This window comes from Pantherophis guttatus, chromosome 12, assembly GCF_059756535.1.
Source record: "Pantherophis guttatus breed Tessera chromosome 12, ASM5975653v1, whole genome shotgun sequence".
Lineage (NCBI taxonomy): Eukaryota > Metazoa > Chordata > Lepidosauria > Squamata > Colubridae > Pantherophis > Pantherophis guttatus.
Genome location: NC_142074.1, coordinates 26,661,107 through 26,932,500, shown reverse-complemented (window position 1 = coordinate 26,932,500; position 271,394 = coordinate 26,661,107). Strand labels below are relative to the sequence as shown.

Below are 271,394 nucleotides of genomic sequence, written 5' to 3'. Positions count from 1 at the left end.
AACCCTAACCCTAACCCTAACCCTAACCCTAACCCTAACCCTAACCCTAACCCTAACCCTAACCCTAACCCTAACCCTAACCCTAACCCTAACCCTAACCCTAACCCTAACCCTAACCCTAACCCTAACCCTAACCCTAACCCTAACCCTAACCCTAACCCTAACCCTAACCCTAACCCTAACCCTAACCCTAACCCTAACCCTAACCCTAACCCTAACCCTAACCCTAACCCTAACCCTAACCCTAACCCTAACCCTAACCCTAACCCTAACCCTAACCCTAACCCTAACCCTAACCCTAACCCTAACCCTAACCCTAACCCTAACCCTAACCCTAACCCTAACCCTAACCCTAACCCTAACCCTAACCCTAACCCTAACCCTAACCCTAACCCTAACCCTAACCCTAACCCTAACCCTAACCCTAACCCTAACCCTAACCCTAACCCTAACCCTAACCCTAACCCTAACCCTAACCCTAACCCTAACCCTAACCCTAACCCTAACCCTAACCCTAACCCTAACCCTAACCCTAACCCTAACCCTAACCCTAACCCTAACCCTAACCCTAACCCTAACCCTAACCCTAACCCTAACCCTAACCCTAACCCTAACCCTAAAACTAACCCTAACCCTAAAACTAACCCTAAAACTAACCCTAAAACTAACCCTAAAACTAACCCTAAAACTAACCCTAAAACTAACCCTAAAACTAACCCTAACCCTAAAACTAACCCTAACCCTAAAACTAACCCTAACCCTAAAACTAACCCTAACCCTAAAACTAACCCTAACCCTAAAACTAACCCTAACCCTAAAACTAACCCTAAAACTAACCCTAAAACTAACCCTAAAACTAACCCTAACCCTAAAACTAACCCTAACCCTAAAACTAACCCTAAAACTAAAACTAACCCTAAAACTAACCCTAACCCTAAAACTAACCCTAACCCTAAAACTAACCCTAAAACTAACCCTAACCCTAAAACTAACCCTAACCCTAACCCTAAAACTAACCCTAACCCTAAAACTAACCCTAACCCTAACCCTAACCCTAAAACTAACCCTAACCCTAAAACTAACCTGCTATTAAAAAGGGTTTTTTTTTCTTTTTTTTTTCTGACTGCTATTCCTTGTTCGACCACAGGAGGGCACTGTTTTCTCCAGGGTTGCGGAGCCGGCACAGAAGAATCTTAAAATGCCATCGAAAAGGTTTATTTCTTTTTGTGGCTGCCATACCTGCTTTGACCACAGGATGGCACAATTTTCTGCACGTTAGCCATAACTTTGAACTCATGGCACGGAAAACTGTGCCCTCGTGTGGCCAAAACAGGTATCGCGGCCGCAAAAAGAAAGAAACCTTTTCGATGGCGTTTTAAGATTCTTCTGTGCCGGCTCCGCAACAGTGCCCTCCTGTGGTGCAACAAGGAATAGAATAACAACCCTAAAACTCCATTTAAAAAGTTTCTTTCTTTTGGTTGCTGCGATCCGTGCTTGGACCGCACGATGGCGCTGTTTTCTGTCAACGTTAGCGTGGACGCCGTTGTAGACCTTTTGACCTCAGGTTAAGGCTTTTGAAGCAAGATTCTTTGTTTTTGCCTGTTATATAAAATAATAATCTTTAAATGCTATTAAAAAGGGGGGTTTTTTGTGGCTGCTATTCCTTCTTGCACCACAGGAGGGCACTGTTTTCTATCTATCCCTTAGCTTTAGCGTTGAGGCTGTCATAGACTTTTTTACTTAGCTTTAAGGTTTTTGAAACAAGAATATTCTTTCTTCTGTGCCTGTTGTGTGGTTCCCGGCCCTTCCGTTGCACTATTAATATTAATTAATATTTTAATATTTAATCTTTTAATAATAAAGATAAAGAATAATAATCTTTAAATGCCGTTAAAAAGGTTTTTTTTTTTTTCATTTTGTAGCTGCTCTACCTGCTCGGACCACAGGAGTGCACTGTTTTCTGTTATTGCGATACCATTGAAGGTATCGAGATATTACTTTACCGTGGTAGAGGAAGTAGGGGAAAAGTAAGAAGGATGGACAGGAAGTCGGCCGTGATGGAAAGCTCCTTTTCGAAGGCACTGGGGGACGGTCGCGGTGAACGGACAGGAAGTTAGCCGTGCTAAGGTCGCTGCGCAAGGAAGTTGGAGGGATGATTCAGATGGATGGACTTTATCGTGGTAATAGGAAGTAGGGGAAAAGTAAGAAGGATGGACCGGAAGTCGGTCACGACAGGAAGTTTCGGGGGAGAGGGTCGCGGTGAAGGAGAGGAAGTCCGCCGTGCCGGGAAGGTCTCTCGGAGATGACTGGAAAGGAAGAAGCCGGCGGTCGTTCGAAGAAGGCCAACGGAAGCGGCTCTTCCCTTTCGGAGGAGCATAGAGTGGCGGTGCTTTCGCTGCCGCTATGCGCTGTGGGGTTTCGCTTCTCGGTCTCCGCGCCCCTGGGCAAAAGCGGGAGGCGAGCGATTGTCGGCATGTTGCCCGCCCTGTTTTGTTTTCTTCCCAAACAATAAAACGTAATTGTACCAAAAAGCGTGTTTATCTTTTTTTTTCCAGCCCTTGTGTTGGGGACGCTGCCTTATTGTACAAAACTGTCCTTCCCTCTTTCTCTTCCCTTTGGCTACTTGCTGCCTGGTGCAAGGGCCTCTCGGATGCGTCCTTCCTGATAAGGAGGGGAGGGGAGACTGGCTCCCAGGGGACCCAACGAAAACATGCAGGTTAATCAGATTTTCAAAAGCAATTTATTAGAAGGGGAAAAAAGCACCTCGATTTCAGCATTCTTCCTAATGTGACCTCCCCCGCCCTCGTGCCACCCCCCCAGTGGAAGCTGAACTGCTACTCTTTCTCAATACAGGGACTCCGATTTAACAACTGTTCATTTAGTGACCGTTCAAAGTTACCAAATTGTTTAATATATGTCTAAATTGTTTTTAAATTTTGTATTCTATGTTTTTTATCTATGGCTGTTCACCGCTCTGAATCCTTCGGGAGAAGGGTGGTATATAAATTTAAATATTAAATTAAATTAATTAAATTACAACCGCGCTGAAAAAGGGACTTAAGACCGATTTTCACATGACTTGTAGCATCCTCATGGTCGTGTGATAAAAATTTGGATGCTTGGCAACTGGCTAAAATGGCTTAGTATGCAGAATGGCAGGCTTTAACTGGTGGCGGGTGCCCGATAAGCTCTCTGCCCTGTCTGTCTTTTAGAAACTACCTAAACCCCGTGACTTTGTATTACTTCTCCTTTAAACCTATCCGTGGCTCTTATGGAGTAGGTTAGCTGTTCTTGGAAGAGATGGCGGAATGGTTTTCTCTTGATGCTCCAGAGTTTCTACAATTGCTATAGAAACTGAACCGTCTTTATTTCTTCTTAGGGAGCGCTTTTGCTGACATCCTTGTATGTGGATCTGACTTGTCACTTTCCTGGAAAAGCCAACCTCCCATCTCAGATTGGATGCTAGCGGAAGAGCAAATCGATGCCTAAATGGAGAAAACAAGAAAATATTTCGTTCTTAAACATATGGTGGCAAAATAAGAAGCAAATGTTGACTCTAATCGTTACCCCGGCGTTTTTTTCTTCAGAACGGTGGCTTTCCAGAGCTGCTTCTGTCCGGTCCTCGTATAACATGCATTTCTGCTGCACTCCCTACAAGCCCGATGGAGTGGCCTAGAAGGATGCAGAATCTGAACCAAAACTGCCTTGGATATTTTGCCTGACGCAAGCTGTTCTCTGTGGTTGCTTTTGCTGAAGGAAGGCCGTTCTGCCTGTACCCTAAGCCGAGTAAACTACAACAGTCCCTGAGTTTCATGCTTTTTTTTTTCTTGTGAAATCAGCAAACCAAAAAATTGAAATGCTCCGTTTCTACCAAGCTATGACAATGGTGCATTTGAAACACTACGGATCGTTCCGCAACTTTCTCTTTCGAGATACTATGCTGTGATGTGGTTTGGCATGGCGTTATGTTGTCTGCTTTGTCTTATAACACACACAGCGTAAATCATCTGGAAGAACCAAACAAACAATGCCTCAAATGAAGGTTAAAGAATGCCTCTTTATGCCTAGAGGATCCTTTTCCTTAAGACTTTGAATTGTCACTGAAACTACATTTTCTTGACGATGGGTCATTTACAGCACTTCTGGCTCCCGTGGAGCTCAAAGGTGGTCCTGGTGTAGACTTTGGGGAATACCTCTAAGTTCAGATCAATTTCCTAGACATCTGAGGAGAACGTGGGCACGGAGCAAGGATGAAGGACGTCGCTCGAGACGGCAAAAAAGGAAATTCTAAGTTAGCTTTCATAATTGGCCTAGGCAGACAAGATGTTGCCCCCTGACTTAGGTTCAAGGCGGCCGAGAATCATTCAATATTTGCCTCGGCCTAAAAAAAATAGATTGATCTGTGTCGTATCCCTTGAGCGAGATGCCCTTAGGAGACCCCTTATTCCTGGGATGACGACCTCCTCCTGCTCCTCCTCCTCCCCCCCCTCTGGCCACTGATGCCTCTCGTTTGCCTGGCTCCTCCAAAGAGAATGCCAGGGGAGGAGCTGCCCTCTTCTCGGCAAAGATACCGAGTGGGCAGGTCCTGAGAGTTCTAGGCTTGGCGGTTGCCCACCAGATCACCCCCTGGTGTTGATCCCTGGCAGGATGTATTTCTGGAATCTAGCCCTTAAAACTATTCTTGGCTGGGCCCCTGAGACAGAGACGCCCTCTTTCTTCGACTAAGGTGTCCCTCGGTTTCTGATCCTATGTCCTGGGGAAAGTTATTGGAAACCCAAAAAGTCGCTTGCTCCGTGCCTGATCCAAGAAAGCTACTGTATAGGGTTGCCTTTCTTCTTTCGCACCGGCGCTCCGGAAAAAGCTGAGGGAGACGTCCTGGGTCGCATCCCGTCAGAAGAGGAGGACTTTTCCACAACAAAGAGACTGCTGTGGCACGGCAGCTACTTCTGCTCCTGTTTCTCAAGAGGAAGATATTTAATTCCAGCCCTGTGGCTAATCCTCAAGTTTAATTCAGGCTCAGCTGTGAGCCGAAACAGTCAGGACTGCCGGACGCCTCTAAGAGTTCGGAACATGCAGCCTATTGCTTAGTGGGTGATCACGGTCACATCGGGATGCCTGCGGGAGCCTATGTGCACGTTCTCTTCTCGTGCGCACGCATAGGCACGTTTTGGATCTTAGCGCTTGTGGCTGTCAACTTTTAAAGCAGCAGAGACTGCAAATCGGCTTGATGGCCCTTGTGTGGGTCCTCCTCCCGCCCCAATCCCATTCTCTTATGATTCGGAGCAAGTTTCTCTACTAAATATATTCCCGTCCGATACTCCGAGGACCGAAGCTTATATTCTGGTCCCTAGTTTTCCCCCGGTTACTGCCGAGAGACATCCCCTTCTCTTCCTTTATTCTAGGATGTTGTGTTCCCCACACCGGAAAAGAAGCAAAACGCTTCTACGTTCAAACTAGGAAAAGAAATAAACATATCTTCTATCAAGCTGTATTTTGAAAGTGTTATTTCTTTTCTGGGTTAAAAAAAACAAAAAAAATTCCTGACCGATTATTATTTAACAATTTTAAAATACATTTTAGACCATATACATTGCCGTTTGATTTTTCTTTAAAAAGGATTAGAGTTAAGGATGTATGTATGTCTGTATGTGTGCGTGCATGTGTCTGTGGGTTTCAGTACTTTTCAAAACAAAAAAGGAAAGGAAAAACATGAATGTACGCACTTTACATTGTTTGGCACTCTTATGATTGTTAAAAAACACTGTTAATATTGACCGTATTTTATACAAAACTGTAAACTATGTTCAAGTTTCTTTTTTAAACGTTAGTTCCTTAACATTTTTCAAAAACTGCCACTGTTAAAGTAACAGAATCAAAAACGAAATCCGCCCTATGTAATAAAAGAGACAGTTTTTGAAAGCACATCCTTCACGAAGCGATTGGTGAATCTGCACTTCCAATTGCTTTCTCTCTTCTGCAGAGCTGGAGCTCTGGATAACTCTCCGCTCGCAAGCAGTGGCTGCTTGTGAAAAGGAAGTATTTGCTCACCAATCGCATTATCGCACCTTAGAGTAGACAAAGATGGCTCTTTAAGTTATTTTATTTTCTTTCTTTTTTGTTTTGTTTGTTTTCTTGCCTTTTTGTACAAAAATCTACAGCTAGATCACTTTGCTAGAAAGATTATTTCCTTTTCTGCTTTGTACACTTGTAAAGCAGAATTTGCTTTCGTGAGGAAAAAAATATATAAAAAAACAACATTTCATGCACAAATTAAATTAAAAAGCTGCTTTTCTTCTTTTCTTTTCTTTTCTTTTCTTTTCCTTTCTTTTCTTTTTTCTTTATGTAGGGTACAAAGTAACCTGCTTAGGAAAGATTAAATAGGTTGAACAGAACAGTTTCTAATGCAACATCTGCTCCCAGATCGTGATAATGGAATCTTCTGCCTTTTCCTGGCTTTATTTAAAGTTGGTCAGATGGTCTCTTAGAACACAGAAGAGGCTTCTCTCGTGGCTTCTGGTGAACGTTCCGATGCGGCTAAAGTCTTCTGTCTTGATCTCTATAGAGATGGCCATTGACACCACAGGACTAAATTAACACCTCCTGGTCAACTGCAGTGTTGTTTGCCGTGCGCAACTATGCCGGTTTTGGATAAATGGCCGTAGTACATGTCTAAAACTTGTTTCAAATTTAAATTATTGAGCAGAAATTCCTGTTGCCTAAACATAAAGTAATACCGACACCCAAAGCACCTAACGTAATTACAGCCCTGAAAATGTCCTGAGCAAGTAGTCCTCTATAGACCTCCAGAGCGATTTCAAAACTTGCCAGTGAATTGCAGTTCCGCTTAATTTTAACACGATAGGGGAATTACTTGGTGAAATGCATGGGTGTTTATATATGAATTACTACTTTCGGTTGAATTCACACAGGTAATATTCAAATTTTGACCGGGCCCCGTCTTCTTTTTTCTTTAGTCGCTGCCTCCTTTGGACTGTGGCCCTTGCAAAGCTCTCCTCCCCTGCCAGATTTTGGCCACAGAAAGGCTTTTGTGGCCAGAGGATTCTCGGCACTCTCGACTGGAACTGGCGTTCCCGTGCCAGATCCAGAGCTTAAGCATTGGCAGAGTAGAGATGATAACAAGTTCTAATAAGAGTATAAAAGGCTTCGCGTACCACAAGTTTACGCGATAGACAGATGACCTGTATATTTTCAGTCTCCTGTCCGGACTCAGATGCCTTATGACAGACCTGGGTCAGCTGAGAGAGGTGATATTTGACAGTCTTCTACTCGCTCCTTTTAAAGAGACTTTGTTTGGAAAGCCGCATTTTGGAATGCGACCTTACAAAGACTGAGAGAAAGTGGATGCTAAGAAGAGTGAAGTCAAATCCTGCTAAACTCACTGAGTTTTCTTTTTCCATCCAAATAGGGAAGGTAGGAAATACCGATGGAATGCAGGGTCTTCTTTCTCCTTGGCATCATTTTCCAGTTTGGGTAGAAGTTTGCTACGGTATAAATTGCCAGCTGTTGCAGGCAAGACCGAGTCAGCTTTTTTCTCCCGGGAGCTCTTTTGGAATCTTTTCACTGAAACGCCGTGTAAACGCGCTGCCTATTCTCCCGGCCGTTACCTCCTTTCATTTCTATCCAGCGCAACTTAGAATTCCCACTTGGCACAAACACTAATTCTGTCATTATAAATTATATGGCACTTAGGAAGTCTATTCATGTGTAATACGTCGCTTGCCCCAGGACAGAAATAGGAGAATTCTTTAGAAAAAAAGTTAATCGTCGTCATGTAGGCAAATTTGGGAATCAGATACCACCTTTGATGTCTCTTAATGGCTTTGGTGGGAATCTTGCCAAGGACTTTGTCCATTTGGCTTCCTTCCTGCAATTTCCCACCATCATCTCCAGCCTGGCCAAGCCAGTGCCTCAAATGTAAGCACGGAAGCGGCATAAGCCAGTGCCAGCCATGAGAGGAAGATTAGTTTGATCCTAGGTAGAGGCAGAGGGTTGGGCAGGGGGTTGGACTTGGTGACCTGCAAGGTCCCTTCCGACTCTGTTAATTTGTTAAATCTGTTAAATGAACATTTCCTGCACCGTGGCTACATTGGAACTGAATCTACTTATTTAGTACCACGTTTCAACATTTATCACTGCAAGTGAACCATCCGGCTCACTGTTCCCTATGGAACTCCCCTCCGCTGTTGAGCCTGTGGCGTGAGCGAGCCTGGGAGTTCTCCCACTCCTGAAAGGTGGTTGATTGCACACGTGTGGCCATAGTAAGGAAAATTCAGTAGCATATTAGCATTTCAGACCTAAATTACTTAGTATTTCAGACAGCTACGCGCTTAATTTAACAAATAGCGTTTCATTTAGAAATTTTCCTGATGCTGGGACGTAAATGCTTGTTCGTGGCGTCTTATGAACGTCGTTTAGTTAACTCATCTGTTCCCGTTTTAGTCCTCCGTACTGTTCTTTTCCAGCCCTTGTCCGTCATTTACAGCGGGAATTAGTATTATTATACAGCATACGCAACATATGAAAACACAGCTGCTGATTCTTTAGCTGGTGTTGGGCTTCATACGTATCCATTTTTCCCCAAGAACCTATAATGCCATCATATTTATTTTATTTATTAGATTTATGTGCCACTATCTCATCTACTGTATGTTACTATGGTTATGATGATGATTCGTTACACAGTCAGCTAGATGTTTAGACTGGATTTGGCATTTCAATCCACCTATTGACTCATTTCTAAGAATCTGGGATAGGCAGATGTTATTATTATTATTATTATTAAATTTATACTCTTGGAACTACGCAGTTTGTTTACCTTACCATTTCTACCCATGGTTACCTCTGTATTTAAAATACTGTCACCTTATTTTTCTGCATAAAAATGAGATTTATACAGACTGTCGGGTCAATTAATGTGTTCCTCTTGGGAGGGGCAGAACTATTGTTAAAATATTCACCGATGACAGACAGCGTGAAACTTTAGTAAGAGAAAAGAGAGAACACGATGAATAATGGCGCTAGTTCAGCCATGGAAAGACTTCTCTTCCTCCTGGGAGAGTCCTACGTCCATAAGATAACAATCAACATGTTGCACAAGGTTGGCAGGGAAAGAACAACCAGACAGCATGTAGGATTGTTTTTCTCAGGCTGAAGACGGTACAGTCTTACTAAGCATACGATTGTTCTTCCGCTGTACTGTATTTTCCTAAAAGGAAACACTAGGCAGGAACACGACAGTGCTGAAAAACCGGAGCAGGGAACTTTGTTTTCCAATCCCCTCTGAAATTTATTTTGGTAATAGGTTTGGCCTGATTCTAATGGAGGATTCCCAAATACTGATATTGCTCATTGCTGTGCGTTGGGATCAGAGCTCCAATTCTTTTTTCTGAAATACGAGAAACAGAAAACAGTGTTTTTCCTGGGCGGAGAAATCCTTGGATTTCTACCGCTTATTATTTGCCAAAGGACAAAAATAACTGCAGTGTTTCCTTTATTTTCCAGACCCAACGTCCCCCTCCTCCCCCCACCCTTTTTTCATATGGGGAGGACACAGAAGAGAAACTGGTGCTAAATCAAGCTTGTGGCACGTGACTAAACTCCATCTTTCCCCTTTTCATGTTGTTTAATGCAACCAAACGCAAGAATGCCGGTGGCAGGGGCAGCATTCCTTGTTCGTGTTTCAGAATTAAGGCTCTTTCTGAAAAATTACACTTCTCCTACCGTCCTGCTTGTTCCATCTGATTTGCTTGCCTAGAGAATCAAACAACAAACTGTAAAACAAAAATCACACACACGCACACAGAGTTGGCGGCCTCTCTGACAAACCTTTTCTTCCCTTTACTGTCTCAAGGAGAGTCACACGAGAACACAGGAATCACCCTTGCGTTGAATCATAAGGCTAACCAGGTAGGTCGGTTTGGCCTGCGCTGAGCAGCAGTATTCAAATCAGGGACCTTTTCATGCAAAGCAACAATGGAGACCCTTCTGGTACCCCCTCCCGACCAACCCACCCTTCCTATCCTGATGGCATCCTCTGGAACCAGCCGCACGAACCCGATCAGAAGGCTCAGTTGGTCTGGATGGTGCAACTGACCCATCTGACGTGGAAGACTGCTAAGCTCCATTTCTCTGTAGCCTTGACTCTCTGACATGCTGTTAATTATTTAACGCTGTTAATTATTAGTTTTCCTTCCCCGTTCATGAATTATTCTATCAGGACTCTGGTTGCGCTTTAGCCATTCCTGAACAATGCTTAGCTTCCTGCAAGTCCCGGTATCACATTTGCTGAGCTGAGATCACCCCCAACCGTGGCTCAGCAATTTGATTAGGCAAATTGGTAGATGAAGCTTGGCCTCCAAAACGTCATGCTGACTTCAGTCCACATTTCTTTTCTCTTGTCTACTGTTTAATCCATATACATGGGGGGGGGTTTTCTCCCTGAGGAAGGAGTGGGGTATTGAAATATGGAGCGATGGATTGGATGGCACCCACAATTCACAAAAGTCCCTGAGTGGTGGTGGCCCTATTTTGTGCCAGCAGAAGAAAACAAAGCATACCTATAGTTTGTGCTGTCCTGAGAGTTCTGACATTATTTATTATTATTTTTCTTTCTCCTCCTCTCTCCACAAAAAGGAATTGCGATGGAAATACTTCATCCTGAGTTTTGACTAGTCCAGGATGATCAGCAGACTCATCAAGCGTTATCATCAAGATCTTTTCTGCTCCTATTCTCTTCTGTCTTACTTCTCCAGCATTAGAGAAGCAGATTAAATCTCAACTCTTTGCATGCATCAAAGAAGATAGAACAAAAATGTTTTGAAAAGCTGATCAAGGGTGACCTAGAAAACAAGCACAACAAGAATCAAGATAGAAAGAGTGGTGCCCAGGAAGCTCCTGGCTGCCCCACAACTGTCAGGAAGATGGCCTTGTGATTTTTTGACTGGCAAACTAATGAACAGAAATTGAGCCGTTTTGATAGAGTCAAATGAGAACTGGCTGCGGTTATTAAAAGGATGTTAATTATGGGGTTGGGTGTAGAGACAGTAGAAGTGGACAGACACGACTGCCTTGGGTAGCTGAAATCTTTGTCCAAATAGTGCTAAGTCACAGCAACTCAACGATTCTCCCTTTCCCATGGTCAAGGCCAGGTTTTTGGTTTTTGTTTGGAAGTACACACTTTCCTAGATTATGTATGTCAAGAGCTGGACTTGGAGCAATTTTAACTGCACAGATGAAGGAAAATTTGTCTATTTGCAAGGTTGAGAAAATAAGAAAATAAAGGATTCCTTCATCGGTTAATATTCTGTTGGCACACACATTCTTGTGGGGTCATTACTATTGACAATTACTTCATAGAGACCTCCGGACATAATTATTTGATTTCCCGTACAGATTTCCACACCCAGAGAAAAGTGGAGCAATGTTAACTTCTGGTTGTTCTAACTGCAGCTGACCTCCAACTGCGGAGACCCTCCTGGCTCCTTTCAGATTTGGGCATCAGTGTGGCCACCGTGAGAGTTGGGGTGGTTACAAGTTGTACCTCTTGGAAGGAAAATTATAACTGGGGTAGATGAGATTAAAAGAGTTACCTCTGGGTGCTGACAAGCAGCTTTTTATACCTAATGTAAACTTGGGAGCAGTAAAACTTACAGGAGTATGAGATAAGGATTTTGGTTATTTCTGTTTGCCGTTGTGGAACAAATCTAGCACGATATAAAAAGGAAACTGAGAAAATTTGGGATTTCTAGTACAGATCAGCTGCAGTCCCAGATAGGTTAGGTTTTGCAGGACGTGTGCCGAAAACAGGAGAAAATGGTGGCAAAGACTTGAGCTGCATTGTGGGTGTAGTGGACTTAACGCAAAGAACGAGAAATTACAGGCAGTCTGTTTCTGCATGTTGCTGGAGATGAGGCAACCAAAGTCTGACCAGGAGTCTGCAAACGTTGTTTGAGAAACGCGAAAATAACTGTGTATTGACTGAGAATATTACATTGTGAAAGGCCTGCAAAGGAACAAAAAGGAGATATTAACCATTCTATAACGGAATTAAAACTTGCAGCGCATTTTGGGGGAACTTTTTAAAAATGGTATCGTGTATGGAATGAAACCAGTGGTGGGTTGCCCCCGGTTCAGACCGGTTCGCAAGAACCGGTAGTAAAATCGGTGGGAGGCTCCGCCCACTGACCCGGAGGTCATCAAGAAGCTTCTGCGCATGCGCAGAAGAGCGCGCGCGTGGCCCTGTTGCGAACCGGTAGTAAAGGTAAGTAGAACCCATCCCCGAATGAATCCCCAAAGAGTTACCGAAAGATGATTAATGTTGGAAGATGCTGTTGATGTCTGTAGAGCTGAGGAGTAAGCTGTAACTCAGTGAAAAGGAAACTGAAATTCTGAGCAGTAAAACGTTAAACTCAACAAAAGCTACATCTTTGCAATCCCTTTGGATGCCAAAGGCCAGAGAATGGAAACACCTACCTAGAGTTTATCCTCCTGAAACAACCTGCCCGGCTGTTGAGGTACAGAAAAGCTCCTTCATTTTGCAAAGCTGTATAGAACTAATGGCAAACATCTTATGTGCTCTGAATGAAGAAGAACTTTTGACCAGAGTTTTTTTAACTAGAGGGAATAAAAGAAGAACGGGTTGTTTATTTAATTATAGATTGTTACAAAATTGAAATGTTAAGATTTACAGGGGCATAAGTAAATGCTGGGTCTTATTGAGCAGTTCCAGGGCGGGGGGAAATGTGAAATAAATTGCAGGTATAAGTTATGAGTTTGATATTAAAGCTCTAGTTGTGGATTTTAAAACAAGGACTACTTTAGGTTAAGCACAGTAATTCATTTAAATCTTGTATTGAGAGTTTTTACAAGAAGTAGAATTTTAAATTCACGTGTAGTACAGCATACGCATTTAAAAATTAATTTTTAGTTAGGATACCTAACAGGACGTTATTGAATTGAATTGAAATGAAATGAAATGAATCAAATTGAATTAACAAGTACTTCCTGTGCACCAAGAAATAGTCCAGCAATCATAAAAATGGAACAAGAACTGAATAGAATGGAACACAGGGGTTGTAATAAAAGTGGATGACTCTACTGAATGAGTAAACTGAGTACTAATTATGGAGAAACCAGGATGGAAACAAAGATATGTTTTGGTTCCAGGAATTTAAATAAAGCTATTTTAAGAAAACACTATTACTAACTGTAGAAGAAGAATTCGTAGGAACACAGAGGTTTATGGTTTTCAATGCAAGTAGCTTTTTAAAAAAATGCAGTTAGATTACAGGAGTTTGGAGATATGAATTTTTAAAATCCGATAAGTACAAATTTAAAAGTTTATTTGGTATTTCTTTTTTCCCCAGAAGTCTATAAAATGCCGCAGATTCTATATGATTTAGAAGCAGTGCTTTGTGACATTTAATGATGATGTTCTGGCACAGGTTAAGGATAAACAAGAACACAAAAATCAACAAGCTTTCAAAAAGTTGGAGAAAAAAATAAAATAAAATAAATGAAAATATATGCTTAGATTAAATGAGGTGAAGTATTTGGGGCATATGTTAATTGCAGTGCTGTGAAACCTGATAAAATGAAGATTGAAACTATGGTTAATGTACTGAGCGATATTTAAGTATGGCCAATTATTTAGCAAAACATCTTCCAGAAATGGAATTACAGTGGATGCCAATTGATGAAGATAAATTTAATAAATTAAGAGAGTTGTTATCAAAGGCACCCGTGTTACTATATAAGGTGAAAAACTGTGTCGTCGGTAGATGCCAGCGCATCTGATTTAGATGCAGTATTGCTACCAGGAAGATTTCCTCTGGCATCTCTCTAAAGCCATGGGTGAAGGACAACAAAATTATTCTCAGATAGAAAAAGAAATGCTAGCTATCATTTTTGGATCTACAAGAATTCTATTTCCAGAAAATAACTTCCACTAGAGACTTGATCGTAAATCTTTGCAAGCTATTTTTAAGGAACTGTTATACCGTTCATGTGTAGGAATCCAAACCTGGCTATTAATGTAGCGATCACAAGAAATGTTTAAATCTGGAAATAGCCAGTAATTGCATGTGGTTTGCTTGTCCGGAGGTCTTTTACAAAACAAAGATACCGCAGTGTACAGGATGCCTTCTTTATGACAGAAAAGTGGAAGAATTTAAAGATGCTACATTAAATGATAGACTGTTACAATTATTCAGAAGAATGAAATGAAAATCAAAATGAGCATGTCTCAAAAAGGAAAGACCTTCCAGAGAATGTAAAAAAATACTAGAATTAAAGAAAGAAGTTAAACATTTACTTTTCAAGAATGATACAGTGATCATACTTGAACAGCTAGCAGTAAGAATTTGAAAATAATATATAGAAGACCTTTAAAGGCTTTCTTTTGGCTAGGTGTGAATATTCCAAAGATAATGTACAAGGTATATCAGATTTTCAGAAAAATAAAGCATCAACAGAAATTAGTTCAGAAATTAGAAATTGGATTAGTTTCTGAGATCTTAGCAGAAGTTGGAAGTGACTATATTTGAATTTTAAAAACATTTTGGTTGTTTTTCTAAATTTTGTGAAGTTTGCGTAGAATTTTTGTTTAATCAAATAATAATTTTGCGTTATCTCTTTTCATAAATTGTGGAATCTCTGAAGATATTGTTTTACTTAGCTTTATTTATCTTGATGTTTTTGGATTTGCTTTTCTATTGTGTTTCTTTTAATAAGTTGTTTTTTAATTGTCAGCCGATCAGAGTTGTTTGGAAGTGGGGCAGCCTATAAATTAAATAAATTTTACATTATACAATTACATTGTATAATTTTGTACATTATACATTTTGTATAAATTTTACATTGTGTAGCCACAATGTAAAAAAGATGTGCAGAGAAGAGCAACAAAGATGATTAGGGGACCAGAGGCTAAAACATATGAAGAACGGATGCTGGAACTGGATATGATTAGTTTTATGAAAAGAAGGATTAGGGGTGACAGGATAGCAGTGTTCCAATATCTCAGGGGCTGCCACAAAGAAGCGGGAGTCAAACTATTTTCCAAAGCACCTGAAGGCAGGACAAGAAGCAGCGGATGGAAACTAATCAAGGAGAGAAGCAATCTAGAACTAAGGGGAAATTTCCTGACAGCACAATTGATCAGTGGTACAACTTGCCTCCAGAAGTTGTGGTGCTCCATCACTAGAAGTTTATAAGAAGAGATTGGACAACCATTTGTCTGAAATGATGGAGGGTTTCCTGCCTGAGCAGAAGGTTGGACTATAAGACCTCGAAGGTCCTTTCCAACTGTTATTCTGTAAATAAAATCGAAGACAAAATAAAGTAATAAAATAAAAATAATTAAACAACAGATCATGGGCCACAATTTTGCTCATTGGAATTTGCAAATCATTATAACTTCATGGACTCTATTCCTAGGTTACATTACATCCAATCAAAAGAGATTATAAAAAGAGCTGTAGAAAGGATCTATCTAAACTTTACTGCCACCAGAGATGTTTTCAAGCCCATCTCTGGCATCAAGAAATAAGGACAGTGGCAGGGAAAGCTGTGGCAGCCCCAAAGGGGCCCACTCAACCTGGGCAAAGTCAACCTGAAGGAGGGATACAGAGCAGCCATCGCCATCGCCGCCTTCCTTTATTCCTAGGACTCTCGGTTCTATTCCACCAATGGAAGATACAAATTCCTCCCTCACCCCAGAAGGTATACACATACTCCAGGAAAGCAAACACTCCCCAAAGTCTGAAAGTCGTAAATGCATCTTGCAAACATGCCTTTGTCCTCAACATACTCACAGCAGATGTCCCCCCCTCCCCCATTGGTAATTTCCCCTTTCTGCCCAAACAGTTGCAAAATAAGGGTTCGATTGTTTTAAACAAACCCTTATGCACCTATAAGATAGAAGGTGAGACAAAACAAAGGAAACTCATACTGTGGACGAATGTCTTTCAAAAGAATCCATGAAGAAAGAAAAACTCTTGGAATAACCTCACAGGTAAGGAACTGCACAATCTGCGAGTCAATGGAGATGATGGCCAGGCATTTGCCAACATATTCTAGAGCTAACTTTTGCAAGACTACCCTAATAACTAAACTAGCTGCAATAATGAATTAAAAGAGACAGAGATTATCTCCCCCCTATCCATCCCTGGGGGTGAAGTATTTCAAGCATAAGAGAGAGGGGGAGGGAGGGAAGGTAGGAAAATCCCTGAAAACCATTCCCTCCCCCTTCAACAAACCCACGTAGCCCACCACACAAACTCTGTGTGCGCATCATGTGCTGAAAAGAGGAATAACGATTTGCAGAAATGTAAATCAAAGGTGGGGATGGAGTGAAAAATTGGTCATAATCAAGAGAATAACCAAACCCCAAAGATCGCCACACTCCTGTGTTGTTGTCATAGTCTTGAGTGTCTCCCCCTATTCTTCCTCTGGTCTGCAGGCATCAATTTACATAGTACAACCAGTAAACCAGGTTGAAGAATCCAAAAGTGATGGGGAAAATGATCCTTGACCATTTGTCAATGGTGCTGACATCTGCCAGGTCAGGAATTTTGAGCTTCAGCTTGGATGATCGTCGGCGGAGTCGGCAGTTGGCACGATTACGGGCTGCCGCATGATGGGTCAATGGGACGTGGCGTTCTAGCGGTGGGTGGTGTCCAAAACCATCTCGGGGTCCCAGCTGTTTGCGGAACTGGATTCCTGATCCTTCATAGGACATGACAGAGTTTCGTGATTCTCCTCCTGTTGTCATCATATCAGATGCTAATAATTCATTGTTCATTTCCAAAGAGCTGAGAAGAATGTTGCCATAAGGGTCCACCTGAAAAAAAGGGTCAGAGATATTGCACAGTATTAACATTTCATCTGTACAATGGATGATACCTGAACACAGGTGTTGATGTCATAAATGATACATTCATTTGAGCAGCTTTTTCACAGATTTGCATGGAAAGAATCAAGTGTGAAAGTACAGATAGTCCTCAGGTTACCACTGACAATTGAGACCAAATTTTCCATTGCTAAGTGATGCTGTCAGTTTTGGAAGCCTTATTAGGCCGGAAGCTTTCACGCTGCCACCTTCTCATGTGTGGGAAAGTAGGAGGGGGGATTTAGTAGAGGGGTGGTCTGTAGACATAATAGCTTTCTTCCTGTCGGTCAAGGTTAGGGCGATCCTGCATCTGGAGAAGGAGTGGTCGGGGTGATGTCTCGAGATGGGACGGATGGTAATTGGAGCATGTGGTCATCTGAGGAGTGAGGGGATGATTTGGGGGGTTTGATTTACTGAGGGAAAACCCGGACCTCTCAGATTCCGGTTTTCCCAGCTGTGCCAGTTTACCTATTCTAGTAAATAGAACTTTGGAAAATGCTTGCTTCAGAGTTTTACTTGGAGTTGGGGGGTTTCTGGAACGCTGACAGATACCATCTGACCATGTCACTTAGCAATGGCAATTCCAGCAGTCCTGGTTACTGTTGTAATCCAAGGGCTCTGTGGGTCATTAAGAGAGGACCTCATGACTTCTACCTTCCTACTGCCTTCCTCGCTGTTTTGCTCATAGGAAGCCAACAGGGAGCATCAAAAATCATGAATATGTGGCCATGAGGAATGTTTAATGACTTGCATTTCAAGGACTGGATGTGAATATTATTTATTCAGTGCTGTCATCTCTGAACCGTCGCTGAATGTATGGTTGTAATCTAAGAACTACCTGTAAAGCGTTTGCAGGAAGAGAAAGCAAACATTATGTATGAACAAGTAACCCAATAGAATAAATGAAAAATAGAGATATTTTTCCACACTTGGTGGAAGGACAAAATGAAAGAGACTCTGGATTAGAAAACCTGCATCTAAGAAAAGGATTGCTCCAAAAAGTGAGGAAGGTATAATCTTTATAAAGAGAAAAATAGAAGGTAGTAAAGAAAACCCCAAAGAGGAGCAGAATGAAGAATAAAAGTGATAAAAGCTTTAGGATGAAACTAAACTAAGGGAATGCTACAAGCCAAGGAGTATTTAAGAAATTTGTATAGGTATGTTTTTTCTCTATAAAGATAATGATTAATGGAAGATTGGAATGAATGATGAATTGTATAAATGTTTGTCAAAGGAAAATGTAACCTTTAAAATCTTCCTCCTTTCTCTCTACACTTAACACTCACAAGATGCCACCTGTACTTTGCCTGGAATTCTGCAATGAGGAAGGCAACCAACCTGCTCTCTCACCCGCTTTTCCTCATAGCGGTGCTTCTCGTTCGTTGCCTTGTTGAGACGCTCGCTCTGTTTCTTCTGCTGCCGGGGGCCCCGGCCGAAGAAAATGTAGTTGACGAAGGCATATTCCAGGAGCGCCAGGAACACAAAGACAAAGCAGCCCATGAGATAGACGTCAATGGCTTTGACATAGGGGATTTTGGGCAGGGTTTCCCGAAGGTGCGTGTTGATGGTCGTCATGGTGAGGACTGTGGTGACCCCTGTGGAGGGAGAGTTCAGACACACATTTAGTGCTTTCAAACTGATTGTTGGGGAAAGATTTTCAGTGGAGCAAGGGCAGCTGCACAGCACCTTTTTAAAATACTTTTGGAGACAATTAAAAAAAAAAAAACACAGGACACCAGGGAGGGATGATTGTGTGAAAAGCCTGTGCTAATTCTGCAAAAGCTGATTCCTGGCTGGAGCGCCTCTCCTCAGGGCCCCCGCAGCCTGCCCCTTTTGTGGTCGGATTCTGGATTAAGTACCGGTAATCACTGTAACAAGTCTCAGGTTGCTCTGTCATCTACTTGACAATACTGTACAAGATCCACAATACAAGTCTTGTGAGTTTGGGCATACATTGATACAGAGGTGCAGGGAGTTGAGTGGCATATTATTATTGTTGGTGGAACAGTTAGCCAGATGTTTAGACTGGGTTTGGCATTTTTATGGCATGCCCCTGAAGATTTGGCTCTTCACCTAAATCTTTGATGAGAAAGGATTGAAGTCTCCTCTTAAATTAGATTGTTTTCATTTGTTCCCACCTGGTTTGTCATCCTGCTATCTTTAACTTTGCTTTTGTTGCTCTTTGTGTTTTTAACACAATGTTAAAAAGAGCAATGTTGCTCTTTGTGTTTTAAAACACAATGTTTTAAAACATTCGTAAATTTCCCAGAATTGCTGTCAACTGGGCAGAATAATAATCAAAATAAGAATAATAAAATACAAAAACCTGCAAATAGAAATGGCAAAAGAAAAACCAAGACAGTACACAATAGCAATGGGTGCCTTGTGTACAATTGACTGGAGCATCGCTTGAAGCACCAGGGGCATTGACAAAATCACTACCAGTCAATTGCAAAAGGCAGTTTTGCTCAGAAGAGCTTCCATCCTGAGATGAGACCTTTAGGACCATCAAACATCCACATCTGCCTATCCCAGCTCAGCAGATAGACAAAAATAACAAATCTAGTGCAAACATCTGGCTGACTGTGTGATGAACCAAAATATGAATAATAATCTGAACTGTTGAAGTTCAAATCACTTACAAGTTTAATTTCCAGGGTTCGTTCTTTTAAAAGGCAATTAAAAATATTAATATAACTGATATTTCACTTTTAAATGTTTTTTTTAAAAAAACATTTATCTTATCCAGATTCTTTTAATTCTTGTCCCAGTAATATTTTGACCAACTGTAGCCCCAGCCCTTATCCTTACCCAAATCAGACTTGCCCCGCATTTTACTTATCACAAAACTGAGTGATTGTGCAGATAACAAAATAACCCTGAAGATTGGTAGTCATACCTACAATGGAATTCAGCGGGTATACTAGATATAATTTTAAAAAATGGTAGGGTCATATTGTTTCCCATAATTAGTTGGGAGGGAGAAATATTGTTTATCATCATTTACTTAAATTAAATGGATGCCCGACTCCTGTAGAGGTAGATGGCTTATTAATGATAGCCAAGGCCCTGACTTCAAAGTTGAACAACATTTTCTTGTTTGCGTTAGCCTCTCAATTTACACAGAGAAAAGAAATAGATGTTGTAGAGCTTCTGAGAAAAGAGCATTATTGATATACTTACATCCCCAAGAAACAATCTGTGAAAAAAAACCCAGAAATTTCTTGGCTACCTTTGTAGCCCACCTACAGCTTACTGCTACAAACCTTTAGAAAACTTTCCCAATTTTTTGAAACATTCATGATTCATTCATTCTTCTTCTGTTGTAGCCAATTCAGTCTTAAATCAATGTCAATCTGAAGACCTACCTAGGGCAACCCGGGCTGCAGAGGCATCGTAATTAATCCAGAAAGAGACCCAGGAAAGAATCGTGATGAGAATGGAAGGCATGTATGTCTGAAGGATGAAATAACCGATGTTCCGTTTTATTCGAAAGCTGAGTGACAAGCGAAGATAGGAACCTACCAAATAAACAAGGGGAAAAAAACAGTATAATGAGAAGATCTTGGAATCATGTCAGTGGAAATTTCTAGTTTTTCTCAGCACAGAATTCAACATCAAAGTAATCATTATACGCTGTCCAATAGATGGTAAGTAAATCTAGATGAGAAATAAGCAGCCACAATATAAAATGACAATTGTAATCTAACTGTTTGTTTTCTGTTCTGCTTGAATAGAACAAAGATTAATCTTCCTATGTCCTTCCAGCCCTTTCTAGCAATGAAATTGTGCCAGTTGTGTAAATAGCAGCAACCATCTATTTCACAGCCATGTAAATTATAAAATCCTGCAATGCTCAGCCAAAGGTGTGGGGGGGTGCAACCTGATCCCAAGAGGCCTCAGAACTCCCTGCAGAGACCAGTCATCTGGGGAATCGCTCTAAGCCCCATCAGAAGAGCAACTGACAACTAAAACTCTTTTTATCTGCTCCTTTCTAACCATCTCTCATCCTTTTTCATTACTCCCTACAACCAGCATATGTTTTGAGACAAAAGGAGTTGCATTTGTATTTATTAACCCTTAACCCTTTTCAAAATACTCCTTGCAATGAAACAATAAACCTTAGTTGTTTAATTTTTATTTTTGTCTATGCACTTTAATGATTAGTTTAAGTATGGATTTTAATTGATGGTATTGGTTGTGAATGACATTTATTGCAGTATTACAATAGTTTAATTGGGCAGCACAGTAACAGTAGTAATGACTAGTAAACAATGAAGCTAACTTGGCAAAGAAAGATACGCTTTGGGAGGGAAAGAAGGAGGCTCTGTGAAATAGGAAGGTTATGAAAATTGCTTCAGCTAAATAGATCTCTCAGTCTTCAAAGCAATTGTAGTATAGTCTAACCTAAAGGGACCCAAATGATTATCTAGTCAAGGTTGGTGACAGAATGAAGCTAGGGTTACTGTCTGCATTTGGGAAAGACAGCTGCAGCTGGGCAGAAATGCAGCTCACCCCACAGCTCTAAAGACAGCCTCAGTTTCTCCCAAACAGCAGCAAAAGTTAACAGCAGTAGCAATAGCACTTAGACTCATATACCGCTTCACAGTGCTTCACAGTCCCCTCTAAACAGTTTTACAGAGACAGCATATTGTCCCCAACAATCTGGGTCCTTATTTTACCCACCTCCCTCGGAAGGATGGAAGGCTGAGTCAACCTTGAGCCCTTCAGAATCAAACTGCTGGAATGAGCCATGAGTTAGCCTGCAATACTGCACTTTAGCCACTGCGCTACCAGAAACATGTGAGGAGATAGGCTCATTCATTGATTCATTTCCCCCCACCCCCACCTCACAGATTACTCATAAGCATCCACACTTGGTGGGCTAATTGAGCCACATCCAGATGCTTTTTGGAACTTGCTGACATCCACAGGTAGCCTCCCCCCATTTTTAGGGAATACAGCAGACAAAATCCAATCCTATACTATGAAGCAGGACCAACAGAAAGAGAAGCACATGCAACCAGAAATGGGGAGAAGAGTTAGGCACCTTATTACCTGCTCTGATGGAAAATGTCTGGCCAAGACCGATGGATTGTGTGCCATCAAGTCATGTTCTGCTCCTACATACCACATAATGTTCCCCCTGCTGATCTGCCCTTCCCTTGGTCGTCAGGACTTCCAAGGGTGAACTCAACGCCACTGTAACTGAGCCTGTTCCTCTTGCTGCTGGTCACCTCTTCCTCTCCTCAACTTTGAAGTCTACTCTAGGGAGCTAGGTCTTTGCCTTGTGTGCTTAACTAAATCTCTCAGTGTTTACATCAGGGCCTTGCTGCCCCAAGTAATTGTATGACACTGCACACCAGAACAGCTAGACACAAGAACAGTTTTTTCCAGAACGCCATCACTCTGCTAAACAAATAATTCCCTCAACACTGTCAAACTATTCACTAAGTCTGCACTACTATTAATCTTCTAATCGTTCCCACCGCCCATCTCCTTCCACTTATGACTGTATGACTGTAATTTTGTTGCTTGTATCCTTACGATTTATATTGATATTGTTTCCTGATTGCTTATTTGTACCCTATGACTATCATTAAGTGTTGTACCTTATGATTCTTGATGAAAGTATCTTTTCTTTTATGTACACTGAGACCTTATGCACCAAGACTAATTCCTTGTGTGTCCAATCACACTTGGCCAATAAAAAATTCTATTCTATTCTAAGGATAATGGGGGCGGGGAAAAAAAGAGAGGAATGAAATGAAGACATAGGGGGAAACAGACAAAATAACAGAAGGAAGGCCATGATGAAACGATGCTTAAAAATGACAAGATATTTATATGTTGTATGTTATGTGAATGTCATATATGTGTTATAATAAAATTACAATTTTTTTTAAAAAAAATTTATTCTATTCTATTCTATTCTATTCTATTCTATTCTATTCTATTCTATTCTATTCTATTCTATTCTATTCTATGGGAAGGAAGGAAGAACTCACCTGTGGTAAAGTTCACTTCTCTGGTGACAAGCCTTTGCTCAATGATGGTGAACTGGGGCAGCTCGAGGACCTCCATCCCTGTCACAGCTGAATTATTCCCTTGCCAAAAGAACACGATGTCATCAACTGTGTAGCCATCTGGAGAAAAGAGGAGCGCAGAGAGAGTCAATGCAAAGCCTGCAGAGTATTTCTGAATAGTCAGAGGATGTGGGAACCACAGGCTCATAGGCCACAAGTTAGCATCATACTGGTGTACGCTGATTTATATTAGTGCTATTAGGATTTAGTAGCTGTCACAAACGTAAACATAAAGTCCTTCTGCAAAAAGAAAGCATTTTTCTCTCCTTGTGAAGAACCTGTTGCAGCTCTCATACTTTCCAGGGATGGCAACTGGGAAATCTTAGCCTTACTGGTTTGGGGAAGATATCTTTCCAAGTCACCTCACCCCCCCAAACCAACACAGAGGGCAAACTCAGTCTGCTAAACTTGCTCCAGCCCTAGGAATTGCACCTTCCCCTTCCTAAATGAAGAGAAGAGCAGGGGGGAGAGAAAATAAGGGGTTTTCCCACTCAAATATCTCCAAGGATGAGAAAGGCCGGTAGAGATTCTCAGTCACTCACATCATGATTGTCCCAAAGGTGCTTTTTCAGGAGGCAACTAGACTTTTTTGTCTTTTCTTTTGAAAGAAAAAGCACCTTTGGGACAACCATGACCTGAATGACTGAGAATCTCTACAGGCTTTTAGCTGTACAATTTGGGATGAGCACCCTTTGAATGATGTGGGAGTAGGAATAGATTTCCAGAGGGGGGGGGAATTGCAGGCTATAGGAACCAGGAGCATCGCTCAGGTGATCCTGAGGACACAGATAAACCTCGACGTCCTTCAACGACCCCACCAAAAGAATGCAGATTACTAGCTGTCTGCAAGGAATATAAATCCTTCCATTCCACACTATCCTGTCAGAGCTGAAGAAGTTTCTTAGATGAGAATCGAAACGTCTTCAAAAGAAAACAAAAACAAAAAACAAGAAAGTCCAGTTGCCTCCTGAAAAAAGCACCTTTGGGACAAGGGTGAGAAAGGTTTGGGAACTCTGATGAATGACAAAAGAACATCTAACTACAGGAGTTCCTCCCCACTCCACCCCACACGGGTGTCTGTGGGTGTGTAAGGGGCTGCCTCTTGTACCTTCCCATCATGCACGCTTACACCCCAACCTGTAGGATCGCTCATCCCAGTTAAAGCTGCCCTGGTTCTCTGGAATCTCAAGAGGAGTCTGGCTCGTTTCCCACCCCGCCTCTTGCCCGGCCTTGCCTGCATCGAAGCGCACAAGTCAGGGTCATCCCGGCTTCCAGACTGGCTGCACCCTTCTGCCCAATACTGGATTGCCCGGGGGGGAGGGGGGGCAGCTGTCAAGCACATTTTCACCGAGGACAGTGAGCCTCACTTTAAGGTGCAGCATCAGGTTCCTACGACTCCCGTTGCGGCCTCACTTGGCAGGCATAACATATGAATGTGGCTCTCCCAGGACGAGGGGGCCGAAAGGGGGAAGCCCTCACTCTCAGCATTACCCTCCTGAGCCCAGCGGGGGAAAGGGCTCCTTTTCCAGCTGGAGGCCCCTGTTGGCTGCGGCTGCAGAAGAGGAGCAGGGCAAAGGGCAAGTTCCTTGGCGGCAATGAACCTGGGCCCATGGGATGTGCAGGAGCCTCGTGCTATCTGCTCCGCTGAAGCTGCAGGCAGATCCCAGGCGGCTGAGCATGTCTGGCTGGAGGTGGGACCAGTCCGGACAGCCATAACCAGACCCCTTTGCCTGGATGGCAGCTAGCCAACACCTTCCCCTCTGGCAAACAGCAGAAGCCTCTCACCCAATTACAGGAGGTCATTAAAATGGGGAGGTGTTTCTGTGCCACCGGGCAAGTGTGCACTTTCTGCACTCTGAAGACAATCCAGCACCTTAGTTTTGCAATAACACCTCCACACACACTCAAAGGTGATTGGTTTTGAATCTGTGGGGGGAACCCCACCCCCCTTTAAAACATGTATTTGTAGAAAATTGACAGATGCCCACATCAGACCCCCACTTAGTCCTACTCAGTAGGAAAGGAGACAAAATAGCATTCTGCAAGCAAAGGAGGAAGAGACTTCCGCAGTGGCAGGGTAAGTGTCAAAGGCAGGCAGGCAAAGAAGGGTCTCCCTACCCACCCACCCTCAGCCCATGTTCCTCTTCAAACTCACTGGGGAAGCCCATTCCAGACCAAGCTGGTACTCACAGCTCTCAATTTCCAAAGTGCAATTTTGCTGATCAAGGGGGTATCTCCTTAAGTCCATCATGCAAGCAGCCGTGGTAGTGATTCTGGGCAGAGGGTGGAGGGGAGGTGGGGGGAGAAGGAAAGAAAGAAGGGAGAAAGAGAAAGTTAACATGGTGGGTTGCTGTTCCTATGACAACCAAAAAGAGAGTGTAGGGTAGGTGTGTACATGAGGTGGGGGATGATGAGAGGAAGAGACTGGCTGTGCTACACAGCATCAACAGCACAGTTTAAAGTAATTTGTGACTCACTGCAGCCATCCCAGCAGCTCTACCAAAACAAGCTAGGAGGGTCAGAAAGAAATTGTAAGAAGAAAATCAGTAAGTGAACAAGAGACATTCATGTTGGTTACCATGCAGGCAAAGCTCAGAAATAAATCTAGTTATATGTTGTTATTTTTTAAAATACAAACACCTACATCAGAAAGGATCAATTGACTTGAATCGAAACTAAGTTTCAAATGGCATATGAAAACCAAATCTAATCAAGCATTTTGATTAGCCAAACATGGTTTCTGTAAATGTACTGCAATCCAACCACAGTCTTAAATCCCTCAAATCATCCATCTTCAAATTACATAAACAAGTTATACAAGTGCATTTGACTACCACAAAAAAGGCAGCTGTAGACCCATAAATATCAAATAACCAGTTCAAGAGGCCACAAAAGTGATCCTTGCCAGAGCTTTGGAGGGCAACATGGAGTCAGAATGAGGCACTCTTGCGATGCCTTTGTGTCCTGCAAAACGGGTTGTGGCATGAATTTGATCTTAAAAAAGGAGCACAACCTCAGGAGAAGAGGGACCCTGAACAATGGAAAAGCAAAAATGTTGATACAAGTTGAGGACTACAAAGCGAGAAATTCCAGAAATCTGATTGGCTGGCAGAGCTGGGAAAGGCCATCATGCAGGAGGTAGAAGTTGAGGTCATCAGCTGATGGAGCCTTGGGGTTACTCTGGTGAGAGTCTCTTCTCAGGGCTGCCCTCAGCCTATGCAGTGAGCAAGTGAGAAGGCTTTTTGGACAGCACCACCTTCTTATGTTATTCTTCCCCTGTCTGCGATGGCTGTGCCATGATGCTGGGAACTGACTACTCTGGGAACTCTTGAGTGATTTATCTGGGGTAACCAAGAAGCTTTGGGCCCACCTGCTTCATTGTGGCAATGGAGATACCTTGGTAGGGTTCTAAAGAATCCCATTACTGATGCATCACAGTTTTATTTTTTTTTAGGAAAAAAAATGTCCTCCCTCCCTCCCTTTTATTTCTTGCCTTCATCCTTTCCAACCTGATTCTTGTAGTGACCATGAGATGGAGGTGGCTGGTTTACCTGGCTGAATGATGTTCCTTTGAAAATTGATCTGAAGAATTCCTTCTTGCCAGTATAGCTGGGCCTGTCAGGAAACTTTGGATCGTGTTGTTTTTGCCCCAGAGTTTAAAAACAGCTGTCATAGATTTCATAGAGAAAATTCCAATGAATTAGTGGGTGAGTGCAGAAGGGTGCGTATGTTCAATGAACAGATCAGTGATGAAGGCATATGATCTTGGGAACGATGCAGTGGGTCCTTCAGTATTATCATCATCACCGTGGCAGTTTTAAATTTCTATAAATTGCTGCCAGCTGAGGTCATGCATAGCTTTCTGTGGCTTTAATAGGCATTTTAACTCATTTTATCCAACAAAGCATTGGAGCAACTGCCTCCAGCCTGAACAGATGTCAACTAGGTAGAATCAGAGTTGTCCAAGCTAAATCCAGACAAAAGAAAGCTGGTACTGATAAAGATGGCTAACGATGAATAGTACTTCAGAGTAATCCTTCTGTTGCATTCAAAGGTTCTCTAACACTTATTGATCTGATAAGTAGCACAAGAAGACTTCTGGAACTGGAGTCTTGGCTCAGTTGCATGAAGCCAGACAGAGAGGTACCTTCTTCAGAAGATTTTTTGCTTTTCTGGAAAGATAGCACTTTGTGCACTGATCCTGAATCTTTCCATTTTTATTACTGCCAGCACAGAAGACTTGGAAATTTCAACTCTGTAACTGTGGCCGATTCTGTCACTCCTGTCTGTGCCACATTTCCTTCACGTCACCTTTTGAGCAGGAGTCAGCTGGGGCTGAGATAGCAAACTGTGGCTGGGGAGGCATTTCAGAGTGAGTTTTTTCTTAGTCTCACTGCTTTGTTCTTCAATCAGCCACCACCCTGAAAACCACCAGGCTTTTCACATACCCTGTCAGTTTTTGTGGCTGTCTTGCGAGACCGCCCAGGTTAGCAGTACATTGTTGTGACCTAGGCCCAAGTAGTTATTACCAGACACAATCAATCCTAAACAAACATGTTTTATTAGAACAGCTGAGAATTACTTCATTCTCAGCTTAGTCCAAATTAAGTCCCAAAAAAAATTCTTCATAAACAGCCTTATCACCAACCTTTGTCTAGTTTGGCACCCTGCCAAAGGGTTTTCTTGGCAAACTTCAGAAGCAAGAGATGCTGACAAGAAACAAATGTAGCAACGTTGCTTTCCTACAAAGATCCCAAGAGCCATTGCTGCTCTTTTAAGCCTTCTGGGAGGGCCAATCATCTCCTGGCCTTACTCCCGAGTCATCCTTTTTGCTTTAGCTGCTCTTGCCTTCTGGCAGCTCTTTGCATGCGTGCATTAGGAACAGGCTCCTCCTGTTCCTCTGCCTCTCTGCTATCCGCCTCTGGAGGCTCCGGAGTCTGCGCATGCTCCCAGATGGCCCTGGCCCCAACTCTGCCTCCAACGCAGAGCCCTCGTCTGGGCCTTCCCCAGACTCCAGGACTCGCCCATTGTCCTCCCCAGCCTCCTCACTGTCCGACTCTGCTGCGAGCTCCGCAGGCTGCTGGCAGACCACAACAGCTTTTCTAGATAGCTAAATTGGTACAAGTTAAGATTGTCCTGAAGCCAAGGGAGTTTTGACCTTGTTTTTTTTTTTTGAAAAAAAACAAGGAAGAGCCTCCTATGGGTTCTACTTGCAATCTTTTATTCCTGCATAGAAAAGGCAGCACAAGCAGCATTTCATAACAAGAAATGGGAACCAATAGAAGAGAATATTTGATGGTTGAACTGTGGGGGTCTTTGGTGCTCTCTGAACATGTTTGTTTTCTTGCAGATGTTTCATTATCCAACTAAGGAACATCATCAATGCAAAAGGAACTCTAATCTAATTGGCTCTGCTGGTTACAACCGTCCAAGAGAAGTTCCTACTCTTTTCAAGAACGAAAGTACCTGGAAGTTTATTCTGTAGCTCAGAGCCTTGCTCTGTCATTCATGTTGATCTGGACGTCGAGGAGCTGCTTTCATCCTTAGATGCTTGTGTTTCTAGTTGCAATGGCTGGAATCCCATGTTTCTTGCCTCAGCCAGAGGAACCAGCTCCCTCCCACATCTTGGGAGACAAAATCAGCATCCAAGTGCAGTTGAGTTAAATTAAAGCCCTCTGTGAAGTTTGTGTGGCTATGTCTGACTGGAGCTTCAGCTTGATTGTCAGGGCTCAGTTTCCCTCAAGCAGGATTCTCAGCAGCCCCTGGCAAATGTCTCCGAATGGGTGCAGTTCAGAGGCTGAGCTTAAGGCACTCCTCGAGCAACATGTCCTCTATTTAAAGGGAGTGTTTGCTTTTCCAGGAACATGGAGCGAGAAATAAGACAATGAGGTGACTGCAACCAGCAGAAGAGTGTAGATCAGGGGTCTGCAACCCGCAGCTCTGGAGCCGCATGTGGCTCTTTCATCGCTCTGCTGTGGCTCCCTGTTGCTGGTGGCCTCCACAATTGATAGGGCTTTCAATTAGGACAGGTAGAGGAAAAAGGATGCCGCACTAGAAGGAGATTCTATGGTGGGGGAATTGGACTGCCAGTCAGGAGAGGAAAAAGGATGCCGCGCTAGGAGGAGACTATGATGGGGGAACCGGACTTCTGGTCGGCTCCAGAATTGAATGGGGGCTTCCGGTTAGGACCTTTATGGCTCTTTGAGTGTTTAAGGTTGCCAACCCCTGGTGTAGACCATGAGAATGCAAAGGGAAAATCAGGAAGATGGAGACAGGGAGATAACCAGCAGTTATCTGACCTGATAAGTTTATCTCTCTGTAGTGGGAGCCTTGAGGGTGCCTCTGCTGCTGTCTCATGCCCTATAAATAGGTGCAAAGGGATGGGGAACGTAGGAAAAACATGCCCTCGGGTAAATCGGGATCATTTGCCAAAGTCTGGGGGTGGGTGAGGTCTGTTCAGCGCATGGCTGTCTAGTGGCTGGGAGTATTTCCTCCCGGGAGGGACTAAGCAAAGGCTAGCTGCAGTTCCCAGGGATGGTCTGGTTGCCAGCGGCAAGCGAGCAACTCCCTGAGGCAGCAGCTGGTCTTAGAGCATCTCTTCTAGGAAGGCTCAGCCCTCCACAGGAGTCACAAATTGGTTGGTGCTCTATGTCAGGGGTCTGCAACCTTAAAGAGCCATTTGGACCGGTTTCCCACAGAAAAGAAAACACCGGGAGCCACAAAACCTGGGTGGACGTGGCCAATCCAACCTCACTCACTTCCACCAGTCACATGACCCCCTAGCCATGCCTACCCAGGTGGTCATTAGAGCAGTTATTAAAAAACACTGGAAACCACAAAACCCTTTTGACATCTCTCTCCCTCCCTCCCTCTCCCCTCTCTCTCTCTGCCATGGCCGCTTCTCCATCCCCTGCCATTGCCCTTACCTTCTCAGGCCAGGCGAGGAGTGACTGGGGGGAGGGCGAGGGGGGGCAGCCAGTGGTGGGATCACCCGACGGAGCCACAGCAGAGGGCCCAAAGAACCACATGCGGCTTCAGAGCCACAAGTTGCTGACACCCACTCTATGTGGAGATAGAGGAAAAGAAGAACCTGGGCCTTCCTTGAATTCAAGAGAGCTCTTGGCTTTCTGAGAGTGACAGAGGAGTAACATTTAGAGAACCACCAATTCCTAACTTTTTATGGTTGGTGGATTACTCTTACTGTGGTGGATTCAGAGGGTTTTCACTTGAAGCAAGGTCTGGGGCAAGGTCTGGGGTCACGCGACCCTCCATATTGCAGGTTGGAGTCCTTACCCTCTGGGTCAGACAAAGCCAACAAGCAGCAAACAATAGGGAGATTCTTGTGTCTGTCCTGAATTAAGGGGAAATGGTTTAAAAATGTATACAATATTGTAAAAAAAATACTCAAGTGGGAGTGATAACAAACATAACTGCATTCAAAGGAAGGCAACACCATTAAATGTGTTTCCCTATTTAAATGCTCATCTTTTGGAAATTAAAGCAAAGCCTCCAGGTGAACATTGTCAGAAAAAAATGCCCTCTTCAAACTGCTGCTGCAAGCAAACTCTCCCTGCCCTGAATTTGGGGACTGTGGGGATTAAACCTTGACCTCCTGCTGCACGATATCCTTCCAGGCCTGCCTTGGAGGACACACTTGTGGGGCCACTTTCTTTTCTTTGAATGTAGTTCCTGGTTCCCTGATAATCCCATTCAATTCAGATCCTCTTCCTCTTTCTTAAAAGGGTGATGATGCCCATTATTGGACACAGAATACTTGAGGTGGGAGCTGACGAATGCAGAACAATGATCTTGCCTCAGGGATGAAATCCAGCAGGTTCTGACAGGTTCTGGAGAACCGGAAATTTTGAGCAGTTCAGAGAACCAGCAAATACCACCTCTGGCTGGCCCCAGAGTGGGATGGGAATGGAGATTTTGCAGTATCCTTCCCCTGGAGTGGGGAGGGAATGGGGATTTTGCAGTATCCTTCCCCAGGAGTGGGGAGGGAATGGGGATTTTGCAGTATCCTTTCCCTGGAGTGGGGAGGGAATGGGAATTTTGTAATATCCTTCCCCCAAGAGTGGGGAGGGAATGGGGATTTTGCAGTATCCTTTCCCTGGAGTGGGGAGGGAATGGGGATTTTGCAGTATCCTTCCCCTGCCACGCCCACCAAGCCATGCCCACCAAGCTACACCACACCCACCAAGCCATGCACACAGAACCGGTAGTAAAAAAAATTGGATTTCACAACTGTCTTGCCCAATAGGGGAGCTTTGTTTATATTTCACATTCCTTAACTGCCATCTTCCCTCAGATTGGGGTTCTGGGCAGTGTACAATTTAATTCATATAATTAAGCATTAAAATGAAATAATTTAAGATTTAAAAATATAAAACATTATAATATTACAAAATATGGAGAAAACCAAGATGGGGAGGGTAGGGGTGTGTGTCACTCTGGGGGGGTTTCCCATAGGGCCAACCAGACCCATGGTGGTAGTGGGCTTTGAGCCTGTGGGAAAGACCAAGAGGCTGGGGGCTTGCCTCACCTGTGGGGGGTAAGATGTTCCATAATGCAGAGGCGGTGACAGAAGTGCAAATTCTTTGACTGATGGGATCTGTAGCAGTGGTGGGTTGCCCCGATTCAGACCGGTTCACATGAACCGGTAGTAAAACCAGCAGGAGGCCCCGCCACCACCATGGATGTCATCATCGGCAATCTGCACATGCACAGAAGCTTCCCGTTGCGAACCGGTAGTAAAGATAAGTAGGACCCACCCCTGATCTGTAGCCTGCCTTCCCTGCCTGAACAAGTGGGAAGGGCTGATACAATGGGGTGAAGCCAGTTCCACAAGCAGCCTGGTTCAATGCCATGTAGAGCTTTATAGGTAATAATCAACATCTTGAATTAGATCTGGAAGCAAACTGGCACCCAGTGCACTTCATGGAGCAGAGGTGTTATACCTCTGGGCACCCAGTTATACTTTGGGCACCCAGTATGGTTCACACGGCTGCATTATACACCAGTATGAGCTTCCCTCTGAGGGTACCCTCATGTAGAGCACATTGCAGTAGTACAGTTGGAAAATGGCTTGAGCATACGTACCGAGCAGAGGCCCTCCCTGCCAGGGGTGGGTTGCCCCCGGTTCGCACCAGTTCTATAGAACCGGTAGTAAAACCGGCGGGAGGCTCCGCCCACCGACCCTGACATCATCAAAATGCTTCTGCGCATGCGAGCAAAGCAAGCGCGTGCGCGCGGCCCCGCTGCGAACCGGTAGTAAAGGTAAGTAAAACCTACCCCTGCTCCCTGCCCAGGAAGGGGGCATAACTGGCACAAGGCGCAAAGGGTCTCCTGGCCATGGCTTGCTCAGTTATAGACGACTCATCCAGGACCAAAGATGATAAAACCCCAGACACAGAGAGGCTCACCCACAGCCACTCTACCTGACTAGGGTTCAGTGGAAGTCTGTCGTTCCCCAGGCAGACCCCCACAGGCTCCGGGCACCACTGCCTCACTCGCTTCACTCAGAACGGAGATACATGGCTGCCTATCAGCCCCAAACAATAAGAGAATTTGACATTTTAGCAGCCACGTCGCTTGTTGCTGATTCATACGAAGTTTGTGATCCACTCTAGTTCTTTGATACTTTCCCTGCATCTCCTATACTGGCATAGAGCCATATATGCCCTCAAGCAGAGACGAAATGCTCCCGGTTCGGACCGAGCATCTCTCGATCCGGTAGCGATGGTGGCGGGTGGTTTGGAGAACCGGTAGCAAAAATCCCTGCACTCCCCCCCCCCATGCCCAGCTGAGCTGCACGATCATCAGAGGCTTTTTTTTTTTTACTTTTAAAAGCATTTTTTCTACAACCTCTTCGGCCAAAAAAATGCTTTTAAAAGTAAAAAAAAACAAGCCTCTGATGATCACGCGGCTCCACTGGGATTGTCAGAGGCTGAAGAGGTTGTAGAAAAAATGATTTTAAAAGTAAAAAAAAAAGAGTTGGCCACGCCCACCCAGTTACATTACCCCCACCACCAAGCCACGCCCACAGAACCAGTAGTAACAAATTTTACATTTCACCACTGCTCTTCCTAACAGCCTGCTGGGATGCATATCCCCTCCTCAAAAAATATGACGCTCAAATTGAAGGAGTTGATTACCTCTGCCTTTTCTTAGTTACCCTTGTATTTTTGTCATTTTCAGTGCTATACTATACTGTTTATTTCCTCCGTGGCTGAGTCAGATAGCTGTTTTATTCTCAGCTTTGCATGATCAAATTTTAGTGCAGTTCAGACTCACTGATAACCATCCCCCACTATGTATTATCCCTAATGACTTGGCCACTTGTAACAAATATCTTCCTCTAGCATGGGTTAGCTAGGTGGACTATACCTCTCTCCTATGCCACTGGTGATCATAGTATAGCTTCTAAACAATTCTCTGCTACAAAGGAATTCAATCTGAACTGAATACTTCTTATGGATTATTAAAAGCCACGCACCATTACAACTATACTCAATTATCCCCCTTGCATGGAGACCAGAGGTGAGTTTCAGCAGGTTCTGACCAGTTCTGGAGAATCGGTAGCGGAAATTTTGAGTAGTTCGGAGAACCGGTAGTAAAAATTCTGACTGGCCCTGCCCTCATCTATTCTCTGCCTCCCGAGTCCCAGCTGATCAGGAGGAAATGGGATTTTGCAGTAACCTTCCCCTGGAGTGGGGAGGGAATGAAGATTTTACAGTAACCTTCCCCTGCCACACCCACAAAGCCACACCCACAGAACCGGTAGTAAAAAAATTTGAAATCCACCACTGGTGGAGACCACACATTCTTTTAAACCAGAAACGGGAAATGAAAAGGAATCCCTTAGCTTGGTTTAAGCCAAAACTTTATCCAAGACAGCAAACTGCAATTGTCCTGTACAAACTGAAATAACCATTTAGAGATCAATGTGTAACTCATGTATTTTGGCCACAAACCATTGCAGCATTGCCACAAAGCAATGCTTTGAGTTATGAGAAAACCGCAATTTTTAATTTCTAGATTTAGACAAAATCAAAAGCCTTTTTGAAATGCTGCTGACGGTAACTTTGGGAACCATACAAATAATTCAAACCCAGATCATTTTTCTAAATTACTGGAAAAATATATTGATATTGTAAAATACAATCACAATACAAACCCGCCACAGAAAAGCCAGCTTTCTCCTCATTTCACTAGAACATAAAGGGTAGAATTCAGACTGAATGCTCTCTTTTAGACTCACCTCAAGCCATAAAGAACAGTCCCGTCTGGGTGAAGTCGGATCATCCGGTTCTTGACTGTTACCCCATGCAGGAAGGACTTCTTGTCGTTTAGGAAATATGTGTCGGGGAGCCACAGCTGGTCAGCCACCCGATTATCCAGGGTGAGATTTAGAGCTAGATCACTATATGCTAGACGCTTATCTCGCCAACTTTGCTGGAAATACATGGTGATGGTATAGTCCTGTGAACACAAGTGGAGAAGCCATGGGCTAAATGTCAGAAGAATGGCCATCACACCTAGAATACTGTATCCAGTTTTGGTCACCACACTATAAAAAAGATTCTACAGAGAGTCTCTGGAGGCTAAAACATACAATGAACGGTTGCAGGAACTGGGCATGGCTAGTCTAACAATGTTCCAATATTTGAGGGGCTATCACAGAGAGGAGGGGAATCAACCTATTTTCCAAAGCACCTGAAGGCCAGACAAGGAATAATGGATGGAAACTGATCAAGGAGAGATTCAAGCTAGAAATAAGGAGACATTTTCTGACAGTTAGCACAATCAACCAATGGAAGAGCTTGCCTTCAGAGGTTGTGGGTGCTTCATCATTGGACGCTTTCAAGAAGAGACTGAACATCTGTCAGAAATGGTACAGGATCTCCTGCTTGAGCAGGGGGTTGGACTAGATGATCTATAACCGTGATGGCGAACCTATGGCACACGTGCCACAGGTGGCACACAGAGCCATATCGGTGGGCACACGAGCTCAGTTCCAGCATGCATGTGCGTGCCGACCAGCTGATTTTTGGGCTTTCTGGGCCACCCAGAAGTAGGGAAACAGGCTGTTTCCTGCCTCCTGGGGGCCTGGGTTGGTGGTGGGGAAGGCCGTTTTTGCCCCCCCCGGCTCCTAGAGAGGCTCTGGAGCCTGGGGAGAGCAAAAGATGGGCCTTCCGGTCCCATCGGAAATCGGCAAATGGGCGGTTTCTGACCTCTGGAGGGCCTCCGGGGCGTGGGGAAGGCCATTTTTGGGGCACATAGAATTATGGGTGTGGGCACGTGCATGCGTGACCCCCTGCGCTTTCCCTGCTTTTGGCACACGATGGCAAAAAAGTTAGCCATCACTGATCTATAAGGTCCCTTCCAACACTGTTATTCTATTCTGTCTTTTCTAGGCAGCAGCACAGAGAATATCAGGGTATCTGATGGTAACTGAATTATCTGAGAAAGACATGGAAGACAGAATAATAGGGTTAGGGTTAGGGTTAGGGTTAGGGTTAGGGTTAGGGTTAGAAGGGAACTTGGAGCTCTTCTAGTCCAACCCCTTGATTAAGCAGGAGATCTTATACCATTCTGGATAAATGGTTGTCTGGTCTCTGCTTGAAAACCTCCAGTGATGGAGTGCCCACAACTTCTGGAGATAAACTATCCCACTGATTGTCTGACTATCAGGAAAATTCTCCTTAATTCTTGGATGTCTCTTTGATGATTTACCACCTGTTACTTCTTGTCCTATCCTCAGGTGCTTTGAAGAATAGGTTGACCTCTTCTTCTCTTGACAGCCCCTCAAGTAACGGAAGACTGCTATCAGATCGTCTTTCTCTGTTTGTTAGACTAGACATATCTGCTTCTCTCACTTGATTATCATATGGTTTAGCCTCCAGATCCCTGATCATCTTTGTTGGTCTTCTCTGTGCTCTTTCTAGGGCCTCATCAGTGTTTTTGTATCTTGGGGAACAGGACGGGATGCAGTATTCCAAATGTGATCTCACCGTTGCAGTATAAAGTGATACTGTCACTTCACAAGATCTTGAAACTATCCCTCTGTTGATACAACCTCAGACTACATTGGCTTTTTTGGTGGCTATAGCCAGGGCTGGGTTCTACTTACCTTTACTACTGGTTCGCAACGGGATCATGCGTGCGTGTGTGAGTGAAGCGAACGTGCACACTGTTAGATATTGACAAGGAAGTTTTCCTTCTGGTCCACTCTTTGGACAGGAAGAATGTTTAAATGTGATTGGCTGAGTTCCCAGACAGCCCTCTATATAAAGGCTGGCTGTTAGAGGGATTAGCTGCTGGATTGTAAATAGTTGCTGAATACAGAGCTGTTGTTTGAAGCCTGTCTCCAGTCTCTTCAATCCACCTATCTAACACTGGTGATGAAAGTCGGATACCGAAGAAATCACTGAGACCAGAAAAGAGCTGAGAACGAAACAATCCAGTCCGGCAGCAAATGCAAACGGCAGCCATCTTGCGTGCCAAATTTAAATGCTCAAAACAGCGGCAAGCATGTCTGTGTTCCACCCACTGGCTCTGTTCGATCCAGCAAAGGAGAAATGGGGCACTTACATGACAAGGTTCGAATGCTTCATGGAAGCAAACGACTTCCTTGGACTGTTGGACAACAGCAAAAGAGCACTGTTCCTGAGCCACTACGGGCGCGATGTGTTCGACACCGCTGAAGCCTTGTACGAACCAACTCCGGTACAATCCGTACCATGGCAAGTGCTACAAAATGCACTAAGGGAGGGGGATTGAGGGGGGAAGGGTGGGGGGATGAAAATGTTTGTACTTTCTATAAAACTTTTCAATAAAAAAAAATGCACTAAAAACACACTATCCTCCTGCCCCATCAAAGACGGTGAGACACTACGAATTCTGGCACCGAATGCAGCAGGACGGAGAATCTATGAACCAATTTGTCGCTGCGCTACAAAAAGCCGCCACCCACTGCAAATTTAGAGACCTGGACAATATCTTAATCGACCAAATAATTTGGGGAGTAAAAGACCTCCGGCTGCAGTAAAGACAAATCTAATGTTGCAGGCTGCGTTGGACGAGGCAAGGGCAACTGAGTCGTCAAACAGGGCGGCCGAGTCACTCCAGAAGCTTGCTACAGCTCTGGCTGCAGCAAAACAGACTGCCACTATACATAAGAGCCATCACCAAGACAAAGAATCTGAAAGCAGCGAGGACGAGGTTTATCGGAGAGAAAAGAAGAAACACGCAGTGCCAGAAAATAGAAGGCAACTATGTGCCAGCTGTGGAGGGAAGTATTCTAGGGCTTCCTGTCATTACACGGATGCCACATGTCGCCGATGCAACAAGAGGGGACATTTGGCAAAAGTCTGCCGAGTGAACTTGCCTGCTAGTTATCGTGCAGACACAGACATTCCAAAGACTGAGGGTGCAAGACCGTTTCAGCGGGAAACCTGGAAGCCTAGGTGTGAAGCTGCTAATGCAAGGCTGCCAGAAACAAACTGCCAGACTAGGATAACGCAGGCAAGCACCCCCTGCAGGAAGAAGCTTCACATCACTGTACAGATAGAAGGGTCGCCCTGCGACATGGAAATCGACACGGCTCATCGGTTACAATTATCTCCTGGCAAGCATTGAAGGCTGCTGTCCCAAGACTTCAAAAACACCAACTTGAACGACAACACTTGCGGCTCAGCGATTACCAGGGGGATCGGATCCCTGTCATCAGCTCCGGAACCTTCAAAGTCCAGTTCAATAAATTCCGGGGTGAGCTGACCTTAACAGTCATCAGAGGAAACCTTCCCAACCTGCTTGGGCTGGAGTGGTTCAAGTCCCTTGGCCTGGGGGTGACCGGCATCAATGCCATCGCCAACTCGTGGGCCGATGACCTGATCCGGGAATTCCAAGATGTGTTCAATCCAGAACTTGGCATGTATGTGGGCACACCAATATCATTCAGTCTAGACCCAAGGTGGCACGGATTAGGATGAAACCCCGGAGGGTTCCATTTGCCCTAAAACCCAAGATCAACAAAGAACTTGATAAACTGATCAGGCAGGGCATTCTTGAGCCAGTTCACCAGGCTAAGTGGGAGACTCCCATTGTCACCCCAGTTAAGAGTAATGGCTCTGTGCGCATCTGCGCTGATTATAAGTACACATTGAACAAGGCTCTACAGCAGAGCGCGTACCCAGTGCCCATAGTTTAGCACTTGTTGCATTCCTTGGGTTCCGGAAGGATTTTTGCAAAATTGGACCTCGCGCAGGCATATCAGCAGCTGCCTGTAGATGGCGCTACTGCCAAGGCCCAAACCATTGTGACACACAGGGGGGCATTCAAATGTCACCGTTTACAATTTGGTGTAAGCATTGCCCCGGGTCTTTTCCAGAATGTAACGGAAAGACTATTGCAGAAAATTCCTGGGGTAGTGCCTTATTTCAATGGTGTCCTAGTTACTGCTAGTGATGAACAGCAACTACACTCCCATCTGAGGGAATGCTGTCAAAATTTAGAACCGCAGGACTCAGAGTAAAGGGTCCCCGAGATTAAGTTCCTGGGATACAGGATAAATGGAAAAGGCATTCATCCTACCAAAAGCAAGGTCAGAGCAATTCAGGAAGCCCCAGTGCCACGAAATCAGACAGAATTGCAGGCTTTCCTGGGATTGCTCAATTTCTATAGTGTACTTTTGAAGAACAAGGCTACCGTTGCTGAACCACTCCACAAACTATTGGTGAAGAAAAGCATCTGGGTTTGGGGACATAAGGAGGCTGCCGCTTTTGCCGCTGTAAAACACCTATCTGCTGACAGTTTTCTAATTCAATAGAATGACACACTACCATTGGTACTAGTGTGTGACGCCTCTCCTTCTGGTGTAGGGGCTGTGCTGAGCGACCGTCTCCCAAATGGGACTGAAGCCCGGCCACCTATTTCTCCAGGACACTGTCAAGTGCAGAGAGGAACTATAGCCAGCCTCCCCAGGACAGGGAAGCGCTGGCTGCAGTGGCCGAGGTCAAGCGGTTTCATGAGTATTTGTTTGGGAGGGATTTTGAATTGGTAACGGACCACAAACCTCTGTTGGGACTCTTGGCAGGGGACCGCCCCACACCAGTGGCATTGTCGCCTTGTTTTACAAGATGGGCCATTTTCCTGTTGGCGTACTGCTACAAACTGATTCACTGGCCCGGAAAGACTTTGGAACATGCTGATGCCCTCAGCAGATGTCCTCTGCCAGACTTATTGGATGACCCGACCCCGGGCATCCCCATTCTCCTCATTGACTGCCTGGACTCTGGCCTCGTGACTTCTGCCACTGTGGCAAAACACTCAGCTAAAAATGCTACGTTCAAAAACATTTTGAACTGGGTTTGGAGGTGATGGCCAAAGGGCCCGTTTGGTACAGAGTTTAAGCCGTTTGCAATACGACAACATGAGATTTTGGCGCAAGGGGGTTGTTTACTGTGGGGGGACCAGGTAATTATACCGCCCAGTTTGAGGTATTCTGTATTTAATGCACTGCATCATGGTCATCCAGGGATTGTCCGAATAAAAGCCCTGGCTCAGAGTTTTGTATGGTGGCCCAATATAGACCAAGAGATACAAGAGTGGGTAGCCACATGCCAACCCTGCCAAGAATCATGGCCAGTTCCCCCTAAGGCACCCATTCAAGAGTGGGACCGACCAAGAGCCCCCTGGTTGAGGATCCACATCAACTTTGCTGGCCAAACTTTTTTAGTAATTGTGGATGCCTATTCTAAATGGATGGAAATCATTCTAATGGCTACAACCACAGCGGATGCAGTAATAAAAGTCCTCCGAAAATTATTCGCAACTCACGGGTTGCCTGATGTCCTGGTATCGGACAATGGCCCGCAATTTATGGCCACACAGTTTGAAGGGTATCTGGCAGAATTGGGAATACGCCATGCCCTCATAGCACCTTTTCATCCGGCCAGTAATGGGTTGGCTGAAAGATCCGTAAGTTCTGCCAATGAGGCACTAGGCAGGTTGGCACCAGGAGATTGGCAAGAGTGGGTAGACAAATTCCTCCTGTACCAACACATAACCCCCAGTGTGGTCACAGGTAGAAGCCCGGCTGAACTGTTGATGGGCTGCCGGCTTTGATCAGTCTTAGATCTCCTGCACCCAAATTATGCACCCGAAACAACAATCAACAAGTAGAACCACACCAGGTCTTTTAACATTGGAAACCTGGTTCACTCACAAAACTTTGCCGAAGGACCCCTATGGCTACCTGGCAAAATAGAGAAAATCACAGGGCCCAAGTCGTATATTGTTAGATTGAATGACGGGCATCAATAGAGGTGGCACATAGACCAATTACGCAGTCGCCTCACCTTTAACACTGAAAATTTAGAAACTAAACAAAAAGAGTTTTATTCTAATTCCTTCCTAGAAGACTCAAGCCCGATGGAACCGGAGAACGCACCTGAAGAACGGGGAATCCAGTGACACTCCTCCAGCGAACCAGTTCCCGTAGAATCCAAGGGCTCACCCAAAAGTTTCCAGGACTTTCCAGGGGCGGAGCAGGAGGCAGCAGCAGGCACAACCCCTCAGCTTGCTGCCGCCATGCCAACTGAACCGCGCAGGTAGAGCTAGTAAGCGCCCTGCCTATCTGCGCGACTACGTATGTAAAATGGATTGCTCCATCTAGAAGAAGTTTTCCCTCTGGTCCACTGTTTGGGCGGGAAGAATGTTTAAATGTGATTGGCCGAGCTCCCAGACAGCCCTCTATATAAAGGCTGGCTGTTAGAGGGACTGGCTGCTGGATTGTAAATAGTTGCTGAATAAAGAGCTGTTGTCTGAAGCCTGTCTCCAGTCTCTTCAATCCACCTATCTAACACAAGCGTTGCTTCTGTGCATGTACAGAAGCTTCTGCGCATGCACAGATCGCTGATGACAACATCCGGGGTGGTGGGCAGGGCCTCCCTCCAGTTTTACTACCGGTTCTTGCAAACTGGTCCAAACCGGGGGCAACCCACCACTGGCTGTAGCACACTGCTGACTCATATTTAAGTGGAACTTAATGGAAAATAAGCGGGCAAACCTGCTATTTAAAAGTGGTTGTCCACTAGGACACACAGAACCCTCTCACAGTTGCTACTTTTGAATCAGGTATCACCTATTCTATACCTGTGCATTTGGTTTCTCTTGCCTCTGTATAGGACAGGGATCTGCAACCTTAAACACTCAACCTTAAACACTCAAATGTGTCCATTTGGACCCGTTTGCCACAGAAAAAAAAACACCGGGAGCCACAAAACCTGGGTGGGCATGGCCAACCCAACCTCACTCACTTCCATCAGTCACATGACCCCCTAGCCATGAATATCCAGACAGTCATTAGGGCAGAGAACCAGTTGTTAAAAAACACTGGAAACCACAAAATCCTTTTGACATCTCTCTCCCTACCTCCTTCCCCCTCCCTCTCTCTGTATCTCTCTGTCTCTGCCCCAGCCACTTCTCCATCCCCCGCCATCGCCCTTACCTTCTCAGACCAGGTGAGGAGTGACTGGGACCTTCCTTTTCTCACCACTGAATTGCATGTTGTTGGATAGGGCCTAGTGTTCAAATAGTCAAGGCCCTTCTTCTGAATCTTGAATCTATCTTATGAAGTGTTAGCTATTCTTCTAAAGTGTTAGCTTCATGTCATCTGCAAATTTGATGAGTTCCCCTTCTATCTATATTATTTATGAAGAAGTTGAATCATGGGCCCAAGACAGAATTTTGAGGTACTGCATGCTTTTCTCCAGGTAGATGTAGTTCCATTGAAGGCTACCACTGAGTGCAGTTGGTCAGCCAGTTACAAATCCATCTAGTAGTGATTTTGCCTATCCCACTGTCTTCTATTTTGCCAAGAAGTAGCCTATTTTATCCAGTGCCTTATTGAAATCTAGCTAAACTATGTCTACAGCATTTCCCTGATCCACTAAATTAGTCACTTTGTCAAATAAGGCACTAAGGCTGGTCTGGCATGATCTCGTTTTGATAAATCCATGCTGGCTACTAGTTGGTTTGCTCATTTCTAGGTGCTCAAAAACGCACTGCTTTTTCCAAACAAAACCAACATATTTTGGGCCTATGTAAAGATCTAGCTGCCTTGAGAAGTCCGTGATTCTGGAAAAAGCAGAAATAAGCAAGACAGCCAGAAGCAGGTGGATGGATTATAGTGCCAATGGGTGCATGTTTGAAGAACTGAAGGACCAGATTGGGGACCGATCATACTAGAAAAAAATCTATGCGGTCGCCAAGAGATGACACCAACTTGATGGAACATAAGCGGGCAAACCTGCCATTTAAAAAAAAAAAACAGTAAGTGTGACCTATTGTCTGAGCAGCTGTGGGATTATTTATTGCCCTGATTAAGCAACTTGTACGAATACAGCCATTCTTTTTTGCTGTGCCTCCCCCTCAGTGCCTGCCTTCCCTTCGCACTGCTTGCACTTCGTCTCTTGTGGGTGGGTGGTGGGAGGTGGTGGGGTTCGCCCAGATTCTGGTCTGCCCAAAGGCTCAATTCCCTTCCTTGATAGAAATATGATCTTCATTCTGCATTTCTGTCGGAGGAGGAAGAGGAGACTGATGGCCTTACTGCTGTTTTGACTTTGCAAAGCTTTTTTTTTAAGACCTGCCTAGAAGATAGTTCAGAGAACAATTTCCAAAATGCAGCGCTTTTAAAACTTAATTTTTTCTGGAATTATGCTAATCAGAGGTATGAAAAAACAACTCTGTGTGAACGATGGTAAGAAAGAAGTTACAGAGATGGGAATGCAGAGCTGCCGGAAAGAACTGGAGAACGGCTGGCCCAGGAAAATGCATCTGCAGGCTCCAGGGATGGCCAAGCCTTCTGCATGGAAGGATGAAGGTGCCTAAGCCTGTCCTGGGGCCACCTAATGAGAAGGGGCTGCATAATCTTATTACATCCCTTTGTCCTGTTGCATAGTAACGCCTTATTGCCTTGGAATCCTAAGTGGTCCCCTCCCTTCGCCAAGCCTCCCCTTCCTCACACTTAGCAGGCAAAAACAAAAGAAGAGGAAGAAGGAAATCAGAAATGCATTTGGAGCATCTTATTCCAACAGAGCTCCCTGGCTGCCTCTGGGCTCCTATCAAGAGTGAGACCAGCTTTCTGATCTGAGTGCTCCAACAGCGGAACAGTTCCTAGGCGCACATGCACACATATGCACACACCCCTCTGAATTTCTTGTACCCAGGACCTCTCTGTCTTCCAGACATGCTCTGCAGCACAACAAACGTCCCAGGGAAAGCAGTACAGCAGCAGCACTTCCAAACATGCAGACATCCAAGCTAGCCTGTCTCCATAGCAACTCAGCCCAACTGGCACCCCTTGAGGGACTCTACATAAATCCCCAGCCTCACGGTGCAAGATGAAGCTTCTGTGGCACCTGGTGGCCTCCCATCCATCGCTCAGCAGCAGCTGCATCCTACAGCAATTTGACAAAGATTTTTACTGAGGTACTGGGATCGTATAGGGTTAATATATATTAACTATATTGTATATTTTATATGCAGCCCAAGACAATTCCTCTTCGCTCTAGCCAAATGTTGGACACCCATGATGTGTAGCATATCCAAGGAAGTCACTTTCTCAAGGTATATTTAGACTATTGATTTTGTTGCCATAAGAAATGACAGGGACTATCAGCGGGAAAGATTGTAGAAGAGAAGCAAAGAGATTCTTAGTGAGCTCCTTTCCTTGAGCCTCCTTCTTAGGACCCCATCTGTCTAGATATGAAGATTTGTGGCCCTCTCCTTTCTTGGGGGGAGGGGCATCCTGCTGACCACTCTAGGCAGCAAGGTGTTTTACCAAGCTGACCTTACGATGACCGTCTGCTTTCTTTTTAGGCTACCTGGCGTCTAAAGCAAAAGCCAAGCCGAGAATACCGAGAAGGGGAGTTAAGCTCTCCTGAATCTTCTGTAGTATCTTTCCACATGGAAAGCTCCCCCTACAAAGACTAGAGCAAATGTGATTTAGCTTCCTGCTAAATCTGGAAGCAGGATTTCAAGAATTAACATATGTTCATACTAGGCTAATATCACAACATTTGCACTGAGGAGGCTGTATTGGGACATCACAACTCCATCCTTTTGTATTTTCATCAGGACATCACACACAGCTAAGTCAAGATCATATTTGCATCACAACACACATTTGTGTCAATAAAAGCTAACATAGTCCTAGGCTGCATCAACAGAGGGATAGTACGAAGATTGCATGAAATGTTAGCTGCCGCTTTATGCCGCTTTGGTTAGACCAGGCTTGGAAGGCTGCACCCAGTTTTAGTCACAGCAATACAAAAAGAAGGTGAGGCTCGCAGAGAAGAGCTACATTCATGGAAGCTAAATCATACAAGGAACAATTGCAGGAACTATCTATTATGTCTAGGGCTATGCTAATGAAGAGAAGGGCTAGGGGTGACATGATAGCGGTCTTCCAATATTTGAAGGGCTATCAAGAGAAGAAGGAGTGGACCTATTCTTCAAAGCACTTGGGGGCCAAACAAGAAGTAGTGGATAGAGACTTATCAAGGAGAGATCCAACCTAAAACAAAGGACACATTTCCAGAGAATGAGAACAATTAATCAATGGAAAGGCTCGCCTTCAGAAGATGTGGGTGCTCCATCACTGGAGGTTTTTAAGAAGAGTATGAAGAGCTATTTGTCCAGAATGGTTTAGGGTTTCCTGTTCAAGCAGAAGGACTAGAAGACCTCCAAGGTCCCTTCCAACTTTGTTACTCTGTTATTCTTCCCAACTCCATTTCAAGTTCCTCACTTTTTCTCACTTCAGGAAGATCTAGGTCAACCATACCTTTCATGAGAAACAAGAACTAGTCACGGAACAACTTCAGACCAGCATCTCTCTCAACTGAACACCTCATTATTTTGTGAAAGTGCTTTCACCTTTAAAAAGATGTCCTTTGCTTTTAAAAAGACAATGCAGAAGAATGGGCTCTCCCATCCAAATGAAATATTTTAACTTCTTTTGTCCCAGTGAAGAACTGTTCCATTCAAAATAAATCACAGCAAAGAAATTGCCAGCTCTTCTCCTACCATTGCAACCGCAGTGCCTAGAATGAACTTGTGTTTGTTCTTAGTAGATCTGGTCATGGAATGAATCATTTAGCAATCAATAAGAAGTTGCAGAATTTCCCTTTTGGAGTTTGGTGGTTAGTGTCCACTATAGTACTCCATAAAAGATAAGTCAATCACATTAGCACCTAAAATCATTTCAAAAAAACCCAAAACAAACTCTTCCATCAACCAATAACTTCTGCCTTATTAGCTGGATCTGAACTTGTAAATATTTTTCTCAAATCAGTTAAAATTAAGGCTTAAAAACTGCTCTTTGTTAATACTCCATCCTGGGATGGAATTAGATACAAATATAGGTAGAAGGGGAAGGGATTCAACATTTTGAATCTGCATAATAATTAATTTTCAGACACAGTTCCTAAATATATTATAATGACTGCAAGGTTAGGCAAGTGCCAGAAGCTGGACTTCCACATCTTCCTGTGACTGAAATCTAGGGACAGCCCGTAAAAATATGACTAGTCCCAATTCCTTTCTAATATAAACTAGGAAGATCAGAGAAAACATACAGATTTTTATGTAGCTTTGAAAGGATGTCCAAGTCAAGAAAAGGTGATCAACACGTTCTTGTATCAGTATATAAAAATTATTACTTTTAGTCCCATAGATAACTATGGAAATTTTTCAGAAAATCTCAATGCAGAATGAATAGGACTTCTAACTACCTGCCTCTTCTTAGGACCAGCTCTTCTGCTCGTGGATACCCCAATGGAGAGGGGCTCCATTGACAGAAGCACACAAAGCTTTCCACCGAGTTTACAGGAGGGAGTTTTCGCATCTATTCTAGCCCCACCCAGAGGATGGTAGATTCTAACAAGTCTCCACACTGAATTCGGTGCAGAACCTTTTCACAAGAGCAAAAGGTAGTGTGGGGTGAAAGGAGAGGTAGTACTTCATTGGCTGTCAATACAATGCAAGATCATTTATTAACTGAAGATAGGTTTTTCAGTCATATTTCAAAAGTCTTTTTCTGTATGATATTTGCCATCAAGATAAAATAGAATTTGCTGCAAATAATTATCATGGCAAAAGCACAGCATTAAATAGTATATTTTCTTTATACAATATCACAATGATAGCACTGTTCCAATAGCTCAGGGGCTGCTGCAAAGAAGAGGGAGTCAAGCTATTCTCCAAAGCCCCTGAGGATAGGACAAGAAGCAATGGGTGGAAACTCATCAAGGAGAGAAGCAACTTAGAACTAAGGAGAAATTTCCTGACAAAACAATTAATCAGTGAAACAAGTTGTCTCCAGAAGTTGTAAATGCTCCAACACTGGAAATTTTTAAGAAGATGTTGGATAACCATTGATCTGAAGTGTTGTAGGGTTTCCTGCCTGAGCAGGGAGTTGGACTAGAAGATTTCCAAGGTCCCTTTCAACTCTGTCATTCTATTCTATTCTATTCTATTCTATTCTGTTCTGTTCTGTTCTATTCTGTTCTATTCTATTCTATTCTATTCTATTCTATTCTATTCTATTCTATTCTATTCTATTCTATTCTATTCTATTCTATTCTATTCTATTCTATTCTATTCTTTCCATTCTTTGGAAATCCATACACTATACCCATGTTTGAACACATGCTTTGTGCATTTCCCATGCTCTGGTATACCTCACTTCTGGCTAAAAACTGTTTGCAAGTGAGGCCAGTGAGAGCATTAATGCCTCCCTGTTCAATTCAAATTGGGTTTGCTCAATTGGTTGCATGAGTTGGAATTCACCAAAAGAATGATTTTGTTATTGTCATTTATACTCACCATATTCACTTCAGAAATCTGATCAATGCTCGAAATATGGATGCTCATTCCGACAGTAACGGGGTTACCTGAAGCACAAGGAAGTAGGATTAGTTCCCATGCAAATTGAACTAAGTTAGGTCTGTCATGGACAATGGACTCTGTTTTTTGTCTATAGAATAAAACTCCCAAGCTCTTATAAAATGGATAAAGTGAATTGGGCAGCTGAATTCTTTTTTTTTTTTTTTTTTTTTTTTTTTTTATTGAAAAGGTTTTCAAATACAAATTTTTCCCCCTTTTCCCCCCCCCCTCCCCCCCCTCCCTAACCCCCCCTCCCCACCCTTCCCCCCCTGTGACTTCTTCGTAACAAAAAAAAACCCTAATTCATAACAGATTACTTACTCCCTCCTCAAAATACTGACCTTTACTTACTAAAAGTATTATAAATCCCCCTTTATCCATACATTTCAGAAAAGAAGAAGAGAAAAAAAAACAAAACAAAAAAAAACAAACACATTATACTATAACTATTATAAAATAACTCTAATTTAGCATAATAGTGTTTTATATCTATGCATTATTGCAACAATTCAAAACCACCTTCCACTTTAAAACTATACAATAAGTCCTACTTTAATAACATTTCAAAGCGGGCTCCCCATAAAATCTAATTTAACATTTATTCCACTCTATCCATTTCCTCCACTCCCCTAAATGTATCACTTAAAAATCCCTTTTCTTAAACTAATCAGTCTGTAGCTAGCTTATTCACCCACTGTCTTACAAATTTACCATACACAACAATTCTTGATATCTTTAATTCACTGCCCACACTACTTAAAAATATATATATATATATATCCCATTATATCTAAATAAAAAAAAGAAAAGACAATAACTTTAAATTTATAGTCCATATAATATCTTCTTGAAGTCTTTCCACTGGATTGTTAAAACCAACATCCATAATAGGGTGACATAGCTTGCGGATGCAACAGTTTATTCAAGATCTCCAATCATATCTGCCCCCATCAGTAGTAAACATCTTCTTATATATATAAAAGTAAAAACAACCACCCGAGTGACATTATAATTGTATTCCATATAATAATAATTATGGGTTTCATCAGGATTATTAATTTCCATCATCGTATTGGGTAACAACCCGATCTTCTGCATGTCCCAATGTGATTCTCTTGCCTTATAATTCAAGATAATTATAATATATTTATCAACACAAAAAGAAGTTTCAAAATAGATAATTCAAAACCATCAATTTGAGGCTCTTTCCATGTCCCAAAATTACGGCAATGCAGAGATCTGCCACTATCCTCAGGATGATATTGACCAATATGTCGCCTCCTCTATGTTTTCACATAATCATTCATATTTTAAAATCACTGGCTTCACTGTTGCTTGGGTTAGAAATTTCTATTTTTGTACAACCTATTTCTTTTTTTGTTTTCTTTTTGTGGGTTTGACCTCCATCCTAATTTTTTGTGTCTCGCATTTCTTTTTTATCCCTTGTATATCCTCTAATTGGTTTCCATGCTTGTCCTTGCCTTGATAAGTCATCACATTAAAATCAGATGGCACTTCTCTCAAATTTGTAGATAATCCAGCTGGGGTATCCGATAAATCCAAAGGCAATTTATCTGGTACAGTCTCTGTCTTTAGTTCCAGCTCCTTCTGCTTATCCTGTATTATATCTGAAGACGTTAAATTCATTTTCAACCTATTTTGATAAAATTCTTCCGCCCTTTCAACAGTATTTAACTGGTATCTTTCTCCTTGATATCTCAATATAATACCAACTGGGACGTCCCACCGGAATTGAATATTTCTCCTTTTTAACTCAGACACCAGAAAGCCAAATTTCTTCCTTTCCATTAATATCTTAGGTGGGAGTTCCTTGTAAATCCAAATCTTTCTTCCATACAATTGCAAATTAGAATTGAAGGAATTTTGCACAATTTTATTCCTAATTTCTTTATCTGAAAAATAGATTACCACATCTCTAGGCAATTGCCTTTGCTTGGCAGTCCAAGAGTTTATTCGATAAGCTCTGTCAATCCTACAAAACACTTCCTCAGGTTGAATCTTTAAAATCCCAGCTAGAAATTCAGAAGATATTTTCCTTAAGTCATCTCTGTTATTTTCCTGCAAACCTCTAAGTCTTATTGCATATTCTGTGAAATTATATTGTATCTTTAGAACCTCTTTTTGAATCCTCTGTTCCAGATATTCTACATTACCAGACTTTTGGTCAGCATCCATTTTAAATTTTTCTTCTGAACTATAATCCTGAATATTTAACAAATCATTTTCAATTTTTTGAAATCTATTGTCCAATTTATCTTGAATTTCATCCATTTTTGACTCTAGTAAATTAGTATTTGTATCCAACCGAATCATGAATTCTGGCAATTTTAAAATTTTTTGCTGCAAAAAGTCAAACTTGGATTTCACCAATTCCTTAGTTTCCTGCTTAAATTTTTCAAGTTGCTGATTCACAATCTCATCCCTTCTTTCAATCTCCTCTAAGAGAAATTCTATTATATTAAAATCAGGTTTCTGGGACTGAAGAGTTAAAACATATTGCTTTAAATTCTTGGTGGGGGAATCCCCCCCACCTATTTGTTTGTCTGACTTCACAAGCCTCAGTGCCATGTTTCCGCCTAAGCAGGCTTTGTTAGAAGAAGAAAAAAAAAAAAAAACAAGACAAAAGACTTCCAGCCAGCAACACTCAAGCCTCCAGGGAAAAAAGAGAAAAACAAAAACAGGAGCGGAGTTTTGTCTACAAATGTAGCCAGTGGTATTTATTCCGCTACATTGTAATAATAAAAAACGGAAGAACTTTCCCTCTCAAACTCTTCTCCAGCCGCGGCAGACGCCATTTTAAAAAGAAACTTTTTTCCTCTTTCTCTTCCTCTATTCTCTTAAGTAATTTTTAAAAGATAAGTAAAATACTTGCGCTTCAGTATTACAGGTCCAGCTCACATTTTCTTTGAGTAATCTGTCAAATTCGCAAGCTTGCTTTTGACGCCTGGCTCTGCATTAGCAGAGGTCTCCCAAAGCCCGGAGCAACGGCTGGGGATATGGGGCATCTCATCCGCTCCATCCCAAAAGTAAAAGAAAAACTTTTGGGACTCTGCAGAGAGTTCTACCCACCCCTGCCGGCTCTATCTCCGTTTCCTCATGGGAACGGAGTTTTTTCGAGCCGCCGTTCCGTTGTGAAGGCGGCTCTAACAGGCAGTGGAAGCTGACGATCCCTAAGGAACGTCTGGCGGCGGCCAGCAGCAAACAGGAAGTCGGGCAGCTGAATTCTTGATGCTCTTTGAGTCTGATTGTTTTTTTGCAGATATTTCATCACCAGGCCAGGCAACAGCAGCACTGCCAGCCTAAGCTTAACCCTAAGCATCAAGAATCCAGAGTTCAGCCCTGAGCTACATGCATTCTCTGATATGGGCAAAGTTTTGAAACTGACAAGAAAGTGTTTGTGTCTAACCTCTGCTAAATGCCACCCTTGATAAACCTCACATCAGAATGTGGGAGAAGGAAGCCTCTTCTACGAGAACTAGCAGTTGGCTAAAAATTAAGTTCCTCCTCCAGGTAGAGGAGAAGCCATGATTACAAGCAACAATGAGACTAATTGTTTCATTTTTGACTGATCTTCTCAAGCATCCCCAAGACACGTATGCATAAATACTATGAAAAATATAAAGCCCCAGAATAACCTATCAAAGGTTGCTCTGAAGAACATAAAACTGCTTTTCTTCCTAAATCACAAAAGAAAACAGGATGCTGCCCTTTGCCCCATTAATTGGTCTCCTGTCATCAGAGTTCATTCATGAAAAAAATAAAGAGCACATGGCATTTCATTTAAAAGGACACTGAAAGATGTGGTGCTAAACTGCTCTGAACTGCCCCCTCTGCACAAGCAGCCGCTTATCGTTCTCATTGTTCCCACCACCCATCTCCTTCCATTTATGACTGTATGACTGTAATTTTGTTGCTTGTATCCTTACGATTTTATTTATTTATTTATTTATTTATTTATTTATTTATTTATTTATTTAATCTAATTTTTATACCGCCCTTCTCCTGAAGGACTCAGGGCGGTGCACAGCCCAAAAATAAAACAAACACGATTTATATTGATATTGTTTCCTGATTGCTTATTTGTACCCTATGACTTTCACTAAGTGTTGTATCTTTTATTCTTGATGAATGTATTTTATTCTCCTTATGTACACTGAGAGCATATGCACCAAAGACAAATTCCTTGTGTGTCCAATCACATTTGCCCAATAAAAAATTCTATTCTATTCTATTCTATTCTATTCTATTCTATTCTATTCTATTCTATTCTATTCTATTCTAAGCGGGACCTGCAGCCTCCAGACAATTCACTTTCTGAAGAGCTCTATCCCTTCAGCACCTCCCTCTGCAGTTGGGGATAATAACATCCAGCCAATCTGAAAGGCCTGGTGAAAGAAAATTACGGCAAAACCCTAGGAAAACCAGAAAGGTGACAAGCGGTGATCCTTGATCAAAGGTGCCCCTCTTTATTCGAGGTGAGAAAGAATTTAAAGAACTGAGGAGTCAGAATCCTAATTAGGGACTAAAGAAAAGCAGCTCCCAGAATATGTGTTTTTGTTGATTCTACAGGACCCCTTGCTTAATTCTTTTGGAATAATTTCAGAAGCGGGGAGTGCTCTAACATGGGAGGCTTTTAGGAAGAGATTGGACAGCTGTTTATCCAAAATGATAACAGGCCAGGATTTCTTGCCTGGACAGGGGGTTGGACTAGAAGACCTCCAATGTCCTTTCCAATCTGCTATTCTTTTATTCTGTTAACACTTAGTGCCTACAATGATTTTAATTATGGAGTTTCTCTAGACCAGGGATCGGCAACCTTAAACATTCAAAGAGCCACAAAGGTCCTAACTGGAAGCCCCCATTCAATTCTGGAGCTGACCAGAAGTCCTGTTCCCCCATCATAGTCTCCTCCTAGCATGGTATCCTTTTTCCTCTACCTGTCCTAAACGAAAGCCCTATCAATTGTGGAGCCCACCAGCAACAGGGAGCCACAGCAGAGGGATGAAAGAGCCACATCCGGCTCCAGAGCTGCGGGTTGCTGACCCCTCTCTAGACCACTGGAATTAGGGAGGGCCAACTCCATTGTTTAATTTTCCTCTTGTGTTACTAGTTGTTACCAAAAGATGATGCTGAGGAATTAATTGTTATCTCTTAGTGACATGACATTTTTCAGGCTGAGGTTCAACAGGCTGTAGGAAATCTTACAGAGGGATCTGGGGCTGAATTGTCTTCCTTGCATCAGCTTTTCCTCTCCAACCAGCCACCTTGACTCTACCCCAAATTAAGGGATTACAGGATCATAAAAAGGGATTTATTTATTTATTTATTTATTTATTTATTTATTTATTTATTTATTTATTTATTCAATTTATATGCCGTCCTTTTCCGGAGACTCAGGGCGGCTTACAATGCATTAAGCATTGTAATTATGAGCATTTATGTCTTGAGCTGGTGCCTGAGCACAGCAAATAGTTGGGTGAGACTGGGAAAATTGAAACAAATTCCAGGCAAGGCAGAAATAATTGGTAGAAGGCCCAAATATTCATCTGGATAGTGTTCAGCCTATTTCAGGAAAAATTGTGCTCCTCTTGCCATGCTCATCTTGATGGTGAGGAAAATCTTCTATCATCTTCTACCTGGAGCTGCCACTCTTTCTTGGCAGAGACGGCTCCACACCAGAGAATCTCTAAACTGCAGCTCATGTGTGACTCCCCCTGAGGACAGCTCACACACTTCAGCTAGTTTGAATTGGATCCAGAGGCTGCTATCCATTGGATCCATATCACATGACGGTTCTTCTAATGGCACTGGGTGCCCGTTCGTTTCTTGGCCTAATTCCCAACCCAGTTCAAGATGGTTTTTGAAGCCCTGAATAATTTGAGACCAGAAGTTCATGTATCTGCTCGGGTTCTTCCATTACTGTTGGAGACCCTCCTCCAGGTGAGGAGACGATCCCTTTTTAGGAGTGGAGTGCAGGGAAGCCCACCTGCTGCTTGTACCTTGTCAGTGCCTGGAAAGACACCTCTCTTCTCTAAGGCATTTGTTTTATTTTCAAATCAGTTGGCTTCGAAAGTCCTGCTCTGCTCTTAGGTGGCTTGCATACGGTATATAACTTCACAGTGTTATTATTCATTGCTTTTTGTACATTGATTTATGATTTCACAAATTTTAATAACTTTATAATTTGCACAGAGAACTTGAGTTAATATGTGTGATGGAGTACGAGTTTGATTCAGAAAAAGGTCAGGACTATGTCCAGCCTTATCACAAATATATTTAAGTCTGAAAGAAACTCAAAACAATTCCACCTTTTCTGTTATGTATAAACTGAAGTTTTAGCAGGCTTTCAAGACTGTTACAAAAGACTCTAACTGCAATATAGCACATTTCAAGACATCTAACAGCCCCTGTTTCTTTATTTTGCCTACCTAAAAGGGCTGACAAGAGATGGACTAGAAGCAAGGAACATAGAAATGTGTGCAGAGTGCTGAGACATGGGTGGAAGCCCATACAGACAGGTGTAGTTTTTATCCTGGCCTATTTTCCTTTTGGCAAAGAGACTCCCTGCACACACCGAGAAGCCAAATGCATGACTCGGATTGGGAAAAGTTGTGGCTCCCTGTTCTGAGAACGCTCCATGGATTTGTTTTGTCTGAAATTAGTCAGACAGAAACAAAGATTAGTTCTTATATGTAAACTTCATCAGTCTCTGGCTTTGATCCTGGATGCTTAGCAAAGAAAGCTCTGCCAGAAACTGATAGTCTGCATAAGTCTTCTGATGGTGGTAGGCACCCTGTATACTTTCCTCATATTTCACACCTGAAAATAGTGATCTGTTTATAGAGAACAGGATGTTTTCTTCAAGATAATCACAGATGAACAGCCGTCTTCATTTTCTCCTTGCATATTATTATACCCGGCTGGGATTTGCTTGGCCAGCAGAAGTGGCTGATTTTGCAACTGCCCCGTGTCATTCACTGACTTACTAGCTGAGAGAGCATCTGTTATTTTAGTTAAAGATCTACTTGAAAAACATCACGTTCCTACAGTTGCTGATCAGTGGTTCCAAATGCACCTTAGCAGCGGCAGACTCTGGAATATCAGTAGGCTGCAGAGGCCTTCTAGTATCCATGCAGTAAGGACAAGAAGTGTCCACTCTAAATACTAGAAAGTCTGGGCAGATAAATGAGGTTTGTAACAGACAGCTCTAAGAGTATCCCTTACAGTTGCTGTCACCCACTCCTTCCCCCAAATGTTCCATATGGCTCCAAGTGAGGTGATGGCAGAATAGGAAGAATAATGAGGTTGCCGAGGGAAGAAATCAACAGCATGAAAAAAGATGGTGGCAAGGATTGGTTGGTTTAGCTTGGATGTAAGAAGAGAAGAAATCTATGATAGAACCCATGCAGAAGGTTAGAGGAGGACCTGGATGAAAATGGGCCAGGAGGACCCCTGAGCTCTGCAGTACAGCTCTGAAACATGCAGGAGAGAGTGAGGAACAGACGGTGGGAGGTGGATGATTGGAAGAGATGGAAAGCCAAGAGGGTGAAGCTGGATCAAGAGGGGATGGCTAGTGCAAGAGGGAAGCAAATTACCAAGTTTTAATTCTGGTTGGTTTTTGAAATATAATAGTAAGGGTCACTCAGGAAGCAGACCAACCTAATTAGGAGCTCAGTTCTTATGATGCCTGGGGTAGGGATTGGGTAGCGGCCAGAAGTTTGCGTTAGGAGGATAAAAGGCCTGTTCTGTTCTAGGATGGAGTGGGCTTCATCTGACTCTTGGGTGCTTCTGTCAGGCTAGTTTTTACTTCTACATTTGGGGGGTGGGTGGGATTGTTGAGTTCTTAACTTATTTCACTTTGCTTTTAAAATATATTCTGCTGCAGCACTCCACTAGGTACATGGGTTGTACATTGGATTAATTAAAAGCTTTTGTTCAGCACCTCCTTATTACGGTTGCCCATGGTTGCTGAGTGCTTGCAGCAGATTCAAGTGAACCATCAGAGGAGAGCTCCTGTCTTAGGTCATCCAGTGATATAGTGCCAATTTTCAGAAAAGTTTGGGCACTGGCTGAAGGAACTCCTCTTTGATTTTTCTGACTGAATCTATAATTCCTGAAGATTAGGCTCAGTAAAATACAATACACAGTAAATTTAAAGGGTCAACATAAACACTCCATTTCATATACCATTACCATTATTGTCCCAAAGGTGCTTTTTCAAGAGGCAACTGGACTTTCTGGTTTTTCTTTAAAAGACGTTTCACTTCTCATCAAGGAACGTCTTCAAAGAAAAACCAGAAAGTCCAGTTGCCTCTTGAAAAAGCACCTTTGGGACAACCATGACCTGGATGACTGAGAATCTCCATAGACAATTATCATTAATATGCTATGAAAATAGCACAAAAATCAGTTGTTTCAGGTTCAGCAGAGGAACCCTTTTGGAGATTGATTTATTAATTAAATTTATATAGCTGCCCATCTCTCAGACATGACTCTGGTGGTAAACAATAAATCAATCAGGTAAAAAATATATATAAAACAATACAGTATAATGCAACAATTTAAACAATTTAAAATGTATTGATGAATACTTGCAGAAAGTATAGCTCAGTGATGGCAAACCTTTTAAAGATCTAGTGCCCAAACTGCAACCCAAAACTCATTTATTTATCGCAAAGTGCCAACATGGCAATTTAACCTGAATAATGAGGTTTTATTACCTAAAATAATGATAAACAAGGCAGAGTTCAGCTAATTGTTCTAAGAAAAATGTGATAAATGCACTTTTATCCCCCTTCATTTTTTTTCTGCTTTTGAAATATTATGTTTAGCAACAATATCACTTCTCTTTTTCCCTCCCCCCCCTCTCTCTCCCTCCCTCCCTCTCTCTCTCCACCCTGCGGGAGAAACCCGATGGAGCTGGGCTGGGGCGATGGTGCACGTGCCCATAGAGAGGGCTCTGAGTGCCACCTCTGGCACATGTGGCATAGGTTCGCCACCACTAGTATAGCTCATTTCTCTTGGCACAATTCTAATGCTTTCATAAAAGGAGACCTGCCCTTTAGCTGGGATGTTTCCATGCCCTATAAATCAAGACCAGTCATGTTTCATTCCCCCCTCCCCCACCCCAAGGAGAAAGGTGTGAGTTCTTTGTACAGTTCAGACAGGCCCTAGCATAAGATTAGAACCAAAGCCAAACACTCCCCCAGCCCACGGCCAACCATCCCACTGGAACAGGCAAAGAGATCTGACAATACTCCTCCATATTGTTGCATACCTAGGAAGAGAGGCCAGCCAGATCAACCTCGAGAGGATCAGGCACTGGATGAGTAAGAGCAAAAGGACAACTCCCTTCTGGAAGCAGCATCGAACCCCAATGGGATGACCTTATAAAGGACATCTCTTACCCTACTCCAGTCTACAACCATCTTTGTTCTTTAGTGCTTTATAGCTCCTTTGTAGCATTATCCAGCCATCACGGGATTGTTATAAAGCCTGCCCACGTTACTCTTTGCTGCATGGAAGGCTATCACATGAGCAGAAAGGGTCCTTGACTTACACCAAAGAACTCCCTATTATGGAATAGCTTTTGGATTCATAGATGGGGCTGTTACTGTGCACTGAAACTGAGGCATGCCTCCAGCTTTCACTAATAGAATAGAATAGAATAGATTTTTTTCTTATTGGCCAAGTATGATTGGCCACACAAAGAATTAGTCTTGGTGCATATGCTCTCAGTTTACATAAAAAGAAAAGATACATTCGTCAAGAATCATAAGGTACAACACTTAATGATAGTCATAGGGTACAAATAAGCAATCAGGAAACAATATCAATATAAATCATAAGAATACAAGCAACAAAATTACAGTCATACAGTCATTAGTGGAAGGAGATAGGTGGTGGGAACGATGAGAAGATTAATAGTAGTGCAGACTTAGTAAATAGTTTGACAGGGTTGAGGGAATTATTTGTTTAGCAGAGTGATGGCATTCAGGAAAAAACTGTTCTTGTGTCTAGTTGTTCTGGTGTGCAGTGCTCTATAACGCCGTTTTGAGGGTAGGAGTTGAAACAGTTTATGTCTGCCTAATGTGCTTAGGCACCACTGGAATCTCCAAATAATCAGATTTAAACCTTGAATTGATTTTGCCTCTTTTTGTTTGAGAAAGGAAGGACTGAAGCCACTGATATCCTGTAGCACCACAGAGGTGGAGGGACGGGACCTGCCATGAAGTTCAGGCAGTAGCCTTCTTCCCATAAAAGCTTGTCAAATGCCTGTCCACCCTTTTCTCTGCAGCCTCCAAGAACGAAGACAGTGTCATGCCTTGGTAGTTTAAGCACTTGGTGATCAGCCCACTTTCTTGACTCCAAGTATTCTACTGTATTACAGGCTGGAAGCCGGACCCCTTTCTGGAATAAGGACCCTTTGGACTCATTTGAATATCTGAGTCCAGTGGTGGGTTGCCCCCGGTTCACACCTGTTCTATAGAACTGGTAGTTAAAACTGGCGGGAGGCTCTGCCCACTGATCCCGACATCATCAAAATGCTTCTGTGCATGCACAGAAGAGCACACACGTGCAAACAAAGCAAACGCACACGTGCGCGGCCCCATTGCGAACCAGTAGTAAAGATGAGTAGAACCCACCCCTATCTGAGTCCCGTGTGCTGAATCGCAGGGCCAGTCCCTGTAGCCTGGATCTGTGGTTTCCAGTTCAATATTTAGAGGACTGAGTCTTAACTATTTCTGGACCAGAAATCTATGTGAGCTGAAAACATGATTTCCTAAAGTGGTTTTAAGCGCTGCAGACTTGACCATTCAAATGGGATGGAGAGCGATCCTGAAACCGAGATAGAAATCAGAGTCAGGTCTCACTTCTGCTATGAGCACAGTCTCAGGTAAGCCCCCCTCTCTCTCAACTTCAGGGTCCGACTTCTGTAATAGGATTTTCTGTATAAAACTAATACACAGATGCATATACATCCCACAATGCTCTATTTTGGTCTTTTGTTTTTATGAATTTTAAATTGGTTACCATGGACGTTATTTATTTATTTGGGATTGGGGGGGCAATAAATCTATAAATAATAAATAAATTAATTAATTAATTAAATTATTAAATAATAATTTTAATAAGCTTTATTAAAGCAAGCTATTCTGTTCCAGTACCGTTCACAATGTGTTCCTTTCCATCCTTGCTTGCTTTATGCATCCATCTTCTACTTCAAACATTGATTTATATTTTTTAAACTTCTCAAGGCCTTTTCCCTTTCTTTCCTCCCATTTACCTTTCTTCGTATATTTGTTTGGCCATTCCATTCCCATTCATTCTCCCCGTATGATTAAATTGCTTCAGTACTTCTTTTCATTGGCCACTCATTTTTGTCTTCAAGACACAGTTCGTTCATAATTCTCTCTTGACCTCCTCTCCTTGTTCTACCATGCTTCTTCCAAATACTTTCAACTGTCTGCAGTTCTACTATCACTTGCACATCTTAAAATTCCTCCCTGTGTTTTCAGATGTAATAAAGAACATGTCAAAGTACAACAATTTACAACTGGATTCAGCTCTCAACTGATACATAACTTGTAATGATTCACTCATTTTTTCCTCTATCAAACACAACTACCTGGGTCTTTTATGCAATAACTTCCAATTAATACTTCTTGTTGCATCATTCAATATGTAACATCCCCTACAAATTATTTGGGTTGTCGGCCAGCAACATTTTCTGCATAGAAAAATATCCACATTTCCAACCAACTTCTAATGATCACAAGCACTTTTTATACATTGATCCACAAACCTGCTAAGCAATGTAGAGGACAACAAATATCCTTGATGTCCTTTACTTACTCCAGTACTGAATCATTCCCAAAGCTTTCTATGAGGATTGAAGGAGAGGTAATGCCTCCGTCTCCAGCACTTTGATTTAAATAAGTATATTCTAATAAATGAAACAGGAAATAATTCTTGAAATGAATTCTTTTGTTACTTCTATTTACTGTACTTGTCCACCATTCGCTGTGCAGGGGATGGACAAGTTTCTTAAAGCTACCACTTTATCTTACGTCTCTAACTCCACACTTACGTCTTCCACCAGGCCCTGAAAGTCCTTTCCACCTCTTCCTCTGAGTCAAATAGATGCCCATGAAAGTATTCCTTCATTTCGTGGGAACAGTGAAATACATGGGGCCACGTCTGGCCTGTATGTCAGATGGGTAAGGCAGATCCAACTTCACAGTTGCCTCTTGGATGGCTCATAAGGGGTGAGGCCATATAGCAATAAAACTTACTTCTGATGCTTCCAAACTCAGCTTAATCATTGCTACAACATTTTGAGTGTTGCACCATACCATTCTGAATTGATAACAGCTCCAGGTTCAAAGAAATCCAGTCAAAATAACCACATCTGCATACCAAAAAACTGTAACCATGTGTCTGTCTGCCAAAGCTGGGGTTTGAATGTTTTTTTCCCGTAAGTGAAGCTTTTTGGATGCTTCATTTCTGGGTAATAATGATGAGCCTATGTTTTGTTGGCTGTCACAATGCTATGAAGCAGTTCCTTACTGTGTTGACAATACCCTGTTTCCCCCAAAATAAGACATCCCCTGATAATAAGTCCAATCAGACTTTTGAGTGCATGGCAATAAGGCCAAGCGCTTATTTCAGGGTTCAAAAAAATATAAGACAGGGTCTTATTTTCAGGGAAACACGGTAATTGCTGGCAAATTTAGTCTTGAAGCTCTCATCCCTGCTATAGCATTGAAGGAACCCATCTGGAGCAAACCTTCTGATATTGAAGAAGATCCATAATGTGACCTACAGGTTTCCTGTGAAATGCTGTGTTGGACAGCAATTTCCCTTTGATAATCTGTTGGCTGTTCCTAATTGATTCATCTGATTTTCTCACATGGAACTCAGAGGTTGCTGCCGTAGGTCATCTACAGCACTTCATTTCTGACCATAAAATTGGCTCCTCCCAGTTCATTATCTTTAATTCTTAATTTTTATTTTTATTTTAGCCAAGCAACGCACAGTACCCACATCCACACAGTCATCACTATAGACAAGCAGCATTCAGCAGTGAGCCTCAATGGAAGAGACTCCTTCAACAGCCAAAAATGTCATGTACACTGATGAGTACTCATTCCAGGCTTTCATTTCACAAATAACAGCAACACAATCTTTCCTCACAGCAATTTCCCACCAACTGAAGTGAAAGAACAAATGCTAACACACACACACATCCCAGAGTTTCTGAGAAGCCAGCACTAGCATCTGGTAGTGAATTATAATGATGGAGGCATTACTTTTCAGACCTTATATTTATTCTCACCATGTCGTATTTCCGTCATGGATTGTTTATAGAACATTCAGTAACCTAACTTTAACTTCATATTCATGTGAAATGTTCTATAATTCAGCCCTATTTTAGCTTTTGGTTTCAATTTCTTATTAGTTTATCAAAATATAAAATATTGAGATACAAAGAAAGAAAGAAAATAATCAGAAAATAGAGGAGTGGAAGGGAAAGCGGAAAAAGTGTAGGGTAGAAGAAAAAAGGAAGAGAAAGGCATTGATTTCTGATTCTTTTTGGCACAGTAGAATAAGGTAATAACATACAACATCAACTTTTTGCTTTTACTTAATAATATAAATTAGTCATTGTAGTAGTAGCAACAAAATGCAAAATCAAACCTATCTAATCAGAAAACCCAAATCAAACTTTCATTTTTTACACCTGAAGCACAAAGTCTAAAAATGGTTGCCAAGTATTGCTTCCTTTAATCAGAGCAGTCGACTCAGCCATCTCTGCCAACACCATCAACTTTTGCAACCATTCAACCATCACGGAAATCAAAGTATCCTTCCATTTTTGAGCATAAAGCAGGGGTGAAATGCTATCGGTTTGGACCGGTTCAATTGAACCAGTAGCGGTGGCAGCGTGTGGTTTGGAGAACCGGTAGCGGTGGCAGCGCAAGCCTCCGCCCACCCACCCGGACCGTGTTACTTCCTGGTTTTAACCAGGAAGTAACCTGTTTTTGACCTTCTGTGCACACACAGAGGGTCCAAGTGCGCACTTCCGAACTGGTAGGGAAGGTAAGTAGATTTCACCCCTGGCATAAAGTATTGTTGCTGCTGTCAGCATATATAACATCAAAGTTCCAGGGTTTTTTCCCAGTTCTTTTATCCATTGAGCCCCAAACAATTCAGCCCTATTTTTATCATATACTTTCTCTAAATAATCAAATGTGAAGTAACGCTTGTTGCTTGCATTCGTATCTTTTTCAATTACCTGTTGAAGGGCAAAATGAGGGTCTTCATATCCCGTGCCTGGCATGAAGCTGCACAGCATCTCCCAACCATTGTTCATGGTTACTCTTGTGCCTTTCCCATCTTCCCAGGCACAAACTAAATTTCACCACATCTTGATACTTTCTCCTTTATACAGGGAAACGGTCCCAGCCTTCCTCTAGACATAAGGCATAGATGCCATCCTCATACAAGCTAAACAATTCACAAGCTATTCCATATGGAAGACACATTCATTTTTTAATACCACCTATACCAGGGGTCACCAACCTTTCGGACCTCAGGGACCAGTAAATTCATAATTTTAAATCCCGCGGACCACTAATATGATCTGCCTAATGACTGGCTGGGTGGCGTGGCTAGGTGGTCATGTGACTGGGTGGGCGTCACTCATGTTGAGGGGAGTCTCACCAGCCTCTATTCACCCCTCCCCTCCCTGCCACTCCTTGCCTCCCCGCCCGGGTTCCTTAGGGCCCCAACAGGAAGCAGTTGTTGGAGCTAATCAGCCACCATGAGAAAGAATTGGCAAAACAGCTCAGTTCAAATTGGATCTGACCAAGAAGGAGGCTCAATAGAAGCACCTCACTGAGGACTAGGAGCATAGGCTTTCCAAGCAGAGGAAAGAACTGTGGGAGTGCAAGGCCAGATACAGGCACCTGGAGGCTCAGCAGGCTGAGGTGATCAGCCAGTTCCAAGCCATGATGCAGTCCCACTGGAACAAGGTCCTCCGGCTCTTCGCCACCAGCGGCACTTCCCTCCACCCTTCGCCCAAAGCCCCACACCAGAAAGCTGAAACAGACCCCAAGTCGGAATTTCTGCCCCCCTCTAACTCACACAAAAAGACTCTGAAGGGGGAGACTCTCTGCAGGAACACAAAAGTTCATTGCATGTATCTGTCCCAGGGGCCGTAGTTTGAGGACCCCTAATTTAGCGCAATATAAAAAATGCAAATAATTTTTCTGTGGACCGGGAGCATTTCACCCCTGATCCTTCCTAATAGCAAAGCTGCACCCATCCAAATCTGAGCACTTTGTAGCATAATTTTCTTCTTTGGGTTCTAAGCAATATCTTCTTTTCTTATACTCATTGTATTTTAAGCTAAGGTTACTATCCTATCTCCCAACTTTGTCAGCCTTTCAAGGTAGACCAGACTAGTCTAAAATTATGAATGCTATTGCTGCTTTTATAATAAGGTTACTGTAAGACAATCTTACAAGTCTGAATATAACACACACACCCCCGCCGCCCTTTATCTTCAAGAAAACTAGGGAGGGTCAAGTCTGAAAGTTTTTCTCAAATTTTCTCAACTTCTATCTTGGACTCCACTTTATCTGACCGTTGTCTTGGTTGCAGTCCTTCTTCCTGTTCCTCAAGAGTTTTATAGATTAGCATATTATATCTTGGACCTGAAGTTGCCTAGCCAAGAATTTTTTAAAAACAGACCAATATGATGCAGATGCCGTCTCAGCCATCATATTTCTTCCATATTTCTTCTTATTGGAATTGTTTGCAACTGTGTTCATTTTCCATGGTTCCTAGATATGTTTCTCCTTCGAGATTTCAAGCCATAGGATCTAACCTACCTTTCCTCAGAGTTCAACAAATATGTTTTTCTGAAGTCCAGCATGCAGATCTGATTCTTCTTAGTTTCTTCTCCCCTGGATATCATGAATTCAAGGATAATACGATCATTTTCCTTCAAGGTACTAGTCATCATGACTTCTTCAACCAACTCATCCCTTTTAGTAAGGATTTGTTTACTATAATAGATCCTTTGTTCTTTCTTTCACCTTCTGGCAAATGTATTTATCAGCAAGAGAGCAAGAATTTACTTAATAGAATTAGATTCACAGCAGATGGGAAATGAAATCCCCATTATCACCATCTCACACCTCTCTGAAAAATTGCCTATATTTATCAATACCACTCCACAAAATCAGACCACCTTCATTTACATCCTTCATCCTATTTTTTTAATTTTTTAATTTGTTAATTCATGCTCTTTACAGTAATTTCTCTAATGCATTCTATGTCATCTTCCATATAAAATGATCATCATAGGTGTGATCATAAATATTGACTTCTATTATCCTTTATGGTTTTGATCAATCTAGATTTTTATATGTTCCTTTTTACAAGATAAGAGAATGTGTGGATGATTTTACCAGTCTTAACCACATAAAGCATTCTCTGATTATGTTAAGGAGAATGACCTTCTGTTTTGGTACATTTTATGCTAAGATATCACAAGCACATCCAGTTTTTCTCCAAGCATGTTAGTCTCCTAAACCAGGATCTCTGATCTACAGAGGTTTTTTTTTTTTTGCAAGCAACACTCTGTTGCCCTCATCCTACCAGCTACTCAGTACATTCTCACTCAAGCAATGTTTAAACTATGAAGTATACATAAAACATTTTCAATACTCTTAGCTCTGCTATTAGTAGTAGTACTAATATTGTAGGATCTTAGCAAAATGAATATAAAAGTGACCCAACATTTCCAAAGAAAAAAAAAGTCAACAGCAACCATGAACCATGACAATGTCCAATACACAATGAAGAACTGTATACTGCAACTAAATAACAAAAGTTCCAGTCCTAACATCCTGTCAACCAAAAATGTACGATTAACAGCCCCTGGAGTGTTTTCCTGAGTGCCGATTATTTGGGATGCCACTGGACTCCTCCTCTTTGCAATGACCAATCTGCACCCTTCTAAGCAAACAACTGATTGCCTTGGCATGCTTTTTTCATGCCATATTGGAAGAACCTCAAAGAATTGCACAACAAGACATTTGTGTGTGTATGCATCCCTCAACCCAGGAAGACATAGATAGGTGAGGCCTCGTCAGGATAACTGATCTGCCACTGTGATATTATGGGATCCTGGGGCAAGGAGCAACGTCTTGACCTTTGTAGTCGGGAGGAGGGTCAGGAAGTCTACAGCAGCCACCTCTGAAGAAAGGACACCTCCAGACAAGGCCAATCTTCATTCCTCCTGTCCCCCCCCGCCCCCGGTCACTCTCAATAATGAGAGCAGATTCTGGTGGAGACTGGCTCTGATCAGGCATGGATTGCCTGGCCCAGCCGAGAAACAGGTGCGAATGAGGGAAAGGGAAGGAAATTACAAAGGTCATTACAAAAGCTACAGAGCGACAGTAGCTCTGACTACTACTGTACAGAGGCCTTGTGGAGGTCTCTGTCTACTTTGAACCAAGGCCCCTAGTAAAGCAAAAGGAACAGAAAGATCTACATACCTCCAAAGTCAGGCCGGAGACGGACATCGTACCCTTTCAGCAATTTGTCCACAATATCTTTAACCACGGATATATTCCCAGTGGCTGGGCTAGAAGACAGAAAGGTAATGTGATCTGGTCACTAATCAGTGCCCCACACCCACATCCACACCCACACCCAGCATCCCACAAGATCCTGGACTGTAGTGACCAAGAAAAGCTAAAGGAGAAACAGTTGCTCTGGCCAGAGAAAGACTGGGGGAGATCAGCCACCTCCAATTGCAGCAGGTTGGCTGACTCCCACACCGGCGTCTCCTGTCGGGTTGCTCCCACTGCCTGCTGCCTCTCGTGAACCCAGATGGTCCTGCCCAGAAGTTGCTATGCCGTTTCCTTCCCTCCCCGCAGCCTTCTGGGAATACCGGGAGAGATCTGCATCTTCATGGCATCCTGGTTCCTCTTGGCAGGTCCCTAGCAGCCTGACAGCTTCTGCCCCATAACCCCTCCTGTGCTTGGCCTCCCATGAGATGTGCAACTTCTGAAATCCGCTCACAAGGCCATCTCCTTTACACAAAGAAGAGGCTGCTCTGCCCCTTTAATTCTCCTGGGGCCTCCTGAATCTGGTTGTCATTCCTGCTGTCCCTGCTCCATCCACTACCGGATGGGCAGGAGACTCCTGTGCCCCTGAAAATGCTCTAAAGAGCAACTGCCTTTCTACAGCCAATGAGGGGCAAGGCTCCATCTTGGCCTCAGTGGTCTTGGTGTGATGAGCCTGCCTCCATCCTAAACCTCTTATTTTCCTCTTGGTCCCTCCAAAGGGGCAGGGTGGGGTGGAGAGAAGGAAACAGACTGAGACACAAAGGAAGCAAAATCCTGTGGCCCGAGGCTAACAACTCACAATCCAGCAGTTGCTCCACACTCCTGCAACCATTGCACTATATCCAGCCCTATGGATCTTGTTCTCTCTGCAGGCTGGTTCATGCAGTCATCATTCTCATTGCCCTTTCCCAAGGCAGAGGCACCGTTTCCTTTGTCATAGATTGAAGGAAAACAGATGCTGCAGCAGGACTCTCAGCCAGCCAAGGTGGGTCAGAAGCAGGAGTACCCTTCAGAGCCATCCCTCCTGCCCACCACCCCATATGTGATTCAGACACAATCAGCAGATGAAAACAGCATGTGGCCTCTCTGAACATGTGTGTGTGTCTTTAGCCAAGCCGAGGAAGCCTTTCTTTTCCACTATGGCTGCTGCTAGTGCTAATGTTAGTGGGTTAAAACACCTCCTGGTCTTCTTAATGACTCAGCCCAGAGGAAGACTTGGGGAGATTGTTTTGCATTTGTCTTCCGAAAAAGGCCCCTGGCCTTTGGGCAAAGGCAAACTGGTGCTTTAAGAAGTCAGGAAGCATGCTGATAAAGCCAGGCAGTGTCCTGGTGCATCCTTTCTAAAGATTCATGGGACTGTCACTTTCTGAATGCTGTGCACAATTTCTGGTCTTCCCATCTTCAAAAGTATCTTGAAGAAGTGAAATAACACAGAAAAGGATGGTCCAAATGGTTAGGAGATTGATGCTTTGCAGTATGCAAAGGATCTAAAATTATATCTAATGTGGGTCAATCCAATCAAGTAAAGCATTTTCTCTCCCCCTAAAAGAATAGACCTCATGGAAAGCATCTCATGACACAGGCGTGTGGCAGGAGATTTGAAACCTGACAAGAGGGATGTTTATCTTCAAGCATGAAATTCATGGGATTTGTTACTGGAAGGCACAGGCAGCGCTGGCCAGTTTTTATGAGATTGGAGAAATCATGGAAGTGGAATACTCAAGTTCTGATGGCACTATACTTCCTTACTAGGTGCAAGCCCTGCCTAGTTCTGAAGACCATGGCAATAATAAAGGTGTGATGTGATTTGTTAATTTTGTACAGATCGGTTTTCACAGCTTAAGTCCCCTTTGGTCTTCCAATGGGAACCAAAGGCCCAATCCTGCAAAGCTCTCCTAAAATGTTATGCTATATGGAATCTGCTTCCAGCTCCTTCTGACATCATCTGTCCCTTAACACAGGGTCCTCCATTCACCTCTTCCATGCAATATTGAGCATTTTGAAGAGGCACAGAAAGAGGCCGATGGTGGGCTAAAGATTGCTCTTTACCAGGATTTTTCCCCTTAACCCTAACCTGAGTATCATAGGAATGGCTCAGAAGAAGATGCCTGCTGTGATACATGCAAGCTTCTGATTTGCACAGAGATCTTATTCAAATAGGAGGCTTACTAGACTACCAGTTCTTCCCCAACTGATTTGGCACAGGGACAGCTCCACTTTCCAGTTCAGATTTTCAGTTTTTGACTGCCTAGATGTTTTGTATTACCTCCAAAGAGAGCCTGATATGAGAGAAGAACAGAAGGACTTGAACTTAAGGCCTGCCCCATTGTCTTGTCTCTGGTCAGAAGAGCAACTTGGGGGAAGAGGGTGGACTCCCCTTAACTAGCAAAAGTCCTTCAGCAGCTTCTGCTCCTGGCCAGTTCTGCAGAAGAGTCTTCATATCCCTTCCAAAATGGGGGGAGGCATTTCTTTGGGCATTGATCTCCATCTAAACCCAATACACACACACACAATCTATTTATAGTCGGATTCCAATTCCCCCCTGGGTGCCAGCAGGGCCAAGGGCTGGAGAGCTCTGTCTCTTTAAGGAATTTGAACCCTGGATAGAAATGCGGCCTCCAGGTCCCGATTCCTCTGGCTCTCCCAGTTAAGCAGGCAGAGGCAAACGACACGCCGGCGATTCGTGCAGACCGCGTGCAGACGAGAGCCAACCTGGCAGGGCAGCGCTGTGCTGGCGCCCCTTCTGCATCGCCGCCGATCCCCATCCCCATCTCGCCGCGGCGCCAGCAGCTCCCTCGGGGTCCAGAGGCGCAACAACAGTGGCGATTTGCTCCGGGCGGCAAATGGCCAGCAGCAATTTCTTCCCACTGGCCCCTCTCCGCCAGAGGCCTCCTTCGGGGTCAGCTCTCTTTTGCCCGCTCCGTCGGCCGGCCGGCTGCTCTCCCCCGCGGGACTGAGCGGGTCCCCTTATCGGCGACTCGAGGGTGGCGCAAGAAAGCAATGCGGGAGCGGGGGCTCTGCAGCCCAACCTCGCCTTCCCGATCCGACGTCGCTTCTTACCTTTGGGCGCAGCAGGCTAGACAAAGAGCTGCCAAAGCAGAGACGAATCCACTCAGCCTGCGTGCCTGAAATCTCCACATTTCCACCTCCAGGACCATGGAAGGGAGGGAAGGGGGAGGGAGGAAGGGATGGAAGGGAGCCGCGCTCGTCGCCCTCCTCGGCGCGCAGGAAGGGCCGGTGCCCGCGACCGATATCCTGGGTGCCCGACGTCGGGGTGCTGCGGCGGCTGCTTTTTAATCACATGAAGCATTTAAACATTGGGGAGGAAGGAAAGGAGAAAGCGGGAGGGGAGGGGCGCACGGGAGGGTCCCTCAGCGCCGGCCCGACACTCCACTTCTGGCCCCCAGCAGCGGCAATTGCGGCAACAGCAGCATCCTCGGTTGCGCGAGCGAGCGAGCGATGGAGCAAGCTCTCCTGTGGCGGCGGAGCAGGTCCCTCGGGAGCGAGCAGAGACAAACGCTCGCGAACGGCCTCACTGAAACGTAGACTCCGTTCTCGCGGGTGGCGGCGGCGGCGGCGGCGGCGGCGGCGGCGGCAGCGAGGGCTGAGAACGGGAGGGAGGGAGGGAAGGAGGGAGAGTGGGCGGGGGACCGCGGAAAAGAGCCTTCAGACGAGCGACCGCGCTGCCTACTGGGCGCCTCTGCTGCCCCCGGCCCTGCCGCTACGCCGCCATCCGGCCGTGCAGAGGTTCGCTCCTGCCTGCTCGCCTCCTTCGGGACCGGGGCGGCGGACCAAGGGGAGACGAGGTCTACGCGAGCAGTCGTGGCAGCGGCGGGGGAAGAGCGGCGAGCCACGCACCGTTCAGGCTCACGGCAGCCCCCTCCCGCCCCTGCTTGGGTCCCCCTTCCCTATTTTTAGAAAGGGGCTGCCTGCGCACTTGGCTTGCCCCCACCGGGTGGCATTTGCAGAGCAGGAGATGCGGAAAGTGATTGGCACGGATGAACTGTAACGTGAGGGGCGGCAAGAAGCCAGCAAAAAAAGGAAAGCGAGGCGGGGGCGTTTCCAGGGAGAGGAGGAAACGCCGCCCCCGCATGCGGATGAACAGAAGATGGTTCCGCGGATTTTCCCCGACCCGCACCAACTCCGTCACGAGGAGGGGGAGGGGGAGGAGGGGCAAAAGGAGCCAGGGGCAAAGAGAGAAGGAGCCCAACTCCTTCCTTCGCTTGCTGCCCAACCGCTGAGCCCGACACAGCTCTTCTCGGTCCTTCTTAGCCCCCCTGGCAGCTTGGAGAATGCCGCCCGCACTTGGGTGTCCTAGGGACCATTCTTCACTCATCTACCTATTTTCCCTCGATCTAGCTCTCGGGCTTATCCGGCAGCGGCGGCGGCGGCGGCGGCCGCGGCACTAGCTTTTCCTGCTTAAATCGACCTAGGGCCATCGTGTGTGGTTCATTTCCCTTTCTTCCCCGCCACCATCCCACCCTCCCTACTTCCCACTTTTGAGGGAAGGCGCTCATGTGACCACCGATCCTAATCAGGCATTGGTAGATTCCTGGGAGATGTGCTTGTATCTCAGCGAGCAAATCAAGAAATGCGGACCATTGGCCACTCACAAGCCAATCAGAGACCCTCGGCAGTATTTCCCCATCACCACAGTGACGATAGTAGATGTGGTTAGTCAGCCCAGGAGAACACCCTGCTAACAACCCCGCAAGATGCCACACTGATAGTATCGAGGGCTGACTTAGAGTCAGGATCTGTCAAGAGGAGAAGCCCTTCCGTGCCCGGTGTAAGTACTCCTCTCCCTCCAGCTAGCCACCTGCGAGGGCAAAGGGCTCGTGCCCTTCAGCGAGAACAGAGAGCAGGAGAAGGGCTGTGATGCTCTCCTGCCGCGGGCAGGCAAACTGGCTTGGTTCCAGGGGCAAGGCAGGACATGCTGAGCCCCCATTTCCAGGGAGACCACGGCAGGGTTCCGTGGTAGATTTCTACTTCAACAGATCTCCTTCCTCAGGACTGGTTGGGCACTGCCCCACTCCCTATAGGAATTTCAGAAGAACCAGACAATCTGAGCGGTACTTGGCATGTCCACCAACTATCTTCACTATTAAGTATAAATTGAATGCATTTTCATTTCAGTTGATGTCTGAAGGTGTTTTCTCATATATTTTTCCTGTTTCCATTCTAAAATAAAGAAACCAACCCTGACCTCCTCCTCCCCCTGAGGCAAGGACTGGCAAACTGATGCCACAAGACTCCCTTTCTAACCATAGACCCATAAGTAGGAGGGGGGATTGAAGCTCATGTAGGCTAGCCTCCTGCGGGGGGTGGGGGGGTTGAATCTATGCTACAGCAAACTCACCAGCTGGGCTACTCCATGCTACCTTCCTACCCTGACTGCCCTTTAGATACATGGGGAGGGAATCCATAAGAAGTGGTGGACCAGATACAGAAAGGAGAAGTAGCTGAACAGTCAGCCTTGTGTGTGTGCACGTGCACATGTGTGCATGCACATGCACATTGCATAGGCACACATGAGTATGTACAACTGTATGTTTCTACAGGGCAGGGAACAGAGAAGACAACAATCTGCCTGACCCAGCGATGTTAGAAGCCCCTTGTTCCTGAACTTATTTAATTATCAAGGAAAAGCGCCTTTGTTCAAATGAAGCCATGGAGTTTCTTGGCAAGAAGCGCACCTTAGAGAATTTCCATCTTCTTTCAGCTCTCCTTAACTCAGAAAAGGAAGAATCCCAGGATTGAGGACTTTGCTGTTCAGAGAAGATCCTCTCTGATTGCTGTTCAATTAAATATTTTTCGCCAGTATCCTTTTTTCTATTTTCTATTTATCTATTCTGTAACCACACTTGGCCAAATAAAGTGTCCTGTCCTGTCCTATCCCATCCTAATTTTCTCTTTCCTTTCTTCCAAAATTACATCAGGATACTTTCGCACTAAGTCAAATTATATCTATATCTTCTGTGACTTCTCACTAAGCTCTAATGTAGGTGGAAAACTCTTGATGCTTACATCTCATTTCTGTCAGCTATACTATCTTTGAGGTGTGGTCAGTGAATATATGTAAATAATTTGGTTTACTGGGCCACCGGTTCCTGTACAATTCATCCTTGTTGCCATTCAGGAACCAATTCATCTTGATGCAAACATTTTCTTACTAGGGCACTGAGCATTTCACAAATGTGGAGGGAGGCATCTCCTAGGTTTGGGGGTGAATGCAGTTCCCTTCCATATGTATGGGGAGGTTACCCTTATCAGCACTCTCTTGCCTTGCTGACCTGGAGGGAGGATGAAGGGGGGAGGGAGGAGCAGATCCATCTATTTCCTTCTCCTATTCTGAAGCCAATTTAGGACCTGAGACAACTTGGCCCTCAGGGAGAACCCTTCCCCACCTTCCCTCTCTCAAGCTGGGAGTGCCCAGAAAAGAATCCCCATAAAATTTCTCTTTTCTGGCATAGCCTCAATGTCTAAAATTGCATTCCTTCCTTTCCAGAAGTAGCTGTGCACCCATCTATCTGGAAATGGGGACTGTGGGGACGTCTCCTCAGAGGCCCCTGGGAATACATGCAGGCTTTGTCAGATCGTGCTGCATTATTGCTTTTTCTGCATTCTTATATTTTTATGAATGATTCTAAATCCCTGATCTGGAATATTAAGGGATTCACCCTCCTTTAATACACACCTCTATTTTCCCTGTTTTGTTTCCAATAAAGCAATGGCTCTTTCCAGGCCTTTATCTATGTCTTTTGGGGCATCATATTTTCTAAACCACATTCCCCACTGGAAGATCCTGCAAGTATATACTGTATATATGTGTTCAATTTATATGAAAACCTCTGCAGAGGAGCTGGCAGGCTCTGGCTTCCCAAATCGCCCAGTGGCCACAGGACACATTGGGGAAGCTCACAGACCTAAATGCAATCAATCCTTCCCCACAACTAGCATTTAGGACATGCTGCATATCACTCCAGATGAGGTAGCCGGGGCATGAGTAGAGCGTCTGGGACCCATGTTAGTGCACCCATCCACCCACCCCTGGGCAAAAGTTCAGACATCAACCGCCGAGACCCGATGCCAAAAGTGGGAGGGAGAGGAAGGTAACAGGCAGCCAGTGGCTGCCCCAGCTAGAAAAAGAGGCAGGCCTGCCTGAGCTTGGCTGCTCTTGCCTGGCCCTCCAAGGGCAGCAGCTGCTTCTCCTTCAGTTGCTTTCTTTTTCTTGATGTTGCTCTTCCAGGACAGCTTTGGTGGTGCAGCGAGGTTTGTGGAATGCATGAGACAAAGTGCCCCAAATCCCAAGGCATACCCTTTGCCTCTCCTTGTGTTTTTCAGTTAAGGAAATGATAAACAGCCACCACTCTGCCTGATACTTCTGAACCTGTCTGCTGTACCTCTAAATGTCAGCGTTCCAGAAAACCCCCCACCCCAAGTAAAACTCTGAAGCAAGCATTTTTCAAAGTTCTATTTACTAGAATAAGTAAACTGGCACATCTGGGAAAACCGGAATCTGAGAGGTCCGGGTTTTCCCTCAGTAAATCAAAACCCCCCAAACCATCCCCTCACTCCTCAGTTGATCACATGCTCCAATCACCATCCATCCAGTGGTGAAATCTAAAATTTGTTACTACCGGTTCTGTGGGCGTGGCTTGGTGGGGATGTAATGTGACTGGGTGGGCATGACCAGGTTTTGTTTTGTTTTGTTTTACTTTTAAAAGCATTTTTTCTACAACCTCTTTGGCAAAGAGGTTGTAGAAAAAATGCTTTTAAAAGCCTTTGAGGATCCCAGCTGAGCCACCCGATCATCAGAGGCTTTTTTTTTACTTTTAAAAGCATTTTTTTCAGCCAAAGAGGTTGTAGAAAAAAGGCTTTTAAAAGTAAAAAAAAAAGCCTCTGATGATTGTGCCGCTCAGCTGGGTATGAGGGGTGGGGGTGGGCAGGGATTTTTATTATTATTATTTATTATTTATTTAATTTGTATACCGCCCTTCTCCAACAGGACTCAGGGTGGTGAACAGCCACGGTAAAACACAACATATAAAATTTAAAAGCAGTTTAAAAACATTAAATAATTTTGGCCATCAATTTAAAATAACCCAGTTAAAACCAGTTACAAATTTAAAACTGCAAGGATGGGGTCAAGCCAGCCCGGCTAGATGAAATAGATGTGTTTTCAGGGCCCGACGAAAAGTCTGGAGGTCTGGTATCATGCGTATCTCTGGGGGTAGGTAGTTCCAGAGGGCAGGTGCTGCCACAGAGAAGGCTCTCCCCCTGGGGGTCGCCAGCCGACATTGTCTGGCCGACGGCACCCTGAGGAGGCCCTCTCTGTGCGAGCGAACTGGCCAGTGGGAGGCTATTGGCGGCAGAAGGTGGTCTTGTAGATACCCCGGCCCTAAGCCATGGAGCGCTTTAAAGGTGGTCACCAACACCTTGAAGCGCACCCAGAAGACCACAGAAAGCCAGTGCAGCTCGCGCAGGAGAGGTGTCACATGGGAGCACCCCGTCGCTCCCATAATCCCCCACGCAGCCGCATTCTGGACCAACTGGAGCCTCCAGGTGCACCCCAAGGGGAGCCCCATGTAGAGAGCATTGCAGTAGTCCATGCGGGAAGTGACGAGTGCCTGAGTGACCGTGCGTAGGGAGTCCCAATCTAGAAAGGGATGCAACTGGTGTATCAGGCGGACCTGACAAAAAGCCCCCCTGGCCACGGCCCCCTGCTACCAGTTCTCCAAACCACCCGCCTCCATTGCTACCGGATCGGGCGATCCAGTCCAAACCGGGAGAATTTCACCCCTGCATCCATCCCATCGCGAGACATCACTCTGACCACTCCTTCTCCAGATGCAGGATCGCCCTGACCTTGACCTACAGGAAGAATGCTATTATATCTAAAGACAACCCCCCTAGTAAATCCCCCCTCCTACTTTCCCACGCATGAAAAGGTGGCAGCATGGAAGCTTCTGGCCTAAAATGGCTTCCAAAGCTGACACTAAAATCATCCGGGGACGCTGGCAGTGAATTCCACAGAGTTAGTCTATGAACTGTGTATAAGAAAAGAAACTCTTCTGCATGTCCCTGGGTCTTTCTATTCTGCAGGCACTCACTGATGTCAGACTCTCTTGCTGATGCTAACTGTGATAAAGGCTAGGGTGGCATCTGAATAGGTAGATACCCTTGGGAAGAACCACAATTGCTCTGGAGCAGGATTTGGATTGAGAGCCGGGGGCTGCTGTATCTGTCTCTGGGTACCTATGTGCACATGTGTTCTGTAGTTTGGATCCATTGTCTCTCAGCCTTCTCCCAATCCTTGGGGCCATTCAGTGTTTGGACAACTAGACCTCCAGTTTAAAAGTTCCACCATGAAAACTGAACCAACCCAAATGCTTAACAAGACCTTATGCTGTGACGTTTTTCTTGAATGTAAGTGTACATACATGCCTATACACAACTACACGTGGAAGCCAGTAAAACATATCTCTTTGGTGCAAGAGACAATCTGCTGAGTCTGAAGTACCAGTATGTTCCTCTTTGCTACACTGACATTAATCCACATTAAACTTGGGAGGTTGACCCTTTGACACCCATCACTGCTACATCAGAGTAATGTGGCCTCATTAGCATATTAACTAACATGCTTTGCAAAACTAAAAAACTGCTGCCTGAAGGGAATAAACTTTACTATGTGAGGAAGCCATTCTAAGAGATTTGGGTCTGATATTGTTTTTCAGTCTTCCTTCTATAGCTTTCTTTCTTTTAAAATCTTTAGTCAGCATGAGCTAAACTCATGTTAGAGGAGAAAAACCTCTCTTCTGATTTCCAAACAAAGATGGTTACAGATGCAGTTGTGAGTACATTTTCAGTTAGATTATTAAATGTATTGCTCTTAAGAGAATCTGATTGAGTAAGTCTGAAACTCACAAGCTACAAAGAGAGAAGACAGAAATCTGACTCATCATTTAATTGAAAGCTTTAATCATAATTTCATTGATATTCAAGGACCAACACTGTAATTTGTATGTACTTACTTAATTTTATTCCACCGCGCTCCTGTGGATTCCTGACCATTTACAATAGAAATGTGAAGTCTCCTGCCATTCCTAGCATTTCGACTATACTTTTCAAGTCAGGTCCAAATTTTCTATTTCTTCCTGCAATCTGCTTTGTGATCTACACACAACACTCATTCATTAGATCTACAACATTACACTTTCTATCATGCTAAGGTTAAAATATTTGCAAAGTCTAACTGATAGTCCTTTCTTCTCATTCTTATGAGCCAGAGGAATAGGAAATTGCATTGTGAAGGAGACAATGGCTTGGCACAATGGCTACTGTTCTGTCGCAATGGCTGTCGGTGGGTGCTGCCATCCTAGCTTGAGGTCTTAAGAATGTCCCTCTCTTCCCCACCTTATGATTCCACCACTGCTCAGCTCATTGTATACATGCATGACACGGCTTATACTATAGCAGTAAAAGGACTGCTAAATACATGTCCGCAGTCCCTTGGAAAACTACGTTTCTTCAAATAATGCTTGTTTTTCTTTTTGGGGTGTGCTTTTATTGTGCCTTTACAGGATACATTTGGCAACTAGAGGGCAGCAGAATCTCAACTACTATAGTACCAAAGCTGCCATCCTCTGAAGTTTGATTCAGTAGAAGGAGCTGATGAGTGTCCCCCCCTCCCGCCCGCCCCTGAAGCTGGCAAGAGAAAGAGAAGGAGGCCAGATTTCAGATGGAGCCTGGAAGAGACCAGCATTCTTTCATGAAATTGGAAGAACTGGATGAAGCTTGAGACCTCCCACTTATGACTGTATGACTGTAACCTTGTTGCTGGTATCCTTAAGATTTATATTGACTGTTTCCCTATGACTATCATTAAGTGTTGTACCTTATGATTCTTGACAAATGTATCTTTTCTTTTATGTACACCGACAGCCTATGCACCAAGACAAATTCCTTGTGTGTCTAATCACACTTGGTCAATAAAGAATTCTATTCTATTCTATTCTATTCTATTCTATTCTATTCTATTCTATTCTATTCTATTCTATTCTATTCTATTCTATTCTATCCTATCCTATCCTATCCTATCCTATCCTATCCTATCCTATCCTATCCTATCCTACTGTTCTGCCCCAGCTACGGGCCCCAAAGAACGCAGCACACACAAAGTCTGTACAAACCTTAGTTTACTAAAATAAATCAGTCTTTTTCAAACAAAGGCTGTTAATTAACTTTCTTAACAGCCTACAAGAATCCAAAGAATAAATAATTGTAATCTTACTATGGTTGGCAGAAAGGCCAGAAGCAATTTGCAGGAAACTAATAAGAGAACTAAGATCCAGACGCAAAGCAGAGTGAACGAAGTTGTTCCCTGCAAATTGCCTCAGTCGTCATCCTTCCTTAAATAAGCTAAGGGAGTGGCCAGTTAGCCCCAAGCCTTACTCTCGAGACCTCCTGAGGAGCCACTCCTGCCTTTTGGCAGCTCTGCAGGCCTGTGCATCGAGAAGAGGCTCCTCCTCCTCTTCCTCTTCACTTATAAGAGCTTCTGGAGGTTCTGAAGACCCTGGCTGAATCCCCACCTCTGGCACCACGTCTTCTCCAGCCCTCTCATTGTCTGACTCGAGTGCCAGCTGCACAGGCTGCTGGCACAGCACCACACCAGCCTCCTCGCTGTTGGAATCAGCTACTAGTTGCACAGGCCGCTGACGGGCCACAACACCTATCCTATCCTATCCTATCCTATCCTATCCTATCCTATCCTATCCTATCCTATCCTATCCTATCTTATCCTATTCTATGGATAAAAACATAATTAGGAATTGTGATGAGAAACTTACCACAGGGAATTGCACTGCTTTCATGGACTGAGCTCAAATCTTCAGAGCTAGAAGAACAGTATCCCATAGAATGAGCTGGTGGTATCCTTGAGAAATATTGGCAAGTGGGTGAGATGCCTGGAAGATGGCACAAGGAACCCCACCCCACAGGAAGAGTGCAACTCTGTTTCATGGAGGTTGCCTCTAGGCCAGGGGTCTCCAACTTTGGCAACTTTAAGACTTGTGGACTTCAACTTCCGAAGCTGTCTGAGGAACTCTGGGAGTTGAAATCCACAAGTCTTAAAGTTGCCAAGGTTGGAGACCCCTACTCTATGTTTTCCCTTCCCTTCTTTTGTCTACCACTGTGAGTGAGGAGCCAACATGAGCCTCTTCCTAATGTTGTCTTTTTTCCTGGAGTTTAAGGAATGCTTCTGCCCTTTTTGGTTTTTAACAGCTTTTGAATATTTCCCTGAAAGCCATCTCCTGTGCTATATTAAAAGGAAAAGGGTGGGTGTTCAACAAATTGCTCAGCAGACAGTTTGGTTTGGATGGCTGGGGCAGTTGTAGAGCAGCTGTAAGAAGCTTAACTTAATAGATTTTGCCAGAAAAATCTCAGACATAATATAGAATTAGAAAAGTGGGACAAATTATGGGAAAGAAATTATAAATTTACAATGGCGGTACCTTATAAAGAAAATTTGTACAAAATGTTCTATAGATGGCATTTGGCACCAGCAAGATTGACCAAAATGTTTTCAAATTTATCAACCAAATGTTGGAGATGTGGCCATAAATTAGGAACATATTACCACATGTGGTGGATGTGCCGTAAAATAAAAAAATTGGTATAAGAATAAGAGCTGGTTGGAGGAAATCACATTACAAAAGATAGAATTCAAACCAGAGCTCTTCTTATTAGGAATAATAGATCCAAAATTAGAGAAATCTTCACAATACCTTCACATACTAACAGCAGCAAGGATTACCATTGCACAAGGGTGGAAACATAATAATATACCATCAAAGGAAATAGTGATTAGGAAAATTTTACAATGTGCAGAAATGATAAAATGACAATGGAAATTAAGGAAAGAGAAGATTCAGACTATTATAGAATGTGGAACAAATTCTATAAATAGATAGAAAAAAGAAATCTAAATAAGAATTGGGAAATTTAAGTTAATATCGCTGAAATAAAGAACTATATTACTAATTATTGTTAACCTTATAGTACTGATTGTGTAAATAAATATAATGTAAATGTATGTATTCAGGAGAAGAATTGAACAAAAAATAGACAATATACATGTCGATACAGAAGACTGTAAAAATAGCATATAATATATTGTTATGTTTGTCATGTTTTTTACTCTGTTTTTGTCCTTGTTGGTTTTTTTTTTTCTGTTTTTAAAAGTAAAAAGCTTAATAAAAACTATTTTAAAAAAAAGATTTTGCCAGACTATTATCAGACCATCAGGTGATGGAATAAGTAACTGTGTTGATCATTTGTACACAACACACTTGGTTGCAGCAAAACATATGAAGTGGAGCCAGGAAGGCAGATGCCTCCCAGGCCTCCATCACACCCCATTTCTTGCCACAAACCTTCAATATATGGAGAGAGGAGCCACTCTTGCCTCTGGTCTGCTAGTTCTGAGCTAGTTTATTCTGCGTTCTGTAAGACTGCAACATGAGTACTTTACTCATTTTGCACAGCCTCTTTAAAGCAATTGTTGATATCAGTATGAACAGTTACAGCCAATAATTAAAGTTCAATCCATTCTTTTTTTAAAAAAAAACAAAATAGGAATGAAGTAGTTAATCAGCTTGGATCACATTGAGAGGGGCAGGCAAGAGTGCTGGGAAGTTTCAGGAGATGGCTGGAGAAGGAAAAGATGGGCTTGTAGGCAGGAGTGAAATCCAGCAGGTTCTGACAGGTTCTGGAGAACTGGTAGTGGAAATTTTGAGCAGTTCAGAGAACCGGCAAATACCACCTCTGGTTGGCCCCAGAGGGGGTGGGAATGGAAATTTTGCAGTATCCTTCCTCCAGGAGTGGGGAGGGAATGGGGATTTTGCAGTATCCTTCCCATGGAGTGGGGTGGGAATGGAGATTTTGCAGTATCCTTCCCCTACCACGTCCATCAAGCCAAACCCACCAAGCCAACCACGCCCACCAAGCCATGCCCACAGAACGGGTGGTAAAAAATGTTGAATTTCACCACTACTCATGGGTCTGTTTTTCCCCTTTCTCCATATGGGCTCTTGAAAGTCCCAGGATGGCAAGTCTAGTGCCTGTTGGAGAACAGTAACAGAGCCACCTCTCACAACCTCCAATGCAGATGGGGTATGTTTGCAACTACAATCAAAGGATTTTTGCAAATATCTGCAATGAAAACTAAACAGATTCTGTAGTAAACACTTCAGTTGCATTTTAAAAATGTCCCCTTCCAAGCCAGCGCAAACATTGTCTGCTCTATGATGGGGCTGATCTTCCTCAGAGGTGACAGACCATCCTCCAGATTATGGGAGCAGAGATGGAGTTGGACATACTATGAAACCCCAACAGGGTTTTCTTTAATTTATGATTAAACCAGGTGATCTTTCATCCTTGAGAAATGTGAAGTATTGACTATTCAGAATGAAGACTAAGATGCGGATCTGTCTTCCAGACCACCAGGGTGAGGTGGGATCCATCTCAGTTAAGATGTGGATGGGTTGCTATGGAAATCGACTAATGAAATCCTTGGCATCGATGAGCTTTGACAATGCAGTTCAAAAAAACCCAAAAACCCAAATCCCAATTCAGAGTAATGTGTGCCGGGTGTGTGTGTGTGTGTGTGTGAAAGAAACAAGTTCCAAGTTGTGCCATCTTCTTCTCAGTAGGGGATGGGGGTGCACTTAGTGGTTGAGAAGTCTGTCAAGGGCCTTGCAGGGATCTGCTCCAATTGGGAAACATGAAAGCAACAGGAAGGTCTAGGTGGGGTTTCCAAGATAGGATACAGAAAGAGCACAGCTACCCACCCAGGGAGCAGGATCCTTCCCAAAGGCTCTGCTCTATTTTCAGGCTCAAACTCCTCCAGGTTCAGGCTTTCCAACTCCACAGTATCCCATTTCTCTGATGAGCAGGCTTTCCAGAGGGAAAGACGCCTGCATTTGGAACAGGCTAAGGTTCCATGTTAACCTGGTATCACTGAGGTGATGACTGCATCCTCGTGATCTGCTGCTGTTTCGGTTCAGCTGTGGCTCAGGGTCCTTATGAAACCCCAAGAGGAGGACAGCCATCGGCTCCTCTTCTGTTTGGATGGGTCTCTCACCTGTGATTCTGAAAATTGACCATCGGTCATTGTCATCTTGGGGCATCATCTCCACTGGTTTTTGCCTCCCCCACAACACATGTGAAGATCTATGGCCAGTCTCACATAATCTAGCATTTGGGGAAGGCCTTCAGCTCTCTGGTGCTGACCCCAACAACAGCTTGACTGAGGGTAGGAGACATCATGAAGCTTTCAGGGTATCTCAGCCCATCCGGATCAAAGCATGAAGGACAAAGGTCACAGCAAATGGAACCCTCCCCCCCCCCCCCGAGAAGTTCAAGTCCATGCAATATCTTCCTCACAAAGTAGAAGTGATTACTCCCATGATAATACAAGCTCTTGACCCAAATCTCCAGTGCTTAAGTATGAATGTTCTGAGAAGATATTTTTAAGAAACCTGTTAATTAATTTCTGAATCCTGCTTAATTAAGGCGGGAAGGGGGAGAAGCTGATAGTGAAATAAGTCCAGAGTTCCCATTTCTTAGTTGGCACCTTTTGTCTCAAAAGAGGTCAGGGATGAAAAGGAGGCAGTTGCAGCTGTGCTGAGTGTGCTTTTCCTGTTACACAGCTTTCCCATTGCCACTTTGACTCTGCTTTGCTACTGTTGAGATGCCACCCGGAAAACCCTGCTCTGCGGATGGGGAGCTGGACAAAGCGTCTCCTGTGGGAGCTTTGCACAGGAAACCCTGAGACCTGGGTACTTCATAGGGTCCTCTCCACTATCCATGAGTGGAGGCTTGCAGTGTTCCAGAATGTCTGAATGGAAAAGAAAAACGCCACAACTAGCTTAGAGCCCCAGAATCTGACTAGAGAGAGTTCCGAACCCAGAAACACAGGGAGACGAGACCCCTGTCCTCACTGCCCTCACCATCCTCTCTGTTTCTTATCAGCCGGGGGGGGGGGGGGGAAGAGAAAGGAGAGGTCAAAGAGCTTGGATCAAGTGAACTCCAAGGAAACTCCTCAGCCGCAACAATACACTCTGGGCTGACTGTTCCACAAATACCGGCCTGCCTGCTAATGGCTTCTGGACCAACTCACCTGCCTGCTATTGGGGTCAAAGGAAGCCAAAGCAGACCTCTTAGACCAGGGAGTTCCTCGGAGATTGCTATCCCACTGAAGAAAGCAAGAAGCAACTCTCCCAGCTAAAAAAGGGATGCCTGGACACCAGCAGGATAAGACCTCCTGGTCAGGCCATTTTACTGAGGAAACAATCAGTAAAATTGTTTTACTGAGTCTCCCCACTGAGGGTCCCCACTCCCATCCACACACGCCAGCCCCCCCCCCAAGCTGCCAGCCCAACCCTTGCTGTCTTCTGACTGCAAAGATTCCACAAAATGCAATCAGTGCCCTACCTCCAAGCACCAGCATCTTCCCTTCCCAAACCCCCCTCCCCCCCTTATTTTTTTCCCCCTCGAACTGCCTGACACCATTGTCAGAAGCGGCAGCGCCTCTTCCAGTCCGGACCCTTCAGCTTGATCTGGCCAAGGCGCCTCCTGCCCCAGGCCCTCTAGCAGTGCAGGACTGAAGAACCCCGCCTGACAACGGGCCTGCTTGAACCAATGAGCCACCTTCTTTTGCCAGTGAGGCTCCGGTGATGTTCATCCCGATGGGGCCACTTGCTGGGCTCTCACTGCGGGTACCGTTCTGCCTCCGTCTAACCAACTGCTTCTCTGATCCGGGTCAGAGGAGGCACTTTCTCTGCTGGCGCTCATAAGATCGCCAAGCCCTCCTCCTGGAAAGGGAGGGGGAGGAGAGGCGTGGGGAGGAGAAATCTGTCCGCCGCCCTAACCCTCGCTTGTCTCGGAGGAAGACAGCCGCGGCCGCTGCCGTGGCCGAGTTCCCGAGAGCGCGCGAATCACTCGAAGCAGCCGGGGAACGCAGGTTGAAATGCGCTCCTCTCCTTAGCCAGTCGCCAGACTGCCCCGCCCCCTCTTCCCTCTCCAGCCACCCGCGAGGGCAGAGCAGCGCCAGAGGCTTGCCGGTAGCAAGACCGAACAGCGGCGGCGAGCAGCTGCCCATAGAGTCGCTCCGACAGGATTCCGGCTTCGGCAGCTCCGACGGCGGACCTGAGCCCTCGGCCCCTGGCTTCCTCTGCCCAAAGGGGCACCTCGGATCGCAAGGAAGGCAGGTGCTGTTGATCGTCGCCGCTTTTGACTTTGGGTCAAAAGAGAAGCTCTGGGCGGCATCGGAGGGGAGGGCAAACGTTGTCGGTGCGTGGGCCCCTTTTCAAAGCCTGGTCGATAGACGCGGCAACCGGCGGCCGCGGCGGGCGGCGGCTTGCTATACCCGTTGCACGACCTCGAAGATCGGTGCCTGCAGCCCACATCTTTCTCACACACACCGGCCCCCGCCCAAGTTGCGCAGCGCCAGCAGCAAGCGGCGAGGGAAGCGGCGAGGGAGGGGGAGGCGAAGGCCCCTTGGCCCTCGTTTTCCGGGCCACGGGCAGCCGGGGCAGTCGCGCGCCCGAGTTCCAGAGAAGGACAAAGGGCCGCGCGCCAGTGGGCGCGTTTCCCTCTGGCTGAGGCGCTGCTAGCCACAGCCATAACCCTGACTGCCGCAGCCGAGGGTCTTGAGGCGGGCTGCCCAAGGAGGCGGTCGGAAGAGCCGAGACAGCAACGGCTAATGGAACTCCCCTCTGCTGGGCTGCTTTGCCGGGAGCGGGGGCAGCCAGAGAGGGAACTGCGCGGACAGGCTCCGTGCCTCCGCAGCCCCCTTGCCTCTCTGGGTCTCTCGCACTCCAAGCCGGCAGTTCTACTCGTCTGATTAATGGGCTGCAGCAAAGGACTGGGGCGGGGGAGACGGGGCGGCCAAGCCCTCGGCCTTCGTGCTCGCGGAGAGTTAACCAGCTGCGCGATGCTCCAGGATCGGAATCAAGCGCTTGTACTGTGACGCTAACCTGCACCTCCCCCCCACCCCGGTCCCGTCTCGCCATCTAAACGGACGCGGCTGGCGCCGGACTTCGGCTGCGGTGGGCATTCTTTGTGCCGGAGAGAGAGCGGCGTCCGAAAGAGAACCCGCGCGGCAACAGCGGGATGGTCTAGCCTCCCATGCCCCCTGGGGACTTGTAGCGGGCAGGCCAAAGGGGCTTATTGCTGGGTTCCCGGGCTGCAGGCTCCGCGAACCTGGAAGCTGGCGGTGTGCTCTTACTGTGTTTGCGGCGGTCTTATCTCTGCTCGAGAGCTCCGACTGGTCTACAGATGTCCTCCCAATGAAGGCTGAAAGGGAAACGTCCGCGGTGCCCGCTTTCCGGAGTCCCTGCTGCACAATCCCAGAGGCGACTTGGGGAGGCAGGGCTCCCGAGAATCGGGCCCGGCCTGGAGCAGAAGGTTATGGTGTATCCCCATGGTTTAGCTGGGCATTGAGCGCCAAAGCAATACGGATTGGCCCCTTCGTTTTGTGTCCAGGGAGCTTTTGCCAGCACCACAGGGCAACAGGAGAGGAGCTTAATCCCCAATTTCTCTTCCTACCACTGGTGGCTACCCTTTGCAAGGAAGCTTTCCCAGAGCCACTAGGTGCAGCCTGCCAGCCACCTACAAACAAGGCTGCCAACAGCACAACATGCGCTGCCTGAAGTGGCATCCATGACCACCATTGGCTTCCTTTCAGTGGTTTAAAAGCCACCTGCTGAGTTGCCTGGCAGGCTGAGGCGCAGGGGTGCTCGATACCTGCAAGCTTTCAGTGGGTCTAGGGGTCCTTTGGAACAGCCATAGTCCCACCTCCAAAAAGAGCCAGGGAGCCTCAACAAACAGCCAAGCCCTGTGGGGCTCCCAGCCAGTCACAGCTGGAGAGGCATTGCACTGTGCACTCTCTGTATGCATTTCCTCTGTCTTTGCCGCTTCTCTTTTTTGTAATCTCTGGTTCTTGATACTCCTTTAGCTAAGAACGCCAGTGCTTACCATACCACCAAGTTCATTCCCATTTCCCCCCACGAGTGACTCAGGCTTTGTTCTTACGTTTCTCCTCCATCTCTGTTCCACTGTGTCTAACTAACCCGTGGTGTTGATGGAAGCATTGCTGCTAAGACTTACAACAAGTAGCTCAACATACAGACGGAGCTGACATAATTAGGCACGCAGAGGAAGACATTGTAGTAAATAAGGCAGCCATTTAATACGCCCCCTTTTCTACTAGCACGGCGGCAGCGGCTGCAGAGCTCAGTTTCCAGGCATCAGCAGATGCATGGTTGCATGTCACACAGCTATCCATGAATACCTTTTACACACGCTCATATGGGAAATGTTCAAAAGCAGGGGTGGTTTCCGTCATTTCCTTTAGAAAAACTAACTGGACAGACATCATGCTTAGTAGTGCTGCAAAAACAGTGTCCTCTACTGTCTTTCTACAGAAAGCCTGGCCAGCTCAGGGCTGATCGCTTCCCCACCCCTCGTTCTTCGCCTGATGTTAGGTTGAGCCTTCCAGGGGGAAATGAGGGATTGAAAGATCCACACAGGCTCCGACATCCTCCCTTTCTTGAGATGGGGCAGCTTTTCCAGGGTCTCTCTCTCTTCACTTACTGAGGTGCCCATTTTGCTGCTTCAGTCTTATGTTTGTATTTATCCCAGGACCGTGTGTACATTTCCGTTATTTCAGGCTCATTCATAAGCTGCTTCCCAAACATTTGTCTTGAGCTATTTCTCTCAAAGTTTCTAGGTAATGGAACTGGTTGGCTAATACGTATTTTCCAGAGCTATTTTCCGGTAGTGGCTGTGCTGCCACTTTCTCCATAACCATTCCAGATAAAGCTTTCTTTGTTCAAAGGGGCGAGAAAAACACAGTCTAACCTGTTTAAAATGTATTTCAATCTAACATTTTGCATTGGTAGATCAATGCAATCAAAGTTCTTAATTACCAACCGTTTTCTTGAGATAATATTAATTTTAAAAAAATGTTAATTGTGACCCTTTAATATTTGCTATGTTTTACCCCTCCTTTGACTTACCCCTCCTAATTGCAGGGTTTTAGGTAAGAAAAGGGTAAAAATAACACTGAGGAAAACATGTGGAATCAGGAGGAATGAAGGCTGGGGCTAAAGGAAATATGAAACAGACATTACTTCTAAAAGAACCTTATAAAAGTTCTTTGAAACTATTCACTAACACAAAAAACTAACCCAAAACCAATAATTCTCTCACCAGCCTGAACTTGCTACTGCTCACCACTGTAATCCTCCCTCCCTCCTTCCCTCCCTCCCTCCCTCCCTTCCTTCCTTCCTTCCTTCCTTCCTTCCTTCCTTCCTTCCTTCCTTCCTTCTCAACTCTGCAAAGCACATTGACCATTGCCAAAGATGGGAGAACAGCATGAGAGATTGGGGCTATTATTTTCCTGGGTTGTCTAGACATAGCAGTCCAAATTCAATATTATTTAGGGACGGATGACCATAATGACCATCATAGGGAATCGACAGTGGCTAGCTGGACCTGGCTTTGTGCATCAGCCCCCATGGATTCCTGCTTTCAGTCTTTTAGACCAAGCCTTCAGAGAGGCTCCAGCTGGCCTTTGCCCATGTGCCTTCTGTTCCCCTCCCCCCCCATCTCCCATCCTCAGCATCTTTCTGGCATTGGTGACTCTCCCCTTTTCCTCTTTGGCAGGTGTGGAGTATCTGCTGGCTACCACGGCTGCACTGTAAAGGGATGGCCTTCAGGATCCTCTGGACAAGGACCCCCTTCTGCACCACTAGCCTTGGAATTCTGCTCCTAATCTACGCCCTGCCTGCAGAAGGGTAAGGTGGCAGAACTGGGGTCTCTTGTCCCACCAGGGCAGCTGGATCAATCCTTCTGACCCAGCCATGATTTTTGGGAGGGAAGCATCAGCCTCCATTTGGACCCATATTCTGGTCCCACAGGACTGATGTGCTTATTTGGAGGCTGGCTGACAAATTGCTCTGCTCAGGTTTTACCCTTCCTGTACTAGAGAATGGGTGATTCAGCAGTCTGTTGCAGGCTGGATTTACTGCTGGGTCAGCCCCTGGAGTTTCTCAGAGACCACAAAAAATAGGATAGCTCTGCTGGGAGCTTTCTTGGGCCTCCATTCATCATTTGCCATTTGCTGCCCATCAGGCAGAGCTTCAGAGTGGAGCGCCTGGGATGGGGAGGCCACCATCAGCCCAACCTCTTGTCTTTTTCACAGCCAGCCACAAGGGCAGAGGGGCCAGCCAGGAGATTGGGGGGAGGGGAATGACTCCTTTTGGCTGGACACCTTCAGACAAAGGCTGGGGAGACTTTAATCTGGATTCCTGCCCTGACCAAGAGAGTGATGGATCTATGGGTCCCTGGGTTCTTCCCACTTTGAATGCAGGTGAGGATTGCTTGAGAAGAAAGGGAATCCCAGGGATTATCATTTCCCCTTCCTTCTTGCATTTGTCCATTAAGATAATCTTGGCTGCAACTCACAGGTTTCAGCATTTAAACCTCTCCCTCCCTCCAATGTCACTCTGATGCTTCTTTCTTTCTTTCTTTCTTTCTTTCTTTCTTTCTTTCTTTCTTTCTTTCTTTCTTCTTTTTTTCTCCCTCACTCACTCATTCATTCATTCATTTATTTCACATGCTCTTTACCCAAAAAGACGCTTACAATGGCATTTGGGGAGGGGCGTTTGCACCTTGTGCATTTTGTGGCTGTGAATATTACTGTCTACTTGCTTTGCCTAACCCACAAGGAGAATTTGGAAATGAGCATCATTTTACTACCACGGATACAATAATTCTCATTTAAGGTCTGTCTCATTTAGTGACCGTTTGTAGTTACAATAGCAATGAAAAATAAATTTGCAACCAGTCCTCCCCCACCTTTACAATCTTTGCAGGTCTGTAAAGCAAAGAAAAACTGAAGTCAGGTGGTAAGCATACTTGTAGTTCCGCTTAGCAACTGCTTCACTTAATAGCTGAGTTGCTAGCTCCAATTATGATTACTAAATGAGGACTGATTGAAGGAATCCTATTTCAGAACAAAACATAGAAATGACTTGCCCCATCTCCACACCCAGAAGGCAACATGAATAATAAGCCTATGCCAGGTGAACAGGGTTTTTGCTCCTCCACAGAACTGTCTGTTCTTCCTCACATGGCGCATATGGCCCATGGTGTAGGGGACAGGGGAGGACTGGGGTGTGTGAAAGTAATGGAAAAGCAGTGGGGAGATGTGGTAAGGTACTTAATCAGAGGAGACCTTGTCTCAAGCTCCATGAGCAATCCATGGCGATTCCATGAACAGCCGCAAGCAGCCATCTTGTTCGCTTGAGTCGTGTATCAGTGGAGTGCCACAGGGATTTTATTCAAAAACACCCTAACAAAAACAACAAGAGCAGAAGCCTTCCTTTAGTCCCAGGAAAGAAGAGAACGTTAGGAAGAAATTTAGGCCGGCTCCTCCTTGAGTTACAGGGTATCAAAAGGATGGATAGAAAATTTATTAACAAAGTCTACCTTAATCAAACTTAGGTCTAAGCTTCTTGGGGAGTTTATTTCTTGTTAAGACAATCTTGAAGGGAGCAACTCACCAGTCATCTCATAAAGATACCATTCATCTAGCACAGGGGTCAGCAACCTGCGGCTCTGGAGCCGCATGTGGCTCTTTCATCCCTTTGCGGCGACTCCCTGTCACTCAAAATATGCATCACAACCGCCAATGTGCAACACCCACTGGCACATGATTTATTGAATTTTTCAACTCCTGGTAGGCCAACCATGGATAAATCCAAGAAAAGAAAAGTGTCAGAAGAAAACAGAATGTTTAATTCAACTACATATGCTAGTTTTGTGGCTGCTCAGGAAATAGTCAGGCACGGAAAGGGTTTTGTGGCTCCCGGTGTTTTATTTTCTGTGGGAAACGGGTCCAAATGGCTCTCTGAGTGTTTAAGGTTGCTGACCCCTGAAATTGCTCTCCTCCAGCAACACCACAAATACAGTTTCTCATCATAGACACAGTAGGGGAGAACCTTAGAGATCATCTGTTCCAACCCTTCAGCGTTCTGCTAAAATAGACCGATGGCTCTCTGCTTTCTCTCTTTGAAGACCTCTCATGAGAGGGAACATATTACCACTGCCTGCAGTAACCTCTTTCGCTGGTATCAGCTCTTAACATCAGGAAATTCTTCTTAACATAAAGCCTACTTCTTAGAAGGTTCCACTCACAGCTTCACGTTTTGCCCTTTAGGGCAACAGACAACATCCATTGTCTTCTGTATACCACAACATTAGATGTCACTTTGCGATGTGAAGTGGAGCAATGGCTCAGCAGTTAAAGACGCAGAGCTTGTCAGCTGGAAAGCTAAGAACCCAAGTTTGAGAAATGAGTGCCTCACAACAGGGTGAGCTCCCGTTCCTGCTCCCAGCCCCTGCCCATCTAGCAGTTTGGAAACATGCAAATGCAAGTAGATCAATAGGTACCACTTCGGTGGGAAAATAACTGCATTCCATGTGCCTCAGCTACAGTCATGCTGGCCACATGACCACAGAAATGTCTTTGGACAACACTGGCTCTCTCAGCTAAGAAACAGAGATGAGCACCAGCCCCTAGAGCCAGAAAAATCTGAAGAGGGAAACCTTTCGCTTTATACCGTAACATTAGATGTCACTTTCTCAAGCTAAATTTTCCGTTAGCCATTCTTCATAGGATTTGATTTCCAGTCCCCCCAGAATCATGGTAGTACCCCCCCCCATTTGCTCCTGTTTGTCCTCTTTTAGACTGCAGTACCTAATACTAAGCAGAGTATGAAAACTGGAGTTTAACCAAAGCAGAGTGAAACTGGACAATTACTCCCTATATGCAGTTAGGACCGGCCAAAATAACACCAGCCTTTGTAACAGCTGTCACACAGTTGGCACACATTCACCTTGTGGCCTACTAGAACAGCCACAACTTTTTTGCATTAGAACAAATCCAGATCTCCCCATTCCTAACTGTATGCATGAATGTCTACTTGATATTTCTGCTGCTAAATTTCATTCTGGATTGGGTGTTTTTCTGTTTTGTTAGTTTGTTTTGTTTGGGAGGGAGGTCCCAGTGTAAAATATGTAGATCTTTTTGAAATGTATTTTTCTCCCTAAATTGTTAGCCTGAGTTTTGAGTCATCTGTAAATTTGATAATCCTCCTTTCAACCCATTCATCCAGATCATTAATAGAAAGGTTGAACAGCATAGGGCCCAGGACAGAGTCCTGCAGTACTTCACCTGAGCCAGCTGAAGTGGCACCATTAACAAGCACTCTTTGGGTGCAGCTGATCGCATCTAACTGAAGCTTCATCTAGCCCAGAGGTTACCACGTTATTAATGATGATGTCTACAGTAAACTGCCTTTGTCAACTTATGCAGGAGTGGAAGTATGGAGGAGATTATGCCAGCAGGCCTTTGGGACTTACCTGAAATCCATTTAGAGAGGGTCTGGGACAGTCAATCATCACCCAACTCCTCCTCAAATCTGTTGAATAGGGATTTGCCCAATATGTCTGACTCCCCTAAAGAGATAAGAGGTGAGAAATGAAGGTGTGTCTTGATTTTTTTCCCACTGTTTCTGTTGTCATGACAGACTAGCCCAAAAACATGGTCCTGATATCATTGATGACGACAGCAAAGACAACATAACCATCTTCACACGCATCCTGGATCGTCTGTTAGATGGCTATGATAACCGACTGAGACCTGGTCTCGGAGGTAAATCCACTTTACCTGTATTTCCTTGTGGTTTCTTGACATCCATAAACTAAAAAACTATTTCAAGCTTCTTTGCACTCTTTGTACATGAGATGTTTCTGTTATTTGAATTTAGATACAACCAATTCTTGGTGACTTACTTTGTTCTGTGCTCATGAGCAGCTGTTCCTGCCTGGGGGGAGGAGAGGCGCTGAAGCCTTCAGCAACACAACCTGTGGGTACAGTGCTGGCCATGTGGGGCATTCACTCTATACTTCCTCAAGTCGCATCTGCACTTATCTGGGCAGGTGTTCTGGCGCCCTCTGATCGTGGGTGAGAAGTCCCTCCTTGAAGAACTGAAAACAAGGCATCTGTCTTCTTGATGGTCTGTGAAGCTTGGAGAGCTCAGGGGTCACTGTGGTTATCTCACCTGCTCTTTCTTGTCTACAAGGTGCAACCCAAGTCACTGGCAGGACCAGCAAAACCACTGCCAAGCTTTGATTCTCCAAGTCATCTTGACACAAAATTGGTTTGTGCTTAATTTTGAATTGATGGGGATTTGCATTCACCCAGTTGTGGCTGGGATGTATGCTCTTCATCTCTTTTATGTTCTTAATCTATTTCTGAAATATAGAACATTATCCTTCTTTCTTTCCAACTGAAACAGGCTGCAAGTTCTCTGGATATTAAAATTAAGCAGGCTTAATTTTAGAGAATCTGTCTTTCAAAAAAACCTTTTCCCACATTGATTTGGGCTTTATAAGCCATGGCTGGTGTTTTACAGTGAGTCTGTCCAATATTCAGTGGAACGGTGTAGGGCAAGGAAGCACAAGGTCTTCTTAACTGGTTAGCTATCTCTTGTAAAGCATGTTCCACTGTTTAAATAGCATCAAGCTGTAAAATATGTGTTATCACAGTGCAGTCCAACACTGGAAGGGAGAGTAAAGCTGGCCCATGTTATTAGTTATGCAGCTAGCCTCTTGGCCACCACTAAGCACTATTCTCATTCAAGAGAAAACTATCGAGCTAGTGTGACTCTTCAAAGACAAGGATAAACATGGCCAAAAAATGTGGGCTTCCCCCCCCCCAACACTCCACCAGATCAAGTGCTCTTCTCAATGCTGATCCTTCCCCTGCCTCGGTTGCATTTGTTCCCAGTTGCCAATGGAGCTTGACTTTCCTCCAAGGTGACAAAGCCTAACAGACTTTATGTAACTTGGATGTGGCAGAGTAAGGGGAAAACATTGTTTTAATGCCAGTGCAATGAAGAATGACTTAAACTTCTCTCACAGATGGGCTGGGCACCTAGTACTGCTCAAGGCATGCATGACTCCATAGTTGTATGGTATATTTAGCATAGCCCATCCCTTTCTCATCCCTGACAGTGCCCTCCCATCTCTCGGGAAGGAAAGGCTGGGTTTTCCATTCTTTTCTTACCCTGGGCATCATGTCCAGGGATGACCAAGGCTTGTTACCCTTTTCTGCATTGCCACTAATTGAGCTCAGATACACACACACACACACACACACACACACACACACACACACACATCACTCAGGGGATTTCTATTTTCCCGTCTCCAGAACAATACATGGGTCTGTCTGGCTTCCTCAATTCTGGCCTGAGGATGGTGTCATGGCAACATAACTGCTCACTCGAGAGAAATCCTGAGAATTAATGGACAAGGTTGGCCTACCCTCACAACATGGGAAAAGGCTTATGTGGAGCCACAGGGGGAGCACATTGATTGGCAGGCCTTGCTCACCTTCTAAGGCACATCCAGCTTTCTAAACCTTTGCCTATGCACAGAGGTGGGTTTCAGCAGGTTCTGACCAGTTCTGGAGAACCGGTTGCAGAAATTTTGAGTAGTTCGGAGAACACCTCTGACTGGCCCCACCCCCATCTATTCTCTGCCTCCCGAGTTCCAGCTGATCGGGAGGAAATGGGGATTTTGCAGTAACCTTCCCCTAGAGTGGGGAGGGAATGGAGATTTTACAGTATCCTTTCCCTGGAGTGGGGAAAGAATGGAGATTTTACAGTAACTTTCCCCTGTCATGTCCACCAAGCCACGCCCACCAAGCCATGCCTTGCCCACCAAGCCACACCCACAGAACCGGTCTCTACATGGGGCTACCCCTGGGGTGCATCCGGAGGCTCCAGCTGGTCCAGAACGCGGCCGCGCGGGGGATTATGGGGGCGACGAGGCGCTCCCATGTGACACCTCTCCTGCGCGAGCTGCACTGGCTCCCGGTGGTCTTCCGGGTGCGCTTCAAGGTGTTGGTGACCACCTTTAAAGCGCTCCATGGCTTAGGGCCGGGGTACTTACGAGACCGCCTTCTGCCACCAATAGCCTCCCACCGGCCAGTGCGCTCACACAGAGTCGGCCTCCTCAGGGTGCCGTCCGCCAGACAATGTTGGCTGGCGACCCCCAGGGGGAGAGCCTTCTCTGTGGTGGCGCCCACCCTCTGGAACAACCTCCCCCCAGAGTTACGTACAATAACAGACCTCCGGATTTTTCGTCGGGCCCTGAAAACCCATTTATTTCAACTAGCTGGGCTGGCTTGAGTCAAATTTTAAACTGATTTTAAATTGGAATTGTTTTAATCACGGCCAAAAGATTTAATTATTTTAATCAGTTTTTAGATTTTGTATGTTTTGTATGTATGTCTTGTTTTTATTTTCGGCTGTTCACCGCCCTGAGTCCTATATTGGAGAAGGGCGGTATAGAAATTTAAACAAACAAATAAATAAATAAATAAATAAAACAATTTGAAACCCACCACTGCCTATGCAGTGAGGAGGGGCTTGGCATCTTTGAGCAAGAGCACTCGCAAGTCCACCCTCCATAGTACAAGCTCCCAGTCTCACTCCACATCCTTGTCAAGATACCCCTTTGTGCAAACCTCCATTCCTTTCTGTCCCAGAGAGAATGTCTAGGGAAGAACTGTAACCTTGGGTGCCTTCTATCTGGGGAATTGTGCAGCTCACTTGGCTGTTACTAAAATAAAGAAAGTGTAATTACCTGACTGGAAGTTGTAGGCCATATGCTAGAAAGGAAGTAGGGGTGCAGGAGAAGGAGGACACTCCTCCCAGGTTTGGCCAGGACTACAAAGGGAAGCTTGGCTTGTGCTCAAACCCCTTCCTACTCATCCTCCCTCCCTTGCCTTCTGGATAAACTCCTCTCTTAAGTGAGAGATCCTTTGGTTTCCACCCACCTATTGTGGAAGGGCTGCAAAAGAATGGCAGAGCAGAATTGGAGCAAAGCAGAAGCTGTGGGCAAGGGGGATCGCCTGAGCTGCCTGACTATGCTGCAGAATAAGCCAGAGTCATTGGCTGCCCTGGTGAGGTAGCCAGCAGGAGGACTGGCAAACCAGCGAGGGCAAATAAATTGATCTTGAACTGATTTGTACCAGGTTCAAAGCTGGATCAGTGGAGTTTGCTCTCCATGGCCCCAAGCAAGAAACAGGGAGCCTGCATAAAGTCGTCATAAGAGTATGGGCTAGAGGGGCTCTGTGTGTCAGAGGCAGATACTACAAACATAATAAGGAAGAAAATAAAATGAGTAAGTGCATCTCTGCCTATCTAGCAGGGATGAAATCCAGCAGGTTCTGACAGGTTCTGGAGAACCGGTAGCAGAAATTTAGAGCAGTTTGGAGAACCAGCAAATACCACCTCTGACTGGCCCCAGAGTGGGGTGGGAATAGAGATTTTGCAGTATCCTTCCCCCAGGAGTGGGGAGGGAATGGGGATTTTGCAGTATCCTTCCCCTGCCATGCCCACCAAGCCACACCCACCAAGCCACCCCACGCCCACCAAGCTACGCCCACAGAACCAGTAGTAAAAAAAAAATTGGAATTCACCACTGCTGTCTAGGTTATCTGTCTAGGAATCTCTCAACTGCCCAAGAGGCAGCACTGAGAGAGGAAACCAAAATATGTTGCCGCAGTGCTTGGAATTAAAACATGTGGTGCTTTCAGGGGCGGGGGGGAGTGGTTAGACTGGACTTGGGGAAAGTAAGTTCTCTGTGCCACAAATTTCTCTATGAAAGTGGCACAAAGTAGGGAAGGTACCTCTTCAAGAGGTCCGATACTTATCACTGGGATGACTTGGATTCAAAAGGAATGGGAGAAAAAAGACCTAAGCTGCCCATTTCACTATATATTTTAGTCTCACCAGGCATAACAAGCCTTTTATGGCTGCTTTGATATATTGTCAGAATGCAAGTAGTTGCCAAACCTTCGGATGCTGCAGGTTGAGGGAGATATTTAACTGAAAAGATGATTGGCCTCTTTCCAAGGGAACGACTCTTCTTGTAGCAAGGTTATATGCTTGGAGGGCAAAAACCTGAAGGTGTCAGGTGTCCATGCAGAAGAGCCCTTGGCTTGAAGTACTGAATGGGGAGGCATTAATGGGTAGCTTCGTGGCCTGCCTTGGTGGGGTGGAAAGTTCCAGTCCAGGTCTGCAGGCCCCTGATCTTGTTGGGACAGGACTGCAGCCCATCCCATTGCCTGGCTCAAATATTGAATTAATTAATCAAGTTTGCAAACCAGTCTTCAGCAGCAGCCCCATGTGAAGTGTCGGCTTTAAGCAATATGTAGCCTGTGCCATTTAATGGAATTTGAAAACATTATTCTTGGCTGATTGCTGATGGCATGACAGGAGATCCATGGGTCACATCATGTGTGTGTGTGTATATATATATATATATATATATATATATATATATATATATATATATATATATATATAGAAATCCTATTAAATTAACAAACATAAAAATGCATTTTTCTGTTTGAATTAAATTCTATCTCTGATTTTCTTTCAAGTCATGGGGTTATTTTAGACATCAAAGGATCCCTCAAAGCATGGACATTTCAAACAAAACCCAAGATGCTAATTTTATATTGAGATATGTTTGCTCTGTAAATACAGCTTGTTTTCAATAGCTATCATGTTTTATGTTGTTTCAGATACAGTAACTGAAGTCAAAACCAACATCTATGTGACAAGTTTTGGCCCTGTCTCAGACACTGACATGGTAGGTGATGCTTTGTTATATCCAAGCTTCCTGAGGGTAAGGGATGCTCTCAGCTAGCAGAGTAGCATTTCCTTAAAAAATATTTTGGTATTATGGCCTCTCCTGCAGTTGGATTTTAGAGGGAGGGCTGGGGAGCAATAGTGGGGTGATTTCTAGCAGGAGCCCATCAGGTTCTGAGGACTGTTCTGAAGGATGAGTAGGTGTTGACGGGCTTGCTAGGACCAGGGGGAATGGCTTCCCATGGCCAATGGAAGAATCCTCCAAGTCCCTGGAGCTAGACTATCAATTCAACTTCTGACCCAGAAGAGCAGGTTGGTAAAGGTTGCCCCTGGAAGTGCCATCATTGGTTGGCAGCAAAGAGGTCTGTGGGGCTGCAGACTCTAGTGGGGAAGGGAAGGGAAAGGAAGGGAAGGGAAGGGAGAGAACTGGATAGCCCTTGAGTGAAAATAGGAATGAGATAGCTGAGATCTGAACAATCTCCACTATAAATAAATACAGCCAGGAAATAAAATCCCATTCATGTGAAGAAAACAGAATTAGTTTTCCATGCCCTCTATGTTGGGGAATTCTTCCTGGGATTCTCTGGCTAATACAGACTGAGCCTGCTGGCAGACTGGAATTCTCTGGTTTGTTTGGGTTGCAAGTCTGACTTCCTCTGCCCCAGAGAGAAGCTCTTGGCAGAGACAGCTGGCTCATCGGCACTTATTTGCTGGAATCTGAACCTGCCTCCTTCCTGAGTCCAGGGAACAGAATTTGCCTCCCTCAGGTCTCTCCATCTGGGCCTGTGGGATAGGACGTTTGAGTCCCTCTGAAGTCATCAGCCCTGCTCAGTCTGTCTGTGGCCTTCAGCAGCGTAGTAGGTTTAACAGGCTTTCTCCAGGCCAGCATAATTGCTCTGCTTCTACAATTGTAAATAAAGCAGGAAGGAGTCTCTGCTGCTGCTCTGCCAAATGGTTGACTCACGGCACCTGATCTATAAGGTGGTCATGAAGGTGCTAAAGCATCCAGTTACCCCAGGTATGTCAATCAGGCACTGCAAACCAATGGAATGGTGCAGGGGAAGAGATGCTGGGTAGATTCAGGGTTACCCTGGCTTAAAAGCAAATGCTTCACTTTCACACTCCATCAGGAAGCTCCAAAATCTGGACAGCTGCCACCCTTGCAAAGAAAGTTAACTCCATTTCATTTGGGACTGCGCTCTCTCTCTCACTCTCTCGCTCTCTCTCTTTCTCCCTCCCTCTCTCTCCCTTTCTCCCTCTCCCTCCCTCTCTCTCCCTATCTCTCTCTCCCTCCCTCTCTCCCTCTCCCTCCCTCCCTCTCTCTCCCTCTCCCTCTCTCTCTCCCCCTCCTTCTCTCCCTCTCCCTCCCTCTCTCGCTCCCTCTCTCCCTCTCCCTCCCTCCCTCTCTCTCTCCCTCTCTCTCCCTCCCTCCCCCCTCTCTCTCCCTCTCTTTCTCTCTCCCTCCCTCCCTCCTTCCCTCCCTCTCTCTGCCTTATTTTTGCACAATAAGCCAAGAACCTTAATATATTCAATCATTCCACCTTCAGGGAGTACCTTGTCATTACTATAAAGTTAAGCATATTTGATTAAGTGAGCATGTATAATGAACTGTGAAGAAAGGAGAAATCAAAAGAGTTGAAAATAAATTGCATTTTCTACTGCTACGTGATCTTACAAAATTTACTCAGCGGAAGATGGGTAAAGTCGAATGTGAAGTGGTTGCTTCACTTCTGCACAAATCCTCCTCCTTAGCCAACACATCTCATCCATCGACCTTTTTTTGGCGGACCCTTTGTCCTCCCCTCCCTCAGGGGACCGCCCAGGGGCAGGAGCTGGCTGGAGAGGGAACAGCCTTTCCCTTCCACAGGGCTATGGGCCAAGGACCCTGGGGGCTAGCTAAGCTTTTCTGGGGGAAGGGGAGAGCAACTGCTGCTGTAGCTGGCAGCGCTCTGCATCCATTATCATTAGTGCTCCTTGCCACATGATTGTTGCTATGGCAACTGCTGGGAGGGGGTCTGTTTTTCTGCACTTGTTGCTGGGCCTTTTCTCCTTATGATGATGGGGAGGGGGCTTGGAAACACCCAGAGAACAGCACATCCTCCTGAGCCTACATAGTCCTGCTGCCCAGCCCAGAGTGAGGGTTCAGAAGGAGAAGGCTTGATGATTGCCTCCCTCCCCTGTAAACTGGCTTCTGGAAAGAGCAGCTGATGTTCTGTCAGGCTCCTGCAATCTCTTCTTCCAGCTGCCTCCACACTTAGGGCAAAATCCCATACAGACCCTTTCGTGCTCTGAGAGGAACCCAGCAACTGGGCATCTCCTGAGGGCTCTCACCATTTTGCTGCTCCTGCCAGTTAGTTTTTCTTCCCAAGAAGGTTTGAAAACTCAGCACCCGCAGCCTTCGCTGCACTTGAGCTGCTTCTAGAGACAAGAGCGTAACTAGGGCGCCCCTGAGTGACCTTGGATTTCTTTAGCCACCCCATGTCCGGCCACAGGCCAAATCAATCATGTGAGGGCATCACTGAGACAGCAAGACAGTTACAGTAGCAGAAGCCGCCTGCAGCAAACAGGGCAGAAGTGACCAGGGTGGGGGGCAGGAAGGCAGGATCTCAGGGTGCAGGACACGTGGACTGCAATGTATGATGCTGGGGTGGTGGCCTCTTTGGATTCTTCACTCTGTGGGGTTCTGAGGTGCCAATTCTGGTGTGAACAGCCAAGACCGAGGCAGGCATTGAACAGAGGCCCTCGAGGTGCGTGCCATGGTTTCCCCTTGTGAAGTCTGTTGGGTCCAGGATTCTTCTTTATTGTGAGCAGTGCCAGGGAAGGGCCTGTTCCTGAGGCAGCCTCGTCTTCAGATCCTTTCTTCACCGGCAGGAGTACACCATTGATGTCTTCTTCCGGCAATCCTGGAGAGATGAGCGGTTGAAATTTGATGGTCCAATGAAGATTTTGCCCTTGAATAACTTGCTAGCCAGTAAGATCTGGACCCCAGACACCTTTTTCCACAATGGAAAAAAATCGGTGGCCCACAACATGACCACACCAAACAAATTGCTTCGACTGGTAGATAATGGCACTCTCCTCTACACCATGAGGTGAGTTGGGGCCTCTGGGGTAGGGCGTTTTTTGGGTTGTGGCATGGGCTGCCCTGCCAGGAACCTCTTGGCCTTGATGGATCGTTGCTGTGACTCTGGAAGCAGCAGGAGGCAACCTCAGATTGGCCACCGAGAGGTCAGATGGAGGGACTGGATTAACCACACCTTACAATGGAGCTTCCCTCTCAACACCACTTGTGGAATGTGACAATGGACTTTTGCACACTCCATTGCACAATGCGGTGCATCTTAGTGGAATAGCAGTATAGGGCTATCGAGGCAGTTTTAAAAGCATACATTTTATGAGTCAACACCGTCTCTGGTGGAAAGACAAGTTGTGATAGCTGAGAAAGAAACCAATCAAAGGGTTTGTCATAGGTCTCGGGGCTAAGCCCCGGGAGCCTCCTGCTTGACAGTGGGTCCTCTCCTTTGCAGATTGACTATTCACGCAGAGTGCCCCATGCATCTGGAGGATTTCCCCATGGATGTACATGCCTGCCCACTGAAGTTTGGGAGCTGTAAGTACTTCATTGTTCTTTAGCTTGAAGGGAAGGGAGGCTTTTGCCTGCTTAAACTCGCATAGGTTGTGGTGACATCACGGTCTGCATCTACAGATGGAGGTGGAAACTAGCCTGCTTCCACTTCTTCTGATTTAAGAGCTGAAGTTATGTACATGACTGCATTTCCACTCACACTAGTAATACTATTACTAAATTTGCAGCTGATACAACAGTGATGGGACTGATCTTGGAGGGGGGGGCGGGGATGAGTGTGCCTATCAAGATGAAGTGGAATGGTGGGTTTCATGGTGTGGAGACAATAATAATAAGACCAAGGAGGTTATATAGAAGGAATAGATCAGGCATCCAGCCCTTGCTTATCAATGGAGACTGAATGGAGCAAGTGGCCAGTTTTAAGTTTCTTGGTGTTATCATAAAAGAGGACTTGACCTGGGGCACTCACATTGCAGCACTGATCAAAAGGGACCAGGAAAGATTATACTACCTGAGACTTCTCAGGAAACAACAACTGAATGAAACACTGCTAGTGGCCTTCTACTGCTGCACCATAGAGAGTATTTTAACTTACTGCATCTGTGTATGGTTTGTAAATTGCACAATGGCAGATAGGATAGCACTCCAGAGGGTCAACATTGCCCAGAGGATCATTGGTTGCCCTCTCCCCTCTTTGGAAGAGCTTTATAGTTCCCACAGCCTTAAGAAAGTTCAAAACATCCTTAAAGCTCCATCTCATCGTGGGCACCCTTTTTTTGAACTATTACCATCTGGCAGATGGTACAAGACAATAAAAACAAGGACAAATAGGCTGAAAAACAGCTTCTATCCCAAGGCAATATTGAATTCTATGGTATAGTGCAATATCGGATTTTCAATTTCGATTATATAGAATGTAAAGGATTTATGTTTGTGTTTTTTATTTTTATAGTTATAATGTACACTGAAGATGGCATTTAATTTTGTTTATACCATGTGCAATGACACTAAACTAAACTAAACTAAACTAAACTAAACTAAACTAAACTAAACTAAACTAAACTAAACTAAACTAAACTAAACTAAAGAAGCTTCTTGGATGAGAAGCGAAATGTTTTCTGTCAGAGAATTGAGCAGCAGCAACTGACCACATGAAGTTGGAGACACTGACACAAACTTGTAGTTTTATATAAATAAATATACTTTACATTTATACTCACAGCAGACAAGAGAATCAGGAACATCATGAGGTAAATCATTAGACAGTATGCGGAGCAAACACACACACACAAAAAAAAAGGCGGGAAAAAAAGGAAACTCCCCCTTATACCCACAGCAACCAATCACAGCGCAGATTGCCTCATGCAGGAGCCAGCACTTTCCGACCAATCAACTACAACTGTGTGTTCTGGCCATTGTACACTTTACCGTTCCAGCTACTAAATTTAATATCCTAAGAAAAACCCAAGAAAGTCCGGTTGCCTTTTGGAAAAAGCAGCTCTGGGACTTCATCTTTAGTTTGCTCAGTGTCCCAATGGGGAAGGGAATCTTGCAGAAACCCTGAGTTGTATGGGGCTTTGTAGGTCACGAGCAGCAGCCTCTCATATCCAGCATTCGTGTTCCAATGGCAGTAATGGGACATAAGTACTATATAGAGACCGCTGCATTTTGCAGCATTTATTGAAAATGTCTATACACCACTCTTATAACCAACTCAGGGAGGCTCCCAATCAAAAGGTTTGTAGGTGATCATCAAGTAGAGCCCCATCTATAATGAATTGCGGCAAGCCGAAGACATCTTCTTTAGTGCAAACCAGTGATGGGTTTCAAATTTTTTTACTACTGGTTCTGTGGGTGTGGCTTGGTGGGCGTGGCATGATTTGGTGGGCATGGCTTGGTGGGCGTGGCAGGGGAAAGATACTGTAAAATCTCCATTCCCTCCCCAATACAGGGGAAGGTTACTGCAAAATCCCCATTTCCTCCCAATCAGCTGGGACTCGGGAGGCAGAGAATAGATGGGGGCGGGACCAGTCAGAGGTGGTATTTACTGGTTCTCCAAACTACTCAAAATTTCCGCTAACGGTTCTCCAGAACTGGTCAGAACCTGCTGAAACCCACCTCTGGTGCAAACCCCTCTGCATGAGGTTGCCACTAGCCCAACCAACCAAAGCTGGGTGAAGGCTTTCTGGCCGTATCTTTCATCTGTTCTGTAATTTTTCCTTCATAGATGCCTACACCACAACAGAAGTCATCTACACTTGGACTCTGGGAAAAGTGGAGGTGGCTGAAGGTGGCTCCCGCCTCAATCAATATGACCTCCTTGGCCATAATGTAGGCAGAGACTCAATTGAGTCTAGCACAGGTAATTTGGATGGCCGAAGGCACCAAGAAGCAGAGGTGATGCAGGCTGCAGGAATAGAGATCACTTTTATAGAGGGTTAAATGAGTGGGGTAGTTTTGGAGAATGGCCCTTACTATTGGATGATCCCCTGAAAAGCATGTTTGATTTCCATAGGGAGAATAGAATAGAATAGAATAGAATAGAATAGAATAGAATAGAATAGAATAGAATAGAATAGAATAGAATAGAATAGAATTTTTTATTGGCCAAGTGTGATTGGACACACAAGGAATTTGTCTTGATGCATAAGCTCTCAGTGTACATAAAAGAAAAGATACGTTCATCAAGAATCATAAGGTACAACACTTAATGATAGTCATAGGGTACAAATAAATAATCAGGAAACAATATCAATACAACAATATTTGTAACACATGGTCGTTCTTGTGGCAAGAAGAAGAAGAAAACCCCTTTCCTCCTGTACATCTAAGCTCAGGGGCTGTGTGGCCTGTCACTGTCAGAAGAAGGCAGGACCAGGCAAGGAAATTTGTACCAGTCTCTTAGGGCAGTGATGGCAAACCTTTTCAGCACCGAATGCCCAAACTGGAATGCATGTGCCAGAGTGCCAGAAACCCAAAGACCACTTGACTGGTGCGCATGGGCTCACCGGCCAGATGGTGTTTGGGTTTCCGGCACGTGCAGGCATGCCGGAGAGCTGGTGTTTGCATGCACCGGAGCACCAGAAACCCGAAAACCAGCTGGCGATGCCACGTGTGCCCACAGACAGGGCTCTGTGTGCCACCTCTGGCATGTGTGCCATAGGTATTGTGACCCAGGCCGAAGTAGGTATTATCAGACGCAATCAGTTCAAAAACAAACAGACTTTATTAGAACAGCTGAGAATTAACTCATTCTCAGCGTAGTCCAAACTAATTCAAAACGAATTCTTCATAACACAATTCTTCAGCCTTATCTCCAACCTTGGTCTAATTAGGCAACCTGCCAAATGCTTTTCTTGGCAAAAGTTCAGAAGCAGAAGATGCCGACAAGAAATAAATGCAGCATGACAAGAAACAAATCTATCAACGTTGTTTTCTGACAAAGAGCCCAAGAGCCGTTGCTGGTCTTTTAAGCCTTTTGGAAGGGGCCAATCATCTCTTGGCCCTACTCCCAAGTCATCCTTTTTGCTTTAGCTACTCTTGCCTTCTGGCAGTTCTTCTCATGCTTGCACTAGGAACAGGCTCCTCCTGTTCCTCTGCCTCTCTGCTGTCAGCCTCTGGAGGCTCCAGAGTCTGCACATCACTCGCAGATGGCCCTCGCCCCATCTCTGCCTTCGACGCAGAGCCCTCATCTGGGCCTTCCTCAGCCTCCAGGACTGGCCCATGTTCTTCCTCTGCCTCCTCACTGTCTGACTCCGCTGCCAGTTCCGCAGGCTGCTGGCGGACCACAACAATAGGTTCACCTTCACAGTCTTAGGGCAATAATTCAAGTAATTTAAGTATGTGAACCAATTCACTGAGTGGACTTGACAACTCCATCCGGTTTCATGAAAGGAGAATGTAGAAGACCCTGAGAAGGGCATTGCCGGCTATTTCATTTCCCTAGATCGATGACATCACATGAGACCAAAAGACCATTTTTACAAAACAATTACAGATGTAGTATGTGAAAGGCAGATTTTTAAATTGTGAAGATACAGATTTAGGTGCACCCCAATTGTTAACTGTGATTGGTCACTCCAGTGAGCAGCTTTCCTGCACATTTATAAGGAGGGCAGCTGAACTAACACATTGCTGTCTGGATTGTCCACAAGATATTAGTATCACTGTATTGTGGCCTTTTTCTTTCCAGGAACCTACATTGTGATGACCACTTACTTCCATCTCAAGCGCAAGATCGGATACTTTGTGATCCAGACTTACTTGCCCTGCATCATGACAGTCATTCTCTCCCAGGTTTCCTTCTGGCTCAACAGGGAGAGTGTCCCAGCCCGAACAGTGTTCGGTGAGTGTGTCCTTGAGCAGGCTGCAGGGAGAAGAGAGCCAGCAGGCACTCACAGCCTGGGCCTTTCTGTCTTACTTGCCTGGACACTGCCGCTCCTCCACCTCCTCCTTCCTCCTCCTCCTCTTTCAAGGTGAAAAGATAATCACAAGAAAAACGTATTACAAGAACAGGAAAAGCCAGGGTCAAAATTCACCCCATATAAGTGCATAGGCTGCCTTGGGAAGTATAGAGATCCTTATTATGTGTAAGTATGTAAATCTATCAGACACTTATCGTGTGGGGTTCTCTAGGATTCGGATTCTCTCTCCTATTTAGCATTTTCATGAAGTCGCTGGTGGAAGTCATCGGTTTTATTGTTTTTAAATTGTATGGGGTTTTTAATTGCTATTGTGTTGTACACCACCCCGAATATGTGCCTGTGAGATGAGCAGCTACTGTGTATGCTAATTAATTAATTAATTAACAAAATACTCTATTACACCAGCATTATAGATTCTTATTCAAAATGGTAAGGATCATTAACGTAGCAGATAAACAGTGCCTGAATTTGTCATTCATTATAGAGGTTTTCAAACCTCATTGATGCTGTATTTTGAAAGATTGTTGAGTGATTTCCCAACTTAAGGGGGGAAAAAAACAAGACAAAAGAAAATCCTGCTAGCCTGGACAGAAGAGAGCCTGAGGATGGGAAGCCTGCCTTCTTCAGCTGCCTCTGATCTGTTCTTCCTTTCACAGGTGTCACTACAGTGCTGACCATGACCACCCTGAGCATCAGCGCACGGAATTCCCTCCCCAAGGTAGCCTATGCAACGGCTATGGACTGGTTTATGGCGGTGTGTTATGCCTTCGTCTTTTCTGCGCTGATTGAATTTGCTGCTGTCAATTATTTCACTAAGCGCAGCTGGGCCTGGGAAGGCAAGAAGGTGCTGGAGGCTCAGGAGATGAAGGTGAGAAGGGAGAGGCAGAGGGGAAGGGAAGGGAAGGCAGTTGGGCTCTTTTTGTCATGGTACTTTAAAGAGCAGAGTAGGCACCAAAGTTCTCACATTTGCATCAGAAAACACCACCAAGAGAGGGTCCCCTATTCTAAAAATTAGAAGTTCATTTCTGAAGCGCCTGGGTTCCAGGAGGTACTCAGTTCCAAAAGGTTGTGCCCTTCTGGCCCTTTCTCTTCCAGAATGGAGATCCATGTTAGGGTCAAATCAGAGCAGCAGCAGCACAGCAGCCCTTTTTCTTAGATTTCGATTCCCACAGAGGCAAATGTCTTTGGATGCATCAATACCATTGGGCCATTAGCTCACCGTCTTTGCTTCTCCTCTCAGAAGAAAGAGCCAGCCACATTGGCTAAGAAAACGAACAACACCTACAACATTGTGGGGACCACGTACGCTCTCAATATCACCAAGGAGCCTACCCTCCCAACCATTGCCAAGAGTGCGGCTGCTCCCACAGCCACACCTGCTGCCGTGGTGGTCCCTGCCGTCAAGGTGCCCCGATTGGAAGAGAAGCCTCTGGAGAACAGGAAGACCTACAACAGTGTCAGCAAGGTAGACAAAATGTCTCGCATTGTCTTTCCGGTCTTATTTGCCATTTTCAACATGGTGTACTGGGCAACGTATGTCAACCGGGAGTCAGCCATCAAGGATATGATCCCCAAGGATTGAAACTAGCTGTGCACCCTCCATATGTCCATGCAATTCCGGACAGAGGAGCCCTGGGGGTTGCTTTGGTCCCCCTGCTGATACTATAATCATTTTTACCTTTTATTATGATTAATATTATTCAGCTGACTTCCTTCCTCTCCTATGTGAATCAAACTTTGATTTTAAAAAAGAAAACAAAACAAAATCAAGAATGTTATTGGATGTATTACATTTACTGTTTGGGGCAGGGGACGTCCCTGAGAGACCCACGGGGGGAAAGTGTGTCTATCTTAGAGTCTGACATCCCTTTGCTCCAATCTTGCCGACTCCTCTCCAACTTGCCAGGAGCCGGTTTCCTATCTTGCTCATCTTGTGTGAGACATACCAAGGGGCCCCTGATGCCCATGGCCTCTGGGGAGCTGGAGGGAGGGGCCTTTCTCACTGGAGTGCCTGGGGTTTCAGTGAGAAAGATGTCCCTCATTTGGAGAACAAGTTAGGTCCTCTTGGGGCTACTTGGCTGTTCGGAAAATGTGATGAGAGCAGAAGGGGTAACTTTGCCTAGCAGGCATATGAAGGACAGCCACTCACAGAGGCCAGGCAGGTCCTGGACTCAATACTTGCACGTTCTCACAAAAGCTGTTAGGATATAACAGGAACAACAGGTGTCAATACTGAACAGGTGTCTGTTTCAGGAACTTTGCAGTTTTATCATGACAGACTTTGTCCTCCATGGGTTATTTTTCTGAATTTTTCACTGGATCTATGGTTCAGAATTATTTGTTTCCGGTCCTATAGCAGTACTCTATATAGCAGATTTTATTATCTGTTGTTATCTAAATTGGATTTTGAAATTTTTTAAATATTAAGTAAGCATAATTAGCCGATGCAGCATTTCTCTGTTCTTTCAGAGAGATTATTTTTTCATTTCCTTCATTAAGTCATGTGCATGGATAAATGTGCACATTAAAACATAGTGCACAGTGGTTTCTTGAGAATGCATTTGTGGAATGAATTAATCAACATACGCATTTCAATTTTATTTCACCATCGACATACACATGCAATAAATGTGCATTTATAGTCTTTTGAAATATTGCCAGTACACAAGAAGCACTTGAGCTTATTGGAAGCATTTCCTGCGAAAATGAGCAGATCGACTGCAAGCCTGAATTGCTTCCTTTTGAGGAGAAGAGAAAGAAGCTGATCTACCTTTCAGTTTAAAGAATAGTTTAAATCGAAAGGAGTGCAGGCACTTTTCCATCTTCTGGCCCTCCAGCCAGCAGGAAACTCAGAAACTATCCTTGACTTGGAAGTGATCAAGCAAAAAGGGGAGAAACCTGTCCACGTACAGGCTTCTTCTGCACACCTGGCCTCTTGGCCAATATTTTGAAAGGGAGCCCAAGTTCATTCCAGATTCAACCACAGCTGGAGGAAAGGGAGCTGCTTAAATCTCTATGGAGCCACCCCCACAATAGGACAAGGGTGTGCAATTGCACGCTCCTGCACATTGCACCGTACCCGTATTGAAAGATGAAGATTATTTCAGGGTTGAGGTTTCTGCAGCCTCCTTATTATAGGCTATTTGTGAAGACAGAAGGTGTACAAATAGAAACAAGCTGCACTGAACAGTAGTTGCAAATTTTAAAACATGTGAAATTGGTAAAGATAAGAACAAAACACAATACGAAACCAAATTGCAAAGAATAACCAAGAAAAACATGATAAGAAAATGGTGGAATTTCTGATATGCCTAAAAATAATAATTACCACTGAACAAGTAAAAAGGAAACTAAATACAAAATAGAAGGATGAAAATATAAAGAATGGCCAAATGCCTTTCCCAGTCTTTTGGCCAGAAGAGGAACTCCTCCCTGGTCTACTCTCCATTTGATGGCTGGGGAGCACTTCTGCTTGACTCTTGTTCTTTGGCATCTGGCAGCCTTTCTCTGTTTCTCACGGAACAATTTTCTTGAGAAGGCTTGGGGCTTGATATTTAAGTTTTGAACATATGGGCATAAAATATGTAATTCTTCATTTCCCTTAATTGTCACAAGGATCTGGATTTAAATTGTTCTGTTTTGTATACGCACATGTTGAAGCATTTCCATTTGAACCCTTAACCAAAAGCCCACTTTTAAAGACATGTCTTCATTCTCAGCCCCTTTAATAGCGCATCCAGCACTTGCTATCCTGAGTCTTGCCCTTCTGTCTCTCCTGCTTGGCTCTCCAAAGCCTCTTCGGGGACGGAGGTGCAAGAAGGAAGCCCCTAGAGCTCAGCTGAGCATCTGCCTTGCCTGAAAAGCCTTTCCTGCTCCTGGAACTCTTCACCTGGAGAATCTGAGGCTGGAACATTGGGAGCAGCCATTGGTGGGAAGGGAGACAGTTGATTAGATAACTTCCATGAAGCTTGCAAAAACCTACATAAAAACAATCATCCAAATATGCTTAAAAATAAGAAATATTAAATATTGAAGCATTCCAACCATAAGCATTTGAACACAAAAAAAGCCTGGTTATAAGATCCTAGCTCCACTCTACCCCAAAGTGTAATAAGGGGGAAAATGCCCCCGTGCAGGATTCAAAGGAAAGTCCTTCCAAGGACAGCTCCTCTGGCCAACCAACCGCAGTGGAGCTGACTTCACCCTGCTGCTTTGGTCCTGCTCCTTCTCGCTTGCCCCTCTGCATTCCTGGCCAGGGACAGTTGCTGGATCCTCTTTAAGGACCGGTCATATTGCAATAGCTGGAATGTGAACCAGTGTCTGTCTACGGAGAATCTCAATCAACCAAGTCATGGTTGTCCCAAAGATGCTTTTCAAAAGGCAACTGGTAAAGTCCAAGAACGTCCAGTTGCCTTTTGAAAAACACCTTTGGGATCTACCGATGAACGGCTTGTCAATGGGCACGAGCAAAAAGCCTTCCTTGCTTCTGATGTTCTGTGGCCACCCAGACCCAGGAAGAAAAGCAGGTGGCAACCTTCTTCTCCTTTTGTGAGAGAGCAACCAGATGTGCTACTGCATAGTAGGATAAAGACAACGGACCAAAGATTTGCTGCTGGGGTGGAAAAGCATCTAAACACATGAGCCACATCCTGTTACAGCCAGTAGACAGCACAAAAAGGAAGTCTAGTCTGAGAGCGCCAGGACAAAGTTGTAAAAGGTTTTAAAATAGTCCTTTCCTCACTTATGTAGAAGTCCCCCTGGTAATGAAGAAAGCAGAACAATGGCTGGCAAAGAAAAGTCATTCCCAAACCAATCATGAAAAAAATTAGGTATCATACATCGTTTGAAAAAGCTTTGCCAAACTTCAACCAATGGCTTGTTGCTCAGCAGTATCTCAGACCATTGAGTGAGAGAGAGTTTTAGAGAGTTTTTGTATTACCTGGCTACCAGTTTGTAATTGTCCAGAGTTCTGCATTCAAGATATGATCGTCCTACTGTGGGATCAGCCATGCTGGCTTATTCAGGAGAGGCTTTGCCCCTCATCTCTCAGTGCTCAAGAAGCCCAAATGAAGCCACACTGAGTCTGGTGTGAGGAATTGGGGCACCTTCACCCATAGAAAAATCCATTCTCTTTTGGTGGGGAAGAATTGAAGCCATGAATTGGGTGGGGATGAACTTGCCATAGTTTCATTCTTCAGTTCCTAAAAAATATATTTCCTAGAATTATTTCCCAAATATTACTGAGGTTCAGATTCACTAGCTTTAGTAACTTCAAACATTTTGTTTTCAATTTATTTAGTTAGTTCATTCATATTTGTTGTTGGATTTGTTATCTATTGAATCTGCCGTTAATCACTACAGTCTGGATTTGCTAAATGCAAACAAATGTTGTCTTAGAGGATATTTTTTAAAATCATCTTCAAGGCAATTATACAAAATATCCCAAACTCAGTAGATATGCAGCATCTTTTTCTTTTCATAAAAATCTCTCATTGGGTTGTAAATATAATTGTGAATGTTTAGAAAAAATAAAACAGGGATTGGTGGTTCAAATCTCTTTTTTTTTTTAATAGTTTTTATTGAATATAAATATTAAAAAAGACATACGTAACATATACACAACTAACATTTATACAACATATACACAAAAAGAATATAATTTCTTCTTAAGCATTTTTTCAGAGTGATGTTCTACACTTCTACTTATAATATATTCCTTCACCTTTCTGTAATCTAATAATATTTTTATTACATATATATGTATCAATCAGTAATATATCCCCTATATTTTTTGTATATTTCTAATTTTTAACCAATTATACCAATTATTCCATATCCAAATCTCTTTCTGATCAGTCTTTTTGTGTATAATTGTTATCTGCCTGAGAGGCACCCACCTTGAAAGACTGCTTTTTGGGGCAGGGGGCATCAATGCTTTGGAATGCCCCCCCCCAAAGTGGAGGAGCTCCTACAAGTTAGCAAGTTTCAAAGTCCTCTAGAAGACCATAGAGATATCACTGTTTACCACTGTTACCTTATGGTGTGAACTGTTACTTTTGTTTCTGTTTTGGTAGGATTGCATTGTATTATGATGTTAGGAGTTCGATTTCTTACTATATGTTATTGTCTTTATGTTAATATTCTTACTCCAGATATATGTTATTATAATTTTATACCGTAAGGCTCCGTGAGACTTGATAATTTGAAATGCTCCTCCTACTCCTCCTATAATAATAATATCCAAGAGGGTAGCCAGAGATCATCAGGAGGTTCCAGATGTCCCCAGGGAATTGAATCATAGAGATGAACTGATGATCCTGCTATCACAAAAAATAAGCCCAGGAAAGGGAAATTTTGCTTGAGAACAAGACATGAGGAAGAAAAAACATAATTCCAGACATGTCCCAAACTCTGACTCAAATGAAAGACCAGAGAAAGCACTGGTTGAATTAGATAGAAGGAGGCCTACACAGCCTATTTTTAAGAAATAGGGAAACTCAGAAACAGGGACTAGTTGTGCAATTAAGTCAAAGTTGACTCAGCCTTCCATCCTTCCGAGGTTGGTAAAATGAGGGCCCAGATTGTTTGGGGTGGGGAAGGCAAGAGGCAGACTCTGTAAAGCTGTAAAGCACTGTGAAGTGGTATATAAGTCTTAAGTGCTAATTGGCAAAATGGGAAGGGGAAGCAAGAGAAGAAAAGAGGAAGAGAAAAAGATGTGATTGCTGAGAATGTCTCCAGTGGAGAAAAAGAGCAGGAGTGCCGGGAGCAAGGCAGAAGAGAGAGCAGCAGAAGGCAAAAGGGAGGTGGGAGCCATGCAAGCATCATTGGGCAGACTCTAAGCACCTCCACAGAAGCCGAGAGAGCAGCAAGCTGGAGAAGGCAGGGCCTGGTTTCTCTGGAGAATTTCCAAGCTAGTGGTGGACTTCTGGACCCATCTGCCTCCCACCTCCAAGCCTTTGCAATGCCCCCCAAAGTCAAGGCAACCCTCGTTGTATACGCAAGGTGAAACTATGAACTGCCATGCTGTCTAAGGTGGACAGCCAGAAAATAGATTTAGCATTTGACCTCATTATCATTTTGGCAACAAGATGCTACCAGGAGTCTACTTTTAACATCTTTAGCGTCAGAGCATCAGAACCAGTTTGATATAGTGATTAAGAGCATTTAGGTACAACCTGTGAGATCCCAAGTTCTAGCCCATCTTGGGCACAAAACCAGCTGAATGACCTTAGGCCAGTCACTCTCTCTCTCACCCCTAAGAAAAAAGCAACGGCAAACCACTTCTGAAATACCCTTGCCAAGAAAATTTTAGGGATTTGTCCAGGCAGTCCCTGAGAACTGAAATGATGGAATGGAAAGAAGGGGAAAAACTTCAGGGAGCTAAGAAAAGGTTACAGCTGCTATAATGATTCTTGGAAAATCTGCCAAATAGGAAATTAAAGTAAGGGCATGGCATGTGCATTGTCCCAATGTGCCTTTGGCCCGGATTGATCATGAACGGCCATTGCTGGTATTATTGTTTATACTATTGTCCTGTTCTCTTTTATTGTTTCTATCCTGTTTGCTTCCCAGAGGCCCTTTGGATTGGACTGGATTATAAATATTGTTAAATAAATAAATAAATAAACAAATAAATAAATAAACAAATAAGAATAACTGTTCCTTTCAGCATCAAAAAAAAAAAACTTCTTGGGAGGGATATAGTTGTCTTTTCCACCAAAGGACACAGGGCTGCCAAGACCAAATTCATGGCTAAGGGAAGACAGATTTCAACTGACGTCACCTTTCCATTTATGGTAGGCACAAAATTTAGGGTCTTCTGGAAAAATTGTGTCACTTTCAGAACATTTACAAACTGAGCAAAGGACCTGTCTACTAAAACCTGAAGTCAAATGGTGGCATATGAGGCACTGGTCTGCAATCGCACATTAGCAAAAACTAGCTAGAAAGCCTGCTTTTGTCTTGTTCTGCTATGTTCCTTATCCTGGCATCTCTGTAGTGCTCACAGATCAGAGGGCATTACTGACTATTGGGCACAGATGGAGCCCTCCATTAATCAAGGCAGGTGGAGGAGTGCCAAGCACTATTTTCACTCTTTGTGACTGAAAAAATTTGTTGCCAGGATAAGGAAAAGAAGTGCTCCCATTTCTGTTTCTTGTCATGTGCATTCAGGGAGGGATGAGTCCAGGTGTTGAGAGGACTCTCCCTCCCATTCCGGGAGGGTTTGGTGGAGCTAGATTGAAAGCAGGGAGACAAGCGGAGCAAGAAAGGTTTTCCTGAGGAGGCCATTTCTCCTGGTTTGCTACTCAGACCAGCTTGCAGGTAGTCCTCAATTAGTGACCACAACTGGACCCCATTAAGTGAAGGAGTTGCAAAATATACCGTAACCCTGACTGTGCTTATTATCTTACTCCAACTGTACTTTACAGATCAGCAAAAGTTGTAAATGTGAGGCTTGGTGGCAAACTTACTTTTTCATCACCATTGTAATTGTGAATGGTCGCTAAATGAGGTGGTCACAAAATGAAGACTACCCATAACTGAGAAAATGATATAGGATGAATTTTCCAGTCTTTCCCCTCACACCAGTTTTAATTTTTTTACTTAAACAGCAAGGGGCTTTAGGAAGACAGAAATCTTGAAATGAACAAAATAGTGGAATTAACCAATTAGCTAACCATACTAGAAGTCAAACAAAATGCCACAGAGTACAGGTTCTCTGAGCAGAAAAGATCCTCGGCCTGTGCCAGAGCAGGAGGAGGCGCTGAAGGAGCTCTACTGTCAACTCAAAAGGTGCTTTTCAAAAGGCAACTGGACTTCCTTGGTTTTATCCTTGAAAACATTTTGCTTTTCATCCATTCATTCATTTCGTCAGTCTTGGATGAGAAGTGAAATGTTTTCAAGGAAAAAACGAAGAATGTCCAGTTGCCTTCTGAAAAGCACCTTTGGGACAACCACAACATGGATGATTGAGAATCTCCATAGTATTGTCAACAGAAAGAACCAGCGTTCAGAGAAGATATCCCACTATTCCTTTGAATTAGCAAACCTCCAGTTCTCAAATTCCAGGTGGAGCACTATTTCCCAAGCTGATCCTTAAAGGGGGGCTGATTCTCAAAGGGGGGCTTTTCTGCAAGGGATCAGAGGAAACATTCCAGACTCTTGTCCTGCATCTCCCTGAGAAATACAGTTGGCCTTATTATCCCTTCAGGGCCAAGGAAGGATAAATGAGAGGAGGAGAAGCCTTAGATTAGAAGAAAAATTCCCAGAGGATACATCGTGGTGAGTCTTGGGGCATTCTGGAGGAGAAAGACAGTTATAATGCATGCGTAATTAATTGTGAAAGTGAGAGAGAACATTTCACAACTAATTATATTTTAAGCATTAACAGCTGATGGTGATAACAGCTAAACCCTAGACTACAAATTTCTGCATTTCAAAAATTAGCACGTAAAGAAGAATAGAGAAGTTGGCCAAAGACCTGGGAGAAAAGTGGGGAGGCCCTCTTGGCCAATGAGCCCTTTGGCAAGAGCCCAGCTGCAGAGAGCAGCTTTTCCCCTTCAGGATACCATTGTGGGAACCCTCCTGGGTATCTCTGTCCCCCTTCCATGCCAGAAAGTGCCCTCAGATGTGATGGAGGAGTACATCCACATCGCCCCTTCTATGGGTGGAGAGGAGCGTTTTTGTCCCATGGAGCCTGCTGGCCTTGGGCAGGTGAAAGAGACTGTGGATCATGGCAGCCCAGCGCACACAAGTGAGTCAAATGGCACTTCAGTTGGCCTCCACTTGTGGAAGCCAATGTTGTATCCTGGGGCAATGATAGGCCAATGGAATCTGGCAAAAGGAGATCTCCCATTCAAACCAGAAGAAGAGATGTCTGAAGAGGTGGGTGACTCTCCGTTTAAAAGGCATCCATGTTCCATATGTGAATCACTGATTCCAGATACCTGGAAGAAGCAGGTCAGAGAGAACAGGTTGTCTTCATCTTTAGGAACTATACTGGAGGACAATACCAGCAATCTGGGGGGTGCTAGACAGTGGTGAAATCCATTTTTTTTTACTACCGGTTCTGTGCGTGTGGCTTGGTGGGCATGGTGTGGCTTGCTGGGCATGGCTTGCTGGGCATGGCAGGGGAAGGATACTGCAAAATCCCCATTCCCTCCCCACTCCAGGGGAAGGATACTGCAAAATCCCATTCCCTCCCCACTCCTGGGGAAGGATACTGCAAAATCCCCATTCCCTTCCCACTCCTGGGGGAAGGATATTGCAAAATTTCCGTTCCCACCTCACTCTGGGACCAGCCAGAGGTGGTATTTGCCGGTTCTCCGAACTGCTCAAAATACCGGTTCTCCAGAACCTGTCAGAACCTGCTGGCTTTCACCCCTGGTGTTAGATTAGGTGATCTTTAGGTCCACCAGGCGACGGGAACCTGTTTTTCTTTCGCTCCGCGCTGCGGCTCTCGCGGGACTGGCTTCCTAGACCAGCAACTCGGGGCGGCCGCTGCCTCCGCTTCTGCTCCTCCACCCTGACCGCACGGGCCGAGGGTCGCCCTGGCCTTCCGGACCAGTCCAGAGGAAAGCAGGGGCTCGGTTTGCAAGCCTTCTTGATGGGAGCTGAAAAGCCCCGGGACCACCCGCAATGGCGGGGAGCAGACAGCTGGGAGGGCAGACGTTGGCTCCATCGTCCGCCGCTTTTACGGAAAAACGGGGTGGTCGTTCGGCCCGCCCGGTCAAAACGGACTCAAAATCCGGCCACTTTCGTTGACTCGCTCATTCATCTGCCTGCCCCTCACTCCGCCGCGTGCTTCTGGCGAGGGACTCCAGGGAATCCTTAAGAGTCGGCAAAAGACCCCTCAGTTCCAAGCAGCAGCAGCAGCAGCAACCAGGGTGCCTCGGGATCGTTACCACCTTTTGGGGCCTGAGGGCAATAATCTTCTCCCTTGAACCCCATTCCTAACCAGAGAGAGCCTCTGAATATGGAGGTTCTGCACGGCAATAACTATTAATGAATTTAGCCTCTACTACCATATACCTGAACTGTTTTAACTTTGCCTCCAAACTGTAAATTTGGGGGGGGGGCGGTTTCCTTTGTATTTTGCATCCTGATAAATTAATAAAAATTTGATTTAAAAAATAGATTCAAGCTGGCCAGAAATCTAGATTTTTTTGGGGGGGGGAGTTATTGCTGGGAAAGATGGGGATAGACTTTTCCCTTTTCCTTTGAATGGTGGTGGGTTTTGTTTTTTTAAATTTCCTTCTTTGGATGTTTTTAATCTTCCACTTTCTACCCCCTTGGCCTTCCAAGACCCTAGACTGCTTTGTGACCCCAAAATGTGGCAGATCTTGAATGCTGCTAAATGTGTGGGAGCCTATGGAAGCTTGAGATCAGGCCCAGGCCATCCTGTGCCCATAACGAAGCCTTTGTGCGCAGGGAGTGGTGCTTCCAGTCTAGAAGGAAAGCAGGACTGGGCTTGCTTTCACCATACAAGAGACCACAAGCAAATGGGATAGAGTTTGGCAGACTGACATGCAGAACAGAACAGCCCTGACAGAGCAAACAAACAAACAAACAAACAGAACAGAACAGACTGACCTGAAAAACCAAGCCAGGCTGTGAAATCCCCAAGAGGATGGCCTTTGTGTTGTAGAGTTGTTGTGGAGATGGGAATTAAAGAAACATCCCATTTAGGGCAGACAGAATCAGTTTAATTATTTATTGCAATAAAGGATCAAACCTTGATATCACTATCAAGAAGAGGTTTGAACGCCATATGATTACCTACTCAGAACTTTTATACAGTTTCAAACAAAGGATTCTGTGGAGTCAGCAATTTTTATTTTTTTTTAATTTGATTTATATGCCGCCCTTCTCCGGAGACTCAGGGCTGCTTACAATGCGCTAAGCAATAGCCTTCATCCTTTTGTATATTTATCCAAAGTCAGCTTATTGCCCCCACAAACTGGGTCCTCAATTTACCTACCTTAGAAAGGATGGAAGGCTGAGTCAACCTTGAGCAATTCATATGGTCCTATACATTTATCATTTTTAATTGACATTTCCTAATTACTGAGTTTGCAGAACAGTTATAATAATTCTTCTAAAAAGTTACTGAAGCATCTTTTTCAAATTATCTCTTGTTGAAACAACAATGTGGACATCTCTGTTACTTTAACCTTCAAGGTGTAAATCACGTAGACTGTTCTTATCTGTGACAACTGAGAGGCCTTGAAGTAAGCATCCTGGAACTGCCTGTGTTCTGAGTATAATTGCAAGCAATTTCTCTCTTACAGTATTAAGAACAAAGAGGGCCCTTCAGTGACTATTTAGCTGGACCCGTGTTTTTTTATTTATTTTATTTTATTTGTTACCTGTCCCACCATACTTGGGTGAGCAAAGCCAGGGAGCAGAAAGGGCTGCTGGAGATTGGGACCCTGGTTGATTCCTCTTGGGATTCAGTGCTTCTACTTGGCTGCTCTAGACAGCTGGCTATGATTGAACGGGCTGTGTTTGCACAACCGTCACTCAAAACCCAAGACATCAGCTATATTAATGAAATTGCTGAGCCCCAGGCAGGGAGAGTATGTTATATAGGCCCTCAGAATTTCACCCTGCAATTCTTCAACATCTGAAGAGGTTTCAGTTTTCCTAGATGAGAATTGCTTTGAAAGATGTTAATTCCCATTTACCTTATTTTAATGGGTGTGATAAATTAATGGATGTTCTGCTCTTTTGGCCTTCAAGGCTAGATGTAGACATGGATTGCATCCTACTGAAAGCAACTTGTATTCCCATCTCTGATAAGAGCAAAGGAGCCATCATGAAAGCCGTGAAATTATACTCTTGGTATAATTTAAACTGTGCAGTCTTTCTAACCTCTTCCAGCATCAAGATTTAATATCAAGAGCTTCAGAAAAATAATATTCAGATGCTTTGAAAAGTTTCTGGTTAGGGTTCTTCACTCATCTCCATTGAGAAACTGGATGAGATATACTCACCCAAGGGCAACATTGTACCTGCAATCAGTTCATATTCCCATGAGCCCCACTCTTCGGGGTTTTTAAAAATAATTTTTATTAAGTATTTTACATTTTAAATCCAAACACAGAATAGCAAAATAAGTCAAGAGACAAAAAAAAAAGCAACCACACTGGCAACTAACTGGGGATGAATCTAGGTGATTTCTAGAAAATGAGCAGATCTCTCAGCATGCCCCTTCAGGTAGACCTCTACATCCTCCTTCCCCACTTTAGAGAGGATCTCTGGCTGATTATCTGCAGATAAAATTAGTGTGGGGAAGTACTTATGCTTCTATGCCCAAATCAGCATGCTGATCCAGTTTTGTCCCTTGCCAAGGACAAATGAGAATAGGTTGCTTTAAGGGAAGCCTTGTGCCTGCTGAAGGGCTCAGGATCCTCTGGAGGGCATCGCAAATTTCAGGAATCTATCCTGCAAAACTGTGTTGCTCCATAACTTCTGAAACTGCTATAAGCATGTGGCTTCAGAATATCCACAGATCAAGCTGACCAAATGGAAGAATCCACACCTGAAGTAAGTATATCAAGTTACCATCATCAGATAAAACCTATCTACAGAATGGGTTTAGCTCTCCAGAAAAAGCAGGAAATGATTGCAAGTTTGCGCCTGGTCATAACTTCACTGGTTCTTTGTTGGGGGGTGTCATTCCCTCAGATGTCCTGTCTTTATTGGCCAACAGCACCCCCTTGTGGCCTATGGTTCCCTTTGTGGACAAGCCACTTCCTGCCATCACTAGAATTGTCTGGCTCTTCTGAGCCATTTTGCTGGGTAAATAAAGCTCCTTTAGAAGATCAGCTTCAACAATTTCAGGCCCCATTTTCCATTTACAAGAATACATAAGAAAAGAAAAGGCAGCAAGAAAAGAAATCCAGTTGTATCATTGACACGAGTATTTTATTTTATTTTTTTTAAAGTATGACCCTGTAACTCTGTTACATCAAAGCAGACATCTCTTAAAATACACTAAAAGTAGTGCAATATGTAAAGTGACTTTGGGCACACTGCTTTCATCTAAGCATTTTTCTCAGGAACCAGATGACTCCCAACTGGCCTAATCTGCTTCCAGTTCTAGTTAGATCGGGGGTGGGGGGGAGGATCCAAATGCTCTTTATAAAGCTCTTCTTCATTCCCAGCTTCTGAAGCAGGACAGCAGCTCACTCCCGCATCACCTCAAGTAGACCACGAGGATGCAAACATTTGTTTCTCCTCCTTAGACAAAGTGCTGATTTTTCTATTATTGTTAGGGCCAAGGACTGAATCCGATCAGGTAAGGAAGCATTGTGCCAAAGCCTTTCCAACTTCAACTTCATTATATGGATCCAATTCACATTTCCTGCAAAGCACAATTTTCCCACCCATGATGTTGGAAAGACCCCTGGTTTAAAAAAGGACTAGGCTATAATCATTCGGGATCTGGTGGGCAGCCGTAGGCCTCAACCCACCAGTATCTATGCTCATTGGATAGCTATTCCCAGTTAATTTCAGGTCCTCTTCAAGCTGGATCTAAGTATGAGAAAGGACGGCTGGCCCAGAAAAGATTCTGGACCTGGCCTTTCCTGACTGCCTGAGATATGTGAAGATAATCCCTAAACACCTACTCCGCCCAGGATGGGCTGTATTTTTTGGCACTCAGCGTTGCCTCAGAAGAAATTTCAGTTATCTTCAAAAACAAAGAGAATACACAGCAGGAAGTCTCAGTTGTTCAGAATTTATAGAATAAAAAGATCCAGGCAGCAAAAACTGAGCTGAAAGGGATTTAGGCACATTTTTCCTCTCTGCAATTTTGAACTATGCAAACCTCACTTAAAGAGATGATTCCATGTCCTGGCTGGTACACAATACCCACCCTACACTCACATGAAATGCGTGTACACGCTTTCCTTCCTTCTGCCTGTGAAATAATATAGACAATAGAATTCCATTGGAAATTGCCTCCAGAATAGGAAGACTTGGGACTATTTTGTTGTCACCAGAATAGAGGTCAAAAGTAGGAGCAGGACAGCCTGGTATACTTTCAATTTCATGACTGTTTTTCAGAAGGAACATCTAATATCCTGCATTGCCCCATCTTGAAGGGGGCTAGGAAAAGGAATGACGGGAGGGAGTTAAGAAAAAAGGGAGACTCCATTATCTGTGAACTAGTGAAAGAAGAAAAGCCTTGGGAGAGAGGTAAGGTCACTGTAAGGGGGGAGAGCTGTATAAAGAACAGCAGTCTGGAAATGAATCTCATGGTCAGATAATCTGATGAGAATTCAATCTGGGGGGAATAAGTAACACGCAAACAAAGTAAATAAAGTAAATGAGCAGGAAATGGTAGGAAGCAAGACTTCAAGGCTTAGTTTTTTCCTCTTCCCCCAGTGGGCTGATAAAACCCTCAGGGAAAAGCTCCTCCTGCTTGTCTTCCTTCAGTTTGGTTTCCAGAGAAGTAAGGCGCTGCTTGAGCTTCATCTGAGTGGCATCATATTCAGCCAAGAGACGAGAGAAGCGAGCGTTCAGTGTCTCTAGGCTGGTTTCCAACCTGTCCAACTTCTGGCCCACGTCCATCGCTTCCATGCTTTCTGCCGCTGCCGCTTCATCCAGCAACCCCTCTTTGGTGAGGATCTCTCGGCCACGTTCTTCCAGGACCCTCTTGGCATCTGGGTACTCAGTCACAGCCTCCATGAGGTCATCTTTGGACAGGCAGAAGAGGTCAGAGTAGCCAATGCTCCTAATATTCGCCGTTCGCCTATTCCCCATTTTGCTTCCTTTAATGTTGAGAATGCTGATTTCTCCAAAACAGCAGCCTGCCGTCAGTATGGCGTATTGAGTAATACCATCATCTGCCACCACAGCCAACTTTCCTTCCTTAATGATATACATTTCTTTACCAATATCTCCTTTCCGGCAAATATAATCACCTGGGCTGAAAACCTGAGGGCGAAGCTTGAGCACCAGTTCCACCAAGAGCCCAGCCTCACAGTCCTGGAATATCCGCACTTTCTTCAAAGTTTCCAGGTGGACATTGATAGCTATTTCAGCCCTCAGTTTGTCAGGAAGATTTTTGAGCACTTCCCACTCATCCACAGTTTTCTTGTTGGTCCAAAGATAGTCAAACCACCTGATAACCTTAGCTTCCATTTCTTTGCTTACTTTGCGGAAGTGCATGTAGTGCTTGACGGCATCAATCTTGGCCTGGAATTCTGCCCTGGTGGCATTCATGTTGGAGATCATGGACCCCACGTTTCCCACAATAGTAGCGAAGATGAGAACTCCAATTAGGAAGTCAAAGATGACAAAAAGGTATTCCTCATCCCGCACAGGGGGAGGGGTCTCACCAATGGTAGTCAAGGTCAGCGTGGACCAGTAGAGACAATAGACATACTCCCTGGTCAGATATCCATATTCTGGATCTGAGATATTTGGATAAACCCAAGTATCTTCTCCGAAGCCAATGGCCTTGGAGATGGCATAGTAAATGCAGGCATTCCAATGGATGATGACCAAAATGTACATCACCAAATTGCAGATCCTAAAGATGTTTGGGTAACTGGTTCTTGTTTCAGTCCGATCAAAGAATTCAAACATGCGAGGGAAATGCAGCAGCCGATTGAAGCGTAACTCGGGCCGATGGATGCCAACCGCAAAATATGCCAAGTCAGTAGGCAGAATGGATAAGATATCCAACTTGAACTGCAAAGTGGCAAAGTATTTAGCACGCAGTTTCCTGAAGTCTTTAACGAGTAATCCCTGTTCAAGGAAACCTACCGAGAAAAACACAAAGAGCAGTTCAAATATAGTTACATATATCATTCTTTGCTACTGTTCCTTATACCTAGGGTCCATAATCTGCCTGTGATCAGTGAAAGAGCTACTCTGGATCGCACAACAACATAAAGGACAACATTTAATTCCGCCGGGAATTAAAAACTTGGCTTTACAAATCCCTTGACCTGGTCTGATGATGGGGTTTTAAGGGTTTTAATGGGTTAATTTTAAATTTTTAGATTTTAGTCTTTATTTTTTATTGTGGCTTGTGTTTTATTGTTGTGAGCCGCCCTGAGTCCATTGTGAGATAGGGCAGCATATAAGCCGAATAAAATAAAATAAAATAAATAAAATTTTCCATTCTCACAGTGACGAAGGTTGGCGGGACAAAATATTGAAAGCTACAAGTGCCCCAGTTTGAACATTTATTAATTCAGCTGGTTATCAGAGCAGTGTCATTTCTATGATGGCCACTACTGCCCAGTTTGGTCATTGTTAGCAATAAAGCTTGATAAATCTTTCACTGTTCCCCCCCCCCTCCAAGAACTTCAGGCAAGGAGATTGACTTTTTCATGGTCATTTTCTGCCTGTTGGAGAGACATGCATCTTTCCCTCAGCTACAGAATGAGCACAAACCGTTCCCAATCCAGATCCCATCTCTTTTCCTTCACCTGTGTTCATCCGGATGACAATGTCCATGATGTAAATGCCATCTGCCAGGTAATCCAGGAGCAGCCAACAGAGCAAGTACCTTCTCTGGAGATCATTGAAACAGGCTCTGCAAAGAGATCAGAGCTAAGGTGCTGCTTAGGAAGCCCTTGAAGAGCCTGTGACAAACAGGGCATAGAGACATGGGGCCACCAGGCATGGCTGTCCAAAGAAAAAGCAGGCAAATGATCGCCATAGGGTGGACATTCTTCAAGGTGTATTTTGTGCACCTTCGTTAAAAGCTGAAAATAAGAACCAGTTAGTCTAATGGTGAAGGTACTAGGCTAGAAACCAGGGAACTGTGAGTTCTAGTCCCTCCTTAGCTGTGAAAGCCAGATGGGTGGTTTGGGCCAGTCTTCTCAGCCCACAACAGTGGTGGGTTTCAAAAATTTTTACTAATGGTTCTGTGGGCGTGGCTTGGTGGGCATGGCAGGGGAAGGATACTGTAAAATCTCCATTCTCATCCTACTCCAGGGGAAGGATACTGCAAAATCCCCATTTCCTCCCGATCAGCTGAGACTCAGGAGGCAGAGAATAGATGGGGGCAGGGCCAGTCAGAATTTTTACTACCGGTTCTGCGAACTACTCAAAATTTCCACTACCAGTTCTCCAGAACTGGTCAGAACCTGCTGAAACCCACCTCTGGCCCACAACATCAGGCTCAGGCAACAGGCCAGCCAGTCAGTTTCTGTCATGATCAAATGGATCAACATTCAGTTGATCTGGGGAAAAAATGGGCCCTGCACTTGCAGAAAACTGCTAGGAAGGGGAGGGGGAGTTAAAGGCTGAAAATCAGTTTGATAAGGGTGGACCTATAGTGGTAGGAGCGAACATTTTGGATGTTCTGTGCAAGGAACTGGCTAGTACTCCATTGCCTTGAACCAAAAGGGCTTCCTTGATTTGGGGGTGGGGGGGTTCCCCAGGAAAGGAAAGACAGCCAGCAAAATTTCCAGGGACAGTTGTTGGGCCTCCATGCATCAGAAGATGACAGCTGTCCACCAGCAAAACATTCCTTCTGATAACTGAGATGTCCGAAAGAACCTCTGCCCCTACATGCTCTTCCTCTGCAGCCAGTGGAAGAGAGATACCATGGCAGGTATGGAAGGAGGCAGCCTGAGTGTGCGATGTCTGCAGTGGCGGATGATCACATGTGGGGCAGAATAAGGGTTGTGAAAGGGTTTACTTGGGAATCTTTTCTTCCACTCTGCAGTTGCCGGAGCCTGCTTGATTGCTCAATTGGTAGGCCCTGGGGAGGGCAGCCAGGTCACCCCAGCATGTGAGACACACAGGAGGCAAGGCCCAAAACCACACTCCCCACTCACCTGGCAACCAGCATGCACCAATTGTACAGAACTGGTACTGCAATAACCAGGAGCCAGCGGTAGTACCACTTCCCAGCAGGGTCCATCACAAGGACTTTCCATTTCTTCCTGGAAACACAGTCAAAACCTTCTTTTAAAGGAGCCGAGCTGCACTGGGAGGGCAGGGCTGATGAGAGGAAGGATCCGGCTCCAGTTCAGATTGGGGCCCCAGGGTCTGGAGGCTGAGATATGTGTGTGTGAGAGAGAGAGGGTGTGTGTGTGACTTGAGGAAGCCAAAGCACAGCCACTGCCATACTTCTGTCCAGCATCCACTGCCTTGGCTTCAGTAAAGCACATCCTTGGTTAGCCCAGGGGAAGAAAGAGAGCGCGCCAGTCTCTGGCTGAATGGTCTACTTCCTGAACAGATAATGAGAGGACTCTGGAGCTGATTATGACTCACCGCCCTTCAATCTGTCTTGGGTGCATCTAGTTTAATGAAAAGAAGGACCAGGGGAGACATGACAGCAATGTTCCAATATCTAAGGGGCTGCCCCAAAGAAGAGGGGGGTCAACCTATTCTCCAAAGCACCTGAAGGCAGAACAAGAAGCAATGGATGGAAAACAATCAAGGAGAGAAGCAACCTGGAATTAAGAAGAAACTTCCTAACAGGAAAAACAATTAATCATTGGAACAACTTGTCTCCAGAAGTTGTGGGGGTTCTAACACTGGAGATTTACTAGAAGAGACTGGATAGCCCCTTGTCTGAAATGGTGGAAGCTTTCTTACTTGAGCAGAGGGTTAGAGTAGAAGACCTCCAAGGTGCCTTCCAATTCTGTTACTCTGCTTCTGTGGCATTTCAAGGCCTCCCTGGCTGCCCAGGAAAAGGACCCCTTTTGAGAATGCCATCCAGATGCCCTAGCAGCTGGGGCCTGCTGGGCAGTGTGTAGGGATAGAAGTTGGTAGATGGCAGCTGTTCTGTGAGAGGAGGCTCCATTGAGGGACTGAGCAGCAACTGGAGACACTAGCTGCTAGGACATCCCAAGAGATGTTCTGCCATTTTGCCAAATGATTAGCTCAAATTTTCTGCTATTCCTCCTGAGAAGTTCCAGGCAACATTCCTCAAATGCATTCAGTGCAATATCACCATTCCCTTACCAGGAGGACAAAGGGTGCCCAAAAAGCCACCTCCACAGTAGTAGACGGGCTGCATTCTCTCCTTCTCTCCCAAGTTCCTCTCATTATTCTTAGCTGCTTACCTCCCCACCATAGAATGCCCAGCGGCTGTTTTCTGGCATTAACAATCAAGGTCCTCCATCCAAGGCCAAGGCAGCCCTCATTTGTCTCTTTCTTGAGACACTCCTTAGAAAGAAAGCCCCTCCTTCCCCTCTGCAAGCCCAGAAGAGAGAGGTCCCCCCTCTCACCAGGGAGTCAGGCAGACTCACTTCTTCCGCCCCTGGCCTGCAAGGCCATCTCCACCTGCCGTTGCCGACTCTGATGCTAAAGCCTTCACATCAGGTCCACGGAAGCGCTCAAGGAAGGAGTCCGGTCTCTCCTCTTCTTTTCTACCTTTCTTTGCCCATCCTCGGACAGCCATCACCAGCCGAGCTATCCTAGGGAAGAAGGTTGGTGGGCTGGTTAGTTGGTTGGTTGGTTTGGAGTTGAAAATGTGGCACAGAAAGCTTCAGGGAAACAAACTGGCCATTGTGGTTTTTTTTTTCTCCTGCCTGGTTAGGACTGGAAAAGGAAAGCAGTAATGTCCAAAGAGAATACATCTTGACCTTTTGTCATCCCCAAAACGTTGTTACTCCTCCTGCTGAAACATCAGCACATCCTCATATGTTGAACCCAGGAACCATGATTGCATCAGTCTTATTACGCAAACTACAGAATTACTCTTAAAGCGATTGCAGCCCAAAGTTTCCAGCAAAGGATCCACTGATCCCTCCCCCTATTTATTGCCTAGGAAGGGGTGCAGCAGGAATCCCCAATGATTCCGGCAAAAGACTGCTGCATTTCAGGACAAGGAATAAATCCCTGCTGTTATCCAACTCCACTAAAAATGGCCTGCACCTGTTGCTTCAGAAACCTCTGCTCACCTTGCCTTTCCCACCTGGACGATCCTAGCTTGCCAAAGCCATGGGAAGCCTACCTGGAGAGAGCCCCTTTTTTGGGGTGGTCTGCATCCTCCAAGGCAGCCACTCGTTGCAGTTCGGAGGAGACATCGTCATCAACTGAGGGAAGCCTGTAGAGAGACCAAACAGCAAGTGGTCCTCCTTGGCTTATGAAGCTCAGCAGGAGCCCACCATCACCCACCATGCTCAGCAAGACCACTCCTCTTTTCCATGAAAACAAGGCCTTGGTAACTTTCCAAACCCTGAGCTGCTCTCTCAGAGGCACCAAGAACTTCTGCCTTCCCCAGACCCATCGCTCTGGGCACAGCAGAGAAACGAAGCCAAGCTGCCTCTCCATTCCCTACACAGACTGGGAATCCATAGGTTTGTGCCTTGCCAACCAAGTTTCTGGGGCCCAGTGATCTGGAAAGAAGCTCTTTATTGGCCAAAGCAGGTCCTGCTTCTATCAGCCTAGCTTTGATGAGGCAAGAAAAGACTCCAAATCAAGGGGAGGAGAGACCAGGCGCTTTCTGATGAAATGCCATCTCATGGGTCACATGAGGAAGGAAGTTTCTTTGGCATCAGGGCAGCCTCTCCAACCTCTCTAGATGGGGCCGGCAGGTAGAAGACCGCCAGTTAGTGAATTCCACCTGAATAACATAAGCAGCATCGAAGCCTTGAACTGCACATTTTATACATGACTGTAACAGAAAACATGTGCACAAAAGGAGCCAGGTTTGCAGCACACCACAGACCTGCAGCACCACACTCTTGTTCCATGTCCCCTCACACACATACCAAAATGGACACTATGCATTCAAATATACAGAATGCTATTGTCCTAACCAGATAACCAGATGCCCGTCTGGCAAATGGAGGATCTTGCAGTCTTTCCAAAGCCCCAAGTTACCTGCTATCATGGTTGCTGAGCTTGGTCTGCTCCAGGTTACCTTTGGTTTTTACAGAGACCATTCTCTGGTGGTTGGCACCATTGTTCTTTGCCATCATCCTCCATGTGCAGAAGCCACCAACTTTATTCTGCTCCGGAAAAGAGGGAAAATAAAGAAGCCTGTCATGTGATAGATGTTTGTTTCTGGGCTGGGTGCTTCACTATGGCTTTATCCAAAGATGACTTTGTTGTACGTGAGAGGGGGCATGTGGTTGGAGGAACTGGTACCTTTTTTTCTGAGATCCACTGAAATATGGCATCTTTGCTTGGCAGAGGACTGGCTTATAAGCTTAGGCAACTCCATCTTGCCAAGGCTGTTGTCCAACTTTCCTTGAGCAAAGTCACTGCTTTGGGGCTTTCAAAAATGTATTTTCTCATGTTGGATGGAGCATCATTTGAAACATCTCAGTGAGGTTGCCCTTTCCTCCTGTCCATTTGACCACCTTTCCCAGGCATCTCCATTGAACTCCTGTCCCCATACATCCCAGGTGTCTCAAGGGAACAATCAGCCTACTTTTTCTTCCTGGCATGACTCACTTTCAGTTTATGCCCAGGACCAGGGGGAGGAATCAGATCTGGTCCTAGGAAAACACCCAACAGCCCTGTGGCCAATAGCTGGGATCTAGCTTAATAAGTGACACCCCATAAAATCAGTGAGAGCGGAGTTTCTGGAAGCGAGCAGCGTGACTGGTTGGGAAAATACCAAGCTCCAATGAGCCTGGCGAAACCCAGCCAGACGAACCATCGCCAGGGGGTCTTCGGATCAGATCTGTCCTGTAGGGACAGTGAAGAAGAAGAGGCAGCTCGGTAGCTACAGAGGAACAGGCAAGTTCCTTGGAAAGCCCGAGAAAACTCTTCGATCTGGCAATGGGGGGGCGGCGATCAGTACGAATCGCCATGAAGCTGGAGCATCCAGAATAATCGTTGTGCAGGAGTGAAGATTTGGACAGAGTACTCATATCAGGTGAGTGATTGGTCAACTCACAGGTAATAAAAGAAAAATTGGAAAATTTTAGAATTACCCCGGAATGGAAATAGTGGCTAAATAGCAACCGGGGCGGAGGGGGGGGACAACTGATAGAGAAAAATTAGGGAAGTGACAAGCGCTCTATAGGAGAGCCCAACTAAAGATTTAAAATTGAATATGAATGAAAATGTTAAGTTGGAATTTGGACTTTTCAGATTTGGATTGGATTATAAACAGATTGATTGGATATAAAAGTTAAAGAAGAAGTGGGAAAACTTTCCTTCTCTCCTTTTTGAATTACAAACAAAATGGATATTTTTTAACCGGCTGAGTGGAATTGTGGATTGTAGAGAGACATCTCCAGGAGAAATGAGAGTATGACATTAAACTTTCTGTTTTGAGGGAAAACTTTGAAGCAGTGAGAAAAAAAAATAAAACCTTGAACTTTTAAAATGATAAGCTATGAGAACTAAGGAGGATTTGTGTGTCTACAAGCAGTTAGACCGATGATTAAAAAGGAGGATTATAATGTGGATTTAAATTGGAACAATATCAACCCAGAAAGAATAAAATGGCACAGGAACTTAAGGAAATGATGAAGATTATATGCTTGGAAATAAAGGAAATAATTACAATCTTGCATGGAAAATTGAAACTTGATGAATCTAAGACTGAGCTAGAATACATGGAAGCTGAAAAGGAAATAACCAATGAAAAACAGGAAAGAGAGATCGACAACAAAGAGGAAGACAAAGACAAAGAGACTGACTATGGAAAATTAAACAATTAAATAGGTTGTAATAATAAAAGGGGGAACCTTAAAGATTACAGTGGGACTAATAATGGGGAATATAGAAAAAAGGGAAAGAAACAAGGAAGGAAAAAAGGGTCGAATAGAAAAAATATAAAAAGATTAAATGATTACACTGGGATTTACAGTGGAAGTACAAGAAAGAGGGAAAAGAGATGGGAAATAATGGGAAATAAAGGGCAAAACAAAAGATTTTATGATTTTAAAATACAAAACAAGTATAGTGGTATTAACAATGGAAATATAAGAAAAAGGAAGGAGAGAGGAGAAATAATGGAAAATATAGGGCAGAATAGGAGAGCTCAGAATCTTAAAACACAAAAGAAAGGAAGGAAAAAGAAAAAGAAATAGAAGAGGAGAAAGGGAGAAAGAAATGAAAGGGAATAAATTTAGAATTGTAAGATTTAACAGATAAGATGAATGTTAGAAAAAAGATAAAATAGTGATACCAATTAAGTGATTTAAAATGATGGGAAATTATAGAGATGTATGAAGTAAATGAAATAAGATTTATGTTTGATGTTTTATTTTTTAAATATGCTCTATTGAAAATTTGAGAAATTGAAAGAATTGTCATATTTTTAAGTGCAGTGTTGGAGGTTTATAAAATGATAAGTTGTAATAATATGAATAAATTTAATTGAGGGAATTGTAATAAATTGGAATATTTTAAACTATATATTTGAAATGTAATCAAAAAAGGGAAAGAAGGTGAATTAAGATTAAAATAAGAACTAATTAGATTAGGGCAATTAGAAATGATTAAGATGTGAATTATAAATATATATTGTTAACAATTAAAAAGATAAGAAGAATTTTGAGAAAGATATTTAATAAATGAAAGAAAGGTCAGGGTTGCTTGGACACCATAGTGAAAATATTAAATTGAAAATCTATACAGCAATAGAGAAAGATGGAAGAAGAAGTAGAGAGAAGGGAGAGAAAGGAAGGAGAGAGAGGGATAGAAGAGAGTGGAGGAAGGGAGGGAGGGGAAATCAGAGTAGGAGAGAGGGTTAGTCAGGGAGGAAGAAAGGAGGAGAAGGAGAAAGGAAGGGGAAGTAGTAAGGAGCAGGAGAAGAGGAAAAGAAAGTAAGAAGGAAGGAAGAGAGGGAGAGGGAAGAGACTGAGAAGAAAGATTGTTGTATAACAAAAAAGAGGAAATGGAAGAAAGGCAACCCGGAACACACATATGAATATATGAAGATAAAGAAGAAATTGTTAAAAAAATAAGAGAGAATAAATGTGAACAAACAGGAAAATTAGAATTTAAGAGAGAATGAAGATGTTGTTTATATAAATAAATATAGAAATATTGAGCTATGAATTAAAGATAAAAATAGGGAAAAAAGGAAGATTTTGGCAAAAATTTTAATTGAGTAAAATTTATTTGAACTCAAAAAATTGTATAAGATAAGAAATGGCCAATACTCTGTTCAAAAAAAAAGATGTGGGTGAATGTGGTGGGAAAAAAATCAATAAAACTTGATTAAAAAAAAAATCAGTGATTGCTTTGGCTATGAAAGATAGAGGAGAATAATTGCGGACTGGGTGCTAATCATGTGGCACCTACCATAATGCACAGCTGAACTTCCTTGTTCCCTCCATTAATCTGCCCAAGCCCTTACAAACAGCCTGTAGTGACAAATCTCTGCCGATACAATTAATTGCAGGAGTAACAAAAACATCATCTAAATGGTTACATCTTAATAAACAAATTGGATTATTGCAATTGGCAAAGCAAAAAGCCCCATATTCACATTCAAAAATTTGTCTGAATTTGATACTAGTGATTGAGGTAGTGAGAGAATTTCCTCCCATCCTCCTTTCCTTCCCTGCTTCTGCAGCCCCCCCCCCCCCCCGCCCAGTCTCCGTTTGCTCTAATTCCCCACATGGTTTCTCCATGTTATTATTCAAGGCTTCTCCCAAAGGCTTTCATCTTTGCCATCAGAACCATGGCAACCTCATCAGCGTCAAGATCCTGCCTAACAACAGGTGTGAGATGCTTTCATGGCCTCTCCTCAGCAGGCTCAACGGGGCAACTTGGGAGGAACCAGCCTGGGAGGAGCATCACCTAACTCTGCCGGAGGAAGAGCAGTGGGCAGCCCGGCTCATTTAGCCAGAAGGGACAACAGAGTTTCCAACTGACCACAACCAACCAGTTGCAAGAAGCAGCTGCCACAATCTATTATGTCGACATTTTGGTATCTGTTTTATCCCTCACTAACTTGGGTTGTTTGTTTTGTAATTGGTTTCAGCAAATTTAGCAGTAGTCATAATAAAAACTAAAGTAATGGCAGCACTTGTATCTAACTCAATGGGAGAACCCAGAGTGGGAGAGAAAAGAACCATCAATAAAATAATCATGAATCAAAGGAATAATATTCAAGGACTCGAAGTGTCCTTACACTGCAGAGCTGAGTTGGGGAGACCCACCCACCGACTATGAGCAGAAGCCACATCCCTGACTGAGCTATGTCACCTGGAAAGGGGGAAATGGCAAAGTCCCCGAAGGAATGCAGACTATCTGTATCCACTGTATCACCTCACCTGATTCAAGATGGGCTTCCAAGCCCTTCTTTACAGCTTTTCAAAACCTCCGCACCCAAAACTCCCACTGCTTTCCTGTCTTTGGACAGGTAGCTCAGAAGAAGTGCCAAGCATGATCGTCAATTCAGAAGTTAACTACCTGGGCTTCTTCTCTCTCTCTTTTTGTTTTTAGTATCTAATTACTCTGGCTGACCATCTGCAAGAACAGACAGATACTTCTTCCTTTATGTCCTCTGAGTTCAGACTCCTGGGGGGTCAAAGAAGGGGCACAGGCCAGGCAGCCCCCAGGCTCAACAGCAAGCAAGCAAACTGGGTAAAAGGGAGAAGCCAGCTCAGCTGTGCCGATTCTGCTGTGCCAGAGAAAGAGCCACCTGGCTGTGGGTGACAGACAGTTGCTGTCATTCCGGAGCAGTTACAAAAGTCAGTTGAAGAAAAAGAAAGAGACAGTTGGAACAGTAGAAGAGAAGTGGGATCTCAGGGCTTATACCCAGTGCAATGTAGTTGTATTATTGACCTTCGTTCTTTTTATTGACCAGCGCTTATTTCTAAATTCTCTGACATCTGTTATCTCTGCCACACTTGAGACTCTGGGCAACTGAAACAGCCTGCCCTCTTGAGTGCCATCCTGCAGATTTGCACACATGTCAATGTTTGTTCCTGTTTAACGGCAAAGCATTTCCAAAGTGCCCTTAATTTAGCCTTCCGGTGATTGCAAGGGTGAAATAAGGGTTTTCTTTGCCAGGGAAGAAGCTGCAGGAAGGCTATTGGCCATTATCCTCAGCCCCATGTAAGTTTCTTCCTCCAGGCCCCCCAACCTAACCCTTCCTCCAGCTAAGTAGACTTAGCCAGCCCTTCCCCTGCTACTCACTAGTCGGGTGCTCTGCCACAGCCGTGTCAGAGGCAGGTGACTGCACTGGAGGTGGGCAGGCCTGGAGGAACAGTAGCAGCTGCTTCCAAGTGATCCTGCAGTCCGTGCTGAGCACCTTCTCTCTGGGCCTCAGGTTCCCTTCGCAGCGTTGCTGGGCATTGCAGTTGGGCGGCTGACTTGCTGCTTCAAAGGGTTGCCAGGTGTTCCAAGGAACTAGGAGGTCCTTTGTAGGCTGGGACAGTGATAGGCGACCCACTCATGAAACCTGTTCTTCAAGAGAAAAGAAGAGCCAAAGAAAGACCCAGGCGCTGTCCACCCAGACTGCATTTGTTCAAACCTCTTTTTGTAGGAGTTCTCAACCCTGCTGCCAATGCTGAACCAAATGCCCTTCAATGACCCATTCCTGCATTGGCTTGGAAGGACCACTTGCCTGCTGCTGAGCCCTTCCTGTGGCTCATTTGGTGTGGAGCTGAGCCCAGAGGAGCTTGCCTTTTCTACTACTTTCTGCTGCTCAGGGACTAGGCTGCTTGCCAAGGTTACCTCCAGCACCAACACAGATTGCTTCGAGTTAACAGGTTTGCTGCTTTTTTTTCTTTAGAACTGGGGGCTTTCTGCTGAGCTAGTGGGCAAGAAAGTCCAAAGATGTTGGAATCAATCAAATTATCTTGGATGCAAACTCCACAGGCGAACTGCGTCTCCATCTCTCCCACTTGTGGTGCGAGAGCTTGCAGACAGCAAGACAGCCTTCCCAACACCTCGCAAACGATCCCCTCTCAAACTGGACAGATGCCAAGGCTGAACTTGAGACCTTCTGCCTACAAAAGACACCCTCTAAACAGGGAGCAAATACAGAATTTGTGCTATTAACCACTGGTGGCCCCCACAAATAAGGCTGCATTTTTGCAAAACCATTCTTCCTCCAAATTAGAACCTTGAGTTGAAAGTCCTGGGAAGGGGAACTTTGGAAGGAACAGGATTTTCCAGAATAAGGCTTCAAAATCAGAAGATCTGCAAGTAAAATGGCAGCAGGCCAGGCTCAAGAGGCAGCGGCTGCCAGGCCAGCCACCAGCATCCTCTGACACAGGCTCCCTAGTGCACCTATGATGCAAAACACACTTAGCAAAGACACAACTATCTTTTCCCTGGAGAAGGGAGTGGTGGGAAGTGAATGGCAGGGGAAAGGGCAGGAGCCTCCGGGTGCTCCTCAAGGGGAGCCCCATGTAGAGAGTGTTACAGTAGTCCAGGCGGGAAGTGACGATGGCATGAGTGACCGTGCGTAAGGAGTCTCGATCCAGAAAGGGACACAACTGGCTAATCAGGCGGACCTGATAAAAAGTCCTCCCGGCCACAGCTGCCAAAAGCTCTTCTAAAGACAGCCGTGAATCCAGGAGGACACCCAAGTTGTGAGCCCTCTCCGTGGGGGCCAATGACTCGCCCCCATAGTCAGTGATGGCACCAACTGACTATATCGGGACACCGGAAACCACAGCCACTCGGTCTTGGATAGGTTGAACCTGAGTCTGTTTCTCCCCATCCACATCCGCACAGCCTCCAGGCACTGGGACATCACTTCAAGGGCATCGTTGGGGTGGTCCGGGGTGGGGATGTACAGCTGAGTATCATCAGTGTACTGATGGTACTTCATCCCGAAACCACAGATGATCTCGCCCAGTGGCTTCACATAAATGTTGAACAGAAGGGACGAGAGGACCGACCTTTGTGGCACCCCACATATAAGGCGCCTCAGGGTTGACCTCTGCCCCCCTGCCAACACAGACTGCAACCAGTCGGAGAGAAAGGAGGAGAACCACAGCAACACGGTGCCCCCCACCCCCAACTCTTCCAACCGGTGCAGCATGATACCATGGTCAATGGTATCAAAAGCCGCTGAGAGGTCTAATAGGACCAGGACAGAGGAACAACTCCTGTCCCGAGACCTCCAGAGATCATCAATCAACGCAACCAATGCTGTTTCCGTGCTGTACCCAGGCCTGAAGCCCAACTGGAACAGATCCAGATAAACCATTTCATCCAGGAACTGGGGAAGCTGTCGCGCCACCACTCTCTCAACAACCTTCGCCACAAAGCGAAGGTTGGAGACTGGACGATAATTTGCTAACACTGCCGGGTCCAGGGAAGGCTTCTTGAGGAGAGGCCTCACCACCGCCTCTTTCAAGGCAGCGGGAAAGTCACCCTCACTCAATGAAGCATTTATAATCCCCTGGAGCCAGCCTCGCGTCATCTCCCGAGAGGCCAGCAACAACCAGGAGGGACACGGGTCCAATAAACATGTGGCTGCGCTCAGTCTACCCAGAATCCTGTCCACGTCTTCGGGAGTCACAGGATCAAACTCTTCCCAGATAACATTCTCAAGACCTGCCTCCATCATCCCTCCTGAATCTACCCAGTCAGAGTCCAAGTCTTCCTGAATCTGAGTGATTTTGTCATACAGATACTGCACAAAGTCCTCGGCCCTGCCCTCCAAGGGGTCCTCCTGCACTCTCTGGTGGAGCAGGGAGCGGGTCATTCTAAACAGGGCGGCCGGATGATGCAATAAGAGTGGCAAAATAGTTACATTTTGCCGCTTTTATTGCCACTAGGTAAGTCTTAATATGAGATCTTACCAGTGTTCGGTTGGATTCAGAAAAGCTGGCCCTCCAACTGCTCTCCAGGTGTCTTTTCCGGTGCTTCATCTCCCTCAGCTCCTTGGTGAACCAAGGAGCCAGGTGAGACCGGCGCCAGGTCAGAGGCCGCAAATGCACGACTGAATCCAAAGCTCCAGCAGCCGCCCTATCCCAGGCAGCCACTAGGTCTTCAGTCGAGGTGTGAGCCAGAGCCTCAGGGAATGGCCCAAGCTCCATCTGGAACCTATCACGTTCCATCAGGTGCCTGGGGCGGTACCTTCTCATCGGTTCCGCCTCCCTGCGGCGGAGTGTGGCGGTTCGAAGGTCAAAGCGAAGGACGGAGTGATCTGACCATGACAAGGGCTCAGTCGCTGTATCCCCTATCTCAAGATCACTCAACCACTGACCAGAGGCAAAAACCAAGTCCAGCATGTTTCCCCCCATGTGAGTAGGGCCATGAACTAACTGGGTCAGATCCATAGCAGTCATGGAAGCCATGAACTCCCGAGCCGCCTCAGATGTCTCACCGATGGATGGCAAGTTAAAATCCCCCATGACCATAAGCCTGGGGGTATCAACCGCCACCGCGGCTATAACATTGAGCAGCTCGGGCACGGCTGCCGCCATGTGGCAGGGTGCCAGGTACGTGATCAGCACCCCCATCTGTACCCCATGATCCCACTTCACAAGGAGGGACTCACATCCGGCAGTCTGAGGCACAGTGACCTCCCTCGGCCCAAGACCTTCTTTAATGACAACCGCCACCCCCCCTGCCCCTCCCATGACCTTGGCTGATGAAATGCGCGAAAACCGAGTGGGCACATTTCAACGAGGGCCCCCCCCTCCTGGCCCAACCGGGTCCCTGTAATACCCACCAGGTCCGCTCCCCCCTCCTGAACAAGATTGCAAATGAGGGGGGCTTTATTTACCACAGACCTGGCATTGCATAACATCAGCCGAAGGCCCAGGCCCTGAGGATCTGTGCAACCCAGGGAACGAGCAGAGCATTGGGGACCGGAGTGCGCAATCGTTCGAACACAACGAGTGCGCACTCCCGACATCTATCTCTCTCCCCTCCCTCCCTCCCCCCTCTCTCTCCCTCTGTATCTCTCTATGTCTCTCTCTCTCCCCTTCTCTCTGTATCTCTCTGTCTCTGCCCTGGCTGCTTCTCCATCCCATGCCGTCACCCTAACCTTTTCAGGCCAGGTGAGGAGTGACTGGGAGGGGAGGGTAAGGGGCAGGACCAGCCAGTGGTGGGATCACCTGACAGGGAGCCACAGCAGAGGGCCCAAAGAGCCGGATGTGGCTCCGGAGCCGCAGGTTGCTGACCCCTGCCCTAGGTGCTTCCCATAACAACTTGCTAGGGCTGGGGGTGGAGATGGCTGGAGTGGAGGGTCAACAGAGCTGGCAGAGCTAGTACAACCCCTGCTCCAGTGGTGGGTTTCAAAACCCACACCCAGTTCTGTGGGCGTGGCATGGCTTGATGGGCGTGGCAGGGAAGGATACTGCAAAATCCCCATTTCCTCCCGATCAGCTGGAACTCAGGAGGCAGAGAATAGATGGGGGCAGGGCCATTCAGAGGTGGTATTTGCCGGTTCTCCAAACTACTCAAAATTTCCGCTACCCATTCTCCAGAACTGGTCAGAACCTGCTGAAACCCACCTCTGCCCTACTCCAGGGTTCTTGGGCTGATCTTCTTGTCAGATCTTGACATGGAAGTCCTGCCCAGACTGCTACAGAACCCCGTAGAGCTTTTCGCAGGAGGGAGCCCCATCCGTGGGTTGAGCAGAATTACAAGATCCAGGCCTTCAGCCCTACTAGTAAGGTTGCTATGATTGCTCTTTTCCTGATATCACAAATGTCCAGCAGAACAACCAAAATGACCACAGAGGAGGTTGATGCCAACCAGAGAGGAGTTATGCAATGCTGGAAGCAGCCAAAAGTTGCTAACAGAGCCTGGGCGAATCCCTGGCCCTGCCATGATTGTTATCAATGCAACAGAAATGTAACATTAAAACAGAAAAGGAAGAAAAAAAGACACAGAGGAGTTTTCAATCTTCTTTTACAGCAGTTATAAGTACAATTAGAAATTTTACTCTATGGTTACAACGTATCTTCTTTCTATAATCTATCCGGTCTAATCATCCAAACCATATATCATGAGTTCATTTTTTTTCTGTTTCTCACAAAAAGTCTGTAACAGGTTTCCAGTCAGTAATAAATGTAGATATTGTTTTTTTTTTCTCTGATCAAAGAAGTCAATTTAGCCATGGCAGCTAGTTCCGTCATCTTCACCAGCCATTCTTCCGTGATGGGCAGTGCTGAATCTTTCCATCTTTGTGCATACAACAATCTTGCTGCAGCTATCATGAACAAAAAGTTCCCACAAATTACATACAAATTAGATACTGAAACCACGCTGCAGTCCCACAAGGCAGAGCAGATCCAGAAATTAGCTCCACAGGAAGGCTAAAACTATTTTTTTAATTGAGAGTGACTATAATCACCATCTTGCTCAGCCTTCTTATGTTCCTGTCACCCAGGGTGGTTTCTGTCTGAGCCCCTTCCACATGCCCGTATTTTTCAGAGTATAAGACACACCTTTCTTCCCCCCAAAAAAAGAGTGAAAATCTGGGTGTGTCTTATACTCCGAATGTAGCCCCACCCAGCTTCTCAAACGGAGGTTTCAGAGGCTGAAAAAGGCATCAGAAACGAAGCTTTACAAAAGAAGCCTCCAAATAGAGCTTCAGAGGCTTTTTTTTCTGAAGCTCTTTCAGAGGCTTTCAGAGGCAGAAAAAAAACCAAAAAAAAAAAAACCAAGGCACAGAGCTCACAGCCAAGGAACCTGTTGCTAAAATTCACCTCTGGGAACAGCTGATTGGGGGTATTCCAGGAGGCCAATCCACCTGCCAATCAGCTTTTTTCTTATTTTCCTCCCCCAAAACTAAAGTGTGTCTTATACTCCAAAAAATAAGGTATTTTTGGTCTGCTGTGGACATAAGATATAGTTCACCCTTCCCAGCCTTGGTAATGGAGTCTGCATACCTCTATCAAGATGATCTTCAATACTTTCTACTATGTCCACAAGAAACAAAAATGGGGAGAATGTGAAAAGAGGCCAGCAGGGAATATGTGCAGAGCCCTCTCAAAATCAGAATTCCAATGTTATCGTGCTCTTAAATGCACAGCACCTCCATATTAGTATCTCTAACTTGGACTGGAGAAGAGTGGAAGAGACGGCAACTCAATGCCACTTCCATGCACACCCCACCCCCCAGGAAAGGCTATGAAAGTAGGAAAAAATACATTTTCTCCCTCTACAACCCAAGAGGAGCATTGCAGGGAATAACAATAGTAATAAAGATAAAACCTGCCGATGTCTTACAACAGGAACATTAAAAAAAAGAAACTGAAGGGCAGCCTTTCCTCTCCCCTCCTACCAGTGGCGAAATCCAAATTTTTTTTACTACCGGTTCTGTGGGTGTGGTTTGGTGGGTGTGGTGTGGTGTGGTGTGGCTAGGTGGGTGTGGCTTGGTGGGCGTGACAGGGGAAGGATACTGCAAAATCCCCATTCCCTCCCCACTCCTGGGGGAAAGATATTGCAAAATTTCCATTCCCACCCCACTCTGGGGCCAGCCAGAAGTGGTATTTGCCAGTTGTCTGAATTGCTCAAAATTTCCGCTACTAGTTCTCCAGAACCTGCTGGATTTCACCCCTGCCTCCTGGGATGAAATGCTCCCGGTTCGGACCGGATCGCCCTAATCCAGTAGTGATGGCGGCGGGTGGTTCAGAGAACCGGTAGCAGAAATCCCTGCCCACCCCCCCATGTCCAGCTGAGCTGCGCGATCATCAGAGGCTTTTTTTTTATTTTTAAAAGCATTTTTTCTACAATTTCTTCTGCCGAAAAAATGCTTTTAAAATTAAAAAAAAGCCTCTGATGATTGCACAGCTCAGCTGGGATTGTCAGAGCCTTTTAAAAGCATTTTTTCTTTTAAGAAAAAATGCTTTTAAAAGTAAAAAAAAAGTTGGCCACGCCCACCAAGTCACATTACCCCCATCACCAAGCCACGCCCATAGAACCGGTAGTAACAAATTTTACATTTCACCACTGCCTGCCTCTTACCCTTCAGGCCACTAGAGACCAGGAACACTCCTGTTCCCCCGCCCCCGTTCCCCCCCCCCCAATAGCTGGTTTGCAAGTCTTACAGCTAACCACATGATTTTCCTCTTGTGGCTGTCGTGGGCAAGTCATCTCCTGAGCCACATCCACATGTTAAAGAGCCAGGCAGAGACCAACATGGCGTAAAGGAACAGCTCCTTCTGGTGCCAACTCCCACTTTGTTCTTCCAGTGCACACAATTGCCAAGAAAGGTCAGACAGCTGCATTTCCAACAGGAGAAAGAAGAGAAAAAGTGACACAGCCAAGGGAACAAGCCACTCGCTGCATTTCAGGGCTTCAACACGGGTAGTTCCATTTTGGTGGTCTGCCACCTTACCTGCTCCATCATCGTCCTAATCTCCAGGGTGCCAAACTCCTCCAGGGATCCATCTGAGACCAAGTTTACCCCCCAGGCACTAAACGGAGGAGGCAAAGACAGATAATTCACTGCTGCATGCTGGGAGGGAGAGCAGGGCTAGTCCAAACTGAAAAAGCTGGCAGGTGAGGGGCAGAACAGAGCTATAAATGGTGGCGGGAGCAGGCCGGAGAAAGAGTCCCAGCAAGACTGGTCAACCTTGGGGATGTGGCTGCACCCCCTGAAAAACATGACCCACTTCTCAGTGCGCTACATGCAGAGTTCCACGGGGTGGTTGGTCGTACCTGATTTGAACCCGCCTGGGCCCCCACAGCAGCTGGAACAGCTGGCGCCCCAGGAAGTGCAGCACTTGGAGGACATTCCTGGAGGAGTAGATCCTGCCTTCCCCAAAGAAAGCTGGGCAGCTGGGACACGGGTGCAGAAGGCCTGACTCCAGTCTGCAAGGGGCACAGAGACAGAGGCAGAGCTGGAAGCTTAGCAAACTCTTGCTGGCCCAGAGGGAGGACAGGCACATCTTCCCGTGTCTCAGCCATGAAGGAAGCTCACGTGAAGAAAAGAAACATCCTCAAAGAAGTGGAAGGATTTGCCAAAAAAAGAGAGAGGGACCCCAACACTGGTCCCCTTCTTGCATGCTTTGCCTTTCCACATTCCCAGTGAACTGAATGCACTTCAAACCAGCTGAGACAGATGATGGTCTGCTGCAACAGCTCAACCCAGCAGCCCAGAAGCAACATCAGGTGTTCCTTGGAAGCCCCACTGCTCCGGGTTATCCCCCTAGAAGGTGCGGGAAGTCAACAGCTGTGGCCAATGAGGGGCCATCCAGCTTCTGTTTATAAAAATCTCCTAAGAAGGACAGCAACCTCTTCTCATGGCAGTTCCTAAACTTCAACTGACAGAAGTCCCCTTTTTGTGACTGGAATCTTTAATCTAGGCTATCAGAAAGGGGAGACACCAATGCTAGCTTAGCCAGCTAGATGGGGAGGCCGTAAATGATCCCGAGAGTTACTTTGCCTTGCTTACCCACTGCCCCACCCATGCAGCCGGTGCTGCCTCTGGTGCCTGTAGAGCAGTGGTGGGTTTCAAATTTTTTTACTACCGGTTCTGTGGGTGTGGCTTGGTGGGCCAAGCATGACTTCTTGGAGGGCGTGGCATGACTTGGTGGGCGTGGCAGGGGAAGGATACTATAAAATCTCCATTCCCACCCCAATCCAGGGGAAAGTTACTGCAAAATCCCCATTTCCTCCTGATCAGCTGGGATTTGGGAGGCAGAGAATAGATGGGGTCTGGGCCAGTCAGAATTTTTACCACCGGTCCTCCGAACTACTCAAAATTTCCATTACTGGTTCTCCAGAACTGGTCAGAACCTGCTGAAACCCACCTCTGCTGTATAGGGCATCTTCAGCTTACAGATGAAATTTCTTCTCCTAGCAGGGCATCCTTTTTCTTACCTGCTCTGCCTCTGCCTGATCCTCTCCACGGTCACCTGAGGGGGCTCGTCGGACATTCCCTCTTCCCAGATTGTATCCGCAAATGCCTGTTGGACACAAGACACAAAGGAAGGGAACCTGGGTTGCCCAGCCACTTCTGCAGTGGCATCAAAGATCTTCCTCCCAGGGAGAGTAACAGGGACCTCTGTCAACAGCCCCACATGGCTCCCTGGCACAGCAAGGGATGCTGCACTAGGCCAACAGGCCTCAGCATCTGTCACAGAACATTGCACAGACTGGAAAAGGGGACCTCAAGCTAGGAAGCATTGTGCTCATATTGGGAAGGAGGGCATTCTCATTCTTCTCTTCTCTTATTCTCCACCCCCAGCAAGTCACCTCTGTTCTCCCAAGGGCGGAGAGGACAAAGCACTCTCTATAGCCCTCCCTGGATCCAGAAACCTCTGGATTCAACCCATAGCAAGGATGCTAGGCATGGCTAAAGTCCTGAAAACCCATTCTGTTCCTGTCTATCCCCCACCCCACCCCCAGCTCTGGCCCAGAAGGCAATTTAGTTCCAAACACCACCACCTCCTCGGTGAGACCTCTCTGTCATCTTCCCCTCCCTGGCCTTCTGGTTTACCACTAGGGCATATTCTGCATTCAGTACCAGTTGCTTATTCTTCTGGGGTCCAAGCTGGGAGGCAAAGCTGAGCAACTTGTGCTGGCCATAGTCTGCTTTATGGATGGCTGGTTCCAGGAAAGGTCGATCAGCAAATGGACGAGGCTGCTGCTGTGCCCCAGAAGGCTGGAAACAGAGAGGCTTCATTTCTAAGGTGGGGGGAGGAAGGAAGGTGACCCCATCAGCCCCAGAAAAGGAAACCTTCCTAGCAGTGGTGAAATCCAAATTTTTTTACTAACGGTTCTGTGGGCATGGCTTGGTGGGCATGGCTTGGTGGGCGTGTCAGGGGAAGGATACTACAAAATCTCCATTCCCTCCCCACTCCTGGGGGAAAGATATTGCAAAATCTCCATTCCCACCCCCCTCTGGGGCCAGCCAGAGGTGGTATTTGCCGGTTCTCCGAACTGCTCAAAATTTCCACTACCGGTTCTCCAGAACCTGTCAGAAGCTGCTGGATTTCACCCCCGCTTCCTAGGGCTCTTGGGAGTGAATTCTATCAATTCTCACTTCCTCATGGTCTTGGAGGACCCATGGGTCAATTCAATAAATTAACTGTCATCCCACCCCTGTACTTCAGATCTATGGCTGGTTAAGAATTATCCTTCCTTAAGCCAAAAATCTTCTCATAAACCCATCAGCTCCTTGCATTGTTCTAGCTGGAAGGAGAGGGCAAAGGGAAAGGAAAAGGAGCGAAAAAAATTCCTGTGCAAAAAGGCTCTTGTGGGAACAGGAAGGCAGGCAGTTTCTCCGCTATCAGTTCCACTCCTACCTCCCAGGCTCGGGTCTACAGTATGACCCAAGTTAGAGAAGTACACGTCAAGTCAATTACTTCATGCCGCCCAGAATTGCTTTTTAGGAGATGGGCATCAGGAGCACATCTTTCTCCTTCTGTCCTGGCCACTTTTTACAGAGGCACAATTGAGAGGGTTTTAACAAACTGTATCACTGTTTGGTTTGGTGGCAGCAGTGCCTCAGATAGAAAGTCTATACCAAGAGTAGTGAGGACAATGGAGATTATTATAGGAAGCTGCTCCCCACATACCCACTTCAGGGTCTGTTTCTACTGCTTCCCTCTGGGAGGAGGTTTCAAAGTATTTCTAGCAGGACTACCAGATTCTGTAACAGCTTTCTTCCCTAGGTAAACTTGCCTGGTCTGTCTGGTAAACTTGTCTGGTAAACTTGCAAGTGTCATTTTTCTTGCCCTGTACATGTACTGTATACATCTGAACTAGACTGTGTTGTTTCTCTGAGCCATATAATATATACGGGTATATGCATAATTTTGTATTTATTTATTTGTTTGTTTTGTCACATTGATGTAGTGTATCTTGGAGGTGGTGACCCTTTGAGAACTGTATGCAGTAAAATTTTGTTTTAATGTATGCCAATTAGTGTACATTCAAAGTGACAATAAAGTTATTCTAAGTCTATTGGGCAGCCATATCAATACGATGGATGGACGGACGGACAGACAGGGGAACACCTTGTGGCATGAGTTTTGTCCCCTTGCAGCTAGAACCATGCCCCACCTCCAAGTGGCTCTTGTGACTGGATAGACACATCCATTTACTTAAAGGAAGCCATTGTATGCCTCCTAGGGATTCATTGTGGGTCCACCTATCCTGACAACTTCTGCCTTGCCTCCAGCTTCCCTTTCCGGAAAACGGGTAGAGGTGGTGGTGGTATGCCAGCTACTAAGTGACCTGGAGGAGGCAAGTTACCTGGATCTCTTTCAGTCGGACTGCAAGTCTGGAGATGGGATGGAAAGTGCACGGAAACCAGGATCTGGCTACGAGTGCCCAACTCTGTGGGGGGAACAAATAATGCTGCGTCCTTGCATATATGACTCTGAAATGCACATTAGGCAGAGCAGGCAAACTGAACTGTTGCCGTTCCTGTGGTGTGCAGAGAGTCAACATGTGGGCACAGTAAAGGACAATAGTGTTTATGTTAGAAGGCAGGCTAGGTTATGGGGCAGGTTAGGAGCCTCTTTAGAAGACCAGAATGAAGAGTTAGCAGGCCAGCCCACAATAAACTCACCCCATGTCATTATCAGATCCGTATTCCTACAGTAATGGTTGCATTATCATTTATGTTGCCTTTCCATGCCTGTGTATCATTTCAGAGGCTATACAGCCTGAAACTTTGTGAGTTTCAGGGTCTCCTACATTCCCTTGGCAAAAGCCCAGAGATCACTGTGGATATGCATGTTGTCTACGTTTCAACCTATGATTAGTTCATAAGATTATTTACTAAAACATTCTACCTGTAAATGATTAATTTCAACCGTAATAACACAAGGGCCATCAATAGATTTAAACTCAATGTAATTCGCTCAAATCTTAATTGTAGGAAATATGACTTCTGCAATAGAGTAGTAAATGTCTGGAACACTGTACCTGATCCTGTTGTTAGTCTCTCTAATCCCCATACCTTTTACCATAAACTGTCTACCATGGACCTTTCATGTTTCTTAAGAGGTTCCCAAGGGGGCATGCATAAGTGCATCAGCGTGCCTACCGTCCAGTGGTGGGTTTCAAAAACTTTTACTACCAGTTTTGTGGGTGTGGCTTGGTGGGCATGGCATGACTTGGTAGGCGTGGCAGGGGAATACTGTAAAATCTCCATTCCCACCCCACTCCAGGGGAAGGTTATTGCAAAATCGTCATTTCCTCCTGATCAGCTGGGACTTGGGAGGCAGAGAATAGATGGGGGTGGGGCCAGTCAGAATTTTTACTAATGGTTCTCCGAACTACTCAAAATTTCTGCTACTAGTTCTCTAGAACTGATCAGAACCTGCTGAAACCCACCGCTGCTACTGTCCCTGTCCTACTGTTCCCAATTATATGTAATCATGTTACATATAACTGGGTATGTTTTGCCAATTTATATCCTTTTTTTTTGTGCCCAAAATTTTTCATGTTTCTATGTCTGTGTCTATTTTGTTACTTGTTTTATTTGTTGACAAATAAATAAATAAGAATAAGAATAATAAAGAAAAGATGCTATGTTGCCTCTATTTTCCTTGGTTCCAGACTTAAGTGAGCATTTTTGCACAGTAATCTTTTGATCCTCTCTGCAATGTTTGATACCATCAGTCATGGCAGTCTGGGACCACCACAAGGCCGGGAGCAACGCTCTGCAGCACATCTGCTCCCTCCAGCCAGTGAGGAAGGTCAGCTGGGGGGGTTGTTCCCTCAGAGGAGATGCAGGATCCAATCCTCTCTTCCATGGTTGGACGACCACATGAAATCAATCTGACAGTTAAAATCCAAAACCATCTTTTTTTTTTTTTTAATTTGATTTATATGCCGCCCTTCTCCGGAGACTCAGGGCGGCTTACAATGCGTTAAGCAATCTGGCTCTCTGCTCCAATTCCGGACAGGTTTGCATTTCCTCAAAGGAGTGGATTAGGGGGAAAGGGCAATTCACAACTTATTGCTAGATTTCAGATAGAAGCCAGCCAGGAAAATATTGTGCATTCCCCAAAAGCTGGGCAATGCCAGTCTGCTTTATGTGTGACGGTCTTTCAAGATCGCAATAACCCACAACTGTGCAGCCCACCTGCTAGCACCTGCAAGTTGTTACAGCCATCCAACTGGTTTTGTAAACATTCCATTGGCTTCCAATACTCTGTGTGGCTTTAGCCTGTAAAAGTTTTCTCAGTATCTTCTCCTTCATCCCACAAGGGGCTCCTCAAGCTCTCCTCTACTACAGCGCCTGGGGAGGGATGCAGGTTTGTTTCTCTCCTTCGCTTTGGAGCAGCCCCTCCCCAGACGTGCAAGGCTGTTAAAAAAGGGGTGTTGATCTGTAATGGCCAGTAATAGGATTGGGGCCACAGTATCACTAAATCCGCAGGGGTCCTCAAACTCAGCAGCTTTAAGACTTGTGGACTTCAACTCTGGCTGGAGAATTCTGGGAGTTGAAGTCCACAAGTCTTAAAGCTGCCAAGTTTGGAGACCCCCGAGTTAACGGCTTCTTGTGCCTTTTATTTTTTATCAACAGCCAGGACAGTCTGGCGTGTGGCAATACATGGAAACTGTGAATTCCCATCCCCTCAACTACTCCCATACCACAAGGTCCCTGCTTTACCTGCCGGAAAAAGCTTTCCAGGGACCTGCATCTGGAAAAAGAGGAGAAAGTCCTCGTCGACTGCCACCTTCAGCCGGCTGGGGACCCGCGTGAGCCGGCTGATGGCTTCGCTGAACTCCGCCTCTCGGTTGGCTTCGTCCAGCTGCGCAGACCGCATAGCCCGCTCTTCTGCCTTCTGTAACGGGAACGATTGCCCAAACGCTCAGCAATTCAAACTCTTGGGTGGGGGGAGGAAGGAGAGCGCCCCCCCCCGTGCGCAAAAGAGATCCTGCGACGCCATTCAGACCCCAGAAGATAGACCTCTCCCCAGGTCGCGGCCGCAAAGCTCCGCCGGGGCCCCCGCGCTCCAGGCGCAGATTCTCACCAGCCAGTCCCGGCAAAGCCTCCGTATTAAATAGCTCTTCCCTTTGCACAGCCCTGCAAGCACACCCGCCAGAAGGGCCTGGCTGCGGGGGAGACCCCCCAGCGCCCAAAGAACGGGTCTGAGTCTTGCATGCGCGCGCGGGCCCACCGACCCCCACACCTACCCACGGGGCCTTTCTGGGGTTCGCAGGAAGGTCAGTTCAGAGGCTCTTGAAAGAGTTTGCACCAGTCAAGGAATCCTCCAGAGTAGCAGGAGGAGGCTGGGAAGGGCGAGGGGGACAAAAGCGGCGGACTGCTCGCAGCCCCGCCTGACCTCTGTCCCGCCCGGGCACTTCCTTTTCCCTTGGGCCCGACTTCAGGCCCCGCCGGTCAGCGCCCTCTGGCCGCGATTGGCCTGCAGTGGTCCGCCCCCAGCTGCGGCCCGCGCAGCGCTCGTGTGCTCGGCCGAAGGCGCTGAATCCCAGTCAGCTGACCCGGCCAGCCTGTGAACCGGCTCGCCTCTCGCGTGTTGACCCGAAAGGGAGGGCCCCCGGTTGCCCTGCCTGCCGCGCCCAAGGGCTCATCTCCGGCCCGCCTGCCGCTTCTCTAGAGCAGCTTCAAGCCGAGGTGCCCGAAAGAGGCTTAGCTTCAGCGGCATCGGTACCTAATCTCGTTAGGCTTTGCTCTCCGGAAGAGCGGAGCATATAATCCAAGCCTTTAAAAGGCAATCTGGCCCCAGCAGCCCAATTGCTCCCTTCATGTCTACCTCATGGGAAGGGCTTCTCCAACTTGACATCCACCAAAAGCTGGAAAAGTACAATCTCAGAGTGTGCACATGCACATGCACACACAAGCACACCAACACGTGGCACACCAACACATCCAGCGCATGGAGTGCCAGGCTGGAGAAGGCTAATTTAGACTTTGAAATACAGCAATTGGAGCAGAATGTGACAAGCAGACATGGTGTTTAAATATGTCCATTGTGCAAACCATTTCTTTGGGCAAAATCACACCATGACCCACCACCACAAAACCCTTGGACCATCCAGCAGGGACAAAGCCTGGGCAGTGTCATCCTTCGCTTTCAGGTTCTTCTGAAGGGAGAGCTGTTCAGAAGGAGGTGTGCAGATTGGGGTCTCAGGAAAGATCCCCTGAGGTTTCACAAGCAGCATGGAAGATGCCAACCTCTCTCTGCTAATGACCCCAAGACCCCATCTGCCTGTTCCAGGCTCACTGGGCCCTCAATGGGCGGAATGGGACAAGTTGCCACAGGCACCAGTCGCCCTTGGCTCAGGGTGGTTGCTACCAGCTTGGTTGGCAGCTCTTCTTCTTAAGAGAGGTAAAATCTCCCTGTAAGGCAGGCAGTGAAGGGAGAAGGAGAGTTGCTGTACTTACAATGTTTGGTGTCTTTTTTTAAAAAAACCTTTTGCCGCTGTCCACATCTAAATTCATGGCTGATCATGATCTGGTTTTGATAACAGTGCAAGAAACAATCTACTACCCATGAGAAATGACGTTTCTTTCCGTTTAAACAAAATGTATAAATACAGTAAAGCAGCATACAGAGTGTCACACAAGGAGAGAATACCTGGCTATGCATTAGCACCATCGAGAAAGAAGTGTGAAAGAGAGAGTGTGTGCTTTGTCCAGGGGAGGGAAAACATCAAGCAGCTGTTCCTTCTGGCAAGGAGAAATCTCCAGGGAATCCTGTGAAAGGAAGGGAGCTGTGTGGTGAGGGGAGACCCAGAGCACTGAGGGCAGGAGGAACAGGATGCCTCCCTCCATTCAGGGAAAAGGGCCAAAAGGAAAGTCAACTGTTGGGGCAGAATCCCACCAGAGGAGGAAGTGCTGTTGCAGCAGAAGGGGGTCCCCAGCCACAGATGCCCATCCAGAATCATCTTTGGCAGCGTGTTGCTCCCAGGGTCTACCTTTGGACAGCCTCAAGGAGAGGAAGACACAGATTGGGCCAGTGGGATAAGCCTGAAGGGCGAGAAAATGTCCTGATGTGTTTCTGGGAGGGAGGGGCTCAGTCCTTCTCCTCTGCCCTCCATATGCACATAGAAATTACATGCACAGACACAGACACACAACCTTCCAGTGCAACAGGTACATCAGAAAATGGCAATTGCCAACGCATTGGCTTTGTGAATATAAAATTTCACTTTTGCTTTGGGCTGCTTCTCTTTGGAGAAGGAGGCCTCACATCAAGGCTTAATCCATAGACAAAGGCAGCATTCCACAGGGAGAGCAAACAGAGAGGTGGGTTTTCTTCCCCTCCGTTGGTTGAACAAAGCAGTGTCGGGTAGAAAGATAAAGTGAGCTGAGCATGAAAGAAGGATTGGCATTTTCCCATGTCAGATACATGCCAAAAAGACATACCTGCCCTCCTCCTCCTCAGCACCATCCCAGGTGGCTGGAAAGAGTGGTAAAGCCCCCACCCCACCCAATCCACCATCAGCACCCAACCAAGCTCTTGCCAAAAGGGTGGACATCAAAGGTGCTGAATGCCCCCCTGTAGCAGTAGGGCCCAGCCTCCTCCCTGGGAAGCCACCCAAACCGCCGCTCAGCCGTCTTCCTGTAAAAAGACCCCTGGGGCACCGTTCAGCCATGCTTTCTATCATATCCCTGCAACTAGAACTGCTCCAGTTGAGGGTCCCAGCAACAGCTCAGCAGAAGGAGTGAAGGGGGTGAATGGCACCGGCCACCTATGGAGCACTTGGTGAGGGTGGAGGATAAGGCTGTTCTGTGATAGCATCACCTGGCCGAGAGGATCCGGGGCTGCTACTTCCCAGGAGCATGAAGGGGATTCATAATCTCCTCGTATTTGGGAGGTGGGTCACTGTAGGACACGTTGGGCTCCTCTGCGCCACTGCTGCCAGCACAGTCGGGCTGCCCCGTCACTTCTTCGTAGGAGGGGGGAGGAGTGGCACTGCACAGTCTAGACAGGGGGGGAGCCATGTGCTCAGGCTCAACAAGCGTCCTGGCCAGCTGACTGGGTGACCCCTGCCCCCAATCGCCATTGGAAGCCCCTCTGCCACTTGGGTCCTGCTGGCAGTGGGTTTCGCTTTGGCTGGGAGGAGCTTCGCGGTGCACCCTCACCCTGGGCAAACTGCGAGCAGCTCGGCTGGCCAGGCCCCTATTTTGGGGGTAGGAGGGACGGTGGTGCGTGACTTTTTGCAGCTGGCAGCGCCAGATGATGAAGAGACCAATGACAATGAGCAATGCTACACCTAGCAGGGGCACCACGACGTACATGGCATCAGACCGGTCTGTCCCGTCGGACGCATCTTTGACGGAGTAGGCATAGCCCTTCCAGAACTCCATCTGCCAGGAATGGGAGACACCAGTCAGCAACCATCCACCCTCCCCCCTTAATCCCCCCTGAAATTGGTTAGCTCAAAGGTGCCTAAGGATTTGGGCCATGTGCCAGGAGCACTTCATATGTAATCCCCCAGTCCCATCACTAGGAGGCAGTGCGAATGGCCCTGCTGCCTGGAGAAATTACCAAAAGACTACCCAATATACTTAGTCCTCTGACTTAAAGTGCACTCTTTTTCTTTGGGCTTTAATTGGCGCACAGCTTCTTTGTTTTCCAATCCCCCAACTATTTGCCCATTTTGCTTTCCTCCTGCAAAATTCACCCTGTTGCCCTCCTGCCCACTCCTCACTCTTTTACACCATGGAGCCTCTTATTCCTTGATCAAGTGAATAATAAGCCTTTTCAGACACTTGGAACAAATGGAACAGATGTTATGCTGAGCACCTGAAATTAACATGCTGGTTCCCCCCCCTTAATGACTGAAGCCCCCATTCAGATTATCCACATCTTCGGAGCAAAGTGGGGAAACCTGGTACAAGGGAGTTCGTGGGTGAAAGACAAGGGATGCCCCACCCCACTCCCGCTGTTCCCTCCCAGACCCACCTACCGTCTTCTCCTTGTTCTCAAAGACCTCCTTTACTTCCTCATAGCTGCAGACCTCCTCCACGCACTCACGCTCAATGGTGCCCTGGCGAAACTCTTCCAGAAAGCCATTGGCCCGTGGAAAGCGCTTCAGGACGGAATGGGCTTTCGGAGCTGTGAGGAAGGCTGAAAGACAGGCACCAACACGGTCACTTTAAGAGGCTGGGAATTGGCCAAAATGTCTGCCAGCATCTCTGCCAGTTCCCATTCTTCTTCCATGGTGGAGGTCTTGCTGCTTTATTGCAGAGCAAGATCAGACAAGCCCCTCCCACCCAAATCTCCAGTGGCAGAAGAAGCAAGTACCGCTCCTTCTCCTTAACCTCTGGCAGGCAAGACTGGGCTCGTGTGGGCTGGTAGCCCAATTCACTTGGCCACGGCATCAACCGTGTTGATGCAAAAAGGGAAAACATTAGAAAAAACTGGAACAGCTAAAAATAACCTCCATCAGCCTCAGTTGTGGGCTGAGGCATTTGGAAAGGCTACCCATCCTGCCCTTAGAGAAGACAAACCACAGGTAAGGGTGAGTAGGCCCCTCCTGGAAAGGTAACCTCAGATTAGGGTGGTTCCAGTAGTGGCCGAAATGTCCTCAAGACTCCCCAATTTGAACAGCCTAAGAAAAGCCCTCCTCCCCTTCCTCTCTGTGTATTTTTAAGCCAATTTGAGAATGTAGAAGAAACCCAGCCAGCCACATGTGGCACAGGGGGCCTTTGAGCCCCTTCTCCCCAGGATGGGTGGAAAATATGCCTCCCCTCCAGCAAAGAATTCACCTACTTGCCATGTTAGGTCTTCACTCTTATCAGTTAAGGGTCTCAGCCAACTGTTAGGAAGAGAGCAAACCAGTTAAAAATCCTCCAGTTTAATTCTCACATTCTTCCCTTCCACCAATCATCCTTGAAGGTGCTTGAGACCCAGTCCCAAAGCTGCCCTTCTTCCTCCGGATAATACCAGCACACAGGGTAACTGTAATGGAAATCATCTCCAGAAGCAGATTTGGACAGATTTGTTGGGAGGAAGGAGGGGGCCCTGAAGGCAGGTCCCTGCATATATATATATGGTTCTACATCAGATGATGGAAGAGAAGCGTGATCCCTCCCCGGGTGTCGCCCCCCAACATTGCACAATGCAGGGCTTCTGCGCAAGGAGGGGAGTGGCAATCCCACCGTCCAAACAGGCTCTGCATTTCAGTTACAGGCGTCGCAACTGGTGAGCCAAACGCCCCACCTCCAACCTCCCAGGGCCCCCCCCCCGCCCCGCCCCGCCCTCCCCTCGCAGTTTGGCTCGCAGGTGCCAGCGCTGAGCGAGGAGTAAATTTTGCCGAGGCAGCAGGAACGGGGATCTGGTCCCCAACACGCGCGGGAGACTGGGTCGGGGAGGAGTTTCTGCATTGGGAGCGAGCACCAGGCGAGCCGGCCACAGGAACCACTCCGCGCACACTCCCTTCCGCGTCTTCCGAACGGGGAGAGAGCCCTTCCTCGAGCGCACGAAGGCCGCGAGGAGCCCGATCCCTTACCTCTGCCGTCGGGGAAGAGGTTGCCATGGCAACAGCGAGGCGGCGTACGGGATGCAGCGACGATGCTGCTGACGTCATGCGCGCCACCTCCAGGCATCGGGGGCAGCCACGGGTAACGGGCCTGCCAGAGCGCGCCCCTCTTGCCCGGCTCGCCGAAAAAACCGAAAGCGCCTTCGAGAGAACAGAGCCAGCCTCCGCCGCCGCTTCTAGGAGCGAGAGGGGCAAAGCCGAGGCAGCCACGCTGCCCGTCCTCCGTTAGAGCCTCCGAGGCGACCCCTGCTCCGCGACCACCTTCCCAGATCTCGCTTTGCTCGCTCGGCTTCTGGCGGCGGCTGTCCGAGGAGCCCTGCAGAAGCTCGGCGGATTCAGCCGCCAGCCGCGGCCCGTCGGAGGCGCCAAGGGGCGGGTCTTGCCGCGCGCCCTAGCCAGCCACGCTCTGGAGGCGGAGCTCGCACGCATCCCCCGCTCCCTCGCTGCGTTATCTACTGGTCGGGCCAGCAAGCTGGAGGCGGGCCGGCTGCCCATGCATGCTCTAAATTTAACCTGACTAGGTGGCTCAGTGGTTTTGACACTGAGCTTGTCGATCAGAAGGGTCGGCGGTTCGAATGCCTAGTACAGGTCTCCTGCGTGAGCAGGGGGTTGGACTAGATGACCTCCAAGGTCCCTTCCAACTCTGTTCCTGTTATAACCAAATGGGAAAGTCAGTGAGGGGCCTAAAAGGGACCTTTCCTTCTTGCTTGGCCTTCTGGGAAGCGTGGTCCGGGGGAGGACGAGCCTCTCCTGTGGCCGACTCGGGGATGAGCGTGCGCGCGCCCGCCCGTCCCAGTCCCTGGGAAATTTCTTTCTGAGCCAGGGTCTTCCCATCGCCGACTTGGCTCAGGACGCTGCTGAGGCGGCGGCGTCCCGCTCCGTAGAGAGAATTCCCCAACCGCTTCCTTGGCGGCTCCCGGGCGGCTGCCCACCCCCACCCCGCCAATTAAGCGAAAGAGAACGGTGTGGGGGGAGGGACAGGCTGTTTCGCTGAGCCTCCAATCAGTAGAATAGAATAGAATAGAATAGAATAGAATTTTTTATTGGCCAAGTCTGATTGGACACACAAGGGATTTGTCTTGGTGCATACACTCTCGGTGTACATAAAAGTGATATGTTCGTCAAGAATCATAAGATACAACACTTAATGATAGTCATAGGGTACAAATAAGCAATCAGGAAACAATATCAATATAAATCGTAAGGATAGAAGCAACAAGGTTACAGTCGTAAGTGGGAGGAGATGGGTAATGGAAATGGCGCCTTCAGGCAAAACCAGGGAGAAGAGGTTCCGTCGAGGGAGCCGCTCGTGCCTCGGGGGGGGGGGGTCGAGCTGCCCGGGAGCCCTTCTCCCCCGCCTGCTAGTCCAGGGTTTGGGAAGTCCTGCCCGGATTAGGTGGCGGGCTGGGAGGCCCGGCGGAGCTCAATGCCAGTTTGTGGCCGAACCGTCCTCTGTCGAAGGCTCCAGCCGGGCAAAGGCTGCTCGAGGCCAGGGGAGGGGGCCGCCGTGCTCCGACCTCGGCAAGATTGGGCCGATCCCCCTCGGAGCCTTGCGAGAGTTGAGGGAGCCACCATGGCGCCCCTGAGGAGAATCTTTAGGACGCCCTGGAGCCAGATGGCGTTGCTGTAGGTGGGCAAGGCCACCGTCACATTGCTGGGCAGGCGAGTTGGATGGCAGCCCGCCCCTGCCTGCCTGGAAGCCTGGCCAAGCAGTGGGAGAGCAGCCCGCAGGTGGCTCGGGCGAGACCTTGGCTTGCTTATCAATCGTCCAGATGCTACAACCGCGTTTCAGTTGCCTTGCAAGACTGTGAGGAGGGGGGGGTTGTCTTGGAGCTCCCTGAGCTTGATTGTTTTCTTGCAGACGTTTCAACCAATCTTGAAGAGCACAAAAAATCCCACAGTTCACCTCTGAGCTACAAATATCCCCTTCGGTCTGTACTGCAGGAGGGCTGAAGGGCAGCAGGAAACACCACTGTCCCCCACCCACCCAACCTCTTGCCTTTTTTGCACCAAAAACAGAATAAATCAGGGCATTTGTGACACGCACATACCCCAGCAACCCTGCTGCCAATCAGTGCAGGCTTGGTGGGCTCCATTCCCACCCCACTCCAGGGGAAGGATACTGCAAAATCCCCATTCCCTCCCCACTCCTGGGGGAAGGATATTGCAAAATCTCCATTCCCACCCCACTCCAGGGGAAGGATACTGCAAAATCCCCATTCCCTCCCCACTCCTGGGGGAAGGATATTGCAAAATCTCCATTCCCACCCCACTCTGGGGCCAGCCAGAGGTGGTATTTGCTGGTTCTCTGAACTACTCAAAATTTCCGCTACCAGTTCTCCAGAACCTGTCAGAATCTGCTGGATTTCACTCCTGGGGCAAGGGATGTATTGAGCCAGCAAAGCAAAGTCATGGTTGACTTTTGAAGATCATGTTACAACCTTGACCAGGGGGGCATTTGCCCAGATTTGTCTGGTGCGACAGTTGCAACCCTACCTGGACCGTGATGCCCTATGCACAGTCACCCATGCGCTCATAGCCTCCCAGATCGACTACTGCAATGCTCTCTACGTGGGGCTGCCAGTGAAGACCACTCAGAGGCTTCAGCTGGTGCAGAATGCGGCCGTGTGGGTAGTAATGGGAGTGTCCCGACACTCTCATGTTACACCTCTCCTGTGGGACCTGCATTGGCTACCGGTTGCCCTCCGGGTGAGATTCAAGGTGCTGGTAATTACCTATAAAGCCCTACATGGCTTAGGCCCAGGGTATCTGGCAGACCATCTGTGGCCAGCGACAGCTCCCCATCGCCCAGTGCGTTCCCACAGGGAGGGCCTCCTTGGGGTGCCGTCAGCCAGACAATGTCAGCTGGCAACCCCTAGGGAGCGGGCCTTCTCTGTGGGCGCACCTACCTTGTGGAATCAGCTCCCCCTGGAGCTCCGGGTGGCCCCTAACCTTCGCTCTTTCCACCGTGACCTTAAAACATGATTATTTCGCCTGGCTGGTTTGGACTGAAGGGGTTTTAAAGGGGATTTTAATGGTCTTTTATAATCCTATTGGGTATTTTTAATATTGTTTTTGCTTGTTTTTATTGTGAGCCACCCTGAGTCCTTTCGGAGATAGGGCCGCATACAAGTTTAAATAATAAATAAATAAATAAAGCCCCCTCCCGTTCTCTCACTCTTTTATCCAAAACTCTGGTCTGGCTGTCCTGAAGCAGTTAAACAGGAGGAAAGGGATTATCTGCTAGCAGCCTGAACTGAACTGAACTGAAGAGAAAAATGCCTCTCAGTCCCTCAGAACCAGTTTACACCCCACCCCCCTTTTACTTGCAAGTGTGAGCAAGTATAAGAGTGGCTCCTCACTCCACACTTCTCTTTTTGCAAAAGATTTTTTAAAAATCAAGATAAACTTTTTATTTTTCTATAGAAGTGTCCAAAATACATAGCAAAGCTTTATTTTATCTTTATCAAATAAAGTATCAGCCATCTCATTCAGATGAGTATAAGCTCTCCTGTATAGGCAGGCTGAGGGTCACCTTCTCATCGAAATGGGACCACAATTGCTGTGGGCTCCTCCTTCCTCTGAGAAATGAACAGTTGCTTCTCCTCAAGTAATCTCTCAGAATTTTTGTTAAACTAGCGAAAACAGATGGTTCCCCCCTTTGCCCTATTTATCTTAACGGATAGTTCTTTCTTTTACGTTTTCGGACGTAATTTCTACAGATAAGAGGATGGACAAAGGGCACTTGGCATTTTTTTCAGAAGCTAATAATTAATCCTGGATGGTTTCCTTTCAAGTTCCCTGTCTTCTACACAACATTTGTTCCAACCGACACTTGAGCAGAAGGGCACAGAGGGCAAGGAGGCACCAACGAGCATCAGCCAGACAGCAAGCATGGTATCGGTTGGACTCCAGTTGGTGGGCTACATTTTGGGGCTGCTGGGCTTGCTGGGCACCCTGATAGCGACCCTGCTGCCCAACTGGCGGATCAGCTCCTACATTGGCTCCAGCATCGTCACCGCTGTTGGCTTCTCAAAAGGACTCTGGATGGAGTGTGCAATCTACAGCACAGGGATCACGCAGTGTGACATCTACAACTCTCTGCTCAGCCTGCCCACTGATCTCCAGGTGGCCCAAGCCCTGATGGCCACCTCCATTGGTATCGGTTTGCTGGCTGCCATTGTCTCTGTGGTGGGGATGAGATGTACCGTCTTTTCTCAGAGCTCCCCAGCGAAGGACAAAGTGGCGATTCTGGGAGGAGTCACTTTTGTCCTTGGGGCACTGCTCAGCTTCATCCCTGTTGTGTGGAATATCCATGTGATCCTCCGTGACTTCTACAACCCACTTGTGCCCGACAGCATGAAATATGAGATTGGGGAAGCCTTGTACTTGGGCATCCTGTCTTCCTTGATCTCTTTCATTGGCGGCGCCATCCTCTGTGCCTCCTGCCCACCTCGTGACTCACAGGCAACCTGCTACAGTCCTCATCATTCTCAGACCATGGCAGACAGGAGCTCCCTGCCACCTCTCACATCTCCAAAGGCCAGTGCATACAGCCAGACTGGTTATGTGTAGCAGTTGCTGGCCACCCATGGAAACCCTCACTAGATGCACTGAATAGGTAAGCAGAGAGACAGATAGGTTTATTCCTCTCACAACCCTCCTTTCAGCACTCCAGCCCTGTCTCTTCCCCATGCAACTTGGCACTGCCGGAGATGTCATGTTGCTTGTCAACTGCCTGGCGGCTGCAGTTTCTTCAAGGCCCGTGGGGCTGTGTTTTCTCTGAAGACCTTCCTGTGACTAAAAGACCAAGCAAAGTGCCCAATGACTGCAGAGCACAGGAGGAGTCCATTCGGAGGAGTCACAGGTGCCCACCAGGCCTCTACTGAGCACCTTTCAAATCCTGCCTCATCCTGTCTCCCATTCCATACGATTCATCCCCAGAGTGGGAAACGGGACTTAAGAATGGGGGGGCGGGGGGAGGACATAGCTGAGTGATATGGGAAAACAGTCCCCATTTCTGAGAGAAACCTGCAAGTCCTTGGTAAGGGAGTAAAAAAAACCCACCCCAAACTGTTGGGACCCAGAACAAGGGGATTGATGGCAGGACAAGGATGCATGGGGATATACTAGGGCCACTGAAACATCCTGAGAGATGACAAGACAGCCCCCACCCATCCCTTGCCCTGCCTTCTGCCAGGGACAAAAGGATGACATTTAGCGTCTGGCTTTGAAGAGACCAAAATGTGCCTGCTCTGTGGGTGGGTACATGCTGGTCTTGGCAGATGACAGAACTCGGTGGACAAGCCTGCTGCACCTACTCTGGGATCAAAGGGCCGCTCCATCCGCCCGCCCACCCACTTCCAGTACTCCAAGCTTGAGAAGCTTTTGGGCTTACAGTGGCTCAGTGGTTTCACTGGCCAAGAAAGAATTCCTGCTCAAGCAGGGAATGGACTAGAAGACGTCGAAGGTCCCTCCCAACCCTCTCATTCTATGTGCTATAAAGGCAAAGGAGAGAGGCGAGGCCGTAGGGCTTAACTGTGTCTGGGAAAGACGACTCTCCAACCCCAAGAAAGACCAATTTCTTCCAGCCTGGGAACCAAGGAAATAAAACTATGGGGATGACCCTGTGCTGGCCCAGCCCAAAGAACTAAGGCCAGCAAAATATGCCCAGGGCTGACCAGTTGTTCTGCCTCCTGCTCCAGAGCAATGTATTGGCGCCAGCATCTGTTTGTCTGTTGGTCTATTTAGCAATATCCTAGAATAGGGATTTTAAAAAGTACATGTGTTCCCAGAAGATGAGTTAATGCTGGGGGAAGAAAAAAAAGGGTGGGTGGGGAGGGAGGGAGGGCAGGCAGCATGTGAAAGTGAGTTGACAAATGGGTGCAAGGGAAGATGGAGTCTGATACTTGGTTGTCCCCATGTATGGGGTCAGGCAGGTAACTAGAGGGAGGCATGGAGAAGTTTAAAAACTCTAAAGTGGCCGATACTGAACTAGTTGGGAATCCCTGCTCCCTAATCCATTTCCCCCTGGAGGAAAGCAAAGGCTTAGCTTAAAGAACAAACGTGAAGCAAAGCGTGATTCCCAGAACCAGCAGGGGGTAAGCTTCCCGAGGGTGTGTTGAGGACATGGCAGTGGCCACACAAACACAAACAGCGGGGAAAAAAAACTAAGAATCTACTCAGGAAGAGCGCAAAGTAGACAGAGTGAGGACCAACCAATCCCTTCACGACTGAAGACAGGAAGGGTTGGTTAAAGAGCGCAAGAGACAAGACACGCAGTAACCGAGTTCATGGAATGGATTCATCCTGGCAAGTCCTCTCTCTTGCAGGGCCATGAACAGCAAGGGGCTGGGGGAGGGGGCTGGGAACAGTGAACTCGGCAGGCCTTTTCTAGGTGCAACAGCCTAGGAATTTCTTGGTCCAGGTTAAACATGTTGATTTGAAGGTACAAGACTGGGTGGGTCATGGCTTAGGACCTGGTTATCTACAGGACTGCCTGCTACCACCAATAGCCTCCCACCGGCCAGTACGCTCCCATAGAGAGGGGCTCCTCCGGGTGCCGTCAGCCAAGCAATGTCGACTGGCGGCCCCTAGGGGGAGAGCCTTCTCTGTGGGGGCACCTATGATCTGGAACGAGCTCCCCCCGGAGATACGGAGGATCCCGGATCTGTGCACCTTCCGTCGCGCGCTTAAGACTTTTTTATTTCATCAAGCTGGCCTGGCCTAAATCTTCTCCCCTTTTTAAATGTAAATTTTAATTTGTTTTTAAATTATGGGGTATTTTAAATTTGTCTCAGCCAAATTATTTAATTCGTTTTTATTCTATTTAAAATTTTTGTATTTATGTGTTTTATTCTGTGGCTGTTCACCGCCCTGAGTCCTTCGGGAGTAGGGCGGTATAGAAATCTAATAAAATAAATAAAATAAAATTCCCAGGTTGGCGGGCCAGTATGCAGCCATTCCTCCTTGCAATGCTTCAAAATTGGATGCGGCCAATGTGGAGAAGCATTGGGATGTCCTGAAGAGTGAGATGCCAGGATGGAACTCCGGAGCTAGGAGACATTCTAGGAGATACACAAGAAAGTCTTTTTCCATGAATTGAGGGGTGGGTGGACGTATAGCTTTGTGTAACAGTTATAAGCCATGACAATGGTTAACTTCCCATTAAAAAAACTCAGCAGTGTTATTTTTATTTTCTCCCAGTCATGCCAGAGATGGAGGAAGGGTCAGCATCCTTGGGCAAAGGAGCAAGCTAAGCTGTGGGTGATGCAGGAAGCGTCAAGAGGCGGGCTTTGGGTGGGAGCTGTTTCTCCTGCCTTGTTCTGACCCATGGTGGGGAGTGTGGGGCCACAGCTGAGCTCCTTTCAGAACAGCTGGGTGTTCAGTGAATTTACGCTTCCACAGCTTATGCAGGCAAAGCTTTGAGAACAGTTTAGGATTTTGATTAATGCATTGTGGCGTTACAGCCATTAACCTTTGCAAACCAATAAAGCTATTTTACTGATAATAGGTGACGAAAGCATTCTTGTCATTTCCCCACCCACCCCCAGGGGGAAATGGTTCCTAAGGTGAAGGAACTTTTTCTCCCTCTGCAGCCAGCTGAGTCAGACTGAGTGCTCCTTGAAACAATTCATCATGTGGCCACTTTAAAGAAGGCGGAATGCAATCTGGGCAGTCACGCCCAGGAGATTCTGCAAGAGGTGGGACAGATCAGGGTAGCCTTCCCACACCTTGGTCTCCCTTTAATACCTTTCTTGCTGAGCCTGTAATTTTTCCCTACTGCTGCCCCTTGGAATGAGGGCAGCCCAAGCAGCCAGGGGTATCTGGAACAAAACCCGACACCCTGCTGCACTCTTTTACTAACCAAGGTGGGGCCGCCAGATTTCCATGACCGAGAGAAAAAAGCAACCAGGAGAGGTAATTCTGGAGCAGAAAGATACAGGTGGTGGAAGTGGGACACCCCTCCTAAGAACATGCTTCTGCCGGGCTCCCTTCCATGCAAGGGAGGAAGTGTTGGAACAAGACCACATCAGAGGTAACGCAGAAAGAGCGGCGTTTGCTAAGCGAGCCTTAACACACCAGTGGCTGTGGTTTTCCTCCTTCAACCAGGTGAGAATTCATTATAAGGATGAAGCTTCGCCAGCCAGCTCTGGGGTCTCTTCATCAGATCAGACTCCCTCCCTTTGTCGCAGAGAGGAAAAGGCAGGCTGGAAGCACCCATCACTTAGTCACATTCCCTGCTACGCTCCCTCCATAACCTTTGCCCTGGATGATGGAGGAGGAGAAATAATCAAGGGCAGCTATGAGCAGTTCAGGGTTCTTCCCCCAAGAATAGACTCTGGTCTGGGGGGAGTGGCTTTTGAAAAGAGCCCAAAACAAACCAGCAAGCCAGGCTCCTTCGTCTAGCCCTGCTCTGGGAGAGTGGAAGAAGAGATAATGGGCTTCCCTGTCAGCTATACACACACATACCAATGGGTCTCCTCCTCCCTGGTTGGCAGGATGCTCAGGCTGCAAACACTCTTCTCCTTCTCCTCCTTACTTCAGAGAGGTAGGAAGCAGAGCTCCAACCCCCAACTGGAGGCTGTTTCTTGGAGGGCCTTGGGCTCCCACTCTTCTCCCACAAGAGCCATTCTTGCTGCAGCGCTGAGAGGTAAAGAACCCATCTTGCATGCCAAAGGCCTGAAACAAAGCAAGCATCTTTGGCTCCAAGTTAGGCAGAACTACTTTTAAGTATTCATCCGATGGCTCTTTAGGAGCTCAAGAGAGGCCAAGGGGCTTATTCCAGGGCCTAGAAGATCACCTCAGCAAATGCTAAACAACCCCACCATCCCTTAGCAACACTCGCTTATCCTCTGACTGAACTCGGTGCCCCAGAATGCTCTGAGAGGATCCAAACTACACAACCTGAGGAACCATGAGCATTCACACATTTTATGCAAACTGAGCGAGAAAAGATCAACAGTCTCTCTCATCCAATGTTGGCTTAACAAAATGATTCCTGCAGCTTGGCCACTTTTCTTCCCTGCTCCCCACGTGCAGTCAGCTCCCTCTGTATGTAGAAGCAAAGGGGCGCACAAGAGCCCCAGTGGCAACAGATCCTGCCAGGCCTCGTCCAGTCTTCTCTGTCTGCAGGCAAAGCCATCAAGCTACCCCAACAGTCGAGGACTTGTCTGACTGGCCGTTGTTGCCCTGGAGTGCAGAGTTGATTCCAGGGTCCAGGGCAGAAGCCGGCTTCCTACTCCGACCAAACTCAAGGATGAGTGGCTTCCCTAGCAGGGGAAACCCGTTGAGCAGCTCCAAAGCTTCCTGGGCCTGGGACACGGCTGGCCAGAGAAGAAGGCTTAGTGGAGGAGAAAAGAGTCTGGCCGGCCCGCCCCCCGCCCCAACCCCAACCACCGTGGCCAGGTACTTACTGGGAAAGGTGAGGAAAGCCTGGCCTCTCATGCGCCCATTCAGCAGACGCAAACGAAGAGGGGGGACATCCTTCTTTTGGAAGCGGGAGAACAAGGGCAGCAGGTCTTTCACTGTAGCATTGCGACTCAGATTTTTCACATACAGCACCTAACCCCCCAGAGAAAATGGAGCAGCCTGGGTATCTGCCGCAGCCCCCGCCATCTCCCCAGCACATACCTGTTTGCATACCTCCCTGCTAAGAGGGAAGAGGGACAAGACACCCCTCGTTTCTCTGTGCAACACTACCCAGGCTGAGGGCCACTATATTCTTCTCCCCTGCAGAAGCCAAGCCTTGATATGAACCCCTCATCATCATCCTGGACAACTGTCAGGGAGGGGCCGCTATTTTGCCTGGTTCTGTGCTTTATAAAGAGGCAAATCCTCTCCCTCTGTGGGGAAGCTGCTCAATGGCCCGGGCACCAAGCCGAGCACTGTGACACAAGAGGCAACTGGACTCTCCCAGAGAAGAGCAAAACATCTGAGCCCAGCCCAGCCTGCCTGGCAACTACCTTGCTTGGCTCCCCTGGGCTATAGGAGGAAAATCTGGGGATCCGGTGGATTTCTTCTTTGGAAAGGCGGCTCCGGATTATCTCCTCTTCTGGCACACACTCTACAGGATCCGTCACCGTCACAGGCTCCACGGCTGGTGGAACTGCTCCAAGGCTACTGAAGGGGGTAGAGCAAGATGAATCAGGCACCTTCTGGGGAGACTTTGGTGGTTCCAGTGGCCTCTGGCTCGACAATGGTTCGCTCAGGAGCTCCCGATAAACTGCGTCCAGCTGAGCCATTGGGCCCATCTCAGGGGCAACCTTTGGCTGAGCTTCATCTGTAGCACAAGAGGCAAAGGCAGTTCCTGACCAGTCAGCCCGGGAACAGGAACGAGCCCCACACAATCTGGGGCAGCCCTCGGCCCAGACAGGCACCATACCTTGGCGATACAACATCCGCAGAAAGGAGTGGCGGTCTGTTCCCTGGAAAAGAGCATTCTCAATCTCCATCTCCCGCCTGCTGAGTGACTTGCTGCCTGCAAAGTGCTGTGGCAGGGAGAGGATGCGCTGGCGCTCCGCAATCTTTTCCTGGATGGCTCTGATCCTGTCCTGAGTGGCCTCCGGCGCTGCCCCAAGCCCAGAGGTCTGAAGCAAACAAGAGGGGTGGGGGAGACTCTGACCTCCAGAGCAGGGAGAGTTGGAGGCTGCCTTCCTCTAGGCCTGGGGTGGGGGTGGGGGGGAAGAGGAGAGGGGTTCCTTGAAGGAGTGAGGGGAGGCTGGGACAGTTGACCCAGAAGGGTACCCGAGTGCAGCTGTTTGCAGAGGACCAGGGAGAGGAAGCTCGGCCAGGAAGCCCCGCAGACGAACCAGGAGGCAGTGCCAAGGCACCCGGGCCTGCGGAAACTGGCCACAGCAGCCCCCAGCCGCCTACCTTCTGGGCCCGCTGCTTCCAGAGGCGGATCTCGGCGTCGGAGAGGCCCAGCTCCTGCAGAGAGGCCGCTTCCCCGCTGCTCTCCTGCAAGGCCCGGAACTCCGGCAAGGTGCGGGCGCCAGCGGCCTCCTCCCCGAAGGGCCGGTACACGGCCGCCGGCGCGAAGCGGTGCCGCTTGGCCACGCACCTGCGCGAGAACCCCCGTTAGTCCCCCGGCCTGGCCCGCAGCGCAGAGGTCCTCCAGTCGGGCCCCGGCCACTCACTGCTCGAGCGACGCCGCCGTGTCTAGCTGGTGGCGCAGCAGCCGCTTCAGCTGCCTCTCGCCCTCCGTCTCCAGCTCCTCCGCCGCCGCCGCCGCCTCCTCCCCGCCGCCGCACCTGCGGAAGAGACGAAGCGAGGCACCGGCACTGCCCGGAGCCCACTCCACCCATCCCCCCCCTCTCTCTCTCTCTCGCCCACCCACCCCCCTCTTCCCCGGCGCCCACTTTACCCCCCCCTCCCCTCTCTCGACAGGCGCCCACTCCTGCCCCCGCCCCCCCCCACGACCAGCGCCAACCTCACCTCCTCATCGCGACCCGGTTCCGGGATGCCGCGCGGGCTGCCGGGAGCGCATCCATTGGCCGGCGCGCCCCTCGGGCCCCGCCCCCAGCCCCACCTCCTCCGAGGCCCCCTGGCGGTTGGCCGGCAAAGGCTGAGCAAAAGAGACGCGATGGGAGAGAAACTCTTTTATTGAGGGGTACAAAAAGAAGCGGCGGCGGGGGGGGGGGGTGGGGCACCAGGCGGCGCGCTCAGTCGAAGGTGATGCGGAAGCTGCGCTCCTGCTCCTTCCGGCGGCTGTCGCAGACCTTGGTCATCTCCTCCACTTTCCTCTGCAGCAGAGCTGTGGGCAGAGGGGAAAACGGCAGCTGGCTGGGCGTTTGGGGTGGGGGGCTTCCGCCACCCTATAGCTACAAGGTTGCCCTTATGGCCCGCGAGGCAGAAAGGAGGCAACTGACTGGAAAAAGCCCTCTTCGGTCAGCAGAAAGATGGGAAACCCCCAAGAGGTAAAAGAGGAAGTCCAGATCAGAATGGGAGTGGATGGGCTTAATGCTGGACTCAAAACACCTCCTGGGCCATGACACTACACCTGGCTATAAAAAGGGGGACTGCTGCTCCCTCAGAATTCAGAACTAAATACCTGAGTTCTGATCAATCCACTGCAAAGAATCCATGTGTGCGTTCAGAATTTTGCAAATCTGCTGAAGCTGTGAAAGGGGGGGGGGAGAGAGAAAGTCCACACTCTGGTGAGGAAATGGCTCTCCTGTCCCCATGCCAACCAAGGACAGGAGCTTCTTGCTCCCCATTTACATCATATTCCTCAGCAAGGGGGCAGCCAAAGTGTTAGCTCCAGCAGACTTAATGATTCAAAGCACAAAACTGAAGTCCCACCCCGCTCCTGCACAACAAGGGTACTCACGGGGTCACTATTGTCAGCAGGGCCCCCAGAGGTGTTCAGGTGCTCAATGATATCTTTCAGATCCTGGGCCATGCGCTTCAACTGGGCATCAATGTTCTCTGCCAGCTTGTATCTGCAGCACAAGAGTAAAGGACACACAGAGGCAAAGAGCTGTGCAACAGTGCCCCTGCCTCCTACAGAATGGGCAAGAGGATGAGGAGCATCAGAAGAGACCCAGCTGGAAGGACCATAATACTCAACCCTGAGCAAAAGGACCTTTGGCTATGCAGGTACAAAGAGAGCCAAAGAAATGCCCGAAACCTGGGAAAGGGGCTCCTTGTCAGTCAACGTGAGTGCTGATTTACCATCAGCTTATCAGGTACTTAGGAGCCAAGAACACAGGATGGGCTCCAACACAAGTCTGAAAGACTACATCTCTGCTCCCGGTGACTGACCCAGATTGGATTCCCACTGCTCTTTGAAGGAGACCAAGGGAGGGCACAATGCTAGCCAACTGATCCCTCCAGGAGAAGGGAGACAGCCTGCCTTCAGGGATGCTCACGTCTTTTCCCGTTCCTCATCTGCATGTTGCAAGTAGATTGTTCCGCTCTGCTCCTTCACAGATTCCTCCAATGGGATCAACAAATCTTCCAGCTCCTTTTGCTGAGACAAAATGAAGTCCAGCTCTTGGTCCAGCCTATAAGGGAAGGGAGGAAGGGAAGGGAAGGGAGAGCGTGCTAAAATGCCTTGGAAGGGGCCGGTCTTGCATAGGCTAACAATGAGAGCTTCAAAACACTGCTGCTCTGCCTCTTGGAGATGGCACCCCCTTTCTCCTAAAGCAGCCAGTAGGGACAGCCCTCTCCCCTTTGCTCCTGAAAAGCAAGGGAACCAAAGCCAATTCTAGTCTTTTTAAGGCCCAATTCCATACCTCTTTTGATCCAGCTTCACTTTCTCTACTTCTCTGTGTAAGGTTGTGATCTGCGTGAGAGAGACAGAAATGCAGTTGTTTCTTTCCTTGACAGAACCTGCCTTGCTGAACAGAACCAGGCAGCCCCTTCCCCTCCTACCTTTTCTCCATTTTCAATCAATGTCCTGTCCCAGGCGTTGACCTGGGTAGCCTGCTGAAGGAAGTGCTTCTCCTGGTCCTCCAGTTCCAGGCTCCATTTGTTAATCAGGCTCTCCAGCTGGGCATAGGTCATCACAGGGGGAGTCCTGGACAGAAGATGGAAAATCCCAGCCACCATCAGTCTACGTGCAGGAGACCTGGTGCTCCTTGCCCGGCATCTTCACCGGGCACTTTCAAATCCCATCGCAACCGGAGCTCTCTCCACACAACTCACATGCCAGTTGTGGTGGTTGCAGTGGAGGTGGAAGCAGCCACGCTTGTTGTGGCAAGGGGCTTCAGGTTCAAGAGAAATCCTGTAACAGGTATGGAAGCAGCCCCTGGAGAGAAAGTCATCTGGCATCAGACTGTGGCGGGCTGCTACTGCTGAAGTGGGCGCTCTGCTGTGACCAACAGCAGGGTGTGCCCCTGGAGAAGGCAAATCTTTTGATTCCCACCACCAAGCCTAAAAGCCATTGTGGGCCCAGGGATGTTTCCCATTCTTGATCCTGCTTCACTCGGGCCTCTAGCTCCTGCGTGTTCCCTGGGCAGAACAGCAGGGAAGGCTCTGCTCTGCAGCCCTTGGACTCAGCACCGCTCGGGGGGGGGGGGGGTGAGGAGCCAAGACTGGTTTTGCCCTGCAGCAACACCAGCAGCAGCCCTTATCTCCTACTGATGGTTTCACCCTGATCCTGGTTTCTTTTTGTAAACTGACTTGATGGCTTGCCTTAGAAAAGGAAGCTGTGAGCATATACACAACATGCCCCAAAAGGAAGACAAGGCAGATGGTCAAACCTGCCAGAAAGTTCCCTTTAAAGAGCCTTAGTGCACAAAAGGACACCTCTTTTCTTCATCCCATTTTTCCAACCGATCCTCACCAGCTGTGGGGGGGGCAGCGGCTGCTGCTGTGGTCACTCCAGGCATTTTAGAGCCAAATCCCAAGGTCCCAATGGAAGCCACCCCTGTTGAGGAGGTACCCACTGCAGAAGAAAAGAGACAAATGTTGGTAAGCGACCAAGGATTTAAAAAAACAACAACAGCTGAATCATACATTGAAAAATGCTACAATCATTTACATCAGACAAAAACAGGCAAAATATACAAAATTCTCTTGATCTGATCGGAGATCAAGTTCCCAAACCCACACTTCTAACTATCCTACGCTCTCTCAGTTGAGCAAAGGCTGCAAAGAGACCTGCTCCAGCTGGCCCTACCTCCTCAGCTAATTTACCTGAAAGGCTAGTGGCAGTACAGGCAGCTGGAGCCGAAGAGCCTGCTACAGTTGCAAACAGTGTGGGCCCTGATAGGCCGAGGAGGGAAGATGAACTTGTAATGGCAGGTGCCACCGGAGTGACAGTGGTACCTGTGGAGGAGAAGCAGAAGACAGCTGCTGGGGTCTCAGTGTTCCTTGGGTGAGAACAAAATGAACATCTTCTAGAAATGCATAATTTTCTGTGTCACTTAAAGCCACATATCATTTCATTCATTCCATTTCTCTATCTAGAGACAATGCACAAAGTGAGTGCAATTCTATCAATAAACCAAACACAGCAGACATTTTTATAGCAGCACCTCTTCAATTGTTACAAGGGAATCTAGCACTGCTGCTGAACTACTTTGGTGCCATAGTGAAAGATTCCAAATATGGGAATCTTTGATATAGGACACACACAGAGAGAGAGAGACTTATAAAAGAACAGTTGCAACTGAGAAATAAGAATTGCTGGATAGTGCATGTAAGAAAAATAAATTTTTCACAACAAACATTTGCCAAATAAATTATTCCAGGAAAAGATCACCACTCTGTGCTGCACTGGACAGATCACACCTGGAATAGTTCTGGTGAGTCCTGGTCACCAAAAAAGGAGAAGCATGCTGAGGAACTAGAAAGAGCATAGGGAAAAGCAATAGCGATGGTAAAAGGCTTGAAGGCTAAACCTGAAATAGAGCAATTGAAAGAACTCAGTATATTTAGCCCAAAGAAGAGAAAGCCAAGGAAAAACACAGCGGCAGCCTTCCAATACTTGAAAATCTGCACAGGGCAAAGATTTATTCTCCATAGCAGCTGAAGGGGAAGGTTTCAAGAAAAAATAGAACCATCCTTTGGGCCCTCGGCAGGCAAGATCATAGAAAGAGCAGGTCAGCATGCAGACTATGATGCTGAAAGGGATTAAGTGATAGGAAATAGTATCCAGCAGGGATATTTTTAAAAAGCAGCAACGAATAGGAGCAGCAGGCAAGTCAGCCAGGTGGGCAGACCCTAGCACAGCTCTTCAGTACCCAAGCGCAAAACATACCTCCAGGTTTAGCCCCAAAGGACAAGGCTGTGGCAGTGGAAGTGACAGCTGCTGGAGCCAAGGCTCCAAAGCCAGAACCTGCAACAAGAAGAGATGGCGGGAAGCAAAGGGGCCAGCTTCCTGCCTGTTTCCAGAAGGAGGGCCTCCATGCAGCCCAGCTTCTTCCTTTGCAGGCAAAGGGGATCCCTTCCAGATTAGCCCCCTCCCAGGCACTTCCTCCTCTCAAAAGAGCCTTGGTGGTACAGGGGTTTAAGGCACCCTGTTATTAAGCTTATTAAGACCAGCTGCCTGCAATTACTGCAGGGTTCGAATCTCGCCAAGGCTCAAGGTTGACTCAGCCTTCCATCCTTTCTAAGGTAGGTGAAATGAGGACCCAGTTTGTGGGGGCAATAAGCTGACTTTGTATAAATATACAAAAGGATGAAGGCTATTGCTGAGCACATTGTAAGCCGCCCTGAGTCTTCGGAGAAGGGCGGCATATAAATCAAATTTTTTTTTTAAAAAAAAGGAGAAACAATGGCAGCCCTTGCACAGGCACACTGGTCTTGCACAACCCGGGACCAGAGGGGCGGCTAAAGCCTCCACCCAGCCAGCCCTCTCACCGGTGGACGCTGTCCCGAGGCTGAAGGCCGGGGCTGCCTGCGATGCGGCTGCTGTGCTCACAGCGGCGTTGGTGGAGGCCGGAACAATTCCGAAGGCCGGGCCGGTAGACACCGTTTGCGGCGCGGCACTCCCCAGCGAGCCGAGGCTAAAATTTGGAGCTCCCGTCTGGGCCGCCCCGCCAAAGCTGAAGCCTCCCGCGGCGACGGGAGCAGCCGGAGCTGGTTGTGGCGTCGTCGTGGTTCCTGAGCCAAACACGAATCCCGCGGGTGTCGCCGCCGCCGCCGCCTGGGTGGCCGGAACGTTGCTGCTCGCGCCAGAGCCGGCCAGTCCGCCGCTACTGCCCAGCCCGAACCCGCCGGTCGCAGTGGGGGCCGTGGTGGCGCCCGAGCCCCCCAAGCTCAGCTTGGGCGCGTTGCCCCTGAAGGAGAAGGGAGGGAGGCGGTGGGGCGGCTTCTCCGGCGGGGGCAGCCCCTAGCTCGGCTCCGCCTTCCCCTACCGCCAACGGACGGACGGAGCCCCTCTCACCCCAGCGTGAAGACGCCCCCCGCGGGAGTAGCCGCCGCCGCCGCCGCGGACGAGGCCGGGGGCATCCCGAAGCTGAACGCGGAGGCCTGCGCGGAGGCGGCGGGCGTGGCGAAGGAGAAGAGACCGGCGGCGGGCGGGGCGCTCCCGGCGTTCGGGGCGGGAGAACCGAAGCCGAAGGCGCCGCCTGTGCCCGCGCCCGCCGAGATGGCCGAGGAGAAGGAGAAGCCCGCGGGGGCCGCGCTGGTGCTGGTGCTGCTGCCGACCGCCGTCTTGGGCGTCCCGAAGCTGAAGCCGCCGCCGCCGCCCGTGCCGAAGCCGAACTGACTCATGGCGCGTCTGGGCCCGAACAGCCTCGCCGCCGCCGCCGCGCGCCCCGATGACGCCGCGCGCCGGAAGTAGCGGTCCCGGAAGCTGTGCCGTTGCCGGGCAACGCGGGACGCGGCGCTACAGAGCGGCCATGGCGACGCGCGCTCCCCTCCCGGCCAACTCGCTGCTGGCGCTGGCCGAGCTGCTCTCCCTCGGCCCGGGGGACGGCGACGAGGACAGCGCGGACGCGGTGAGGTCCGCGCCGGGCGTCGTGGCGGGCGGTGGGGCGCCCTGGCCTGTCTGCCTGAACCGTCCGGTTTCTCCCCGCAGGCGCAAGGCCCCGCGGGCGGCCGCTCTGGGCCGGGGAGTATCGGTCCCCTGAAGGCTGGCGGCGCCTCGGGTGAGTCGGCGAGGGCGAGAGGGAGGGGCCCGCCTGCCCTTAGCCTGCCCGTCGTCTCCCGGAGGCCGCGGAAGCGCCGCTCATAGCCCCGTCTCTTCCCGCAGCCGCCCCGCTGCCGACCGAGGACGGCAAGGCCATCTGGAGCGCCGCGGAGGTGCCCGAAGGGTGCGCGGGCGACGCCTCGTGGGACCCCCGGGAGCAGCCCGAGTACGTCCCCGCGCCGCAGGTGGCGAAGCGGCCGTCTTCCCAAGTGCAGCGATCCCGCAGGGTGGCCGGGCTGCCCCCGCCTCCCTTGTGAGCGAGCCCGGAGAAGGAAAGCCAGCGGGCCTTGAGCCAGCCCGACCCAAACCGGGGCTAGTGGGGCGGGGAGGGTCCAGCTGATTTGCTGCTCTGCCAGCTTTTTCTGTTGGCTTGGGAGTTGCTGGAATGGGGAGGATAAGCAGGGGATTTCTCTATGTGAGGAAGAAGCATAGACTCCTCTAGACCAGGGGTCAGCAACCTGTGGCTCCGGAGCCGCATGTGGCTCTTTGGGCCCTCTGCTGTGGCTCTGTTAGGTGATCCCACCACTGGCTGGCCCCGCCCCTCGCTGTACCCTCCCAGTCACTCCTCGCCTGGCCTGAGAAGGTAAGGGCGACGGCAGGGGATGGAAAAGCGGCCAGGGCAGAGACAGAGAGAGGGGGAGAGAGAGAGACATAGAGAGAGAAATATGTCAAAAGGATTTTGTGGTTCCTGATGTTTTTTAACAACTGGTTCTTTGCCCTAATGACCAGCTGGGTAGGCGTGGCTGGGGGGGGTCATGTGACTGGTGGAAGTGAGTGACATTGAGTTGACCATGCCCACCCAGGTTTTGTGGCTCCCAGTGTTTTCTTTTCTGTGGGAAACTGGTCCAAATGGCTCTTTGAGTATTTAAGGTTGCAGACTCCTGCTCTAGAGAATCTGAGGAAGGCTGCTGTTCTGTGAAGCATCTACTGAAACTGCAGCTGCCTGACTCCCGGTTCTTTACAGATATGAGATTGTGTTCAAGCAGCAAGTGAGGGCTGAGGATCTGTTCCTAGGCATGAGCAGAAAGGACCCCTCCACTGCCTGCTGCGAGGACATGCTGGTAAGAAGTTTCTCTGGGCGGTCCTCCCAGCCTTTTCACAGCAAAAGCTACAGGACCTTATTGGAGTTGTGAATTCCAAAAGTTGGGCAAGTGTGCTTTCTCTGTGCACATTACTATGAAGCATCTAACCTAACATTTCAGATATCTGAGATGACTCTTTCCCTACCACCTGAACTGCTGGGCATAAATATTAGAGGATATCCTTAAGCCTCCCTTTTCCTTGTCAAAGGATGCCCCCAGCTTTGACTGAGGTTGTACATTGATTCCAGAACCTCTCACTTTGTTCTGTGGTTTAAAACAGAAAAGCAACAGCGTTAACACATCTTGCATGCCTCCCTTCCTATTGAAACTTTTTGTTTTTCCAATTTCAGATTAAGATTAAACTGCCGGACACAAAAGCTTCAGACATTACCCTTGATATACAAGAAAAGCTCCTTGATTTTCGGAGTCCCCAGAAGTATGCTGAAAAATTTTATTTTTGTGAGAGTATTGTTACATTGCCTTTAGACAATAACATTCCAATAATATTTGAGATGTCTTGGCTGTGAGGTTCAAGCTTCAGAGCAAGCAGGAGCAGACTGCTGCCTTCTCTTGATGCTGTGATAGGTCTGCCATGCCACAAGCCCATGGAGCTGTGGCCATAGTAATTTTCTATTGGGAAAGTCTTTGAGCTTTATATGCCTTCTCTCTCTGATCCCCCCTCCCTCTTGCTTCTGGTGTTTATCTTTCTGCTAGTACTGGGGAAGGGGGGGGTTCATTTTGCATGTAGCAATCCCCCCACTCTTCATGCCTCCCTCAATTTCTGCTTGGAATGGTCTATTTTCCAGACGGCTCCTTTTGCATCTACCTCATCCAGTGGACGCCACCAATGGGAAAGCCCGTTTTCTGTCTGAACAGGCCACACTGGAAGTCACTTTGAGGATGAAGCGAGAATTGGATTTCATCAACTTTTCATGAAGAGAAAGCGGAATTGGCCCCTCAGAGGCCCAGGGGAGATTTTCTAGTTAAGTAATTGAGAGAAGAAGGAGAACATCTTGCCACCAATTCCAAAGAACTACTGCAGTGTCCAACAGGCCTTCTTGCCTGCACCAGGTGATCTTGAGGTCTGGCTGTCCTGCTTCCTCCTCCTTGAATTCTGAAAATTTTCTAGGAGGCCTCTGGCTTCTCCATTTTTGTTAATTGTTGCTTCCTTGTGGGGTCCATTCCTCCAACATCAGGAGATCAGCATGGAGGGGACAACAGAGGCAAGATGGGGTCATAATGGCTGAGCTGCTGACTGCTCAGACTTCTGTGCTGTTGATAGATAATAAAAGTCCCGCCCTTTCTTGTCTGTGCCCACATCCACCCTTTGCAAAAGTCTGCCCTGGCCAGCACAGGAGGGACTTCCTTTCAATTGATGCCTACCGGCTTCCTGGGCCATTTGCAATGGAACAGGGAGCTAAACAAGCTGAGGCTTGTTCTGAGAGATGCTGACCTCTCTGCTCCAGCAATGCACCTGTGGTTTGGTGAAGAATGAGCACAGTCTTCCACTGCATAAAGTCAGCATTTAGCACAACAGTGTTTCCATTCGGAGGGCCCAGGTTGCAAGCAAGCCTGCCACTTGAAAAGCACACAGGAGAAGGAGCTCCTGCTGATGTGGTCTGCAGCAGAGGGAGAAAGTGTGGGCAAATGAGAGCTTGTTCATGGCTTCCTCAGTAGAGTGGGACAACATGCAAAACATCTGTCATCTTCCAGTAACCAATTAAGCCCTACTTCCTATTGGTTCTACTTAAATGATAGTGTTTAGGTTTCATCAGAGGAGCTCAAGGAGACAAACTCAAGCCAGGTAAAAACAGATGACAGTAAAAAGCAGGGAGGGGTTAAGGAAGCAGGAGGACATTGTTAATATTGACCAACTTTGAGGCAGGGCAAGGAGGGGATGTGACAAATTGGTACCCTGCCTCTTTTGGAAATGCGTATCAAATTCCTGGAGCCACAAGAAACAAAGTTATTCAGCCCAGCACCAAGACGCATTGTCAGGGCAGTGGAAACTTGGACTGGGCCTGCTAAATGAGGGGGGGAGAGAAGGACTTGCCTTTTCACAACAGCAGGATGAGAGGGAAGTGGCAAAAAGGCAAAGAAAAACGATAAACTTTTCAAAATGCCAGTTACTACCTACGCACACTCCCAAAGCCATTCAGCACCTAAAGCCTCTCCTGTGTGTTAACAGGAGCTTGTCTGAGATGGTGACAACAGGGAACCAAGGAGGAGACTAATCCTTCTATCTAGATGAGTTTGCCCAGATCCAGGTCCAAACACTCATTTTTCCAAGGAAGAATTTTCTCACCCAATTTTCTCTTGGGTCACTGGTTGGACTGACCAATTCCAACCTCGTTTTCCAAACCTCTAGCATGACCCTGGCCAGAAAGGCCCCTGTGTGGACTTAAGGGGAAAGCTCAAAGTGCTGCTAAGCACTGCCATGCTCTGCTCTGGCTAGTCTCCAGAGCCCCCTGCTCCCAGAGCAGTGTGACAGGCAGGCCGGGGTGAGCTAGACTTGGAACCTGGAGAAGGAAATTCCAACCAGTGGGACCTGGAGGCCTGGGTGCTTGGAAGGGTTCATGTGGTTCCCACCTTTAGGTGGTTTCCAACATGGTCGAACTCCTGGTTATTCACTTGTGGGTGATTGTGGAGTTCCCTCGCTTTGCTTTAGTTTAATTTGTTTTGCTCCTGGGGGTGTTTTATTTGTTTTTGTTTGCATGTTGCTCTTTTGGTTGACTTTTCTTTTAGATCGTTTTTTCAGGTTGTTTAGGAGTCTAGTGGTCCACTTCAGGAAACTCAGTTCCGCAGCAATTCTTCTTGGCTCCGAGGAGCTTACAACCAACAAATAGAACCAACCAGGGAAGGCTTTGCCTCTCCTTGTTTTGGGTGGGTGGGAGGCAAGGGATTCAGCCCAAGAGCTGGGCATCCTTAGAGAGGCAAAGGAGCAGGTTTATGTCTAGTCCGGAACCTGGAAACAGGCACCCCTCAGCAGCAACCTCCCGCATACTTGGGACATGTTTCCCGGCCAAGTCCCCCAAGTGGCTTTGCTCCGTTTGCATTGCTCTCCCTCCACTGCTGCTCAGGGCCACCTCGTGCCTCAGAACAGACAAAAAGGAAAAGAGGTGCTTCTCCTCGGATCTGCCCCCTCCCCAAGAGCTCCCTTGTCAAGATAACGGGTTTCATTGTGGCTGAAGCAGCAGCCCCTTCTGCCATAAGGGCCTCCTCTGCCTTCCTGGGCTGAGCTAGACTACCAAGTATAGTAGCTTGCCTGCCCCCTTAATTGGTGGGGGAAAAGGAGAAATTACTAGACTAGCCTGCTTTCTCAGAAGGGTTGGGGTCTGTCTGTCTCTCTCTCCCTCCCCCTCCCTGCCTCCAATTTGGCTCTTGAAATTAAGAACCCCTGAACCCAGCTCTTGATCCCAGAGCTCATAGCCTCAGTCTAAAACCTAGGAAGAGGGGTAGGGAAGCACAGGAGAGGCGCTCGCGTTTTCCAATCAAGACAACTTAAAATCTACAATGCCGCTTTTTAGGAATGCTGCGCCAAAACATTTTTCTTGAGGGGGGAGGAAAACCACCCTTAGTGCAGGGCCGTCCACAGCAGAGGCGCCATCCACGGGGCCAGAGGTTGGGTGGGTTTCCTGCCGCTGACGTTGGCTCGCTGCCACCTGACAGGCGAAGTAGGGGCGATGGGCCCTCTATCGCGAGGGCCTCCTGGAAGGGATCTTGCCACTCCCACTCCCCCTCGGCGCGCTCCCCGGGGACAATTATTAAACTCTGCTCGCCCCACTGGAATCGAGCAGCGAACGGCGAGGGTCCCGACCAAGGCAGGGAGCGGCGGCATTCGGGGCAGAGAATTCGGCTAGTGCGAGGCGCTTCGGGGAAGAGCCAGGGAGAGTTCTGACGCCGCCGTCTCCCGTGCGCTCTCCGCCCTCCCCGCGCGCGTCAGTCCACCCGCCGCCGCCGCCCTGGCCGCTTAGGCCCGGTGGCGTTCCGGGAAGATTCGCCAGCCCTCCACCCCACGCCCCGCGCCGCCATCCTGTCCGAAGTGCCGCCGCGAGCGAAGGCCGAGCAAGGAGCGGCCAAAGGCGGGCATCCCACGCCCTGTCGCAACCTCGCCGCCGTCCCAGTAGAGCCGCAGCGGCGGGAGCGAGTGCCAGGTAGGCCCCGAGGTTCTATCTTTCTCCGTACCTCCGCCAGTCCTCACGGAAGAGGGCTGCTTGGGGCCGTCGGAGAAGCCGTCGGGCGGGCGTCGAGGGGCTATGCTTGGGCTCGAGGGAGCCGCGGCCGTACCACGCCCCCTTTGCGGGCAGCCCTGCCCCTCCGGCTGCGGTCAGTCCCCGGGAAGCCCTCCCGCATGTCGCCGCGAGCTTGCCACGCAGTTCTTCGTGGCCACACCGTTTCGTGGAGCGCGGAAGGCGGAGGAACGAAGTCAGTGATGGAAGCCTTGCCCCGGCAGGCGGCTGCACTTTGCGGGCGCCTCGATTCTCGGGCAGCCCTCGCGGTAGCCCGGGCCGGGCAAGAATGTGCTGGCTTCTCCGGGGACACTGTGATACCGGCTGGTCGGAAGTTGCCGCGGCCCCGCCTCCTCTCTGAGCGGGCCTGTCCCCTCTCTCTCCCGGGCCAGAGCGCTGCGGTCCCCGGAGCCCCTCCCGACCAAAAGAGAAAAAAGGACTTCTCTCCTTGAAACAGCCTTAATGTGAGAGCATCGAGCGGCGGCAGAACTGGGCTGCCGGGAAGGCGGGCAGCAGGGAGATTTACCGCAAGCCTTCTTTCTTGCAGCGCAATTTAGCAGGTGAGTCTCCCCTCCGTTCGCCGGCTCAGCCTGCCTTCCGGTGGCGTGCTCTCCCTTCGTTTCTTAAACTAAATCGCGGGGCGGCGGCCTCTCCCCGTTACCCCGGCACCTCCGTGGCTCGGTGATGCCGGCGCCGGGAAAAGGAGCGCGAGGGGGGCCTCTGGAGAGGCCCGGGGAAGTCAGACGCATCCTTTGCGGACCCCCGACCTCTCCTCCCCCTGAGAAAGGGGCGGCCTTCACCACCACCCAGGCAAGCGGAAGAGAGCTTGGCGGCCTGGGCTGGCGGTTGCCGTGTCCTTAGCAAGAGGTGTCCTTGTGTTGCTCCCTACCATGCTTCGACATCCTCTCTGGGATCTGGAAAACTCCCGGGGAGTAGCGATTTTTTCACCCAATACATTTAAATGTGATGCATAAGTTAGCACAATGCCTGTTGTATCACTAAGTGCCCACTTGTGCATATTTACTCTTTGAGCTTGTTTCCTCTAAATTATATGTACCGGTAAACCAGTGGTTCTCAACCTTCCTAATGCTGGGACCCTTTAATACAGTTCCTCATGTTGTGGTGACCCCCAACAATAAAATTATTCCTAAAACCATTGAAAATATGTGTTTTCCAATGGTCTTAGGCGACCCCTGTGAAAGGGTCATTTGGGGTCCTGACCCACATGTTGAGAACCACTGCGGTAAACAAATTTAGATGAGAATTTTCTAATAAAAGAAAGTCATTGGTATGGTGGAGTCAGGAAAACCAGCAAGGATCCTCCATGAAGGCCACAAGCCAGGAAGATGCTGAGCTATTGGCTGTGGAGCCAAAGGTGGCTGCACTCTCACTTCCTGGGGTGGAGGGGGGGGGAATCTCTGTCATTTTATTTCAACCATGAAGATTCCTCTCCCCCCCCCTTTCCTCATAAAATGAAAACAAAAGGTTTGGGGGCTTGCATGAAAAAAGGGAGTTTGAAGCACTTTGTGAACAGAATTGAAATCTTGTTTTTGACCCATTCAACCCTGTTGATCAATGGCTCCCTCCTTTGCACCCCTTCCAATGAACTGAACGGCCTTTTGGTATGTTAAAAACAACTGCAAAAATGTATGATCATATAACTAATAAAAGTATTTTTGGCTGTCAAGAGATGGCTAAAATCCCCAGTTTTGCATTTAAATTGGGTTGCTTTGAATATATATTCTGAAATCTGACACAACTGTAGCTCCCTCCCACCCTCACATACATACATACATACATACATACATACACAAAGGTAGACTTTCTCATGACTGAACTCTCACATCTATCATCCCTAGTATATTCTATGTGTGGGGCAGCGGGAAGGAAGGCACTGGAGAACCCAAGTTTCTCATACCAGTTTACCATTCAGGCTCTTTTTCCCAGGATTGGTGGGCTTTTGCAGCTAGAGACCACCTTCTTCCAGAGAAGAGCAAGGCAGGGAAACCCACCCATCTCCTGCCTGGCACCTCACAGGCCCCCTTTCCCTTTCTGGCCCTTGAAATGGGAGGGCAACACCAGGCTCTGCTGGGTGTGAGAGGGCAGTATCCTTGGTAGAGGCAAATAAACACCCCTCTGCAGTGGCTAGAAAGAGATCTGAAATGCAGAAGATCAAGCAACATCTAAGCTTGAGTCTTCGGATCATGATAAAAAGCTTCATCTGTGAGGCAGCCAAGAATTCAGGCAGTAGCAGAAAGGTTGGAGGCAGAAGGGAGCCTTGGGGCACTACGACCTCCTCCTGAACCCAGCCCACCAGGCCTTTCAAGAAGCAGTTGGAAGCCAGGCTTTTGTTGAGGGGCTACTGGCTTGGCAAGGTGGCCACGGGGCACTGCCTTTGCTGGAAGCTCTCTTCTCCATTGGGGGTCTCAGCAGAAACTGCAGTCCTGCTAATCAGCCCCTCCATGAGGAAGGTCTTGTTGGTGGAATTTGGAATTAGAGTGATGGGGAGGCTGCCCTGAGCAACAGACAGGAAGAGGAAGATACAGAAATCCAGAAAGCCAGGATCCTCCACTTCCCTTACAGGATGTCTGCTGGGCAGAAAGCAACAATGAGAAGAGGGGCTAGATCCAGGCAACACGAAAATGGGATGGGGAGATTGTGTCAACTTTGTAACTAAATGGGGATGGTGTTGTTGACATCACAAGGATGTGGTTTGGGTCATTGCCCAGCGTCATTCCACGCTTGTGGGGTTCTTCTGAGGGATGCTCGCTATCTCCTCTCTCCTTAGGACTGTAAGGCATCGTTTGTGCAATGGGAAATAAATGGTGAGGAAAGTGATGGCAGTGGAAAGCATTTGCCAGATATGGCCCATTTCTAGCCAGAATGGCTGGTGGGAAAATCTGCCTACAGTCTGCTGCATTGCAGAAGTCTGGCTTAGTTTATGGCCCTTCTCTTGGATTTTAGGGCATACTTTGGAGACTCTGGAGCTTGAATTCTGCCTGCCTTTGGGAAAGAAAGACAGGTCCTGGTGCACCACACCTCTTTGGGAAACAGATGGTCCATTATCAGCTAACAGTATTTAGTCCTGGTCCTAGTCAAGTCAAATTTATTCCTCTCACTGGAGGGAATTCAACAAATAATTTCCTACTATTCCAAAATCTTTTTCACATGTACTGTTGGCAAACCATGAAGATTCTTCATGGCAAACCTTTGTAGACCTCTGGTAATCATCCCAACATCGTCAGATGTTCAACGGTTGGTTGCCTTATGATTTCCTAAGAAATCTTCCTGGCTCTAACTGGTCCATAGTTCCCCAATTTTTCCTCTTCCTTCTTTCTGAACATCTGCCCTTCTCTAGTTATCTGATACTCATTTTCCATAACTTTTCCAAAAGATTTAGCCAAACTCTCAGTAAGTTCCTTCAGGACTTTAGAGTGCAACCTATTTGGTGTGGAACATCTGCACACAAAGTAAATATGGGCTTCTTCACCAGGTATATTGAAGGCTCAAACTGCAATCTATTTTTCATGATTGCCTTGTGAAATATAGACTCTTATTGAAGGAAATAGTCAAAATATAACTTCTCTCTTTCCTTTGTTCCTTGTTATCATTTCTCCATCTCCATGAAGCAACTATACAGTATAATGCTTTACTTTTTTTCTTTTCTTTGAAAGAGACACACACACCCAGCACTCTCCTTCTGGGTTTTATCCTGGCTGATGCTTCCTCCAGCCTGTCCCTCTGGGATCTTCTCCGGAGGCCTCTTTCAACCTCCTCAGTTTGTCTTCCTGTTCTTCAGACCTTAACCAAACTTTTTGTGTAGTCAATTTTGCCTCTTCTTTACCTCCCTGGAACTGCTCATAATTTTATTGTCCATCTTAAGCCCTTTTCTTCCTATTATCATATGGTATCATTTCATAATTGCCCTGATTTTATTAAAAAATTACCTCTCTTGGAATCCAAGCCATGTACTTGATTGCTGAGTTCAGTTTCCCTTAAAATCAGGAACATTGTTTCGAGGCCTCTTTCCTGCTTTCCTGTTCCTGCAGCTTCCACGCAGATGTCCCTCAAATTGGAAGGGACCTTCTAGACCAGGGGTCTGCAACCTTCAACACTCAAAGAGCCATTTGGACCTGTTTCCCACAGAAAAGAAAACACCAGGAGCCACAAACCCCTTCCTGTGCCTGACTATTTCTTGAGCGGCCACAAAACAAGCATATGTAGTTGAATTAAATGTTCTGTTTTCTTCTGAAACTTTTCTTTTCTTGGATTTATCCATGGTTGGCCTACCTGGGGTTGAAAAGCTCAATAAATCGCATGCCAGTGGGTGTCGCACATTGGTGGTTGTGGTGCATATTTTGAATGACAGGGAGCTGCAGCAAAGGGGTGAAAGAGCCACATGCGGCTCCAGAGCCGCAGGTTGTTGACCCCTGTTCTAGACCTCTGATCCTACTTCAGGTGTTCCATCAAGGCACCTCCAGGAAGGGCAGAGGGTCACCCACCCCAGCAAGAAATCTTTGGGAAGGCGGGCCCCGCAGTATTCTTCCAACAGAAGCCTAGGAAGTAAAATTCCTCACCCCACTGTTTCACACCTCTTGGAAAAGTCTGTGATTTGCTTTGGGAAAATACCACCCACACTTTTAACAATATTGTAAGCGCTCCTTTTTCCACTTATTTTTACTCAAATAATTTCTATTCATTCATCAAGTTTGCCAGCCTCATTCACTTTGGCTGCTTAACAGATTTGGATACTTTGGAAATGCAGTATAGTATCATCATCTAATGGGATGTTCATTCTACCAGAGTATTCATGATTCCCTGTTTAAACCTTTAAAATATGTGTTGAAATGAAACTGCAGGGCACACAGCAGAGAGCGATGACAGGTATGGAAATTATTCTACAATACTTGGAGAGCCTTCACACAGATCTATTGGCACTACTGTAGGAGGGGGGGAAGGGCCCCAGGGCCCCAGTCTGCAGAAGCACTTGCAACAAACCAGAAATCCCTTAATCTTTGTTAAGTATTATCTTGGTGATTCAAAACCATCCCTGGTGAAGATTTATCAAGATTTGTGCACTACAGTAAAGTGAACTACCCATCACTAAAACCACCCTCCATTTCTTATGATGAATGTCCCAATTTGGCTCTTCTAGAAGGAACTGGACTATCTCTGTATCAATTGCAAGAGGAAATCCTGGTGATGTTTGTGGAAAATAACCCAACTTGTCCTTCACCATCCCCACAGCATTTATTCCTTACTTGGCACTCTCGTGTGGAACTCCCTCCAATGTAAGATATATGTTCACTTTCACATTGTGTATTTAGAAACTATGGCTGTACATGCAGCCCCGTGTGCATATGTTCATTCATTCATTCATTCATTCATTCATTCAGTATTGTGCAGATGAGGACCCAGATAGTGGGGGCAATAAGCTGACTTTGTATAAATATACAAAAGTATGAAGGCTATTGCTGAATGCATTGTAAGCCGCCCTAAGTCTCCGGAGAAGGGCAGCATATAAATTAAAGCAGAAAAAAAAAAAATCAGTCCTCACCAGTGATTGAATCTGGAGAACAAAGAGGTGGAAGAATCTGTGCTTGTCTTGGAGCACTGGGTCCTTTTAAGGAAATAGCAGCAGGAAGAGATTTGACTGCATTGCACGGGAGAACAAATAAAAGAAAAACGCCTGAGGGTTTAGATAGAAAATTATATTTAGGTGTCAATAACATTGAAAGCTGCAGATTGGGATGCGCTTTTTTATCCATAGGATGAAAATCTCCAGTACGACAGGGTAAATATTTTGTCAGAATTTTCTAATTGTCTTGGGTTGATAAAGAACTGATTTTCAAGCAACTGAATTCTGCTAACAGTCAAGAATTTGTCACACTGAATAGTCCGTTTCCAGGCAACCTTGTTAGCTCGTGAACTAAAGCAGGTTTTTTTTAATGCACATTGAATAAGTGGAATAAATAAAAACAGGAAATGGAACAGTGGCTAGAAAGAAGTGGAAGAACCACTCCAGCTCTGTAGATAGGGCAAGGACCCCCATGCTGGCAGAAAGGCGAGCTCGGGTGCATAAGTCTCCATCCCCTGCAAAAGGCTTTGTGCATCAGCCACGATTCTCTGGAGGAAAACATGAAGCACTGCTGGCCAGAGTCTTTCCAGCTATTTTAGGCTGTGAAGGACTTGACTGGTGCTCGCCTGCCATTAGCTCTGATACAGGCTGCTTGCCAAAAAGAGGCAGGCAAGGAGGAGGTGGCACTACCTGCAGCCATCCTTCCTCATGCTGCCGGTCAACTGCCAGATCCAGAAGAGGGGGAGGACCAGCCTGTCTGCTGGGCAGCTTCAGGAAGTGAAGCTATCTTGTGGGACTCCAAGCACCCAACAATGTGGCACCGCCATGCCAAGACTTGACCCAAGGACTCAGGTTCTTACAGTATTCAGTCCAAGCATTTGGCTGTAAATGCAGCTGCCCCTGCATTAATAAATAGTTTGGTAGCCTCATAAGAGGCTTATGGGTCTCCCCTTGCTCTGAGCTGTCTCCCCAGATTTCTCTGCTGTAGGGATGGGGAATTTGCTGTCCTCCCCCTTCCCCCCACTGCTGCCCGTCCTCTAGTTTCTCTGGCGCAGAATTTGGACACCTGCAGTCTTTCACAGGCAGCTGGAGGGTTGGCAGTCTCTAGCCCAGATCTGCAACGGTACTGCAGCAGTGAACAAGAATCGCTATGTTCCAGCAAAAAGAAGATCCAGCCTCTCTGGGACGATTCCTTCTTTAGAACCCACCCAAGGGATGCAAAAAATTCTGCGAGGCTTCTTAGGCAGGCTATGAAGTTTCAGAATTCCCTGCAGATCCCCAGGGAGGTCTGGGCAGGTAAATCAAATCCCAAGGTTGAAAGCCTCGTGAAATGAAAGGCTGCTTCTCTTCATCTCAAGAAAAGGACAGCAAACCCATCCCACCTACCCTGAAAAATGTAATTATAAAGAGGAGCATAGTCAATCTTTAAGGCAAATTAAGCACACAGGATCATAAAATGCCAGCATTATAAATACACCTTTTAATTAATTCATAGGCTCTAATAACTTGAAATATTTTTATATACTTATAAAAGGAATAATTTGTGTTGTCTATGCTTATAACTGTGAGATACGTAAAAAAAATTAATGTAAAATATAACAAATGGTGATTGTTTTTTATATATGTTCACTCACCATTTCTTTGAATCCACATTTAGTTTTACACTATACTAAGACAATTGTAACATCTTCACTGAATCTGGCTTCATGCGAAGTCAGCCTTTGCTGAATTAAGCCATGCTTGCTTGAATTCCCATGTTGTCTTAAGCCAGAATGGAAACTTGAAGGAAAAATTGTGGCTGAGGGCCCCTCCCTGCCAGGTCTTTCCCCCTTGCACTCCCTAGTAGAAACTGAGTATCTGCCTGCCGATTCCGCTTAGCCCTTTGTAACTTCAGTTGTTGCCATCCACTCTAGCCCATCCCAGAAAACCTGGGAACTTGTTGCTCCACATCCTAAGCTCCCCCACAGCCTGCAAGGGATGGAGGAAGCCTGCCTTGAGAGCAGCTGTGCCAGAGGACTGTGACACATCAGCTTGCGGATCATGATTGAGGAAGGCGGGTGAGCAAGCAATGAGGAAAGGGAGATGTTGCCTTTGGTGGTCTTTCCTCTGGCCAGCCGGGGTTGATGCTGCCTTGGACTTTGGGGGCTGATATTCCTGGGTGATTCCCAGCCTCCTTTTCCTGCTGCTGCTGAGAAGGGGCTATGAAATAGCAGATGCTCAGAGACAGAAGGAGCAGCAGCAACATGAAGGGACCACAGCACCTGTGTCCAAGGGGCTGGAAAGCAAAGCAGGCCAGGAGACGGAGGTTTTACGCATGTGGTGGAGGGGAAGGGAGATGACAGGGATAATAAATTGAGGGATTCCGCTAAATATGAAAACACATCCTTTACCATGACTATTAAATGAGGCTATTTTTTATATTTATTTTTATTAATTTTTAAATAAAAAGTATTAATTTTAAAAACAATTTTAATTTAAAAATTAATAAATTCTCATGCCACCCATCTCCCATATAACGTGATTGGGAACCAGGGACTCTGGAAGCTTGCAAGCAAAATAAATATGAAGCCTCCTGGGATGGCATTGGAACAGGGTTAATTTGCTGCCCAACCCCTGTCAAGTGATGCGCTCCCCTTGCTCTCCTCTTTCCTCAGAGCGCTCCTTGCCACCACAGACTGAACCTTGCTACACCTTCTGCTGGTGTCAGTTCAGATCAGGCAACTTGGAAAGCACAGGAAAAAATGTATTTTAGCTGTCTTACATACTTTGCTCTCAACACTTTCACAGGCAAGCCAAACAGGGCAGGCTTTCTCTGTCAGAAATTAAGCATTTCAGCACCCTGGTTAGCACCCAGGGAACCCCCGACAAGCATCTGCCCCTTCTAATGGTATTTAAAATCATCCTACCGCGTTTCCTTGAGGAGGGATGTCTCCTGTCCTCATAATGTATGCTCCAAGCCCAACTCCTCTCACCAGCTCCTGTCCAAGACTGTTTCTGTATCTTCCGTGGGGGAGGCATTCCCTGGGGATATTGCTCTCCCTTCTGTTATATCCAATAGGAAAAAGATCAGCCCTAAAACAACTTGACTACATTAATCAGAGAAATAACAACCATAAAACTACAGAGAGTCATAATCCAAGATTAACTTGAAGAAAGCCTACATTATTCAGCATGGGTATCCTGTGCAAGGGGTTGCTGAGAAACCAGCAGTCCTCCTCACCTGCCTGTCTAAACCTTTTATATCCTGAAAAGTGTTTAAACAAACTGTCTCTCCCCCCCCTCTGATTGCCCAACGCTCCAAGCCACAGCCAGGGCATGGAGCAGTTTTCTTGCCCTCCTTTGTTTGGCTGTTTGATCTCTCCTTGGGAGTTTCGTCCGTTTGAGTTTGCTTCTCTTCTAAGCTCTTCAAGTCTCAGTCCTTCCCCAGTAGATCCTGGGCTTCTCTGGAGGGTGGGGGGGGAGGGGAGAGGAGGGAAGGAAGCCACTTCCCTGATGCAGCTCTGCTGTGAAAGGACCTGTGAACCGGCCAGCAAGCAGCTGCTTGGCACTTGCCACAGTTTCTCCCTCGCTCGCTCTTTGGCCCCCGCCAAGTTCTGGGGCTGAGCCAGGCGGCTTTTTAAGATTCCGATCACAGATGGGGCTGGATTTCGAAGGCTTGAGAGCTCAGAGCCTCCCTCGCTCTTTTCACAGGCGCCGCCATCGCCAATGACAAACGAAGGAAGCAGCAGCAGCAGAAGCAGCAGCAGCGAGCAGGCCAGAGCAAGCTGTCCCTGCTCTTGGCTGCTGGATGCCGACAGTGAGTACTTCACGACCAGAGGAGGCTGCTGGGGGAACGGGGGGGGGGGTCCAGGCTCAGGCAGCTTCCTTGTGGGGGAGGAGCAGTGGGGCAGTTCCTTGGAAGCACTCGCTTTGGGGTCTTCTGCTATGAATGGAGGATTTGGTTGAGCCCGCATCAGGGTGGACCCTCTAAAGCAGCTTCACCCTCCCAGATGCATTAGGAGGAGCTGGAATTGCTGAGATAGAATTCCTTGTCTGTATCCAACCACAAGCAGGCAGCAAAAACTAGGCATGAGGAAGAAAATAAAGACAGAGACTGGGCATACAGATATTAATGGATTTTTTTGTGTGAAAGTCTTCCAGGAGAGGCAGGAAAGAGATTTCTTTGCCTGGAGCAGCTGGGACTGGCACTTGGTAGGCCTGTTCTTTAGCCAACCAGGAGCTTCCTGCTCTTAATTCCTGGCTTTTATCTTCTGCTCTGGCACTTTGTTCCATCCCTGGATAAGGAGGGTCCACAGCATCTTGTAGGTCTGCTTAGTCCAAGCAAGGCAGTGGAAACCTCAGAGTGCCTCCAGCAGGCAGCTCCAACTGGCCCTGTGGGAGATTTTCCCTTTCCTTTCCAGAAAATGGAAAGGTCTTCTGGTCTATTTTTGGCTGGTCCTGGAGCAATGCTTTTTTCCCCATGGGATTCCCCTCCTAGGAAACAGCCCACCTGAGGACCAGTTCCATGAAAATGGTTGGTCCAGAAACAAACTGCTGAAGGGAGATTAAAGTCAGGCTCCCCACCTTCTGGGCCGGTTACATTTAGCCCAGGCAACTGACTGAACCAGCCTGGGTTGTCCATCAAATCACAAAAGGGTTTCAGTGGAGTTCTGGTGCACAGCCCATGTGGCTCACTCTCTCGCACTTGTGGATCTCCCTTCCTGCATCTCCTGCTGGCAACAGGGCATATGGTCAGGAAGGTCCGCTTGATCTGAATAAGGGCAGCATCTCACAATGAGAATCCAAGAAGCCAGAAGTCTTTGGGTGAAAAAAATTCCTCTTCTGCACATCTCAAGGACTACTGAGGGAAATGGCCAATCTCTGAGCAGGGCTACAAACCCATCCCCCCACAGGCACGCACACCTGGAGCACATCTGTGCCAGCTGTGGTGGCATTGCAACTCTATTTATCTGGAGTAGGACTTGAGCCATTTTGCTTTGCTTCCTGAAGGGGCTGCCTGTGCTGGTCCCAGAAAGCTCTGGTGCAGCCTTCCTCCGGCTGGGGCAAAAAACAGCCCCAGAAGCATTCTCACCTAGAGCTCCACCCAAAGGACTGGGCTACCAGCAGGTAGCCTTAGCAAGGAGTCGCTTCGCCTCATTCTTTTTGGCCTGGCACTTGGTGGCCAAGTCCTGCTGTCTCTTAGGGATGTGCTGAAGTGTAACATCCCAGGAAGATTCCTTGTGATTTGTCAGCAAACTGACAGCACCCATCCACAGGGCTAGCACCCACTGGATGTGTCCCTGCAAGGATCACTCTCAGCAATGTTTCACCCTGATTTTTCTGTAGCAGAGATCTGAGAGATCCAGGAATATCACCGCTCGCTTGTAGGATCTCCATCCAGCTTCGTTTCTGGCTATGAGGACATTTTATTTGCATAGAACTCTATAATGATACATATCAATTATGCAAGCTGTTCATCATACCTTAATCAGTGCAATGCACGTTATTTTCTTCCCGTTCCATCATACTCAGGAAGAAATAAAAAAAGGCTACGTCTTTCACTCCTGTGTGCTTGCAGGTTGTGGTGGTGGAGAGGTTGCAGTTCCTTTGCCCAAGTGCTGCTGGCATTTTTAAAAAGGAAGAGAAGGAAAGTGGAGTGAATGAGATCTTCCCTAAAATGCAGATTAGGGAGAAAAGCAAGGAATCCTTCTGTGCCAGAGGCAAGGACCCGGCTGAGAGAGGCTAGCCAAGCCAGCCAGGCAGCCGTGGAGCTGAAAGACAGAGCAGCCAGCGTGCTTGCTCAGGATAGCTCTCTAGCCAGTGGCCACAAGCAGCTAAAAGCCCTAATTTTGCAAGAGTCCCCTGACTCCTTCACCACATCCCCCAAGGGAGGCTGGGGAAGCGGGGCCAGAAGTGGGGCAACCTGGCTGGGCCAGAAGCAAAGTCTTTAAGCAAGTGGAGAAAAGTCCGTCCCCTGCCCCTTCTTACTAATCCTGGGGTCCTTGGCTGCCTAGCTATTCTGCTTGGATTCAAAGGCAGAAGCAAACCAGCCCTCCCCCCCATCTTTGGGGTGGGAAGTGTTAGATTCACCTTAGAGTCTGCAGAAGTGGAGAAGCCAGGCAACAGGAGCTGCTGCTCTTTCTTAGCTGGCAGACCTTCCAGCCAGAGCAGGGGACCTTCAAAGGAGCTGAAGGACAAGCTCCAGCAACTTCAACCTGAGGGCAGGCTGGGCAGCATGGTTGCTCAGCCACCTTGGGCCTTAATGCATCCGTAGCTATATTGGCTATGCCACCATGAACCCCGCAGACCCCCCCAGCCCAGACAAGTGGGCCTTGAAGCAGGTGTCTTGTGGTGGAGTGGGGGGAAGCAGGTGAAGGAAGGAAGGAAGGAAGGAAGGAAGGAAGGAAGGAAGGAAGGAAGGAAGGAAGGAAGGAAGGAAGGAAGGAAGGAGAGCGCACTTTGGAATATCAGCAGCAAGGGTGAGATCTAGCAACAGAATTTTAATTTGTACTGAGATGCATGAAGCTGCCAGTCAGCCCCAAACACAGCCTTCCCCTGGCAGTGGCTGCAGAGGAGAAGAAATCCCTCAGCCTGACCTCCCTAAAGTCAAAGAACCAGGGACGGCCTCTCTCCCCCAGATCAGCCACATCGGACAACAGAAATCTCTTCTTGGTTTAAGATACTCTAAAGCACTGGATGTACTGAGCATTGGCACCCTGAGAAAATAAGTGTGAGAGGAGCACAGGACCTGTTCCTCTGTCTGAGCATCTCAAAGGGTGAATCCTGCTTGGATTCTTCCTTCCTTCTTGCATTTCCTATTGGAGCTGCTTGGGTAAATCCACCACAGGAGAGCAACCTTGCTTCAGGGTAGGAGTGCAGCCCTCAGTTGAGAGCGCCTTTCCTCCCTCGGGACTCCTTTGCAGATCTTAGTTGTCTGGCATGCCAAAGTGCCAGGAGAATAGGCCAGGCTTTGCTTTGGAGAGAGACGGTTCAGTCTGGGAGATAAGCTATGTCAACTGTGGGGCTGACCTCTCCACTGGCACAGTGGTGGCCCCCTCCAGCCTGGGTGGTGCCAGAAAGGACCTTGTGGTCCCCCCAGACTATGAAGAAGAGCAGAGGCTTATCCAAGGAAGAGGGCGCAAGCAGCTCCCACCCTCGTCTCTGTTGTTTTGTGTCTCCGCATGCCCAGGCATGTGACGCAGGCAGAGCGCTGCTGGGATGATATGGAATGTGACCAGTTGCCTGCAGAGGCCCTCCGACAGGTGAAAGTCCAGCGTCACCCCGTCTATGGATTCGGCTTTGTGGCCGGAAGTGAGAGACCGGTGGTAGTTCGCTCGGTGACCTCAGGTGCGGTGGGAAATGCCCCGAGGAGTGGGGCCAGTGAAGGTCGCAAGTACGAGGAGTTGGGCACAGGGGGCTCTGTTCACTGGGGGACAGCTACATCAGGAACACACACATACACCCCTTCGCCAAAGCCATAAGCGGGAACAGGACAAAGTGGGAATCTGCAAAATTTCACAACAGGCAATTCTGATTGTTCTCAAGTCACACCATTTCAAGATCAAATCAGCTACTTTTAACGACAGAAAGCTTGGGTCAACCCCCCACCCCCGATGGTAAGGACAGCCTGTTCCCAACACCAGGGATTCCAGCTGCAAAGGAAGGCGCAGGCAGCGAGAGCACAGCCAGGCGGTGGCTGAGGTGCAGCGGGGCCACTAGCGCGTGATGGAAACATCAAAAGCCACATGGGAACTGCCATGCCCCCGGTTCCCCTAGCCATGGCTCACAGCGACTACCCTTTCTTTGGCAGGAGGGCCATCTGAGGATAAGCTGTTGGCAGGTGACCAGATTTTGGCCATAAATCATGAAGATGTAAGTGACGCCCCCAGAGAGAGAGTTATAGAACTTGTCAGGTAAGAGTGGGATACCAGAATGAAAGGGGAGGAAGACTCGGAGACCCTCCAGGGCAGCAAGGGCAGCTTTGGAGAGCCTGGACTGCTCCAGAAGGGGCTGCCTTAAGCCCACCCAGGGCTCTTCCCAGAATTGACTGCTGGGACATTCTGCATAATCTTTGGGGCAGGGAGAAGTGCAATCTGATCCCACGCCCTGAGATCAAAGGCCGAGGCATCCTAAGCAAATCCATGATTGGGGGTGGGAGTAAAATAAAAACTTGGCTTGTGAAAAGGAAAAATGACTCCATCGGGGGCAGGGGGCAGCCGACTCCATCTCTTGCTGCAAAGCTTCGCAGAATTCTCCTGAAAGCAGCTGCTTCTCCCTTCTCGTTACAGAGGCGCCAAGGAGGCCCTGGTCCTTACGGTGCTACAGACTCATCAGGTGGGAGCCAAACTTTGGGGTGGGAAGGGCACCACCTTTACGCCAGCGACTCTTGTTCATGTCACATGCGAAGAAATGGCTGGTCCCCCACAATAGGCTGGACCACAGGCTTCCTGATCCCACTCAGCCCCCATTGCCTTGTTGTGCAAACAGGCCGGCTGGATGGCTCTGGCTGTCTGAATGTGCTACCCACCCCAAGCCAAAAAACAGCCAGGGCATCAAACTGAAACTCACCCCCTTTTCAATGATTAGCAGCCGCCGCCACCAATCTTGGCTACAACGGTGGTGGTGCCCCTGGGAGGGCCAGGGTCTTGAGTTCACACTTTCGCAAATGCCATCCAGAAGGTGATGCAGCTGCTCTGTGGCGTAGAGACAGCACTGCTTTTCTCCTCTGTTGATAAACTGGAAGTGATGGGGAGCCACCTGGCCACCCACTATGGCATCCCTAGGACATTCTGGGCCTGGGTTTTCTCCTGCCTTCTTGGGGCTCCTTCACTCTGGGGGCAGGGGTGTGTGGAAGAGACAACTGCTGGCATTTCTTTCCCAGACCACCAGCAGAGCAGCAGAGCAGCAGCCCAAGTGGCAGTACGGCCTTTAGTGACGAAGGCCCTGGACAGCCAGCGCCTTTCTCCTTCAGAGGCTGCAGCTCAGGGGAAGAGAGCCAAGCAGGCACTGAGCTGCCATCCTTTGGAGAGCACCATGGCCAGATGCACCCCGGCCTCAAGCAGCAGAGGCAAAGCCCTTGGGCCATCAGAACCTGAGGGGGCGGGAAGAATGTCCAGCCCAAGGAAACTTTCCTCGGCTTGTAGGCTTGTTTGGTTGGGCAGAGCTGATCTGACATGTGTTCTCTTTACAGTCCCCCAAATCAGCCTTTATCAGTGCGGCCAAAAAAGCAAAACTGCGGTCCAATCCAGTGAAAGTTCGCTTTTCGGAACACGTCACCATTGGCGAGACGGATCCCGTGAGTGCCTCCCCAGGGGATTCTGTGTAGCTCCTGAGAACGCTCGGCTCATCTCCCCCTCCCTCGCAGCATGGTTGGGGGAAGAGCTCCGCAGGGGCCATCTTTTCAACTGATGTAGGAGGCACAGCTGAGGCCAGCGGATGGAACAGGCATTATGTACCGATTCCCACGCCCAGAAACTCCAATGTGGGGTGGAAAAGGCCCTTTGAAACAATTGAGACAGTCCACATATCTCAACTTGGTAGAGAAGTAAAGGGGGTCAGGCTGTTTCTGGGGACATCTGTCAAAGTTCCCCAGGATCTGGAGGCAACTGTTTCAATTTATGTTCCCGTCCATGTGAAAGGTCATGGTTACAATTCTTTTGGGCCAGTCAGGAGGCAGCTGACATCTCCCCACACACCCCAGCAGCAGCTCCCGACAGAGACCGGGACCATGCATGCTTGCAGCCACCTCCCTGCTTCGAGCCTCTGCCCATTGGGGGCCTCCAGCCTCCTTCTCGTCTGCCGGGCCAGCTGAGAGTACCCCTGGAGATCAGTGTGGCAGGGGTACACATTTGGCCAATCCTCCAGGGTCTCCTACCACAGTCGGTTCCCCTACGGTGGCTGATCCTTAAAACCCAAGTGTGGCTGATGCAGTCTCCTCTACCCCCTCCTCCTTTCTGTTCCTCTACCCCCTCTTCTCTCTGCCCCCCCCCTGCTCCGTGGGTGGATGGGCTCCCTCCTGTTCCCCAAGGACATGCTGAAGAAGGAAGCTCTTCTCCTGATTCCAAATGTGCTGAAGGTTTTCCTTGAGAACGGACAGATCAAGTCTTTCACCTTTGATGGCCGAACCACTGTCAAGGTAGGGGATCACCACAGGAGCCAGGCGACCCGTCAGCCTAGCCCTAAGCAGGCTTTCCTTGGTGGGGAGAGGCACAATACAAACGATCCAGCCAAGATGAAATGGGGTGGTGGTGCTAAACTGCTGGACCTGTCCCTGGGGAACCACACCACGCTGGGCCTTCCAGGGAGAGGGGGGACATCTCTGAGCATTGAAGCCTTCCCTCCCATGAGCTCCTCTCTTCCTCACTGGCCAGGATGTGATGATGACCCTGCAGGATCGACTGTCCCTGAGGCAGATCGAGCATTTCTCCCTGGTCCTGGAATACTCCAGCCCTGAACAGAGTCACAAGTTCCTCCTTCTGCAGGACAAACAGCCCCTGGCCCACGTAAGCGCCCCCAACCCCACTGGTTCATTCTTCTCTGCTGCAGGAATTTGGCCTCCTGCCTGCTCGGCTCCTGGCATGGCTTGCAGGAGGGGGATAGAGGGGCTGCAGATAACATAAAGGGGTGTGTGTGGAATGCTTACACCTCAGAAGACCAGCTCACGGCTCCATATTATTGGTGGAAGCCAGTAGTGTGCTTTAGCTTCTCAAAGAGCCAGTGAGGTGCTGGGCTGCATCAGCAGAGGTAGGATGCTGAGATGATGCCACCACTGGTCAACCACACCAGGAATACGGTGTCCAGTTCTGTTCCACAAAATACAAGACAGATGCTGAGGAATTGGGAGGAGAACAGAGAAGAGCAACAAAACTAGTTAAGACTAGATGCTACAAAGAACTGGGTATGTTTAGCCTAAGAGAAGGCCAAAAGCACACGACAGCAGCTGTCAAAACTTTAAAAAGCTATCCCAGGAAAAAGAGGGGGGGTGCTTTATTCTCTGTAGGGTAAAAGAACAAGCAACCATCGGGTAGGAGCTTTCCAGAGAGATCCAAGCTTGAAATAATGGAGCAATTTGATGGCTACAGGAGCTATTAAGGACAGCTTGACTTCTGGAGTCATGGAAACTCCATCATGGAGGCTTTCAAGCAAAGATTGCAATTGGAGAGCTGCTCTGGAAGGCTTCCAGCCCTGGGGAGATTTTGTAAGGCAATCTTGCCAAGCGTCTTGCCTGGGAAGGAAGCAGAGCACTGAAGGAGGCTTGAAGCTGGCACAGTGTTTAGGGAGGCAGAGGATGCCATCCCGGGCCCTCCACTCTGCTTAGAAAAGGCGAGCCAGTTCCCATCCGGGTCTGCCATGTAGCAACCACATCTGCCAGATGCAGGCCTCCCGATACCAAGGGTTGCAGGGAAGCTCCCTTCTGCTTCTCCACAGGTGGTGCAGAGGACACACTACCAAGGAATGCGATGCCTCTTCCGAGTCAGCTTCTTTCCCAAAGACCCCGTGGAGCTGCTGCGAAGGGATCCGGCAGCCTTTGAGTACCTGTATATCCAGGTGAGAGTGGGAGAGCCCCAGGTGCAGGGCCTTCTTGCCTACCAGCAGCGCAAGGTTCCCGCTTGCTTCGCAGCAGAGGGGCAGGCCCTCTTTCTGCCTTGGCCCAGGGTGGTCTGCAACCACTAGCAAGCCACCCGGGGAGCCCAGCGGTGCTGCTCCACAGCACTCCCAGAGGGGCTGCCAAGACCTGGGCAGGGCCTTCTCAGAGGGGGATGCAGGGAAGCAGCTGTTCTGAGCAGCCTCACTCTCTTTCCACAGAGCCGCAACGATGTGATCAGGGAGCGATTTGGAATGGAGCCCAAGCCAGAAATGCTGCTTGGCCTGACAGCCCTGCATATTTACATCACGGTTTCAGCCACACGGCCAAGCCAGAAAGTCTCTCTCAAAAACGTGGAGTAAGTTCAGCAGCGAAAGCTGCAGCTTCCCCCTCCACCCCCAGCCACGCACAAGCCCCTTCTGAGTGTTCAGTCTCCCTCCCTCCCACACACTAAGCTGGCCTTCGTAGTGGTGTTCTAGCAAGGCCTTCGGCCTTCTCTGGCCCCAGGATCTGACCCAACAATCCTTCCCTGGCCGTTTGCTGACCATTTGCCCTTCCCGCCTCCCTGGTAGTAGATGCCACATGCCACAAGCAAGCCAGAGGGTCCTATGCCTGTCCCCACTAGCCCAGGGAGGGCAGGGGGAAAGGAGGGAACCCCGCCTGGCCTGCCTCACCAGCCCTCTCTCCCTCCTGCTAGGAAGGAATGGGGCCTGGAGCCTTTCCTGCCCCCCTCGCTGTTGCAAGGCATCAAAGACAAGAGCCTTCGGAAGGCACTGTCTCAGCAGCTGAAGGCCCATCAGAACCAGCCCCCCTGGGGCACCAAGGCAAGGCAGGGTGCAGGGAGGGTGGATGGCCTGCTGGGCCCAGATGGCTGCCTGGGGGGGGGCAGAGTGACCCCTCTGGCCCAGAGGGTGCTCAACAGGCTGTGAGCAAAAGGCATCTTTGAGCTGAAACAGAGGATTCCCAGAGCCCTTCCAAAGTGGTGCTGCCTCCTCCCCACCCCCAAAGTCTCCTCTCCGGCCAAGTTGGCATCCTTTTAAACAAGGCTCATAGGAGGAGGGCTAGAGGGCACCTAGATGGACCTCTGTGGTTTTATTGCTCTGTGCAGGCTGTTGAAGGAGCAACTTAAACATATAGCAATCCAGTCAATTTCTTGGTTACTAAAACCAAGTTTCTTGCTGAAAGGTAAACTGGATCTGGAAACAAATTATTCTCTGGTGCCAGGATTTGGGTGCTTTTAGTCCTGATTATTAGGTGGGTCATGTGTTTAGACATGCCATTACATGTGCACAATCTACTAAAGAAAAATTGTACAATGGCTTTCTTTTTTCTACAAACTGTCTTTCCCCTGGACATTCCTCTGTAAATAGCGGTAAATGGCATAGGAAGATTAATAGGCAATCCTACATAAAATGTAAAATAAGCCGATGCAGAAAAACCTTTTTTTTTCTTGTCTTTTATTATTTTTATAGATAACTCAAGGTGGCAAACACACTCCATACCCTTTCCTCCTCCTATTTCCCCACAATATCCCATGAGGCGAGTTGGGCTGAGAGAGATGAATTGGCCCACCCAGCCAGCTTTCATGCCTAAGGGGGAATTAGAACTCACCATCTCCTGGTCTCTAGCTTGGTGACTTCCCTGTGAGATGGTTACTTAACCCCTTTTTCTCCATTCAGAGAAGGGGCCGGGATACAAACTTCTTAGAAAGTCCAAAAGCAGATTTTTCTTCTGGGAAAAAAATCTTTCCTACCTTCACACAAGCGGGCTAAGGCTGACAGGAGAAAGCTGACCAAGCCTCCCTCCACAAAAATGTGTTTCCATATCAGCAGCCGTAAACCCGGCACAAGGGAGGCCTCAATCCAGCATGGGTCAGCAGTGCTACAAAAGAAGCCACCCCCTCTGCACTCAGCAGCAGATTGGCCTTTGGGAGGGTGCCTCCTGCTGAACCAGTCAAATAGTCCCTCGGGCGGTTGGGCCACAAGCCATCTAGACTTAAAAGGTCAATGCCGGCATTTGATCTTGTGCTCAGAAAACAGCTGGCAGCCAGTGCTGGTCTCTCACTGCAGGACTAGGTTGTATCTGTTTGTAGCTTGGCTGCCACAGCAAAACCCAGGCAGAATCCATTGCATTAGTCAAGCCAAGGAAGTTTGCTAGAGCTGAACTGCTTCAACTTCCAGAAAAGCCATCCTTACCCTGCATTGTTGCCAGGGCCGAATAATTCTTGAGGGGATCTTGGCCCCTTGGCACTCTGACATAGAAGGGTACAATTTCTCTCTCCCCAGATCACCACCACCCAAGCGAAGCTCCACTACCTGCGCATCCTGAACGAGCTACCAACCTTTGCAGGCGTCCTGTTCAGCACTGTGGGACTGGTACAGTAATGCTGGCGTGTAAGGGAGGGGAAGAGCGCAGCGACGGGCCTCCAGCCTGACCCCAAGGCCTGCCTCTGCCCTTCTGTCTCTGACTGGCATCTCGTCCCGCACAGGATGAGAAACAGCCAGCCACCACCCTCCTGGTGGGGCCTCGCCACGGCATCAGCCACGTCATTGATCTGAAGACAAACCTCACCACCGTGCTGTCCGAGTTCAGCAAAGTCAGCAAGATCCAGCTCTTCAGGGAGAACCAGGGGGTGGCCCGGGTGGAAACAAGCATCCTAGACACCAAGGTAGCTCCAGCTGCTGCCACTGGCTGCCATCCTGCTGGAATTGGAAGGCGAGCCAAGGGCAGGTCTCCTGAGCAGGACACCTGTGCAGCCTTTCATGGCCAGGCACGTCACCTTTCCCACTTGAGGTGGTTATCCCGTGGCTGGGCAGGCTTCTGACCCTTTGGCTTCTCTTCCCTTCCCAGCCTTTGGTGCTTCTAATGGAATGGCCAGAGGCCACCAACTTCACCTGCCTCATCGCTGGTTACTGCCGCCTTCTGATGGACTCCAAGCGGATGATCCTTTCCCGACACACCAGTCAGCCACCACCGTTTCCACTGACCAAGGCAGGTGCGTTTCATCCTCCGAGATTTGTGCCCCTTGGTCAGGTTCTCATGTTATCCCTCGACACGGGTTCCAACGATGGGCCTTTCCCCCAGATGGCTCTGTAGGCAGCAGCAGCCCAGTTGGGACATCTCAAGCATGGGGATCCCCTCGCCAGGCTGAGGTGGAGGCACCCATGTGTTGGGCACGGAGCTTTTCTGCTCAACAGAGCTGCAGGCAGCAGCACTCCCTCCCCCCCTTTGCTTGCCATTTCCTCATCCTGCAACTGTTCAGACAGGCTCACTGAGCATGTGGGGTGTGCGTGCAGAGTGTCATTGGGAGGAGACAGAGGGCAAGAGAGGAGCCAGGAATCTGGTCTCGCAAGGGAGCTGTGAACATTCCCCAGCAATCACTCTGCGCTTCCACTTGTGGCTCTTCTGAGTGTCCAGAAGGGTCTTTGCCCAGGTCCCTCGAAGGGAAGCAGCAGGCTTGCCAGGACAGTGGCCACCCCCACAAGCAGCACACCCTCAAGGCCCCCTGCGCCTTGAGCTCAGCTGTTGCTCAAGGGAGGGACCAGTCGAGAGAGCCTGGCCAATGCAGGGGGAAGAAAATCCTCCTCTGGCCACGTAAACTCCTGTCAGTTTGGGAGAACGGTGGCCAGGCATCGGCCCTGCCTTCTTCTTTCAATGCATTTGATCTTCCTATGGGTGTGTTGGAGGCAGTCCATCCCTTGACATCCCACCACAGCTCCAAATCTTCCAATGGGAAGCCATTTGCCAGCAGAGCTCCAAAACTAGCCATTCTGTGATTAGCCGCCCTGAGTTTTTGGAGAGGGGCGGCATATAAATTGAACTGAATTGAATTAAGATGGAAGTGCAGGAAGTGCGGAGGGCGGCAAGGAGCAGAGGGGAAATTTGTGGCAAGAGAATCTTCTTCAGCTTATTCTGCTCACAGGGTCCCTTGCTGGTCCTCCCGCCAACTGGGCAGGCACTGGATTCTTTGGCTGCCTGTCCACCAGTCCCCTTCTTGGGAGCCACGGCAGGAGTGCATGTTTTAATGGCCAATGTGTGTTTTGCTCCAGACAGCAGCCCGTTCTTCGGCCATCAACCTCCGGCACCAGCAGGGCACCTGGCTAAGAAGGAGAGCAGGCTCCTGGGAGGCTCTCTCCCTAGCCCCGGAGGGGGCAGCCCCCCAGATCCCCTGGGCTCGGAGCTCCTCAGCTTTTGCTACCTGCACCTGCGGGAGCACAAGAAGGAGCGCAAGAGCGGGACTGACGTCAATGAAAACCTGATCCTCTTTGAGGAATCCCGGCCCCGGACCAAATCGGATCCCACCTCAGAGAGCTCCGGGCGAGACTGCCATGGGGCTGCCCAGGACTGTGAGCCCCACGGCCCAGACCAGGAGCACTGGGCCAACAGAGCCAGGGCGTACACCCTGGACAGCCAGCAGGGCAGCCAGCCCCAGCAGCTGTACTGTGACTCTTGCAAGGCCAAAGTCAAGCGCCAGCAACCGACCCCCCACCGAAGCAGCAATCCCGGCCCCACACAAGACAACATGGTGGACCTGACCTCCCTCCCCCCTCCAGGGAGCGATGAAGAGGATGATGAAACCACATCCCTTCTCCCCATTGCCGCACCGCCTCCTGGCTTCCAAGACAACAGCTCTGATGAGGACGATTCTAAACGCCGGGTGGCAGCTGCCGCCATCGCCATGGCAAAAGGGCAGGAGCCAGGACGCCAGCTCTGCGGCCTCCTGTACGAGGAAATCCCTGTGACGCTCATAGATAGCATGCAAACACGGACTGTTCGAGATCACGCCCAGGACCTAGACGATGCTCTGGTTTCCACACTGCAGGCCCTGGAAGCGCTGGCAGCCTCAGAAGATGGTGTGCACCCTCAGCCGCAGCAGACGGCAGGTACCCCCCTCCTTTTAAGGTGGTTCCCATCAGAATGCACTGATCAAAGCAGCAACAGCCCCCAAAACCTGCAAGTTTAGTCCAAAGAGAGGGGCACTGGCAGCAGCATAGCTGCATATGGAAAGGGGGGAGGTGGCGGATGGACTGTCATTCCCAGGTCAGAGGTGCAGTCAATGGCTGGAGCCTTCCCAAGAGCTCTGAGGGCAGCCATCGGCTGCACATTGGATAGACTGCCTTTGCAACCCCATTTTAGAAAGAGAGAGGCTGCAGCAGTCCATCCTCAGGGAAGAGGCCAGAATGTGGCACAGAAAAGGGTTCTTAAGAGACATTAAGACCACCATACCATCCCCGCTAGCGTAGGCACATTCAGGGGCAGCTGGGCTGGTAGCCCAGACAACCCTGTAAAATTCCTTCTGAGCCCGTGCCAGCAATAGCCAGCATACGTGGCTCCTCCTCCCGTCTACCGCTTGTTTACAGCCCCCCCATTTCCCCCTCAGCACAGATTTGCCTTTGAAGCAGTGGCGCGCGCGCACACACACAAGACATATTCCTTTCATTTAAATTAGCGGTACTCTCCCCTTCCTTTTGCCCTCTCTGGTTGGCTAGGCCAAGCAGCCAAATTTATCCAGTGGCTGAGGATGGCCTTGAGCCTCCTTCAGGAAGAGAGGGGCTTTCCCCGCCAACTAAAGAGCATGCCTTCTTCTCCTCTAGGCCTCATCGTTCTGGCTGCCATCACCCCAGAGTCATCGATGGATTCTGGCCAAGAAACCAACTCCTCCGAGATCCCCCACGTCCCCGAGATTCTCGCAGCTGTGCAGCAACGTCAGAATGCTGCCTTCTTCCTGACTCAGCAGCTCAGCAAGGAAGCCCTCTTGGCCCGGAAGGACCTTCCTTTCCGCATCCAGGCTGGTGGCACCAAAGGGCCGCCTTGGTATCGAGAGCCAGACCAGACCTCCAATGCCAACTGCGCTACAAACAAGCAAGAAACACAGAAAGGCTGCGCCCAGTCCTCGCCCTCTCAGCAGTTCAATGAGCCCAATGCCAAAGGGGCAGTGCCGGAGCCGAAAGGTTCCTTCCTCTGTGAGGCAGCTGCAGCCCCCCACACCATGGCCATCCCTGCCCTGGGAAACAGCCACCCGGAGAGTGGGCGGCAGGACCAGAGAGCAGCTCCTGTCCTCGTCACATCAAGTCTGCAGACAGTCGGCCACAAAGCCTCCCTTTCTGCAGCACCCTCGCCAACTGAAGGCAGTGCTCCCCCCTGGGGTCCTGACCACAGGCTGCTGTCTAGTCCCCAGCCCTGCTCTGTGGACCGGCTCCCCCACAGCCTTCCCTGCTCTCAAAAGCAGCCAAGCGGTGAAGTCTGCCAGCAGAACCCAGGACCCCCGGGCAGCCCCGCAGAGGCGGTTCCCCCTCCCCTGCTAGCAGCAGAAGAGAAGCAGGTGCTCCAGAGCTGCCAGCCAAAGGAAAGGACAGAGGGGGCAGGGCAGCTGGGGGAAGAGGAAGAGGGTGGCAGGCCACCTGGCCAGAGGGAGACGCTCATCAGCCAGGAGGAAAAGGGACAGCATGAAATGGGTGCCAACAGCCACAGTGCCCTGAGGCCTCCACCCTGCAAGAGCCCACAGACCTTCAGTAGTCCCGGAGGGGAGATTCTGAAGGGGAAGCCCCCCCCAGGTCCTCAGACTGAAAGCCTGCCCTCCACTTCCATGCTTTTAAAAAGGTCTGAAAAGGTGCTGGCCATTACACCACCAGACTCGGATCTCCCGGCTAAGCCTAAAGTACCCAAAGCATCGTTCCGGTTCAAGAACCTCATTTCTGCCACTTTCCCAACACGACTCAAGAGAGAGACCGATGAGCGGCAGGCTCAACTGCAGAAAGTGAGGCAGTACGAGCTTGAATTCCTGGAAGAGCTGCTGAAGCCAAAGACCAGGAGAGACCCTGTGTCTCCGGACCGTCTGGACCCCTCGGCTACAGGGCGCTGCGCCTGCCAGGTCCGGACCAGCCCTGTGCAGACTGTGCCAGGGATGTCCAGGGAACAGAGGCGGAGTTGTGACTGCAAGCGGCTCAGCCGTGGCACCAGGCCCCTGCCCGGCCAGTCCACAGCATCAGGCCTGGAGAGGCAGAGCAGGGGCAGAGAGCCGCAGCAGGCAGAAGGGCCAAGAAAGTCCTCCACCGGAGCCCCTCTCAAGGGCAGTCGGATCAGGTCCACGAGCCTGGAGTCGAGGGATTGCAGGTCTGACCTTGAAAACAGCCTGTCGTGCCTGACCACGTGTGCCTCTCCTGGGGAGTGCGTAGGAGCATCCCATTACAAAAAGTTGATGCGGCGCTACAGCGTCAGCGAAGTTGAAAAGATGGAGCAAACATCCCCAAGTTCTCCAGGCTATCTGAGCCATTACCTGTGCAAGCAGAGGGAGGCCACTAGCCAGGTAATGCAGGACCCCCACCCCACAACGGCAGAACCCTCTTATGTTCAAGTGACTGAGAAGAGCCAGAAAGGCGGTGCTATGCTTCCTTTTCAGGAGGACATCTATCCGAGCCCTCACAAACTGCCAGAGGAGGATGGAGACGGGGAGAGGTGCTGCTCCTTCCGGTACTGCTTCTACTACAGGAAGTGTGACATGACCGATGATGGGAGTGAAAAGGATGAGCTTTCTTACGCCATTCCCATGCCAATCCTCCCAGAAGGGAAGATCGGCCACCAGCCAATCCCAGTGGTCAGCAGAACTCTCCAAGTTCTGGATGCCAGCGTCTGTAGCACTCCAGACAACCAGACCCAGGAGATAGACCTGCGGACCTCCTCCTTTGAGGGCAGTTTGGCCAAGATCCACGCCCTGAAGGGCCGCACCTACACCTGGCCCAACGGGTTCCTGGCTGTGCAGCTGGACACCAGTGAACTCTTGACAATCCTTCGGCAGTGTATCGTGAGCCCTGAGGCCCAGGAAGGCAAGTCATATCTCCCTCAGTTGACCGAGTACAAGCAAGAATTGGCCCTTAAGTTCAAGGACTTCCGGGCCTCCTGCCGCAGAGTTGCTGCGGTCAACAAGAGCCCAACCCGCATGCTGTCGGCAGTGAGCAGCAGCTTCCAAGTCCTGGGAAGCTTGATTGAGACCTTTGTGCGGCTGGTGAACGTGGTGCGCTCGGGGTCTCAGCGCCAGGCGCTCTTGGCCAAAGTTGAAGAGATTGTAAGGAACTACACCTTCTTGCTGAGAGCTGCTGAGGAATCCACCGCCCGAACCGGCCACCGAGGGGATCAGGAAGCTGAGCAGCTGAGCCACCAATCGGCGGCCTCCGTGGTGAACACTCTCACACGGTCCTTGAAGACACTGATGAACAAGTAAATCAGTGTCTGTCGCCGGAGCCCGCCGCCTGCCCAGTCTAGACCAAGTGCCTGAATGCCTGTAGGGCTACGAGCCGCTGGGAGAACGAGGAGGGCGTGGCCGGTTGTCTCCGGCCTGCAACGCCTCATTTGCCCCGCGAGCCCCATCTCCTCTCCCGGCCCGCCCGGGGTCAGACCGGCTCGTCTCAAGGGCCGAAACCGCGAAAGGCCCCGGCTCCGACCAGGGGAAGCCCAGTCGGGAGCCCCCGCTCGCCCCCCCCCCACCGCCCCCCGAGGCCTCGTCGCCCTCCGGCCGCCAGAAAGGAGCAGATTCGGCCGGCAGCCGCCTCGGCATCTCAGCGGGAAGCGGCTTCTCCCTCCGTCTGCCACGGCCAGGAACGGCTACAGCTTCGCGGCGGGAACTGTTGCTGCTGCCGCCGCCTCCGCGCGATGCCCGCGACCCCGGACGGGATTCGGAGGCCCGGGAGGCTCTCGGCGGCTTGGCCAAGCGGGATCCGCCCGCGGCTTCCAAAGGGAGCCGAGCACAGCGCCTCGCGCGGACTCTGCGCCCCCGGGGGCCCAAACCTCCTTCCGCCGCCCCCGCCCCGCCCCCCCCCCCGCCAGTGTACGGAACAAACAGGTTTTCTTTTGCAAACCCGGAAGAGTAAATCGATTCCTTCCGCATCTGCCGCGTGGGAAATTTCCTTTCAGCCGCCCCGCCCCCTCCCTGCGCGCGCGCCTGCGCGTTGCCAGGCGAGGAGCGGTGAGGTGACAAAGGGGGCGTGGCACCAAGATGGCGGACTAGCGCGCGCGGCCCTTCCGTCGGCGCCTGCGCGTTCGAGGGCCGCCCGTGCGTCGCACCGTCCTTCTAAGCGGAGCCGGCGCCCGGAAGGCGGAGGCCGTGCGGCGCTGCTGCGGCTGCTGCTGGATCCTGAGAGCGGCGGGCGGGAGCGCCGCAGGGAGGCGGCGGAGCTGCTGCCGGTGCCGCAGGAAGGCGGCGGGCCCGCGGAGCGCGCCTCGTCCTCCGCCGCGTCGCGCTGCCCGCCGCCGCTGCTGGCCAGGATGCCTAACATCAAGATCTTCAGCGGCAGCTCGCACCAGGACCTCTCGCAGAAGATCGCCGACCGGCTGGGCCTCGAGCTGGGCAAGGTCGTCACCAAGAAGTTCTCCAACCAGGAGACCTGGTGCGCGTGAGGAGCGGCGCGTGCGCGGGGCCGGGCCGGAGGGAGGGAGGGAGGGAGGAGGAGGAGGGGCGGAGCCTCACGCCCCGCCCTCACGCCCCGCCCCGCCCCCCCGCAGCGTGGAGATCGGCGAGAGCGTCCGAGGCGAGGATGTCTACATCGTGCAAAGCGGCTGCGGGGAGATCAACGACAACCTGATGGAGCTGCTGATCATGATCAACGCCTGCAAGATCGCCTCGGCCAGCCGCGTCACGGCCGTCATCCCCTGCTTCCCCTACGCGCGCCAGGACAAGAAGGACAAGGTGCCCCGCGCCCCGCCGCGCCCTCCTCCCGCCGGCCCGTGCCCGGCCCGCCCTGACCTGCCGCTGCCTCTCTTGCAGAGCCGGGCCCCCATCTCCGCCAAGCTGGTGGCCAACATGCTCTCCGTGGCCGGCGCGGACCACATCATCACCATGGACCTGCACGCCTCCCAGATCCAGGTTTGGGGCCGTGGTGGGGCGGGGGCTAACTCTGCAGGGCTCTCCCCCCCCCCTCCGCCTGGAGAGAAAGCTCCCTGGGGGCTCTTGGGCTGCTCTGGCCGGTTGGGGGCTTCAAGCCTCCGGCTGGATATGAGAAAGGGGGCGCTCTGCTCCTTTCCTGCCTTCTGGGAAATGGCCCCAAAGCCCAGCGGAAAGGGGGCTAAGGAGCTGCTTCCTTTCCCCAAGGGCTTCTTCGACATCCCCGTGGACAATCTGTACGCTGAGCCAGCTGTCCTAAAGTGGATCAAGGAGAACATTGTTGAGTGGAAGAACTGCACCATTGTCTCTCCTGATGCTGGGGGAGCCAAGAGGTGAGACACCCGGAGCGACTGGGGGTGGAGGCAGTGGTGAAATCCAAATTTTTTTACTACTGGTTCTGTGGGTGTGGCTGGTGGCCGGGGCAGGGGAAGGATACTGCAAAATCCCCATTCCCTCCCTACTCCTGGGGTCAGCCAGAGGTGGTATTTGCCGGTTCTCCAAACTACTCAAAATTTCGGCTACCGGTTCTCCAGAACCTGTCAGAACCTGCTGGATTTCACCCCTGGATGGAGGCTTATTTTGTTGAATGTTTTCAGTCTCAAATTGTGACCTCCTTCAAGGGATGTGGCCAAAATTCATTTTCCAAATTCAGAACACACTTGTATTTTTGTTGGCATTCACTGTGATGTTTTTCCTGGCTCTTGACTTTTTGTAGTGCTAGGGATCAAAAAGAACCTCAGTCAGCAGAGGACAGTCCTCTGCGTGACACCCAGGTTCCCATCTGACCATTGGCCTTTAAAAACGCAGTTGCAGGAGGCTGTTTGCATTCATAAAAGGCTTTGACTGGGAAACCCTTTTGAGAAATGAATTTTCTTTGGCCAGCTGTTGGCTCTGCTGCTTCTTGGAACCTCGGAATTGGAGCAAGTGGGCTCTTCTGATCATGTAATGATGTGCCTGGCACCAAAGAAAATTCATCTAGGCATTCCTAAATAATAAAAGCGGGCTCTGTTGTGAGAATTGCAGGACAGCCATTGTGCTCTATTTGTATGTCGGTTACGTGGGCTGCTGGCAGAGTTCACAATAGCCGTGCTCAGCCTGGTATTTTTGGATGGATTTGAGGTGGCAGTGCTGATAAGAATTCAGGGAGTTGCTGCCATGTAACTGGAAGGCATAAGAAAACCTATCTCTCCACAGAGTGACCTCCATTGCTGACCGGCTGAATGTGGACTTTGCCCTTATTCATAAAGAGAGGAAGAAGGCCAGTGAAGTAGACCGCATGGTGCTGGTGGGGGATGTGAAGGACCGGGTGGCTATCCTTGTGGATGACATGGCAGACACCTGTGGCACCATCTGCCATGCAGCAGACAAGTGAGTATCCTACCAGAGTGTAGGCAGCCATCTAGAGGGCAGGTGGCTACTTCTGTCCTGGCTGATTCCTCGTCGTCCTCCCTGGCCTCATCCTGCTTTTTTGAATGCATTTTTGTGTGCTGAAAGCAATAAGGTGCTTGTGGACAGTAAGGCTATGGCGAAGGCCCCTTGTTTTACTAATGGCAGAGTAGAATGCTTGCTTTATTCAGAGATGAGCACCCAGTAAACACTGCCTTTCTGTCTTCCACGCAGGCTGCTTTCAGCTGGTGCTACCAAAGTTTATGCTATCCTGACTCATGGGATCTTTTCTGGGCCAGCCATTTCCCGAATCAACCACGCCTGCTTTGAGGCAGTTGTAGTCACAAACACAATCCCCCAGGAGGACAAGATGAAACACTGCCCTAAAATCCAGGTGAGGCTGCAGAAGGAAAAGAGTCTGGGCAGCTTGTGTGCTCCAGATAACTTGACTTGTGGCTTCCTCTTCCTTGCAGGTGATTGACATCTCCATGATCCTGGCTGAAGCCATCAGGCGGACTCACAATGGGGAATCTGTCTCTTATCTCTTCAGTCATGTCCCTCTATAATTGTAGATGCTGCTGCTTGGGTGGCTTTTTGAAAAACCAAAATTTGTTTTAAGTTCAGTAGATGTTGCCTGTTTGATTGCCACACTCTTCCTTCTCAGTGTTTGGAGGGGCGTGGGGTAGATCCTGATTCACATTCTCAGCCTGTCCATTGATGGGGGTGCTTTTATGCAAATTAGGCTTTTGTGAAATTATCCACCTCTTTTAACTTGGAGAATAGAACCAGTGGTTTTCGGCATCCACCCTGTGTACTTGGAAGTGTGTGGTGGCTAGTTGTGCAGAAGGTCAGGATTACGTTTTGGTTAGACCTAGAGTGGTCGCTTGGTGCAAGAGTATGCAGAGAAAGGCCTTTCTGTGCCAAAAAAAATGCCAGCATTTGGGGACTTGACTGGAACTTGCCTGCCTATTCCTCCCTACCCCTTTTAGGTCCAGTTCATTTCCAAAGGAACTGGTTGGAGTTTCCACTCCCCAGCCCCCACCCCCACCACCCCTTCCTTTTAAAGTCTTCCCAGGCAGCTTGTGCTCCTGGGGCATTCTCTGTCCTGTTGCTTTCAGGTGTGTCTCTTGGCGCCTACTTTTCTACCTGACAGTTGCAGAAATCATTTCAGAGCAATGGTGCCTGCCTCCCTTTGAGAGGCAAAAGCAGCAGACCATTATCCCCATCCCAAAGGTTTTCGGAGCGTTTAAGGAGAGGAGAAATACGGCTCCCAGAAAAGCAGAGGTCCTTACAGCCTGGGCATGATCCTACGGCACTTCAGCTGGGTTCCGAGCAGCAGCTCTCTTGATTGTATGCCAGTTGCTCTGGCGTGTGTGCGTGTATCTATATACCTACATATATATCTTTACTTTGCTTCTTATTTGGGCCCTTCCTGCTGCCTCTGTTTCGCTTCAGCTGAATCCCTAGGATACCACTGTGATATTTGTGTTACTCAGAACTTCAGAGCAGGAGGAATTAAACTCTTCCTTAAAACTCAAGAGCTTTCTGGATGCTGTTCCCACACACACCATATTCCGGCAAGATTCTTTGGGGCGCAGCACTTTCCACCAGTGAAAACAATAAAGGAGAGTGGGGAGGAATAGATTTCGATATGGGTGAGCATACTCATAGGTCATCCTTGGGACTATATACGAAGATATCTCTGTTGGAGCCGAACATGTGCTGCCTCCTTTGATGCAATGCAAGCTATTTTTCAAATTAGCAGCCATTATTAACTGAAAACCACCTCCAAATTCAATCCATGGAGATATCTTTTCAGGGTGCTGGGGGGGCTGGCAACTGTGATTTGCCCGCATATTCTTTTGCTGCGGCACATATGAGGCAACTAGCCACGTATTCCTTCAAGTCAGCAACTGTGCCACACCAAGGACATATATATGGTATAGGACCGTGATGGCGAACCTATGGCACGCAGAGCCCTCTCTGCGGGCATGCGAGCCGTTGCCCCAGCTCAGCTCTGCTGCGCATGCGCGCCTCCCACCAGCCACCTGATTTCGGGTCTCTGCCAGACATGTGTGGGGGTGGGGCGCATGCAGGAGATGGGCGCACATGTGCCGGGGGTGGGGCACATGCGTGGGGGTCACGTGGCATGTGGGGAGGGCACACATGGGGTCATGCATGCATGCGCAGGGGGCGGGGGGAGAGCGTGCATTGCATTGCTTTTGGCACTTTGCGCCAAAAAGGTTAGCCATCACTGGTATAGGATCTCCTGCTTGAGCAGGGGGTTGGACTAGAAGACTTCCAAGCTCCCTTCCACCTCTATTCTGATTGACTGACTGCCAGTACATGAGGAAGGCTGCTTGTGGAAGGGCATCTCTCCTGGGGGGGAGGGCATGCTGCTCCTGTCTGTTTTATGGGCTTCTCTTCTCCCGGGAGGGACAAGTAGCCATGGGGACAATGGCTGACATGGCTGGAGAAGCTTACTAGGCAAAGGACAGGGCTGGACGCAGGTCTCTTGTCTGCAGAGTTGGGGGGCTGTGTGCCCTCACCCTTCGCAGTCTGGAAAGCACATAATCCAGGAAGGCAGGAAGTCAAACTAACATCCCATGGATGTGTGGTACTCTGCTCCCCTGTGGCAGTAAGACTGGTGTTCCTTTGGGAGGCTAGCATCTTGCTATTTAGGGTGCTGATTTTGCCAGGCTGAGAGTGGGGCACTTGGTTGAGGGAGTGCTCTATAATTTGATGCCTGCCTTCACTTCAAGGCAGTTCAGGCCCAGAATTTGGGTCCACCTAGTTAGGAAGCCTTGCTGTCTTGCAGTATCCTGAAAGGTTCTCTGGGTGTGATCAGGGGTCCCCAAATGGACTGCAGAGCATATCTGGCAGAAGCAGGTGGGCTGTTGCTGAATCAGGCCCAATTTTATTAGCAAGGGGTGAACCAGCTCTTTGAACAGGAGATGCCTCGCTGCTTCACAGGCAGCCTCCTTTGCTCCAGAGGAGTTCGGCCAGAAGAGTATTTCAAGGGGGCTCCCTTGAGCTTGCAAATATGACTAGAACTAACTCCGTTCTCAGTGACAGTCAGTGGCAAAGGAACTGTTCTTATCCCTTCCTCTGGCTGAAACGGAAGTATTGCTGACAAGGCAGAACACATCGACTCTGTTCTGTTGATGTGTTCTGCACATCGAGTTGTGGAGATCAACCCATGCAATCGACCAAGGCAGAACTGGGAGGAAATGGCAGCACAGTAATGGGGTGTGCTCCTTGCTGCATCCTCTAAAAAGCCCCCGTTACCCCTCTAGCCCTCTACGGTCCTAAGGTTCTGGTAGCCCTCCGGACCCAGGTGTTTTCCCTTCGGCAGTTCAGAGTATAGCCTTTTCCACTGTTCTCTGGCATCCCCTTGGGACGGGTCAGCAACCCGCGGCTCTGGAGCTGCATGTGGCTCTTTCATCCCTCTGCTGCAGCTTCCTGTCGTTGGTCGGCACCACAATTTTGAGAGGAGCTTCCGGTTGGGGGTGGCATGGCGTGCCAGGAGGAGAGACTATGGCAAGGGGCAGATTTTCCAGTTGGCTCCACCATTGATAGGGCTTTTGGTTAGGACAAGTAGAGGAAAAAGGACACCACACTAGGAGGAGACACTATGGTGGTGGATCTGGACTTCCAGTCAGCTCCAGAATCGAACGGGGGGCTTTTGGTTAGGACATTTGTGGCTCTGAGGGTTTAAGGTTACCAACCCCTGCCTTGGGAAGCCAGAGATGCTCCTTTCCTCTCAAGGCTGCTGCATTCACTACAGAGTCTTCCATGACACTAAGAAAGTGCCTGTCAGAACCCAACAACACGAACACAAACCCAAACAAGCAAGCGCTGTTGGGACGATCCAGTCTCTCAAAACTTTATTAAGTACATCATTTCAGCACAGAATGAGTGCAGAAGCAGCTCTGGGTAATTCCTGGGCAGTTTAGTATAATTAAAGTATAGAACCTTCCCTCCCCCCATTAATGCAGGTCACATTGTCCAATTAGATGTCATCCAATCTCTTTTTCCTCCCACCCCCCAATCTGTTAGCAAACTGAAGCAGTCAAAACGAAAGTAGCCTGAATACACTTTGAAGTTTGACAGTGCTGTGGGAAGCATCTGCGCCACACCGGAAGCCCCGGGGGTGGGGCTCTCAGCAGGGAGGATGCTGTGCCAGCCAGATGGTCTGCATCTCTGTGCAAAGGAGCAGAGACACGTGCTGAAGAAGGTAAGGGCGTTGGGCTGCTGCAGGGAGGGGGGGCAGCGTCCCTTGGGGCATTTCTGAAGGAAGTGGGATTAAAATTTGCTTCGGGTCTGGAGAGTGGTCTTGGCGCACTCAAGGCTAAGCAGCTCTGGAGAACATGGGACTGGCGGTGTGGTACCCTGGACCAGGGTTGGGGGAGAAGCCGTTCAAGGAAGGGTGGAGTTGAAAAATGGGCCAGATCAGACTAGGGACTGCAGAGGATCTTGCCCCCCTGCCCCCACCGGGAGACTCGGAGGCCTTTGGGCTTCAGCCCTCCTGCTGCTGCCTGGGTGACCAGAGGGGAACTGCAGGGAGGAGTTTGGAAAGCAGCTCAATTTGAATAATTTATTACAGCAACAAAGACATAATTATTCTTAGGGTTTCCCTGTGCTCCACCCCCTGGAATTGCAGTACTGTGACTGATGATGGAGGGGAGACTGGATCCAATCCCTTTGAAGAATTCCCTCAAAGGCCGGGCTTACATTGACTTCCATCTGTTGCCTGAGAACCCTTGGGGGGGGGGGCAGCAGTTCTCCAAGGAGTGGATTTCCCCAATTGTTTTTTTAAACCATGTTGATTTGAAGTGGTCCCTAAGAAACACAGAGGCCAAACCTATGGAGAAAAAAACCTTTTTTAGCCAAAAATGGTTGAGAAGGGACCAAGTTCTAGCATCCACCGAATCCAAACCCATTTCCAAACATAATGCAGTCTTTTCAGACTGCAAGAACTGTTCTAATAAACTTAGTTTGAGGAGTTTCAAAAAACCAGTAGAATTGGTAAGAGCAGATTTGAGTATTGTGGTTAAGAAAACCCCACAGGCTGCAGGGAAAGAATCGGCAACCTTTAATGAAAAAAATATGCTGTGCAATGCTAGCCTGGGAGCAAAGATCAGGAGGTGTAGAAAGGCCCTGAGCATCCACCTGCTCCCTTGGAGTCCTGCTAATTTGACATTTATTATTTTTATGACAGCATTTTGAGCCAGTACTAAAACTTTGATTTTCTCATTATCTTTTGAACCAAAAAAGGCCCACCTGCTTCTCATTCCTGCTTTTGAAATGGACATATTGTTTTTTGCTTAATGAAGGGCCAGAAACACTCCTGCTTGAGCAGGGATATAAAATCAATTGGATTTATATCGTAAAGGGTCTAGTAGACAACTTTGGAACAACTTCAGAAATATGGCTCCAGGAGAAACATCCGATTATTGGAGCATAAAGAGACTGAAGTAGAAGCAGCCTTTTGTGAATAGGAGGTTGCCTCAGCAAAGGTTGCAAAAGAGGGGGTGTCTGTGTAGAGAATATCTCAAGTCAAGCTTCCCTGGCAAAATGCCTGTGGCCCCAATTTCAGGCATAAGGGCACAGATTCCTCTTTATTTAAGGATTATATTTTCATTAAAATTAAAATATTTCCTCCGCTTGGCACCACAATGGCAACTCACCCATTCAGAACCCAGGGCTGTGACTCCTGCATTGCCTCTGTTCCCACAGAGAAGTCCGACGCTCTGCATCGATGGAGGACGAAACTAAGAGGGGTCAAAGGCAAAGGGCTTGCAAGAGTTACTTTGTGGGCGCTGTCTCCAACAGTCTCTCCACCCTGGTATCCTTCCCCATTTACAAGACTATCTTCCGCCAGCAACTGCACACCTTCTCCAGCATTGAAGCGGTGCGCCAGCTGTACCAAGAAGGCTTCCCCCAAATCTATCGCGGCGTCTTTCCACCACTCATGGTCAAAACGCTGCAAGGAACATTGATGTATGGCACCTACGAAAACTTCTACAGCTTCCTCTCGACTCAGCCCTCGGGATCCTGGTCCCAGAGAGCCATAGCTGGGCTGTTTTCTGGCTTCTTGGAAGCCTTGGTTTTCTGTCCCTTCGAGAGGGTGCAGAATGTGCTCCAGGATGGGAGGAAGGTCCAGAGATTCCCCACCACACGTCACATCCTGACCACCTTCTATTCCTACCCTCTCGGGGAGAGCTTCAGCCTCGGCTTCTACCGAGGCCTCAGGCTCATCCTGATACGCAATGGCCTGGGGTCCTCCCTCTTTTTTGCTTTGGAAGAGCCCCTGCGTAGCAGCCTCTCCACTCAGAGATTTCTTGTTGCAATCCCAGCCTTTCTGTCGGGTACTATTATTGCCACTTTGGTGTCCCTGCTGCTCTACCCTCTTGGCATCCTCATTGTCAATGTGCAGTCCCAAGTGGGAAGGCAGGAAACCCTCAGCCTCTTGGCCACGATGACTGAGGTCTGGGAGGCCCGGGGAAGGCAAGCCCGGCTGCTGTACAAGGGCGGATCTCTCATCATTCTCCGCTCAAGCCTCACCTGGGGAATCCCAAATGCCATCTATCGGTACTTGTCCATGGACAGAAGCTAAGGACTGGTTGTGAAGCGGGGGGGAGGGGGCAGGAGGGCCTTCAGTGTCCTTGGAGCAACCTGCGAACATGGTGTAAATGGAGAAAGTGACAACCAGAAGGAAAGGAGACTTGCCCCACATGTGGGAATTGAACAGTATCGGGCGGAGGAGAGAGAAGCGCAGAGCAAACTCAGAATTGGGGAATTTGGTTCTTTGCAGAAATCTGAAGGTTGCAAGCACATCTGGACTAACTTGATTTCATCGGAGCTCCAGAAAGCTCTGCTTTGCTCTCAACTGGATCACAGCGGGCCATCTTAAAACATCTTTTACTTTCCTGCAAGGGCTGGGGGTGGGTGGGTGGGAAGAAATCATGATTTCTGCTCTTACATGCATGTTGCAAGCCGGACATCACAGCTGAATTAAACCCCAATAAATAATACTGGGGGTGCATTATTTGTAATCCTAATGCCAATTTGTGAATGAAGCTTAATTATTAGAACCATGTAATCAATTATATCAGCCAACTTGTCTTGGAGCCTTTGGAGAAAGGGCATTTTTTTTTCTAAGTTAATAATTAATATTATTTTTATAAATTCTCTTCAGCTGAGCTGAATTTTAGTGGCTTCCATTAATTTTGATACTTTGATAAGCCTAGCTGTTATGAGTTAATAAGATGGTTATGCCTGGCCTGTTTTGTTACACCCACGGTTTCCAGTAACCACTATGTCGATTGGAAGCCCATAAGCAGGACAGGTTGGACAATTTTGGCATGTATATTTTATCACCTGTGCCTTTATAAAGTTTCCAAACTTTTGTAGACTTCTCTTTTTTATACATACACACAAGTGCACACTTAACTTTTATCGGCATAGAAAACGAGTACAACTACACGTCTTCCCACAATTCACTAACAAATTGTTTGCAACTTGCACAGGGCTGTCTTAACGCATGTGCCTGATGGACACTTGCCCGTGGCTCCCACGAGCATAGGGGCCCCATACTAATCTGAGTATGTTAACCCTTCAATGCACCTTGTATCCTATAAATACAGCAACTGTATGGCTTACTGAGTATTGCTTTTTCAAGCCTTCTGTATCGCTCAAATGTTTATCATGTTGATTAGTTGTTGCTGCACAGCATGTTTTTGTTTCAACACCGATTTTGTTGGCAATGTCAATAAAATAAATATATGCTTAATTTTATCGATCATTTACATTTTTATTCCTGTGAGTAGTTGTCCTAGAGGCCCCAGTACACTGCGTTGCTCGGGGCCCATAATCCTTTTAAGACGGCCCTGGGATAAGATCATACAGAGTAGATATGCGCTGTCTTGCCGCAATATCTTATTACTTTATTTAGCTTGGCTTTAAGTTCAAACATCCATCACGAACTCGCTACGCTTACTTAAAAACAAATCAACCAAGAAAAAGGCAGCCGAGCGCGGACCAAACTCGCAGGCTCGGTTCCCCCGCTGGGCGGTGCGCAAACCCGCATCTCCGACGCGGAAAATGGACCTCGCCGGCCGGCCCGCTCACCTGCGAGGAAGCCGCGCTTAGCAGGGCAGTGGCTTGAAGGTTGCTGCCGTCCCTTTCCCGTTTCTGGCGGGGCGAGGGAGGCCGGGGCTGCGGCGGCCTCTGAGCTCATGTGGCGGTGGTGGTGGCGCTGGAGTTGGGCACGCTCAGAACTCCAAAGCAGGGCTCAATGAACGCAGGTCCCTGGCTTGGCCGAAAAGCCGGGAAGGCTCGCCTGTTACAGGGGAAGCGCCCGCCAAAAGCAGCCTCTTCACATCAACCCACCGTGGCAACCTTCAGCAGCCGTCACTTCTCTGAACAGCCTCAGGCCAGCCGCCACCCCTCCCGAGCCCCGCTCTCCGCCCTACGGCCAGATGTGCGCCACCAGCTGCTCTCCCGCCGAGGCTCCGGGGAGACCCCACCCCGCCAACGCAGGCTCGCTCGGAATCGGCGGCCGTCAAAGGCCCCTGAATTACAGTTCCCATCATCCGCAGCGAGCAGCCTGCGAGAGCTCCTTTAGCAGCCACTGGGTTCTGCCGAGGGCGCTAGTCTGGGCAGCCGCGCCCTGCTAGTAACCCGGGGAGGCCTGGAGAAAAGGCGCGGGGCGCGCAGCCCGGGGGTAACGCAGGGCGCCGCTGACCGTCAGGCGAAGGAAGCGGCCAGGCCGGGCGGACATCGCTCCTCCGGCACGCGGCCCGCCGCGGGACCCCTAGGGGCGAGTCGGCTACCACGGCGCGGCGCCTCCCCGTTCAGGAAGAAGAAACTACACTTCCCGAGGTACCCCGCGGTCCCGCCGCCAGATATAAGAGGCCGCCCCGACACGCTGGCTCAGAGGGCGCGGAAGTCGGAGGCGGTTTTGCAGGTGAGCGGCGGGGCAGCTCTCCCAGGCGGAGAGGCGCTTCCTCCCTTGCTGGGCGCGGCTCGGCGTGGAGGCCGTGGCGGGCTTTGAGGGCCTGTCGGGTGGGCTGCGTTAAAGCGAGGCTCGGAAGACGGGCTGGCGGAGCCTGGACTGGGGCGAGCGGGGCAACGGGCTTGCTTCCCGCCCCCCCCCCTCCACACACACACACACACACTCCGGGCCCCTGGATCTGGTTCTCCTCCGCCCGGCCCGTCTTGGGGCTGCGGGCCCCCTTTTTTTCCGGGAAGCCCCGCGAGGAACCATGTGGCTTTTTGCAGTTCTGAGAGTATCGACTTAGCTTCCTGCCTGGCCAAGATGTGCGACAAACCGGATCTGTCGGAGGTGGAGAAGTTTGATAAGAAGAAGCTGAAGAAAACGAATACGGAAGAGAAGAACACGCTTCCTTCCAAGGAGAGTAAGTATTTGGGGAGGGGCCCTCCGGCAGCTGCAACCTTAGGCCAAACTCCGACGGGGGAAGGGGGGGAGCGAGGCTTGGGGAGCCCAGCTTTTGGGGACCAGCAACTTCCGAAGCCTCAGGCAGGGCTTTCTCAGCCTATAGTTGAGCCCTGCCCAACCGCGCTACGCCAAGGCGGGAACTGGGAATTGGCCAGCCAGTCTCGAAGGCCAGGGCCCCCTGCCCTGAGATGGGATTCTCTCCCAGTAGTTCCAGCCTTGGCAAAGTATGGGGGGTGGCTGCCTTTGAAATCCTGGGAGGATGAGCTGCCTCCTAAGGAAGGATGAGTGGCCACTGGGTTCCTTCCTGGAGCATCAAGGCCCAGACTTACGCAACTCCTTCCCAGGAAGGAGCTGGAGAGCCAGAGCTTGAGGGCCCCACTTCCAGAACTTGGGCCAGGGTGGGGGTCATGTTGGGAGGCAGCAGAACTAGGGTGCAGTTGGTTACCCAGCAGACCTTGCCAATAGGCTTGGGCTACCCAGAAAGTGTGTTCTCTTCCCCCACCCCACCCCACCCCAGCCAGGGACTAAGGGTGGGTGTCTAGAAGGCGGGCTCAGTGACTATTAATGCTCAAGGTGCTCTCTCTCTCCTCAGCCATTGAACAGGAAAAAGAGTCTGCCAAGTCATCATAGACCACCGGCATGATGATCTCAGTTGTTTCTCTAAAACAACGTATACATAAACTTGCATCTCAAGAAATGCTGCAGCAGCCCATCAGCGGCTGCTACCTCTTTGGGCCTTCCCCCCCCACCACCACCACACACACCTTTCAGGGCTTGGCCATGCCCTCTGCTTCCATCACAGAAGAAAATATAATTCACAGGAAATTTCTGGGGTTTGCCCAGTATGATTCTCATCGTTTGCCTTTCTTGTCAGATGGGGTGATTTCATCAGTTAAATCCTAATTAGTAAAATTGTTTGTGATTGGTTTTGCAACTTTAATTTCCAAGAAATGGAAAGAAAAATCTATTAAAATTTTTAAAATGAATTACCTCATGACTGTCTCTTGTGATTCCTCCCCAGAGCCCCCAGGTTTTGAAGGCATCTTGCTGGGGACTTTTTATATCCATTTGGCCCAGTCTGTGCTGTGAGTTGAGAGACAGTGGTACTTTTGAGGGGGGGGGGGCAGAAGGGTGGAAGAATCTGGGACCAGCATCTCTGCCTCTTCCTGGCGGAGACATCATCTTTGGGGAAGTCAAAGGTCAACCTGAGGGATCAGGTGAGACAATCCTACTACAGTTCTGGGAAAACAACTGCAAGTAGCCACTGGTCCAGGCTCAGGGCTTTGAGAAGGTAAATTGAGTCTAAGCCAATCCTGAATAGGGAATGTAAGGTTAAGAGACAGGCAGAGACAGGTTTTAGAAACAGAAAGAGAGCTACTAGCTTGCAGCTTGAGGGCTTCCAGAGGTGGCCTTTCATATTCTGACTGGCAGAAGATGTGGTATGTTTGCAGAGCAGTGCAAGAGGGCATCTTTGTAGCCAGAAGGAAAAGATCAACAAACACTCAGATTGAGAGCTGTGGTCTTCTAAAGAGGCCTCAGTGTTTCTTAGATACTCAGATGGCAATTTACACTGATGAAAGAAAACTAACATCCACAGGAAACAGTAATAATTGAGTGCCAACACAGCAGTGAATTTTGGAGGCACCACTTCTGAGCTAACCACCCGTTTCTGTGCAGACACACTTGCTAATAGCGGAAGGATTTGCGGAGATGCCAAAAGCCTGAAGAAAGAGGAAGGGAGCAAAACCTGCAACTTCCCCTCAGCGCTTTAGGCAAGAAAGTTTGTTTTGGGTGTGCCTTCCTCAGATGGGAGCAGCTTGAGGGAAGGCAAACTACAGGAAAAGCTACTTGCACTGAAAGCTTCACCCAAGACAAGAGCATCTGGGAAGGTTGGCGGCAGCCCTGCAGCCTCTCTCCTCGAGAAGGGTGTACAGCTTTAGAAAAGCAAAGCAGAGAAGAGCCAGACATTTCCCTAAACTATGGTCACCCTGCAGATGGGTCAGAACTCCTGGGGCCTCTGTGGTCAGGGCTATTGTGCGTTGGTGCTAGTTTGTTCAAGGAGGAGGCAGGCATCAGCCAGAACTCGGCACAGCAGCTGAGTGTTGGATCCCTGGGACTTGCCCCCAACAGGGTGGGGACACAGACGGGCATGCCCAAACCAAAATCCATGTTCTGCTCAGACATGTGTCCTGATTTAGTGCACAGGAAAAAGGGGTGGGCGGTTCCGAGGAGGAGAAAAATTGCCAGCTAGACTCCTCCCAGCCTGGGACAGGCAATTAGGGACATGTAGCCACTCCCCTCCTCTCCTTGAGGGCAGAGCTGGCCCCCACCTCCATCCTTCCAGCAGCCTTCAACCTGACCAGCCACAAGAGGAGCCTCAATCTCCATCTAAACATGGACAATTTTGCATGCAACTCCTGGAGCCAGAGTTATGGTAGAACCTTGGGAGGAGAAAAGCTACTGGATTTCCTGCTCCTTAGTAATTCACTGGTGCATTTTAGGAACTCAGGGACACTTTGGCTGCCTCTTCAGTAGGAAGCAGAAGCCCCATTTCCACATCCTGGCTACAAACAGCCCATTTCCTCTTGCACCGCTGCACTGGTTCACTTGTGCTGGGAGATCAGAATGATTCTCAGCAGGATCTGGGTTCCATAGGAAAGAGCACACTGCAGTTCAGTCTTGGAAGTTCAGCCAGCTAAAAGGGGTTTGGGAACAGCTGTTTCCACACAGCACAGAGCTGGTCTGCATTTACTCCACTTTGGCCAGTGCTTACTCTTAAGGATGGGGCGAGGCCACCTGGGAGAAACCCAGCCTATGTAGTTAATTTAGGTCTGTGATCTGCATATGTTCAGGAAGCATGTGCCTTCAGGAACCATGCCGAACTGCTCCACAAGGCCGTCAGGGTTTGCTGTGGCCGTTAGAGAAATGCAGCTGCCTGGAAGCCGTGGGGACCCCTGGCTGCAGCAGCCTGCTGACCCCACCCATCACGCTTCACCACCAGAATACTCCAAAGTGCCCCTTTGCAGGCCCTGCCCTGCCAGTAGCTGTTTGCTTTCCAGGTGTGGGCTTCAGCTAACAAAATGTGCCTCAGACTAGGGCAAGGCCTGCCTCCTTCCTGCTCTGCTCCCCAGTGGAAGGTCAGGAGTGGGAATGCAGAACAAAGCGATCCGACAGGTCCGGGCTAGCTCGACAAGGGAGACGTCACCAGCTGGGACACGCTGCCTTTTTCTGTATTGCCAGCCAAGCGTTTTTCTGAACGCCACAAGAGGAGGCCCCAGAGCAGAGCCAACCCCGCCTCTTCCCCCTGGAAGACCGACTGGGAGGGAATTATCCGGCGGCCCCAGGCTTCGCTCTGTGCTCCGACACATAACTGGGAGATGGAAAGCTACCTACAGCGACGCCACTCACGGCCGCCGGCCTGAACTTCCTCCCTTGCAGAGCTGAGCGCGGTTGGAAGCCGCGGGGTTGCAGTGGAAGAAAGGAGCTGCCGCGGCTCAGTCTTCGCTCGACATGTTGGTCCAGGCGGAGCCTCCAGCTCCAGGAACCTCATTCTCTGCAGCCGAAAAGCCGCGCTGGCTCCGGGCCCCGCTCAAGGCAGGGAGCTGCTTGAAGGGAGGCGACGGGTCCGCATAGCTAGGCGGGAGGGAGATGCTTTTTCCACACCTGGCCTCGCGCCGCCCCCATTCCGCGGGCGGCCCTTCTGGAACTCCGCCAACGCTCGCCGGGGAGGGTCGGAGCCGCCCGGTGGCACCGTTGCCTGGCTCCCTTGGCGCGAAGCAGGGCAGGGCGCCCTTTCGCTGGAGGCGCAGCCGCCGCCCGAAGCCGCTGGGCGGACTGTGCCCGGGAGCCGCGTGCCGCGAGCGCATGCGCACAAGAGATGTCAGGCTCCAGAAGGCTGTTGCGGGCCGGCTAGGCGTGCGGAAGCTACGGAGTGGCGGGTTCGAGCCCAGCCCGGCTGCGGGGCAGGTGCTCTGGGACGAGCCACAGCCTACTGGTGAGGAAGACGTCGGGTGGGGACGGAGAAGCGTCTTCCAGCCCCGCAGCTTTCCGCCGGCGGGTCAGGGTTGGCTGCCTACCCGCTGCTGCCGGGCAGAGATGCCTGGGGCATAACAGAGGATGCCAAGGCGCGTCGGCTGGCCTTGGCCATCCCCCCTGGGACCCTCGGCCGCAGCGCCGCCTTCCCCCCCCCGGCCCAGATGCAAGCCCCGGACGCCCCCAGGCAACAGCTGGGTGGCGTCGAGGCGCTTGGGCCCCTCAGAAGGGATTTGCGGGGAAGTCAGAAGGGCAGGGCGGAGCGGCTCTGGGCGCGGGCCTCCCAGCTTGTAGCTGGCTCTGGGGCGCGGGCCTGGGCTTGCGGGGCGCCCGGCCGACTGGCTCCTCGGCGCAGGTATTTGGCAAGCACCGCCCAGGTCCAGCGACAACTAGACAACTGGCTAGGTGGCTCAGCGGCTAAGATGCCGAGCTTGTCGGTCGCCGGTTCGAACTTCGAATCCTAGTATAGGTCTCCTGCGTGAGCAGGGGGTTGGACTAGATGACCTCCAAGGTCTCTTCCAACTCTGTTCCTGTTATCTGTTACTTATCTGATTGGCCTTCCCCTGAGGCTCTTCCGGACTTCCAGATGAAATCCTGAGACTTGGCAGGAAGCCCTTCCGCAGGCCAGCCAGGTTGTCTGAGCCGGGGAGAGCTGAAGCCAACAGGCCAAGGTGCCTCAGACCTGCCAATCAGGGAAGGACTAAAGCCAGCTGTGGGTTGGGCTCCTGGGAGTTGGCCCTGCCCGCCCCACCTCTGCCAGCCACAAGCACTGGCTCCTCTTCTTCCAGCCCAGCTCCCAGGTTGGAAGGAGACTGCTTGGTGCCCAGAAAAGTGTGATTCTGAGCCAGGGACATCCTGCCTGCCTCCTCCAGGGAGCTGGGCCTGGCACCCGCCTGCTAACACTGTGCTCTGCTCGTTTCCAAGCTTGCTGCTGCCGGAGCCATCATGAGCGGGAAGTCTCTACTGCTGAAAGTCCTCCTCCTGGGCGACGGGGGAGTCGGCAAGAGCTCCCTCGTGAACCGCTATGTCACCCACAAGTTTGACTCCCAGGCCTTCCACACCATTGGAGTGGAGTTCCTCAACCAGGACCTGGAAGTGGACGGACGCCTCGTGACTCTCCAGATTTGGGACACGGCAGGACAGGAGCGCTTCAAGAGTTTGCGAACACCCTTCTACCGTGGTGCAGATTGTTGCCTCTTGACCTTCAGCGTTGATGACCGCCAGAGCTTCGAGAACCTGGGCCACTGGCGGAAGGAGTTCGCCTGCTACGCCAATGTCAAAGATCCAGAGCACTTCCCCTTTGTGGTGCTGGGCAACAAGGTGGACAAGGCAGAGAGGCAGGTGGCAGCAGAGGAGGCCCGGGCATGGTGCTTGGCACATGGTGACTACCCTTACCTGGAGACAAGTGCCAAGGATGATACAAATGTGGCGGTGGCTTTTGAGGAAGCAGTGAGGCAGGTGTTGGCCTTGGAAGAGCAGCTGGAGCACTGCGTCCTGGGCCGCACGGTCGATCTGCACCGCAGTGCCAAGCCAGGCTCTTCGTGTTGCTGAGAGGTGCCAGACTAGAACTGGCTGCTGTTTACAGAGGGAGGAAGGGGAGAGCAACCCAAGGGGGACAGAGGGACCTTAGCTTTTCTCTTTAGCCCACTGAGCCCTTCACGGGTTGAACTGCCCTAGAGTAGCACCTCAGCTTCCTGATCGTGCAGTGTGGGATTGGGCTCTTGCGGAGGGCACTTCCTGTTCCCTCTCCTCTCCCCCTGCCCTGTGAGTTGTAGAGCCATGGGGTCAGAGCCCTTTGTCTGTCCCATATCCCTCAGCTCCTGAGCAGGACCAGGGAGAGCGAGAATTGCTGGGGCTGTTGCACAGTCACCTTGTGGCAAGCAGACTGAGTCCTGTGGGACTTTCTGGCCAAGATGCCTTGTGCTGATGGGGGGCAGGGATCAAATGGGTGGGGGAGCTGAGCAGAATCAGCCCATCTCTATGGCTACTGTTAGTGCCAAGCAACAAGAGGCCTCTGTGCTCCCTCTTCCACCTCTCCTGCCTTTGCTCCTGTTGATTTCCCTGGTGGTTGCTGCAGGTGCCGCACCGGGAAGTGGTGGATAAGCCTCACTTTGATTTAGGAAGCAGATGGCTCTGAATTCAATCTGTGGGGACAGAGACTGTTAACTTGGCTAGCATATATGTAGGTGTGTATGCTTAAACTCAGTGAAGTGTGGCCCATGTATGTGGCCATGTCTGATTAGAACAAAAGTCAATACCATTCCCTCCATTCTGCTTTGGGAGGGCGCGGGGGTGGGTGGGCAGAAAACTGGCCAAATTGTGCATCTTCAACAGTTGCACCATTCATGGGGAAGTTCTTAGCTCTCCAAGGTTGCAGATGCCTGGCCTCTTTGGCAAGGGAGGCCGGGGTCCTCAGAAGTACACTTTCTGTGCTGAACAAATGCTGGAAGAGCTCTGTCCCCCTCAGGCTGTTCTGGAAATGAGCACCTCCCACCGCCTAGAAAAATGGGTATAGAAAAAAGGCCAGCTGCTCCTGGGGGCTTTTGGCCAAAGAACTCAGCCCACGAGAGCACCTTGTGACACCTTGCTGGCTTGCCATTCATGTTCCCAATCACAGGCAATCGCCCTTCTCCTACTAGCCACATTCTGACCATTCCCCCACTGTCTTTGGGGTTCAGCAGAGGTGGCTTCAGGAGCAGGGCAATTGCAGGTGTGGCAAAAGCCTTGAGTTAATTTTGTGCATAGACCTATGATAAGAGAAGCCCCAGGCCAGCTGCATCTGACGGGGTGTTCCAAGAGGGGGTGTAATAGAGGTAGCTTTTCTGACAACTGAATGAAGAAGGGAAAGCTGCCAAGCACATGAAAAGAGTGGTGTGTAGTCACACCTCCCAAGTGTGTTCTTTGTGTCTTTTGCGACAAGATTAATACATGTAAGGGAGAGTCCAAATGCAGTAACTTTTTCATTCATTTCAAAGGAAAATGTACTCCTAGTGTTACAAGCATGATTATTTTTTCAAAGCTGTCTCCAGAGAGAGTCGCATCAGTCTGTTGCAGCCAAACCAAGCCAGTAGCACTAATAAACATGGGTTTCAAAACGATCTTAAAAATGGCAAGTTCATTATCACATCAGAAAAGAGCCTGCTTTGCCCAAACCGTCTTGCCTTCCTGCGCATCTCACCCTGCCCGCTGACGAAGACACTTGATCTGAAAAAGTGGGCTCTGGTTCCTCTGCCTGCCTGGCATTACAGGGCACCCTGTTGACTCTTCTCCTTACCAGGCAGCCTCTTCGAAAGCCTGCAAGAAAGCTGGTGTATTGTTCACATTTTCTCCTTGCTGGCCCAACAGCAGCTCTTCCAGTTTTCTCCTTGAATATCTGGGGTTGCTATAAGTCAGGTAGTCGTGAAGCGGCAGTGTAAGAAGGCAACAGAGAAATGTATTTTGGGGCAGCAAACGGTGATTATATCCACAGGATGTCAGTTTTCATGCTGTTTTGCCCATTTAAAAAAACAGTGGAGATGTTATGTTCAGAGCAGTGGTGAAATCCAAATATTTTTACTACCGGTTCTGTGGGCGTGGCTTGGTGGGCGTGGCTTGGTGGGCGTGGCAGGGGAAGGATACTGCAAAATCTCTATTCCCACCCTACTCTGGGACCAGCCAGAGGTAGTATTTGCTGGTTCTCTGAACTGCTCAAAATTTCCGTTACCGGTTCTCCAGAACCTGTCAGAACTTGCTGGATTTCACCCCTGGTTCAGAGCACATAACAAGTCCCTCAGAATTTGTCAGCAGTTACAGGTCTCCTTCCTCCTGATGGAGACTTGGGAACCTGAAAGCTGACTAAAGGAGGGTGGGACGTTCTGACCCACTTTACAGAGTGGCTCAACCGATGAAGTTAAACCAGGCCTTAAGGGACTGAATGATCCATCCAACCAATAGATTAATCAATTCCCACAGAATGCCTTACAAAAGCAACTTTACCAGCACATGTGGGTGAACTCGCCAACATCCAAAGATTTCAGGCCATTTCAGAAGGTCTCCACAAATGCAATGTGTGCTTAACTACTGTGTTTGTTAGTTGCAAAAGAAGGAGCTTTGTTTGTGGGTCATTCCTAGTTCTGAGCCAATCTGAACACCCACCAGGTCTGGAGGGAGGGAAGGGCTGGCACCAGGCGCTCTGTGCTGTGCCTGGGAGAGGGCCCAGCATTCCTGAAAGAGTGGGTGGGAGTGTGGAACAGCCATCTGGCCACAATGGGGGAAGCCAGAGACACCAGGCTTTTTCTCAGAAAGCCTGCAGAGCCAAGAGGTTGAGCCAGGCACTGTCCAGTAGAGCCTGAGGGTAATCACACCTGCAGGTTCCTTTGAAGAGACAATCCCCACCCCCACATATGGTTTATCACAGGAGATTTCATTCATGTGGGTGGGTGGATAGATTGATAGATAGAGATTGCCCCATCCCAGGGGTTGGCAACCTTAAACAGTCAAAGAGCCACAAAGGTCCTAACCAAAAGCCCCCGTTCAATTCTGGAGCTGAACGAAAGTCTGGCTTCTTCATCCTAGTCTCCTCCTAGTATGGCGTCCTTTTTCCTCTGCTGACCAGAATTCTGGTTCCCCCACCATAGTCTCCTCTTAGCACGGCATCCTTTTTCATCTACCTGTCCTAACCAAAAGTCCTATCAATTGTGGAGCCGACCACCAACAGGGAGCCGCAGCAGAGGGATGAAAGAGCCACATGCGGCTCCAGAGCCGCAGGTTGCTGACCCGACTCATACCCTCCATCACAGATGCTGAACACGTTGCCAAGTATTTCCACGCCAGCATTGGCTCAATAACCAGAAAATGCCTTGCATCCAATATCCCACCATTTTAGGACTCCTGAAATTGCAAGGCTGGCTTCTGTTTCTGCAGCACAGAACTCCTCGTGGTGCGTTTTTATCAAACTGCGAAGAAGAATCCAAGCATTAAAACCTGAACTTTGGTCTGAGCTGCGGGGGATTACAAAGGCCATCAGTCTGTACCCCCATGATGCCATTCTGAAAGCCATGCCAAGGAGGGCCAGGCGTGGAAGCAACTCTGAGAGGCCTGAGCCCTGCCAAGAAGTCCTGCCCCAACTTCCCTGGCAGGGAGAGGGAGAAGAGCAGCCAAGGAGGCTCTCGTGGTGGGAAAACAGGAAGAGAGCAGAGAGTTCTTCAGAACAGTCGTAACTTTTATTCCTTGAATATTACAAAATACACCTGCAAGGTGTAGGCAAGGTAAGTCTCAAAAAACAAATTTGTCATGCTTTGTTAAAAATGAATTTCAAAAGGAGAAAGAAACACACTTAGCTTATTAGCTGGTTCCCCAGTGTTTATACCGAGGGATTTTGGAGGGCTCAAGTCCCAGTTATATGCATTTCGATCAACGTGAAATATCAGGTATAGACAACTTCATTTGCCCCCAGTATTCGCTTCTGCTTTCCAGGTGGGCTCTGTTCACATGTTCATCCGGAGTGGGTTTCAGCTGCCTGGGCCAAGCCTGCTCAGCAGGGCTGCCCTGATTGTTAGCCATCCAGGGAACTGGCCCCTGCCTAGCCATCTCCCCCCCCCTTGCTGACACAGACCCCCAAGGCTGAAGTCCAGCACTGGCTGGCTGAGCCTGGTAGGCCAGGGAGCTCACGGCTAGGGCTTTGCTTCCGTGGACAAGAAGCCCCTCTTCAAACCAGCCTCCTTGCCGGGCCTTTCGGGGTGAGCTTCGATGACACTTTCAGTCCATCCCTTTTTTCCGCTTGATATAATTGTGGGAAGTTCAGGGATGCTCTTTTCCCACAGAGACCAAAGCAATTTTGTCTTGTTTTATGAAAATCGTGTCCAGAATGTTCAGTGCGTTTCTCTTCTTTTACCTCTCTATTTGGACCAAGTCACCAAGACAGGAGGCTCCATATAACTGGGATGGTTTTCAGTTTGCCAGAAATTGGAAAGAGTAATTATAAGGAAAGGAATACGGGTTATATTCTGCAAATGATCCCTAATGAAGCAGACTTATGATAGAAGCAGCAGTCACTGGGAGAGAAGAGCACCAATATGACGGTCAGAGACTTTGGGTTCCACAGCTAGTGGCAAAAGGGAAAGCACACGGCCCAGGGTTACGATCCCCTCCTCTAACGAAGGAGCTCCTAGCATTAGACACTGCAGCTTCTGGTTATGGGTGCTCCTCTGCCCAGCTGGTGTGGCCCAAGGAAGCTGGAACCAATCAGCCTAGCTTTGCCTGGTCCTCAAAGGATGGATAGAAGAGCCCCTTCCCCAGGTTCCTCGGGGCTCTTGGGAGGGTGGCTGGGGCTCTGGGCAAGATCACCTCTCAACAAGACAGCGGCTCAGTGCTCTCTTTCCCTCCTGGGAAGATCCTGGCTCTAAGCCCTCTTGCCCAGGAGATGGGGAGGTTCTTCTAGGGGCACCTTTTGTTCTCCGCTGCTTCTGGTGCCACCGCAGGAGAAAGCTGGTGAACTAGCATAGCTGGCTCTTCTCTCTCTCAGGGTGGCTCAGCCGGCTGACCAGACCATCTGGGCCTCCTTTGGAGCAGGTAGCTCTCTCCCTCCCGGTATGAGGCAGAGAGCTCCCGGTTGGGTAGTCCCAGAGAGCTACCAGGAGATGAGAGCATGAAGAACTGTAGCTACAGTGCTGAAGAGTTTCTCCTCCATCCTTGGGACACAGCCTGCTTCATTGGCACAAGGGGGAAGGGCAGTCAGATGGTGTTAAAGGTGGAGGAGGAGGAGGAGGAGGAGGAGGAGGCCAGGTGCAGCGTGACTGCCTGGTTGGGTTAAAGCCTGGTAGTTAGAGGAGGAAGAGCATCTGGTGAAGGATAACGGCTCTCTCTTTCGCTCATGCTTAAAACTTTGTGCCTCTTCCCATCAGTTTGAGGACTGCAAAGTTGTAGGTGGCAGCAATGATGAATGTGAGCTGGAGGGCAGAAAGTGAGAAGGGAGGAGGTGAGATCAAAAGGTCCTGTGAAAGACACCCCTCTTCCCAAGCTCCCCTCGTGGGCCCCGAGAGCTTCAGGCATCTTCTGCACCTGCCTAGAGGTCTCCAGCCCCGCCCGCACTTCCCTGGCAGAAGAGACAGCAACAGCCCCAGTTGTGATTGTGAATTAATTGGAAGCTCCTTTCAGTGGTGCTGTCATTTCAGAATGTTGCTGTTTTGAATATTTGGGCTGAAAGCAATAATAACACTCCTGCCTCCTCCCTAACCCTAACCCTTGAATCAAAGGGGAAAGATCCAGGGGACCCTTGGCTAGACTTACCAGGGCCACAAGAGTAACGGCGGCCCCCACAAATGCGGCAATAAAGAGATGAAAGGTCATCTGGAACTGCAAGTAAACAACACAGAGAGGTCTAAGCCCCAATCCCTGGAGGATGGGGGATCAAGGAGATCTCAACCCCTCGGAGGACTGAACCCAGAGGTTGAAGGTCTGGCCAGGGTCATCCATGGAAGCACAGGTGGGTTTGCATTGGCCTGTGACCAAAGGAGGCAGCACCTTTCTCTAGGGAGTCAACCAACTGCTGGACAAAAGAGGCCTTCATTGATCTAGCAAGGCCGCTCTTCAAGATGGCAGATGGATTATCTTACCCATCATGTTGAATATTCAAAGTTGCGGGTGGGATCTTCTTTTCTCATCCACATATAAAAGTGAATGTCACCTCCAAAATAATGCCCAGATGATACCTTACATCCATTTTGTCCATCCATATAAATAATATGGATTGTTGCAAGAAGAGAGAACTTTTAGAGTCTGCATCAAGTCAAGAGGTTTACTCTTCTGAGCTGTCGGACTCGTGCTGGAGCCCATCCTCAAGGAGTGTGGATTGTCTTCACAATGATGGTTTTTACTAAACAGCAGTAGCTGACTAAGCTACTAAGATGTGTTTGGTGACTCAACTTTGTTTTTAGCAACCTGCTGATTGTCTTGAAACACAATGGATTATCCACAAACAGCAGATTGCCAGTACAAATTAGTAGTAACTTGGTTTTGATTATTGAGTTATCAAAGAAGGGTTTGAGGAGGGCAAATGAACAACATGAAGGTCCCAGTAGATCTTTGTAACCTGAGAATGGTCAGTTATGAACTCTCTGATACAAAGAGGGTGGGAGTCATCAGAATCACAACAGTCTGTAGCACTCTTGGCCTCTACCCCCTTTCAACCATCAGCTGCTGCACCTAAATTTCTCTTCTTGTTTCTCTGATCCCGGAGATGAGGTTGCCCCCCCCCACTCTGCTGGTTTTTCAGAAGAGCATGAAGACCTGGCTCTAACAACTGGCATGGGACCCAAGAAGGAGACCCAACTCTGAGCAATGGGGGGCTTAAACATGGTTTATTTTTGTACAGATTTCTATGTGGACTTTATTGATTGTTGTTGTTGTTGTTTTACTTTTTTACCACCCAGAGTCACTTAGACAATGAGATAGAGGAGAGGAGAGGGAGGGAGAGGAGGGAGGGAAGGAGGGAGGAGAGGAAAGAAGGAGAGAGGAGGGAGGGAGGGATGGAGGAAAGGAGAGGGAGGAAGAGGAAGGATGGAGGGAGGGTGAGGAGAGAGGGAGGGAGAAGAGAGGAGAGGAGAGAGAGAATAAAACTCTTTTTTTCCTTAAGGAACCTCCCCCCTGGTTCTTTTGGTTTGCTGGGGAAATCTAGCCTATCCTCCACTCCTTTGTGAAGCCGAAGACACTCACCTCAGCAGTCTTGCAGATGGAGAGGAGACTTTGGCCGCAGACTCTTCCTGGAGATGCATTCCAGGGCAGCACACCTGGGTGGAGCACAAGAGGTCCTGAGCACAGAGCAGCCTACCTCCAGCAGGCCAGGAGGACTACACGGATACGGGAAACCCCTGGCCTGAAACCCAGGCAAGAGCCCGCTGGACTGCTTCTCCCTAATGAGCTCCTCTGTCTGTCTGTCTGTCTGTCTGTCTGTCTGTCTAGAGACGCCAGGGGAGAGGGCTGGGGACAGTCGGGAGGCCTAACCACGTCCAGGCTTAACAACCCACTAAACCAGGGGTCACCAACCTTTCAGACCTCAGGAACCACTAAATTCATAATTTTAAATCCCGCGGAGCACTACTATGATCTGCCTAATGACCAGCTGGGTGTGGCTAGGTGGTCATGTGACTGGGTGAGTGTGGCCAACTCGATGTTACTCACGTCAAGGGGCATCTCGCCAGCCTCTACTCACCCCTCCCTCCCAGAGAACCAGCCAGGCCTGTACAGCCTCTGGATGATCTCATTTAGAAATCTCCTGTTTTTAGGAAGAAAGTTGCTTTTGCTACTCACCATACATTCTGGCATCAGCACACAGGTTGCCAATACTGGCTGAGGTCTTGGTGGGGTTGGCAATGGAGTTGCAGGTGGTCCAGGTGCTGAAGTAGACATAGACAGGGACGGCAGAGCAGGCCAGGACCAGAAGCCAAAGGACGGCCAAGATGTAAGTGATGCCCACAAACTAAAACAGTCAGAAGAGGCAAGGGTCATCACAGGTCAGGACCTTTGGCCAGAAGAGCATGAGACTGGAGATCTGCAGTCTGAGATGACTTCCCCACCTCTTTCAGCCGGAAAGGGAAGAAGAGACCCCTCCAGCACCAATGGGACTGCCAGGCATTGCAGCCCCCTGCTCACAGCTCTTGCTCTCCTCTCCCACCCAGGTCCTCTCAGCACAACTGGTGGCCAAGATGCTCTGTAACCTTCTCTCAAAAGGCTGAGTGTCTGCTGGGCCATAGCAGTTGACAACATGGAGCAGAGTTGTGACTGGGTGTCACATATAATCTGATCTATGAGCTAATTTAGAAAGCAGTGCATTTTAAGTGCAGAGATGCTCCCTTAGTTGCACACTTTTAAAACAGGGAATGCTAGTAAGTCTCTTCCCTCATCCCTGACACCTGCGCTTTCCTTTTCAGCGGCTGCTTTACGCTGAACCTGGCTGCAGTTCACAAACTTTCGCCCTTTACATTGGACCTTCAGACACTGCGTGCATCTCTGCAGACTTTTTGAAAGGAAGAAGTCGGCTCTCTGTCTTGCAAAGTGCGACCCCCATCCTCCCCTGGCCAAACTGTTTGAATATACTACTTGTTGGTTAGAGATCACAGCCGCAAGTATCTGAGCTCGTGCTTGATTGTGCAGAGAGCCCCCTCCCCAGGTGCCAACGACACTTTCCGGCTGGGACAGATCCTCAAAAAAAGGCACACTCAGTATGCCCAAGTGTATCAGGAACCTGCGTATAGCATCCAAGGGAGCCAGCCTTCCCATGCTCTGCTATGTCTGCTTCCAGGCTGCAGTGGTGAGAGAGTCTGGGGCGGGGGATGTGAAGCGTGTGTGACATTTAGCTGAGTGCAAGAAGGCATACTGAGCGTGCCTGAGGGTGAGCATTTGTCCAAGAGGTGCAGAAGTAAGTGATCTTGAAAGAAAACAGCACTTGGTCTGCTCTGTCTTTGTCTGAGCCAGGGAAGCTGCTGGGCTCTTCCAATGCAATTGAGCAATGCCTATGCTACGGATCCACCCCGGCTCCCCCATTTGCAAATGGCCCTCTACTCGTCCATAGTAGTCCCCCCACCCCCAGTCCCTCTAGCTCCCTGTACCCATGTGGCTGTTCTTTGTCCCTCCCCCTTGGGGGCTCTTGAGGAAGGAAGGCCAGGACTTCCAGGGGCAGAGTTGCCCAGTGCCACAGGCACTTCAGCTGGTGGGTCAAATATCGCTCAGAAGTACCCATTTGAGGCCTTCCCCATCGCTCAATGAATGCTTGGCATCTCCGCCCTCCTGTTTTCTGCAACACGTCTGGCATGACTGAGACACCCCAGCTGGAGTGCTTTGTGGGGAGGGCCCCATGCCCGACAGCCAGCCTTGGGTTGCAAAGGGACAGGGGTGTATCACCAGGCAGCCGAGGCTCAATCCTCCGGGTCTTCCTTGCAAAAAGGGGAGCACAGGGGGGGGGAGGGAGCCCTGCAGAGGATGCCCATAGGTTGAGTGAGCCAGTTAGTGCGGGCAAAGGCCGAAGTGAATGGGGCAGCTGGGGAGGTGTTAGGAGGGGCAGCATCCACCTGGCTGCAAGGAGGGGTGGGGTGGGGGAACTGCCGCCCTGTGCGGTTTTCTCTCTAAGATGCCACTGTCTCTTCCAGTGCAGCTGCTCCGCCTGTGCCTGGAGCCTTCTCAGGACCAGCCACCAGGCTGACCAGGGTTGCAGTCTCATGCCTTTCCTGCCCACGCCCAAACCAGCCAACCTGCCCCAGAAGACGCAAACTGCAGATAGATCACCTTGTCAGGATGTCCTAGCCATTTGCCCAAACAGTGACACACCAGCTCCCAAGAGTGAGCTTGACGGTGTCCTCTGGAACCCCTCCCCTTGTGGCCCCCTGTTACCGTAGCGCTGAGGCCCTTGCCACAGATGGTGGTCTTGTAGTCGCCAAAGATCTGCCTGACAGCGCCGGTGGTATAAAAGCCTTCGGCCAGGAGGAGGGCTCCGAAGAGGAAGAAGAAACCGGCGATTCCGTAAATGGCATATTGGAAATCATGGATCCTACAAAGGAAGGCCAAGTTCAGGAGTGGGGAGAAGGGCAGGAGTCCCATCCAGAGCCCCCTGCCCTCCTGGGAGTCAGGATTTACAAAGTGCTTGGTCCAAAGGCATACTCTGCATCAGGGGAGCCCCCTGTTTTGCAGACCGGAGATCCCTGGCAGAGCTTGGCGTTGGGTCACAGGACTCTGCCTGTCTCACCCCCCCCCCCAAGGCATAGCTGGCTGCTGCCCTATAGAGCCCTGCCTTGCCAGGTGAGCCCTAGTCACCATAGAGACCTCCAGCGGTGGCTTTGATGCCCACTCTGCCCTTACCAGTCCAGGATCTGTGAGCAGAGCCCGCTCCCTCATCTGGCTGGCCACCATTGCCCGTGGGCTGCCTCAGCCATGCCAGAGTAGCCATGCCAGCACTCAGTCCTGGACACGTCTACACTACCAACAGCTTTTGAAGTGATGGGTGCTGAATCAGGTGGCTGTGCCTTAATAAACCCTTGAAAGGAGCCCAGTCTGCGCAGCTGCAGCTCAGACGTTGGGCGTGAGAAGTGCAAGTTCTGCGGCCACCTGGCATCCCTGGCACAAGGCTCCGTCTGCCCACCCCGCTCAATGGTGACATGAAGGGGGCTTTGCAAAGGGTGCTTAATGGCACGGGGAGGGGCACGCTCCCTATAGAGAACTAGCCTGCAGCTATCTACTGTTCTATAGTAGATATATTAAAATTTGGAGTTTAACGAATAGCAATTAAAATTGATTAAAAATTAGTATTAAACTCAGGCATTCATATTTAAGTTATTTCTCAACTTGGTGTGCGTGGAGTACAACTATATTTTCAGTTGAATAAACTTAACAAAATTTCTAATTTTAAATACCCTTTTAGATCATTCTCTCCTTTTTTGGAAAATCACAGCCAACCCCTAACCCCTAGCTCAGGGCGGCCCAGGCACATGACTTGCCTCTCGGAAGTAAGGACGAGGGGAGCGTCTGGCAGAAGTTTGTGGAGGGGAGGCCCAGGCTTTGCTAAACCCCTGCCCTGCCCAGAGTACGCAGCCTTAGAGGGGAATACTTACACATCTACCAGGTACTCGTAGTCTTGGTAGTTTTTGGAAAAGTAGGTCTCGATCAGGTGCTCAGTGCCGGTTAGCGCTTCGTGGCCACAGCCACAAAACAGGGCTACTCCCAAGAAACACAGGCCTGTGGCTACCAGGGAGGCAAAGGGGGCTCCCACCAGGCACCTGGCACAGCACTCTAATAAACCTGGGCAGAGAAGGGTGGGAGAGAGAGACTGCCCGTTAGTCCTGGCGGCTGCAGCAGCAGCAGCAGCTGACAAAATGTTCTGCCCTGTGCAGAGAAGAGAGAACTTTTAGAGGCTGCATCAAGTCAAGAAGCTGAGACTGGATCCAAATCTGTGGGGCAACCGATCCTGGATCAATCTGAACAGCAAGCACTGGGGCGGGGGGGCGGCGGGGGCAGACAGAGCAGAAGCTGCTTCCAGAGAAACTGCCCCAGTTTTACAAAAAGGGCCCGAAGGACCGTTTTTCGGTTTGCATCCGGCTTTCCTCCCAAGGGGCAGTCAAAGAGGCCGATAACATTTTTTTCAGAAAATCCAGCTGTGACATCAGTCAAGGGATACCAACTTCAGAAATTTAGCCAGAGAGCCACATTATCCCCATCACATATTTTGCTTCCTGGCCAGTCACTGGCCTCCCCACCTTTTCCTGCAGGTGGGAGATCAAGAAAGAAGCAGGCAACCTCCCTTGGGAAAGAGCCACAGACTTTAGGACCAGGGGTCTGAGGGGGGGCAGCACCTTTACTGGCACCGTTTTGGCATGACCTCTTCTGGGACATGCATTTGTGCATAGGGCAGCTGATTATTTGGGGGATGTCCACTTTCAGATAATTTTCTTCTGGTTTCATCTGGTGTCAGGTATGTGTTTTAGTTTTCTTCCTTCCTCTGCTGGTCTTAAAAGTGACACTTGCTGAAAAAGGAGGAGTCCTTCAAGCAAAATTTGCTCTGGGATCAATGTCACCATTGTTTATTGTTCTTGGTGGGGGGGGAAGGGCAACACCTCTGGCTGTGAAGAACAGTTAGCAGGTTGCCTGACATTTAGCAAGATTTAAATCAAGTACTGACTTTTTCCCTGTCCGTCAAAGAAGTTGAATTTTGGATTGGTCAGAATCTGGAAACCTTGACATGTCTGTTTCATTTTAACTTTCTATCTGTTTGATGACGGCCTCTTCTAATGGCTCCAGGCAGCCCTGTGGATCCTTTACTCAGATGGTGCCCTCTTGGTCTTTCTAGCAGACACGGCTGCCTTTCAAGCTGAAACCAAGATGTGGCTTGACTCTTGGGGCGCTTGAGTGATTGGCCCATGCCTTGGAAGAGCTCCTGGGATCTACCTGAAGACATGAAACTCTGCATTTCCTCTGAATTGGATCACACTCTGCCCTCCCTCCGGCATTTTCACTGGCAGGGAGGAGCAATGCCTGAGCATTGGTGATGGACACAGGCCAAGGCCAGGACGGAGTTTTGCTCTCTGCTCTCTGCCCTGGGCCAGAAACTGGCCTCAACTCCCAAAGAGCTGCTCTCGTCTGTCTGATGAAAGCTCGCTCAGAACTCCAAGCTCCATCTGGAAGAAGAAAACCTGGACTAGAGAAGCAGGACAGAGATCCTTGCCAGACTGCTGTTTGTGGGTTTCGGAGACCCCGATCTGGGCCAAAGAGCCAAGGAGAAGCATGTTGCTTTGGACTGGAGAGGGTTGAGGTTAAGAAGGGCAGATTGAGAGAAGGGGAGCTACCTGGAGACCTCGCCTGTGCAGCTGTATCCAGGTTGGGATTCTGAGGACCAGAAGGTGGTGGATGTGTTTGGCTCTGGGGTTTTGGCTCAGGCACTTCACTAATATTATCTATATTACAAAAAATACAACAGTAAACCTGAGAATCCTCTACACAAGGCAGAAGCCCACCCCACTCCAGTGGCAATTCTGTGGCGGCTGGGTTTCCACCATCAGACTGAGAAGAGAGCCGGTCCTCCCCCACTTGGCCATCTCTCCGCATCTGTCCCCCCCCCCCACTCCAGGCGCTTTCCCCATTCCCCCTCCCTCTCCTTCTCCACTCCCTCTTTGTCCCCGGGTGTTTTTCTCAGCCCTGAAGAATGAGCCCATCAGAAGCCGCTGGGGCCAAGGGGCAGCCTTGCAAGCTGTACTGATCTCTGGGTGGCACGGAGGAAGACAAGGGGGATTTGTTCTGCACACTCTTCTCTCTGCCTGGGCTGGGGAGGAAAGGGGGATCAGCAGAGAACAATGGGGCCCTCTTTTCTTTGCCCTTCTTTGGGACCAGCCTTCCCCCGTTCTCCTCAAATGGGGTGTGGAACAAGTGCCCGAGGCCTCAAGCCAGCAGGTTCCCCACTTGGGACCGGCATCTGATAGGCGCACTGCAGTCATGATCACCATCCTGCCGCCTGATAAGCCCAAGTGCCCTCATCCTTCTGCCTCTTCCCCCCCCCCCCACCTGTCCCACAAACGCCATGCGAGCAGGGCCCCATCTTCGCCCAGTGAACAAGGAGCCTCCAGCCGGATACCTAAGTCACTTCGTTCAGGGTTGTCCAGCTGAGCCTGCTCCTGCTGTCCTTTGGGAAAGGTGTGTTGGAAGCCTGAGCACCCATGGAAAAGTTGTGGACGGGGGCCTCCGCCTGTCCCTCCTTTGCCTACTGCACCTCTGCAGCCCCTGCAATGGAGATGATCTTCACACATGGGAGGAAGCTGTCTCTAGGCAATGCTTCCTCCTCCACCAGAGTTCCAAGAGGACAAGGAGGGACCCACCATGGCCTGAAGACAAGGCAGAATGCCCTGTTTGTTCTCTGGAGCTTATGGGAATCAGCCCGGTGGGTCTACGGAGGGGCTGACTGGGGAGTCCCCTTTGGGGCTTTGAGCCGTGAGCCGTATGCAAAGACGGGTGTCCTGCACCCACAGGGGGATTGTGACGGGAGGCTGGATGGAGTCCCCTTTGGGCACAGGAGAGGTCAGAGTGGCTCGACCATGTTCTGGCTCGGCTGACCTGCCTGGCGGCTTCTGCTTGGCCACTCTGGGGGGAGAACGTTGGGCTGCAGATGCTTCGGGGGTTTTGTTATTTTGTTCTTGCAGGCTAAACTCAATATCCAAGCAAAAAACTGGGTCTAATAAAATATGGAAGTAAAGGTGAAGGATTGTTCAACTCTGCTGGGTCTGCTTCCAGCATGAGATGGATGGTTGGATGGATGGATGGATGGATTGGTTGATTGACTGATTGATATCCTGCTTCATTATTTTTACAAATAACTCAAGACAGTGAGCCTACCTAACATACCTTCCTCCTCCTCCTCCTATTCCCCACCACAACTATCCTGTCAGATGGGTTGGGCTGAGGAAGAGGGACTGGCCCAATGTCCTGCTTTTAGTTAGGACTCATACTGGTCTAAGCATCTCTATGCTCTCTAACAGATTTTGGATAGGTTGGTGGCCCAGAGGGAGCCACAGCTGCAGCATGGCAGCCAAAAGGCCCTTCTCTGCCTCCCGGGGCTTTCTCTCTTGGCCCACCTCTTGCCTTCCACCAGCCTCGGGGTAACCCACTAAGCTTACATAATGGCTTGGGTGGTGGTGGGGGGGGTTGGTGGAGAAGATGACAGAAAGAGGCTCTTGTGTGAACACAATCTCCAGCCTTGTTGTGGAGGGCAGAACAATGGACACAAGAAGACAAGCAGGATGAGCCTCCCCAAGGCTTGAGCTCAATACTCTCCCCCCCCCCACACGCATACACATAGGGCTGTGTTGAATCCAGAGGAGCTCTGGCTGGTACCAGCAGTGGGGAGAAGAGGCGTGGGTGCCATAGGGACAGAGATGGGTGGGGGGACAGCTTGGAGCTGCTTTTCCAAGGCTGTTTTGACAGAGGCCAAAAAAGACACCCTCAAAGTGTTTCAGGGAGGAGGAGGAGGGATGAGGGCTGGGTTGATGCCAATTCAGAGCTTTCTCCTAAATGTTGTGGGAAGGAAAGGAGGCATCTTTCAGCCTGCAGAGAATTGGTGCTGAGCTCACTCTGACCTTGGCTTCAGCAGGAGAGCGGAGTGGCCTAATGATCTCTCCGGTCCTCTTCTGGTCACCTTATGTCCTCTCACTGTCCAGAGACACAGTGGCAGGAAAGAGCACATGGCAGGAGCCCCTTCGGCCTAGCTTTACAGGCCCTCTTAGGATGGGAAGATGCCCAAAGGACCACTTTCCAGGTGCAGCCACCGCCTGGAGGGGTCTGCAGGGCCAGGCATTTCCACTAAGAGCCTGGGGAGCAATGGGAATTTCTGAGACCTCCAGCAGATCTTTGGCTAGGCAAGAGAAAGGCAAGGCGGCTGGAGCCACTCCACATGGGACTAAATCTTTCTGCCTGGGCAACCACCAGCCCAGGGTCACTGGGAGATTTGGTGAACCTGCACATCTGGCCACCTGCCACCCCAAGGACACTCACATGAGAAAAGGGCTGCTGAAAGGGCCTTGCCTCCCCCACCCTCTGTGAAATGGAGCGGAAGCTGCTATTCTGCAGCAGGGAAGTGGGGGGCCCTTTTGGCCGATCGGATGGAAGACTCCCCGGCCAGGAGCACTTTGTGCCTCCCTAGCCAGCTTTCCCCCCCCCCCAGAGGAGTGTGTGGCCCTCAAATGGAAGTCCCTGCACTTCAGGAAAGTGAACAAGCCTTCTGATATTTGCAGATAGGGGGTTTATCATGACTTAAATTGGGGTGGAAGCCGTTCCAAGAATGTGTTTGGACAGCAAGGTGTAAAATAAATAAATAAATAAATAAATAAATAAATAGTAATTAAAACAAAACCCCAGAAAACAATTCAAATGGAGGTGTTTACAATGAAGTAGAAAAGGTGCAGCGTAATGAAGCCAGAAGGAGCACTTGGGGGGGGCATGTTCAGCTCATCCCGTACCCTCAGCACCACCACCCCCAAAAAAATTCTGCCTGCAGCTTGCACACAAGGACGTCTCTTTCTAAGTGAGCCCATTGCAGCCCTGTTTAGGCTCAGCTGAGCAGGCAGGCACAGCCGCTGCAGAAGAGCCCTTGGCTGGCCCACCCACCCAGATACCAGGCTGGCTCTACGCAGCTGAATTAGATACTCAGCTGCGTGGCCCCATCTGATCAGAGACGCTCCGATTTGGAAGGAAGTTTAAAGTCATCTGGTCAACTCCCTGCTCTGTGGAAAATCCACTCTGAGAGAAAGCATTGCTGTGAGTGGCCTTGATCCTAGACTGCAGAATGGGTCCAATGAGCCCCTCCTGTTCTGCTGATGGAGGAGATGATCTAACCTTGTAAAGTATTCCAGACCTACAGAGGGCACCTGCAATCTTTGCTTCTTATTTCTTCTCCTTCTGGGGCACATGCTTGGCTTACTTTTAAGGGATGGGAAAAATACTGGGGGAGGGAGGAGGAAAGAGTCTGTGCAGGAAGGAAACGGGGGTATGAAATGCTAGGAGCAGGTAAACCGTCTGCAAGAGCAGGGCAAGCATAAGGATCACTCCTCGCCTTCTGAGGGGGGTTGTACATGGGGGGGGTGCTCTCTTCTTGTTCAGAAAAATGTAATTTTATGTGTCCATTTTATTTTTACAGCCATATATTCATGATTTAATATTGTACTGATGTTGGCTGTTTTGTTTTACATCTTGGCACACATCAGGCAGCCTGGCAGGGGTGGGAGGAGAGCTAAGCATCCCTGTGCAACTTGGGAATTGCTGGCAGGGGTGGACGGAGACTAAGAAGCTGCACCCTCTGAACATGGGAAAAGCAGAAGCCAGGAGCTGCTAAGAGCTCCTGGGTGTCCTGAGAGGCCTGGAAGATGCTTGAGCTGCCAGCTGCCTCTCGAGTGGGGGGCATCGTGGGGCTGCTGCTCTGGCCAAGGAATCCCGACTCAGAGACCCTGCAAGAGCAATGAGGATGTCAACAAATTCAGCCAGACTGCATGGAAGGGGCTGAGAAGAAAGGCCTGACGGGGGTTAATAGGGATGCCCATTCCGGCAGGAGGAGGAGGATGGCGATGAAGATGCCTAAGTTTAGTCTGCTATCCCTACAGAAAGAACTCCTGTCTGGCACAGCATGACAACCTCCTTCTATGAGCTCTAAGAATAAAAAGACCCACAAAGCTTAACTACCCATCCATATCTTCCCCGGTTTCCCTTCCCTTCCCTTTCCTCATCCAGAACCCTCTCCCTGCCTCCTGCTTGCCCCCCATTCTGCAGCTTCAGCTGAGAACTTGGCCTCCCTGAGAGCAACTCACTCGGACTCTTACCTTCCCTCAATTGCAGTGCACCCAGACCTCCAAAGAGATTTTTGACACCGTCTCAAAGACCCCCTTCCTGGAAAGGGATCAGGTTCAAACTAGAGGACTACGCAGGAGGGAATGCTGAGCCTGGATGGAGATTCGGGAGACACTTCCTAAATAGTTTGCCAGTCACTGCCACGTCTTGGGTGCTAAAATGTCAGTTTTAAATTTTAAGTAAATTAAAAATCCCAAGTGTCCAAAAGAAAGGGCATTAAAAATCCCTTCAGCCCAGCACGGTTTTTAAATGGCAATACGGTGATAATAGCCCAGCTTCTTAATTGTAAGTTCTCCCTAACGGAGAAGGATTAGAGGCTTCCTTGGATTTGCCAACTTACCCATGGTTTCAGGATGCAAGTCACGGTACCTTTGGTCTTTTCCCGCCTTTGCTCAGCTAGAAGAACCCTTCGTGGTGTCCCGTTGCCTTCTCTCCTTCCTTCCCTCTGGTGACTGTCCTGTGCACCAGCAAAGAAAAGGGCTCTTGGGTTGACAGCCAGCCCCCTTAAAGAGCCAGCCCCCCTTCATCCGCTCCACCCCTTGGACTCTCCCCTCTCTCTTAACCCTCCTTTGGACAGTGAGCGTGTGCATTTCTTAGTATGGCACAAGCCAGTTTGCTCTTCGTGTGCTTCCAACAGCCTTGGGGGCTACTCTTTGTGATATGCCTTTGGCCACCGTAGGAACAGAAAGGGCAGCCAGATCCAGCTTTGGGCTCTTCTGGTGCTCCCCACAAACATTTGGGGTGGGGGTGGGGATTGTAAACTCTGATAACTGTGCTTCACTTTGGTCTTTCTATGGCTAATCTTTTTCTGGCAGCATCTCTCCATGTTTCCAGTCTTCCCTGTAGAAACCACCAAGGTTTGGAGGCGCAGGACCTGCACTGCCAAATGAGCAGTGGTGAAATCTAATTTTTTTTTTACTATCAGTTCTGTAGACGTGGCTTGGTGGGCATGGCAGAAGGATGCTTCAAAATCTCCATTCCCACCCCACTCTGGGGCCAGCCAGAGGAGGTATTTGCCGGTTCTCCGAACTGCTCAAAATTTCTGCTACCAGTTCTCCAGAACCTGTCAGAAGCTGCTGGATTTCACCCCTGCAAATGAACCTCTTGGATGACAGGCAAAGGCTCGACAGGCCAGGACTTCAGCCCCAGAGAGGACTTTGGGCGTTGAAGGCCATTCAGGAGTCCCCATCTCCAGTGGCATTCAGAGATTCCAGTCTGTCTTCTGTTTGCAGTTAGCCCATACCAAGTAAATCTAGTAAAGTGAAGGGAGCAAAACAAATGAGGGAAAGTGCAAAAGGAAAGTTGCTTTGGAAGCAGTTAAGGCAGGGATGTAGAGCTGGCATGAAGCCAGGTGGGTGACCCGGAAATAAATACCCGCCCCCAAGCAAGCAAAGGTGGCCACTTCCGAATATCTCACTGGGACAAGCCAGTAAATTTTAACTTTTTGAGTTAACTTTAAAGATTTTAAAAAAACCTCCTTTGAAATGCCAGCAGTTTATGCTAAGACATCAGCTAATGGGGAACGTCGGTCCAAAAGTTTCTTCCAAAGACGGGGGCCCTCGACCCTTCCAAGACTGCTAGGATCTCCCGGGTGGCGCATTTCCCGTGACTAACCCTGGCCTTTCGGGGGCGGGAGCGGTTCTATGGGAAGGTCCCGCCTTGGCTGAGAACGGGGGCTGTCAAGAATTCGAGCCAGCAAAGACATGATCAGGGGTCGGAACAGCCGTCCACGCCAAAGCGGACTGTCCTGGGGATGGGAGAAGTAGATCCGGGCTACGCTTATCCAGACGACCGTTATGGGGCAGCTGGACTTTAGCTGCCTTCCGTCCTCATTCCTTCTCCTCCCGGATTAACAACGTCTCCGGTTGCAATACTTGCTCCAAGGGGAGCCCGCGGGGCGGAATGGGGGGCATGATGCTGCCGCCCTCTTTGCCTCCCCCTCCCTGCCTTCCGCCCTTGCTCCCCAGAGTTCTCGAGCCCAGCGCGTCCGTTTGCTCTCCAGGGGCCTCTGGTTGTCTCTGGAGGAAAACCTGCCCACCCCGGCGCTATCCCTAGTTTATCCCGGCGACCCTCTCTGGGGTCAGGGTCGGGCGCAAGCACTTCGGATTTCCGACCTGCGACCGGCAGGGGGCAGCAGCAGCCGTCGCGCAGAACCAGCTACTGTTTTAGGGCATCGCCGGTGCTGCTGCTCCAGGGACTCCTGTGTTCTGGCGTCCATTCTTGGGGGTAGAAAGTCTGAGGCAGGGGTGAAATCCAGCAGGTTCTGACAGGTTCTGGAGAACCGATAGCGGAAATTTTGAGTAGTTCGGGGAACTGGCAAATACCACCTCTGGCTGGCCCCAGGAGTTGGGTGGGAATAGAGATTTTACAATATCCTTCCCCCAGGAGTGGGGTGGTAATGGGGATTTTGCAATATCCTTTCCCCAGGAGTGGGGTGGGAATGGGGATTTTGCAATATCCTTCTCTCAGGAGTGGGATGGGAATGGGGATTTTGCAGTATCTTTCCCCTACCATGCCCACCAAGCCACAGAACCAGTAGTAAAAAATTTTTGGATTTCACCACTGGTCTGAAGGGTCTTTGAGGAGGAGCTTCCTTCTGCAATCTAGCTGTCTCCATGTACACACATGGAGGGGAGGGAGGGAGAAGCAAGCAGCCCCCTCCCCACTCTGCCCTAAGGCATTGGATGCACAGGCTGGCGTCCTTCCTTGACTCCCATGCTTTTTCTCCATAGAAAGAGAGCTCCAGCTATAATTGCCCCCTCTCATCAGTGCCCCCCCTAATGTTGCTGGGGTCTGAACTAAGGGCCATCCACAGTGAAGCCTGCTGCTGACCTTCCCAGGACACTCTGATTCAGCAGGCAGGCAACATCCCCTCTCCTCCCTCCCTCCCTGGAGCGGAAGGAACCCCATCCTGCATGCATGTGCCCACCCTGGAAAGGAAGACCAAAGACCCTCTGCACTAAGTGTGGCTCTGTGTGCTAACTCCTCTCTCTCTTCCCTTCCATCCTTGGAGGGAGACCAAGCCATAATGGGGGGGGGGGAGGCAGCTGCGTATGAGGCACCAATTAATTCAAGACACATTGCAGAAACAGCTGATGAGAAGACATCGGTCACAGGCACTGGAGACCTTGGATGGCAGGCAGGACTGCTGAGAGCAGAGCTCTCTGCCCAAAGCCACCCAGCGAAACACCATTAGGAAGCAGAGGCAATAGGGCTGCTCCCACTCTTGCTTGGGGGGGGGGAGCGTCAAGGCTCACTATTTGCCCCATAATGGGAGGTGCTCTTCCCGAGTCCAGAATATTAAAGGGAGACCAGTTGCCCCCTCCCCCCTCCCCAGCTGCTGCAAAGCCGCTCTGAGCCCCATAAGGGCCCAGTCAGTCCCACGGCTGCTTCTGGCTGGTGGTCTTGAAGCTCCAGGCTCATTTGCACTGCTTATCTCTGGACCCAGGCTCACCCTCGGAGTGGCCATTGTTGGAGGAGGGGGAGGAGGAGGACTGCTTGGCCTCTACCACTACAGCTAAGAATGATTCTTGCCTAAAATCCAGGCAGCTGCTACCAGCACACCAGATGTACCAAAAGTCACTCTGGTCTCTTCCTGAGCAACAGAAAATGGGGGCAGTTTGTGAGCCAGTGGAAGGAGGAGGATGCTTGAGGGAGTAGCACATTTACACCTTGAGCAGGGCTCCGCCCCCCCCCCCCCCCACATGCTCCTCTTCTGCACCTGTCTGAATGGAGAAGGAAGACCTGGTTGTCTTTTTAATTGAAGGCATCTGTCACAGCCATCTATTTAATAAGCAAAGCTGAGCTTGGTGAACAGTGGAATGGTGGGGGGGGGAGGAGGAGGGAGGAATGGGTTGTTAGGTTGCCCTCCTTTTCCTCTTGACTCCAGATGGCATAAAAATTACACACACACACACAAACACACCCTTTTTCAATTGCTTCCTCCATGGGCCTGGCACACCACTGGACACATTTGGCAGAAATAAAATGAGAAAGGGAAATGAGAAAGACAAGACTTATTTCAACAGCAGCCATGGAAATTCTCATCTCTTCTTGGTTCCTCCATCCTTGGGGCTTACGAATTGCCATGGCAACTAGGAGGCCTTCAGCCTCCCACTGCCAAGCAGCCTTGAGAGGCAACTTCACTGCTGGTGTGAAACTTAAAATAGAGGGAGGGAAGAAGGGGCAGAGAGACCAGGGCTCCCTCCATGACAAGAGGGCTCCACAGCACCCTGGACAGCAGATCTTCCTCCACTCCCTCCAGTCCTTTGCTTACAATCAGTTATAACTGATTGTATCGATTTGGTGACCCAGTTACAGTGGCTGGATCCACATAACATCTGAAACTAAAATAAGGTTGCATAATTTGTAACTCCTTTTCTTGTATGAACCCGGACAAGGAAGCAGTGATTCAGTTAATAGCTATTAGCATGCTGAGCTGCCTGTGTTCCATTTCCCTTCCCCAGCCAGGACCCATGTGGCTTTCAGCAAACACAGGATTCAAAATTAAAACTCTGGCATGGGAAGATCGTTTCAGGGAAGAGCCATGGTGTCTGAGAGGACAGTCTGGCATCACGGAGATCCTAATTCTCCAGTCAGATCTTGGGCCAGCGTGAAAAAGTCTCCCATCTGAAGGCTGAAAGAACCTCTCTTCTGCCAGGACACAGGGAGGAATGGAGCGCTGTCTCTAATGCCAGCCCTCCATCCTTCTGAGATCTGAAGGGAGCTTGCCCACTCCTCGTTCAAAGAGCAAGCATGTCATAAACTCAAGCCAGGAGGGGAGCTCCCTGGTTGGTGCCTCTGCAATCAAGGCAGTGGCCACCTCGGGCAGAAGCCAGCAAGAGGACTCAGCCAGAACGGTGGACATGGAGTTCCTTGAATCCCGAGGGTGTCAAAGCAGGAAGACTCCTCTAGCAATCAGCCAGCCGCTCTCCTTTGGGGCTCTGAAGCTTGGAAAGTTCAGCCTGGAAAAGTGAAGATGCAGCAGAATCCTCCCAGAGTCAGCAGAACAGGAGAAAGTTGCTCTTTGCGGCCAAAGATGTCCCTTTCTCCTCTGGACAACGGCCTCTAGGCCAGAGGTGGTGGCCCAGGCAGACCTTTCCAAGCATCCCTCTGGCTTCTCCCGCTCGCTCGGTTTGCTGCCTCCTCCAGTTCCCAAGCTTTTTCTCTCATGGCTTTGCGTTCCTTGGTCTCCTGTCCAAGTGAGAAAATCCCAAGGCAGAAGATAGAAGAAGGCCAAGTCGGGTCACATTTGCCTGGACTGTAGATGAGCACTAATGGGCTTACCTGCTCCCTGTACAGAGCAGGGCTGATCATTTGATAATCACTAATCACTGTTAGAAGAAGGCAGGAATGTCCATGGAGATTCTCAGTCATGCAGGTCATGGGTGCCCCAAAAGTGCTTTTTTCAAAACTTCCTGCTTTTTCTTTGAAGACGTTTAGCTTCTCATCCAAGAAGCTTCTTCAGTTCCTCCATTCCCCACCATCCAGTCAGAGCTGGAAAAGTTTCTTAGACGAGAAGTGAAACGTCTTCAAAGAAAAACCAGAAGGACTTGAAAAAAGCACTTTTGGGACAGGAAGGCAGGAAGCAGCTGAGGCTTAACGGAGATGCTTAGGAGAGCCTCCAGACTCCTGGTCATGCCAAAGACAGATATCAGGTCCTCCTTCTCGACCAGCTTAATTTCCTCACTTCAGTGAAAACACCAAAGGTCCATTCCATCTCTATAGGGCAGCAAGGAGAGGCTATGGGGTGGAATGGAAGATTCAGAGAAGTTCCAGCAAAGTTCCACATAGGCCGAAGCATCTGCAGCTTCATGTCTTTGAGCGCAGCTGCTTCCCACTTGGCTCAGGCCTTGACTGTTTCTGGCTCATTGGAGCCTGCAGGCAATTCCCACTGAAGCCACCCGAGTATTTTTAGCTCCAAACAGAAAGAGCAAAAGTGTCCTCATGTTGGCCAAGATCTCCAAACTGGGATTTTAAGACCCAAAGGTCCTTTTTCAAGAGGCAACTGGACTTTCTTGGAAGACATTTTGCTTCTCATCCAAGAAGCTTCTTCAGTTCTGAGAAGAGAAGAAGAACATCTTCAAGGAAAAACAAAGTCCAGTTGCCTCTTGAAAAAGCACTTTTGTGGTAACCATGGCCTGAATGACTGAGATTCTCCATAGACTTAGTGGTGCTTTCAAGACCTCTCCTCACGTGGCCAGAGCACCATTGGGATGGTGTTGAGCTCCAAGCTCAACACCAAGGTAATCTTGCAGAAATGCAATGGCAGGTGTGTGATTCCCCCCATGGGTTTTCCATGTGCCTCGTCAGCAGAGCCCTGTGCGGGCTGCCTGGTTTGTGCTTGCAGACCAAAGACCAATGTGATGGCAGAAGCTGTGAAAAGAGGCAAATGGAGCCGCTGGTAGTGGCCAGAGAATCTTGGGACAATGTCCAGCCTTACCTTTGCAACCCAGCAGACTCCCAAAGGGGGCTTGCTCTGAGAAGAAACACGATCCCATTCTGCCTCTTCTGGGGAGGGGGTGTTCAATGCAGCCACAGGCTTCCCCCAATGACCAAATTCCAGTTGCTCTTTTGAATGGAAAAGGGTGTGCAGGGAGAGATTTCCACTGTGGAAGGATTGCCCAGCAGGAAGAGGCAAAAGCTTTGGAGCCACACCGTTTGCGGCTGCCTTCCTGAGTCAAACAGCTCATGGTGGCTCATGGCGCTGGCCCAGACTCTCTTAATGGGTAGGGGCATGCAGTCTGTAGCTGGGTAGCACTGAGCAAGGAGTATGCCTGACCTGTGCTGGTTACTCAGGGCCTTTAGTGTCTTTGGCTGTGTTGTGGTCCGCCAGCAGCTGCAGAGCTGGCAGCGGAGTCGGACAGTGAGGAGGCTGGGGAGGACAATGGGCCAGTCCTGGAGGCTGGGGAAGGCTCGGATGAGGGCTCTGCGTTGGAGGCAGAGATGAGGCCAGGGCCATCTGGGAGCGATGTGCAGACTCCGGAGTCTCCAGAGGCGGATAGCAGAGAGGCAGAGGAACAGGAGGAGCCAGCTCCTAGTGCACGCATGCGAAGAACTGCCAGAAGGCAAGAGCAGCTAAAGCAAAAAGGATGACTTGGGAGTAAAGCCAGGATATGATTGGCCCCTCCCAGGAGGCTTAAAAGAGCAGCAACGAACATTGTTACATTTGTTTCTTGTAGGCATTTCTTGCTTCTGAACTTTTGCCAAGAAAAGCCTTTGGCAGGGTGCCAAAGGAGACAAAGGTTGGTGATAAGGCCGAAGGACTGTTTATGAAGAATTTGTTTTGGACTTAATTTGGACTAAGCTGAGAATGAAGTAATTCTCAGTTGTTCTAATAAAATATGTTTGTTTAGGACTGATTGTGTCTGGTAATAACTACTTGGGCCTTGGTCACAACAGACTGGCACTGAAGGAACTGGAGGAGAGCTTGAGCATCGCCCTGTGGTAAACCGGACGGTCTTTGTCCTGCTCAGGTGGCACACATGGTGGCCTCTTCTGCTTCGGGACTGTGCCCCATCTTTCTGAATAAAAGAGCTTTTCCCCCACAGCCTTGGCTAGCAGGAAGGAAATGGTGGAAGCCTTCACACGTGGACAGAGCATCTCTGTCTCCTCCATCCTACCAATCATAGTGATTTCATGTCCAGATAGCCATAATGAAACCTTTCTGAGAAATCCAATGTCTGAGCATTTTTAATCCAATTTTCTTCAATGTGATAACTTCCTTTTCCAGTGAAATAAAGATGCTGGGGTCCCAGGACAAGTGGCGCTTCCACCAGCAGCTCACTTCCAGGAATGTCCACCTGCTAAAGGATGCTGGAGTCCCCCTGAAGCCCTCGAAAGGTATGAGAGCATGCAGGGTCAGTAGGTGCGCCCCATAGCTCCCCGTGGCTGGAGGCCAGTGCGTGGTGGAGCAGAGGGGTGCATTCATGCCTTCTTTGGCCCATTTTTCAACCATGCGGTGCAGCCAAAGAGAAGCGGCTCATGTTGCTTTTCCCCAGAGCAAGCCAAGGAGCAAAGGCAGGGCATTGCAGGTGCCACTGGGCAGTTGTCCCATTTCTCTTTGCCCGGCTTTAAGCATTTCTTCTACTAAACTGCAAGGCTGGAAGGGCAGAGAGGGGCACAGATCTGCAGGTGGCCCACTGGCATTGTCACCTTGAGCTGGAGTTGCTGGTCCACCTCCCAAATGACAAATGATTGTCCTGCTATCATGTGCTAATTTTAGCCTTGCAGTGGGAACAAACAGCACTGCAATCTTTTTTGGAATTCACCTGAACTGCTGCAAATGCTCCTGTCTTTCTTCAGAGTCCCCTGTGGTTTGGGAGTGATTTTCTCTTATTACTTCTTCCCTCCCTGGAGAACTGAAAGATTAGGAGGGCGTGCTGAACTGAACTGAAAGATTAGAGGGTCCGGGGGGGGAGGGGAGTGTTGAATTCCAAGCAGATAGTTGTGCTTTTTGCCATCCCAGCCCTAGCCATTCCCAAGGGCCCAGTCACCACCTGCCCACTGAGCAGGATGGGGAAGTCTGTCCTTCCTTTGTTTTTGCTAAAGGCGTTTCTGCAGATCTTAAGCAGGGATGGGGCTGTTAACCTCAAGACTATCTCAGAAAGTTGCCTTGCACTTCTCTTCCTAGGGGGATCTTCTCTGAAGGTGGGTCTGACTCGCTTCTCCCGCCACAGTTTAGAAAGGCCGTTGCACCTTCACACATTTGCTGCGTCACAATACCCTTATAGCATGCAGAATTAGCCAATGTTTCGGCACAATAATTTTAATCTGCCAAAGCACTGGCCCACCCATGCAAAAGGCTAAACCGGGGGTCAGCAATCTGTGGCTCCGGAGCCACATGTGGCTCTTTGGGACCTCTGCTGTGGCTCCCTGTCGGGTTATCCCACCACTGGCTGCCCCGCCCCTCACCCTCCCCTCCCCTTCCAGTCACTCCTGAGAAGGTAAGGGCAACGACAGGGGAGGGAGAAGCGGCTGGGGCAGAGACAAAGATACAGAAAGAGGGGAGACAGAAAGAGACAGAGAGAGATACGTGGGGGGGGAGGGGGGAGAGAGATCAAAAGGGTTTTGTGGTTCCCGGTGTATCGATTCTCTGCCCTAATGACCGGCTGGGTAGGTGTGGCTAGGGGGGGTGTCAGGTGACTGGTGGATGTGAGTGACGTTGAGTTGGCCATGCCCACCCAGGTTTTGTGGCTCCCGGTGTTTTCTTTTCTGTGGGAAATGGGTCCAAATGGCTCTGAGTGTTTAAGGTTGCAGACCCCTGGGCTAAACCATCCCAAAACGAAACAGGCTGAAAATCAGCTCCCTTCAGATATCTGGAATATGCCGTGCTATTATATTTTGAAAGCGTCTGGAAGCGGAAACCTCTGAAAATTTTACTCCCCAGGAGTGACAAGGCAGAGTCTTCTAGCTTTGTATGTTAGTATTTCTCTTTGTTTCAATTACAGACTTCAAGCTGAGCAGTATATAATCTGAAGGAGCCAATGCGTAATGGGTGAACACAGCACTACATCAGAAAGCGATCTAGTGAAGGAAGTAGCGGACTCGGTTTTGGCAGTGAAAAGGGAACCCGGCCACTGCTCAGACGGTCCGTCCACCATGGGGTCAAAAGAAACGTGTGGAAAGCCCGTGGAAAGGGAGGAAAAGCCTTCCAGCCCGGTCTAGTCAAGAAAGTCTTCCATTCGCTCCGCGGAGGACGCTTGGGCTCCTTCGTCAGGCGAGAGCCCGGGGATCCCGCACTCGTCCTGGGAGATGAACCAAGAGCTTCGCCACAGCCTCGCTGGTATCCCGCAAATGCGCCTTCCTTGTCTTCCGGGCGGAAAGGAGGCGGGCGCCCAAACTGCGGGGGGCTTCGGGAAGCTTTGCCCTCGATCCCCTTCGGGCCGGGCAAGAAGGGGCGCTCTGGAATTGCCCCTGCTCCTTGGCTTGCCGTCGGCGCCGTCGAGGCTGAGCCCCGCAAAGAAGCCAGGAGTCGGCTCCCGGAAGGAGGCTGCAAGACCTGCAGACAAGCGTCGACCGTCGGGGCTGTCCTTCGCGTGGGTGGGCAGCGCCCTCCCCGCTGGAGGCGGGGAGAAGTGAGCCAAGCGTCTCGGGCTCTGGCAAGGCCGATTTGGCCGAAGTCCGGACGCCTCGGTTCGGCACTGTTGCTGCCGCCGCCGCCGCCGCCTAACCCTGCGCGGCAGAATAGCAGCAGGACATGCCCGCACGTCTCCCCGGACTGGAGAGCCCCGCGAGCCCCCGGATTCGCAGCCCCGTGAATCTCGCCGTCCACCCGCTTCGACCTCAGACCCTTTGGCTTCATGAGGATGCCCCGGGCCCACGGGGTGAGATTACCACTCCTGTTCCTGCAGGGCGCTCTCCTCGGGTGAGTGGAGATGGGGGGTGGGGGTTTCCTGTCTCGGCCGGGGGGCGGGTTTCTTGGAGGTCAGACTGGGATGCTGCACGTGCGTCGCGGGCTTTCCTTCCTGAGGCTGGGACCGGTTAAGTCTCCTCCTCGCCCAAGCCTTCGCCTTTCTTTCCCCGAGCAACCGGGAAGTTCCGATGTACTCGCAGGGAAAGCCCGCGCGCGGCGGGGTCCGATTCACTCTGGAGCTGCCCCGCAACGGCGCAGAAGAGTTTCCCGAGGCGAAGGAGCCGTTCCGAAAGAGGGGGGGACTGCCCGACCTAGGAAGCGGCTTTCCTCTCCTCGGCTGTTTTTCCCGGGGCACCTTCGCCCTCCCCTCCCGGCTTCGCGCCTGGCCGTGAACGTTGGTGGCCTTTGCTCTTAAATTGGTTTCTTGCTTTTCTTCAGAAAGTGCCATTTGATGAAACAGGCTGTGCGCGGTTCACGTGAGCCTTTTTTCCAGGTTGAATTGATGAATGGGCGCCAAGGTTTGGCCCCCAAAGAGTGAGGAGCCGCCATCCTTTTCTAGCCCACACAAGCTCCAGGGGTGCCCACTTTCAGCTTTCAGCTTCTGTGGGCGAGAGCTCCTTAGGGCCACCTGGACTCTGACCCAGCTGGGTTTGCTGGGTTCTGGGAAGATCTGTGACTTTTATATTTGGGGTTCCCCTCAGAATTTCCAGATAGTCTTTGCTCCTCTTTCCAGGGCTGCTCTTGTTTTTGGAAAACTTTTCGACTGTTTCCCTGGTCTTTGTATTTTAATAGGCAACATTTTCTTTTCAGAGGTTAAAGTAAATTGTCCAGGAGCAAGTTAGTCTTACAAGAAATGTCTTAGGCCTCCTAAAACTGCTAGGAAAAAACCAAATAAGAATTTATGGATGGCTGCAGGTGGGTGGGGGAGGGTTGGGTTGGGGGGGAGAGAAAAATGGCATGTGCACTTTCTTCGTCTCAGAGGCTGAGGATAGATCTGTATGTAAAATGGACCTGGGGGAGCTTTGAGGTGCTCCTTTGCCTGGGTAATGGGGTGAAGGAAGACATGACATCCCTGCAACTCCATAGGGAAAAGGGGGCTCCTTGGGCTGTGAAGAGCTCCATCGATGCCATGTAAGCTTTTCAAGGGCCTTGTGGAATGGCAAAAGAGTGTCAGGACTGCAGCTCTTGGGGCAACAGAAGAAAGCTGACACAATTTCATTGGCAGTCTTGATTGGTTTCTGCAGTCTGTTGAGTGGCAGTTTGGTTGAAGTGTTTTGACTAGCCAAGCTCTGCCCTCTGAATTCTGGGCAAGTTTCTTGAGAGGGAATCTTGTCGTTGTTTCTCCATGAAGGCCGAAACGAGTGTTTCCATGCCACACAGATGCTGTGCCCTGTGGTGAGCAGCCCACAAGGCATCACCCCGTGGTCCAGGATCCTCCTCACCTGCTTTTTGGCACGCCATCATTTATTTGCTCCGCTCAGGCCAAATGATTCCACAATCAAATGTAGTGCCGTCTTGGGGTCAGTATTTATGACCCCAAATCAATGATGAAATCCACATTTTTTTACTACTGGTTCTGTGGGCATGGCTTGGTGGGCATGGCAGGGGAAGGATATTGCAAAATCTCCATTCCCACCCCACTCCAGGGGAAGGATACTGCAAAATCCCCATTTCCTCTCCATTCCTGGGAGAAGGATACTGCAAAATCTCCATTCCCACCCCACTCTGGGGCCAGCCAGAGGTGTTATTTGCTGGTTCTCTGAACTGCTCAAAATTTCCGCTACCGGTTCTCCAGAACCTGTCAGAACCTGCTGAATTTCATTCCTGCCCCAAATCCTCAGCTCTGGGGGAATGGGACAGGGAAGAAATGTTGTATCTGTACCTGCTCCCCATCTGGGGTTGTTTCCTAGCAGGTGATCTCTACTGAAAACCAACATCCCTCCTTGTGCTGCAGAAGGAGAAGGCCACCCCAACTGGGACTTAAAGTTCTAGATTTGCATGACACTCTAAAATACATTAACCAGGTCACAGGTGGCTTTCTGCTTGGTGTGTGTCCCATGAAGAAGGTGTGTGCATGTGGAACAACTGTCAGACTGACACCTGCTCTATTCTCTTCCCCACCACCCCCAGATTTGTGGCCGGGAAAGAAGTCAAATCGGCCATGCAGAGCCTCCCCCAGCCAATGTCTCCCTCCGATTTCCTAGACAAGCTGATGGGCCGGAGGTCGGGCTACGATGCTCGGATTAGGCCCAACTTCAAAGGTAACGTATGAGCTGCTGCAAGACAACCTGGATCCCTCTGGGCAGCAGTGAAATGAGACCCTGCCCTGAGACAGAGAGATCTTTCCCACCCCCTCTTCAGCCTGTGAAGGGCTTGCAGCACCTAGAAGCAGCTTCCCAAGAGCTGGCAGGGCCAGAGGCGCCTCAGTTGAGGGTGAAGCTTCCTGGCTGTCCTGCTTCCCTCTGAAAAGGGAGAGAGAGGCTGGGTTGCTGCAGAAAGCACCTTCCAGGGAAGCTCCCCAGGCTCCTCCTGGAGGGAAGCACCCTTTCCAAGAGCCGCTCAGCCTTTGTGCCACCTTCCTGTTTTCCTTCACCTCTTAACAAAGATGCTCCAAAAACATGATGACCCTGGAATGGAAGAGCGGTCCCACCACTGCAACCCTCCTCCTCCCTGGGATCAACTGGAGAGGATGCTGGGGGTGGCTGAGAAGGTAGTTGTGCTTCATAGTGTGGTTGTGGGTCAACTGCTTGGCAAGTAGAAGGCTCTGTGCTTTGTTCTTGTTGACTCACCCGAGAGGAAGGTCCCAGGGAGCTGCCGCACACCTTTGCCTGAGATCTTGAGGAGACATAGATATGAAGGTGTTTATGTGACAGACTTATGAGGGGCAGGAGTCTCTGCATTCAGAAGACCACCAGCCTGATTTTCCATCAAACTGTTTTATGGGTTCTCCACTTCAAGAAAATCACATTAAAAAAGGCAACACAGGGGAAATGTAATCAGGGTGTAGGAAACATGGATGACATTGTGAAATTGGACAGAGAGAAGTTGGTTTTCTCAATCACTGAAAATTAGAACTGGGAAACACACACACACACCCTTATAAGCTGAATGGGAGCAGATGTATGGCAGATCAAAAGAGAGCATTTGTTCCTTCAATACATCACGGAGCTGTGAAATTTATTTCCACAAAATGGGGTGATGGCCATTGACTTCATACGGGGGATAAATTAACAGATGGCTGTTGAAAGAGATTGGGTGAATTCATGGAGGACAGGACTGCTCTACTGGAAGCTCTTGCTTTTGAAGACCTCATGTCCAGTCTGGGTTGGGGAGCTGAGATTACAACTGCAAGGGTGGCGAATGTCTTCTGCTTGGAAAAGCCATTTGCTTCTTCCCTGGACTGTGACGGTCCTTGATCTGATCCAGCCAAATGGTTCTTACATTCTTATCTGAGTGGGACCCATCATCAGACTTCAGTAGCTTTATAACATGCCAGCCATGAGTCCTCTTTTAATTTCCTCACAGGCCCACCCGTCAATGTGACATGCAACATCTTCATCAACAGCTTTGGTTCAGTCACAGAAACGACTATGGTAAGGCTTAGCCCACCCTTCTCACCCTTCTCTCTGAACCCAGCCGAACACTGCAGCACCTTTGGTCTCTAGAAGCTGCAGGTTTGGGAGGGGCCCGGTCGACAGGTGCCAGCTCTCCCTGACTACTCTGGCCTCGGAGGACTGTTTCAGGATAGCAGTTGGTGACCAGGGGTGCTGGAGGAGCAAGAGGGACAGAAGAGCTGAAGAGCAGCCCTGTGCTGGGCCCTTGCAACTGCCACTTCCAAGCCCCTCTCTGCCCCCTCCACCAGGCACCTCTCCTTTGCTGCAGTTCTTGTCCTAGCTGCCAACAGGCCGGCCTCCTCTCACCTTGGCTCCACCCATGACAGCTTCTGTTGGCTCTTTCAGGATTATCGGGTCAATGTCTTTCTGCGGCAACACTGGAATGACCCCCGCTTGACTTATTGGGAATACCCCGATGACTCTCTCGATTTGGACCCCTCCATGCTGGACTCCATCTGGAAGCCAGATCTGTTCTTTGCCAATGAGAAGGGAGCCAACTTCCATGAGGTCACTACAGACAACAAGCTTCTGCGCATTTTCAGAAATGGGGGTGTGCTGTATAGCATTAGGTATCCGTTTCAACAACATCTTGTTCAGCCTAACTACTCACAAAATATGGCTCAGCATCAGGGGTGAAATATAAAATTTTACCCTACCGGTTCTGTGGGCGTGGCTTGGTGGGTGTGGCAGGGGAAGGATACTGCAAAATCTCTATTCCCTCCCCACTCCTGGGGGAAGGATATTGCAAAATCCCCATTCCCTCCCCACTCCTGGGGGAAGGATATTGCAAGATCTCCATTCCTTCCCTACTCCTGGGGGAAGGATATTGCAAAATACCCATTCCCTCCCCACTCCTGGGGCCAGCCAGAGGTGGCATTTGCTGGTTCTCCAAACTACTCAAAAATTCCTCTACTGGTTCTCCTGTCAGAATCTGCTGGATTTCACCCCTGCTCAGCATGGTCCTGTTTGACTGTCCTATTCTTTCTCTTCCCCATAGGCTGACTCTTATCCTCTCCTGCCCAATGGATCTCAAGAACTTCCCTATGGACATTCAGACATGCACCATGCAGCTGGAGAGCTGTAGGTAGTTTTATGTAACTGTAGCATCAACAGAGTCCTTGGTGCTATACATCAGAGCCACTGTTCCCGAGTTATACTCACTTGATGGGCAATGGGAATTAGTCCTAGGTACAAGGAGTAGTATGGTGGTTTACACAGTATGATTAGATATAGCGGTTGGGTTTGCACAATATGCTGAGCTTCATTAACAGTAATCTTGGATCATCGTTATGGCTTAACCATTCTGTGGGGCAGTCGGCATATAATTCAGTGCATTGCACAAACTCAGAACCTGGGTTGAAGCTATAGCTAGATGGGGGTAGCCAAAAAGTTCAGTAAGGAGGGATCTGGAAGGCCCAATAGAAAGATGGAGCTGGAAGCCGTGTTGCCTGGGCACGTCAGACAACCTGAGCAATGGAACCCCAGGTGGACATCATCCCTCTACATTAGAGGAGCAATGAAAGGTGGAGAGGGGGGGAAGAGAAGGGCTGGCTCTATGCGGAGTGGTGGGTGGCTCCGCTCTACCTCTTCTCCGGGTTCCTTGTGCTGCCTGTCTCTGCTTGCCTTGCAGTTGGTTACACTATGAATGACCTGATCTTTGAGTGGGAGAAGGAGCAGGAGGCTGTGCAGGTGGCTGAAGGCTTGACGCTCCCTCAGTTTATTCTGCGGGATGAGAAAGATCTGGGCTATTGCACCAAATCCTACAACACAGGTGACCAAATCTGTCTGGTGGGAGGAGGCTCAGCTCTTCTCCCAGAGCTAAAAAGGCCCCGTTTGCAGACTGCCTCGAACACTACTGCCCTTCATCCATCCATCCATCCATCCATCCATCCATCCATCCACTGTCTGACTCTATCACAACTCTAGGCAAGCATACAGTATAAAACAATCTGATGTGAAGAGGGCAAAAAGGAAACACACACAAAAAAGTAGAAAACAGCTTCTGCCAAACCAAACACCCCATATGAAGTCCAAGGCTTGGGGAGAGAACCAGCTTTTAATGAAGTCAGACCATGTGGGGTCAGAGGGTCTCACTCCATTCTCTGCCGAGCACAGCCTGGGAAAGCCATTAGGCTTCATGGAGGACAATTGCCACCACATCCTATTGGGGTCAGGGGAGTTTATCCCCAATCAGACTGTGGATACAGGTGGCCTGTTGCAAGCTTACCTGGCATCCTGTAATAGCAACGGGAGCCCCCCAGACCCAATTCTGTGGCCTCAGGGAGGAACCCAGAGAACTAAACAGGTCTTACCCAGCAACTCTGCTACTCCCACCTTTCGCTTCTGACTATCTCCACCTGCTGTCATGGCTTGGATAAAATTAGTATCCTCTTCCCCTGCCCCCCTCTGATCCTAGACCACATCCTCTATCTTCTCCCCAGTGGTGAAATCCAATTTTTTTATTACCAGTTCTGTGGGCGTGGCTTGGTGGGTGTGGTGTGGTGTGGTGTGGCTTGGTTGGTGTGGCTTGATGGGCATGGCAGAGGAAGGATACTGCAAAATCTCCATTCCCACCCCACTCCAGGGGAAGGATACTGCAAAATCTCCATTCCCACCCCACTCTGGGGACCAGCCAGAGGTGGTATTTGCCGATTCTCCGAATTACTCAAAATTTCTACTACTGGTTCTCCAGAACCTGTCAGAACCTGCTGGATTTCACCCCTGCTTCTCCCCCTCAAAAGTCACAATAACTTCCCCAGCAGCTCTGCCACAGGGTACATTTCTTTGATGCATCAGCCATCCCACCTCTCGCACTCCTCCATTGCCAAGCATCACCTCCCACATTGGAGCCTCTCCTTTGCTTTTCAAGGTGCCCCTCTGGAAAAGGGGTCCACAGGTGACAGGCTCTGCTGTGGCTCACCCCTTTCTCTTCCTTCTCTCCAGGGCAGTTCACCTGCATCGAAGTGAAGTTCCACCTGGAGAGGCAGATGGGCTACTATCTGATCCAGATGTACATCCCAAGCCTGCTGATTGTCATCCTTTCTTGGGTCTCCTTTTGGATCAACATGGATGCTGCACCAGCCCGGGTGGGGCTCGGCATTACCACTGTGCTGACAATGACCACCCAGAGTGCAGGGTCTCGGGCATCCTTGCCTAAGGTCAGGGCCCAGGGCAGGGGATCCTGGAGCACCTTCCCAGCACATGAGTCTCTGGGTGGGCAGGAAGTATGTTTGCTTTCCAAGGGCTTCCCAGCATTCCCACCTAGAGGTGGGACAGAGAGGCCATATCGGAGCCCTCCTATGCTCAGTTGGCCCCTTTATGCTGCTTCCAGCTGTTCCCTCAAACCACAGCATGAAATTACACCAAGAGAAGATCCTAAATATCTCCATGCACCATCCCTGAGCTAAAGGAAGGAGCATTATTTTCCTCACACATGTGATTCTTTGGTAAACTTCCTTTTGTAAAAGCAGAGACAACCTTCCCTATCCCACTACGTTGGCCTACGTGGGAGCCAGGATAGGTAGGCACATGCCACATACCCAATGGCTACCACGGAGGGCCAGGGGTCTCTGATGAACCCTCTGTGCATCTTCAAAAATCTGTTACAAAGCCCAGGAATGACCACTTGAAATCAACCCTCTTCTTTGTGCTACATGCGCTGCACTGCCTCTTATACAGCAAATGAGGCAGGAACAACACAGTGCCTCAGTATGCCTCTTAAGCCCAGCAGCACCAAGGGGGTGTTTCGAACTAGGTAAAATGGATGTAGGTAAGGTTTAGATGGCCAGCATTGCAGGCCTAACAGGGAATCTTTCCCATGACTATTTCTGTCTTTGGCTCACCAAAAGGAGGAGAAAAACGTCCTTCCGAGATTTCCAGCCCCATCTGGATCTGAGCATTCGTGAAGCTGAGCTTGCAAAGAGAAGTCCCGTTTCTTCCTTCTCTCTTGCTGGGGGAGCTCCCTCCCCATCTCTTCTAGCATCTGCCTCCCATCTGTTCAGACTATTTATATTTCCATAGGAAAAAGCCACTGTTAAACTACACCTTTGGCAGGTGGCCAGGGGGTCTTATTGAGGAAAATCAGATGCCAGCTGGTGCGAGGGGGGAGGGGACTCGGCCTCTGAATGTGAGTGTGCGCTCCTAGGAGGCAAACAACAAATGCCAGGAAGGCTTCGCCTTGGCCTGGCCCTTCTTTTTATCCAGAAGCAGCTGAAGTCCCTGCAGCCATCATTGGCTTCATTTGGGGACAGAATAACCAAATAACAGAGTTGGAAGGGGCTTCTGATCCGACTCCCTGCTCAAGCTGGAGATCCGAGACCATTCTAGACTAATGGCTATCAAAGCTGAGCGGTCCTTGGTGCTCTCTGAGCGGGGTTGTTTTCTTGCAGACATTTCATTACCCAAACTAGGTAGCATCATCAATCTTTCTTAAAACCCTCCAGTGATGGAACACCCCCAATTTCCATTCTCCCTGTCAGGAAATTCCTCCTTAGTTCTGGTTGGCTCTCTCGTTGATAAGTTTCCATCTGTTACTTCTTGTCCTGCCCTCAGATGCTTTGGAAAATAAGTTGAACCCTTCTTCTATGTGACAGATATTGGAAGATGCTGTCATGTCGCCCCAGTCCTTCTCCTTGTTACACTAGACCTACCCAGTTCCTGCCATTGTTCTTCCTATTTTAGCCTCCAGTCCCTTAATCATCTTTGACGCTGTTCTCTGCATTCTGTCCAGAATATCTGACCAGCATTCCAAGTGCAGTGCAGTATAAAGCAGGACTAGTACTTTATGTGATCTTGATACCATCCCTGTGTTAATGCCGACCTAGGACCGCATTGGATTTTTTTGCAGCTGCAGCACACTCTGGCTCACATTTAAGGGGTTGTCCACTAGGACTCACTCCAAGGTCCCTCCCACAGTTACTGCTGTGGCGTTAGGTATCACCTATTCTATTTTGACTTTTCTTGCCTAAATGTAAGACTTCACTTTTCTCACCACTGGACCTTGTGCCTATCTTTTGGGGTGTTGCCTATTACTGCCAGCTGGGTCAGTACAAATTTAAAACAGAACAGAATAACAGAGTTGGAAGGACCTTGAAGGTCTTCTAGTCCAACCCCTTGCTCAGGCAGGAAATGCTAAACCATTTCAGACAAATGGTTTGGACATCTCTTCTTAAAAACTTCCTGTGTTGGAGCATTCACACCTTCTGGAGGCAAGTTGTTCCACTGATTAATTGTTCTGTTAGGAAATGTCTTAGTTCTAGATTGTACCTCTCCTTGATTAGTTTCCATTCATTGCTTCTTGTCCTGCCTTCAGGTGCTTTGGAGAATAGCTCAACTCCCTCTTCTTTGTGGGCAATGCCTGAGAAATTGGAACACTGTTATCATGTCACCCCTAGTCCTTCTTTTCATAAGACTAGACATGCCCAGTTCCAGCAATTGTTCTTTATATGTTTTATTCTCGAGTCCCCTAACCATCTTTGTTGCTCTTCTCTGCACTCTTTCCAGAGTCTCAACATCTTTTTTATATCATGGCAGCCAAAACTGGATGCAGTATTCCAAGTATAGTCTTACCAAGGCATTAAAAAGTGGTATTAATACTTCATGTGATCTTGAGTCTATCCCTCTGCTAATGCAGCCTAGAACTGTGTTGGCTTTTTTGGCAGCTGCTGGCTCATATTCAAGTGATCATCCACTAGGATTCCAAGATCCCTCTCACAGTTACTACTATTGAGTCAGGTGCCACCTATACTATACCTGTGTATTTGGATTTTCTTGCCTAAACGTAGAACCTTACTTTTTTCACCACTGAATTTTATTTTGTTGGTTAGCACCAAATGTTCAAGTCTGTCAAGATCAGGGGAGAAATCTACTTACCTTCCTTACCAGTTCGGAAGTGCACATGCTGTGCACATGCACTCACTTCACTTGCGTGCAGGCACATCACATGCACGCACAGACTCTCTGTGCATGCGCAAAACCGTCTGCACATGCACAGAAGGTAAAGAACACATTTACTTCCTGGTTAAAACCAGGAAGTAACAACACCCAGGCGAGTGGGCGGAGCTTTGCTCCGCCATCGTTACCGGATCGCCAAACCACCCGGCACGATCACTACTGGATCGCCAGATCCAGTCCGAACCAGGAGGATTTCACCCCTGGTCAAGATCCTTCTGTACCTTAAGCCTATCTTCTGGAGTGTTGGCTATTCCTGCCAGCTTGGTGTCGTCTGCAAATTTGATGAGCTCCCCCTAAAGAGTTTGTGAAGACGTTGAAGAGTGCTGGGCCTAAGACAAAACCTTGGGGTACCCCACTGCATGCTTCCCTCCACATAGATGCAATTCCATTGAGGAACCACAATGGTGAAGAAATGGCACTGTCCCCAACTCTGGGGTGCTGAACTTGGAGACGGGGTGGTGGGGGTGTGTGCCTGGTCTTTGCAAGACAAGACAAAGCCCTAAAAAACATTCACCACAGGAGACCCACCACACTCCTGGCATCTTGGTGCCTGCCCGGCATTAGGGAGGGATCATACCTTGCTGTGCCAAATGAGAAGTGCTTTAGAAAGTCTTTGGTGCTTTCTTGGGGGGCTGAAACAGAAGCAAGGCTGCCCCCCCAAAAATAGATAGTCGGAACTATTGGAAGCAGTGCTGAAGTTGGGAAGGGGGTTGCTTAGGCAACAGCCAAGAAGGCCTGGGGAGTCACTTGCCCATGCCCCTCTCCTCGGCAGGTCTCCTACGTCAAAGCCATTGATATCTGGATGGCTGTCTGCCTGCTCTTCGTCTTCGCCGCCCTGCTGGAATATGCAGCAGTCAACTTTGTCTCGCGCCAGCATAAGGAGCTCCTGCGTCTGCGGCGGAGCCAACGGCGGCAGAGGATGGTGAGCAAGAGTTGGGCAGGGGGGCTTCTGGGGGGAGACAATAGGCCCCGTGCTCCCCATATGCCCCTGAGATTGGTTGAAAGGGGAGGGGAGAAGCACCTACCAAGCCAAGCCCTCCTCCCTTGGGTGACTTCTGGTTAGCCAGTCAGAAACAGCTGCTGCTTTGGACAGCATCTTTTTAAAACAAGTGGCTCCTAAAGGATGCCCTCTTTTGTGCTGGCTTTGGTTTTGTTCTTCCCTTGTTTTATTTATTTATTTATTTATTGGTTCAATTTATATGCCACCCTTTTCTGGAGACTCACGGCGGCTTACAATGCGTTAAGCAATAGCCTTCATACTTTTGTATATACCTGCTTAGTATATACAAGCGGCATCACTTCAGGGCAGGCCCTCCACTGACGCCATCTGGGAAGGCAAAGGGGTCCGTGCCAGTTCATCTGCGCTTCTTCCCCTTGGCAGCAGTTGTGCCTTTGCAGCCTTCGCCAGGAGGGAGCTGCCCTCTGGTGCTTGATCAAACAGCTGCAGGCCCCAGTTTCAAGCAGAGCCCTTGGCCAGCCTCTTCCCTCAGGCCCCGTTTTACATCCTCGAAAGAAGGTGGCAATAGAGAGTGCTGAGCTGAGCATCCCCGGGCAGAGCCTCAATCCACGGAAGAGAAGGTGGGGGCTGGCATTCAGAGGCTGGTGGGGGGACACGGAAGTGCTCAAGACCACAGCCTCGAAAGCTGGCATCGGAAAGGTACCAGCAGCGGAGGCTTTGCTGCTCTGGCTTCAGCACTTGGGACTCAGGTGCAACCTGGAAACCAGATAAACCCAGTGGCATCTCACATTCCCCCGTATGATGCTGCCCTTCTCAGTTCCACTCTGGAGGGGAGATGTGCAGGCAGCCTGGGCCAATCCCCCTCCCTGCTGGGGGATGCTGCCCAGTGGTGAAATGTAAAATTTGTTACTACTGGTTCTGTGGGCGTGGCTTGGTGGGGGTTAATATGACTGAGTGGGCATGGGCAAATTTTTTTTTTTAACTTTTAAAACCATTTTTTCTACAACCTCTTCACCTGAAGAGGTTGTAAAAAAATGCTTTTAAAAGCCTCTGATGATCCTAGCTGAGTTGCATGATCATCAGGGGTTTTTTTTCTATTAAAAACATTTTTTCTACAACCTCTTTGGCCGAAGAGGTTGTAGAAAAAATGCTTTTAAAAGTTAAAAAAACAGCCTCTGATGATCGCGTGGCTCATCTGGGCAGGGGGGCAACAATTTTTGCTACTGGTTCTCCAAACCACCTTCCACCATCGCTACTGGATTGGGTGATCCGGTCCGAACCGGGAGCATTACACCCCTGATGCCGCCCCCTCCCAACACTTCCCCGCCAGGCAGCAAGGATACAACAGAAGGTGGTGGTTTGTGGTTTGTGCATCCAGGAAAAAAGGGGGGAGCATGCGAGAAAAATGCTGCCTGTGAGGACATCTGATGATGCTAGGAATTGTGAGCTACTTGCAGAGGAAATAATTTGGCCTGGAACATGGACCTGGCAACATGCAGCCAGGAATGTGTCCCTGCAGTGCAGAGACAAAGCTAAAGGGGTAAGGGAACGGCCATGAAGGAGAGGAAAAAAAGTCGCCACCAGGGCAAATGTGAGATCAGGGGGACTGGAGCAGGAGTGAAATACAGCAGGTTCTGACAGGTTCTGGAGAACCGGTAGCGGAAATTTTGAGCAGTTTGGAGAACCAGCAAATATCACCTCTGGCTGGCCCCAGAGTGAAGTGGGAATGGGGATTTTGCAGTATCCTTCCCCCAGGAATGGGGAGGGAATGGGGATTTTGCAGTATCCTTCCCCCAGGAGTGGGGTGGGAATTTTTTTTTTTTTTGCTTTAATTTATATGCCGCCCTTCTCTGGAGACTCAGGGCGGCTTACAATGCGTTAAGCAATAGCCTTCATACTTGCATATAAATATACAAAAGTCAGCTTATTGCCCCCACAATCTGGGTCCTCATTTTACCTACCTTTGAAAGGATGGAAGGCTGAGTCAACCTTGAGCCTGATGAGATTTGAACATGCAGTAATTGCAAGCAGCAGATGTTAATAACGGTGCTTTAGTCCACTGTACTATCAAGGCTCCAAGAATGGGGATTTTGTAGTATCCTTCCCCCAAGAGTGGGGAGGGAATGGGGATTTTGCAGTATCCTTCCCCTGCCATGCCCACCAAGCCATGCCCACAGAACTGGTAGTAAAAAAATTTGGATTTCATCACTGGACTGGAGCCCAGGCCAGGAAAATAACTCGAGAAAATGTCCCACTTGCCTTCCCCAGTCACAAGAGGCAAGACGAGGGGAGGGAAAGCAAGTTCATCTGGCAAGATTCCATGGCTTCAGCCATGCTAACAAATGTAGTCCTGAACCGTATGACATTGGCGTCTTAGCCTGGCCAACAGCCGACAACCCCCCTTACTCTTCCCTCCCCCTCCCCAGGAAGAAGAGATGGTGCGCGAGAGCCGCTTCTACTTCCAGGGCTATGGACTGGGGCATTGTCTGCAGCACATGAAAAGTGGGGCAGCCATGGAAAGCCCCATCTACAGCCCACCCGTGCCAGCCTCCCTCCTGCGAGAAGGAGAAATACTCCGGAGGCGCTACGTGGAGCGGGCCAAGCGCATCGACACCATCTCCCGAGCTGTCTTCCCCTTCACTTTCCTGGTCTTCAACATTTTCTACTGGGTGGTCTACAAAGTGCTTCACCAAGCAGCCCCCTGAGGTCTGAGCAGGACCTTGCCTTGCTGGTGGCTTCCTTGTGAGCTTCCGGGCTGGAGAACACACAAATATCCATTCCTTTCCCAAATGCCGTGCGGAGAAATTTGGCAAATTCTGCATGATGCTCAGGCATGCAAAAGGAAAGTATGGGAAATGTGCCACTGCTGAGCATGATGGAATTTGGGGTGGCTGTATTTCATCAGGAGGACCGCCGTGGGGCTGTTTTTCTTTTCTAGATTTTTGCTGCTCCCCTAAGGTCCAGGAAGCCTTGGAAGAATTAAAGAAGTGACAGGTAAAAAGAGAAGCTGTAAGTCACCCAGTCCGTCTCCCTGCCCAGTGCAGGCATCTGCTAAGCTTTCCCTTACAGGTGTTCAGCCCCTATTCGAAAACCTCCTGCAAGGGGAGCACATCCCTGCAAGATTTTCACACTGCTTTGCAGCAGTTCCCAAGAGGAAATCCCTCCTGAGACTGAGCCGAAATCTCCACAGTGTCAAGGGAGAAGACGTCTCCCTCTGACACAAGCAGCTTTTGTGGTCTGCTCAAGCCAAAGATGGTCGGCTGCTCTAAGTGCTTCTGGCAGGGCTCCAGCTCCAAACCCCAATTGCCCTGGGAGTGACCCTCTGAAGCCCCCCGCTGCCCTTTTCCAGTTTGCAAAGCAGCATAGGGTCCAATACAGGGGTGAAATCCAGCAGGTTCTACAGGTTCTGGAGAACCAGTAGCGGAAATTTTGAGCAGTTCGGAGAACCGGCAAATACCACCTCTGGCTGGCCACAGAGTGGGGAGGGAATGGAGATTTTACAATATTCTTCCCCCAGGAGTGGGGAGGGAATGGAGATTTTGCAGTATCCTTCCCCTGCCATGCCCACCAAGCCACGCCCACAGAACCGGTAGTAAAAAAAATTGGATTTCACCACTGGTCCAATAGAACAATTGCCTCCTGTGGTCTGGACACCGCTGTTCTCAATGCAGCCGAAGATTACGTCAACTTTTGAGCAAAGGGCTTCACCCCTGTTCAGCCTGCTCTCTGTATGTCCTCCTCACATGCCAATTCAGCCCGACACCCAGAGTCATGACAATTTTCAGGAACGGGATTTCAGGCAGCACATTTGCAGATCTTCAATTTTGGATTGGTCCAGCATTCAGATCTGTCACAGACATGTTGAATTGCCCCGTGGCCCTCCAAGGTTTTATTCAACACCCTTACCTCGATCTCATCCCTTCCAGGCCGTCCTCTGGGCCCCTTAAAGAAGAGACCGCGAATGGTCTGGCCAAGGATGGAGCCCCGAGGGCCCCTTCCCTATTTGACAGTGCAAAGTCGTTGATCCATTGACCATGGTTGCTCGATCAGTTGCAAGCCCTCAGACTAGCCCACACCTCTAACTCTAACCAGGGCAGGTCCACAAACCCAGCCCCTCTTTTGCCAGCCCCTTTTAGAGCTACAGCCATCCCTCACCCATAGATCCTCCCAAACCCACTGCAGGAGAGCATTGCCCAGCGGGGCCGTCTAGCTTCCCTCTTCCGGAGCTGTGCCATCAGCTTTCTCGCCCTCTCAGGCCCCTGGGAGAGTCCCTTGGCAGCAGCCTTGCATGCTTATGTATTATTACATCAGTGAAACTTGGCAGATAACAATTGAAAACATTTAAGGCAGGTAATTAACAGAATACAACTCAGAGATGAAACAGCTCAGGAATAATAGTAGAGACTGGCTAGAATATCCTCTGAAACAGTTCAGTTTTCAGCACTTTTCTGAAATGGCTCAGGGAAGGGGCCTGGACTTAGAACCCTCCCAGAAGCGTTTGGGACAAGCACTGGGAGCTGCTTCTCCCTGCGTGGCTGGGCTAATTGTGGTGCGAACATGCAGTTGGCAGGCTATCCCAGTGCCAGGAAATCTAGGGCTGCTCGGGGTTAAGGGAGAAATCCACAAGCCTGAGGGATGTATGGCTTATATGCTAAGGGGTGGGAACCACGTCATGAAATTTATTGATGGAAAATGTTTGTTTGGCCACCCGCTCACAACACAACTCTCAGCAGTTCATAGTCGCTGCTTACTGGATTCGGAGCTGCTCAAGTTCCAATGGAAGCAGAGTTACGTGCTGTGTGGAGCGGTTATTTTAAAAGTGCCCTTTTCCTACCAGTTCCTCCCTTGAGGCCACTATGGGTTTACTCATAGTGAGAGAGAGTCCTCTGTCTTCTTGCCCAGAAGCCCTTCGGGTTCCTCCCTTTCTCAGCCTGGCTGCTCCCTGGCATGCCGTGGTTCAGCTGCAAATGGCCCTACAGAGCAGGAGCAGCTTGGTGGGCTGCAAAGAAAGAGCAGGAGTGGAAGTGCCCCCTCCCCCAATGCTTGGACTTTAAGATCCAATCCTGGGGCTGAGGCAGCCTCCACCATGTAGGATGAAGCTCCTTGGCGGATCTTAAAGAAGCTGTTAAAATAGAGATTAAGGTCAGGAGCCATGGTAATCTTCACCATTCCAGCCCTCGCCTTCCTGGTGAGGAAACTGCACTTTACCTAAGAAATCAACCTTATACCTGGAGAAGACATGTTGAAACTCCTGAAGTGTGAGTTGAACAACATCTGGCAGTGAGGAGGGAGGGAGGGAGGGAGGGAGGGAGGGAAGGAAGGAAGGAAGGAAGGAAGGAAGGAAGGAAGGCCCCTTTGAAAGGCCAAAGAAGATGGGGGGGCACTGGTTGCACTGGAGCTGAAACAGATGCCACAGGAGCAGCCCAGGCCAGCAGCCTCTTAGTCCACTCCTGGGGCCCTGAAGTTCAATAGGGCTGGGGGTGGGGGCCAGCCTGAACTCTGTCTGGTGGCCCCTTCCTTCCCCATCTCCCCACCTCACTGCGGTGCCTCTACCTTGAGCTGCACCACTTTCTTCTTCCCTGCTACTTCCCAGTTTGCTGATTGGACATGTATCTTCCCACTTGTGAGCGTGGTTTTCCCAGGAGTGGAACATCCGGCAGCTGAGAGCAACTTCCCATCTATTACCCTGAAAAAGCTGTAGCTTATCTGCCTGCAGGGTTTGCTGAGTAGAAACGCTTCCCTGACTGCAGGGACCAAATGGGATTTTGAAAACAGGTCATTTCTAAACCACTCTGCTTTTCCTATAGAAATAAAGTGCTGCGGGGATTTTATTTCAAGTTGGTTTTTTTTTCAATTGGGAAAAGACTCCCACTGACAAAGTGGCAAGGAGTGCCTAGACCAGGAGCCAAATGTGAGCCCCTCATGGGCTGAAAACTGCTCCCAGCCTCAGGAGGATGGCATTTGGGGTTGCTGCTTCTGAAACTGGCTTCTGTAGGTGCAACCTCCTTGCATCTTCAAAGCTTCCTTGGTCGATTTCTGCCATGCAGGCTGGTGAGACTGTTGCTCCAGGCTGCGTGAGATACGCCAGGAAGGGGCCTGATGTGGCTCTGGGCTCCTGAAGGCAACATTTCCTTTCTGCAGCAGAGACCAGGTGACAGTGAATTCTCTCTCCCCAAACCTTGGGAAAATGGAGGCTGAACCGCCCTGCTGGTTCCTGGGAAAGGCAGCTCTGATTTTGTGGCTGGCCAGCCATGGGCCAAACACAGAAAGAGGCGCTGCTGGACAGAAGGCCAAGTGGCAGGACTGCTTGCCCAGGACTCCTCGTGACAGGAGGAAAAGGGTCTCCTTTGAAGATGCTGCTGCAAACAGCCCCTCCTACACCCCCTTCTACCAACACGGCTCTGCATTCTCCCTTCCTTGACACCCTGGAGATCAGGTCTGGAGGGCAGGAGGGTCCAGGCCTCCTCCTCCTGCTGGTCAGATGCCAGCTTTAGAGAATGGTTAATTGTCTTGGAGCCTTTCCCTCGGACAAGCAGCCCGCAGTACCAGGAAGGGCTGGCATGTCTGGTGACAGCTGGCACCAGAGCGAGATGGCCTTCACAGCTGAGCCCACTTCTCTGAAGCAAGTCTTAGTCCCCACTCCAGCATCAGAGAGGAGCTGCCCTGGTTCTTTTCTTGCCCTGCCAGGTTGCTCCTGAAATGTCCCTTCTGCCCATCTCTTGCTTCCCCCAAAGAAGGCCTGGTCTGCACAAGAATGTCCGGGCAAGATGAGCCGGGAGCAGCAAGCCCCGGGCCCTTCCTGCCCTCTCCCGTCCTAGAAGCTTTTTTCAGCTCCCAGGCCTACGTGGCAAGCAATCCTCAACTCCCACTGCAGCCACAACGATATTCAAGGAAAAAAACTCCTGGCACTATGAGGAGACACCAAAGGGGGTCCTTACCACTCCCAGGGTGCTTGTTGTGGGGAAAAGAGGAGGAGGAAGGTGTGCTGGATATGTTCACCACCTTGAATTATTTATAAAAAAATAAAAAAGACAGGATACAAATAAATAAATAAATAGTGAATTGATGACCATCAGCTGCTGGTAGATTGGGTTCTTGCCACGCCCTCCTTTGCCTACCACTGGGCTTCTCCCATCTTTGGGGCCTCTCCTTCAGCTCCACCCACCAGCAGCTTTATCTGCCTCCACGTTCACCTGTCCCAGGAGACCCATCCCTCAGCTTATGGACCACCTCTCCCAGCAACTGCGTAGCAATATTAAGCAGGCTGGGAGAGTCCTGGGTGCCCCACAATGGGTGGCCAATGCCTCAGCTGTTCCTTCCTCTCCTGTTAACTAAAGATCTCTACAAAGAAGAGCCAGAGCTATATAAGCTATGTAAATAACCAGAGCTGTCACCACCGCCACTGTTGTGGAACAAATACCTCTAGCCCCAACCTGGCAGAGGGCCCAGAAGATAGCACAGTTGATCATATCATGACCTGTTGAGGAATCCAGCAGGGTCCAAAGCAGGGGTGAAATCCAGCAGGTTCTGACAGGTTCTGTAGAAATGGTAGCGGAAATTTTGAGTAGTTCGGAGAACCGGCAAATACCACCTCTGGCTGGCCCCAGAGTGGGGAGGGAATGGAGATTTTGCAGTATCCTTCCCCCAGGGGTGGAGAGGGAATGGATATTTTGCAGTATCCTTCCCCCAGGAGTAGGGAGGGAATGTGGATTTTGCAGTATCCTTCCTCCTGGAGTAGGGTGGGAATGGGGATTTTGCAGTATCCTTCCCCCTGGAGTGGGGAGGGAGTGGAGATTTTGCAGTATTCTTCCTCTGCCACGCCCACCAAGCCACGCCCACAGAACCGGTAGTAAAAAAATTTGAATTTCACCACTGGCCCAAAAGGACCGGACCAGTGTCTCCACCCTCCATCCGTGTCTCACCACAAGAGTGACCATCTCCAACACTTCCCCTCAAAAAGAAGAGAGTGCCAGTGCAAGAGATGCTTTAAGATTCACCTCCAGAGTCAGACAGGCTCTAAGAAGCAGAAGCAGGCATGTTGCCAAATTTCAATATTTTTTTTTCTGATTTACATCCCTCTCCTCCAAAACAGCATAAATAGCACTTACGCTTCATTTTTCCCCCTGCAACATTCCTGTGAGCTACGCTGAGCTGAAACAAAGCGACTAGCAAAGTCACTCGGTGATTTGACCCAGAGCCTCCCTCTGCCCATCTTGTCCCCAATCCCACCCCACACTGGTTCTCAAAGGAGGGGATGGGCTTATTCTGCAGGGCGCCCAGAGGGCAGGAGAAAAAGTAATGGGTGAAAGCTTGTCGAAGAGAGACAACCTAGAAGGAAGGAGTAGTGAGGCCAGCTTGCCTCCTGGGTTTATGGATACTCCATCACTGGAGGTTTTCAAAAACAGGCCGGTCAGCCATTCGGCTGGGACGACACCAGAGGTCCCCTCCAGCTCTGATTCTGTGTTCAGACATGGCCTGGTAACCCTCTTTAACCCTGGGCTAGAGAAAGAGCTCGTTCCCTTCTCAGAAGGGGACTTGCTCCTGCATGCAAAGTGTCGAGAACAAAAGTTAAAGGAGTGGTGTTATGTCAGATCTCACCTGGCTTGTTTTCTGCATTTGAGAAAGCTGCATCTGCAAAGGAAAATGAACCCCACCCCACTTGGTCCTGCCCGCTCTGCACTGCTGCCCCCTGGTGGCCAGGAGAGGCAGCTCAGAAAGGCAGAGAATGCTAAAGCAAGGCCAGCGTCTGCTGGAAGTACCCAGGTCCTCCTCAAGTTCCTCTAGAAATTATAATTTAACAGATCAAAACTATCTGAGAATAAAAAGAAAAAAAAGGTGCAGAAAACAGGACAGGAGAGGAAAAAGAAAACTTCCCCCTTATCACAACAAATATAAACAATGTTTGTAACATAATCTTCTCTTAAAATACAGCAAATCCTCCCTTCCCATTCTCATCTCTTGATCATAAACAGAATCCTAATACATTATTCCTGGTAGAGCAAAAGTCCATTCAAGATTAGCAAACTACATATCTATTTTTTATAAATCTAGTAGGGAAACATTATCCAAATCACTCTTTGTTATTCATTATGTCCCTTTTAATTATTAACACATCAATCAGCATCATTTGAATATCTAATATAAACATGTTTTCCTTATCCTTATTAGATCATCATTTTTAAATCCACATTCAGTTCCATCTCGGTCTTATCCAGTACAGCCAATGTGCCTCTTCCGCAACATCATTTGTATTTCCATCTAGCTATAACATTCTTAAAATTAACTTCTGAGTCCATTGTTCACAAATATTCCTCGGTTTTCCTCCAGTTCTGCTCTCGTGCAGGCAGTCACAGATGGCTTTGGAACCCTGGGGGGGACGCAGGGATGAAATCCAGCAGGTTCTGACAGGTTCCGGAGAACTGGTAGCAGAAATTTTGAGTCGTTCAGAGAACCGGCAAATACCACCTCTGGCTGGTCCCCACAGAGTGGGGTGGGAATGGAGATTTTGCAGTATCCTTCCCCTGGAGTTGGGTGGGAATGGAGATTTTGCAATATTCTTCTCCCAGGAGTGGGGTGGGAATGGAGATTTAGCAGTATCCTTCCCCTGCCACGCCCACCAAGCCACGCCCACAGAACCGGTAGTTAAAAAAAATGGGGGACTCCCCAGGGCTGCCTTTGACCTGCCAGCTGTAATTTGGGACTCGGGGCTTGAGGGCCCCCTGCTGGACCACGGAGGAAGCAGCCTGGAGCCAGGATAGCAAGGTTAGGATCCCACGAAAGCCCAAGTGCAAAACGCTGCCCCCAAAGCAGACCCCGTGGCAGGGACTCGTGCGCCCCGGGTGTCACAGCCTTCAGCTTAGAAGAAGAGGAAGAGGCCGTTGGCATCTCCCGCGAAGTCTGACATCGCCCTGCTCTCCCGAGGTCGCTTGGCCGGGTCACTGGAGGTGATGTCGAAATTTGCATGGGAGGGGGGGGGATATTCTGAAGCATATCCAAGCACGTGGGCTGCGGTGCCTCCCCCGCCCGTGACCTCGGTCTCTGCGTGCCAGACCCCGAAGGACAGCTGAGGGCTCCCTGCCTGCTTGTGGGCTCCCACCCATCCGCTCTTCCCAGCTCACAACAGCGAGCTCTCCTCTCCTAAACCGGGCGGGCGGGCGGGCGGGCGGGTACCAGTTTGAAAGCAACCGGGGACCAGTTGGGAGGAGAGAGACCAGAGGCGCGCAGCCGCTCCGGACAGCCGCCCGGCCGGGACTGGGAGGAGCAGGCGGAGTGCGGGCCTCTCCCCCCCCCGCTCTTCCCGCGCCCTCCGCTGTGGAGGCTCCGCCCTGGAACCCGGGCTTGTGTCTGCTGAAGGCGCCCTGGGGGCGGTGACCGAGCAGCGCTGCCCAATCCGGGCCGGCGCCGGAGGAAAGGGGTGGACCCGGAGGCGAAGGGAGGCAAAGGGGGGGGGGTCGCTGGCCGAACAGTCCGGAGAGGAAAGCGAAGGCGAGCGCAGCGGGAGCGGCGAGGTCCCGACCGATCCAGCAAGGAGCCGAGGCCGCGGGGCAGAGGCGGATCCCTCCGCAGAGACCTCCTGGCCAGACTCAAAGGCCTGTCCCCGAGCGCCGGCGAAGCTGCCCCCGCCACCTCTCCGCGCCGCTCGCTTCGGCCTCCTGGCCGGGACCGGAATGTCGACTTCCTCCCTGAAGGAGCACCGCTCGCCGGTGGGGCTGGACTGTTGCAGCTGCTGCCTGGACCTGGCCAACGGGCCCCTCGGCTACAACAGCAACCTGAGCCCCCTCTTCCAGCTGCGCGAGCAACTAGCGTGCGAGAGCCTCGGGGCCGCGTCCGAGCTGAGGCGCCTCATGCGGCAGGACTCCCTGGAGCCGGTGGTGCGCGACCCCCGCTACCTCCTCAGCCGCGGGATCTGCAACCGGAACATCGACCAGACGCTGCTCTCCATCCTGCTCTTCTTCCACAGGTAAGGGGGGGGCGCCCGCGGGACGGCTGCCGGAGAGGGGATTCCCGGGGAAGCGGCAAGGAGGGGGGGCGCTGTTTGCCTAGGGAAGGCGGACCGATCGCAAATGGGTTGTGGGGGAGAGCCGTGCAGACCTCTGCCTCCTTTCTGGCGGCTTCCTCGCTGGGACCGGGACCGGGACCCTTCCCGGCTCAGGACATCTCCCTACTCCCTTGCCCTGAAAATGCAGCAGAGCCGTCCTGGGTGAGGGGAGGGCACAGGGCCGGCATTGCCCGGGCTCTGGGCCTACCATCCGTGGGCAGCCACAGGCGCTGAGAAGAGGCCGGTTTCCCCATCTCAAGGGGAAGAAATGGCCTGATGATCCCAGGGGCTACCTGCCCCCACCCACAGCAGCTTAAGTGGCCATCCAAGCCAGTGGAGTCTGGCAGGTGCCTGAGAGGACTTTGCCCTGGGAACACTCGTGGCTGACCAAAGACAGTCCCGCCTTCGGTGTCATTTCAGAGGAGTGGGCAGGGCCTCTTTCCCAGGAAAAAGAGCATCTCTGTAGGTCCTGTGTTGACTGCCTGCTGCAGGGGAGACAAGCCTCCTCGTGACAGGGTGCGCCCGGTGGGCTGGGCGAGGCTCTCTCCTTCTGGCCTTGGAAGAGGCTCCAGTCTGGGTGCTGGCAAGAGCAGATGCTTGCTCTGGGGTAAAGGAAACAGCAGAGGACAGGCTCCGGTCAGGCTATCCCTCTGCCTCAAGCACCCCCACCAATTGGGAGTCAGCCTGCCTCAACCCCCAGGGCAGCTGAGGCTTATCAGGTGTTTCCTCTGAGAGCTGATATATTGTGTGTCCCCCCGCCACATTGATGGCATGGGTCAGCCAGGGATTGTGCTGGCAGGCGGGCACAGGGAGTGCGGGAGCCTGGCACGATCGAAGTCCTGGGATGAGCATGTCGGTCAGCGGTTGTGCTTGTTCGTGTGAGGGCCACTCACATCAGCTGCGCAAGTGAGCAGGGGCTCTCCTGGTTCCTCTGCTTCACCTGAGAAGATTCTGGCAACTTTTCCTCCCAAATGTGCAACCAAAGGGATTGCGACCTGGGCAGGAAAACATGCCCCCCCCTTTTGCTCTTTCTAGGGCATGCAAGGGAGAAGGTCCATGCTGCAAGGCCACGAAGGGGAAAGGGCTGCCAATTCTGAAGAGACCCAGCTCTCTCCTCAGGCCAGAAGTGCAGCACCTGGTTTCATTGATTGTATCATCAAGCTTGGCTGCCTGAAGTCCCTGCTCAGCCTTCTGGGCCACCTCCCAGAGTCTCGCCCTGCACCAAGCAGTGCTTAGGGAAATTTGGCCAGAGCAGATGGCTCCGTTTCAGAGGCTTAGAACTTGTCCTCTGCTGGTTTGGTGGCAACCCCTGACTGGGCTCCTCTGACACCTCAGCTACCGCTGAGGACAACAACTACTAGTCATATTAGCAGCTTCGAGCTTTGAAGAGATGTTACTGGGGATGAATTTGATCAAAGGGAGATGGGGAGTTGGAGATGGCCAGAGGCTTTGCAGTCAGGGGTGTGCAGGAAGAGCAAACTCTGGGTGTAAGTTCCGTGGCTGATGGTTGCGATAGAGTTGGAAAGGACAGTCACTTGCTCGCTTCAGGAGGGAGGGATGTGTTGGGAGCATTGAGTTTTCCTATCCTGTTTTCTTGGTCAGAGACTATGGGGATGGCAGACGTCCAGATGTGAGATGGGCTGATGTGGTGCAGGTGTTAGCACAATGGGCATAGCAACTTTTGGGGAAGGCAACAGAGGCCTTAACTGCTCAAGGCAATTGGACTTCTACATGGGGAAATACGTGGTGGTGACAGACCATCTGTGTTGCTTCTTCTGCTGGGCATCCAAACTGGAAGACACATCTCCCAGGTCCCCTCTCCATCCTGCTGGCTGGACTGTGCTGGCGATGAGCACCACAACCAGCAGCCCCCCATTATTCCAAAGGGACAGGGCTCTGCAGGGTCCCCTCAGCTGAATGAAGAGCGCTTCATTATGGCACCTACAAAGCAGCTGGCAGGTTTAACTGGAACAGTTAACCCACAAGGAATGAATGGGACCAGCAGTGCCAAAGAAGTGGTTCCACTCAGCTGGTGAGCCATTAGGGTCTCCGCCCAGGAGCTGGTCTCGTGTTCATCACCTATTCACCCCTAAAGGCTCCGAGATGGGGGCTCACTGAAATGGGAATGCTGATTCCATATGGAGCCCAAAGACGCCCACATGAATTTCAGGGGGAAGCAAAAACAGCAAGAGCTTTATGCCTTTAGATATGTGCATGGAAGCATAGAGCCATTTGTGGATGCGAGAGGCCTTGGGCACAGAGAGTGGAAACTTGAGCTTAAAAGTCAAGCAGAAGTAGAAGTGAATGCTGGGCACTTCCTAGGGAAGAAGTTGGGATGGCCTAGGATTTGGGGAGGAGAGAGAGGTCAGCCAAAAGGTAGCACAGAAAAGTAGTTCATACAAAGATTGGCTTGTTGCAAGGGGCGGGGGGGGCATTCTCCTCAGACCCTTTTCCTGGGCTTGGCACATGTTTCCAACAATAGTGACCCACAACTCGTAATGCTGCTACTGCTCTGTCCCCAAGGAAGTTGGCAACCTCTAGGCCTGCCAGCTGCCTGGGCAGGGGACCATTTCTCTTTGCTCCCCAGAAGCCCCTCCTGGGGAGCAAATAATGCTCTCCTTATTTCACAGCCAGTTTAGTGGGGCAGCAGATAGAGTGGGCAAGGGGGGGGGCAGCTGCTAAGGGCTGCCACAAACTCTGCATTGTGATATGATCCAGGATGAGCAACTTATCAAAACGTGGGGCGCTCTTTTGCATAAGCCAGTTATGGGCCCCAAAGAGTGGCTGAAAGTCAGGGAATGCTGGCTGATCCGATTGAGAGAATGGATTCGCATTCACATCATATCCTAAGCCAGATCATCTTTTCTGATTGGCAAGCTATGATTTGTCGCTTAGTGTGCATTACGAGGGTCACCAACATGCATTTCTGTATGTGAATGCAGAAAACAGTGAGGCTGCTGGAGCAGAGAAGCAGACCCCAGTCCCCTCTCTTCTGGGGCCTCTTTCCTCCCCAGCCTTTGCATTTTCCCTTCAAGAACTCTCATGAAGGGGCTGCTGGCTTCCTCCAGGGATGCCCACCTGAAGCTGCACAGCTCTTCCAGGCACCAGGAAGGAAGATGCCTGGGGGCTGCAAAACCCATCAGCCAAAATGTGCTGGTGCTGACACATCCATGTGTATTCAAGTGGTACCAATAAAAACAGAACATGTGTGCTGCTTTGACTCTGCATAGTGTGCAGGTTCCCATGTAGACAACAACACCTGGGAAGACCAGGTTTTCAAGAGCCCCGATTTGAAAACAAACCTTTAAGATTACAACTTTGCTGACAACACAGTGGAGCTCAATCAGCAGGTCCTGTTCAGCCGTTTAGCAATGGGGGATGTTAAACGCTTCCTGGGCGACATAGGTGTTCCCTCTGTGCCCCTCTGAGCTCTTTTTGCCCTTTCAGAGTCTCATTTTCCATCCTTGGAAGGAACAGGGACCTACCTGAGACAGGGACTCCCCCACTCCACCTCCCACTGAGGGAATAGCTTCCTTTTAGGCAACCTAGTTGTAGGGTCCTCGACAAAGATGATGGGACTGCTGCCCCCTTAATAGCCTGAGCAGTGTGGGGGCGGAAGGGAATCCCTTCTGGTTCCCAGGCTATGGAGCGAGTGAGCACAAGGCAGCCATGTGCTGCATGCCCCGCCCAGGCCATGTGCTGGCGTGCCAGTAAGCCTAGAACTGGGAGTTCTGCCAAGGCCTCCATCAAAGGGAGTGGCCGCCAAGCAGCTGGAAATGGAGCCTGCCAACAAGTCCTCACTCTGAGACAAGCAGAGAAAGACAGCCTGGTTTGATAGAGGTTGGCACAGGCACTGTTTCCCCAGGAAAGCCACCTCACCCTCCCATCTCCCTGGAGCTGCTGTCTTCCCCAGCCACTGGCTGGATCCTGAGCAGCATTCCCCTTTACTGCCAGAGGGCATCCAGCACAGATGCCCACCACGGAGGGGATCTGCCCTGCAGAGAACTCTGTGCACATCGCCAAGCACAGGCCTTGCTCTGTTCAGCTGCCCCCACAAGTCCTCTTGCTACCTGCAGGGAAGACCCCCTTTTGGGGAGCAGCACTAGTGGAAAAGGGAACTGGGAAAGACGCAACGGTCCCGATCCCAGCAGGAGAGTTCAGAGCACTCTGGCAGGGCAAAGCCTCTCTCGCAGTGCCAAGGAAAAGGGCGAGCGCAGATCCGAGGCAAGAGTGGCCTGCCGAGGGGGCTCCCTTCCCCTTTCCACCTGCCCACTGCTGCTTCCTGGGCCAGAGGGAGGCCGTGAGTGAGAGGACAAGGTTTTGGAGCCCCCCAGAGCCAGGGGGAACGCTCTCTTCCTATAGGGAGAGGCGGGAGGGCGCGCACAGGGAGCGGCCGCTAGAGGTCCCCCTCACGCGGTCAGAGAGCCGCTGCTTGGCTCACCTCCAGCCTCGCCAAGTCGCAGCAACAACAACATGTTTGGGTGGCTTCTTACATAACTGCCAACCTCGACCTAGTTCCGCGCTGCGCTTGGGCAATACTTTCCGTCTCTGGCTCGGCCTCCATTTTTGCAACACCTTCACTAGTAGCCAAGGCGGGTTAAAGGGGGGCAGTGGTTGCCAGGGATTTGCAAGAGGTCGAACGTGGGAATCCGGGGGATGAGGAGGCGGCAAGTTGCCCTGCGGATAAACGGGGCTTCAGTTTGCTGGAGGCATTGTCCCGTATGTCTCCTGCAGCGCCGGAACTTGCCTCCGAGTCCCCAGCGCGAGGAGGGATCGGATGAAGCTCTCCTGCGAAGGAAGCTATCCGCTTTCACGACCGGCGTCCTGGACAAAGGACCAGCGGGTCCCGGTCTGGAGCTTCCGCTAACGTCGCGGGGAGCCCAGTGCCAGCAGGGTCTTCAACCTGGTGCCCTTCAGATGCTTTGACCCCACTTCCGCAATTTGTAGCCGCCCCCACTACGCCTTCGGCCCCGGGACTGCAGCTCCCTCGCGGCTGATGCAGCTGGAAAGAGCTGCGCGTCTCGCCTGAGGCTCGCAAACGCGGGGCGCGGCTCGACCGGCTAGATGGCACCGACACCTCCGGGCGCAGCTGCGCGCGGTCCGGCAGGGGGCGTGGCCTCATTTGCATAGCACGCTGAGACCATGTGACGTCTCGAGAGCTTCCCTATATAAGGCGGGCGGGCGCCGAAATAGCCGCAGCTCTCTCCTGTGGCGGCGGTGCGTTCCTTTCTGTGTCGGGCTCTCCGTGCGTTCGGCCCAGCCATGAGTACAGGCGTGTACCCGCTCCCGATGGAGGTGGCTGTCTACCAGCTGCACAACTTCTCCATCTCTTTCTTCTCCTCCTTACTGGGGGGAGACGTGGTCTCGGTCAAGCTAGACAACAGGTAGAGGAGCCGGCGGGCTGGGGAGAGGGGGAGCCGGGCAGGCCCGCCTGTCTCGGATACTTACGGCGACGCTGTTCTCTTGTTTCTTGCAGCGCGTCCGGGGCCAGCGTGGTCGCCATCGACAACAAGATCGAGCAGGCCATGGTGAGTGTCTCGGTGGGAGGCGAGGACGCGCCTTGGCCCTCCGCCCGCCGCAAACGGGCTGCGCTGCGGCACTTGCTGGCGGAGAGGAGGCGAGGGAGCGCCCGCTCCCTTCGCTCTGCCCCGAAAGAAGCTGCCGGATGAAGGGCGGCAGTTCCGCAGGGAGAGTTCAACGGAGCAGATGCCTTTCAGTTTCCGGGGGTTAATGTTAGGGCTAGCGAGAGGAGACGGGTCTCCCTTTTTCCCGGAGGGCGGCAGACGCGCCACCGCGTTGAACTGCGGCTCTCGCGGGCGGGTGCGCGCTCTGATGCAAGAACCCAGGCGCCTTCGCGAGGACTTAAGCCGAGAAAGCTGCCGGCCGCTCGGGCCTTTGTCTGGCGGCGGCGCCGCTGCGGTGGGCGGCAGTTCTGTTTACTCACCGGGACTTTGTTCCTCTTTGCTCTTTCCAGGATCTGGTCAAGAATCACCTGATGTACGCGGTGCGGGAGGAGGTGGAGGTACTCAAGGAGCAGATCAAGGAGCTGGCGGAGAAGAACTCCCGCCTGGAGCGGGAGAACAACTTGCTGAAGAACCTGGCCAGCCCCGAGCAGCTGCAGAAGTTCCGCTCCCATCTGCCCCTGGAGGCTCCAGCGGCCCCCGAGAAGAAGAGCCAAGGGGCAGCTGCCCCAGCCCAACACAGGGCGGGCTCTGCGGTGTAAGGTGGCTCTGTCCATGGGGTGGGCAGAGCCACGGAACTGTTTCAACTTGATCTCCAAGCGCACGTGGTTTCCTTGCATCTCCTTTGGAGGACTCCAGAGGGGGCCTGATGGGGCCCTTCACCTGCGGCCCCTTCCATGGGTTGGCTAGAGACTCTCCTGAGAAAAAGGAGCAAGGCTGCATTGGAGTTGCTATGGGCATACGGCTGCTCCGCCTGCAGGAGACCCGGGTTTGCCTCCCCACCAGCACCCCTAGAGAAGAGACTGTGCTAAAGGTGTGGGCAAAGGTTTAGAAGAATCCAATTGGAGATTTTCTTCAAGCAGCTCAGAGAAAAGGCAGCCCCCACATCTCCTGGGATAGGAACAGGAGCAGCTGGTGTGCTGGCAAGGCTTCACCCTTGCATCTCACTAGCCCTCACGCCAAGATCCAGACTTCTGTGCTGCACCCACCTGTTTCAGACTTGGACAAGTGGGGAGCTGCCAAGATGCAGACTAGAATGATGACTGTAGGCCAGAGGGGAGGGGCTTCTCCTGCTTTGGTTTGTCCACTGACTTTTGTATACTGACAACAGCCTCCCCTGTGGGGAGGACTTCATCGATGTTCCCTGCAGCCCCTGGATCTGTTGATGGGGACCAAAGAGGAGGTGGCTAAGGGGCTCTCACACACCCCCTGGGGGGGAAGCTTGCTTATGTAGTGCACTCTGAGGATGGGTGCATAGTGAGATAATGCAATAAATTTTGTTGTACACACCTGTCTAATCGGTCGTCTTTCCCAAGGGGGGGGAATGCAGAAATATATAGTGGACACTGGCAGTGGGACCAAGCATAGGAGGGCTGTGGATTGGAGCAACAGAAGCATCCCTTGGGAAAGGCATCCCAGTTTCTCCATCTCTCCCCCCACCAAGCTTTGTATGGCTGGGAAGAAACCGGGGTAGTGGTGGGAGACAACACAGACGGT

General features: G+C 49.0%; 17 protein-coding genes and 2 long non-coding RNA genes across 44 annotated transcripts; 11 read left to right on the top strand and 8 right to left on the bottom strand.

The window, feature by feature from the left end:
* Window positions 1–2,082: 2,082 nt before the first annotated feature.
* LOC148112244 (uncharacterized) lies at window positions 2,083–5,485 on the top strand. Its single transcript, XR_015729692.1, has 2 exons — window positions 2,083–2,515; window positions 3,380–5,485. It is a non-coding gene; the product is annotated as an uncharacterized LOC148112244 (long non-coding RNA).
* Window positions 5,486–13,985: 8,500 nt separating this feature from the next.
* Window positions 13,986–68,618, bottom strand: LOC117679671 (gamma-aminobutyric acid receptor subunit beta-4). 2 transcript variants are annotated; one of them, XM_034441823.3, is made up of 9 exons: window positions 67,674–68,618; window positions 64,539–64,627; window positions 46,885–46,952; window positions 34,256–34,476; window positions 25,183–25,265; window positions 22,915–23,052; window positions 20,275–20,427; window positions 18,245–18,501; window positions 13,986–16,858 (listed from the first exon to the last, which is right to left on the bottom strand). In XM_034441823.3, exons 1-9 carry the CDS (start codon window positions 67,769–67,771, stop codon window positions 16,481–16,483), a joined length of 1,485 nt encoding a protein of 494 aa, XP_034297714.1. In that variant the 5' UTR covers window positions 67,772–68,618; the 3' UTR covers window positions 13,986–16,480. The 2 variants fall into 2 exon arrangements, with proteins under 2 accessions (XP_034297714.1, XP_034297715.1); XM_034441824.3 differs by having other exon boundaries at window positions 14,686–16,858; window positions 18,257–18,501; window positions 67,674–68,309.
* Window positions 68,619–81,538: 12,920 nt separating this feature from the next.
* Window positions 81,539–110,074, top strand: LOC117679672 (gamma-aminobutyric acid receptor subunit alpha-3). Of its 4 annotated transcripts, XM_034441828.3 has the most exons (11): window positions 81,844–81,883; window positions 84,101–84,273; window positions 85,344–85,474; window positions 89,273–89,397; window positions 94,348–94,415; window positions 97,286–97,506; window positions 97,942–98,024; window positions 100,228–100,362; window positions 102,193–102,345; window positions 103,081–103,292; window positions 103,665–110,074. In XM_034441828.3, the coding sequence occupies exons 3-11, from the start codon at window positions 85,386–85,388 to the stop codon at window positions 104,004–104,006; spliced, it is 1,428 nt and encodes a 475-aa protein (XP_034297719.1). In that variant the 5' UTR covers window positions 81,844–81,883; window positions 84,101–84,273; window positions 85,344–85,385; the 3' UTR covers window positions 104,007–110,074. The 4 variants fall into 4 exon arrangements, with proteins under 4 accessions (XP_034297717.1, XP_034297718.1, XP_034297719.1 ...); XM_034441826.3 differs by lacking the exon at window positions 84,101–84,273 and having other exon boundaries at window positions 81,539–81,883; XM_034441827.3 differs by lacking the exon at window positions 84,101–84,273 and having other exon boundaries at window positions 81,725–81,879.
* Window positions 110,075–116,336: 6,262 nt separating this feature from the next.
* CNGA2 (cyclic nucleotide gated channel subunit alpha 2) lies at window positions 116,337–130,064 on the bottom strand. 4 transcript variants are annotated; one of them, XM_034441816.3, is made up of 7 exons: window positions 129,467–130,064; window positions 124,235–124,362; window positions 123,363–123,455; window positions 122,656–122,823; window positions 121,234–121,341; window positions 119,875–119,981; window positions 116,337–119,199 (listed from the first exon to the last, which is right to left on the bottom strand). In XM_034441816.3, the coding sequence occupies exons 2-7, from the start codon at window positions 124,330–124,332 to the stop codon at window positions 117,788–117,790; spliced, it is 1,986 nt and encodes a 661-aa protein (XP_034297707.2). In that variant the 5' UTR covers window positions 124,333–124,362; window positions 129,467–130,064; the 3' UTR covers window positions 116,337–117,787. The 4 variants fall into 4 exon arrangements, with proteins under 4 accessions (XP_034297707.2, XP_034297705.2, XP_034297706.2 ...); XM_034441814.3 differs by lacking the exon at window positions 129,467–130,064 and adding an exon at window positions 128,599–129,192; XM_034441815.3 differs by lacking the exon at window positions 129,467–130,064 and adding an exon at window positions 128,738–129,192.
* Window positions 130,065–134,135: 4,071 nt separating this feature from the next.
* On the bottom strand, window positions 134,136–144,561 carry LOC117679669 (mitochondrial fission factor-like). Of its 3 annotated transcripts, none has more exons than XM_034441818.3 (9): window positions 143,351–144,561; window positions 142,824–142,998; window positions 140,453–140,536; window positions 138,720–138,880; window positions 138,074–138,159; window positions 136,910–137,062; window positions 136,587–136,665; window positions 136,297–136,470; window positions 134,136–134,453 (listed from the first exon to the last, which is right to left on the bottom strand). In XM_034441818.3, exons 2-8 carry the CDS (start codon window positions 142,978–142,980, stop codon window positions 136,339–136,341), a joined length of 852 nt encoding a protein of 283 aa, XP_034297709.1. In that variant the 5' UTR covers window positions 142,981–142,998; window positions 143,351–144,561; the 3' UTR covers window positions 134,136–134,453; window positions 136,297–136,338. The 3 variants fall into 3 exon arrangements, with proteins under 3 accessions (XP_034297709.1, XP_087733672.1, XP_034297710.1); XM_034441819.3 differs by having other exon boundaries at window positions 134,359–134,453; window positions 136,304–136,470; XM_087877546.1 differs by lacking the exon at window positions 140,453–140,536 and having other exon boundaries at window positions 143,351–143,865.
* Window positions 144,562–144,679: 118 nt separating this feature from the next.
* On the bottom strand, window positions 144,680–149,070 carry PRRG3 (proline rich and Gla domain 3). The gene is made up of 4 exons (XM_034441822.3): window positions 148,640–149,070; window positions 147,901–147,946; window positions 147,095–147,255; window positions 144,680–146,492 (listed from the first exon to the last, which is right to left on the bottom strand). Exons 2-4 carry the CDS (start codon window positions 147,905–147,907, stop codon window positions 145,950–145,952), a joined length of 711 nt encoding a protein of 236 aa, XP_034297713.1. The 5' UTR covers window positions 147,908–147,946; window positions 148,640–149,070; the 3' UTR covers window positions 144,680–145,949.
* Window positions 149,071–152,084: 3,014 nt separating this feature from the next.
* CLDN2 (claudin 2) lies at window positions 152,085–156,179 on the top strand. The gene has a single exon (XM_034441812.3). It carries the CDS (start codon window positions 152,564–152,566, stop codon window positions 153,242–153,244), a length of 681 nt encoding a protein of 226 aa, XP_034297703.2. The 5' UTR covers window positions 152,085–152,563; the 3' UTR covers window positions 153,245–156,179.
* A 1,408-nt stretch (window positions 156,180–157,587) lies between these two features.
* RBM41 (RNA binding motif protein 41) lies at window positions 157,588–160,173 on the bottom strand. 2 transcript variants are annotated; one of them, XM_087877662.1, is made up of 7 exons: window positions 160,106–160,173; window positions 159,808–159,921; window positions 159,545–159,731; window positions 159,054–159,258; window positions 158,635–158,951; window positions 158,086–158,233; window positions 157,588–157,995 (listed from the first exon to the last, which is right to left on the bottom strand). In XM_087877662.1, the coding sequence occupies exons 1-7, from the start codon at window positions 160,159–160,161 to the stop codon at window positions 157,814–157,816; spliced, it is 1,209 nt and encodes a 402-aa protein (XP_087733788.1). In that variant the 5' UTR covers window positions 160,162–160,173; the 3' UTR covers window positions 157,588–157,813. The 2 variants fall into 2 exon arrangements, with proteins under 2 accessions (XP_087733788.1, XP_087733789.1); XM_087877663.1 differs by having other exon boundaries at window positions 158,824–158,951.
* An 81-nt stretch (window positions 160,174–160,254) lies between these two features.
* LOC117679665 (uncharacterized) lies at window positions 160,255–166,055 on the bottom strand. The gene is made up of 12 exons (XM_034441810.2): window positions 165,507–166,055; window positions 164,981–165,399; window positions 164,379–164,456; window positions 163,313–163,444; window positions 162,960–163,061; window positions 162,320–162,422; window positions 162,047–162,191; window positions 161,908–161,957; window positions 161,542–161,676; window positions 161,001–161,112; window positions 160,722–160,788; window positions 160,255–160,424 (listed from the first exon to the last, which is right to left on the bottom strand). Exons 1-12 carry the CDS (start codon window positions 165,833–165,835, stop codon window positions 160,333–160,335), a joined length of 1,764 nt encoding a protein of 587 aa, XP_034297701.1. The 5' UTR covers window positions 165,836–166,055; the 3' UTR covers window positions 160,255–160,332.
* On the top strand, window positions 165,876–168,638 carry DNAAF6 (dynein axonemal assembly factor 6). 5 transcript variants are annotated; one of them, XM_034441808.3, is made up of 6 exons: window positions 165,947–166,062; window positions 166,143–166,212; window positions 166,317–166,419; window positions 167,218–167,314; window positions 167,686–167,771; window positions 168,142–168,638. In XM_034441808.3, the coding sequence occupies exons 1-6, from the start codon at window positions 165,964–165,966 to the stop codon at window positions 168,269–168,271; spliced, it is 585 nt and encodes a 194-aa protein (XP_034297699.1). In that variant the 5' UTR covers window positions 165,947–165,963; the 3' UTR covers window positions 168,272–168,638. The 5 variants fall into 5 exon arrangements, with proteins under 5 accessions (XP_087733794.1, XP_087733793.1, XP_087733792.1 ...); XM_087877665.1 differs by having other exon boundaries at window positions 166,317–166,506; XM_087877668.1 differs by lacking the exon at window positions 167,686–167,771 and having other exon boundaries at window positions 165,876–166,062.
* Window positions 168,639–171,685: 3,047 nt separating this feature from the next.
* Window positions 171,686–197,353, top strand: FRMPD3 (FERM and PDZ domain containing 3). 5 transcript variants are annotated; one of them, XM_060683984.2, is made up of 16 exons: window positions 171,686–172,124; window positions 179,056–179,199; window positions 180,833–180,938; window positions 184,932–185,034; window positions 185,410–185,455; window positions 186,312–186,416; window positions 187,149–187,256; window positions 187,492–187,623; window positions 188,549–188,668; window positions 188,927–189,063; window positions 189,403–189,529; window positions 190,991–191,080; window positions 191,194–191,373; window positions 191,556–191,700; window positions 192,755–193,588; window positions 194,300–197,353. In XM_060683984.2, exons 3-16 carry the CDS (start codon window positions 180,848–180,850, stop codon window positions 196,921–196,923), a joined length of 4,842 nt encoding a protein of 1,613 aa, XP_060539967.2. In that variant the 5' UTR covers window positions 171,686–172,124; window positions 179,056–179,199; window positions 180,833–180,847; the 3' UTR covers window positions 196,924–197,353. The 5 variants fall into 5 exon arrangements, with proteins under 5 accessions (XP_060539967.2, XP_060539964.2, XP_034297697.3 ...); XM_034441806.3 differs by lacking the exon at window positions 179,056–179,199 and adding an exon at window positions 184,311–184,468 and having other exon boundaries at window positions 172,035–172,124; XM_060683981.2 differs by lacking the exon at window positions 179,056–179,199.
* Window positions 197,354–197,615: 262 nt separating this feature from the next.
* PRPS1 (phosphoribosyl pyrophosphate synthetase 1) lies at window positions 197,616–201,503 on the top strand. Of its 2 annotated transcripts, XM_034441807.3 has the most exons (7): window positions 197,616–198,085; window positions 198,201–198,384; window positions 198,463–198,561; window positions 198,787–198,911; window positions 199,774–199,947; window positions 200,200–200,359; window positions 200,439–201,503. In XM_034441807.3, the coding sequence occupies exons 1-7, from the start codon at window positions 197,964–197,966 to the stop codon at window positions 200,529–200,531; spliced, it is 957 nt and encodes a 318-aa protein (XP_034297698.1). In that variant the 5' UTR covers window positions 197,616–197,963; the 3' UTR covers window positions 200,532–201,503. The 2 variants fall into 2 exon arrangements, with proteins under 2 accessions (XP_034297698.1, XP_087733787.1); XM_087877661.1 differs by having other exon boundaries at window positions 197,673–198,085; window positions 198,201–198,561.
* A 2,318-nt stretch (window positions 201,504–203,821) lies between these two features.
* On the bottom strand, window positions 203,822–208,214 carry LOC117679661 (uncharacterized). The gene is made up of 3 exons (XR_004595431.2): window positions 208,099–208,214; window positions 205,656–205,739; window positions 203,822–204,829 (listed from the first exon to the last, which is right to left on the bottom strand). It is a non-coding gene; the product is annotated as an uncharacterized LOC117679661 (long non-coding RNA).
* SLC25A53 (solute carrier family 25 member 53) lies at window positions 204,063–207,765 on the top strand. 2 transcript variants are annotated; one of them, XM_034441801.2, is made up of 2 exons: window positions 204,063–204,202; window positions 205,705–206,907. In XM_034441801.2, exon 2 carries the CDS (start codon window positions 205,727–205,729, stop codon window positions 206,582–206,584), a length of 858 nt encoding a protein of 285 aa, XP_034297692.2. In that variant the 5' UTR covers window positions 204,063–204,202; window positions 205,705–205,726; the 3' UTR covers window positions 206,585–206,907. The 2 variants fall into 2 exon arrangements, with proteins under 2 accessions (XP_034297692.2, XP_087733790.1); XM_087877664.1 differs by having other exon boundaries at window positions 204,104–204,202; window positions 205,243–207,765.
* A 581-nt stretch (window positions 208,215–208,795) lies between the features above and the next one.
* LOC117679660 (thymosin beta-15A homolog) lies at window positions 208,796–210,414 on the top strand. The gene is made up of 3 exons (XM_034441805.3): window positions 208,796–208,936; window positions 209,251–209,387; window positions 210,021–210,414. Exons 2-3 carry the CDS (start codon window positions 209,288–209,290, stop codon window positions 210,056–210,058), a joined length of 138 nt encoding a protein of 45 aa, XP_034297696.1. The 5' UTR covers window positions 208,796–208,936; window positions 209,251–209,287; the 3' UTR covers window positions 210,059–210,414.
* A 2,283-nt stretch (window positions 210,415–212,697) lies between these two features.
* On the top strand, window positions 212,698–216,567 carry RAB9B (RAB9B, member RAS oncogene family). Of its 2 annotated transcripts, none has more exons than XM_087877669.1 (2): window positions 212,698–213,485; window positions 214,385–216,567. In XM_087877669.1, exon 2 carries the CDS (start codon window positions 214,406–214,408, stop codon window positions 215,009–215,011), a length of 606 nt encoding a protein of 201 aa, XP_087733795.1. In that variant the 5' UTR covers window positions 212,698–213,485; window positions 214,385–214,405; the 3' UTR covers window positions 215,012–216,567. The 2 variants fall into 2 exon arrangements, with proteins under 2 accessions (XP_087733795.1, XP_087733796.1); XM_087877670.1 differs by having other exon boundaries at window positions 212,699–213,422.
* A 2,072-nt stretch (window positions 216,568–218,639) lies between these two features.
* PLP1 (proteolipid protein 1) lies at window positions 218,640–232,789 on the bottom strand. 2 transcript variants are annotated; one of them, XM_034441798.3, is made up of 7 exons: window positions 232,641–232,789; window positions 226,036–226,222; window positions 224,717–224,978; window positions 222,746–222,914; window positions 222,152–222,225; window positions 220,727–220,792; window positions 218,640–220,386 (listed from the first exon to the last, which is right to left on the bottom strand). In XM_034441798.3, exons 1-7 carry the CDS (start codon window positions 232,642–232,644, stop codon window positions 220,315–220,317), a joined length of 834 nt encoding a protein of 277 aa, XP_034297689.1. In that variant the 5' UTR covers window positions 232,645–232,789; the 3' UTR covers window positions 218,640–220,314. The 2 variants fall into 2 exon arrangements, with proteins under 2 accessions (XP_034297689.1, XP_034297690.1); XM_034441799.3 differs by having other exon boundaries at window positions 224,822–224,978.
* Window positions 232,790–241,736: 8,947 nt separating this feature from the next.
* LOC117679655 (glycine receptor subunit alpha-4) lies at window positions 241,737–259,009 on the top strand. Of its 3 annotated transcripts, none has more exons than XM_034441796.3 (9): window positions 241,737–242,666; window positions 244,785–244,915; window positions 246,180–246,247; window positions 246,614–246,837; window positions 247,266–247,348; window positions 247,899–248,039; window positions 249,212–249,426; window positions 252,993–253,142; window positions 255,605–259,009. In XM_034441796.3, the coding sequence occupies exons 1-9, from the start codon at window positions 242,602–242,604 to the stop codon at window positions 255,881–255,883; spliced, it is 1,356 nt and encodes a 451-aa protein (XP_034297687.1). In that variant the 5' UTR covers window positions 241,737–242,601; the 3' UTR covers window positions 255,884–259,009. The 3 variants fall into 3 exon arrangements, with proteins under 3 accessions (XP_034297687.1, XP_034297688.1, XP_087733786.1); XM_034441797.3 differs by having other exon boundaries at window positions 242,115–242,666; window positions 249,212–249,354; window positions 255,605–256,184; XM_087877660.1 differs by lacking the exon at window positions 244,785–244,915 and having other exon boundaries at window positions 242,409–242,666; window positions 255,605–256,184.
* Window positions 259,010–262,260: 3,251 nt separating this feature from the next.
* On the top strand, window positions 262,261–271,184 carry TSC22D3 (TSC22 domain family member 3). 2 transcript variants are annotated; one of them, XM_034441794.3, is made up of 3 exons: window positions 262,261–264,138; window positions 269,693–269,744; window positions 270,191–271,184. In XM_034441794.3, the coding sequence occupies exons 1-3, from the start codon at window positions 263,846–263,848 to the stop codon at window positions 270,437–270,439; spliced, it is 594 nt and encodes a 197-aa protein (XP_034297685.1). In that variant the 5' UTR covers window positions 262,261–263,845; the 3' UTR covers window positions 270,440–271,184. The 2 variants fall into 2 exon arrangements, with proteins under 2 accessions (XP_034297685.1, XP_034297686.1); XM_034441795.3 differs by lacking the exon at window positions 262,261–264,138 and adding an exon at window positions 266,868–269,600.
* Window positions 271,185–271,394: the final 210 nt, after the last annotated feature.

Bases quoted from the DNA above. Each gene is read 5' to 3' on its own strand.
- LOC117679671 (XM_034441823.3), bottom strand. From the start codon at position 67,771: ATGGTCCTGGAGGTGGAAATGTGGAGATTTCAGGCACGCAGGCTGAGT. The intron at 23,053-25,182 runs GTGAGTACCAGC...TCTTTTCTCCAG, and splicing joins CACTTTGGAAATTGAGAGCT to ATGGCTACACAGTTGATGAC. The intron at 16,859-18,244 runs GTTGGTTGCCTT...CCTTTTTTTCAG, and splicing joins AAAAGCGGGTGAGAGAGCAG to GTGGACCCTTATGGCAACAT.
- LOC117679672 (XM_034441826.3), top strand. From the start codon at position 85,386: ATGGCCTTCAGGATCCTCTGGACAAGGACCCCCTTCTGCACCACTAGC. The intron at 89,398-94,347 runs GTAAATCCACTT...ATGTTGTTTCAG, and splicing joins ACTGAGACCTGGTCTCGGAG to ATACAGTAACTGAAGTCAAA. The intron at 94,416-97,285 runs GTAGGTGATGCT...CTTCACCGGCAG, and splicing joins CTGTCTCAGACACTGACATG to GAGTACACCATTGATGTCTT.
- CNGA2 (XM_034441813.3), bottom strand. From the start codon at position 123,682: ATGGAGAGGCAGCTTGGCTTCGTTTCTCTGCTGTGCCCAGAGCGATGG. The intron at 121,342-122,655 runs GTGAGTCTGCCT...CTGTGTTTCCAG, and splicing joins GCAGGCCAGGGGCGGAAGAA to GAAGAAATGGAAAGTCCTTG. The intron at 119,982-121,233 runs GTGAGTGGGGAG...ATCTCTTTGCAG, and splicing joins TGGTGCATGCTGGTTGCCAG to AGCCTGTTTCAATGATCTCC.
- LOC117679669 (XM_034441818.3), bottom strand. From the start codon at position 142,980: ATGCGGTCTGCGCAGCTGGACGAAGCCAACCGAGAGGCGGAGTTCAGC. The intron at 138,160-138,719 runs GTACTGAATGCA...TGTGTCCAACAG, and splicing joins CCCAGAAGAATAAGCAACTG to GCATTTGCGGATACAATCTG. The intron at 137,063-138,073 runs GTAAGAAAAAGG...TGCCCCTTGCAG, and splicing joins ATCAGGCAGAGGCAGAGCAG to ACTGGAGTCAGGCCTTCTGC.
- PRRG3 (XM_034441822.3), bottom strand. The intron at 146,493-147,094 runs GTAGGTGGGTCT...CATTCCTGGCAG, and splicing joins TTGAGAACAAGGAGAAGACG to ATGGAGTTCTGGAAGGGCTA.
- CLDN2 (XM_034441812.3), top strand. From the start codon at position 152,564: ATGGTATCGGTTGGACTCCAGTTGGTGGGCTACATTTTGGGGCTGCTG.
- RBM41 (XM_087877662.1), bottom strand. From the start codon at position 160,161: ATGGATGCGCTCCCGGCAGCCCGCGCGGCATCCCGGAACCGGGTCGCG. The intron at 158,952-159,053 runs GTATGGTGCCTG...CTTGTGCTACAG, and splicing joins GCGGATGTTGTATCGCCAAG to ATGAAGCTCAGCCAAAGGTT. The intron at 158,234-158,634 runs GTAGTTGCCAGG...CTGGGGGGTTAG, and splicing joins GCCCAGGGGAGCCAAGCAAG to GTGCTGTATGTGAAAAATCT.
- LOC117679665 (XM_034441810.2), bottom strand. From the start codon at position 165,835: ATGAGTCAGTTCGGCTTCGGCACGGGCGGCGGCGGCGGCTTCAGCTTC. The intron at 165,400-165,506 runs GTGAGAGGGGCT...CTTCTCCTTCAG, and splicing joins GGGGGCGTCTTCACGCTGGG to GGGCAACGCGCCCAAGCTGA. The intron at 161,677-161,907 runs GTATGGAATTGG...CTTCCCTTATAG, and splicing joins GTGAAGCTGGATCAAAAGAG to GCTGGACCAAGAGCTGGACT.
- DNAAF6 (XM_087877666.1), top strand. From the start codon at position 165,883: ATGACGCCGCGCGCCGGAAGTAGCGGTCCCGGAAGCTGTGCCGTTGCC. The intron at 166,507-167,217 runs GTGAGCGAGCCC...GGTTCTTTACAG, and splicing joins GGGCTGCCCCCGCCTCCCTT to ATATGAGATTGTGTTCAAGC. The intron at 167,315-167,685 runs GTAAGAAGTTTC...TTCCAATTTCAG, and splicing joins CCTGCTGCGAGGACATGCTG to ATTAAGATTAAACTGCCGGA.
- FRMPD3 (XM_034441806.3), top strand. From the start codon at position 184,345: ATGGAATGTGACCAGTTGCCTGCAGAGGCCCTCCGACAGGTGAAAGTC. The intron at 188,669-188,926 runs GTGAGAGTGGGA...CTCTTTCCACAG, and splicing joins TTGAGTACCTGTATATCCAG to AGCCGCAACGATGTGATCAG. The intron at 189,530-190,990 runs GCAAGGCAGGGT...CTCTCTCCCCAG, and splicing joins AGCCCCCCTGGGGCACCAAG to ATCACCACCACCCAAGCGAA.
- PRPS1 (XM_087877661.1), top strand. From the start codon at position 197,964: ATGCCTAACATCAAGATCTTCAGCGGCAGCTCGCACCAGGACCTCTCG. The intron at 198,562-198,786 runs GTTTGGGGCCGT...CCTTTCCCCAAG, and splicing joins TGCACGCCTCCCAGATCCAG to GGCTTCTTCGACATCCCCGT. The intron at 199,948-200,199 runs GTGAGTATCCTA...TCTTCCACGCAG, and splicing joins ATCTGCCATGCAGCAGACAA to GCTGCTTTCAGCTGGTGCTA.
- SLC25A53 (XM_087877664.1), top strand. From the start codon at position 205,727: ATGGAGGACGAAACTAAGAGGGGTCAAAGGCAAAGGGCTTGCAAGAGT.
- LOC117679660 (XM_034441805.3), top strand. From the start codon at position 209,288: ATGTGCGACAAACCGGATCTGTCGGAGGTGGAGAAGTTTGATAAGAAG. The intron at 209,388-210,020 runs GTAAGTATTTGG...CTCTCTCCTCAG, and splicing joins CACGCTTCCTTCCAAGGAGA to CCATTGAACAGGAAAAAGAG.
- RAB9B (XM_087877669.1), top strand. From the start codon at position 214,406: ATGAGCGGGAAGTCTCTACTGCTGAAAGTCCTCCTCCTGGGCGACGGG.
- PLP1 (XM_034441798.3), bottom strand. The intron at 222,915-224,716 runs GTGATCTATCTG...TGACTGTTTTAG, and splicing joins GGCTAGGACATCCTGACAAG to TTTGTGGGCATCACTTACAT. The intron at 222,226-222,745 runs GTGAGTAGCAAA...TGCTCCACCCAG, and splicing joins TGCTGATGCCAGAATGTATG to GTGTGCTGCCCTGGAATGCA.
- LOC117679655 (XM_034441796.3), top strand. From the start codon at position 242,602: ATGAGGATGCCCCGGGCCCACGGGGTGAGATTACCACTCCTGTTCCTG. The intron at 242,667-244,784 runs GTGAGTGGAGAT...CACCACCCCCAG, and splicing joins CTGCAGGGCGCTCTCCTCGG to ATTTGTGGCCGGGAAAGAAG. The intron at 244,916-246,179 runs GTAACGTATGAG...ATTTCCTCACAG, and splicing joins GATTAGGCCCAACTTCAAAG to GCCCACCCGTCAATGTGACA.
- TSC22D3 (XM_034441794.3), top strand. From the start codon at position 263,846: ATGTCGACTTCCTCCCTGAAGGAGCACCGCTCGCCGGTGGGGCTGGAC. The intron at 264,139-269,692 runs GTAAGGGGGGGG...TGTTTCTTGCAG, and splicing joins ATCCTGCTCTTCTTCCACAG to CGCGTCCGGGGCCAGCGTGG. The intron at 269,745-270,190 runs GTGAGTGTCTCG...TGCTCTTTCCAG, and splicing joins ACAAGATCGAGCAGGCCATG to GATCTGGTCAAGAATCACCT.